General features: G+C 36.8%; 2 protein-coding genes across 5 annotated transcripts; both read right to left on the bottom strand.

The window, feature by feature from the left end:
• Nucleotides 1-164,564: 164,564 nt before the first annotated feature.
• STIM2 (stromal interaction molecule 2) lies at nucleotides 164,565-227,731 on the bottom strand. 2 transcript variants are annotated; one of them, XM_052681993.1, is made up of 13 exons: nucleotides 227,402-227,731; nucleotides 194,350-194,480; nucleotides 185,837-185,951; nucleotides 177,575-177,686; nucleotides 176,788-176,903; nucleotides 175,384-175,561; nucleotides 174,292-174,469; nucleotides 173,620-173,787; nucleotides 173,336-173,436; nucleotides 172,838-173,076; nucleotides 169,505-169,706; nucleotides 169,082-169,230; nucleotides 168,561-168,711 (listed from the first exon to the last, which is right to left on the bottom strand). In XM_052681993.1, the coding sequence occupies exons 1-13, from the start codon at nucleotides 227,589-227,591 to the stop codon at nucleotides 168,674-168,676; spliced, it is 1,917 nt and encodes a 638-aa protein (XP_052537953.1). In that variant the 5' UTR covers nucleotides 227,592-227,731; the 3' UTR covers nucleotides 168,561-168,673. The 2 variants fall into 2 exon arrangements, with proteins under 2 accessions (XP_052537952.1, XP_052537953.1); XM_052681992.1 differs by lacking the exon at nucleotides 169,082-169,230 and having other exon boundaries at nucleotides 164,565-168,711.
• Nucleotides 227,732-242,116: 14,385 nt separating this feature from the next.
• Nucleotides 242,117-288,153, bottom strand: TBC1D19 (TBC1 domain family member 19). Of its 3 annotated transcripts, XM_052682213.1 has the most exons (22): nucleotides 287,983-288,044; nucleotides 283,720-283,799; nucleotides 280,983-281,055; nucleotides 280,162-280,207; nucleotides 279,234-279,309; nucleotides 274,676-274,750; nucleotides 273,480-273,543; nucleotides 272,538-272,584; nucleotides 269,349-269,459; nucleotides 267,887-267,959; nucleotides 267,156-267,194; nucleotides 264,105-264,217; nucleotides 255,655-255,729; nucleotides 255,119-255,181; nucleotides 252,251-252,335; nucleotides 249,914-249,958; nucleotides 248,624-248,656; nucleotides 246,508-246,617; nucleotides 245,289-245,380; nucleotides 244,558-244,673; nucleotides 243,492-243,562; nucleotides 242,117-242,490 (listed from the first exon to the last, which is right to left on the bottom strand). In XM_052682213.1, exons 5-22 carry the CDS (start codon nucleotides 279,267-279,269, stop codon nucleotides 242,416-242,418), a joined length of 1,323 nt encoding a protein of 440 aa, XP_052538173.1. In that variant the 5' UTR covers nucleotides 279,270-279,309; nucleotides 280,162-280,207; nucleotides 280,983-281,055; nucleotides 283,720-283,799; nucleotides 287,983-288,044; the 3' UTR covers nucleotides 242,117-242,415. The 3 variants fall into 3 exon arrangements, with proteins under 3 accessions (XP_052538173.1, XP_052538172.1, XP_052538174.1); XM_052682212.1 differs by lacking the exon at nucleotides 283,720-283,799 and having other exon boundaries at nucleotides 287,983-288,153; XM_052682214.1 differs by lacking the exon at nucleotides 280,162-280,207 and having other exon boundaries at nucleotides 287,983-288,045.
• Between the last annotated feature and the right edge of the window lie 205 nt (nucleotides 288,154-288,358).

Below are 288,358 nucleotides of genomic sequence, written 5' to 3'. Positions count from 1 at the left end.
CTTTGTGGACCATCTGGTAGAATTTAACAGAAAATTATGCTTGCCTCATAGAATTCTTTGCTGGCACTTTCCATTACATCCAGGGCTATTTCTGTCAAGGATTTCTCCATACATTTTGCTGACACTAGGATTCCCTGGGTGAAAGAATGAGCTCTGCACTCATTATAGTGGACAACTCCTCTCCACTCTTTCCTTCTATCCCTGTAAGCCAAGTAATGACACTAAAAAAGTAAATTTGAGCCATTTACTGGCAAGCTATGACACAGTTCTTCTCCTCCTTTAACTTATGGGGCAGCACACACTGAAGACAAATATAGCCTATTGCTTCTCTGCTGTTCCCTTTTCCAGAATCTTCAAAAATAACAAAAGCATAGCATTGCCCATACTTGTGCCCATAGAGTAGCAGTCTATTTCGAGTTAGCCTATGTTTTCAGTACCTGAAACTCCATTTCTTTTTCCTCTCCTTCACAATAAAGCTTTCCTTCCTGTTCCCCGTCTGAGACCAGTTTCTCATAGGAGACCTAGTTCGGCACAACAGTGCAGTAAAAAAGGCATCATGATAGATTCTCCATGACGTAAATTAGAGTGCTGCAGTCCAATCACATCCCCATCAAGGTCCTCGAACAATACCTCCCACTGAGATAGAAACTATTGGATTTCCATCTGCACATCCCTTGCTGTCAGTGGCTATTGTTTAAGTAAACATTGGTTTGTATTGCTTTTTTTTTTTTTTAATTTATTTTATTCAATATATGTTGATGTCTGGCTAAAAGGAAAGAAAATTATGGTATTAAAAAGACTAGTATTTTCAGCATCTTGTGATGTAAATTGCTAATTTAAAACCCAAAATATTGTTTAAGTGTCTTTATTTAATAGCAGACGATTGCAAGCTGTAATTTGCAAGCTGTAGTTGCAGATGGCAATGTTTTTCTCTCTTTTCAGTACTGTACAGTATTTACTGCAGTGATCTGCAGACAATGACATATCAACTGCAAAATAGATGCTCAGGGGTATTACAAACTATCAGGATTCCCACGAGGCACAACTTGTGAGATACCTGCCACTAAAGCATGAAATTTAAATGCCAATTAAAATGTTAAAATCTCTTACTTGGTCTCAAAAAAACAATTCCTTACAGTATACAATTTTAGCACTTACAACTGCCGACAGTGTTTCTAATCCAAAACAACAGCTCTTGTTTTCTTTCCTGATTTTTAATCCCTTTGGATTGAATAAACTTACTTTCCAATTCAAACCTGGAGGCCCAAGTCTGGAGTTGAAGCTGACAGCTACCATCTGGACCACACTAGCAGAAAGGATCGCATGTGATCTGGCACATGTCTAGCATGCCATTACACTTTTGCACATAAGGACATGCCAAAATTCCAAGCATGTAGATTATCCTGCATTCATTAAACAAATTCTTTGCCTTCTATTTCATTTTATTAAATAACCAATTAATGTTTATTTTTCAGGACAAAAACTATTTAACATTGTCTGTTCAACAGCATTGTGTAAAACGTTTAAATACTGTATTCTGTAGTGCCATCTAGGGGATTTAGAATCTGGAATAAAGTACTCATCTGATAAAGAAAGAATAAACAACAAGAAATCAGCTAGGAATTCCAAGGCAACTTCTTATGTATGTCTACTGCTTGGGATTACATTTTGTGTTACAATAGGCATATTTGAACAAGGTTACACATATAGCATCATTATCTGTAGAATCCATAAATAGGAGAAGATTTATTGTGCCATACTTCTGCTTTATAGCTCAATAATTCACAAAAACAATCTAGAGGGAAAAAAAAAAAGATAAAAATCGGTGTCATGCTCTGAAACAAGATTTAGAAAAAATTTCCAACCCTGTTTCAGTTAACAGGAAATATATAGGATTTTTGTGTGATATTTTCATAAAACCTAGACATGTTCTTGTATAAAATTATAGAAAACTGAAATAAAACAGGAGCTACTGCCACTTTCTTCAACAGTCAACCCCATTCAGAATTTTTTATCTAAAATTTCCTGAACTAGATGTCACTATACAGTACTTTACAATGTATTGCTGAGTAGACTGACAGAAAGTGTCAATTTTGCAACGTACTGACAGATGGAATCACAGAACCACAGCATGGCTGAGGTGGAAGAGCCCTCTATATCCATCTGGTCCCACCCCTGCTCCAGCAGGGACAGCAGAGCAGGGTGCCCAGGCCCACCCCTAGGCAGCTTCTGAAGGTCCAAGGAGGGCATACACAGTCTCTGGGCAGCCTGTGCTCCATCATCCATAGTACAAAAGTGCTTCTGATCTTCAGATTGAAACCTCCTGTATTCCAGATTGTGCCCATCACCTTTCATCCCAGCACTGGGCCCCACTAAGAAGAGCCTAACCCAGTAGCCTTTATACCCTCCCTTCAGATATTTATAGATAAGATCTCCCCAGGATTCCTCTTCTCCAGGCTGAACCATCTCAGCCTTCTCAGCTACAAGAAGAGCTCCAGTCCCTTAACTTTTTGACTTTCCTTCTTCCTTTTGGCCCTGTGTTGGACTCCTCACAGCATGTCAACATTTTCTTGTACTGGGGGCCAAGAAATGGAGAGAGTACTCCAAGTGTGGCCTCACCAACTCTGAGCAGAGTACAGTGATTTATAACTCCCCGATCACATTTGCATTCTTTCTTCTTAAATAAACCATCATGAAATTCTTCCATGGGGAACAAATTGCACCCACTGATGTTCATTGATGCTTGCTTAATGTTTATGGAGAACAAACAGTGGAAGTGAACACAGTGAGGTGATGAGTGGTGCATGTCAGCAGCAACACTATCACAGTAACTTTGAAACAGTGGGTCGCCTCCATTGGTGCAGATTTTTACAAGCACAGCATGCAGGCTCTTGTTCATCGGTGGGGAAAATGTGTAGCTAATGATGGCAACCATGTTGAAAAACACTTTTGTAGCTGAGGACTTGTTCTATCAAATAATATTATTGTGTTCTTTATAGCTGTTGTTATTTCAATGGGAAAAAAAGTAGGAGTCATTGCTTTATAATTATATGCTAAGTTTGATAACCTGAAAATAGTTTGTTTTTAAGGATAAAGTTCTAAAAACACCTAAAAACTATTATAAGAACACATACATAATGGTTTTAGATGTGCCTTTTGTGTGGAGAGGTTTTAGACAGTTTTCAGCTTTTCAGCCTGAGATTAGTTTCCATATTCAGTTTCATTACCTCCAGCTCACCATCTTCTTAGTATAGAATGTGTCATATAGACATACAATCCTTTACATCCTCCAGTGACCCACTTTGCATCCAAAAAAAAAAAAAAATTATATTCCTCCATTCTTAACCCTTTATACCATCACCTTATACCACGTTCCTCTATCTTTTTACAGCCTTACACCAATTCAGTGCTACCCTCTTTCTCTTCCAAGACCTCTGCACTGTACTCTTGCTTGGACGAACAAACTGCACTTGCAAGTGCATAAGGGAGAGCACAATGGAGCCATGCTGTTCCTGCACATGTTCTGATCAATAGTCCTTGCAGTTTGAAAGCTTTGTCCAATGTATATCAAGAAGTATACCATAACATAATGAGAGGAGTAGCAGAAGGCTCTAGATGCATATCCCAATGGGAAGTCATTCTATTATCTGTACTTAGCCTGCAGCTATAAGGAATTATGCAATATCTGAAAGTTTGATTCTGACACCTCCTGTGTATTCTCAGATCACATCACACCCTAGGGTCTACCTAGCCCACAAGGGCTGATGTTGTTGATCCACCTGCCAGCTTGTGACACTGTGGATATTTTCCTTTCTCCTCATTTATTTGGGAAATTGCTTCTCCAGCTTATAGTTTCCTTCACACCAGTGCTGACCATAGAAAAAGTAGTCCAAATAGAACAACAAAGGTACCTTATAAAAGATTTTCCAAGTAAGAGCAGGACTGTGAAGACTATAAGACAAGGAGAAAAAAGAAAAAAAATAAAAAGAAAAAAAAAAACAGTCAATATGTTTAATATTCCCCAGGGTACAGAAACTAGCTTGGCTTAAAAACTTTGAATGAAATAAAGTTTGAAGCAGTGTTGATATAGACAAGGACACAAAATACAGGCTTTACAACAGCAATTATTTTTGAGGATAACAATCTGTTCACATAAAACACCATCTATATTTAAAATAAGAAGTCACAGGAGATCAGGGGAATTACAAAGCAATGAGACTTGCTGTAGTATCAGAGAAAGTAATTAAGAGCCTAATTAAGGACAAAACCATATAAAAACAAAAGCAAAGCTTGAAAGAGAAGGAAGGAAAAAAAAAAAAGCATCACTACTAGATGGGAAAGGTATTTTTTCCTACTGTGGTAGGTGATGTGGGAAAACCAACATGGCTTCACCAAGGGCAAACCCTGCTTGACCAGCATAGTGGCCTTTTATAATGGTGCCACTGCATCAATGAACAAGGGAAGAGCCACTGATGTCATCTATTTTGACTTCAGTAAGGCCTTTGACGTGGTACCTCACAACATCCTTCTCTCCAGATTGGAAAGATATGGATTTGATGGTTGGACTGCTCAATGGACAAAGAACTGGCTATAGGATCGAGTCCAGAGAGAAATGTTCAATGGTCAATGTCTGGATGGAGAGTGGTTATGAATGTTATGCCCCAAGGTTCGGCACTGGAACTTTTTAATATCTTCATCAGTGACACTGACAGCAGGGTCGAGTGCACCCTCAGTAAGTTTGCTGATGACACCAAGCTGTGGGGTGCAGTCAACAACCAGAGGGACCTAGACAGACTTGAGCAGTGGGCCCAAGTGAACCTCATGAGGATTAACAATTCCAAGTGCAGACTTGCACCTGGGTAAATGCCACATCCATTACCAATGGGATGAAAAGATTGAGTTCAGCCCTGACAAAAAAGACCTGGGGGCAATTGTGGATGGCAAGCTGGACATGAGCCAGCAATGTGCCCTCTCAGCCCAGAAAGCCAATCACATCCTTGACTGCTTCAAAGGAAGTATGACCAAAAGGTTCTAGGGAGGTGATCCTGCCCTCTACTCCGCTCTAGTGAGACCTTACCTAGAATACTGCATGCAGATGTGTAGTCCTCAGAACAGGAGAGACATAGACCTGCTGGAGCACATCCAGAGAATGGCCACAAAGATGATCCAGGGGATGGAACACCTCTCCTACAAGAACAGGATGAAAGAACTGAGGCTGTTAGTCTGGAGAAGAGAGAAAGGTGATCTGATAGTTGCCTTTCAGTATATAAATGGGAGATACAGGAAGGAAAGGGACAGACTCTTTAGCGAGGGTTGTTGTGATAGAACAAGGGGAAATGATTTCAAGCTTAAAGAAGGTAGTTTTAGGCTAGATACAGGAAAAAGTTGTTTTTTTGTGTGTGTGTTTTTTTGTTTTTGTTTTTGTTTTTGTTTTGTTTTGTTTTGTTTTAATAGTGTGAGTGATGAGGCACTGGAAGAGATTGCCCAGAGATGTGGTGGATGTCCCATCCCTGGACACTTTCAAGCTGAGGCTGGATCAGGACCTGGGCAACCTGATCTAGCTGTGAATGTTCCAGTTCATTGCAGGAGAGTTGGACTAGACCTTTAAATGTCCCTTCCAACTCTAAGAATTCTGTGATTCTAAATTTCTCAGATGCAATGAGCAATCAGAAAAAATTATGTGAGAAAAACTGATACAGAAATTTGCACTGTAGCATGAGGTAGAGGCTTTGGTTTCTCTTCTTACCATGCTCTGAGACATAGACATAGCAACCATTTAAACCATGGTGTCCACATCCAGAAATAAGTTAGAAAATGGTGCCTAGGAATGAAAGTCTTCATGAGATACAAAAGTGCATTCCTGCTGTGTGCCTAAGCTCACAGCTTAAAAAGATACAGAACCAAAGTATTTTCAGCAGTAGTGAATGAATGATAACACGAGATGCAACATGCAGAAGCTGCAGCTAGGGAGGTTCAGAGTGGATCTGTAAAGCACTTTTCACAGGGAAGGTAGTGCAGCACTCTATGCCTAAAGAAATCATGGACCTTCTATTCCTTGTAGTTTTGCAGACTTAGGTTAAAAAAAGCTGTATTTGAACCTCACAAAAACAGTCCTTCACTGAGAGGACTTCCAGACATCCCCTTCCAAGCAATACTTCTACGATCCTGTAACATATTTAACGTGCTTTAGCTGCTAATGTGAATTTAGTCAGTGGGATAGGACCAGAGCTCATCTAAAGAAAAACAGCCAAAAACTATATAATGTGAATGTCAGCTCCTCAGTGTCATTTTGCTCTACAAATCTGCTCCTACTGTGTTGCACTACTTACTAAAACAGACACATCCAAATAAGACAGTTTTAATACCTGTAGGAACTTGAAGGCTACTGATACAAACCTAGTATGATTTTCAAGAATTTCAATAGCAACCTCTATTTCTTATAGTATGAAACTGCATGCTTCTGAAAATCCCCTGTGGCATCTATCTGAATCTTCAGGCACCTTTTAAAATTTAGCCCTAAATTCTCTAAGCTTCTTTGGAAAATCCCAGCAGTTATCCTTTTAGGACTGAAAAGAGTGAACTGCACAACTTGAAGTTGGGAAAAAGTAATAACCCATATACATAGTATCAGCAAATTAAATACAAATATGTATTTAACATTCTACAAGAGAAAAGCCCTACAAGAGATAGGATACATCAGAAAGCTTATAAATCAGGATAACAATTATTTTCAATATAATTCTTCCAACCTGATTCTGAAGGACTCATTTTAAATTATTTAATGGTTTTGATCAGGCCACTATGGTTTTATTCATCATTCGTTTTACTGACTAACATAAGAAATATAATTATCCCTCAAATTTATGAAGTCTGCATTTCATCACATTTTTAATATTATTAAATTAATCATGCAGGAAACTCAAGCACAGAGTTTAGAATGGATCATATTAAATAAATGATGAGACTAGGGAAAAAAAATTAAACAAAATGGCAAACTAGCAAGACACCAAGTAAAACTGTTACCAGCTGTGAATGATTTCTTATTTCTTCCAAACAGAAGGAATAAAACTTTTTAAATAATATTCATGAATCTGTGAGGAAAAATAGAATAATAGTACTTTAGAGATATGCTACATCTGGAATTAGTGATCTCAAACCCTGAACAGCACCAGCCTTGCAACTCCTTCATGAGACATCTGTCAAACAGAACTGAGTAAGCGAGGAAACAATTGCATTCTTTCTCATGGTAGAGCCTGAAATAGAAAATAAGTTTTCTGCTTCCTAGGTGCAATCATTTCACTTCAAATAAGCCTTTCACCAGATCATGTAAGAAAACTGAAGACCTAATTTATTTATTTTTTCAAGCTCGGCCTAAAGCCTGGCAACATTCCTTGGGGAGAAAACACACCAATTTTACATGACTTTGGATCATCCACTCTGAGACATTTTTAGGTTAAGAAGGACAATGACAGATTTGTGTAGCGCACTACCTGATAAACTAGAAGCTCAACCAGAGAGTTGATGCATATAAGGAGCAAGAAGCATCTGTAATTAGGTTGTCAGTGTATAAAAAGGCAGGTTCTCCCTCCAACATGTGCTATAGATAACCTTCTTCTTGCGATGTTTGCAGTCCAGACTTCTATCACACTATTTGTAATCTTTTAGCATCAGAAATAATGCTGGTTATTCTTGTCATCTAATCCCTTCATTACAAGTTAGAGTAGGATAAGCCAAAGAGTATTAGAGAAGAAGTTGTACTTCTCAGAAATTATTTCCTTAGAAATGGCTGATTTAATCCTAACCTTCAGTTTATCAGCTCAGAACACTGTCCTTTGCAGCTAAATACTTACCAAGTATGATATGTTAGTTGGTATTAATATTTTCATTTTTTGACACATTTCACATCCACATTATAACAAAACAATTAGAAATACAATTGTAAATTTGCTGCTGCAGCTGAAATGTGCAGAATATTTAAGAGTCCTGTACTGAGAAGCTACTGAGAAGCTAGCTTGGGAATTCTGCCCTTTGGCTTTTCTATCCATGGTGCAAGTCAGCCACTGGGATAGGTGAAGCAGGCATTATTATCATCGGTCAAGAGAGTACAGAGATCATCAATGAATTAAAGTTCTGAAAGCACACGGTAAGTGATATGTAAAACAGCCATTTGCTTAGTTCAGCAGCACTTAAATTAAACATTGCTTACATGACTTTTCTTTCACAGGAAGTATACTGTTTCAATGTCTCATTGCCTGGCAGTTCTACACATTTAACTCCTTATACCATCCTGTATGCCAATTCCCTGCAGCATCCCATCTGTGTGCTATTCTTCAAAACACCCCCAACCTCTCTGCTTCATGCTGCATCATCATAATACACAGAAATGGCATCTTCCAAGTAGCATGATAATGAAAACAACAGCCTTCAGACAAGGGAACGCACACACCATGCTTGTTGCTGAACTGAAGGAGAAGCAGGAGGAGAATGATCCTACAGTTTGGGTCAGATGGAGGCCATTGGTACTGTGCAGGGCTAAGAGCTTTGATAAACAACTCTATGCTGATGTCAACTGACTGGTAATTTCTGAGGTGTTTAGCCTCTCTTTGGGAACTGTCTGGGTGCAGAACATGCTGGAACCATGGCAGTTATCTCTCAGTTGCTCTTCACCTCCATTTCAGCAGGTTCTGCTCACCTGGGAGTTATTACACAGGACAGAAGAAATGGTAAACCAAGTGAGCCAAATCATCCAAGTCAGTACAGAGGATAACATCAGATCCTAGGGAACACCAAACAAGTTGAGAACAAAACTGAAAAAATCTCCTTTGTTTACTTTTCATGCTCCTTCCTTCAATCCATTTTTTATTATACTTTATACTACTTAAAAGCAGTAGCGCTTGTCTTGAACTTATTTTCCTTTCATTGTCAATTGTTTCCTTTGTTTCTTATTCCCTTTTTACCCTAGTCTTTTTTCCTTTCATGCTCATTCATCCTCATTTTAGTTATTAATTTAATTCTTAAACATCCCTTCTCAATATTGCATCCTCTTTTTTTTTTTTTTTTTTTTACCTTCGCTGATCTTCACTATTGTTAGTCACACCAAAAAATCATTATCATATCATGTGCTATGAAAACTTAAATCCTAAATGGATGCATGTCAGCATAAAACCATAATTGCTTAGATGTGTATGTGTTCAGCTGGATCCCTTTGTTTAATTTCCATCCCAGGCAAACTAAATGCTGTGATTTCATTTCATATTCCTTCTAAAGAAGCAGGATTATCTTACTGAAAAAAAAAAAGCAACCATATAAGGCACAAAAATATACCTCATATGATGATGTTGTGCTTGATACTCAAACATAAAACATACCATAAAGTACCTCAAAATAAATAAGCTAAGTCACATTTCTATGATCATCTTTCTCAGTCAGTTATGTGCAAGCTAAATAAACCTATTGTTTGACACTAGTAGAGATTACCTAACACTCTATTTATGGGTAAATCTCAGGAATTTTGCACTCCAAAGAAACTATGACACTGTTCCTTTTAGAAGGCAAGAAATAAGAAAAAAAAACCTTCTAAAAACATTATGTTGATTCTAATAATCAAAAGGTATTAAGTTATTAATTGTACTTGTCAGAATTTTCATAAAATTTTTAAAAAGTTGGAGTATTATCCAGACTCTGATCAATTCACAAAATTTAATTTTGTGATTAATTTTAATTAACAAATTAAAATACATAATCTCAGAATCAGAATTCTGGAAGACCTACATGTATTTCATGAAATAGCTGAGAGAACTCATCTGCTGCACGCAAAATAGCTGCATGGATGCCAAGAAATCTTCAAGATGATCACTTCTGCTCAGGATTGTTCAACTGCATGATTTTTAAGAATTTTACAATTTTTTAAGTAGAGATTAATTAGAAATATTTATTAGATTCAGAGTGATGCTGTCAAACACAGCTTTAAATATAGCATGAATATAGCATACATATAGCTGAAATATAGCATACAGATAAATATCAGGCATAAAAGGGCTGAGGTCACTGCTGGATTTTGGAGTTTAATGCCCCTTCAAATTTCATTGGGCCCACATTCCCATGTTCCCTTGACTTCTTTACTGGACCATGTATCTTTACAAGTAAGGGAACTTTTAAATACTTATTCTTGCTAGTTGAGTCAGTTCCTTATTTATGTTTATTGAGCAGCTGCAGAAGTGGAAGTACCAACACATCTGTGAGAGCAGTGTGGGAGTTCCCGACTGTCTTAATGGCAATGTGAATTTGCATTCCAACTTTTAAATGGGAAATTCTAGCTATTATGATGTCACCTAGAGGTAAATTCCTCCATCTCAGCTTTCAAACCAGATACCCCTGTCCTTGAGTCTAGTATGACCGTCTTATGTTGGACTTGCTGTGAGCACAACTGATGGACACAGTTCTGCAGAATTTGAATCCAGGACATCTGTCTGATCAGTGAACCCTGTGGGAGTTCAGGTGAGAGTTAAGTGCTAGGACTGGCATCTTGGCAAAGAATTATTCCTGCAGGAATCCCCCACTGCCAGAACCCAAGTTCGTCAGACAACATCAGCAACTAAGAGGTAAGACTACAGATTTCCCAAGGCTTTAAGCCCATTTCTCTCCTAAGTTTTATTTTAGGTATGATTCTTTTTTTCCATGACAAGAGGATTTTTCTTTCTTAAGACAAAGAAAAAATACCTTCATAAAGGAAAAATCATAAACTAGAATACAGACTGTTCTTTGTACAGTGCAGTGACTGAAGACACACAGCAGGAAGCAATGAAGAGGGAGCAAGAACAGGAGAGAGTATGAGAGGTAAACTGAAACATGAAGGAAAAGAGGGGGAGAAAGAGAGAGTTGGACAAAGAAGAAAAAGGCACCTATCATCCGAATTATGCTTTCAATTCTTAGATACTGACACAACTTCAGAGGCCTTTCTCTGCTTTGTTGTTCAGCTTCTACAGCCTGCTTTCTAATACACCTGTTCTTATCTCCCCCTTCACTCTCCCTAGTCTAAAACAGGGAAAGCACTACAGGAATTACCATGTTCAAAAGCAGCAGGAACTCTCTTTCATAATAAATAAATAAATAAATAAAACAATTAGGGAAATTAGAAAAACCAAAGGATTCAATTTAGAATGTTGCTCAAAGAGTTTGATATTCATGTTTAACCTACAATAAAATTATTATCTAATGTGCTCTGTACTCCTAAGGCCAGTGATTTTTAAAAAATTCTTTATTATTGAGATTAAACAACAACTGTTGTTTTTTTCTTCAGCAATTTCTTCTGCAATCAGGGAAATCCAATTTCATTCTGCATTTTATGATTGGTCAACTACTTGCATTGTTTTGTTTCTTATGTTTACTGAGCGATACAGTGAATAGTGAATAGCAGATATTTTTCTTTATGCATAAATGCTCTTGTTCTAGCTCAAATCTAAGAAACTCCCATGTGTTTATGCAATCAAAATCTATTAGTGATAACTTACAACAACTACAACAGAATGATAGGGACATGCTCATTTCAAACAGCTGATTGCAGTTTGTTCACTTAGAATTCATGAACACACTGTTGGAGGTATTTCAGCATTCCTGACAAGATGTATGGCAGACAGAATTAGATAATCCAGAAAATAAATATGATGTGTACCTTGCACTACTGAAGTTGATGGGTGCATTAGCACCATAGTCTAGATTTTCAGACATAACTCAAAGGCATCAATGTGGAATCAGAAATCAAAAATATTGTAGAATAAAGCTTTAACTGGACAGGCTTTTAGACCAAGATTTAGGGTGACTTTTAGGAGAAAAATGCTTTTATCTGCTATTTTTAAGAACGATGCTACTTCGCTGCTAAGTAAAAGAATGGAAGTTTGTTACAGCTAGTTAGTTAGGGCAGCAAGTGTTTTCATTGATCTGCAGAAAGTCCAAGACAGAAATCTAAAGTTGTTCATAGGGAGTTAGTTAATGAGAGAGCATCCAGTTGCAGGCCTGAAGAGAACATTCAGCACAAAGCACATCCATTAAGTTTAACAGGCTAAGAACAAATAAAAAATCTTTCTTTTTTTTTTTCCCCTGTCAGTGTACATGGCTTCTCAGACTGCAAGAGGTACTTATTTTTTTCTCCAGAAACCCTCACCTAAGTTATGCAGCTTACCTAATACTTCTTTTGCTGTTTGTTCTTGTGTGGACTCCCTCATCCTGGGTCCTTGCTGTAAATGTCAATTCAAGCAATCCCAACAACATGATTGCAGCCAGAAAATCATTAGAAGAACTAAATCCAGAAACCTTATCTAACTGCATCACCTCAGTGAACCTTCTCTGTACCCTCAGGTGTATCTAATCTGGTCCAAGGTTTTGAATATATCTGGTTTCTCTAAGCAGTCCCTAACTTATTCCCCTACTCCTTGTAGTTCCTCTCTCCTCTCTTAGCTGTGCTTGTGTATGCAAAAAATTTTGCTTTTGAAAGCAGGGTCAAAAATGGTATAGAATGATTCAACCTTTTCTTTGCCATCTTTTTCTCTGATTCTAGCATATTCTCTCATAATTCCTTATGTTCATCACTACATTTATCAGCAGCTAGGCTCTAGTCATTCTGATTTGCTCCAAATACTCACACAGTTCTATTTGTATTCCTCCTTTGTTCCATAGTTTCTACTTCTTGTGTTCTTATGTTTGTGTTCAACCAGAGGCTTTCTGCCCAGTCAAGCAACTCTTCTGCCAGAAATTCTCATCTTTTTGCACAAATGGAAGTTCATTCTGAACCTTTAGTAAGTGTTCTTTAAAGACAAACCATCTTCTTTATGCACGTTTTTCCTTCATGACAGCTTCCAGAGGGAATTCTGCATAAGAAAGATGAAATTTGGCCAAAGATACTGCCTAAACAAAAATAAATTTGCTTTTCTGAAGGCCAGAGACTCTGCTAATCATCTTTCACTTTCCTTTTGACCTTGACCTGAGTCATCTGTAAACAACTGGTCACATACACCATTATATTGCTTGACTCCCTCCAGTATTTACATTAGTGAGTAGCCAACAGATAATGTAGTTTCTTGGATTCTTGCAATATGCCATATTGTCTTTCTAGATGTTGTCTGGGTGTTTCAAATCCCATGCAAAGCAGCAAGCTTCTCATAGCTGTTTCCAGAAATCTCATCTCCCCTTGGTGAGATGGCTTATAGCATAACTGCCTGCACAGCATCCCCTGCATTGCTAATCAGAAGCTCTTGACAAACACATTTCTTGTTCCACATGAGATTTCTAGCACAAATTACAAATTCTCTTTCTCTACTTTCCTCCCAATCTTCCTGGACTGGCTGCAGCCACTCACATTAGTGTTCAAATTGTGTATGATGTTACACCCAGTTTTCATTATTTTGAACTTATTGCAGGTTTGTGACAGTGCACAGACCACCGGGCACTTCTTGTTACCACAGCTCAGCACATGGGAGTATAGGCATTTAAGTACAGCCACATATTGGCTTATTTTATGCCATTCCTGCCTACAAATGCGTTTGTTAGCTACAACATGATAAAAGTCTCCTAAGCCTCTTAGATATCTCTCATTCATTTGGCTCACCTTTGTCAATATCTGCAGCAATGCATTTCTTCCAGATTTCTCTTTTCATTGGATCTCAGTTTATGCTGTCAGATTAGGAGCTAATAGAAAAAAGACAAAACAAAAGGGAAACCATGCCGGTGATGTAAAAAAGTGTTTTACAGGAAGGAAGTAGCATTAAATCAAAGCTTAGACAGCATAAGCATAAAACCTCATTCCCTCTGTTAAAAGAGCAAGGGTGATTAAAAACATTCCTAAACAAAACTACCAACAATTAGACATTTGAATAAATATATATATCTTATAGATTGTACATATATCTCATACAGACTTTATGATAAACTACTTCCTTTAAAGCCTACTGACTAGCTAAAGGAAAGCAGCCTCTTTCTACAGTGTCCCCTTAGGATGCAGAAAGGCTAGAAGAAATATTGATTTTTAGATCTGTCCAAAGTACCTCATTTTTGTTTTACTCAATATAGGAGAATAGCGTGCACAAAAAGGAGGGAGAGGGAGAGGGAGAGGGAGAGGGAGAGGGAGAGGGAGAGGGAGAGGGAGAGGGAGAGGGAGAGGGAGAGGGAGAGGGAGAGGGAGAGGGAGAGGGAGAGGGAGAGGGAGAGGGAGAGGGAGAGGGAGAGGGAGAGGGAGAGGAGAGGGAGAGGGAGAGGGAGAGAGAAAGAGAGAGAGAAAGAGAGAGAGAAAGAGAAAGAGAAAGAGAAAGAGAAAGAGAAAGAGAAAGAGAAAAGAGAAAAGAGAAAAGAGAAAAGAGAAAAGAGAAAAGAGAAAAGAGAAAAGAGAAAAGAGAAAAGAGAAAGAGGAAACTATTTTTTTTATATTTCCCATGAGAAAATTGAAATATGTCCAGACTGGATGCTAAAGTCAGTCTAGTTCAAAGAGACACATATGTCTCAGCCTAATAAGGTCCATTTTATTTGCCAGTGAAGAAACTCCTGCAGGATGTGAAAGATAGAAATACCGTAATTTGCTCTCCAGAAACTGCAATCATTACTTTTGGTGCATATTAATGTAGCTCAGGACTGTCAATGAGGTGATTATTTGCTCTCTAGAGAGCTCATCTCAGAGAGTTTTCATTTCATGTGCTGCAAGGTATAAGTTCTGTTCTACAGCCGATTCCAGCAATGCAGTCCCTCAAAGAAACTATCTCCAGTTCTGCTTTTAGTCACTAATTCATAAAGGTGCAAAAATAACATCTGCATAATTCTTATCTTTTTAGAAGTTTATATCAAATATTTCTGCTGCTTCTACCTGTGAAGTCCTTTTTATCTCTGTAGAGATTCATTTCCTGTACATGTATGCACTCTTACACTTTTCTGGGTACCAAAAGCTGTAAAGAGATCACTTCAGCAGAGTCAGATTCTCTATGTAAAAAAAAGTACTGGTGCATTTGTGTAAGCAAGTTTCCCTACTTTGACACTCAAATCAGAGCAGTTGAACTTGACTGAGGTGAGCTTAAACTGACTTTGATCACATATAACTTTTTTTTTTACATTGGGCTGAACTGAGTTATTGTATTTAGTGGTAGCAATGGGAATGTATCTACATTATTAATTTAATTCAGAAGAATGCATTGAAAGGATTACAGCCTGTACTTTGGCTTAAATCACAGCGGAGTCTTGGAGCACACAATCTGGATGTCCTTTGGAAGGAACTGGAATAAGTACTCATCTTATGCTCCAAACACCAATGGGCATTCCATTCACCAAGACAGACTATCACTATCTGAAAAAATCCTTCTGAAATTCATAATGTGAAGACACCAGACTCACAACATTGATCAGATGACTCTAAAATCTCACTTTTGTTGGCATGTATTGTATCTTAATGTAAACATAGCTGAAGTGCAATGGATTTCACAGCTTCTTCTTTTATGAATTATTAATTTTACAGACATTATTCTATTATTTTGTGCTACTGCAAGATTTTATCATGTAGTTAATAGTTGGATGAAGCTTTCAACAACAACATTTAAAGCTTAAAGAAATCTCATTTTTTATATTTACTTCCCATTTAAGTTCTCCAAATTCTTTTTGTAATCATAAATTTTATTATGAGTGCACTCAGGCCAACATGAAGATACCTGTGACATTTTACCAGCAGTTTTTCTGCTACTCAGCAACGGACAGCAGTATTTCCTTTACACATAAGATGTAAATGCATTGTGACATCTACCAAAGCCAGCAACCTGTTCCAGAACCCTGTCTGGAATAAATCTGACAGATCCAGAGAATCCAGTCCTGGACTGTTAAAGCTGGAAGGAAGTACACTTTGTCATGTTATCAAATGGCTTTAAAAGGAGCTCAAAGGTCATGTGAAGGCAGTCAGAAAAGAAGTGGCCAAAAAGAGTCTTTTTCTCTTCTGCATTTAACAGAATTTCTGCATTCTTTTGTGGATGGTTAGGATGCTAGATCATTTTCACAACCCCTCTTTCTTCCACTGCAAAAATAGCAAGGCTGGCTACCTACATAAGTATTTTGATAGAAGTATTAGTTCTTCAGATCTAAACTTAGGTAAATTTGTTTTAATGTTCTGAGGACACAACAAATAGATGTTTCTGTCTTAGTCTTCTACCTTGTTAAAGTGAAAAAGCCATTTTGAGTATGGCTCCTAGCATAGTTCCAAAGAACTTCCCTTAAGTGATTGCAAAGAACAACTAAGATCTGAGAAATGCTGCACAGATGATTACATTCTTGTGCTGTTTTTAAAGAGAGTACTTCTGGGCAAAGGTTGAGTTTTCAGCTTGTTATCGAGCATCTTCATCACTCAAATTATTGAAATGAGAAAGAAATACCATACCTTTAAATCGACTTTCCGGAGGCTTCCTTTTCATAATTTAGATAAAATATTTCTTTTTTTTGTCTTCAGACCACTTAATATGCAGTTTCCACTTTGTATTCCATAACAGTAACTTTGTAGTACTAGTTCCTTTTAGAGGCATAAGATGCTGCAGTAGTTATGGAAATTAGCTCTGTGTCCCCACTGATACACATTTTAAAACAGCATTATAACCACAGCTTTGTGGCATATCATTTACAGCCAGTGTTTGTATACCCCCCTGCAAACAGTCCCTTTCAGTCTTCTGAATGCAGAATCTGTAAACACCTTCAACAAAAGAAACAGTAAACATATACAAATGTGTGTATGTCTGCACGTATGTATATATACCCATTAAACAAATCCTTTGTACCTAATTCACAGAAGTTAACTCTGCTTGGTCTCAAGAATGAAACTGATATTTAATATTACAGTATATTTACCCATGGACTATAGTTTAAGTATCTTCTTTAGTTATCTTTTATTTCTTTATATAGTTATCTTGTTATTTCTGTAGACTTGCACATTAGTGCATCCCATTTTAAGACATTAGATGCAAAAAATATTGCCTGTTCTTAAAGCATTTAAATGAAAATGCAAACTTGATTCCAGTACATTCTGTATAAATTTAGAACTAGTGCATGTTTGTCTACATCAGCAAGCACAAAAGAGTTACCAAAGAACATTAATCCTAGACCATGAGCACACAGAAATCAACGACAAATGGTTTTCTAGCTTTCTATTGCACAAATCAGATCTCACATAGATGCCAGGGAAAAATCCTCCCTCTTCCACCCAAAAAGCCTCTTTAGAAACTAACCCCTTTGAATAATTATATCCCCTTTGTAGCATTTATCATAAATGCTATATGGTGATCACTCATGTGTGTGCATTTCTTCCACTCACACACACACACACATACAAAAAAAAAAAAAAAAAAAAAAAAAAGACAAAGAAAGAAAACAGAGTACCTCAAGCATTTTATCTTTGTTAGCTAAAATCCTTGGACAAAAACACTATGCCCATTATCCAAGACTGTGTTAGTCATAGGGAAAATCTGCTCCGGTTTTTGTCATGCTTGTCACTACAGTGGTTTAAGTGACCTGAATAACATGTACTCTTGTCACAAAAGACAAGGCACACAAGTAGTTCATTTAATAGGATTCTCAAAGTACTTTTAATGTACTTTTAATTTAACTTTTAACAAGTACATTGCTGCCTGTTTATTTCAGGGAGGAAAGGTCACAGAGATATATGGTCCACTTAGAGCAAACGTATAGTATGTATGTTGTGCCATTTAACAGCAGGGAGCCGGCACATTTATATCTTTGCTGCCCAGCTGCCTCCCAGCAGAGATGGTGGACTTTTTGATGATCTATACTTGTAGGAAATTTATGCCATAGTTTTAGGCTCAGGTTTCTGAACAGATTAACTTAATTCTACCAAGGAGGTATATTACATCAGTGTACAGTTATCTAACAACCTTCATTGAGCATCTACAGCATGGAGCTTCAGATGCCTGGAGGGGGGCTACACTTAAACTGCAGCACTCAGTAGCATTTCCCAGCTTCTGGTCCTAAGACATGCTCTGGCCACATCCAGCACACAGGAGCCCCAATCTCTTGCTCTGTTTCCCATTAGAACAAATTATATCTGTATTTGCCAGAAGTAAACTTCAGTATAACCTAGCCTGACTGCAGTTTGGACAGTTAAGAGAACACAGCCACAGAGCAGAACCTAGAATAGTGCTGCCTACATGCAAGCACAAAGTATCCTTATCCCAGCATTCTGTGGAAAATCTGCACAGAAAGAAGGGAAAGTTATTTAAGAAAACAGATTTAAAGTGCAATCTAAGCGCACTGGCTTTCCAAAGCTTACTGCATAAGGTGTCATAGTCCGTTCAAGCCCAAGCAAAAACATGGCAATGCAGGAAAGTGAGACAGAGTCCCCTAGCTAATCAAAGACAAGATAGAATAAAACCAAATGTATGAGTGGCCTCAGTATTCACAAGTCATTGCCATGGAAATTAACTGCTCACGTATTGTGCAAAGAGTTCTCCTAACTAGCAAAAATAGAGTGCAATACCTACAGATGTAGCATACAAATTCTCTGAAATGCAGCTACTTCTCAGTGCTCTGTTGAGACAGCATAATTGGGTCTGATGAAAGACTCTGCCTAAATAATATCCTTATTATAGAGCTAAATAATATATTACAATGGGCTAAAAAAAAAAATAAGAGAAGGCAAAGCCATTTTCCTTCCACCAGCAAAGTTCAGGTGTTTCTGTGCAAACATGCTCATTGTTAAACAGTGTCAGCATATTTGGTTCTGCAAGTTGTTTTTTTTTTTTTACTTTGGCTTCTTCTAGTTAGCTCATTAGTGAACAGCTCATATAATCAATAAATTGCCAACTGGGAAGCTAAGAGTTTCTTATCCGCAGCTTTGCCTGTTTCTCCGCTTTCTGAAATATTGATGAAACTGCATCCTGTTTTTCCTTAAAACAGCATCTCTCTTTTTGGTTCATTTTAGCTTGTGTATCACAGCAATTGGAATATTCTTGATGCTGTAAATAGCCTTACTGTGCCTGAAGTATTTTCTCCATATGCTGACAAAGCTGAAATAGATTTGCTATCCATTTTATTTTGTTTTTCTAGAAAAATTAATTTGAGTGCCCTCAAATTAAAGCTATGGACATACAGAAAAAGTACTTGAAAAAAGTCTAGGACTTGAACTTGTAGCATGTCTGTTATCTGGTCAACTATATCTTCTCATGCTGAGACAACTTCTCATAGAAACACATCATCCCTCTCTATTTACTGAGAGGTAGCTAAATGGGCACTCTACTGTACAAGTTTCAATGCATCCTCATTTCATATCCTAACTTCCCCATCACTAACTTGCCCACATCTAAGCTTTCAGAAAGTAGAATGTTTTATTTTTATGTAAAACAAAGGTAAAACAAATTCTGTGGCATGTTCTTTAAGAAACACCTTTCTCTGCTTCTTTTCCATACGGCTTTCTCAAAGGTTAAAGCAGCCATGTTTTACTCAGCTTATTACCAACTGCTTATCCATTGATCACGCTTCTCCAAGAACTGAGGTGCTAAGAGATTCTCATCCAGAGTATTGCATGCTACAGTATTAATGGAGCTCTAGAATTTCTCACGTTTGTCCCTCTTCTTTGACTGGAGAATTATTTATAATTGTATATAATTCAATTATAATTGAATTATAATATAATAGTTATACCAGAGTCTAGCAGTATATATTTCTACTTTCACTTGCCAAGGTACTCTGAAACAACCAAAATAGGAAGCAAAGTTATTACTCAGTTCATTTTTTACTGAAAGAGATGCAATTAAAAATTGGTTTTGTCTAAAACATTTTGGATAGCCAGTGTGACTACACTTGAAAAATGTGGACTAACACTTTGAGCTCTCTAACTGGTCACACCAGCCAGCTCAAAACATTTCCCTGTATAAAAGTCAACAGTGGATCTGGCTAAAATCCCTTACCATCAGGAATGTCTATATGCATATTTAAAAGCAATTTGGCTCTCTCATGGTATGAGCTTAATATTCAGTGCATCTTTCCTCATAATAATTCTGCTTTCCCAGCGGTAGATGCTAAGATTCTTACTTATATAGAAGCATAAGAATCAAAATATTTGATCACATCAAGGTTCATCAAGTCTTAATGATCTCTAGGAGCATCCAATGAAATCGTTTCAGAGGAGAGTATAAAAATGTTACAGACTGGAAATTATTATCTACAGCTTGTACCTAGTTTCATGTGGTCTCACATCATTAGAGACAAGTTTAAGCTCCAAAATATGAGATGTAATATGACTGACAAAGCTCTTAGAATTAGCTGGAGTAGTTCTGGATATCCTGGTTATCATTATAAACATGCAATTTCCCTTTAGCATTGCTAAATTTGTGGTCTCATCAGTTTCTGTTGCACTACAGTTCCACCATTTAATTACAGTAAATATCAAAAAGAATTATCAGTTTTAAATTTACTATCTTTTATTACACATGCTTCTCCAGTGCTTTCTGTATTGTACGTAGAGACTGTCCAAGTCCTTGTGGAATAGGTTATCCTAATGCTACTTACGTGTTCTGTAAAGATATTTATTGTGTAATTATGTAAGAAAGCCTAGTGTCTTGGACAAGACATCTCTACGATTCCAAATATAAGTAAATAAAATAAACATTTTCATTAATGCTCCTTTTATTCTTGTGTTATAAAGGAGAAGAAAAAGCTCTTAATCTTTCTACGGTAGTCAAAAATTTACATACTTTTATTATGTCCCCAGTTACTCATCTCCTTTCTAAGGAAAACACATGGGCTCTCAATTTTTTTTTATGTCAGAGATGTTCCGGATTCTCTATAAAATGTTATTGTCCTTCTCTGAACCCCCTTAAAGTTCTTTAATATCCCTCTGAGATGGGGTGATCAACCCCACACACAGTATTATACAACAATTCCTATTCTGACTCACAGTAGCATTATGATAATCTGCTTTTATTCTTCATCCTACCTCATATGCATCCTAATATCTTGCTAACTTTCGTGACTGTAAGATGTGCACTGAACTGCCTGCAATTTCTTTCCTTTTTCTTCAAGCAATATTCTTAGCTTAGAATGTTGCAAAGTGCACAAGTAGCTTTAATTTTTACCTTCAGTATGCATTACTTTGTACTTGTTAATACTAAATTTCATTATTTCTTTCTTACTTAGCATTTTAAGGTGTCCAAATTTTTTCAGTGTCTTCTCTGGTCAAGCAAATTGCTTTAATTTGGGAGAGATAAAAGTGACTATTGGTCCAATTCTGACATAGTGATTATGACTAGGATGATAGAACAGTCAAAGTGACAAGGAATGGACTTAGGTAATAACCTCTCAGTTGTCAGTGAACAAAAAAAAAAAACACCACCACCACCACCGAGTAGTTGACAAGAAATGTGGGTAAAGATGTAAATACTTTTCTGGTTATAAGCAAATGGCACTTTAATATATGCCAACAGAAACACTATGCATGCTACAAAGAAGAATTTATCCCATATTGATACAAGAAATGCTCTACTAACATTTCAAGCATGGTAACGTGGTGGTGAATGTTACTAATGCATTACTATGCTTGTGCTGTGGATAAATTTGTGTGTTTTTTTTTTTTGTGTGGGTTGTTTTTTTGTTTGTTTGTTGGTTGGTTGTGTTGTGTTTTTGTTTTTGTTTTTGTGGGTCTTTTTTTAGCTTAATCAGAACAGTAATAAATTTGAGTCCAACACTGATTTATATTCTTTTTTCTTTCTTTTTTTTTTTTTTTCCTAAAGAGAAATATTACTGTTAACTGGCCATTGCTTTTGTATTTGGAATTTACAATTCTAGGATCCATAGAAAAATGAATCATATTCTAAATGTAATCACTTGCTTCAGACAAAGAAAACATTTCTGACAAAATTGTCAGTGCTTCACATACCAGTAATGTATAATCATGACTTTCAGAATCATGTCAATAAACTACAAGCTTTCATATAGACAAAGAACTTAAATTTCCTATAACACCTTAAATGCACATGAGAATAAGTTTATGGAAAAAAGTATTTTGGAGAATATGTAGTTTAATAGTAATCTTAATGTAACAACATAACAACTGTGTTCTAAATAGGACTATTATGTCTTGAAACATTGTAAATACAAAAAGCTAGATTACCACTATAAAAAAAATTCATTTGTCCTAAATATTCTGGTTTAAGAGGTGTTTGGTTTTTTTTGTTTTGTTTTGTTTTCTCACATACTTTCCCATGTTAATTCAGTCTTCCTTCTTGCATTATTTTCAGTGCAAATCTAGATTAATCAATGATGAGGAAGGAGCAAAAACATAAATGTCACAAATTACCATGTCCCACTTCTGGATCTGCTTTCATTGAATTATACAGTATTCAAATCCTTCTTCTGTCTGCCTCCATGTAATGAATGGTCTTTGCTTAGCCCAGGCATTTTGATCAATTGAAATAGTTTTGTTTATTTATTTATTTATTTTAATTGGGAAGTTTAATCTCAAAATGCCGTTTTTAAGCAAAGCTAAGCACCTCATATTTCTTATTTTCTGAGATGGAATGACAGATGTTTGTTTTGTTGGATCGTGCTGTTTGTTTTTATTTTTTCTGAAGCCATTTATCAAATTCATTAAGAAAATACATCAATATGCCTTGTAGTTTTAAAACCATTCTCCTGAAATATTTTGGCTTGGTCTGATTATGGCATTGTTTAGTTTCTTCTGGAGCTACAGTGGCCAAACTAATTGCATTTACCCTCAAAGAAAACTTCCTTTTTTTCCCCATCATTCCCTCATCTAATTTTATGGCTTGTTTTTCATGAATGTGTGTGAAAATAGCATTAAACAGCTTGGAGTATTCAATTCAAAACTAATTTTGATTACACATAGCTTTTAGAAGTTTCAATATAGTAAGAAACCTTGCTACATAATCCTTCCTCCAGTAAAACCATGACCATGAGCATGATTAACTATGACCTTCAATCACACCAGAATTTCATTCATGACTTCAGCACAACATTAAAATAGTGAAGCAAAAATAATTTCAACACAATCAGTTCAGGTACAGTAATGGAGAAGAGAGCAGAATGCATGTATTCCAATTATAAAATAATTTTTGCAATGTTTGAAAAGTTCTAAAATAAAACAGTGTAGCAATGACCTAAAAGGAGGAGGAGGCCTAGGAACCTGGAAGATACAAATAAATACCATCTCCATTTCTCCTGCTGTACTCACCTGATCTGTAGACGTTGAAAATCTGCACACAAATGAAAACAAGTTCTTAATTATCATTTTGCAAAGAGGGATCATGCAAAATCTCAGATCTTTTCTCAAGCTCTGAGAAAACAGGTCTGGTAGATCAGTCAGTTTTTAATTCACAGTTTTCATTACTAAGTATTCTCTGTGAAAGATGGAAGGAAAATCATTACTGACTCTTGAGTACTCTGAATAGGAAAACCTATTTTTTCTTACTTAAAATCATGGTCAGTTGAAGTTATTCCTGTATATTCATTTTAATACTTACAAAGACATTAAATGATTATAGGATAACAATGCTGTCAGCAAGACAGTCCAGCATTTTCAAGTTTGTTCCCATCTGAGATGAAGCAGTTAGTCTTTTCAATAAGCATAAAAGAAAAAAAAAAAAAACAACTACAGCTAGAATGATTTTCCAAGTGAGAGTTGATTAAAATTCAGTACAAACTCACAAAACATGAGCAGCTTATACTGACAGAACAAGTGTTCATCATGGGAGGATACAATGGGATTTCAATGGATCATGGCTTGAATTAGGAAAGACCAACAGGATCCTGAAGGACATGGGTTATATCCTCTATCAAATGCCACAGTGCAATTCCAAAAAACTAATGCTGAACTGTCACTGTCAAACACGGTGTCTGTATGTGTTTTAAAGTAGCTTTTGCCAAAGGAGCATACATACACTTCGTTATTGCTTGCTAATAGATCCCTAGGCTTTTACTCTGAGAAAATGTTTGCGTTTTTTTTTAATTCACTGAGATCTCCTGTGATTGTTTTTGTCACTCAGGGATTTCAGTACTGTTCAGCACATACGTTTGCCAAATTCCTCCCTCATCTCCCTATCTCTGTTGTCCGAATTGCCCTGCAGTGGCTCTTTTAAGAATTCACTAACTTTAACATCTAACTTTAACATCTACTTTTAAGAGAGAGATCCAGTGTACAAGAGGTATCCAGAAGCTACAGACTGCAAGGAGAATATCCATTTTTGCCATCTTGGAAGGACCTATATTAATGTCTGAAATAGAATGCTATAATCTTCTCTAAATACATAGCTGAGAGGTGTCTTAAGAGTTCTCATGACGCATGCCTATGTGCGCACCAAGAAGTAAATTTGGCATTTCACTACACTAATAGCAACCTTAAAATGCCTACTGCTCCAGAATATTTTTCTTCCCTTACCTTTGCTCTCTGTCCTCTCATTTTAATGCACTTATTATCTTTTGCCTTTTTCATCTCCTTACTTCACCTCACTGTATTTTCATTTTTCTTTAATCCCTCCTTTTTCCTAAACCTCACATAAGTTGTGCTCATTTTGCTTACCCTAGTGTGATTTAACAATGCTAGCCTTTAACATCTAGAGGATCAGTGGGAAAAAAAAGGGAGTAATCTGTTGATAAACAGATCAGTAAAGGAAGAAGAATAAATTAGTAGCTAGAAGGGCACAGTTAAAGGAAATATAACTATTAAAGCATTATAATCTTTATTTTATGTGTTCATGGATAAAAGTTTCTCTCCAAAACATGGAATCTCCATTCCTGTGTCCTTCAAATCTATTTTGAACACATCAGGGTATGTTCTCTCCTTAGTTACCTCAAATTTCACTTCCAAAGATTCACCAAAAACTGGATTTGGACAGATGTATTTGTAGAGTCTGCTGCCATTATATCATAAGGCCACTGCAAAGTGGTTCAGCAGCAGTAAAATAGAAAGTACAGCTGCGTTTTAGTACAAGAGGAATCCATCAACCAGATACAGTTTTTACTTTTTACCATGCTGAAACCAAAGTCTGTGTGCCAAGCTGACCCTGTCTGGGTGCCTGATTCCCACTCTGCTGTTCTCTCCTTTCTCAGCAGGACAGGAGGAGAAATAATATGGATGCACTCATGGGTAACAGTGAAAACAGATCACTAACCAATTTACTGTCATGAGTCAAACAGACTTGGAGAAGATTAATCCAACATACTGATTACTTAATTAGAGCAGAATGGTGAGAACCAACAGCAAAACAAGAAACCCCTTCTCCTCACTTCCCTCCTTGCTCTGAGGCACAACTTCAGTCCTCCATTTCCTTCTATCTTCTCCCATCCCATGCAGTGCAGAAGGAACAGAGAATCATGCTAAGGTCAGTCCCTAACTTACCTATGCCAATCCTTCCTCCTCACATTTTTCACCTGCTCCACCATAGCATTCTTCCACAGGACACAGTCTTTCTTGAACTGAACTCTCTCTAAAGTCACTGGGCACATCCAATTGATTTCTCAACTTCTGTTTCTATGGAAGCAGTTAGTGAAAAAGTGGTAGCAATCAAAATACGGTGATAATTTTATTAATATGAAGGAGAAAATAAGAGACCTGTAGGATAAACTATGAACTCTGTTTTTGTTGGGGTTTTTTTTGTTTTGTTTTGTGGTTTTTTTTTTTCTGTAACTAAGGCAGTAGGAAAGGAAAACACCTATTTTTGACAGGTCCTGACAAGTCTTCATCTTGCTAATAATGAACAAAACATGGGGTATATAGAAAAGTGGGAAAGATTTCCTGGTAAAAGGTCCTCATTCGGTACTCACATTTTATCATCAATATAAGAGTACTAAGGAGGCATTTTCTGCAAATAGTTTATGCATTAAAAATTGCATTTGATAGTTGTCTGAGTATGAGAGCTTAGAAAAAAAAGGTATTCGCTAGAAAAAAAATGTAATATCCGTGGGGGTCTTGTTGAACAAAAAGCTGGACATGAGCCAGCAGCATGCACTTGCAGCCTTGAAGACCAGCAGTCTCCTGGGCTGCATCAAAAGAGGGGTGGCCAGCAGGGAGAAGGAAGTGATTGTCCCTCCTTACTCTTCTGTCTCTACTCTATCCTCTGGTGTGAGGTCACACCAGGAGTAGAGCATTCAGGTCTGGGCCTTCAGCACAAGAAAGACATGGAGTTTTTGGAGCAGGTCAAGAGGAGAGTCAAGAAGGTTACAAAAGTTTTGGAGTACCACTCCTATGAATAAAGACTGAGGTAATAGGGCTTGTTTAACCTGGAAAACAGAAGGTGCCAAGAAGACCTTATGTGGCTTTTCAGTATTTGAAGGGAGCTTATAAACAGGAGACTGACTTTTTACATGGTCTTATAGCAATAGGAAAAGGAGGAATGGTGTTAAAAAACTAAAAGAGGGGAAATTTAAGTTAGCTGTTGGGAAAAAAACTGTTTACTCAAAGGGTGGTGAGGAGCCAGAGTAGGCTGCCCTGAGTGGTTGCAAATGCCCCAATCCTGGAGACATTTAAGGCAAGGTTGGATGGGCTTCTAGGCAGATTGATCCAGTGGTTGGCAATCCTATTCACCACAGGGAGGATATTTAAGGTTTCTTCCAGCTTAAGCCATTCTTAAAAGAGCTTAAGATAGCTAGCTACCTTCTATCTAGAGGCCATATTCCTCTTCCTTCAGTTTCCCCGATACTCTGAAAAAGAAGTGGCCTGCATCATATAATCAGTCTGAATCTTACCACTCTAGCACAGCACCAGGATGTGTTTTGCCAGGGAAGTTGGCAGTACAGGAGCCCTGTTTTCTAAGGTGATGCAATGAAGTGGGTAACAAAAGAATAAACTGACAGTTTAAGACAAAGAAGACAGAATGCAGGTTACCTGGCAGGGAAGAAAATGTAGCTCCTGTGGAATCTCAGTGACAAGGTATTGAGAGAAATACTACAGGGAACAAAGAAACGCAAATTACACTGTGTATATTTCAAAGGTTTTAATTTACAAAACTCATGAAGTAGGCAAGAACACATTTCTTGTACTTGTCATGATGGAACCTGGTCCTGAGGCAGGATTAACATTGCAAACTAATATCAAATACCCATAAAAAATCATGAATATTTATAATAATGTATTTCATAAACACACAGAGCCAATAACTGCAATCCTAAATAATCTGGTACTGTTAAATATACCAACAAGAAAGTTACAGAGAGAATGATGCAGCATTTCTGTGTAAAATACCTAAATGACATATTCAAATAAGAATTCAAGTAGGAATTACTGCATTAGGAATAGAGAACAAATGAAATAAATGTCATTCACAACAAAAAACTTGCTAATGTTTCAACACCAGATTGCTGCATCCTCTCAGGAAATAAAATATTAAGAATAAATAAAGAAATAAATAAATTATCTTGAAGCATGGAAAAAAGTCCTGATTTAGTCAAAAACATTAAGTAATAAACAGAAATGAGACATAGTCATGTCACCAGATAGATAAATCAAAACAAATCACTGACAAAAGGACATCCAATAATTCAGAATTTCTGAACAATAAGGATTTATCAGAGAAAATACAGGAATGGAAGCAGAACTCTAAAGAAAGAATTAAAGTTTGAAAGGGAATGAGAAGGAGATGAGAGCTGAGTTCTGCTATGCTAATAGCACTTTGGAGGTCAACAGAAGCAATTAGACGTTTGCAAGGACTCCACCCAGTTGTTTTCTGGAGGGGTTACAGAATACCACTTTGGGAAATATAATCCACAGGGAGGAATAAGAAAATGTCAAAAGTAGACAGTGTTTTTAATTTCACATTAGAAAAAAAACACCAGCTAATCTATCAAGACTGCACAGAAGGGCCTGATATACTGTCCTACACTGCTCCAGCAGGACAAGCCCAGATAAGAGAACAAAAATTACTCATTAAGCAGCGAAATAAATCATCAGGAAGCATATACATAAAAATTAACTCCCTCAAACAGACAAAAAGAAAAATTCTGAAATGAAAGAAACAAAAGCACCTAATACAAACACACATAGTCCCATGATTTCAGTTTTACATTCCTCTAGATATGTCTACAAGAATATCTGCTTTGTCTGTTCAAAGTCACAGCTGGGGATATCCAAAAAACCTGAAATTCAAAATTATCTATAGATTTTTTTTTTAAATCACACCATGAAACAATCTGGCATCTCTGCTGTTCAAAGAGGTGATTTTTGTTGTGATTTTTTTTCTACAGCTGCATCCTGTGTTTATTTTGTATTTCATTCTGCATGACTACCATGCAAAAAAATATCTACAGTAAAATTTCCCTGCATGTTAGCTAGTTTAACTTTTGAGTATTTAAATACATCAGGAAGGAATAAATCTTCACTCCTCAGAATCACTGTTTTAGCACTTAGAACATAAAGCATGAAATTGTTTGTGTTACATAATGGATGACTGTTAGATGAATTCGCCTGCAATTGCTGGCCAACTGTGTCAAGCCTTTGGAGTGGAATTTCTATAGGAAATAACTTTTTATGCAATTTTAGTATGGTCTATGAACAAACTTCCTATGGAAAGGAAAGAAAGTCTGTTATCTAAACCCCTTGACTGTATCTATGGTGTATATGAATACGAGGAATGAATTTTTCTATAGTACATTTCATACTTGTCAGTGTATACTTGAACATGTACATATGGTGAAACAGATTCTACGTAAACAGTAAATCAATGTGACAAAGCTATTTTGAATTAATATACATTTCAGAAAAACTAAGCCAAACCTAGAAGCTAGCTAAGATTTCAGTCAGTGATACATTAGAATATGCATCCTGACATGCCTTTGATTAAGTAACTTCAGCACATTTAGCTGCACTTCTGAACAGAGTCAAATGAAAACTTGCAGTTTTTCAGCAATTTAATCTATTCCCAAGACTGCATGAGTGTAATGTGGCAGTTGCCATAGTAACCACATTTTTTCTTGGAACTCAGAGTAGATATAAGTGTAAATGATTTCTCCATCTCATGGTCTAAGTTACTGTTGTGCTATGATGCCGCAGCAGTAACTCACAGTAGGTAGTTGTTTAAAATATATTTACAATTTTCCAAAATATCACATTTTTGAATGTTTAATTCTACCTTGTGTTATTCTGAATTTGTATCTTTTCATAAATTCATTAACAGGCAATTCAAAGAAAGGAAAGATGTTGCACAGTTGCAAAAAAAAGTGGTTAACAAATCCATTTATGAATTATGAATTATACTTAAATTATAATTTACATTTATAATATATTTAAAATTGTCAACATGTTATCATAAAATCTTCTTCTCAGGATGTTCTTTGAAGTATAGTTTGTGGCAAAGTATCCCAAAAGAGTTGAAATTCTGCTAAAAATCATTACTTATTGATGGTTACTGCAAAGTATTTTCATTTGGTGCACGCTTTCCCTGAATTCACTCAATCACAATAGTCTAGAGCTGAAGCCATCTTGATAACTTACGCTTTTGTAAGTGCACTGGCAGGCTCTGCTGCTTTGTTGCCTGTCTTTCTGATTAACTCATATCTATAAAAAGTGCAATACTACTCACATACAATTGCAAAAGACCAAACCTTCTAAGTTTGCTGGAGGTACGAGTACAGGAAAAAGAAAATATGCATTTTTACATTAGCCAATACATCAGTATTTTTATCAGTCAAATTGTAGGGAAATCTGCCATCAGAAGTGTGATGGAATAAACAGAACAGAAACTGAATACATGGTTTCAAGGACTTCAGAGGTGCTGAGTTATCTACGTATCCAAGTGAAAAGAACAGGAATTGACGTCAGTGGAATTATACCAGCTTTCAGCAGCTGTGAATTTGGCCTCAAGGTGACCTAATATGTCTATTCCATCTTTCATTTCTGTTTGACAGCTCTCAGCACAACCAAAATATTTACTCTTCTCCACAATTAAACTAAGCAAATACAGAGCAAACCATTAGATATACAGAGGCACTTTTCTTTGTAAGAATTGACAAAACAACTTGTGATTTTCTTACCTATCATTATTCAATTTCTACAAAGAATATTTTTCTATCAAAAATTCCCATAAGCTCCTCTAGGGCTAATAGGAGTCAATTTAAAATTCTGACGATGTATAATTGTTTAGATTGGACAAAATAACCAGTTCATATCTTACATCTGTATGAGTTAATACAAATGTTCAACTTTAATTTTTAGTCCCTATATTTCCAATTGTAAATTCAGCGTTCGAATTTTGCAAAGGATCTTTTCATTTTAAATTCATCAGACAGTACTAATCTTGCTCACTAGATTTCTAGTAGCATGGAACCAGAAGCCGAGAGTTAAAATATGAGTACCACATTCAGACAAGTCTCAGTGGGATCTGTTGACATAGCTTTAGGGAGGCTTGGAAAAATCCTCAGTGTCCCAAGGAGTTTCAAGAACTTGATTTCTGAAAGCTGGCCATGACTTCCAAGATACTAATGTACATTTCATGCTGCCTGTGACTGCTTGTTACAAAACACTGCCTCTGAAACAAGTGATGCCTTCTTTATATAACAGGCTACCTGACGATGCCAGGAGCCACCAAGGAGGGGAAAATAGGCTTGATGTTTTCTTCAGTCTCATATTATCCTCATCACTGGCAGAACTCTTCTAGGAGAGAAATAGACATTTTACCACACCTGTTTAAACTGAACCATCCCTCAGAGAATAGTTAATGATGTTCTGGTAAACAGAAAGGACAAAAGTATGATTCTTCGCCGCATGTTTATGTATCCCATGCACAGTCCAGCTGGGCTGGTCATGAAAAAAGCTTATTCTGATGCCACCGTGGACTATTGTGCTGAATGCTCCAAATAAAGCTATGCACAGGAGCAAAAGTTCTCCACATCTTATCCTGGCATGCAGCCAGGAGGAGCTGAATTGGCAGGGACACTGCAGAGCCTACTAGGCCTGATGCATAGACATATCTGCATACTTCCATATGGTTTCTGCTATACTTACTATGTTGTTAAAAGCTATACAACTGTATGCAGAAAATCGAAGTGTGCATAGTTATAAAGGATGTGTCACAGTGCTAAGTAAAACAATGTTTAAATGCCTATAAAAGTTTTTATTTTTCAGTTTTATCACCTACAAAAATAACAGCATTAATGATGTTGAAAATAATGATCTATTTCACAGATTTATGGCAAGGATTAATTAGTTAATGTTTATGTGTTATCTCAGAGATAGCAAGTAATGCTGGTAGGATACATGATTAAGTTTGGAGCCAACACGAATCCTCAAGAAAGTTTCCCTGCTTTTGGAAAATGAGAATATACTGATCTTGTGCAATGTGACAAAACACTGTTCCCAGTGAGTGATGGATAAGACAGATGTCTTTTCCTGCAAGGAAGGCTGGTGGTGTGCCCTTTCCTAGTTACCATTCTGAATTAAATTGCATTTTGTAATCTACTCATATGTGCAGTGCAAAGGTCAGATATTTCTTAAGTTTCGCAACTAAAGCAAACCACCTGTCATCTTTTCTATTTGATATTCTACACAACAGCTTATAACTGCAACAGACCTTGTGACAATTTCCTTCAAGCAAATTTGCTATTTCTTATCTAATCCAAATAGCAGTAATTGTTTACTGTACCTCTCCTGTCAAACTTAAAATATGAAGCCACTATTGTCAACAGCATCTTGATTTCCATGTAGACGGCACTGTTTCTTGGTATAAAATTTTCATTCAGCAAGCTGCCTGTTTCCATTACCCAAACTTAAAGTCCAGATTACGTTTTGCTATTACTTTGCTTTCCCTCATTTAGGGAGTTTTCCCCTGTTTCTCCTCTTGATTCTTCCTCCTACTCCCAGTATACAACCAAAATTAGGAACTGGCAAAACAGAAAATAAAAATACCGTTGTTTCATGCAAATATCTCTGGGATACTGACAGGTGAGTTAAACTTGAGTGGTCAGAACATTTGTTTTCAGCTTGAAACCATGTCAGTTTTTCTCTTAACTTAAAATAGTATTTCTATAACTCAGGTCATTGTAGTAAATTTGCAGAATATATTCAAGAAAACAGAACCAATGCCCTAACACAGGCTTAATTGCTAGTAAATTGATTTCTTCTGTGTCCTTACTAAATGAAATTGAAGTGTAATGATTTATAGTATTACCGTGTGACAACAGCTAGTACATTAAACATTACATTATCCATTAAACTGAGAAGATTTTATTTATGCTGCTTTGTTTTTCAGAGGCATGTAATGACCTCCACCAGTAAATAAGTATTATGTCACCCTAATGGATTCCTCATGTAAATTGCAACTCCATCTATAACACAGCTTTCCCCCAGCCTGCCCAGTTTTAGTCAAATAAATATTCTTACTAAAGCAAGTAGACTGTTGTTCCTATTAATCTGTAAAATGGATTAAAGAATCAGATTCCTTGAATGTTAATCTTTTTGCCACATTCTGCTAATATTTTCTGAAGTGTTCAGAGCCCACATACATTAAAGTATTTAGGCTCCCACATGAAATCAAGGGAGTTGTATGATGCCAGCTTACAGGATTTAGGCTTTTATCTCATTTCAAATGTGAGTCAGACACACAGATCAGATTCATGGGACTTTAGGAGAAAAATTTTTGGTTCTGTCTTCTTTCCAATTCATAGAAGTACAAAACAAGTCAATTTCTAAATATTTAAAAGACACTGTAATAGTAATGGAAAGCTCTAACTGGGAAATCAAGAAGTTTGCAAATGGATAATTTCATATTTTAGCAGAAAGGAAAAGAAAGATTAAGAACAAAAGGAAAAGAAGGGCAGGACTGATAATACTCTACATAATAATCATGCTGTCACTGATATTATTTTGTAGTAACAATACATTTTCATCAAGTTCTTCATTGCGCTTTTAGTCTGCTCTATTTATCTGTTTTCAAGCATAGACAGTGTAGACATAATAAAGAAGAATCTGTTCTAGGATTCAGTGCAAGTCAAAGATTAAATGCTATTAGCTTTTCTTTCTCATCAGAATGAATACAATATGCTGGCAACTGAAAACAAAGCCCAGTATAGTCAGCCATGTATTTCATAAGAAAGCCATAAACAGTTACTATGAAAATGGGAGTGAGACTGAATCCCACTCCTTTTCTTTTACCTTTTTAGCTTTTTATTAACAGAAAATGTGTTGTTTGTTTTTTTTTTTGTTTATGATAATGCTTTTGCAAAAATATTATTTTACTTACAGAGATATCTACTTGAATTATTGAAAGTATTAACTGCCTCACAACTGAAGCCATCTTCTATGGCATCATGCTGACTTATGAGGGATCCCCAAAATCTTAAAAAAAGCACAGTTTAACCTGAACAAGGTTTTAACAGTTTTACCTGAAGATTACAATTGTTTTGATTGTCACCATGCTTAATATATCCTTTGGAATTATCTATTTGCCACTTAGTAATCCATAATATTCTAATTTAATTTATATAATCTTTTCATTATGAATCAAACAGCACTTTTTAAGCCATTTTACAATCACAGAGAAGACTACTAAGAACAGCGACTCTTACTCTGATGTGGCTGCATCTATTTCCATGTACCTCAGGACATTTATTTCAATAGATTTATTCCCAGCATGCCTTTGCTTAGATGACATAAGGATTCAGTTTTAACATAACAACTTGTTGTGGCTTTGTGATTTTTGGTTTTCAGTATACCATATCATAACATCACGTAGTGCACTGGGAGTTAAAGAGTTAATTCTCCAATTCCTGGTACCTGTCCCTATACCTCGCAGAAGTCATGGGATCTGGCCCTTCCTGGTTGGGTGCTCTCTTACTGCCTGGCAGTAGGTGCTGGAGCATGCTTTCCTAGCCGTACCAAGCTTTTCAGGTTTGACTCAGTCTCAGGAACTCTCTCTCTCTCCTATTTTATTTGATTTATTAGTCTCAATTTCAATTAGATTGTATTATATTGTATTATCTTGTGATATCTATTCCGATATCATAGCCAGTAAAATAAGTTTTCCTCCATAGATCATTGCCGCTGTTGTTGTTTTTTTCCCTCCTTGAGCCCAGCTCCCACCTCCCTACCCCTTTTCCTTTTTCCTTCCCATTTTGTGGGGCGAGGGGGGGCACAGGGACCTACTGCCCCCCTGTCACGGACATAGATTGATCTAGTTAACTCCATGACACAAGTGAAAGCATTTCATTTTAATGACTTCTTTCCAGTACAGCCACAAAATGATAATCAGCACCTTCACAGCAATTAAAAAAATACATTATTTTTTGAACTGATGTAAGATTTACTTTTAGGCTGATGTTTACAGACTACATTGACCTAAACCTTGTCGCTTTAATAGCTTGTTAAAATTTTCTGGCTCGTGCTTTTCTCCTTTTTGTTACCACAGATTTTCTAATTTCTCACTCCAAATTCACAATTAATTTCTTATCCAGCAGGTTTCTAATTTTCCTCCACTACCTATTTAGTTAATAGCTAACACAGTGTTTCATATATTGGGAAAAAACAAAAAACAAACAAACAAACAAACAAAAAAAAAAAAAAAAAAAAAAAAAACAACAACAACAACAACCAAGAGTGAAAAGGAAAGAATTGAATGCTGGTCTCCTATTCCTCCTGGGAGACTTGGCAGTTACTGGAAAACCACCACAGTACCCATTCTTCTGGTTAGACATGACCACTCCCATTCAACCAAATTCTGCTTATATTAGTGATACTTCTTTGATTTTGAAGGATGACTGTCTAATAAAATCAGATTAGTTTAAGGAATAGTATGCACAATGCATATTTATGCAATATTATACACCAACAGAGTATCATGCAGTAGGTCAAGGAAAGCAATGATTACAACTAAAAGTAAATGTTACATCATAATCCAATAGCAGTACACAGCCAGATTTCCTTAGTAAAATTCTCCAGGCACTGGAAGACATCACATAATTTGGTTACCTGACTGTCAGGGCTGTGACTAACAATTTTGCTCTTTGCAATGAAAAAAGCCTACCTGATATAGCCTGAGAATGGAATAATCTGCTTAATGTTAACTATCAATAGTACCAATCAACAGTCCTAAATTCCCTTCTGCTTGTGAAAGGAAGACTCCAAATTCTTTACCATTTCATCTTGCTAGTTTATACTGATAAATACTAAAATTTACTTACATAAAACTACTAGACAGAATACCTGCAATTGAACTGGCAGTATGAACAGAGGAGACTGAGACATCAAACACATCAAAAAGAAATTCTTACCTGGCAGTGGTTTTCAAACCTTCTAAAGGCAGGAGGGAAGAGGCAGATATGGAGGAACAAATCCAAGCCTGTTCTGAAGAACCGCTTTATCAGAAGAATGTTGAGAAAAACAAAAAGATTAACAAGAATGAATCAGGGATAAAGAGTACAGGAATATTTCTCTTTCATCTTTAATCCATGAATTGCATACAAACATAAAAAGCTTTGTAGTCAGATATAAGATTTAATTTTCCATATAATTGCATTCAAGATTACTTTTTTCCTCTTTCTCAGGTATTCATCTTCTAATTAGCCCTGGTAACTAAACATTTTTATTTCTATTACTATGCATGCAGTATCCAACTGCATGTTGCTAATCACAGACCTTGTAAGATCCATACTGCAGCAAAAGTGTAGATCACATATACTCTGATCTACCTAATATTTCATTGTATGTTATTTGATGGAACTTAGAGTTTTGGAAAATATTCATGTCCATTCATTTTACAGATGCAAATTTAAGACTAAATGTATAGGCAATGTACATTGTGTCATAAATCCAGGTGCCATGTACAAATTGTCATTATCTATGCATTTAGCCTTCTTCCTATGCTATAAAAATAATATAGCCAGAAATAATCTGCATGCACTTATTAGAATCACTGTTTAAACATACAAAAACCATGGGTCATTATTATGACTGGGAAATATTTCAACTTTTTCATTGTTTCTTTCTGTAATAAGTTTTATTGGGGAAATGCAACTTTCCCCAAGAAAAGCAGCAGGGAAATAAGGGAAAGGCAGAATTTTTCAATCAAAAGTCAGGTTTAATGTCATTTACCAACATCTCCCTTCTCCTCACATACTTCACATTATCAGTTTACATCAGGACTATCAGACAGTCAGCCATATTTGCATCTTGAGTAAATTTTGAACATTCCTTTTTCTTGTGCAGCCGCATATATGCACAAATATACATAGAATCATACAAACAGATCAGCCAAAAATAGCCAGAAATCAAGGATGTATGCAAACAGGCTTTTTAAATTCCATTTAAATACCATAAATACACTGTTTTCTTTTTGTTTGTATATTGCCAACAAATAGACACATGACACCACTTGTCTGTATATACTTGACTGTATATAATCACATGAGATGGCAGCAATTCACTGCTGAGGACACAGCAGGCTTCTTCTAAGAGACAGATCTTTAGAACTCAGTGCAAAGCCCTGCAGAAAGGCTCAAATAACAGAGAAACAAACACAGTATTGCAGTTTATTAGTGCACTCACTAATAAACGGTGCCTATGGAGAAGCACCCATTACCTCTGACAGAGGACCCATTAACGCAGTTATATTGCTTCCAAGAGCCTTGATAGCTACATTCATGCCTAATTGTAGCATCCCTGCGTGTGTCTGTGCCATGCAAACAATCTATATGGAAACTTCAACAATTTTGGACACTTATATTCTTTAACTTGCAAGAGCAAACTTCACCTATGTCAACAGATACCACTCACTCCTGTACATCAGTCTACTTTCCACTGAAATTAAATAACCCTACAAATGGTCTCAAATATTTCTTTTAACGTTGTATTGAGGAACTTTGGCAACCACTACCTTTCTGAGGGAAATTAGCTGATGTTCAGAATTATGTCTATTTGAGTGAATTATGTCTATTTGAGGCTCCTCTCTGCAAGACAATCCCCCCATGTATTAGTGCTCCTCTCAAACACTTAATTATTGCTTTAAAGATCTCTTGAAGAGTCAGGTGAATTCTGAAGTGTTCTGTTTGCAGAAAAAAGATTCATTTTAACTATTTTCTGAGTTATTTAAATAATCCTCAGTCTAAACCACTGCAATATCTCATCTCATGTATCTAGTTTATCACATAACCCTTTCCATCACTCTTTTCCAAAAATGTCTGATAAAACACATGTAGTGCTGTTCAGAGCATGCTTATCAGTCATTATTTTTCCCCTTTAACTCACCTTTAACTGTAACAAGCATAACCAAGAATCTGAGGTGTCAGAGTCTTCACTTCCACTTAACTTCTATGAAAGTGTGCAGCAGGGTAGAAAACAGACTTTACATTAATTTCCCCACTTGTGAAAAGACTGCAGCATGAACTTCTATTCATGGACACAGATGATCATATAGCTCCTCATGCCTATTTGTCGGCAGAGTTGTAATATGAATGAACTCATCCTCCCCCAGACTGGATGCTTACTCCTAAGGTATAAAACTCTTAAGAGCTAGGTCTCCTTATTTGTGCTGTTCATTGAATTACCTGTGTCATACGAATATATACCAAATGCTATGTTATGTTGAATATTCTTAAACAGAATTAACATACTATGCTACTCATAACAGTGCAAGAGGTATGAACCTGGAATTGTCACATATTAATATGTAAGGAATCACAAAACAAAACAATTTTTCCAAAATGAGTACATCTGATGAAAGATATATGCTGACGTGCCAGTACAGACAAATTGCAGGCTGACAAGCAACATATTCACTTCTTTTTCTTGCTTTGTGGCCTCTAGGCAATATATGATTGTAACACCACCAGTCAAGAGAGCAAAATCTGCTGATTACAGACTGTGGCAACATAAGGCAATCAAAGATTTCAGCATCTGCTCTGTTTCTGTATAGTTGCTGAGAGTGATGCATTAAGCTGCATCTCCCCCTTGCTTACCTCTAAACCTATATGAGTCAGCAGTGACATCTGTGGAAGACATCAAGGAAGTTCCTCTGGATGCCACCTCTACTGAAAAAAAACAAAAAAAAAAAAACAAAACAAAAACAAAAACAAAAACAAAAAAAAAAAAGAGAAATGCAGTGTCATCTGCAGACAGTACAATCATTGACAGTCACCACTTGGGGATCCTCACTTGGGATTCCCTGTTGTTCCTTCTACACCCAAAGAGAAAACTCCTCACTCTTGGCAAACCACTGAACACTTTGCAATGATTTTTGCTGTTTTGTAGATCTGAAAGTTGAAAGAAAAATCTCTACCCTGCTAGTTTTCACTGATATGTGAAAAGCATTGTCACATTAAGTTGACTTGGACTCACAGCAAAAATATCAAGGTCTGGGAAACAGGGTCCCTAGAAAAGAATAACATGTCAGTGGGAAAAGTCTGTCAGGTGCAGACTGATAATTACAGATTGTCAAGGCTATCTAAAGGAATATATCTAAACACTTCAGCATAGTAATAATTCAGGGAGTAACACTGTTGTACTGATTCGAATGTCCTCATGATAAAATATTTACACCTCATTTACAGTAGTTAGGAAAAAAAAGCTTACAGTTCTGAATCTTCCTATGGTTTCCCAAAGTTTCTGATTGCAAGGAAATTCATTCTAGAAACACCAGCAATGTCAGATTTTGTCATATATTTTCTCATGACTTATTACAAAATAAATAAATGTGCTAACACCAAGTTCTCTCCCATTACTCAATTTCTTGTCTAATTTGACAAGGGGTTAGATGGGCTTCTCTTATCACAGAGAGAAATGTAAATTGGAATCCAAAACAAATTTGAGTCAAATAATCAGATCCAAAATTTACCAAAATAAGAACAACAACAAAAAAATTTCCTTTTCACTATCTTTAGTTTCTGTTTACCAGAAGAAATATTTTCTTCTTTTTATTAAATTACATTTGCACAAGCCAAAAATTGTTATGTGACTTTGAATAATTTTCATAGTAGTAAAAGATTGAAGGCAATAATATAATCAGGATTAGAAATATATTTTCCCCTATTGATACAATTTATGGATTCTGTCCTTGCTGAACTTTTTGGTCATTCTTTATTCAGGTCACGTCAGAGAAAAGAGCAGAATGGACCAGTGAGTAAAAGCACTTTAACAAGCTAAGATAGGACATTCCGTCACTTTGTAATGAAAAATTCAAACACATTGCCCACTGGAATCAACATATTCATGACTGATTTAAATGATACACTGAAAAATTTGCTTTAATCTTCCATATAATAAGACTTAAAAAATTAAAACTGAAATCACAGTTTAAAGAAAACATCTAGCAGACATTTCAGTTATCATTTACTTGACTATGCATTTTCTGATATTAAAGTGGCTGGTTTCATTAAAAAAATTAATACACCTGCAAGCGTAATGCAGTTTATGGTCTAGAGTCAATAACTTGTAAGATACTGAATGTCTTCACAGGCCTTGATGTCATTACCTTTCACAGTTAAAAAATAATGTTCTTACAGTTTTTCACCTGTGAAGAACTTGTTAACAAAACTGAAAAGAATATTCGTCCTTAACCTGTTATCTACCACTTTAAGCATTATTATTTAAAATTCAAATGAGAATATTTGGAATAGCTACTCATTCAAAATAATGTACCTGACTTTGAATACCCTTCTGCCACTTAGTTATTTCTTCTGTAATATACATTTGGCAAACAGAATGGCTTCTGTACCACAGGTTTAACCAATAAAAATATATTAGCGTAAAGGACTAAAGAACATGGACAAAAGAACTACGTACAGAACTGATAGCTCAGTCTTTTTCTCTATGAAATAATTCCATTTTAATGAGAATTTTGGACTTCTGTATTTTAATCAATTCTTTTCCTCCTAACCTACAATTGAAGCAGAAGGAAATTGTCTATGAAATTTACTATGACCCTGAGAGAACGTGGGTAGATTTTTCTTTTCCTTGAGTACTTTCTTGAAAGTATTAATTTCTGGGGACAACACAGTCAAACTAAAAAACAAATTAGTATTTACCTGCATAAATTAAATCACTGGTATGTACTCATTGTTCCTCCCTTGCTCTAAATTCGAAGTTTTCTGCATGAATGGATCAAATAGCAATCATTAATAGATACTCAAACATGGAACTGAAAGACATTGGAAAGTTATGACCCCATTCAACTAGTCTAGTTTGCTCATCAATTTATTAAAATTTCATGAAAGGGAAAATAAATTCTGAGGCCCACAAAGCTCAAAACTCTTTCTCAGAAAATTAAACACATTCAGTTACTTAGCATTTAGTAGAATGTTTTTGTTTTTTTTTTTTTCCAAATACAAGAAAGGAGATTACATCAAAAGTAGAGAAAACTATTTCAGAAACAGATTAAAAATAATTGAGTTAAAACCAAAGGAATTCTAGTGGGACACAGAGCTTTTCACTTCCTCATTTGTCAACTAGCTCAGAGGCAGCCCTGGCTGAAAGCTGTTTACCCAGAGCAGTCACTTACAACATGAAGTCAGTTGGCAGAGTGTTTCAATTCTTCTTCTAATACACAGAAAAATCTGCCATGTAGTTAGCATCCATGTTAGTAACAGATGCAAACACAGAAATCAAGGTCTGAATAGGTAGGAAATGAACCTGACTGATTCCTGATGATGATCTCCACAGATCCAATCTAAGACAAAGCAAGTGAAAAGGTTGGTCTTCCAACTTTGTTTCAAGCAGCTTTGCAGATGACATATTAACTCTTTTTCAAGTTTAAAATACAAAACCTGATGAAAGGCTCCTGTACTAAAGCTTTCAATTTTTCAGATTATATGAGATGACTTTTTTAAAAAGATACTGTACCGGTACATAAATCTTCCATCATTTATAGTTCCAAATCATTACAGTTCTGATAATAGCACTACCTGAAATAGATGAAAAGAGCGTTATCAGAAAGTATAATCAATTATTTGCCTTGGCAATGCAATATTCCATTGAGTAGAATGGACTTCATTTTCCAAATCTCAAGTAATCTTATCTTTAAGTTGATTAAAGCATAACTAGGAAAAAGCAGCTCTACATCTTTATATAACTTGGTGGATTTAGGCATATTTTCTGTCTTGGTAACAATGACCTGAACATCTTGTGAAAGGAAGGACAATAACAATAGAAATATTCTAAGTGTGACTTTCTGAAAAATCCACTGCAACAAACAAAGGTTTTAGCTTTCTCATTTTATCTGGCAGTGCGTAGTCTTTGTGCACTAAATGCTCAATTATACTTAAAACTATGTTTTCAATTATGTGATCAACTTAATGCATTTGCGTAGCCCCATTGAGCTTCATAGGATTATTCAAGCAGAGAAAAGTTTGCAGAATTATAGAATTTCTTGTAAATAAGGGTTGGTTTTTTTTCAGGAAAAACAAAACAAACAAACAAAAAAAACAGCCTTTGTTTTACAGTTATTCATTCATTAAGGAATATGTAGTTGCAAGTATTCTAGTTTTTTAATTGCAGCGTATTATAAAATAACGAAGATAATATTTCCCTGGAAAATGTTTATCCCCATTCTGTAGTTTTACAAGCATAGAAATGAAACTGTCTCTTCTAGAATAATGACATTTCTGAATTGGTTTCTATGAAAGTAATCATTGAATATTACTCTGAATCATAATAAATTGAAGTAAATCATCTGTTAGAATGAACAAGCCCCCAAGTTTCTCAGAAACCATAACAGAAATACATGGTGATTTTACATTTTCTGGAAAAATAAAAAAGTTTCACTTTCAGAAATTGCATTTTGTTTCTCTTGGACAAAACGTACATTCTCATTGAAAAGAGCAATCTCAGCTGATCAATTTAAATTCAATCTTTTCTGTACCTTAAAATTTGTGCCGTCATTTTTTAAAACAGTTCCCCACAGAAGTAAGTCAGATAGTGGTCTAGCAAGGGACTGAATTTTTACATTATTTTCTAATTTGCTGTTGTAATATGGGTATGCACAACAAAGTATAAGGGGCAATACCATAAATATGAGCAATAAGAAAATGCTATCTCAAAAGGAATATTCCATATTTTCTGAGAAAGGTAACTTCATTGCTTCAAACTAATTTAGGAGGCTGGATAAATCTTTATCACATTATTTTTTTCAAATTTCATTTCAAACTGAGGTCGTATCCTATTCTTCTTTCATGCAACTAGTGCAATTTAAACTGATATGGAAACATCACCATTTCTTTGAGCTAAGCTCTGTCGTAGGATGTTAAAGTATTTTGTGTCCACGTATTTTTTTATCCGCTATTTGCAGTTTTACACCTTCATGTTCTTGTGAACTCTGACTGAAACAACTGTCTTTGTATTGTTAAAATATGCTACAAACAATTATAGCTGGAAATCACACTTACACCCATGAAGAAAACATGGATAAAAAAAGTGAAAACTTCCAGTTAAACCTCTTGACTGAAAACCAGAAGATCTGTGCTCATTGCTGGTTCTAATGGACAGTCATTTAATCTTTCTATAACTCAGATATAATACATATTTTTATAGCTCTTATCTAGAACACACTGTTCTGCCAATCAGTTTCTTCAATCAAATTTCCTTTGCTCCTACTTTCTATATGTAAAGAAACTTACAAGATAAACTCTTCTCTGATCTTTCCAGAAGGCTCCATAAGAAAAATAAGTAGTTTTATTCTCAGAAGCAAAGTGCAACAGTGTTGTTCTCTTTCACATCTACATGAATGACATTTTGGACAACAGAAAGAATGTTCACCTCTTTAAATGTAATGGTTAAGCTACTCTTGCTTTCAACAGTGAGTATGATTCAACAGAATGTGTTTACAAAGGATCGATTAACTGGATTATCTGTTTTACTTTTCTCATCTTAATCTTCTTGCAGTAGGTGTAGTAGTACTATTATTTCAGAAAAAAGAGAGTATGAGCTTGAACCTGCTGCACTGAGCCTTATTCCAGGTTTAAGGAGTCCACTGGGAACAGAACAAAACCACTGTCAAGTTCAAGTTACAGAATTAATGCTGGATAGTTATTAAGAGTTACGTGCAAATACACTGGTAGAAAAATACCAAATCTACCTTCAGCCTGATTTCAGGAATTGCACATTTCAAAGCTAACTTAGCGATTGACAATTCACTATATCAATTAAGCAAAGAACAATTAAATCAAGACCTATACATGATGCTCCTCTTCAGATCAAAACACCGTCTTGTTTGGATACGCTTCTAAAGTGATTAGGGCCCAACTGGGTTGTGTAATCCCAACATTATACTCCTTTACTGATACGTGGCCAAACACTGAATTTTCAGTAAATCAGTCTGTCACTCAAGTATCCAGTTAAAAAATTTCAGCTAGCAATTTATTTATGTCAAGCACATTTGAGTGAGTGCATAATGTATAGTAAATTGTATAGCAATATAATGACTTCCATCTTGGTTCTTCTGAAGTTTAATGCATTCCAAATACCTTTATAGAAGTTTTTGATGGGGAGAGGAAATAGCACACTAAATGCTATGTGGCCTTCTTATTTCAGCAGTTTCCAGTATACACATACAGTCTTTCTCTTAGCATTGCTAATGTACACGATATTAGAATCTAATTATTAGAATTGGAAGAAATAGTTTTCTATAACAGTAGAATAGTGAAGTCAATGTTCATTTCACAAATGGTTCTTCAGTTCAAGTGTTTCGCTATAGACAAACTGTGCTATCATTGCATAAAGACTGACTTTCAAATTAGAGACAGTAACTATTTGTTCACACAGACATAATTAAACAAACTGTATGTGAGAACTTTAGAGAACGCTGTTCTCAACAGTTATCCTTGTAAGGAATGCTACCTTTTTTTAACACATCATGAGCTTTAATGGATATTTGAGTAATTCCACACACTTTAGTGAAAGATTACAAGTAGATGTTAAAGTAAAAAGAAGCAAATTTGATTGAAGACAGGCATCACACCACTGTCCAACATTCAGACCAAGTGCAACTGCCTGAGAACTTGGACTGTCTCCAAGTCCTCTTCAGCTCACCAGTATACTGCAATGGAAAATATCCTTAGAGATCTGCTGAAGGGCATGAAGCTTCCCGTCTACATAAAAAAGTACCAGTACAGCTCATTTTCCACAGTTTCCATCTGATTGGAATCCCCATTAGAAAAGGTCAGGTTTAATTTGACACAGTTGCTTTCAGAAAGCCTGTAATACATAGTTCAGGTAAGATAAAGGAAAATGAATGCTGCTTAGCTCACCTGGTAGGAAATCAATCTATTAAACTATGCATATAAAATATGAACTCAAGGGCATGTGGTTTTACTGCATAGCTACTGAATGTTAAGAATATGCAATAAATAAAAGTTGCTCTTAAGTTATGAAAGGAAGAAGATATTTGAAAAATAAGACAGACATTTTTAAGCATATTCTAGAGAAGAAGTCTAGCAAAATTTAACAATAGGTATTATTACTGCAGCTGTCATATCAGGATTTTGAGTTTTTTAATATCCATTTTAAGTAGCTCAAGATATTTTGCGAAATCCCTGCTATATAATTAGCTTTAAAAATGACACAAGTCAGCATTTTGTCTATACGGCACAAATGAAGGACAGAACTTTAAAATAATGCTGCCTATTATTCACACAATTGAAAAACTGTACCAATATTATCTTTGTTGTGGAAGCAGCTGCTTGCAAATGCCTTTAGAACTGATTCTAAAAAAAAAAAAAAAAAAAAAAAAAAAAAAAAAAAAAAAAAAAGAAGGAGAAGACTAAAACACTTCAAGGAAATTTGGCAGTTCTATTATGGGCAGAGTGATTAAGGAAAGAGTGTAACCAAATACCTCTGGAATCAATTCCCCATCTTCTCTTGGGGATATTCTCAAGATGGAGGATCCTGTTCTTGGGCAATGACCTCAGCATCATAGCACACATCTTGCTCTTGTAGACATCATCAATATTGCCAGGCAGTTTCACTGACTCCAGGTCTTAGTGAGAATTAGTGACTGCGATTAACATGAAAAGTTCAAAGCACAGGCATTGAAAACCATCTGACCTATGTTACAGTAGCAGAATGAAGAGAGGTAAGAACTAAGGACTGTGCTACAGAGCTCAGGAATAGCACACTGCATTTACAGTGAATTTCTGCATAAAGCAATCATTCTGCATAAAGCAATTCCTTCTCACTTTTCATTTGTATTGCCACTAATTAACTGACGTTGTTCCATGCATTATTTGCAAGAGGGAAACAATGCGGTAGACAAAAAGACACTGAAAAAGGCATGTAGGAACTGTTTTAAATTTATACCAACTCTGAAAGCATACGTATGCCTACCTAGGATTTGACAGTATTTTTTGAAATTAAATCAAGTACATGTAATTTCTTTGCAGGTAGTTTTTTTAAAAACTTACCTATTTTAAGGTAACATTTTAAAAAATAAAATCTATTGTCCAAGGAAATTTAAGACAAGTAGAAAAATTCTTGTCACTCCACACTGGCAGAATGAGAGTAAAGTGAAAACTGGGACAGAGGAATAAATCAAGTAGTCATTATTTTAAATAAAATGCTGATCTGGTAGACAAAGCTACTGAAGGTAAATTAGGAGTGAGATAATGTCTCCTGTCTATATGGTCATCCCATTAGCACCAGCAGAAATTTCATTCACGAATGGAGCCTTATTGTCATGGGAGTAACAAGAATTAATGATACTGCTTCATACCACTAGTCCATCAAACTACAGTATTTTGCTGTCCAACATATTGAAAGCACTATGTTTCATTATAGGGAAAACTCTTGATTCAAAGAGCACAGCATTTTATTGAATATATAATTTCCGTTGTAACACTGCCCCCCAACACAGTATGTTAGCTGAAGCACAAAAGTACCAGCAGTTCTCTGGTGAAGAGACACACCACATTCCCACAGACTGCTGACCCTGTACAAGATTGAAAGCCTTATGCTTCTAGTCTAAGGATTGAGGTTTAACACATTTTACCTGGATATTGTTTAATATGATAGACTCAACTGGAGTACAGTTCTCAGAAATTATATTGGACTTAGCAGGCAAGATTATGAAAAGTGCTGAGAGGGATTATGGATAAAACAGACATAGTCAAATAGAAACAGTCACCTACCTCAGCTAAATCAATTGAAGTTAGATGTCCAGTCTACTTTAATGATCTTGAAAATCCTATTAGATAACTCTAAGCATCTAAATATCTTTGAAAACATATCCTTCTGCATATCCACTAATAAGAATCACTTGAAAGGCTAAAGGGACAGCCTCATCTGCAGTACACAGCGGAACTTTTCAAGCAGAATTCATACGATCTGACAATACAGCTGTCCAAGAAAAGATCCTCCACCATCAACAGAGGAAAATAGACACCAATCATAAAACCCCACATAAAGTGTAAAGCACTCCCTGGAAATACCTTCCTCAGACTTGGTATAAATTGGCCTCTGGAAGACACTTAGAGGGACTTTAAATGACTAGACTCATAATTCTTATCTGCAGCCTGGAAACACAAAACAGAATTCTTTGTACTGCTCATTTCAGAAAGACTTTTGTTGTGGCCTGTGCTCTACCTCAAACAGCAATTAGGTTTATACCTTAACCAGTACAAATGAATCCCCAGAGAACGGCTATATACTCGTGTGGAATCACTCAGTGAATGCATCAGGTCACATAAAGGCACAAAGATGCAACCATGCTTTAATATGCATGTTTATTTAGAAAATTATTTTAACATAGAGACAGTAAAGTGTTCTCTATTCTACTTCAGGATTACATACTCAGGAAAGCTGGTTAGTATAGTCTGCTATGGAAGAGAACAACACTTTAGTCCCCGATTTGACTAAGTTCATGAAATGAAAATAAAAATGAAAAATATTCATTTGAGGAATGGGCAAATTTCAGATCCTACTGGGTGAAAAATCTTCCCAGGCACTTCTTCAAAATACTGATGTATGGTGTGAACAGGAAATGTTGAAGTATGTCAGGACTGGGTCAGCAAGTTTATAGGCAGAAGGAAATGAAGGGAATTGGTGAATTAGCTTTTGAAAAATAGCAAAGATAATGAGGACATGACAGCAACAACAAATAGAATTATTTTTCACAATCTTCCCTATGCTGTGAAGTGCCCAACAATTCATTGTGAAGGCACAATATGGAGGAGGGAAATAAAAAATAAAGCATGTTTTCCTACATAAGTAAAGCATTTTTCCTACACTTTCCATAAAATCTGATTTATTCATTAATGAACAATTAATGGAGATACCTTCTGCAGCAATTTCATCTCATTGTGTTAAGTTTTGCTCAGTTTCTAAGCTTGGAAATGTGACCAACCTACAAGTAGAAGAGCAAGTCAGTTTGTCAGTACCCCACTTGTTTTGTTATCAATTACAATAACTATATTTAGCTCCAAAATTAATTTACATGGAATGATCGGTATATATGATATCAAGATAAACATTTGAATTTTAATAAACATTCCATTTTTTGTGCAAAAATTTAGTTAAATGGGTCTGAAATTACGTGGATAAAAATATCTAGAAGTACTGTTTTATAAGTTTTGAAAGCTGCTCATTTTATTTCAGTATAGGCTTTTTTTTTCACTACAGTTTAGCCACTTTTAAACACCACAGTATCCTTTAAATTCAAGGAATGTCTAAACAGAGCTATATTATTTATCACTTACATTTTGGGTTTATCGAGACAGACAAGGAAAAAAAAAAAAGGAAGGAAAAGCATTCTAGTATAAGCTTCTTGAGCGTGAGGAGTAGGAGTTTTTATGTTCACAAAGAAACTCAGCAAACTTTTGATCTGAGAGACTATGAACGTAAATGATCAGAAAGAATGTCATAGAGGATTTGTTTATATTTTTAAAACTGTACATAAAAATTATTTATAAAGGAAACAAAATGCAGGCAAGAAATGAAAGGCATTCTTTGATAAATTAAAAATGTTTGCTTTCTGCTATAATATAAGAAAGCTAGATGTAAGAGAAGTGCATTGTGTGTATGTTCAAAGGCATAACAGCATGAGGTATAGAAGTATTTAAAATGGTAACAGCTCAGAAAATAGTATAGGTCTTGAAATTAAATCATCCTCATAAATAAATCATCAAATAAATGTAAAATGACAAATTGGTATTAGTCTAATACAGACTTAGCTGATGTATTAATATCTTTTTTTTTCTTCTCAGAAGGAAACTTGCTAATAAAAATTGAGTTCAAATAAATGTCCTTAGGTCTAAGTATTTGTGGACCAATTCTTCACTGCTTTTGACCACTAGTAAAAATTCTAGTGATGTCAAATATGTCAAGCTATACTGTGATGCATCTTTGAGGTCTGCTCTACTATTTCTGAAAGTGCAGTTTCTATAGCTCTCCATTTACACATTAGCTTTACAGTAGCATCCCAGGGAAAGGTTCCCTGTACTCCTTCAATTGGACCCGTGTTCTCAATGGCAGCTGTACATCTCTTCCTTGTCTGAGGACCACAGACCATATGACTGTATGCAAAGGCATGGTAGGCCTGATACATATAAATAAAAGATAGCCTACTTTGCATGATATGCTGAACCCAAGTTCCGAACAGGAAATTTCCTATGAAAGACAGATGAATCTGAGAATATGGGACACTGGATTCAGGAGAATATCTCCTCGTAATAAAAGTCAAATGAATAAGGAAAATCCCAGCTACCTAGTTCTTACCAGAAGAAAACTCTCCTCACAATATGCTGGTGGAAGGAAATTTTGTATCCTTTGTCTTTTCAACATACTTCATATGAATGATTTATTTTTCACATACATAGAAATCTTCTGACCCTTCCTGCTACTACTATCAGGCTCCTAATTTTTTGTACTGAAACTAGCCTAATTAAGTGGTGAGAATTTTAGAGTGTGAATCTTGTCTATTTGTTGTGTACAGAACATATACTACTAATAAAATGAAATTTTATCTCGTGCTTTATGATGATTTTTGGACTCCTTGTTATCAGCCTGCTTACTAAACTGAACATGGCTGATATGATCAAGGTGAGCCAAATCTCCAGGCGTGCTTGTGCTTCAAAACTTTCAGACCCTTCTGCCCTCTTTTAGCTACATTTACATTCCCACAAAACAAGAGTGAGCTCAGAGATAATAAATGTCTATCATGTTTAATGAAAATGGACAGGTGTACTGAAGATACTACTTTTGCCCGAGGAAAAAAGTACTGCACTGCATTCTCAGTATGCTCGAGATATGATAGAACAACAGAAATGAACAATACTTACAGCTCAAGTCTGTGGGCAGAACATCAGTCAGAACTTTTCTTTTTCAAAATCAAGTATCCACCACATTTGTAGGAAAACAGCCTCAATAGTTGTGATGCTCATACAGCTTTTTAAGAACTTGTAAGTTCATCTGGTGGATGACAGATACCACAGGTCCACCCAGTATCTAATCGCTGGCTGTGATTTACAATGGGCACCCAGTCAAAAGCTCATACAGAGGGCGTTATTTCCTGAGAATACTACAAGTAATGTATGGATCATCATGACATCATGATGCCTGGCATTATGTCTTTGTGCTAATAGCCCTAGATTTCTTACAAGGGTTTATTTAGTTACATTTGGCACTTCAGTAACCAATTGACATTCACAATTTCCCATGAAATTGTTTACAAGCCAAAACCCTACTCTACCAAAAAAAAAAAATAAATAAAGCTCTTCTCCATTTATCCACAAACCACAGCCTACATTTCTATTGACCTTGGTCATGGTATCTCTCAGTAGCATTCTCAACAGCTTGGAGCAAAGAATTAGAACTGATTTAAAAGACACTGAATCTTCGCTGATTTCAGTGGCCTCCAGATCACTTTAAAAAGAGGTTCATTACCCACTAAGCATAGGATCATTTACCCTCTGTGCCCAGACGACTTGAGATACTTTATGTGTTCTATATTCCTTGGAAAAAAAGGCCAATATACTTCTGAATTTTTGCATTGATATAAACATGTTAGGGTTAATTCAGATTTTTAAAAAATGCTATAAACATTGTAATAAGACTGTTGTTATCAGATTCTGAGATTTACTACCTGAAACAGAAAAAAAAAAAAAAAGAAAAGAAAAAGCAAATAACTTCACCTTTATCACCAGGGCATACGATGTAAGGAAAGGAAGCACTATGGTAAACAAAATGATGGGGCTGGGGTGGCTCAACAGCGTTTCCAGGCTAAGTTCCAAGTCATTTCTATAATCAAGTTCCAATCCAAGTACACGTTTGCTTCATTTCCTTTGGATCTGACAAACTTAAGTGTAGGAAAGTCAAGGGCTTATTTTTTTTCATTTTCACTTTGATGAAAGCGTTCTTGCTTTTCATGCGGTTTTCAGATCAGATCAATTGTTTTATTTTTCTAAAATGCCAAAAACAGCATAGCTAGGAGGAAACTTATACAGGAAAAGAATGAGCTGTTTTTTATATACTTACTGCACAGTGTCACTTACTGTTTTCATATATTCTATTAGTTCTAGTAAATCCCACGCTCTGTAAAACTATATTTCAGAAGAGAAAATCTGCAGTAACAATGGCAAAAGATGTCAGGATACACAGCACAACTCTTCTTTGCACCACAGCTCAGGGAGCATGGCAGTATTTTGTCATATACCTCTTAAACATATGTGTTTTGCAGTTTGTCCTACATCAAAAAGCACTTCTTAATGCAATGCAAAAAGATATTTAAAAGATAGCATCAGTAGCTGTGAGACACTTAATTTGGAAATAAATCTACAGTATTCTATCCAAGTAGTGCAAACAAAAAAGCACCCTTTGAATTCCAAGGCCAAGCATACAATACTCTATAGGCATGGTACTCGCTATGCCCTTTACTGGCAGATTGATTTTCATGTTCTGGCCAAACTAGCAGTTAAACAACACATTACACTGCTGGTTGGATAGCAATGATGGCCCAATTAGAAAACACAGTCAATAAATAGGTCAGGCAGCTAGGGTCCAGGTGTTCTAAACAAGACTAAGTCTTTCAGTCTGTAAAACTTTCTGTTGACCTTTTCCTCACCATAAGTGACCCTCAACAAATATATGTCAAGATTTTGTACAGAAACAAAATAGAAAATAAACTGTAGCTTATCCAAACAAGTAAACAGCTGAAGAAAACTTGTTGAAGAATTGTTAGCACAGAAAATAAAATCAGGCTATATGGAGCTTCCTGATTTCCTAATAAATATGTGCAGTGTACTGGTTGTTGGGTTCTGGGGAATGTTTACAGGCAGTCTGTTCTAATCAGTCATAGAACAATCAGATATACTTTGAATGCTTAGAACTACCCAAACAGACCAGTATGATTTTTGGCTTGAACCTACTTGAATATACATAAACATGTATAGACAAATAATTCCATATGGATTTGAAGTTGCACAGCCTGAAAGCAGTAGAGATTTCTCAAAGATTACACATATAAACCAGATGAATGTAGGGCTCTGGAAAGTTATAAAAATCTCCATAGAACGTTGCATAAATTACTGTGCTTTTAAACAGTAGAAAGGTACTTCAACTTTCTTCTATCAAATCCAGAGTCCAGTGTTAAAGGCATATTATTAGCATTAGAGTTGTGAAACACAATATTCATTATGCATAAAGCAAATTTCCAACCCTTCCAAGTCCACACGGATCCCTTAGTTTCCAAAGGGCCAATGCATTTCCAGAAGATTACTGATCTCTTTTACCCAAGATAGGTCTTTCTGTGGAAAATCACAGGGGACTTGATTGCCACAAGCACGTTTCTAATACCTTTGTTCTTTATTGAAAATATTTTTACTATGTCTTTTGTAAAATTTCTCTTATTTTCAAAAAAGCTTCTTCTTACATTCAAAAACCTCATGTGACTGATGTTTCTTCTAACATTATCTAAACCTACCATTGTATCTAATCTTAAATCTAGGTAGATTTCTTGTGTATGAGCAATAATAGCTCTGAATATTGATTTTATAGTATCATAGAATCACTAAGGCAGAAAAGACTTCCAAGATCATCCAGTTGAACCACTACCAATATTTCCCCACTAAACCATGTCTCTCAGTACCACATCTAAATACTTCTTGAACACCTCCAGGGACAATGTCTCAACCACTCCCCTGGGCAGCCCATTCCAGCACCTGACCACTCTTTTGGAGAAGAAATTTTTCCTAATATCCAACCTGAACTTACCGTGACATAACTTGAGTCCATTCTCTCTAGTCCTATTACTAAGTTCCTCTAAATCTATTGCTATTTTCTCACATATCCTGTTTCCAGCTCCCATTATTGACTATTTTCTGTGATCTGTGCTATGCTGCAGACTTTAAAATAGATTGAGTTGTTTTTCTCTTAATTTCCAAGACATTTTTCTCTTAATTTCCTCATTAGTAATAAGGACTGTTAACAATAGCAACATTTTTTAATGATCATTAAGATCCTTTCAAAATTCTGCTAGTGATTTCTGTTGCATATGCAGCAATGTCATCATGGCAATGCAAAATCACAGCATTAACTGAACTGCACTAATGTACTGAAGATTCTGGTTTGCATGTGATGCCGTTCTCTGAACTGCTGTGTGGGCACATCTAAAATCTGCTTGCTCACACTACAAAAACTACTTATTAGCAACTGTGTGTAACACATCATCACCACAGGGAAAGCTAGTTTAAAATCATAAATGTCAAGACATAATTAACTCAAAGGTCAGGTTTAATTACAGTTGTTGAAACTGAAATATAACTAATTACCATTACTATGTCAGAAAATGTCTTAAAATGATTTAAAATGTTTTGTTGATGCTCATAGTTTTCTGTAATTGACATCTTTTGTTCCACGATGGAGATGTTTCAATGGGCATTTCTTACTTCAAAGCTGAGAGAGAACAAAAGAGAAAATCAAAGAACAAAGCACCACCACAAAGCTCAACAAAACCTGTTATCTGCATTATGATATTATTAATTACTTACTTGTAATTGGCACATTAGATAATTATTTAGATGATAATGAAATTATTTGGAGAGTTGGGCGCATGAATGAATCACATTTTACTGTGTGGCTTTAGGTTTAATGACAAAACAAATCAATAAGTGAAACAGACAGGTGAGAACATAACTCAATAACTGAAAAATTTGCTCTACCTGTAGGCTTTTCCAAGGATTCTACTGGGAACAGTTATTGATTCATGTAAGTATTTTAGTTCTCTCTTTCTCTCAAGGTACAGAAAGTTAGAGTGCTGTGATTTCATTTCTCTTCAGTTACCTAGTTTTTATTCTCCCTTCCTTACTACAGTCAGAATCTCCAGCTTACCATTTCTTATAGTTTGTGTAAAATGATAGGCATCTTTTTTCCCTGATAAACCTTTCCTAGCTAGGTAAAATGGAGCAGGGAAAAGGTTAAGGAATACAAAGTTGAAATCCCTACAACAGCACAGATATTTACTGTAAGAGCCCTACACAAAAATTCAAAAGTCTAAAAGTGAATGTAGCAGACGCCTGGACAAAAACATTACTAGCTGATGAAAAGAGGCTGCTGATAAAAGAAACAAACTGGTTTATCAAGTTTCCTTCATCCTCCATCTGATTTGCTGAGTCATAATTGATGCCCTGGTCCTGTGAAAGGGTGCTGGCCAAACTGCCTAGAATCAAGAAATGCTTATGTCACTTGGACAGACATATACCTCTAGTAGGCAGCTTCTTGTCATCTGTCTTTCACAAGTCTTGGAGTTTCAAGTACACCAGCAGCAGCAAAGAGCTGGAAAGTCTGACCATAGCTGAATACACATCAGCTGAAAGACACTGAAAGACAGCTTCAGGCACACTGCATGCATACAGCAGAAAAGTGGCCAGCAGATCAGGAACCATTCACAATTTTTTATATCTAAAAGGAAGAAAAATAAGGAAGTTTGTGCTACTGTGCACCTCAGCCAAGGGAACAGAATAGTATTTAATTAAGAGCTCTCTGCCCCCCAGGTACAGACAACATCAAAATCCACATGGACATAACGCATAAAGCTGGCATCAACTCCCCAAAAAATCTCACTTAGGATTTACAGCTGACTGTTAAGAGAAAAGTGAAAATTTATTAAAGGATTCCATCTGGCAGAACATATCATTAGTATTCAAACTGATCGCAGCAGTGATTTAAATTTAATAATCCAAGTGGAGATACGCATCAAAAAAAGAATTCTTCTAAAATATGTCTAATAGCAGTAACTGACTTCTTTATTATAGTTTGCCTGTGAAAAATGCCAGATATCAAAGAACAAAACATCAAATGTTAATTTCAATGTGTTCTTCTAGCTGAAGCCTCACATTAAAATAATATACTTGGCACGATTCAAGGAGCACAGGCTGTACCTGTTTGTACATTTCTTAAAGAAGACTTGGCACATTAGAGCCCAGAAAAATGTAGGAAACTTCCGTAATAAAACAGAAGGTTGTATTGGGCGTTTGTGCCCAGTTTTGGCAGTGGGGGCTGCAACTGTCTTTGTGAGAAAGGGCCAGAGCTGCCCTGTGTTGAACACGGCTGATTCCAACCTGGTCCGATGGCCCCACGGCATGACATTGACGGGCCCTGCAGCCAAGATGGCAGCTCCTCTGTGGAAAACATTTTTGGCCACTGAGGACTTATGTTTGAGCAGAGGAAAAGCATGAGGAGGAAGGAGCTGTTACAGAGATGAGTCTGGGAAAAAGGGGTGGGGGCTTGGAGGGATGTGTTTTAGCTTTTGTCTTTGTTTCCCATCCTCGTATTCTAACTATCAATATATTGTATTCATTTTCCTTAAGTCCAATCTGAGTGAGAGAGCAGCTTGGCAAGCATCAGCTAAGGTCAGCCCACCACAGAAGTGCTACCAAATATCATAAAAACACATCTTCTCAAAGAGTAGTTTTGTGTCCCATGTGAGAATCAGACCCAGCAGGCAGCATATCAAACCCTAAAACATTCCCTTTATTTAATATTATTACAACAACAAGCTTTTTACTATTCTTGTTTAATTGATTTTATGGAAGCATAGCTTTACTTTCAAGTTATACAGCTGAAGTTTCATGTGGTAGGTAGCATCTGCTTCTCATTGTCATATTATTATAAAATCATTTTAGACATCTTTCTTTTATATCTCAACTTTTAAGTGTTAACGCTGGGTTCAAGAACAACTCACATGAAGCCAACGTGACAACAAAGCGCACTGGCAGAATAGTCATTAATTTTTACTAGCAGTAACAAAGAGCAATCCAAAAATCCCATATAAATTCCTGGCTGTATCATCTACAAGATAAAAAAAATATATACACACATAGTAAGAAACAATTTGCTCAGGGAAAAAAATAAACAAGAAAATTAAGGCAAAATGCAAGCATCACTAATTGAAATTGTTGGAGGGAAAAGAAAAGTTGTATTCATTATAAGAACAAACAGAAATTGACCACTCGCTGCCAAATTTGCAGTGCGAATCACCAACTCTTTTTACACCTTTTTCCTAATTGCAGATTAATGTGCAGTTCAACTCTGCAGATTGTTGATTTATCACAATGATCTGTTTTTTGATTGTTGCATTTTTTGTTGGTGGTTTTTTGTTTGTTTTTTTAAAGTTCAACAAGAAAACAACATTAGAATGCTCTGAATATGCTTTTAGTAAGAATCCAGCTTAGACTGTCTAAATTGAAACAGGTTTTTTAAACATTCCACAACCCTGTTGCAGGAAGGAAGACAGTAGTTGTGCATCAGCAGTGTAATAACAAGTGATCAATATCAAGACATTTACTCCTTTGTCACTTCTATCTCAGCAGGGGTGAGCACGGTTTGTGTCTGAAGGAGGAAGGCATTCAGACTCATTAGATGGCTGTACAAGGTGTATTGGATACATCTAATGCAGGGTTGGAGCAGGCGTGCCTATGTGATGGTGTCTGAGACTCCCCATCCCTGCTTCTTCCCTCCAGGTACCAGCAAGTGCTCAGTACAGCAATAAAGAGTACATACTTTCATTTTTAGTTTTTTTCCCTAGCGCTTTCCCCTCACTTCCCCCTTTTTTTTTCACTATGGTATATAGTTTTAGTTACACAGAATACTCTGAAAATTTGATGAAGATCTACCAGAAAAACAGGCTTTGACTTTAATTTACTAACTCTGAAAACATACCCAAAAGTTAAGAACTCCTCCTGCCTTTCTCAAAGTGAAACACTGTGTGAAATGACTATTTCAGAAAGTCTTGATTTTATTTTTAAAATTTCAAAGTCATTTTAAATGACTTTTTAAAAATTCTTTTAACAGTGTTTTCTTCCAATTGATACATCTCAACTCACCAGAAGAAAAGTTTTAAGTTATATTATAAATAAGAATGATTTGTTGCATTCTTCACAAAAACAACAGGAGAAAATCTTGGGGTTTTTCAGCTGTATGTCAAAGTCAGAGAAAAAATTTAGCAATTCAGATTCCTCACCAGCCACTGTTTTACGATAAAACAGTCTACAGCAGCACTGATGATGTTCAGACTATGCCACATATATATCTCAGCTTAAAAATCACAAAGTTTCCACACAGACTTTGAACTCAAAAGCTCATTATCTTATACAAAATAGACATTGAAAGCTGAGGCATTGTTAGGGAGATAATGGGTGATGTTACAACGGGAAGAGCAAGAGTTTAAAGAACACAGGACTGCCAAGAATACATGGAGAATGCAGCCATTCTAACTAATAATATCAAATTCTTAAAGCTACTGAAAATGTTCCTTGCAGTGGCAGATCTCAGCTTTGCACAATTCAGAGCTCCTCAGTCAGACCCACACAGCAGTGCCAGGAGGCCCATCTTCACACTGAAGACACACCCTAATTGGCTCTGTAGGAGCTAGTTAAGGTTTGAAGACACTGGGCTATGTTTGAAAGCTGATTTGCAATGAAAAACTAATGTCATTGGAAATGTTTTCCTATTCTCCATAAACTTTAAAAAATCATTATTAGTTTATTAGCTCAAGCACAAACCTACGTAAATGAAACTATGCTGCTCCAACTAAACTACATCTTGTAGTACTATAGTGCCGTACACCAAGATTTATGTTCTGACAGGTGGCCATGTATACCTTCCTTTACAAAAACTAATTAAAAAAAAAAAAAAAGAACAACAATGGAAATTTAGAGTTGATCATAAGTAGGCATATGGAGTTCAGCCTTGATAACTGCCACAACTTCTTCATAAATCTTTGTCGGCCCTTTATAAAATTTTATTCCATATGTGTACCTTTCCTTAAATTCCCAAAGCCTTTTAAATCACTAAATCTCATATTTCCTTAAAGAAACAGTGTTCATAACTAACCATCACAGCTGTGAGGGACAATCATCATTTAGCAGCTTAGAAATTGCAAGACAAATAAACGGAACCAAGCATGTATTGTCTTAAAATATCAGTTTGTTGCCATGAGTGTGATTACAAAACATGTGGTACCATTCATACAGAGGCAAAGATTGTTTTTTCTTTTGTAAGATCAGAAATGCAGCAATGCTTCATCTAAAACAACAACAACAACAACAGAACATTAAAACAAAAAAAGCAATACAAGTGAATACTTCTGGCATATACATATAAAATTAGAAAAATCTGATTCTGGATAAATTAGAACTGGTCATAACCTAGTTCACCTCAACATCCAGCAACCCTTGATGAAGTAACATAAACATGTGCAATACAAGCGCCATTTGAAGCTCACTGAATACATGCGATACATGTGATACAATGCTGCAATAATAAAATATGCAGTGTAGGGAAACATAACATTGCTCCACTGGAAAAGTCTAAACATACAGAAAACTGTCAATGAACCAACAAAATAACCATCCAGGAGCCAAAACCAACCTTCTTTGGTCTATTTGTTGCAGCTAAATTTCAGTAATCTATACAGGAACGCAGAGCCAGATTCATCAGAGCTTTTTTATTGACTCATTAATGTAGCCTTGAATAAATGAGATTTTGTGTGTAGATTTAGTTTGAATGATAACTGTGAGGATCAACAGTGTGAAATGCATCTAAATCTGGGACTACTGCCACTGAATAAATGAAGGAATCATCACTAGTCAATCTTTGAAGGACAGTGTGTTCCTGATTGTACCACAAAGTATCAACAATTTCTGCCATGAATGGAAAAACTCCATCATTTACATTCTTTAGAAGATTTTGCCATTTTACTGAAAAAAAAAAAAAAAAAGAAAAAAAACTTAGAAGATTTTTTAAGCTGAAAAATAACAGTCGATAATGTAGGGAAAGTCAATAATGAAGTGTTCCTGTTCCACATACAACCATATCTGTAGTTTTAGAGTAATGCACATTTTATAAATTCTTGACATTCAACTGCCAATCACAATCCTAGAGTAAGGCAATCTGATACAGGAATTGCTCCTTTTGTCTGGAAGGAAATTAGAACCTCAAAGAAATTTAAAACTCCTCTGCTCCAGAACATCTTTTTTAAATGTATATTGTAAAGAACTGTGGGCTAGAATGGCATTTGATCTTGAATTTGTTTTGCATTAGATAGCTTCTAATCCAAGCATCTAAGTCTCAAGATAATAAAACCAATCTGATTAAATAATGATTTTCTGAAAAACAGTTTTCACTACAAGTTGAAAAATAATATAAACTGGGGGGGTATGAGGGGGAACGTAGCACTTGCAGGTGAATTCTGAATTATTGGGTCAAGGCTGGATTTTCTGATGTGAGACACAGCTATTCTCTACAGAAAAACCATTAGTCTGGAGTTTCCTGTCTGGGTAAGGAACATGATCATGTCATGGTCAGACATGATACACTGAGAACTTCTACCTGCCGCTCTCGGTCTAAGGTGGTTTGCTTTCTCTTGCTGACATGACTCCACTCCAGACCAAGAATTTATTGTTCATGAACTCTGACTTCCCAGATTCTACATGACTTCCTGCCCACTTGGGCTATACAAAAAACCCCTAGATTCAATGCACAGTGAGAAACCTTTTATTATCTAGATCCAAAAAATGATTAGTTTAACACTTTCTTCCTATATTTAATAAAAATTGCAAAGTATCTACCTTAAAACATTCTCCAGTAGAATGTTTATCTGTAAATGGTCACTACTAACATTCTACTGACATTCATCCAGCCATGCTTAAATAATCTAAATAACTTAAATAAACTAATCAACAAAATATATTTTCACAATCATAAACGCTAAAGAGAATTTTTGTCACTTTAAATCTGTGGCATAAAAACAGAATGGATTTAATAGGTGTCCTTCCAGAATACTGGTTGCCTGCACCATACAACACAGGAGGGTTGATCACAAATCTAAGAGATTACACCAGTAACTTCATATTTCATAGTAATTTCTTTATGAAACAAATAGTTAGGTAAACATAATGTTCCAACAACTCAAATCTATGAATACTTTTCATTTTAAAACAATTAGAAATGTTTTAACTAGCACCACAAGCCAAATTCAAATAAACAGAGAAAGTAAAGAAGTGACAGATTTGAATAAGCTGTTCGAGAAAATTTCTTTTTTTTCAGATGACAGTCAACCAAAAATCATGTGAATAAGGGAGAAATAAAGAAACAATCCTGAGCATTACAAGAAAAAGCCATAAATAATTGAAAAATTTTTATTCTGAATGTACTCATGTTAATAAGCTAGAGAAGATTTTGAATAGGTAACAAAACCAAATACGTATGCATGATTTATACTTCTGTGAAAGTAACTATTATGTCTAAATTAAAATCAGCCTAATTTTACAGTTATAATTGTGGCCAGCTCTTCATCATTGTTTCACATTCCCATAACATTTTTAATAGCTTCACTGCCTACCCTGGATTATCCAAACATACCCAGGTCAAACTGTTGATAGAAGTATTCTCATTAAATGGCTTTAAAGAAATAAATGGTAATTAAAAATATTGAATACATCAAAATCAGTTGAGTGGAGATGATTGTGCTAAATTTGAAGCTGCAGCATTTGCATTACATGTAAAATTTGGTTATAGAAAATAAAAAGAAAATACTTTACAACCACCACTGTTGTTTTTTACTGAGTACAAAGTCATAATTATATATTCCTGTAATAAAATTGATTAACCTAGCTAGTAAAGCATGTTAGTATGTATCTAATGCCCAAAATGTTACACAAGAGACATCCTGCAGTCACTAACAAATGGTGATTATATTGGCAAGGACAATGAATTGAAAAGTGAAATTCTGAAAATGACCTGTTCTCTCTTGCTCTCCTGACACACTCTTATTCAGTGCTGCCCTGTATGAAGAGTGATGCCTATGCTGCAATTAATGAAATGCATGTGAATTTGCACAATCTAGGTTGGTATATAAGTGGTTTTCTGTCCAGTACAGTATTGCATCATCTTCCTCGCTCTGTCATAAGTGGCACCATAGACAAGAAACAAACTTCTAAACATCTCTCTTTCTCCTTCATATATAACTCACTATTTTGCTCTAACTGGATATTTACTTGTACTTGATTTTCTGTTTCTGTATAACAGAGCTGATTTTTTTTGGAGATCCCCAAAGAAAATTTTTTTAATGAGTTTATTTGGATTAGTTGGTGAGTGCATAAATAAGCATTTAATATGTATGCAGATGGTTGCACTGGTGGTAAGACTTAAGACTTAAACGAAGTACATTTATATTTCTTAGTAGTGCTATCAGAGTTCTAACATTCTGCTCGTGGAAGGAAACGTGGCAATGAATATTGCACTTCAAGATTAGATCTGTCTTTCTGTTCCTGTTGTTTTTTGTTGTTGTTTGGGTTTTTTGTTGGAGGTGGGTTGTTTGTTTTTTTTATTTTATTTTGTTGCATAGAACAAGCGTGTTCATTGTGTTCAGGCACAATACATTGAACTGGTGTCTTGCCAGGTACTGTGTTAAACGTGAAACCCAGGAAATGAGTTTCTGGAGCAATTACGCATGAAATGTCTTTTAAATATATTTGTTCATTACTGCTGATAAAACGGTTTGTCTTTAGATGATTCATTCATTTGTTCCAGATGCTAATATTTCTAACTGTACAAAACATAAGCATCTCCTGTTGAAAATTACGTCCTTTTAGGGAAAATGATTTCTGAATATGAAGTTGCGTCATTATGTTTAGATAGTTACATGTAATCTCTAATACAATAACACAATAAACTGCAAATTCATACACCATTTTTTTCTTCAGCCTAATGTTTGGCAATCAGAGACACTAATGAAGTAGACCTTCCAATCTCACAGCAAGTATTATTACTATTTAACTGATGGAAGTATTGTGGTAAAGAGAAACAAAAAGACAAATAGCTCAAGGATTTCTTTTCAAAGTTCCTTACCCGCACTCCTGAAGTAAGATCAGAACTACGCTCTTTTCTGCAGCATTCAAATTGTTTGCAGATCTTTGCCATTCTGAAGTGGAAGGTACCATAAGGAAAGCATGTCCATTGCTCCATTGCACTGGATATCCGCAGATAAGTAACACACAATTTAAATGTCATTGAGACCTATTTGAAATCTGTAGTGGTAAAAACACAACCATTATTAAAAGAGCTGAATTTCATCCTCATAATCCTCAATAAGGTAGTAACATTTATATGATTCTATGCTGGAGTTGACTGAATCAGACTCTCAAAACGTGTTAATAGATAACAGTGCCCAAAAGTTTGAAGATATATCAACTTGATCCTCTTACAGTCTAGCTCAGTGATGGAAAGCACTGCACCATGAAATATATATGTACCTTGTGAAGTAGACTTGGAGTCTCTGTAGTCTTACACTTCACCTCTGCTCCATAGACCTCCACTCATTCCCATGTATTTGTACTGCTGTTCCTGTCGCAGAACAGAGATTGAAAATTCACTCAATGACATGTTAAACAAATAAATATTCTGGGAAAGTAATGGGTGGAGAAGCTCAACTGATCTGTCAGAACTGCAGAGAACTGGTGACAAATTGTAAAGATCCTGATGGAGATATAGTTACCCTTGTAGATTGGTACTGTTACAGTAAATTCCACCTATAGATCTATTGCCTGCCAGAGTGCTTGAAAATCTCTCATCCTCTCCTAAAACAGCCTCAATACTCTGCGAGATGGTTACCTAGTTATAAATTGTCCCTTCTCCTAGAGTTCTTTAGGCCTTTGTTTTTGACTTCATTTTTTCATTTGTGTTCCTTTCCCTCATCTTTTCTCAGATAAATATCACTGGTGATTGTTCTTAACTGTCAAAGCTACTATTTTAATCATTCTTTCATCCAGTAACTGCATTTGGATTTATTTCTCTTCTCCATATATTGCTAGATTGCAGTGATCACCAAATCATATCTCTGTTTTGTGAACACCATAGCTGGAAGCAAAATAATCACATCACAAGTTGGCTGAATTAGTAATCGCAGGTATGTGATGAATATCTAAAATTGCTATATCACTCCAAATGTGGAGAAATAAAATTAAAGCTACCACTGACTTTCTACTCTTTATAATCCTTTCTGAGTTGCCTTAAGAATTAATGGCACTGAGTTCCCAAAACAACTGTCTCTCTTTAAAGAGCTAAGCAAATTGCTATTTGTAAGCAAACTGGAACATTAGTCTCTCCAAATTTTAATTGATACCCCACCTTGCAGATGATGCTAACAGTAGCTTGATTTCTAGATTAAGGTCAACAGACCTAAGCTGAGCAATATTATTTGTTACAACTGACAAATGATCAAATGATCATTTGATGATCAAAACCATAGAATAATGATTACAAATAAAAAAAAAGACAGCATTCAAATCAGAAGAGAGTCTGGTTCCTCATCTTCCTATAACTGCAGCTAAACATTCATCTGTAACAGGAGTTGGATTGATTTTGTCTGCTTGATATAATGATTTCTGAACAGCTGGCAGGTTGAAATGATTTGCCATTTATGTAGAGATACCATTGACAGATCCTGGGATCTTGCTGAAGGACAGGTTTCCAAATGACTTTGTCAAAACTGATGGAACAGTTCCTAGTGCTGGGAAACAAATATTGGATTTTTTCTGGAAACTGTCAGTATTTCAAGTAAATGTTTTTCAAGGAACTTAAAAGTTACTTTTTCATTTTTGCCCCTCTTGCCAGTTGTAATTCCCATTAAAATACCTTTATAGATACAAATTTCTCTCCAAAGTTTGTAAATAAAATTAATAGGAGATGCTTATACAGAAATATATTCCTATGCACTGAAAGGAAACTGTGGGACCAAAGTTCTGTGAGTATTCCCTTGAAGATGCAGTGAATAAATTTAAACCTGTAGGCTTTAAAGATTGTTTATAATGTCAACAGTAAATGTGGCATTATAATAAATGGCATACTACGTTTTAAACCAATAAACAAGTCAAAATCAAGTCATGCTTTACTGTCTGAATAGAGGAATCGGGACAACCAAAACAAAGGCCTAGGTTCAGAAAGTCTCTAACTTCAGTGTCTTCATTTCTAAATACCCTCAAAAAGGTAGAGAATGAAAATTATCCATTTCTGTTTCCATTTAATTGCATCTCTGCCCCTAAATTCTCTCCTAAATAAAAATTAAGTAGTACAACATACAAGCCAATATGCTTCTGCTGGTCCTCAGTTAATACACAGTTATACCTCCCTTCATCTCAAATAAACTATTCAATTTTTAAAAGGCACACAGTAAAGATTCCCTACTGTTTCACCAGTCAGGGCACCTTGCAACATACTCACACTCCACATGCACACACAATGTACTTTTATTCAGGAGAAGAGAATTCCCAAACAGAATGTAATTAATGTTACATGCCAAGCCAATTAGTGAAGTGCCATTGGAGGCACAGCCGTTGCATCTACAGTTCCAATCTTCTGGGCCAAGATCCGGAAATTATACTACTTGAAAGCACTTAACAGGAAATAATGAGCATTTTGATGGCACCAGAGACATAATTCATATCAGCCACGTAATGTGCGAACATAATTAAGCAGTCAATATACTTTGGTGTAATGGCTGGTTTTTAAGCTCTTCTCTCCCACTCTAATCATTACAAAGAGGAGTTAAAGAAATCAAAGGTATTTAAGCACCATGAGGATTAGCAAGCTCCTAGACATTCCCAGTCAAGCATCCAGAATTGTGTTTTGAGGAAGCTGACATTACATAAATCTGTTATCCTCATTGAAGAGAATCAAGAGAACAGAGAAGCCACAGCAGAAGTAGGACAGTTTTCAAAAGAAGAGAGTAAAATGGAAATGGAGAGAAAGAAAAGGAAGAGAGGGAGGAAGGAGGAAGAAAAAAAAAAAAAAAAAAAAAAAAAAGGAAATATATACGCAGGATTTCCTTAACACAAAAATTAAAAGGAATAACTTTTTTGGCTTCTGTGGAAAACCACTAAAGAAACATTATCTATGGTATACCTACAGTGGAATACAGAAGATATTTATACTTATGTTTCCTCATAATACAAGCATAGAGAGATAGTGGATGAAATGAAAAGGAAGTAAATTTTGTATGTATAAAGACTAATAGATTTAGTGCACTATGTAATTACTATAACTGCCTCAGCCCTTTAAGATATTACTAAAGAAAATAGCTTGGTAAAATTAAATAAATTGCAAAGGTCACCACAACTCATGTTTATAGTACAAATTAATAACTAGCTTCAATAATGAATAAATTATTCTTACTCTGCCCCTTTGTATACAAACTAAAACTAATAGATAGAATTATGCATGACTGTGCATGAGATGTGCCTTACCCCCTCTGAAGCACATAAAATAGACTGCTTTAAGAGAAAATTACCCATGCAAACTATTTCAGGGTAGGAATTCCTGCATTCCTAATCTGAAATACAGAATCTATCTCTGTAAGTTAGAGAGCCTTCAGTGCTTGGATAATGTCCAGTCTGCACTCATTTTGCTAAAGTTGTAATAATTGAGCCAGTCTAGAAAAGCATGATTTCTATACTAGTTCTGCCTGGAGAAAAAACACAAAAGGTCTTATTCTATTTACATATTAAAAGAGCCTGGCATTAACACTCTTTTAATGCTTTCTAGCTTGTGCAGTTTGCCATAATGTTTATGACTACTCTGCTTTTCAGAAAGCAGATCTAAAAGCAGCTTTATTGTGCTCTATGACCCACAGTCTACTTTTCCGTACACTCACACATTGACTTCTGTAGCTCAGTTTACAGGCTTCAGTGTGTTATGTCTAGTTATTCTAAGAGGCAGTCTGCTTGACTTGGTTGTCCAGTGTCAATTGCAATGCACATCAACATTTCTATAAATAAACTATTCAGATTTGACTATAACTTTGTCTCTCCTAGTCATAATGAAGGTATAGCAAGACCCACAAAGCTCAATTTATTTTCCCTAAATATACTTCAGACCTCTTTCTAGCAAGGTTGTACCCAACCTGCACTTTAGAATATAGATGTACATTATACATAAAGTTCTTTTCTGTAATAGCATCTTTATTTCAGCAAAGAAAATTAGACTTACCATTAAAAAAGTTTATAAGCTGTTTATGAAGAAAGCACTAGACGTTATCAGCCTAACATGCTTGCTTTAGTGTGCATTGACATGAGAAGAGTAATCCTGTGAAATATCCTCCAGTATGCCTCAAGGTACTGAAGGATAAAAGTCAGCAGTGAACAGTCAGGTGCTCCTGCCTTAGATATTTCTCGCAAGCTAAAATTAAGATTGTGAATGTAAAGAAGTTCACTGCAGAAAAAAAAAAAAAAAATGAGGAGAGTGTATTCAACCGCTCTGAGCTTAACCTACAAATTTTTTGTTCGATCCCGCTAACATGAACACTGTCACATCTTCAGCATCTTCTGAAGAAAAGAGTTCTCACTTTACTCCCTTGTAAATCAAAAAACTTTCATAGCCCTCTATCTTGCAGTACGTGCAAGTTCCTTACAACAAATTACTAACATTTCCTTTCTTTTCTGAATAGAGTGAAAAGAGAAGCATCAGCCAGTTGGAGAAGCAGTAATTAAAAAAAAAAGAAAAGAAAGAAAAAACAATAAAAAAGTGTGGTAATTCATTCTTGTGTCAAAGACTGTGAAGAGGAGAGAAAATGTGATAAATTAATCCATTCTAATAAGGAGAGATTGCAATAAGAATAGAGACTCATTCAATTAATCCACTCTTAATATAATCCTATAAGAATGATATGGACCTCCCTGGATACCATATCTCAAGATATGACAGTTCTTTCTCTCTTAGCGAGCAGTTCCTGATTACAGAAAAGCAATTAGGCAGAACTGTCTAATAAAACGGTATTTGAGAGAGAATCAAAACATAACGCAGGATGGACCAGCCTAAAAATGTAGTAGATTAGTTTATATGAACTTTTTAAAGAGCTAGGTCTAGTGTAGGATAAGTGAACTGACTCACAGCTTGATTCAGAATCTGATTGAGAAAAGATTAGTTTTTTTACACCCACTAAAAATATTATGATTGAAAAATGCTCTATTCAGATTAGATGTTCTATCTAGATACAGTAAAATTTGTAAGAAATAGGATAAACTGTATTTCATGCTCATTAGATATGACTCAAGGCCAATAACAGAGACATAAGAATGCTCCACAGACTTTTACTACAAGTTAGTATCCCACTGAGCAGTGTGTTAAGAATAAAATGCCTGGATCACTGACAAATGGCAAAATGCAATTGTGTAGGTACAGCTACCAAAACTTCTATGAATAAAAAAAAAAAAGACTCTAATGGGATTTTGATATCTTCTCCTCAAGACACAATGAAATCCAATTAAAGAAAATTAAACAATTAAACAAAATATGAAACTGTTGGAACCTGCCTTTTTCCCCCAACCATTGTGCTGACTCAGGATTCTTTACACTCTATCATAGTTTAGAATCTGGTTAATTATCACCTGATTATTTTCCTTTGAAGTTTGATGATAGATACGTGATAAGTATGATCTTTTGGAATACACTAATGCACATTTCTAACTGACTAATGTTTAACAATGAGGGATGGCATCTTCACTTCCCTGCTTTTTTAATTCATATATTGAAATAAATCAAAAATGTGTTGGATCTACTCAAGGTCATCCAGATGAGTTTCTGTCACTTCATATAATGAATACAACATAAGCTGAAATTCTCGTTAAAACTTCAGTCTTCTTCACTGCTTCTATTTCAGCTGTTTTACAGTCAGTTCTCCCCAGTCCCATATTTCATAACACCTTCTTAGTGGTAATTTGCCCTTTAAAAATATCACAAAATCTGGTGCACTGACTGGTATTTATGATGATTATTACTGGAAGACAATCTTTTATACCATAACAACTTTGTATACACAAAATATTGTTACATATTTTAGTATGTATTTCATATGTAAGTTTCATATACATATTTCTGTTAAGTTACAGAGGTTTGTTGTTGTGGGTTTTTTTCTTCATTACTAGAAAAATTGAAAGTTAACAGTTTCAGACACTCTGAAAAAAAATATTATTCTGATGATGGCTTGGGGTTTCCCAGAAATGTATTTCCTTATGATTTTAAGATTTTTCACAGCATAGAGAACTATGGAACATGGCTAACCATTTGCTTTCAACACCAACTAACACTGCTACATTTATTAGTGTCCTCACTTAGATCTTTCAGTAGTATTTGACATCAGTTGACATTGCCTGCCATGGGATTTTCCTGGAGCATCTGGAAACTTATGCTGGCCTAAAAATCATTACCCTACCCTGCCCAAAGCAGTCAGTTTTAATCTTTTTAATTTATATGTCTTCAGTGCAGTGAGCTTTGCTTCTAGTCTCATTTTTGTCCCCAGGCTCTTAAAGTCCGCAGACTGCTCTTGGCCATAGTGTTTAAGTAACAGGGCATTTGCTACAGCAATTAGTTAAACAGCAGCATCTTAAAAGTGTTCTCTAAAGAATGATAGAAAATCAAATTTTAAAATGACAATGCACTTTGTATTCAGCAGTATATGAACACATGGATGGCCATTTATTATTTACCGTTCAGAGAATATTGTATCCCCTACTACTATTATTTTCCTGTTATAAAAAAAATAATTTTTATTATTGCAGTTATATAATATTTTTTAAAATTAATGGTGCTTTGAAAAAAAAAAAAAAAAGCATAGTTATGTTATTTGTGCAGTAGCTGTGATAAGTAAATCATCCATATATCTCAAAATAGTGCACTTCTGACTCCTAATGGAGAACAGTAACAAACTGATACCCTTATTTGCACATAAAAATTAATGCAGATATGAATGCTAGTATGGTTATGAATTATTGTTTGCCAAATACTCCAGAATACAAAGCCACCGCTTCTTTGAACAATTACTTTATTGTACACTAATTTGGCAAAAGCAGCTGGCTTTGATTCGTTTTTGTCATAGTCACTAATTCTGCTTTGGAGATTTAAGCTTAGTAAATCTGTATTGGAGTTCCAATCATATCTTTTGATAGTATCACAGGTAAGAGGTCATTGAAGAGATGTATAAGGATTTTGATTTGGTAGTTTTTCATATTGCTTATCAATTTAATAGACACTTTGGTTAAGACTTACATTAAGAGTGGGGAGGAAGCTAGAAAGAGCAGGGCACTGGGATGAAGGTAAGGAAAGTAAATGGGTTTTCAAGCAAAAAGGCTGGAAAGCATATTAGGATATGAGAGTACAGAAGTACTTAATCACACTAAAATAGCACAGCAAGGAAGAGAATCAACGTTACGAGTAAGACACCAGCATGATTACAGAGTCTAGAGTTGTATTACCTTTAATCTCCCAGTTACTTTTTCAGTTTTCCATCCTTAACTGTTCTCATTCTGAATTTTTCTGAAAAGACATCAAGACAAACATGTAGTATGAAAAATTTTAAGAAAATATGGAATTTCCAGCTAAAGAAATTCCCTGTGTGCAGTGGAAGTACTGAGATCTCTCGTACCTTAAAGGTCTTTAAACCAAAGTAGATGTAGATCAGGTAAGAAATCTGTAAAAGCCAGCATTCTGATTTGGGGTAAAATGCCCAAACACAGGATATGGGCACACCAAACATTTCCATTCCAGGAATATGACTTCACAATGCACTGTTTTGCTAGAAAATTACTCTCTATAACTAGTATTTTGTTCTTTCTTATTGACTTTTTTTTAACTAGTGTGAAAACAGGAAGCCTATGGTAGGTATAAGTTATAACTGCTAGCCCCTTGGACTAAGCTATCTACAGATCTATATTCAGGTTTTTTCCATAAAAAACTGATCAATCAGGCTTAAACATAGCAGCCCTTAAAAATTATTCTCTGTTGAGCATCTTCATTATAATACCAGTGCTGCTGAACTGAATCAAATCTGTCCACACAAAGCTCACTTTTTGTTCTTGATTGCATAACAGATTGATTATTATAATTCTCTGCTTGTCATTCTTCCTGCCTTCCTGCTGAACAGAGATCAAGTAACTCCAAGCTACAGCAGAAATGCTGACCTGCAAAAAGTAATCCGATGTATTAGCTCTCCTCTTAATACGTCGTATTGGCTTCTACTCAAGCGTCTGATTAATGTCATACAACACTATCATCTGCCACAAAAACATCTACGGCTCCAGATTTTGTAGCCAATTAAACATATTTTTTCATGTTTCCTGCCATGCTCAAAGATTTGATGATGTAATTCACCACTCCTGTAATTTCACCTGATTGTTGATTACTCTATTTCTGAAGTTAGCTACTGCAAGGTCTTTTTACATTTAGTAGGCACCTTTGCAACTCAGCTTCTTTTGACATCAATAAGATGGATGCAATAAGCAACTTTAAGGCAAAGTTTAATTCATTCTGACTGAAACAGATTTTAATTAGATATCATTTGAGATTTTTTTTCAATTATTTCTTAGAGCTTCTGGTCATTGAACTCTGTACTGTGCCCTAGTATGATAATGAGAAGTACGCCTTAGAAGTTGAAATGCTAAAATACGAAGTGTAAAATATGCTCTTAATGTTATTCTTAGAATCACAAGAATTCCATCATTTGCCTTTTGGAAATTACTTTAATAAGTTTTATAAAGACATTGTAGTAGGAAAAAAAAAAAGTGTGAACTCTTCAAATCCAAAGATAGCCTTTCTACAGTGTTTTGAGTAGAGAAGATCTCAGAATGTTATTCAAATGGCAGTATAAAACATTTTCCTTTATGCTGAAGATGCTGGAATCAAAAGATACAAGGTGAAACTAGAAATGAAAATAATGAAAATAAAGATAAAGATAAAAATAAAGATAAAAATAAAATAGGAAACACAAAAAAATGCCAAAGAAACAAAAAATATCTAAAAAGAAAAGATTTGTAAAGAAGTCTAAAAAGAAAAGATTTGTAAAGAAGTCTTTCTGCCCATTTCACTAACTTTTTGCATCCCAGAAACAAAGGTCATATAGTTCTCTTTTGTCTAGAACCATCTCTGTACAAATTCTATACATTTTCTCTTGCAATTAGGCTGTAGGAACTGTAGCACAATACAATGAAATTAGAGGATGAGGCAGTGCTTTTGAATACCTACTGATCCAAACTTGTCATTTTCAGTAGTTATTCTACTGTAAAAGTCTGTTTTTTATCACAATCACATTACCTTTACTAGCAATGTTGTGTAACTGAAATCAGAGATTCCATAATGGAAATAAAATCAACCTATTGTAAGCCTACTGTCACTAAGACTTCATTTTAGTAGCTCATTATAACTGCAGAAGCTAAAGAAAAGTGCACAGAGGTATGTTATGATAGACTGTCTTTGCACTGAGCAGTCTCTCCTATATGAAAGAAGCTGTCCTTCTCAGGAGAGATGAATCTCAATAATAAACAGGTAATAAAAGCAAACAGTTTCATCCAAATAGCTAGAAAAAAAAAATCTTACTTTATGCAAGAAGTAGGTGTCATCAGTACCATCCTCCCACTGGAAAAGTGCACACACCTCTTTAATGAGCTTCTCAAACTGCTGTCACAGGCACCCACAGCTTTCTATGATAAAATATTAACTCTCTACCATGCTCTAGATCATGTGCTCATATACTGTTTTGGTGTCAGTGCTCTGAAAGCAATGAAAGAAGAATTTATTTGCACAGAAATGATCCAGACGAGGAAGACGTACTACAGCATGAAGCAGGTCTTCTCAATCTCTGACTTCCATTATTCAGATACAAAATATTTCCTGCAGTGTTGCTCGTTCCTGCTCCCACCATTATGTACAAAAATAGACAGGTATTCAGTGAAAACCAGAAAATTGTAAAAAGCTGCTTTTGTAGTCACTCATAGAAAGGAGGAAAGCAGTGCTTTTCTAGAAATGTTTGTTTTAAAGTGTTACTAAATTCTTTAATGTTATCCTTGCAGATAACGTGCATTTTTTGCTCCATTTGGAATATTATCAGAAGTGTAAAAATCCCTTATATAAAGCATACCACAGTGATGGGACAGACATATAGACAGGCTGAAAACTTTCATTTTTCAAATACAAATTTTCTATCTCCAAGAATGATGGTAAAGTTGTGGTCAAGATGTCCACAAATATTTTGCTCAAGATTTTTGCCTGAAAAGAGATCAGAGAAAATAAATTGTTTTACTGCAAAGACACTGAGAAAGTAAAATCAATCTTCTTTGTCCAAAGAGCATCGTATACACAAAAAGAATACTTGGTCTGTAACCATTCTCACTTAATAAGAATACTTTCCTTTCTTACAAGTGCAGGGAAATCATTTTCAGTGCATATTTATTTGAAGTTATTTAAGTCTCCCATCCCATTTTTCTTAACTGTTAGACAAGATGATAACTAAAGCTTTGGGATATTATCCATAAGAAAAGATACAAGATAAAAGCAGAGTTACTTGGACTGATCAAGAAAAAATTGCCAAATTGATAAAAAAGTAGCATTAATATTTCAGAATATCAGAAGAAGTTGCTAATTATGATATCAACAGCAGTTTTATTGACATTGGAGTTTAATATGTTTGATTTGATACTGCTTACAAATAATAAATTGGAAAAAAAAAAAATCAGGCTTTTGGTTGGAATTGATTAACATTTAGATGTGATCAATCCAAGACATGAAGCATCATTAATCCAGGTAGTGACCCGGGTTATGTTTTTCAATTGCTCACAGATCCACAAAGCTTGCAGTATTATCAACAGTGGCATAAGTAAAACCAGTGACACAAGCATCTTTGAAGACTGAAAGAAACATTTATGCTCAATTTATGATGCACAGTGGGCCAACAGTTTAGTTTTCTCTAGATCAGCTGCATGAATCTCCCTCATTTGAGAAATCAACTGTCAGGGAACAATTGCAATTAAGAGGTTTCCACACTTAAGTTCAACTATATATTTAGTTTTCTGACATATTTCAAATTGGAGTCCTGCATTTTTTATTTTTTTTATTTTTTTTTTACCAGTGTTATCAAAGCAAGTAATCCATTAATCTTTTAACATATGACTTGCTAAAGACGGATTACTTACACTCTTTCCTGTGAAAGTCATGATCATTTGTTTATTCAGAAGGAAGTATCGTCAAAGACATTAGTATTTCAAGACAGATTTCCTTCTCATTATATAATACTGAAAAACTGCACCAAATTCCTCTACAAACTTCCAGCTGCAGGCATCTAGGTCATGATAGAAAACTTTAGTAAAAAGCATCACTGCTACAGCAAGAACAAATAAACCACACAAGTCCTAAGAGCTCACTCAATTAAACAACAGTTTCAAAGATGATACTGAGAAAATATTGGAGCATTTAAAGTGCAGACTGAACAGTCAATGATGAAGATGTAAGACAGCCTTTCTATAACAAGTTAAAAGAAAAACAAAACACATTATCAAAAAAAAATTTATATCCTAAATTCACTACAACATTGAGAGAATTGTATTAAATATAAGACAGAAAGAATTTCAGAAAAGTTGACTTTGTTGATAATATTAAGTCTTTGAAACTTTATCTAGACACACAAGATATATGTCAGCCCTTTTAGTACTTTAGCATATCCCTGTAGAGTGGCAAATTCACTCTGTACACTACAGAGCTACTAATGAAGTTTGAGTCTCAATCTGATATTGATTCCAATATTTCTTAACAACACTGAGCCCTACAGAATTTAATTTAAGCCATCTATGGAATTCATAGCTGAAAAAATACTCAGTGATGAAGACATTAGTAAAAGATTTGGGAGAACACAAATTTCATTCTCTTATTTCCCAGAAATAAATGAATACTGTGGGTCAGTACTGCTATGGAAAGACATCAGAACTTGTCCTGTATTCCCTATAACTAAAAAGAAAATAAAAGGACTTTCTTCTTACTTCACTCAGATACTAGAAGAATGATCACAGTATGACTGGTCAACTATTGATGGTCTCACAAATGTCACTAACTTGTGTAGCACTAAGATGTGTTATGAAAAGAGTTTGTTGAAACCCTTCAAATCTTGGGGGAACAAATCTAATCTAATGTGGGAAAAAAAGTAGTAAATAAATTATTTCTCATTACGTAACTAATTTCCCAAAGCAAAGATAACAAAAATTGTCAGGTCTTAAAAGCATGCAATCAGACAAGTGCTCTCTGAGAGCAATGTCTGCCCTTCTCACTAGTTCAGGAAGTAAAAAGGAGGTTTAAATAGATCATCTTCAAATGTCTTAGAATTATATCCTGGCTCCACTGAAGCCAGTCACCCTAAGAATATTAAGACACTTAAAAATCAGTAATTTGATGCAACAGCCACGCTGTTCCTATCCTAGTACTTCTGATCTGATAGACATAAGAAAATACTTAGATGACAGTTCAGATAGGGCAGAGTTAAGAAATAATTTTCTTTCAGAGAAACTATTTTACTGCCTAAAGCACCACTAAACTCAGGAAAAAAAGTCACAGTCACACCAAGGGCTACTCTGAAAACAATGTCTCTTATTTTATTATGTTGGCCCGTGTTGTCTGAGGCAGATGTTGGTGATACGGCAGTAGAGGTTGAACCTTTCCACCAATATTCTGCTACATTCTGCTGCGTGACAGATGGCAGCAGATGGGTAGTCTGACCAAACAACATCTGACGTGGAACTTCTTATGAAGCAAAGGTAACTGAATTTCTACATTCAGAAAAAATAGCATCCGCTAACATTCATCAACACTTGCTGAACATTTATGAAGACTAAACACTGGATATCAGCACAGGGAGGTGGTAGGTGGTACATATCAGCAGTAGCAACGATGTGAAAGACAAGCCACATTGCAGACAGCCAAGCAAACTTTCACAAGCATAGCATGCAGACTCTTGTTCCTCACTGGTGGAAACTTATAGGTAACTGTTGTGACTACATCAAAAAATAGTGTTTTGTAGCTGAGAATTGGCTCTGGTAAATGCTATTATTGTGCTCTTTGTATCTGTCTATATCTATCTATAAATAGGAGGCATTACTTTCAGAGCTTTGCAGAATCACCGAGGTTGGAAAAGACCTTCAAGATCATCCACCCATCACCAATAATACTCACTAGACCATATCCCTCAACACAAAATTCAAACGTTCCTTGAACACCTCTAGGGTCTGTGACTCCATCACCTCCCTGGGCAGCCCATTCCAGTGCCTGACCACTCTACTAGAGAAGCAGTATTTCCTAATGTCCAGCCTAAATCTCCCCTGGTGCAGCTTGAAGCCATCCTTTCTAGTTCTATCACTAGTTACACAAGAGAAGAGGCTGACCCCCAGCTCACTACAAGCTCCCTTCAGGAAGTTGTAGAGAGCAATAAGGTCTCCTCTGAGCCTCCTCTTCTCCAGATTGAACAATCCCAGCTCCTTCAGCCGCTCCTCATAAGGCTGGTGCTCCAGACCCTTCACCAGCCCTGTCACTCTTCTTTGAACCCGCTCCAGGGCCTCATTGTCTTCTCAAAACTGAACACAGTATTCGAGGTGCAGCCTCACCAGAGCTGAGTACAGGGGGACAATCACTTCCCTGTTCCTGCTGGCAACACTGTTCTTGATGCAAGCCACGATGCCATTGGCCTTCTTGGTCACCCAGGCACACTGCTAGCTAATACAGGAAATAGAAAATGTACTAAAAATCTGTGATTCTCACTCTATAAGGGCTTAGAAACGATGGCAGGCAGTGCTGCCATTAAACTTATACTCTTTTACAGTCTGTAAAAGAGGTGTTATTTCACAACTACTTGGTCCTTTTCCTCTTACCTTTCAGTAGTCAAAAATCATACAGTTCATCTTCAGGATACAAGCAACTCCCCTGAAGTATCTGTCATTAAGAGCTACAAAGCATGAACAATTGGATGCAGATTACCTTTTCTATCTGTGCTTACACATCCCCATTACCACGGTGTTTGAGCAGGTCCCAGTCTTAAATGCACTTATTCTCATAAAACAAGAGAAGCACTACCATCAGCATTTTCTTCATAGAAAACAGAGGCACCAAAAGTTTGTGGGACTTTCTGAGAAGTCTGTGACAGAGGCTAGCACTCAGACAAGTGAATTCACTTCAGTCCGCTTTTTTTTATTTTGTCCTAAGAGAAGTATTCAGATAGAAACAGTCTAAATATAAAGTTCTGTGGCATTAATCTGCGTATGTGCGTATGTAATGCACAGAGCCTAGTAAAATTGTGCCCTGACCTAGTTAGGGGCTCCAGATGTTTCTGTAGGCTAAATAATTATGATAGCAATTATGTTAATTTAGAATAAAGTTACTGAAGCCAATCAAGTTATTCCAGCGTTACATCAATCCAAGATGAGAACTGAACACTGAGTGACACATCCACTAATGTTTTTGGACCTTTTTAGAATGTTCATAGCTCACACGATGCATTCAATTGCCTCCTTACATCTAAAGTGTGTTGCGAGTACCAGGAAAGTGCTGCCCAAGCAGAAAGCTTCTCCTTCAATAAACTCTATCCTCTGAAGTACTAGCATTATAAGAGGAGTAAAGCTTCTTTAAGCTTTCTTTTGTTATCTCAAATGTTCTAGAACTGTGTAAAATTGTTTAGAGGTTACAGCGACATTTCTGCTTTTACAGCTCATTTAACTATGCAATTAGACATTACAATAGATATGGAAGATTTAAAATTAGATATGCTTATCTTCAGTGCATGGGTCAGTACTTTTAACTTTAAAACAAATTAACATTTTTCTTCTCTTTCCCCTCCTCTCTCTACCTCAAAATGAGGGTGTTTATCTTAACTCAGCAATTCTCATGACTTCCATCAGGTGGAAGGAGGCAAAGGAATAGGTTTTCTAGATTTAAAATGAAAGTGCTGCTGTAGAGCAATTGCAAGATAGCCAGGCCAATAATGCATTTTGTAAATGTGGAAGGCAATGTGTATGAATAAAAAATTTCCAAGATAGAAAGGTGAACAGTCTGTCCAATGACTGGTAATTCAATGCTGGAAATTACATCACCCTGAACAGATATACAATATAATATTTCTATTTAAAATAGAGAAACTTAGTGTCAGCGCAGTGGGGACAAAAGTAGCACAGGAATATTGCATCTTTAATAGGATTTTAAATTCAAATGCACTGAGGAAAACTGCTTAAAATTGTATCTGAATAATAAACAGATAACATTTTCATTTAAAAAACAAACCAGCTGCTGGATCAACACCTAGCTATATAATCCATTCTTTTATGAAGAGGATAAGGAAATAAACCCTGGAAATAGAAATGAGAAGAGATTTTTCAGCCATAAGGCCTTCTTCAGACTATGGAAGAAAAATATAACAAGGTTAACTTTGTTCTTTTTGTCTGCAGCCCAAAGAATGTCTCAAAGCCACATTTTCACTTCTCATCACAGTATCTATTTCTAGCAGAGAAGAGGGAGGTTTAAGAGTAGATGAGGGAGAGGTTTAAGCTTTTTTTTTTTTTCCTGTGCTCTCAGAATAACTTTGCTTGTATTTAACACATTCTATCATTTTGGATTATCTAATGTGGGAATGTATACTTATTAGTAAACAAGAAGAGTGTAATGGGCCTGGAAAATATCCACATTTCTGGGAGATTAAGAATTCTACTGAATTCAGAAAGAGCATATAGTATGACCAACATGAAACATGAGTAAAACAGGATGAAATATGTCTTTCATTATCTTGAGGCTTGGTCTAAGACTCATTAAAAATGACAGAAATTGAATGGACTTTTTTCTAATCCATTGGGTGTAGGATCAGTTATTTATCTCTTATTCTGAATCATTTCCAATGATGTGTTTTGTCAGTAATGAACTCTTTATCCTCATTGGTTTCGGGGCATCATCAGAAATAGATCATCTCTTCTACATGCTAAATGAAAAATAATTCCCTGAAGCATCCCTGGTTATAAAGCAATACAGAAAGCACATTCTAGACACAAATTTGCAAATAGCAACATGTTTTGATTTTCCAGCCAAAGAAAGGGCTGAATTCTTGGCCTTGCCCAGGTCCCCTTTCACTTGAAGAATTGTGTCTATCACTGCTGGAATTACTTTTACATAAAGTGGAAATCTGGTACTTAAGTTGCAAGTATTGAAATAGCTCACAGCTGCTCTCTCAGAGACAGCCAACAGTTAGGTAACAAAATAAAGATGAGAGACGTATCTGCAAAATACTTCTTGTCAGGGTCTGACTGTCTGACTTCTTGTCAGACGGCAATCCACATCTCCGTCCGGGATCACAGAATTGTAGGGGTTGGAAGGGACCTCCAGAGATCATCGAGTCCAACCCCCATCGCAGGGATAGTGGCCAGTATCACCAGTGGAGCACAAAATTACTCAAACAACCATAAAACCAAATTGACATCTTAAGACCTGAAACAAGTCCCTTAATGTGATTATTGGAGTTTGACAGCAGTACAGGAACCTGCAGAAAGGATCACCAAATAATCGTTAGAGTCCTGCAGTGAACAGGGACGCCACATCTAGATTAAATTTCCCAGGGCCTTAACCAGCTTTGCCTTAAAAGTCTCCAGAGGCAAGGTATCCAACACATCTCTAGGCAACCTGCTCCAGTGCCTCACCATCCTCACTGTAAAAGATTTTTTCCTTATACCTTCCCTAAGCTTGAAGCCATTTCCCATTGTTCTATCACTCAGACCCTGCTAAAGAGTCTGTCCCCTTCTTGTCTGAGCTGCCCTTTAGATACTGAAAGACTGCTATCAGGTCATCTCAGTGCCTTCTCTTCTCCAGGCTGAAGAGTTCCAGGCACCTCCAGCCCATTCTCATAGGAGAGGTGTTCCATTCCATGGATCAATTCAATCATTCCATAGATCAGAATTTTTTTTTAAACCAGGCTTAAAAAAAAAAAAAAAATCAGTGGCTTAGATTTTCAGCTGTTGTTCTATTCTAACAGGTTTTACTCTCAGGAATCTGAGCCATGCTTAACACCTGAATTAGCTTTATTATTGTTATTATTTGATTAGAAGTGAAAGGAACTGTTTTTCCTCTATCAGATGTTATTTGAGCTATGGCTAGTTAAGTGTTAAGAACTAGAAAATGGAAAATGCAGAGAAAACAGCTTTTCTCAACATTTCTCTTTCCAAGCAAAAGCCTAATAACTTTTAAAAATCTTTTTTTCAGTGAAATTCTGTATACCTGTATCCAATCAGCTGTGACATCATACCATAGGCTGGTAAGCATATTTGGAAGAAAAGGTTTGTGAATACTCTGAAGGTAAACGCCTGATTGTGGGGGCCTTAAACTTCAACCTGCACCATTGTAAAGGCACTGAATAAAAACATTTTCATTTTAAGGACTCGTAGAGCTCTTGGAGTTCTTGCTATCGTTGCTCACCTAGCTTTGCTAAGTCGTTGAATTAAAATTTAATGAAGGACCAAGTTTAAATTCTGCCCCATTGCACGAAGCTTATAAATACCCTACAACGATACTGCATCATCATGATAAATTATACATGTAATGGTGCTGAAAGTTATGTAAATTCAAAAAAACTTTAATAAAGTTGTACACTAACTGACATTGACTGGGTACTGTAGCAGACAAAAATTTACCAACTGATTCTGAGCTGCAGTAAAAGAGATATATGCATTCTCCTTGTTTGCTTCTATTTTTCTGGAAGAATAAACTGAAAATCACCAAATTATTCTCTGTTCACTACTGTCTGAATATTAATTGCAAGCTTGAAGGGCAACAAAACATAAAGCATTGTCAGGACTAGTAATTAATCTGAAATTTTCAGACTCCAACCTAGTGTGTATATAGTGCAGAAGTGATAACTCAGAGAATGTATTCATCCTTTATTGTTGATGGTCTGTGATCTGGCTTGTAGATACAGTCAGAATGAAATTTTTCAGACCACAGACAGATTAAAACACAGACCTTTAGAAATTATCCCTAAGCAACAATGTCACTTTGGAAAGGAAAATTCTATGTTCTCCATAAATAATTATGATCCTTAAGTAATAATGAGGAATACTCTTATATTCTCCTTTATTATTATTTTTTTTTAATAAAGTTAAACACCGTGTTTCAACTTACTGTAAAATGAAATTGTGGCTTAAGCACCATGCCGGTCACTCTGTTTTTTCATTTTATCCTTTGCAACTGATTCCAGCATAAATGAAATCTGGTAACAGAGAGAACACAGAATGCTAACCAAACTCTCCATCTTTGGGAGTTCATTGCACTTGTAATTGCATTTGTCTACAGCATCTGATGATAAGGATCATTTTCCATTACTCTGATTATTTGCACAAGGTACAATCCTCAGCTGCACACTGCATTATGAAAGGAGTTCTGCTGAAATTACTCTCTCAGGAAAGCATTCCCCAAGGGCTAGTAACTGTCAATGAGGACAGATACAAAGTGTTCCAGTTTTCTCCAGACTAATTTCTCCAGAGAAAAGATATCTCTTTTTGTATAACTGGAAACAAAGCTCAAAATGGTGTAAACAATGCAGTTACCTTAAAGCATGCAGGGCGTCTGAAATGATGATGGTTAAATATTGGCTGCATTTTGCATGTTGCTGCTTGGGTAGAAAAGAAGTAAAAGCAAAGATGAAGTCATAGCATGAATGTACAACCAGCTCAATAATTTCTCTTTCGGTGATGCTTCTAAAAGGTACTAGGGGACTTGATTCTTAATTTGCATCATTTTCTGTAGAACTGTTCACTTTCCAAAAACTGAGAAATAAACTATATAATCAGCTTGATGGCTATACATATACTAAATTTGAGTACATCCATATTTGTTTCATTTGTATTTAGCCAGATGAAGTAGAACAAGACACACAATTTGGAAACCATAGTCTTATTCAAGAAATGCACAGAGAAATAAATATCTATTACACACAAGACTCTTTTCATAACCTCTCAAAAATTAAAGGAAAAGCTCAGATACACTTAATAATCAGCAGACCTATTACAATATTAACTGGTTCAAGGTTCTCTTGGGCATTTTATATGACACCGAATTGAAGTCAGAGGCACATGAGAATGAGACTACTGATTCAAAAATGTAGCAGTGGGTGTTAAACATTCAAAACTCATACTTTTGTGTTCCAGGTTATCTAGGGTAGAAAGACTTTTCTTTTTGCCATCTTAAAAAAGCTAATGTCACCGGAGATCTTCAAAATAACAATCATTAAATAATGAAAAAAACAGATAAAAGACATGACACAAAAACACTTGTCAGATCAGTTCAACAAACCAATCACAGATCAGATAAGAAGATATAGATCTCAGACTGAAAGCATTCCAGTTTGCTCATATTCAGGCAGTGACTTAATTCACCTTATTACAAAACTAGAGAAAAACAGTTCAGGTTCAGAACATAACCTTTACTACAAAAAGTAATACTCAGATACATATTTTTGGAGTAGATTCATTTCTCTTGATGGAGGAGAAAAATGGTAAAGATAGTCAAGCATCACAGATGATCTTAAATAAATGTTATATAAGCAATAACATTACACACTAACTCCACTTTCAGCAGAATATTCTTTAATGTGATGTGCCAAATACACTTCAGTAAAAATTTCTGTGGAGATCTCCCTTGCTCCTTGTTGAGTAATGGCATATAGAAGCAATTATCTTCTTATTCTCTGTGGTGGCCAGAAGAGAGTTTCAGGCTAACACCTACAGTTGCCCTTTCTTTGCCCACTCCCATGGGCAAATGAACTAACTATACAAGTCACTAAACTTTTTCATCTCTAGCTTTCCACTTCTCCAGGAAAGCTACATTCCCCTGATCTTCCCAAGACCTTGAGTTAGGGTGGAGCATTTCAGAAGTCCAGGGCTGCAAAAACAGAAATTCAAAGAGCATTCCTCTCACCTCCTCAAACCCAGCTACCAGCAAGGCAGTGACCTCTGACCTGAGATACTTTATATAAAAGTACCAACAAATCAGTAGGACACCTCAGTACTGTAACACCTCAGGTGTTTCTAAAATTTTAAGATCTGAAGTGCAAAAGACTGATGATAACTAAGTGTCAAAAATAATGAGAGTAAGAACTACACAATTTGTAGTCTTAAGTAGTAGATATTTGTCCATAAACGTTCAATATCTAACACAAATTCTCAGATAGTTAGCAACATCTTAGCCTCCACATCAAGTAAAGCAAAGTTGTTTCTCTACAGTTAAATGCATATTCATTTCTGGAGAGCCCAGGAAGTGAATGCAATATTTTTGGTGGATATAAATATTCTTATTTCTTCTCAGTGCCTTCAGTAGTGGTTTCAGTTTGTTTATAAAAAAACTTCTCTCCCTTTATTTCTCTGACTTGCACGTTTATGTGCACCCATTATGACCATTAAAGCATTTTATAGAAGCAGAGCTAAAAGATGAGGAATTTCACATCCTCTAAAGATTTGAGAGATGACACAGTACAAGACAAAAACCAGGAGTTAAGTCCCCTTCCAAATACAAAATCAGTACAATTCAGATCTCTATTGTCATGTAGAGGTAGGCCTTAGCAATTGTTTTGCAAGGAGAAGGTTTTTCCCCTGTCAGCTTTTGACTCGTCTTTCATTTTCTTTGCTTTCTCACACATGCCTCAGAACAAAATATTTTATTTCACTGTGAATGGAACCTTTTGTGTCAAACCAAATGAAATGTTTCACTCTTTCATTTCAGCAAGATATATTCCATTCATTATTATTTGAGTAATTCTCTCCCTTCCCTTTCCCCTTTCCCTCCCCTTAATTTTATAGTCTTCTTTTGCAAGGAAATACCTGGCACAGCTGCATGGGGTAGCAGACATTCCTGACAGTCATGAGTTCAAAGCTACTATGTAAGTTTTGTGAAAATTTGTCTCATGAGATAGTGGAGACCATATTAGTCTGAAGAAAGGGAAGAGAGGAGCTAGTATTTGACAGCTACCAAGTGCTGGACAACACAATTACTGCCTGGTCAATGTGCACACATTGTCCTTCAGAACAGACATGGAAAGAATTCAGAGAATGAACCTTTCTAGTAGATTGAAATTAAAGGGGACTGGCGGCAGGATGGTCCTCAGGACCACAAAAGATATATCTAGATATACCTCATAGAGGAATTTGAAGTACTTACAGTGACAATAGGAGACATTAGGCATAAACGCATAACAAAATGGGCCTCTGTTACTCCTTTTCCTGTAGAAGTATTTGTTCTAAATTGACTGCCAAAGCAGAATCAACAATTCATATATCACTTTCAAGTTCCATTCAACTTAAATTTTTTTAAAAAATGAGCAATTATCATCTAGGAAATTTGGAAGTTTGCATTTCAGAATAATTTCTTGGACTCTGACAATCTCTGCAGATATTACCAGTAAGATAGACAAAATCCCCTGCAGGGTTATTGTATTTGCAGAAGCAACAAAAATAATGTGGCATTCCAGAAGTCAAAGGCACGGTGCTCCCTCATAAATTCAAACAAGCTTTCAGATCATCCTGATTCTCCTTCCCATTAAGCATTATTGCATTGATTAAGGGATTGGCCTGCATTCAGTAAAATTTCCACCTCTTTATTTATCCATCTCTTAATAAAAAGTTGAGTCTAGCTTTGATTAAGAAGGCCACCAACTGCGAAGTGTGAAATATGTCTTGAGGGCACCAGGCTAAAGCCAAGTTTATAACTTTTATCCACTCTATCATACACATCAGATTATTAAAGACAGTTCTCTGCGTCTACTTCTGTATTACCCAATTTACAGAGAAATTATGTGGGAATGTAGGCTGTCGTTTTTGAAAAATACTTTCAGACCACATATAGACCAAGGTGTAATGCATAGACCCTCAATTGTTATGTTCTGCAACTGGAAAAAAAAAAAATAAAAAAATAAAAGAGATAAAACTATTCTTCTCTGAAGCACAAGAGGAGTCCTTTAAAAATTGTCCTCCTTTCATGTAAATTGTCCCAAGATCCCACCATATATCTACAAATTGTAAAATCTATAGATTCTTAGCTTAGTTATGAACACAATTACTGTTAAGTATTCTAACACTAGGCAACATATTACTTTATCAATACTCTTTACAATATTTAGAGTGCTCTTTACAATATTTAGAGAAGCAAACACATGTTGCCATCTGAATTTTTTTTTGCAGGCTAAAAGCCAAGACCAAAAAATGGCAAATGAATATTTTTCATTGCATAAATGTATAAATTCAAGTGACTAATTGAGAGACTAGCACAAAAAAGCACACTCCTAACTTGAAATTGATTGTATTTTTTTCAGACATTGCTAGAGCTTTCCTGGGGTTTAACCTGTCATTTGCATAGGTTAATTTTAAATGGCAGTACAAATTTAGCTTGAAAAGATAATTACAATATTTCACCTCCTTTCATCTCAGGTTATGTAAATGGGACTTTAATCTTTTTGCAGTTATATTAATAAGGGGAAAAAAATCTTGATTTATGTTATGCTGTCAATCACTTGATTGCAGTGGACACCAATGAAGGCATGCGGGTACAAATCATACTAATTTCCAACTACCCTTGTATGTCTTTCTTTGTATCTACAGGGTTGTGGAACGTATTCCAGATGAGGAAGTGAATAGAGGGGTAGCTTTGACTGATATCTTGTAAGATCTGTGTGTCGTTTTTATCAGTAATAAACTAATTCATCTATCTGTTAAGCAGGCTATTTCTAAATACAGTTATTCATTGTCTAAGACTCCACGGTTCTGTTCAGTATCAACCACCTCTCACAGATATATTTTGATTCTTGCTAAAATTCTTCCTTATGCCATTCCTTTACATGTCCAGGTTGAGAATCAGGTACCAATTTTTTAACTCTGGTTTCTCAGTTCCCTTTTTATACAGTTTTTTTTATGGTATTGCACTACTTTGTGCTCATGTATATTGCACCGTTCTTCACAAAATGTTCTAAGAGTAATGCAACTTAGCTGGTTTTATACTAAGTACAGGAAATGAAGGAAAACAGCTCCAGCTCCCAAAAAGCGCCAACAGGCTTGATGTTGTTTTGTTGTTATTTTTTACCTATAGGTAAAACATTGTTTCTCATTTTGCAAAGGAAAAAAAGAAAAATTGCTTCTGGGCTTGTGGCCATCAACACATCAGAGCAGGAACTTGTGCTGGGAAGTTAGAGATTTTCTTACTATCAAAACATAGATGAAACCCAATTCCTTCATGGGAAGTATTGTGGAAATTCTTCCTTGTAGGAACAATGGAAACAGCCTGCTGTCTCTTTGGATCATTCCAGAGCAATCATTGTAATTTCAAACAGTTCCAGTGAAAAAATTCTATCTCACTTAGTCCTATCTTTGTGGGTTGGAACTAAATGAGGTTCCCTCCAGCACAACCAGATTTTTTTAAAATAACACTTGCTACTCATTGTCCAGATTTTGAAAATATGACTTATCATCTTTGAAAGAAAATGGTGAGCTTTCTATGGCTTTGTAAGTTAATCAACACTTGAAAAAGAGATCATATAAGGTTTAAAAAAAAAAAAAAAAAAAAAAAAACCACTATACAGACAGATTTTCAGTTGCTGTAAATAAAAAATAACTTTTATCAGTAGAAAATTTGGCTTATGGTTTATGTATGAATATTGCCTAAGCCAAACTTCGTCTTATACTAACCTCTGCCTTTCTGCAGATTCAAAGCATTTTCCATTTATACATTTCAAGGAGAAAAGTAAGCAAAAAAATGCTGGAATGAGAAAAACTTTTTCTACTACCTGATCTGGATTGATACAAAAATCACAAAACACATCCTTACAAGTTTTGAATAGGAAGTTTTACATTACCGTCAGGCATTGTAGTTCACAGATGTCCAAACTACTTATATACTTTAAAATTTATTTACTTATTACAGTGCCCTTCCAAAGTAAGCTACTCTAACTTTTTCACAGTGGTTTTCTAAAGTAAATAATTTAATAAAATATAACATGATGTTGTTCTTCCTGACAGTGTGGAGGGAGGTTACACTTAATTATTTTTCTTTAGTTTTCTCCCCCACATATACAAATGCATACACCCTTCCTCTCACATTTTAATAAATGTACAGAGTAGAATTACCACACTGACAAGAAAATATAAATAATTAAGTTCTCTGTTTTTCAACTAAATCACCCAGGTCAAATTCCTATGCTTCACTTTCAGTGTAATAAAGTATTATTAGACACTTAGAACCATTAAAATCAATAGGTTTACCACTGTTAATGCAGTTGAGAAAAAAAAAAAAACAAACAATATTCGCCCATTGAGAATCTGTATCACATTATTATTATTTATTCTCCTGTTTCATTTTCACTGCTACCTGCATGAAAGCAATGACAACTTTGAAAAAGTAAGTAAGGTTTGTTTAGCTGATATTCAAATAGAACCTTTCTCCTAAAGGCTACATCATACCTGTGTGTTAGATTTTGCCTTTTAGCCCTACAAATCATCCTTGCTTGTACGAAATGAAAATTCAGTGTAGTCTAAAAATTACCTTTTGCCTTCTCCTACAAGGTAAAACAAAGTACAAAAAATTAGAGGTTCAGCTTTGGTAATGACACTAAAATATTCAGGAATGTAAAAAGGAGAGAGAGAGAGAGAGATAGAACTTAACTTCATGGCTTGCAGTGAAAATGTTTTACAGTAAAAGGTTGTTTTACACTTGGGAATTAATCTGCTCTCTGTTTTTAATGTTTTACATAGTCAGCTCCAGTGCAGTAAAATGGTAATTCCAGTACTGAAAGCATTTTAGTTATTTGTTTTTTCTCCAAAGAACAAATTACTGGTTTTCTCCCGGGAAAAGCTCTCAGCTGAAAGGCTCAAATTTTCTGTGATCCAGGTTTTGCAAAGCAGTATTCATTCTTAGTTTACCCTTTTTTGCTGTTATTTTCTTAAGAAAGAAAGCATTGTTGCTTAGAATTACATCAAAAGGCAATCCTGTGAAGTAAAAATCTTTTTTGCAACAGAGAATAAGAAAAAAAAATAACAATTTGAACATTTCATTCATATGAGAAGATTCCCTTTTTTAAAAAAAAAATCTATACATACCTCTTACGTTTATCACACAAGTTCTATACTTAAAGCCAATCACTGTAGCTAGTGAATTGAATAAGCTCACAATAAGCAGCTGTCACTTTACTAAACTAATATCCATTAAACAAAATGGTCAGAAGTGCATCAACCTAATGTAATAGCAAGAATGTCATTGAAATAGAAACTTGTCAGAGGATCAATGTCCCCTGCCTTGAAAATAAGCGTTGTTGTTTTGACTCAGCACTTATCTAGCAGCAGTAGACCATTATCTTGTGATAACATCCTATTCTATTGACATTATCTGTTAACTAGAGATACTCAGTGAAATATCAGCTTTTTTCACTTTGGATAAAATGCATACTCAGTTTACATCTGCTGTACATAATTATCAGGTATGTACATTTCCCACAAAACTGAGTGGCTTAAAAAGTACAGCAATGATTAAAAAACAGTTTACAAAATATACTGCTACTCATATGGCCATTGAAAATTCTTACATGAGCAAAAGATAGTGAAGCCATCAGAATTATATCTACCTCGACATTACTTTCTGCTACTGCCAAATCTTCTCCTGGCTATTATTCTGTCATTTACTTGTCACATCAAGTTGAGATATGGTTTTTCCTTATCTGAACTACCTCCCTAATATCTATTCTGACTATCATAAAGCCTAGGTTTTTTGGCAGAGGGTGGGTAGCTGGGAGTGTTCTTTATTCTGATGATGCAAGTAAATGGGACTTACTAATACTTTGAATGATAAAGCAAGAATTACTGATCCTAAAATGAAATCTTCCAGCCAGTAAGATATATACACATCCCTCAGAAGTCAATAAATCATTGGAGCACTGTTGGACCTGATATATTTTCTATGTCCACTTCCCCTTCAAAATTTTGTTACTAACCAATTGAAAGTTCTCTCATAAAAGCCTACATCACAGGGCCACGTTGACTTATTTCTTGCAGTTAACCACATCTGCCATTAGGATTTTGCCCAAGCTATTTCAGTACTACACAGATTTGAGCTTTCCTTGGAACTAACTTACAATGCAATCTACAATGTTTTGCCTTTCCTTCAAATCACTACATCTATTTGACAATTTGAGATTTTCTTAAGTTTGCACACTCCTTTCTTCTATCCTTTCCTACTACTTAACCAAATTTTTGATCCTCCTCATCAGCTTTTTCTACCTTCTATGGAATTCTTTAAGCGGTAGTAAGTAAAGTATTCAAAGAAATGTCTTTTTAGGAGTATATCCCAGAACACCTGAACTTCCAAAGACTCTAAGAGTTATGTTCATATTCATGGCAGGTTTCACCAAAAACACCATGAAGAGGAGTGAAGTAGAATAGCATGGGAACATTAGTACAGTGAGGGAAAGTAGATCATCATGAATATCCAAGGTGACCAGATGTACGTTTAGAAGATCTGTGCCTACATATCTAAAAATGTGTGCATAACCAATCTACTTGCTGGTATACGATCCTTTGTAAAGGTAATAGCAGAGGTAATTTGCAAGACAGTTCTGAGAGCAGTTCATCAAATGATGATGATCAAAAAAGTAAATGCCTACTTACATCTCTCAAGGCGCATCTGAAGTGTACAATATCATAGAATCATAGAATGACCTGGGTTGAAAAGGTCCACAATGATCATCTAGTTTCAACCCCTGCTATGTGCAGGGTCGCCAACCACCCGGCTGTCCAGAGCCACATCCAGCCTGGCCTTGAATGCCTCCAGGGATGAGGCATCTACAGCCTCCTTTGGCAACCTGTTCTAGTGCATCACTACCCCGTGTGAAAAACTTCCTAGTATTATCTAACCTAAACCTCCCCTGCCTCAGTTTAAAACCATTCTCCATTGTCCTACCATTATCCACCCTCATAAACAGCCACTCCCCCTCCTGTTTATATGCTCCCTCCAAGTACTGGAAGGCCACAGAGAGATGTCTCTAGAGCCTTCTCTTTTCCAAGCTAAACAAGCCCAGTTCCCTCAACCTTTCCTCATAGGAGAGATGCTCCAGCCCTTTGACTATCTCAGTGGCCCTCCTCTGGACCCACTCAAGTTTAGTCGAACATGAAGGATTCATAAATATCCAGGTGTGAAAATCCAGAAGAGATTTGTTACGTTAGAACAGCGAGAACTGCTGGCTTAAACTGGGGCTCTATTCCACTCTGAGAGTACTAGCACTGCTGGAAAGCGGGTGAATAAGTGAGATTTTTAAGGCCTTTCATAAAAAGCAAATGAGATGACGAGTCAAGGTAGCCCAGTCTTTGTCTTATCCAAACTTCAAAGAAGTGATATAACTTCTTTGAACAGTCCCCTGCTCAAACTTTCACAGGCATAAAGAGATTTCTGATTGTGCTGAGAGTTACCTGCACATTACTGTACCAAAACAAAAGGGTAATTAGCAACATAATAACTGCTTAGAAAATCTGAAATCTCTGTTTAGATTTGTTATTAACACTCATGAAGAAGAAAACAATACAGTTAGCTTCTTATTATTAAAAAATTCTAAGGAAAGTGGTACGCTGTATAAACTTATTCAACTGTCCCTGATTACTGATTTTGTAAAGTACCCTATAAAAGCCAGTAGGAAAAAACTACGTGGGTCAGATCCTTAAGCTGAATAATTAAAATTTATTCAAAACCAACATGATTAACTCTACAGAGAGATCTCCAGAAAACTGCTTGCAGACCTTTACTTCTCTCCTTCCTTTCTCCAGAGAACAGAATTTTCCTGCCTTTCAGGCCCATGTGAAAATGAGCTACTGTGATCATCTGAGGCTCCCCATAGCGTCATTTCATCAATATCACCTAATATGAAAAAAAAGGTATAGGCTTACTGGCTGCATCTCACCAACACATCCATACTTAGGTACCTCTTACTGTTTCAGCTAAAGCTCTCCAAGAATCTTAAAAAGATTAGAGTAGGGACAGGAATACTCCCCAGTGCTTATGAAGGAATGGTAAATGTTCTGTCTCTTAAAGCCTCTGCCAAAGTACTGCTTCTTGGCCAAAATAGAAATCACTGGTAATGAAGTAGACTGTCCATACAGAAATTTCCCCAAAAACAACAATTCAAATTGTATTTTAAATTTGCTCTTTTAGCCTTGCAGATCAACTCTCACAACAATTTTCACACTCCATCCAAATAATATATAGTGAGTAGATTCTGTTTGAAGCTGAATTTTCCTCATTGGAACTTAACAACTGAATTATAGCATATTACTAAATATTCTTAAAGATGGGAAAGCCAAAGCAACAGATTTAGTTTCACCAAAAATAGAAACATTCTATCTTATGAAGGCAAGGAAAGGAGGACAGATGGGTGATACTGGAATTGACCTACAGATAGACCAAATCTCCTAAAACATGCTAGTTATACTGGCCTGTACCAGTGTATCCACCTCCCTCAGCAATGCACTAAGGAAATCAACCAAAGTGATTAATAAATAAATGTGAGAAGAGCATTTAGATCTTTCCCACTTCACAGAATAACAGAGAGTCTAGAAATGGTAAATTTCCACTGTCCCATACGTTAGGATGCCTTAATGCTGTACTAGCTAATTTATTCATTCCTCATGGGCCATGCTACCTCAAAGGTATAAAAGAGGGTAGATAAAATCTATTGCAATTACAAACATGCAAGAAATTGGGGGTAAGCTCTATTTGTCATTTGAGAGAGTATGCAGTAGCAGTTGCAGATAAGTACAAAAAATACTCCTTGGCTGGTTTTTGCTGAGTATCTCAGAGCTCACAGCAAAGTTTAGCCAGTGAGTTGTTGTTAACAAGTGCTAATATATTTAGAGAGGTCATGGCTGCATTTTCGGTGTACATGGGGTTTTCATTGCTATTGTTATTTTATAAAATTATTTGAGGGTTTTATATATTTTTTAAAAAACTGAAAGAAAGAATAAAGACAGAAGTATGTATTGTATATATTGGGATTGTAGAGAAAGATTCCTGTGAAAATATTGACATTTGTGTTTGGATGAGAAAGTAAAGGAAAAAAATGTTTTGGAGTTACTAGGCTTCATGGTGGGTTCTGAACAAGATTTTTAATCATGTTATGCTTCTCTCCCAGAGTAATTGCTTCTCAGGCAGCCCAGCTCTACAACAGCCAGTGGTTAAAAGCCTTGGCAATTCACTTGGCTGCAAATATTTTCTATACTCTGTTCAGACCAGGGATTTCAGCCAGCACTTTCCACATGAATTTAATGTCTTTGCCAAATAGGCTACCTACTTTGAGATAGCTCTCTCAAACTCTTTCTTGGATTTGTTCTATTCTGTCAAATTAAAAATTTATTTAACCGCATCAAGAGGAAGCATGAGTTTGTATCACAGTGACTGGAGTACTTTAAGATGTAAGAAACTGAAGTATTTGTTCAGTGGAAGTTTGATTCGTTATTCAAAATGGAGCAGCCCCAACAAGAGAAATGTATCCCTGGAAACAGTGCATGGCAGAAAAGACACTGAAACGACTGAAGTTCAAGTCTGTAATTAGAATGAATTGAAACAAATTCAGGTAACATCATCCACAGTAAATGTCTTTACTCTGAGTATTTCCTATTTTTGCATACATATGTGGTTCCTCCTGCTTTTTTATGAATGACTTTGAAAGGTCACATTTTGACATTAGAAAGGAACCAAAAGAAAGAAAATTCCACAGCTTATAATCAAGCTTCATTAGTCACCAAAATCTGCCATAGCTCCATACCACGCTTTCTCATACTTCACTGATAACAGAACAAGTTCAGCAAAATTCTCCATCCTGTTTCAGCAACTTCACAATTTCAGTGGTTCTGCAACATTTCTGTTCAGTAATCAATCACAATTACTAGCTGTATATAATACACATAGCAGAAGAGATTAATTTGGGACAACCAGGAGTAGCATGCTAATTATTGATATGCTGAAACAGCATTTTCACATGGCTCATTGAAACTGCGATTTTCTATTGGCACAATAGTTTCACAATAAGTACTCAACCTTATAAATGATACACCATTTTATTAATTGGCCTATTATATCAATATGGTCTGGAAGTCTGATTTTGCCCATCAAATGTGATTAACTTTATTCCTATGCTGCATTTCACCATTGTTTCTTACCCTGCCCATCTTTTGTAGGTGGAGTGGTAGAGGGAGAGATTTTCCCTGAAATTAGAAAGGTGGGGAAAATAAAAATGTTGAAAAAAATCAAAATCTAAAAAGTCAAATTTGATTTTTATTCTACATTTTAATTGGAAGTATATCAGCCTTCTCTACAGGAAAGATATATAGCAAGAAAATTCAGCTAATGAGTCTAGAATAACTCCTGCTACTTTATATTAATGAAACAAAAGCTACTAACTTTAAGTACCACGGTGAAAGAGTGCAGGACACTTGTAGGCGTGGTTCATCTTTTATTGATTCTAAATATATATATTGTCTGAACCATAGACAGAATAAATGTGATCTGTATCAAGTGCAAACACACAATTACATAGTTTTTCAGCCATCCACACAGCAAGCAATACAATACTTATGCCAAATCTATGCCTGCTGTGGGAATACATATGCTAAATGACTGAGCAAGAACTGCTGAGACAGCAGAGTGAGCTAGTATTGTTTCTGTGCTTTGCTTTTGAGCAATTTTTCATTTGATGTTTTCCACTCAAAAGCCAGAGCTACCATTTTACAGAGCCACAGCCTAAACATCAGATAGTACACACATAATCACTAAATTATTACTCTTTAGCATCTACTAAGATGGTCATCTTTGGAGAGAAGAGATACCTGCTCCTAGGGCACCATTCAGTGTCTCTCTTTTTATTGTGACTGCTAACTAGGGGCACTTACAATCAATTCTGACAAAGCTTTTTGTGCTGCTGATGCCCATCAACTGGAAAGTGGTCTGGGAGAACAGCAGCTGACAGAATTCAAGCAGCTATTTGGTAGCAGAGTCTAATTTCATTCCAAGGTCATCTTGGCCCCTTCCAATATTTCTTCTATACTATTTATAAACCAAAAGCTTTGTACAGGTTTTTCAAGTGTCTAGTGGTCACCTGTGGTAGTAACTGCCCTTTTTCATCAAACTGAAGGCAAAAATCAACCTAGTATTTTATTTGCAACCCCTCCCCCCACCCATCTCCCTCATCTTCCACTAAAAAAAGAAACAAGTTTTTCTGGTAGTGATAGAATTAATTGGAAATAAATCATACAATTTCCTAGTACATTTAAACACGAAAGCAAGACTTGGCCTTCTGCTGAGTAGCAATACTGTAGGCAATTCCTTGCATACAAGTAAACTTATTCAAAGGGTCCTTCTGCTTGATTTGCAGTGCATGAAATACACAGTTTCAGCAGCCCTCTATCTGATACAGAATTTGAGCAATAGTCCGTGGATTAAAGTTTCCTCAATTATTTGTGCTCAGAAACACCCAGTCATCCCCAGAACATGTCTGCCTACTGAACTATGAGCATGACCACCAGGGCATTCTAAAAAAATAAGTAAATACAAAAGAAAATACAGAAAATAGCTTCAGTTGTAAAATATTAGGCTCTTACCAAAATTGGAGATATAAATTCATCTCTTCTAAATTTTAGGGGCTGAAGAATAAAAAAATACCACTACAGCTATAGTATTTCTGTAATAGTGCATTAGTTTTCATATAGTTTCATATAACTTTCTTACAGTTACGCAGTCACTAGACTTCTGCTTAAGCAACTGTTATAATTATTTTTTCCTGGCAAACATACATCAACTACAGCAGATGACCTTTTGAAAATGTCTGAACAGAAATAAACAGAGGAGTGATTTCATAGTACACAACTTCTAATGCTTAAAGTTTTTCTGTTTCACCTGCCAAACTCATGATTTTAGCTGCCAAACTTATGATGGGCAAATCCCACTTAATGGCTAACTCCTGTCTACATTTCCACAATGTCAGCAAAGCACAAAAAGCATCCATTCCCTTGAGAAAGTACGGACAAGGTCCATTTATCATCAGAGTCATGAAAAAACACCTCGAGTAAAGAAAACCAAAATAGTAACACTGAAGTAGATTAACTTAGTAGTCTGATTCTGCCTTATAACTATTCTCAGCATGAAATGATGGAATTCAAAGCAACACATTATTTTCTGGACTAAAGATGATTTTTCCAAAACTCCTTCATTAGTCTTCAAGACAAGAAAAACAGTATTTCCTTTGTCTATGGCTTTCAGAAACCAGACTACTGAAATACAGACCATGTGGTTTATTTTCACAGTTTACTCCACTCAAGAGGTTTAGGATGTCACATGCAAAGAGTATCAAAAAGATTTTTTCAGTGATGAAGGGATAATGGGTTACTCCCTTATTATTTTTATTTGAACACCTAACACCTATTTGTTTATAGGATATATAATCTGTTGGCATTGAACATAATGGTCTGTAGGAGAGAGCATTTTGCCTTATTTTTAATAGATTTTTTTTCTGTTTTCATAGTTTAATTACATATTGTACTCTTAGTAGTTTGTTTGGCTTTTTTTTCTATCACAAAAGCATTTACAAGCAGCAGTGTTATTAGTTGGTTTATTGCACAGAGTTCAAAAGAGTTCTCACCTGTATTAAAAAATTTAGAAGTCTGAATTAATTTAATGCAAACTGATTGAGTCACATGAAGGCTTTGAAAATCCCAATCTCCCTACCAGTTTGGGAGTCTATCTTTAGTCAGATAGGATGTAAAACAATTATAAAAATATAATGAATAACAGAGAGTGATGAAATCAGTTAAGGTTTATTGAATGTTGAGATATATAAGGATAAAACATATAAGGATTTTTTTTTTTTTTTTTATGATAAGGATGGTGAAGTACTGGAACAGATTGCCCAGAGATGTGGTGGATGCCCCATCCCTGGAGGCATTCAAAATCAAGCTGGACCAGGCTGTGAGAAACTGGATTCATTTATAGGTACCTCTGTTCATTGCAGGGAAGCTGGACCAGATGGCCTTTAGGTGTCCAATAATTCTCTGATATATGCAGAAGATAGTTGACACTTCTCTACCACAAAGTTATTGCTAAAGTTAACAAGTAAGTGGACAACCAGACTTTCAGTATTGCTAGCATATTCCACAAAGAACATTCTCTTCCTTTGTCCCTCCAACAATGGGACAGATAAAAAGGAAACATTTTTCAAATCTGGAATAATATTTATGACCATAACCATGGAGGTATAAATGCTCTTTTGACTCAGAGAAGCCGAGAGATTTAGGGTTAGAAACACTGTCTATGGTACAGGAAATGGAGATTCAATCTCCTGCTGGAAAATCAAAATAGACACTTGATTTAACTTCCCTGCATTCTCACTAATCTGGAAGCAAGAGTAATAGGGGATACCACTGTATCTGTGTTAATTTATTCATGAAAATAACTTTGAAGACATTCAATGAACAAAGGCAACTGATCACACAGGAGTGAGGAAACCATTTCTAATTCAGGATTAACGGCGGACAGCCCCACTTCCTTTCCCCAAAATATAAAGAGATGTCTGCAGACTCACAGACAGTACCTATTTACTAGTTTGAATATGAAATTTGGAACTAGATCTGATTATAAATATGCACTGTTCAAAAATATAAACTTGTCTTTGAGTACGTGCATTCCACTGACAGCAGTGTGAGTTAGATGCCACATTTAAAATAGCATTAGATATTTCACATGGCACTAGATTTTACACAGCTATATTTCTATAAAAATAAGATGTTTTCAAATATTTTTATAAAGATTTTATTGCTATGATAGAATTTTTGTAACCTGCACCACGTCTTTACTATCTCAAGGAAGAACACTATAAAACTGCTGGTTTTAAAAATCAATTTATTCTGAAGTCATCTTCCACTATCAATTGCAACCCTGCTCACTGCTACCTTCAGTTTAGTACTTGCATTTCTGTAGGAGTTCCTGAAAATGCACTTTTTTTCCATTCTCAATTATAGGTTTCAGAAAGAAAACTACACCGACAAACTGACACTAGAGGGACCTTTCAGCAAGTTATCCCAGAAAGGGTCAGCTTTAGTCTCTGAAGTACTTAGAAATGTATTGCACATGCCTCTACCATCATAATAACTGAGAACACCGCTCCTGGTTATAAAATCCATGGTCTTCTCTAATATTAGTCTTCATAGAGCTCAAAACATTGTATATTGAATGCCATTTACGATGAAGTGCCAATTGGAAATGGAAGAAACAGGAATAGTAGTGTTGAGGGTCTTACAAAACCAACAAGCCTCCACCCCCTCAAAAAAAAACCCACACCACACCTCACACATCCACAGGCAAAATGGAAGATACAAAATCTAAAAATGTGGTATACTACCAAGGTGGTATTTACAGAACTCAGTGATGATAGGCAGAAAGATGACATAGATCTACGCTATATAAAAAGAAAAAGCTTTTTCATGTTGTGTAACACCAGCTACAGTACTCTCTTGTGAGGGCAAAGCCTTTCAGCCATTGCAAAATTTTTGCAGTTGATGAAGGTGATATGCAAAGGAAAGCCTACATTCAGCAGTTCATCTTTGCACAATTTTCCAATCACTCTGTAAGAAATGTGTCTGCCCACGTCTAGCCAGACAAATAAAAAAATAATATACCTATATCTCAAGATTTATCTTGCCAGCCTGTAATAGGGCTAGCATTTAAAGGAATATCCTCAGTCCTTTCTTTGCAGAAAGCCCAGTTTGCAACAAATATCTCTTTTCCTCCACTCTCCCTCTCTATTTCAAACCTCAGATGATATTTTCAACAAAACTTCCAACCTCTGTTTTCCCTTTTTTCTGTTTAGCATGCCTCCACACAACACCACCCGTACTTTGGGCTGCAAAGTTGAGCTCACTTGTTAGCATTTTGTTGACAGAGACATAATAAATAGTTTAGAGGAATTTGTTTAAGAAGTAATGTACACATTTAATTTTCATACTCAAATACTATGCTTCTGAAAAAGTCATTCCAAAGATTTCAGATTGTCTCCAGAATAGTAAATGACTATTCAAACTTGTAAAAAGTATCAACTTTGCTTTTGTTGTGGAAGACAAACTGAGGTATAAACAAAAAAAGCACAGCAAATGAAGAAGTATCTATTTCCTGCAGACTCCTGTTGGGGAGATTTGTGGTTTTCTTTTTTTGGAGAGATTGGCAATTTGCAAAGTATATGAAGACAGAGTATTAAAGTCCAAGAGACTACTCTCTTAAAAGATTAAATTCTTACCTGTGTTGTGTGGTGCAATGATCCATGATACTCAACAGTATAAATGAATTTCCACTCAGTTGTTATGAGCATGAGTTCACTGCATTCTGAGGTTTATTTCTTCTTTCAGAGCTTAAGTCGCAACAGGAAAAGAAAATTCTGATGCTGAATTGTTCAAGAATTGTACCAGCTCATATTTATTTTTGCTCTCAAAGCTTTCCAAACTGTTACATATTTTTATAACCTAGAAAAGCAAGTAAGCAAGGAATAACCAGCTAAGACAATTATGCCATAGGGAAAAAAAAAAAATAAAGGATAAAATTGAGAAAAAACAACTATCACAAACTGAATTACTGACTTTAACAATGCAACCTAATGACTTTGAAAAGATCACTGCAGTTAATAGACTTCATGTAAAAATTAAGCAAAGTAGTTGTCTTATCTTTCATCTGCATAGCACTGGAATCCAAGATCAAACATTCTTCCTATCTACCATTCCTTCCCTTGAGAAATTTATGTGGCAAGAGAAATAAAAGCAGAGAGGCCTGAAAAGAGACTCTATGTTACCAATTAAAATCTTTATTTCACTGTTGGTTTTTTCTTTTTTTTTGGTGAAGGCTTGTGGATAGAAAGATAAGCAAGGAAAAACACAAGCTGTACTGCTACAGGCACCACTTGAAGAAGCAGAGAAATCAGTGAATACATAGAAAGCAGTCAAGAGTGAAAGGAAATTATGTCTCTGACAAAATTTCTATATGATTGTCTTCCTATTAGTTATGACAGAGAAAAAAAAAGAAGAAAAAAAAAATGAACTGATGCAACTCATAAAGCAGTGACTTCCAATAGTCCCAGTTAATCTGGCATGCCCTTATGGAAGGATTTTGTTGAGTATCACTCTAAGAAATCAGCAGGGATGCATTCGTGGCCCCAACAATTTTTAAAGTAACAACCTCAATTTGCAGTGCTCTTGTAATCTGAGCCCATCACAGATCCAGCGCATCTTTTTGCTTTACCACAGAAAACACTCTTCTATGTGAGTGCAAGGATGCAGAGTAGGGTATAGAACCAATCTATGTAAGTGCAGAAATTGTAATTAAACAGATAGAAAAAGATCAATTTGTGGCCCATTGATCCTGGTTATGTAACAATGCTATTCAGAATCACCTATTACTGCTGACAACTTTCTTCCAAAAATATGACTAACATTTCCACAGGTCTCTTTGGTAGAAGCAATTACATCAACTTTTAAATTCTGGATTCTCCCACTATTTCTTAACTATCTATTGCCTAACACTTTCTGAATCTGGGCTGTTGCTCTTCAATTCCGTTGTGCTTTGGAGGTCTTTCCTCTGCTGTTCACAATTTACACTGTCATGAGGCAGGAACAGGTGCCTCCAAAAACCCTATGCCTAGAGAATCCAAAACACAGCACAGAGGTGAGGCTGACACATCAGTAGTTTCCTGAGTTGTCCTTTCTGCTTTTCTTAAAAATGGCTGTGACATTGTCTTTTTCCAGTCACGAGGGACTTCACCTGGCTGCCATGACCTTTCAAATACCATTGGTTGAGCCTTGATGACTACATCAACTAATTCCCTCAGAACTCTGGGATGCATCTTGTCAGTACCCATAGACTTGTGGATGTTAAGGTAGAAGCTCACAAACCTGATCTTTGCTTACAGTAGGAGGGACATTGCTCATCCAATCTCCACCTTCGAAACCACCCTCTCCAGGGTTGTGTGAAGAACACTGGCCAGTAAAGACTCAGGTACAAGATTTATTGAGTACTTCAGCTTTCTCCTTGTCATTTATTACTAGTCTGCCTGTATTGATCACAAGTGGGTACACCTTCTTGGACTTTTCTTTCCTGGTTGATGTACCAGACTTTCTTGTTCTTTGCACTTCTTGACAAATTCAGTTCCCATTGGGCCTTGCCCTTCCTGACTCCATCCCTACAGAGCTAGAAACATCCCTATACTCTTCTCAGGGTACCTGTCCCTGCTTCCACTGCCTGTGCATATCCTTCTTGTTCCCTAGTTCTGGTCCTGCTTCAGCCATGCTAGTCTCTTACCTTCCTTTCCTGACATCCTTCACCCACTGATGGAGAGCTCTTGCGCCCTATGGAAACTTCCACAAAAATGTGCCAACTCTGCTCCTCTCACTTGTCCTTAAAGACAGTTTCCTAGGGAGGTTGTTGATAACTCTTCAGAGAGCTGAAAGATGGCTTTCCTGAAATGTAGCATCTTGATTTTTACTCTTTATCTGTCCCATCCTCCCCCAACCCCCCCAGGGTTATTTCATGGTCACTACAGCCCAGGCAGCATCCAATCCTGATGTCACTGTGTCACATTTCAGCTTGGTTTCCTTGACAAGGGGGCAAAGAGACCCGTTAATCCATGCCCCAGGAAAGGCTTGCAGGGGGAGAAGGTAAGCAAAAGATAGGGAGACGAGCCTGGATAACAGTGGCAATGAGCTAAAGGAAAAAAAAAACTCACAGTGCACTGCATGATGCTGTGATGTGGAATACCAATGAAAAACCATGAAACACTAATCAGTTCACTTGTTTTGGTGAACAGTTACTCCAGTATAGCATGGTCCTTGGTGGGGCTGTCTATTACAGGCCTCAAGAAGCTATCTTTGATGCATTCCAAGAGCCTCCTGGTTTGCCTTAAGCTCACCATGCTTTCCAGTAACTGTCAGGGCAATTGAAGACCCAGAAAATCCCTTCAAGTTCTGTGTGTCTCTGAATTTTAACTCTTTTTTTTTTTTTTCTCCATTCTTAACCTTAATTTTTTCTAATGTGGAGATTTCCAAAAGCAAATCTACTTTCAAAAATTGTTAAAATACTATGTTTACGATCATAGTTTGTCTGACCAAATATTGAGTTTGTTACAGCTGGCTGAAAATATCCACATCTAAGAGCAAAACCCGAGCTCTGAGATTGTTCTGCAGACAGTAATCTCCAGCCTCACCACACATACTTCTCATACGCTCAAGAGAAGCACCTACCTCCAAAAACAGTAACAGCCTAGATCTCCTAAACAGAAATATCAGTCATGCTTCTCAAATAGGTGGTCCTATGTGCTCTGTGTGAAGGTGCCCTCACTGGGAAAAGGCAGTTAAGGAAACAATCTCAAAGTTCAGTACCCTAAGAGGATGAAGTCATGAATAACACTGCTTAGAGCAAGTTTAATTAAATTGGAAAAATCTGTATATTACCGTAAAACTAGCTGCCATTAGGTACATGCATATGATGTTGGTGCTGTCATGAGCTGTGCTTCTAAAAAGCTACAGCTATCTATACAGACTAGCAAACATTTTCATTTCATTTCAGTGAATGCTCTGGAAAAAGAAAAACACACTCTCTGATGGAGCTTTATTTTTGTTCTTACTTTGTTGTTCTTAATTTAAAATGAGAGTCATTTCAACAGAAAATATCTGATTGCTCTTTGAATGCTGAGAAACACAACAGAACAGATTAGTAGGGTGGTTTGCTGGTACTGATGCCTGTTGCTGGAATCTGTTGTCATGAAAGTGTTTTCAGAAAGCAAGTAGAATCTGTCAAGTCCTCAGCATTAGTCTCTTCCTCTCTAACAGTATTTCCACAGATTAATTAATTCAAATGTCATTCTCTTATAGCTGCATGCACTCTACAGAAGAGTACTTGGTAGCTGCTGTGTGTTTTAGATCAAACAAAGCTCTGCAGGGATACAGTCATAACTCCAGTAAATTACTATTGCAGTGGAATGCTACAAAATAGCTTTTCAGATGTATTCTGGGGAAAAAAAAAAGAAATATATTGCCTGAACATATTTTCAGAGCAAAAGATTTGCCATGGCCCTTTCATCACCTCTAAAGGCAATCTGTAGTTCCTTTCCACATGCATTCTGAAGACAAAAGATGCTACCTTTCTAGATGGGACTCCCACTTGTAACATTACACCAAGAAGGAAATACTTGGTGTCAGAACATTCACACCTATTACTCACGTAAAAGGCATGTACTTTATACATCTTCCTGGGCAGCCTTACAGAGTTCATTCCCAGCGCCAACCCCTGAAAATCAGAATCAAAATTAATCTCCACATTCAAACTATCTAAAAAGTATTCAGTAGCATAGAAAAATGTCTTCTTACTCTGTTCAGGTGAATCCACGTGCACTTCCAGAAAGCCAAAGTGTATATTCTCCCTTAGGCAACTGCACAGCAGAGAAATATGTTAGCTGTGCTGACCTGTATGAACAAAAATGCCTGGTAACAGTTCATTAGGCTCAAATGCTCCACACAAAATTTCTGTCCCTTATTGACTTTGAGTCTTTCTTCTCTCTCATCACTGGCTTTTCTTGCTGTAATATCCATCCTCAGAGAAATATGAGCACAGTCTCATTTTTCTATTTTTTTTCTTTTTTCTAATCATTGTCATTTTTTTTTTTTTCAAAAAAGACCAAAAAAGGTGCTTAGTTCTAAACATTCCCTTCCAAACCGTGTAATGATTTTCTCTTTGCAGTTTTTCCTGCTATGATTAGAATGCAAATAAATTGTCCGCTGGCATCTGAGAGTAAATGATACCAAGCATAAAACCTGCATAGGTAAATAAGTCAACATATGAACAGGTAGCAAAATTATACTGAAAACCCCATTTCATATTTAAACCTCATATAAAGCAAGTTGGAATATTAGATTTATTCCAACAAAAAAACCCTTCCTTGTACAATATAATTACTGTAGAAGCCAGAGGGATAAAAAGTCTTCTGAATTCTTGCTATTCTCTGAACAAGCACCGAACTAATAGTTAAAAGGGGCTGAACGCTTTCCAGGCTAATATAGGGAAGCATTATGACAATCCTGCTCCTGAGCTCTGAGCTAAAATCAGCATGGGTATATTAAAATAATGTCACATAATTTTCCTCATGAAACTATCATTTCACTGTTACCTGGAGGAATACTCTAAGATACACTAAAGTACTATAAATGTAAATATTCTGTACACCACGCGTTCTGTGAGAATGGAAACTTAATGATGTTTGTATTACAACATCACTGCTGGAGTTTGGTTTGTATTAGCATTTCTGTGATAACCCAACCCACTGTTTCCCAGAGGTTTATAACTCAACTGTAAAAATTTACTACAAGCTGAAATTTAACGTATCAAATTCACCTCAGGAGCATTCTATTTATTTTATTTTATTTTTTTAATGGAGACAACTACCTGCATGTTGAGATAGGAAATACGTATAGCAATGTTGAACATATATTTTGGGTTTCAATTTAATGAACAGCGCTAATAAAAATCTACAATTGTAGCCTGACCTAAAGGAGACAGGAAGAAAAAAGATGAACAATAAAAATACACCAAAGTAACTGACAGGAATAAAACATGGTGAAAATTGCCAAGATCCTGAATTTCCTTAATGTGTGCTTATTTTTCTGTATTGCAAAGACCACTCTGTTCTGTTTGAGGATATTGCACTGATTTTGCTGGCACAGCTACAGATTCAGTCTTTGAGTTATTGATATGCTTTTAAAATACAGGATACAGAGTAGTGCAAGCTGAGCCATAAAATATTTTCTCCTTCTCAAACATACTTCTTCCTCCTCCAAAGCTCAGCATTTCCAACCTGCAGAATTAGCTCACCCTGGCAGTCATCAGGTCCAGCTCAAATCCCAAGTAGCCCTATAGGGATCGCAGCCTTCCAGTTTTTTTCTAATGCCTATAAATTTGAGGGTTAGTGTTCAAGAGGTCTTTTGTTTGCTCAGATCATATCTGACACAATTGAGCTAGACATAGCTCTTTTATATATAGTCTGTATCTGTATTATGAAGCCTTGGTTCCTGCTTTTATGTCCATTGATTTTTCTTTATTACTGCTGCTATTTACATTTTACCTTCTTGACTATAAATGAGTGTTATTGTCAAGTAATTCAAGCAAACTATGCTTTCTTCTTAAGATTCTGGGAATTATCTGATCCCAGAACTTCATATATACTTTGCTCAAAATAAAAAGTTCTGTAGCATAGCCAAAACTGGGAAATTTTGAAGGGAAATGCATGCAAATTCAAGTCTCAGATTTCAAAACTACCTGTTTGTTCTCCAAAAATCAAATTACCACTGTGAAGCTTCATTTTTTGTCCAGAATGCTAAGACGACTTCGTATTTTCTCATCAGCTATAACTATTTATATTTCAATTGAACATACAATTAAATTTGACACAAGATTTGGAAGCTAAATACTGGAAATGGCTCAGTAATCAAAATCGTGCACTTCTGGGAACATTGTAGACTCTAAGTATGAGGATACTGTTTGCTAGTGGTTTAACACTAACAAGATCTCGGCATTATGCAACTGCAGATAGAGGATACACTGAATAGTATACAGATAAAATACATGACATAGAGAAAACAGTGGAGAGTGTTAAATAACATGAAAAATTCCAAATATAAGCACTTTGTTGCTTATTATTCCCAATTTCTTTAAAGTAGTATGACCAACAGGCCAAGGCAGTACAGCCAATACAAAAAAAACCTTTTAGATGTATTCAAGTGAGAAGGAATTATTCAACTGCAAAATACTGTTTATAACCACAGTATATGTTGATATGCATTAAAAAAAAAAAAAACCAACAACCACAGCCTATGAGCAGACATGGAAATCAGGGCAAGAAATAGACACTTACATGAAAATAACTTCTTACAATAAAAACAGATGACCACTTAATGAAGTAACCACAAAGCTGGGAGAAAGAAAAGCACAACAGCTTCTAGGATCATGATCGGGCAAACAGATGGAGATGGCTACCTTCTGAAAGAATTCGCTTTCACTTTGTGATCAGTTACATGTTATTTCTATCCTTAAAGTTCCTGGTCCAAGCACTTCAGCAATATAACAGAATTTTGTTCCATTCAGGTAAAACTATTGCATACAATTCATGTTACAGAAATGTCAAGGAATTATTGCACCAGAGTCATTCAAAAGGTAGACAGAGTGGATCTTGAAAAAGCAATACCTGCACATAAACATTATAGACAGATTTTTGCCAAAAGCACTCTTGTAAAATCTTTGGTGATGTACGTGTCATATCCTTCCCCAACAGTCCTTTCCTGCCTCCTGGATGGCCCTGAGCACAATCCTTAGCCTCTGTCGGATGAGTAGCCCTTCCAAAGGAGAGAAGGAAACATAAAACTTCAAGAAAAATAGAAATTCAAAACCTGTCCTTCCCTAAAGAGTTTCTTTCTAGACAAGCTGCATATCAGCTCTCCAGCCCAAAGTCTTGCCAACTTTGTCAAAGTTGCTACTTCCAAGTTTCAAAAGGTCTTTTTTCTAATATTTCTCATTCTCTTACAGTTCTCTTTGCAGATGCACTGAATGATAGAGTTATATAACTCAGCCTGGAGGACTCTCATGGAAATCAATTTGGCTAATGCACACACAGCATAAAAGAGGATATTCAAAAGCAAAGTGGTTATTTTTTTCCCCTGGTCTGGAGAACAAGAGCTATCATTTGAGATAGAGTTTCTATGTGGAAGTTAGAGAAAAGTGATGGTTTCCCCATGGATTAATATTTCCTGACTTTGCTCTTCACACAAAGGTTACAACTACTTATGTTATATGCAAGCTATGCATAATAATTAGAAACAGGGCACACAGTCTAAATCATCACACTTGTTAGCATTTCAATGCAGATACCATTTTAATCCTCGAATTTCTAATGTCAACAGTAGCTGCTTAGAGTTGTCATTGAATTTTTTAATTTCTCTTCCTTCATACCGCATCTATTTGCACACATTTCACATTGATTACAATTTGGCATTTCTTCTAGGTTTTTGTATCCTGCAGGAGATTGTATGCATCTGAGAACTGGTAATCTAGGACATTATACAAGAGAGGAGTTATATTTGAATGAAAAGCACTGATGCTACTTAAGATCCTATTCAGCAGGATTATATAATATAATAAAGGTCAGCTGTGATAGGCACCACTATGCTAGCATGCAAAAGGATGTGTGGTAGTAGATGAAGTGAGCGGTTTATTTATTATAAAAACAGGTCATGGTTTAGGAATGAGTTTCAGATAGGAATAGACTGACAGTGATGGTGGATTACCATAAGCTTATGGGAAAAGCCATTTTCATATCAGATGAAACAATCATTTTAAAACCAGAGTCAGAATCCCAAATCCTCACAGAGCAAGGAAAATACCTGAGACAATTCAGAAAGAAGTTTTCAGAAGGGTTCTGAGTTGGTATGGTTATTTCCATCTCCAGGTTTCTTTGAAGTGAATCCATTCATATTAACCTCACACCAAAAACTGCTTACAATGACTTTTGCACTTCATGGATCAGAACACAAGGTTCAATATTTGCTATGCTGTACCCTAGTAACAACTAACTAAATCAGGATGCTCCCTGTAATTAAAAAAAAAGCATTTTGTACCTTTCCCGACCAATAATTGCCCTCATCACCCTTCTCCAGATTTTCTTTGGTTTAAGAAAGAAAGGAGGAAAAATTGTTTTTTGCAGCTTCCTTATAGAAGATGATGAGTGTTAGAAGGTACTTAAGGCCCTGTACAAGTCAGTTCTGAAGCCTAGTTCATGTATTACTTATGAGATTTCACTGAAATGTAAATCTGAGTGATTTTCATTTGTTCCCTTGGTTTTATATGAAAAAACATTTACTAAGTCCAAGGAATCATTTTCAAAGTTCAAATTTTTAAGAGAAATATGTAGCATGGTAAAAATTATCAATAAAAAATAAATACACGTCCAAGCAAATAAAGCTTTTGTGCTATAAAGCTTCACATTTATCTGCATTAATGTTTAATGCATTCATAAAAACAGTCCTGCTTTGCAAAGTATATCCACAGAAGTGTCCTGCAAACTCCTAGCACTTACAATCACAGTATGGGTCCAAAAAGGTTTCACAGAGATGCACTATCCATGCTTGACAGATAAGAGGATTTTGACATCATATATTAAAACCATATATAGTCACTGACAAGGCTGTAAGTTCAAGAAGAATTTTTTAGTTACCTCAAAAATTAAATATTTACCTATCATTTGATTGGTTAAAACACACAGAAGGTTGCAGCAGGTGTTGGAGTTTAAGAATAAGACACCTTAGTGATGATCTGCAGAATTGGCTATGTAATAGAAGAGATTTAAAGATAAATAAGGAAATAAAACTATGGTGCTAATGATGATGTTTTCCTGAACTATTTTTTCTTATTCTTACAAGGCATGTATTTCCAGTATATAAAATCAGAAAATACACCTTGAAGGACCCATATGCACACTACTGCAGCTGCTGCATATCCATGCTATTGTGAACAAACCATGGTCCATATTTACTTAAGTACTTTTTGAAAAAAGATATAGCAATCCATGCCAACTATTTTCTTCCATTTTTGAGTTACTGAGATATGTATCTTTTAAAAATAGTATGAATTTAGAACATAGGCAGGATATATTTGCTCTATTACTTGTTCATGTGTTTGTGTACAAAGTTAATTCAGAAATACGTCTGCTGTTCTTGCATGTGCATCCAGGCAGGAACACCACTGTATGTCAATGCAATGGAAAACAACTCAGCTAAATCTAAATCTAAACAATGCAACAATGCCATATAATAGAGAAGGCATATAAAGGAGAAGGGGGTATGTTAGTGTGAGAAGAAATGCACAGTAAATGTGATCCCAAATAAAAACATTATAGTAAAAAAAAAAAAAAAAAAAAAAAAAAAAAAAAGCCAAACATAGAAATGCAAGCTCTGTATTTGGTATCTCTTGCAAAGTAAAAAAAAAAAAAAAAAAAAAAAAAAGCAGTGGATCTGAGTACAGTCTCAAGCTTATTACACACACACCCTTGTTACAGCCTGAATTTGAAACATTAAATTTCTGTTATTAAACAAAAGCTGAATCCTCCAAAGTTCTGAGGAAAATTGCTTTCAACATGTTTGAAATACATCACAGTTAATGAAGAAGTGAAAAGGATGTGAAGAGGCATAGCAGCGGTGATAAAAAAAAAAAAAGTAAAAATAAAATAGGTTTTCCAAGCGGAAAAAATTTTTGTGGCAAATAAAATTTTAATAGGATATGAGAAATAAATTAAATAGATTTGAAATTATGAGTGCACAAGAAAACACAAGATGATAAACCTGAAGCCAATCTCTTGGGGAAGGATTAAAAGGACTGTAAACAAAGTGCAGAGTATTTTGTAGAAACAGCATTATTTTCCAAAAAAATGAAGCAATCTAACTTTTCTTCATAGGTGCAGTTTAAATTGTTAAGGTAAGAATTGTGGTTTTGATCTTTCAGCTGATTTCTGAACAGCTATTTAATTCTAGCTTTTACTTTTGATTGATGCTCAACAATTCCATGAAGTTTGCGAACAGTATGTCCTCACCATATATAAAAGATCAGAAACCTGTGGAAGCCAGAAAACAATTCAAAGATTGTTCCGAAATTCTCAAAAAACTAAAGAGGTTCCAAAATTCTCAAAAACCTTTTTCCTGTCAAAGGAGTCCAGAAGAATTAACAGGTAACTCCTGTAGTTAACAGCTCCTACCCTAGAGAAGTAGAGCATATCACAAAATCTCCAAAGGAGGACACAATAAGCAGAGACCTGAACATCAGGTGCTTTACTATTAATTTACTGTTGAGGAAAACTTGAACCAAGATTTTCAGTTTCATAGGAAAAATTACATCGGAGAATGAGATGCACATGGGCATATTTCTTCTAACTTCAGTATACACAGTAATACAGCAACAGAGGTGCAGCAGCAGGCTGAAAACAATATAAGTTCAACCTCCTGGAAGTTTTCTTTTGATTACTATCCCCTGTGTTGATGCATATACAACTGGAAAACATAAGGCTTGTTCCAAAAGTAATGCCTTCTATTTGCTCATAATAGATAGATGATGGTGCAATGGAAATAGAGGCTGAAGCTTCCTATCAATATGCTGCTACTTTTTGTTATGCAACAGATGGCAGCAGAGGGGCAGTCTGACAAAATGGCACCTGACTTGGAAGCAAAAGTGTCAATGAATTCCTCCATGCAGGAAAAATATAGCAGCCACTGACCTTTGTCAATGCTTGCTGAACGTTTATGGAGCCCAAACCATGGCTGTGAGCATACTGACGAGGTGGGTGGTGTGTCCCAGATGTTGCAGTAGCAGGTGAACTCCACTGGTACAGATTTGTTGGGGTTTTTTTGTTTGTTTGGTTTTTTTTTGTTGTTGTTGTTGTTGTTGTTGTTGTTTTTTACAAGCACAGCATGCAAACTTTTGTTCAACTCTGGCAAAGATGCATAACTGATGGTGGTTACTCTGTTGAAAAAAGTGTTTTGTAATTGAGAATTTGCTCTATCAAATACTGTTACTGTACTTTTTGTGTCCCTGTTGTTTCCGTGGAAATAAGTAGGAGACATTTCTTTCAGAGCAAACTATGTTGAAGCATATTAATTTTATTCTTAGTATGCTACAATCACATGTACATTTTACTTTGTAGTTAGATCTTAAGGGAGTAGCTCTAAGGCTGATTACACTGGGAAACAACCCAGGAAAATGTCATTCAATCTTTGCATCTCCTATTCCTCCCTGCCTCACCCAACTATCTTCCTTCTGAAATTTTCTGCTTCACATCAAAAGTTCACTGTTACTTTGAAGAAATAGGAATCAAGGTTGAGGGAGAAAGAGAGCGGGCCGTATTAAAGCCCGTGTCAAAATGCTTTGAGAGGAAGGGGAAGGGAACACGGCTTCTAACAGTCAAAGATGGAGAAGTTAAAGGTTGGTATGCAGTAAATTCTGGATAAAATCAAAGCAATGGAATCAAGATATGTAATTCTGAGGAACAGAAGGAAGTCAAAATTATTACATAAAATGTCTCAGATATATTATAGTTGGTTGTTCATTAAATCCTTGCTTTTTCTCAATTCAGTCATCTTCTTGGTACCATTTCAAATTGAACTTAGATTTAAGTAAAAGTCTGCAGAGCTCTTCAGCTACAACGGTGGATATTTTTTGTAATGACAAAGAAAAATTTTGTACACTGAGGCATTTCATACATTTAAAACTTTCTTTTATCAAGCACATTTTAATTTCTGTAAGTTCCAGAGCTATGTAGAAGCCTTTTTAACTATGAATCTGAAGAAATAAAAACAAGTCTTTAATTTGTAACTCTTCAATTTAGATTTAAGAATAAATGCAATTTAGAATATTTCATTATTGTAAATGCATTTTCATTAACTAGCAAAGCCACTCAATGTGGTTGAGAAATTTGTCTGAAAAATTTAGGATAGCTAAAAGAGGATCCTCTCAGAAAAAATTCAACATACAGTTGTCCAAGAATTCATCTCGAAGGAACACTCTTTCAGTGTGCATTTATGCAGGTAAAAAAGTGTTGTTTCTTTCCCGTGGGTTTGCTAAACCCGCTCAGTGAAATCTTCTAAATATTTAGATAGCTGTGACATAACCATGACATCACTTGTAGATAGCAAGCTGGACAAGAGCCAGCAATGTGCACTTGCAGCCCAGAAAGTCAACTGTGTCCTGGGCTCTATCAAAAGAAGCATAACCCGCAGGTAAAGGGAGGTGATCCTGCCCCTCTACCCAGAGTATGTGAGATCTCAACTGGAATTCTGCATCCTCACATGGAGTCCTTGAGGACTTGAGGACACAGGAGAGATACAACAGGAGGACACAGGAGAGACACAGACCTATTGGAGCACATCCAGAAGAGTATTAGGAAAATGATCCAAGGAATGGAACACCCCATGACTGCAGGCTGAGAGAGCTGGAGCTGTTCAGACTGGGAAAGAGAAGACTCCAAGGAGAACTTAGAGCCCTTTCAGTATCCAGAGGGAAGCTGTAAGAAAGAAGTGGACTCTTTTGTCTATTGTGATGGGATGGGGGAAATGGTTTCAAATGAAAAGTGGGAAGAATTAGACTAAATATTTAAAAAAAAAAAAATTAACAGTAAGCACAGTGAAGCAATAGAAAAGGTTGCCCAGAGTAGTGGTGACATTCCCTGGAGTCATCTAAGATCAGGCTGGAAGGGCTCTAAGCAAACTGATCTATCTGTTGATGTATCTGTTCATTTCAGGGGAGCTGGACCAGATGACTCCTAAGGGTCCTATCCAACTCAGTTCTATGATTCTTTTTCTCTTCATCAGAACAAGGATCATTAGCAAACTGAGAAAGCACCAAGATAACAATAAAGCCTCAGTTTTGTCCAGCTCTTCAAATAAGTTGATAGTGCAAAATCAGTAGCCCAGGCTTCACCTAGAACTGAAAGCAGCAAAGAGGATTAGTTGTCAGTGTTATGAATAGAGAGAACTGCAGCCCTGCCAAGTCTTCTGACCATCTGGACTTGAACGGAGGCTGTGGAGTAGAAGATAATAGCAGCTTCCCCTAGACTCTTGCACAGTGATAAATATTACAGATACCATTTAAACAAAGCAAAAAAGGCAATGAGCGTAGCTAACCCTTCTCCTCAGAGAAGCAGCATTTCTGGTATCGCTCTGAACAGCTCAGCCTAGAAAGCCAAGAGAACAAGCTGGAGATCAGCTTCCCAATGATATCAATTCAAAGAGATTCCACTAGTTTTTCAGCAAACCAAGAAGTAACTGCGAATATCTCCAATTCCAAGTTGGTTGCTTCAAAAGTAATGCCTCCTATTTGTTTCCACCTACCCACAATTGATACAAAGAGCACAACACTATTTGATAGAGCAAATTCTCAGATACAAATTGTTGTTTTTCAACAGTCACCAGTATTAGCTATGCATTTTCACCAGTGACAAACAAGAGTCTGCACGCCATGCTCATCACACCAGCAGAGGTGACCCACCACTGTCACCACTTCTGAAGTGGACTACTTACTAATGGTAGAAGTAAGAAAAGTAAAGAGTTCAAATTTTGGATTATCTTTAATAATCCACATCATGCATGAATCCAGTGCATTTTTGGCAGCTTTCTTCTGATTCTATATAATTTCATCTTCAAGGGAAAAAAAAAATAAATCACTCCTTGCATTAGCAACATGTCCATTTGAGAGTGGACTTTTTGCCCTCTTCCTCTTAGCACACTCTCACAGATGAAATTAAAATGACAGACAATAATCAGTTAGGTCTAGCCTACCTGGCATAAAAGGCAATAACAATAATCTCCCTTGGATTTAATAATTGCAAGTCTTCCTTCCATTGAATTCTATTCACAGATTCGACAGGACAGTATTGCACAGATTACAATAGTCAAGACTCTTCTTACAGCCACAAAGACAAGAAACACAAAACCAGGGAACTGAGTTTTGGGAATTCATAACGGTATGATCTTCTTATTCTGAACAGATCTAGAGGTGGTTATGCAAGGATCACAGGATAATTAAGCTTGGAAGTGACATCAGCAGATCTCTAGTCCAACTTTCTGCTCAAAAAGCAAGGTTAACTCTGAGGTCAGATGAGATTTGTTAAGACTTGATCCAGAGAACTCCAGAAATGAAAACTGAAAAACCTCTCCAGTAAGTTTGTACCATTGTCTGATTGTCCTTATGGGAACACAATTTTATCCTTAGATTCAGTCTGAACACCTCATTTTCAATTCACACTCATTTTCTCTCACCTTCCCACCATGCAACTGGCTCCATCTTCTTTACATCTTCCTTGCAGGTACTGGGAGCAGCTGTTAGGTACCTCCAAAGCCATCCCTTCCCCGTGCCGAACAAGCCCATATTCCTCAGTTTCTGCTCATAGGGCATGTGCTCCAGATCCATTTTTGAAGAAGTCCAACTTTAGCTTCTAGGCAGAAAAAGAGTACATCACAAATTCCCCAATTTCTCCACTAATTTGTGGAAGAGATACAACAGAAGACTTAGAAATTAGATATCCTATTCAATAGCAGTGCTGTGATATATATAGGTGCAGTTAAATAACAAACTCCTATATTAAAAAAAAAAAAAAAAAAAAAAAAACAACCCTGCTATAGCATGTCACCTGGGAGATAATCCATAAAACTATAAGGAAATTCTGCTTGGAGGGAGGTCATCTGGTACAACCTCCTGTCCAAGACAGTGTTAGCTATGAAGTTAGGGTTTTAATTCTTCATTCATTGGTGACAGATGAAGAATTAAAACCTGATTGAAAAAAATCCATTTCTTGCTGCCTCTTATTTCATTACAGGACCCTAAGGAACAAAAATACTTCATTATGAGCATGAGAATTATAAGGAAAGAGCCATCTGTAGTAGAACATGCTGCTCCTGTTTACATTCATCTCATCAGTTTGTTTACAGTGAACCCTCCTGAACCTCTCCTTGCTAGATAAGATGCCTTCCCTTTGTGTTAAGCAGGCTTATGCTTAAAGTCAGAATGAGCAGATGGAAAGAAAAGTTTTAACAACAACAGTGCTCTTCCATTGTACTTATGATGACAAAACAGTACGAAGTGTCAGCAGTAGGCAGAATCTGCTGCCTTCTACAATATTAGGTACATTGCTGGTTTTCTTAAATCCAGAGTAGGCTGTTTCTGAGCAACATGAAACATGTAGAAAAGCTTTTTTAAGAAAACAGCAAATTAAAACAAAACAAAAAGAGGGTTTTCAAATCTGCATCCTATTATTTTGTATACAGTAGATTTAAAAAAGGCAGTCAATCCACCACCTTGGTTGAGAGCTATTGCACAATACAGTTCATCTGCCTCATCAATCCCCTTGTTTTTCAGTCAGGGAAATCTTATGTTCAGACAGGAAGAGAGACTAATGCATCAACCTGGCAGTGCAACCTGCTTCTAGCTGAATTCCTCAGTGTTAAATTCAGACACAGCAGTTTGCACAGCAGTTTCTGGGCTCTGTTTCCCAGATTTTCCTGACCTCCTGTGATTGCCAGAGGACTCGTGGGAACTCTCATAGGAGCATCAAGATTCCTACTGCTGCCAGAGAAGAATGCCTGCAGGAAGCTGCCACTTTTAGCAAGCTCCAGCAGTTTTTAAAAATTTCTTCTGGCTCTTCTTGATCAAAAGGTGCTTTGTGCACTGGTTTTAACCCCATAGATTAGGGAGGGTCCAGCACCCTTTCAGCAGGTACTTGGGAAAGGACTAGGAAGCAGTTTGTGAAGAAGGGGGCCAAAAACTCTACATGTGCCTGCATACAGTGAAATGATACAGGACACAATCCCACCACTGACTGCAGAAACTAGCCCTGTCATCCTATTTAGTGGCCAAGGACATCTTGGAAGAGACAGGACCCACCAAGCAAGAGAGACAAAAGTATTTTTGCCAACAGGATGGTGAGCCTAGTGAGGAGAGCTTTAAATAGGGAACAGCAGATCAGGGATAGATGGCAACACCCAATCCAGAGAGGAACTGGCAGAGCAAGTTAACAAGAAAGAGTGCAGTAATTACTAGCGTATTCCAGGGACTGACACCAGGACTAGTGTTGATTAACCTCTTCATTAACAATCCTAATCCTGGTGCCTTGAGTGTACTGGATTTGGCTGAGATGGAGTTAACTTTCTCCGCAGCAGTCCATATAGTGCAATGCTTTTCATTTTTATCTAGAACAGCATGGGCATCACACAGATGATTTGGCTATTACTGAGCAGTGCTGGCCCAGCACCAAGACTCTAAGTCACTCCACGTCCAAAAGCCAGTAAACAGGACTGTAGGTGAGGAGGGGGCATGATCAAGAGACCAGCCCTAAACCAAACGAATTGGTATTCCTTACTGCATGATGTAACACTCAGCAATAAAAGTTGAAGAAAAGAAAGGAGAAGTAAAACCAAGACTCTCATTACAAAAGCACTGGTCTTCTCAAGAAACCAGCAGGTATACTGAGGCCCTGCTTCTCAAAACATGCTAAACATCATTTGCTGACGAGAAGTAGACAATAACCGTTTCCTTCTCCCGCTCTCCTTTTAATTAATTTGCTCATCATTTCAAACCATGAGTCTTTTTTCATCATAGTTTCTCCCCCTGTTCTTTTGAGGAGCAGGATGATATAGCAGCACATTGGACCTGAAGTGCCCATCACTGTGAAAACACTACAGCTCACAGTGAAGGAGAGATATGGATATTCTGAAGCAAGTCTGTTGAAGACAGTTAAGATGCTGCAACATCTATCATAGAGTGCAAGACTGAGAGAGCTGGGACTATTTATCCTAAAAAGGAGATGGCCTGGGAGGAACTTACCCATGTGGATAAATAACTGATTGTGTAAGTAAAGAAAATGGAGCCTAACTCTCCCCAGTGAAACCAGCAGCAGGTTGAGAGGTGACAGCCACATGTTCAAATACAGAGCATTTGTCAGAAAAAGGGAAAAACAATATTGTGAGGGCAATTAATTCCATCTCTCTGAGTAAACTATTGCAGCGGAGTCTCAGTCCTTGGAGATATTCAAAATTTCAGTTGACACAGCCTTGAGCAATGTGCTGTAGCTAGCCCCAGTTGAAGCAGGGGGTTGGGCCTGATCATCTCCTTCCTACCCTACACTGCTGTGGGTGTGATTCACTTGGTTATCTTTCTAAACAAGTGACCAAAGTGCAGGAACCTTTAAACATAGCATGTGAACACTTGTGGTCACTGGATGAGAACGCTGCTCTATTTTAGCTATATTACAAATGTATCCAGTTCCATAACGGAAGAGGATCATGACCTATAAGCCCTGGAGTACTGTAGGAACATATGTATACACACTCTGCCTGAAACGCTGACAGAGTAGATTCTTTTAGTTTAAAAGCCTAAGCAATAACAGAGATGTTATAATTAGCTATGGACTCAGATACATATTTGCTGGTAGTGGAGTGCACAGGAAGAATTACTCTGATTTACAGTAATTTGCCACTGAGGGTTTCAAACATTTCAAAATGTAACGAGTTCATAATGGAACAGCAGAGATGAGGAAGCTCCCCAGGAAGGTTTTATGCATTGGAGTATTTTTGCAGTATTTTTGCCTTCTTTCTCCACTGTGATTACATATAATAATGTACTTGATAACAAGAGATCTGACAGGAAGGAAAATATATTCACAACAACCGAGGATAAAAAAAAAAGCTGTCCAGTTTACAAAATATTTCTACTTTTCAGACTGTATCACACCAACTTGAACAAAAAAATCATAAATAAATAAATGAAAAGCCCTCCAAAAAGGAAGAAAATCCCACTTCATTGTAACACATTGACTATGACATTTGCAAAAGAAAGCTGGAATGAAGGTTCGCTCTGCTGCTCTGAGACAGACAAAACAGGCCCTTGAAGGCTGGTCTCCAGTGCCCTAGTCAGTGCCTTGTGGGCTAAATCTATAATTCTGTTTATTTCTAATAAATAATAAATAAATTAAAATTTAAAAAGTGTCATCAGGGTTAATATATCTTAGATCCTGTTATAATATAAACTGTTAAGATACAATTTGAGTTCTAAAGTAAGCACAACTGAGCTTCATTGCAGACAACCACCATTATCATTTTCTAACATTCTATGGAAAACAGAAAAAAATAAGGGAAAAAATTGGAGGTATTTTTAGATAGTGGGTTTTTTGTTTAATGAGCACATTGCACAGGATGATTATAATGTTAACAGCATTCCTCTTTAGGAGAGCAAGGCATTCTGCAGTGATGAATTAGGTTGATTTTAAGAGAAAAAAAAAAGCCAAAATGAAAAGTAGCTAAAAAAATCAATATGTTATAACACAGAATCACAATTCCCTTTAGTGAATCTTATGATATAAATATATATACACGTGCACAATCATATGATATCACCACTGCAGTTTGCACAGCTATCTTTAAGCTAATAAGATAGTTGTTACTGTTAGCATAATCAGAGCTCTGAACACTGAGACCAGAAAACCAGCATCAGAAGATTACTCAAGACCCTTTGTTAACCTCAACCAAGACTTGTGCTTCAAAGCAACACTAATAGCTATATTTCAGATTGAAAGTTCAGAACTAACTTGGTGCATTGGTACATGGCTTGACTATGCAATAATGCAGTAAAACTGTTCTTATGTGTAAATCCTCTATGCACAGACAAAGAAAAGGAGTGTACTATAGCGGTGCCATCAGCTCTGTAGCAGCACATATGTCATTTCTGCTGTCATCTAAGAAATTTTTTTATCAGCTTGCTTGAATGTTCATCTCACAATGGTTCAGCTGATTCTGTTTCACCTGGCTAACAAGAGGTCACAGCAGGGGTCAGGGAGTCTACAAGAGCAACATATCTATTTCAGGTATCTGAGGCCCATCAGCCAAAACATCCTCTATGATCCATTCTCCTTCCATTTCTCTCTATTCTATATCTGCTTCTCTCCCAAGATCAGGAGGAGAAAAGCCCAGAGGCATTTTGAGGTACCCTAGGACATGGCAAGAGCTCTGAAATTCAAGCTCTTCAATCTAGCTTCTCTCCTAGACAGGAGAGAAGTAAACTGTCTAATTGTTGTCTGTTTCAACCAGCAGCAGTAATCATCTGTTAGATCTCATTTCTCATCTGCTAAATTCAATCTGTCGATTTCCAGCCATGCACTACCCTTGTTTACTGTTACGATACAAATACTCTCTGCTCAACAAAAGCAGGCACACATAAGCCCCGTTCTCACCCCATAGCATCCAGCCCTCTGTAGCTCAGCGCCCTGCAGCCCCATCAGCACGAGGCTCTGCCCGAGCCACACTCCCACCAGAGTCGCAGGACGTTCACTGCAGGCACAGCTGCACTCACAGGTCTGAAAGCTTCAGGCAGAAGCAGGCTCAGAGCAAACATCTGACTATGCAGATACTATGCAGCCCCTGAGTCGTGCCTGTAGAGCTCTCTGTTCAGATTAGTTTTCTAACTTTTTCAGAATTTTCTTAAAATAGTTTTATATAATAAGTTGAGATGGCACTTGAGGTAGGTACAGATTCATACCTCCTTATACAGAGGCTGCATAGAGTACAGAACTGAAAGCAGCACTCATCCTCTGCAATCGGGCACTAGCTGTTCTGAGGTGAGCATATTTTTAGCACCATCTCAGTATTCCCAATACTGAGATACCTTCATGGCAAAGTTTTATCGAAATCATTGTTTCCTCAAATTGTTGCAGCTTAAACAACACAGTGCTTCCTGAACAAAAAACAAAAAACAAAAAAAAAACCAACATCCCAGAAAGCTGACCATCATCCCAGTGCTACCATCATCTTAAAATAAGTAAAGCCATCAATATCTGAAACAGTAAACTGCATTCAGATGCATGGGAGACAAAAATAAAAGGAAAATAGCAACAATCTTGCTCACAAGCAAAGCACAAAAAACGTTTGCATTTATTGTCTATTTTATATGCTAATCAGCGTGAGCCTATTGTTACAAGACATCAAGTCATCTCAGCCATGCACTGCACATTTTCTTGTTGCAAAGAACTGAATGGGTCATTCTTATCTACCTTCTCACGGTTTATATATCTTGTTGATATTAGGAAAGCAAATTTTTCATTTTGTTGAAAGAGATGTATAACAAAGCTATGTTTCTGTCAGTTTATCTGATTAGTTCTGAGCTTTTCTAAGCTATTCAGAAAGAAAAATTCTGTTAGAATTAGGAATGCTGATTATTACCTACTTCTAATGTCCTTTACAAGATAAATCAGTACAGAATTCGAACACTCTGGCAAACACATAAACCTGGCAGGAAAATGGACATTAAAATGGCAGCAGAAACAGTTTCTCATGCTCAGGAGACACTGGAGGGCTGTCCTGGAACAGAACTCTATTTCTGGATGCACCCAAGTCAGATAAAATCAGTTGAGGGAAAAAAAAAAATAGCAAGAATGTCAGAAAGCAGAAATTTCAACAGTTCCTATGAAGAAACAAACAAACAAACAAAAAATTGCAAACCTACCATCACAGATAGCTGCAGAGACAGAGGCTGATTAACCAAAAAAAACAGCATCTGATCCTGTGTCTAGCTAGATTCAGAAAAGCAAAGTCCATTTATTTAGATGAACAAGACAACAATGATACAATCTGTTTAGAACAAGAAAGTAATTTTCAGTTGCATGTCCAGTTACAGCAAGTGCAGTTGCTGGGGGAAAAACAGGAATCGAATCACACTTTCTGCTAAATACATATTTAATTGCTTATGTTTTTTTTATATTTTGTTTTGTACCAGACTGTTTACTCTGCTCATGATGATGCGGAATTAGTGTTGCGAAGTTTTCCACCTCCCTTAACCAGTCTTAAAGTGCCCCCTGCTGTAGACTCAAGTTAAAATTCCAGCACAGTAAAACTGTGCCAGGGCTGAGCACGGAGAATATTCTGGCAAATTTTATTTCATGTGAGAGCATTTCATTACCTCCCTCCAGTTGATTTCATCAAATTTTAGTGGATGAAGTGAATCCTGCTTCTCTGGGAATGTGAATTAATAAAAGCAAATCCAGTACAGTCCTAGGCTGGCATAACACTGGTCCTTTCTAACATGTAGAGCTGCAGGAGAGGAGACCAGCCCTCTCTAACAGCTCCCACCTGCAAGGATGCTCACAGTGCAAACAGCTGAACACAGCAGGCCCAGACTCTCACAGAGGACATTCAGTCCCCAGCCCTCCTTTCCTCTGCTCAGCAAGAACAGATGAGACCTTATGACTCCATTTAGACTTAGAGAAGGAGAAAAAAAGAAAAGAAAAAAAAAAGCCTTAAGGAACAGATTTACTTCTTCTGAGGTTTTGGGAGCAAAATGTCAGGTTCTGATATCCATCCACAGGGTTACAGCCGGCTGCATCAGAGCAAACAACTCCAGAAACAGATATTGCTGAAAACCACAGGCAGACACAGCATTCTACATCACTGTAACACACTTTGTGTTCTCCTCCAGGGTAAACAAAGCACCAGCATTTCAGTGACACAGCAAAGAGAGGAGGAAAGATGTATTATCTCTGCTTTAATCAAAAAGATATAAAGAGATATATGGCTTAATCAAAAACCTGTCAAGGATTATATGAAAATAATCTGGAATTACTTGAACATTTGGTTGTCTTACTTTAGCTTGAAACACAAATTTCTCCCTCACTTCCTAAGCAGATCTGTATGTTCAGGGTGAGTTTTGGTTTCCTATTCCTGGTAATCTTAACACTGCAGTGTTAAGATCCTCAGATCCTCAAATATTACTCTCAATGCACAAGGATCTACCTGTTTTTGCAATACGTTGTGATAAGGTAATTTCTTCTGCAAGGTTTTCTTTAAAAGAATTATACTACAGCAAGGAAGTCAATGCAAACAAGCTGTTACATTTCCAGCTGCACAATAAAAATAAATACATTCATAAATGAAAGGATTAAAAAAAAAGAAAAAAGAGTCTGTTAGTCATCATTATCACAAATAAACCCAAAAACAAATAGAGATCAATGAATGTATCTATCCAGCTGGCCTGATCTCCACAAAATTAGCAAAGAATCATCTCTGGTATAGTTTCTAACTGCATTCTCCCACCCTTCAACCCACACAAGTCACTTCAATCTTGCTTATTCAGATGTTCAACGTTTACACTGATGAGAACATACATTTGTAGACAGAAGACTCTGCACATATATGTCAAGAGTATTTAAATTCCTCTCTGATTTCCCTTCTCTTTAGAATCAAATCTACATTCATAATACGACTATACATTTTGTGGTTTTAATTTATACCTTAATTACTTAGAGAGCTATTTTGGCTTGACACTATTTCTACTTGGATTCTGTTAGACCTTCAACAGTTGTTCAAGATCGGTGTAAGAATTGATTTCACATCCATTATATTATCAGAATTAATGAAGAGAAAGAATCATTTCAGTTGGTGTATGGTCCATGGCAAGTGGCTTTGTCTCTATATTTGAGTTTCTACATCAGTATTGCCTTCACACTGACTTAAACAGGATTCACCTTTTATATTCACACAGAACTAATTACAAGAAACACTGCAGAGAAAATAATGAACAACATTCTTATATGCAGCTACATGTCTTTTAGTGTTCTGTTTAAAATTTGTCTAATGCAGATTCCAAGTATTTTAAGAAGTCATCAGATTATAGATAAGACCTAAAAGATCATTAGTCCATCTGGTCAAACAAAGACAATAAGACCTTGTACTGCAAGATTTGAAAATACTCCATCATGCCACAGCAAGAAGTGCTATGTAGTAATGGATTAATTTATTTACATTTGCCACAAACAGCTTGTTCTCTCATTCTCTTCCCTGTAACCAAATTATATATGCAAAGTAGGATCTGGTAGAATTGTTTTTCTCTGCATAAACATATACATGCTGCTGTGTGTGTATATTAGAGAAGTCAAGGTCAAAAAAAAAAGTATACTTACCATTTAAGGCAGCAGCAACCACTGCAGATTCTATAAGAAATTATTAAGCAGCCACTGTTTAAATAGATCTTACATTTATATTGAAGAGTAACACCTAGAGAGCCAAAAAGACCATGTTTGAGGGCTTTCTTCTGAAACTTGGTGGAGTGCTGAATCGACTCAGCTGTTAAGCATCTTCATAGGTTGGGTAAGGGCAGGGGAAGTGTTAAAGTGAGTCAAGTAGATGGGGAACAGAATCATCGAAATCATCTACAAACATTTCGATGTTTGTAAGAGAGTTTGTAAGAGAACTCTCAAGCTCTCCAGACCAGTCTTGCCCTCAGAACAGCATTAACAGCAGCACTGAATCTGACCATCCACAGAAAACCCCTCGAAAGATGGTTGTCAGTCTGGGTTTTGCACCACCCTCCTAGCAAGACAGGATGGCTAGCCCAAACCTCCAGGAGCAGAAGTAGTTACCTCCAAATCCCCTTCTTAAAGTAGTTGTAGGCTACAACTATTCAGATCACCCTGTAGCTTCTATATGACTGTATGCAAGCACCTCTCCTTCAAAGAGCACGTTCACTGTACTGTGAACAGTGTACAGTACCCACTCAGACTCTCGCAGTAAGTTATGTATCTTTTTAACTGAAACACAGTGTTCTGAAATAGAACTTCTTTAGCCACTTCTTCACGTCTAAACATACTCTCTTTCTATAGACTCTAATGCTGCAGTTAGACATCATTTACTGGACAAGAAATAGCAGAGGGTATTCCAGATCTCATTGTGAAGGAATTCAAGGAGTTTATTCTCTCCACAGACAATACTGCACTGTGGCTGAAAATACCTCAAAGCACAGATTATATGTGCACTGCATTTTCTTTACTTTTTTCCATATTTCTGCTTTTAACATCTATCTCTGGATCATTTTGATGCGACTCCTATCAGCCTGTATGTCTGAAAAACATCCTAAAGTTGTACATTAAATTACCAGTATCTCAGTTTAATTCTTTCTAAATATCGTCTGATGGTATGATGCCACATTCAACCACATCATCTTAATGGAGTTCCACATAAATTTTAAATAGGTCTGGAAGACAATTGACCCTGTCAAACTAGCCAAGTGAGAGAACATCACTTACATACATTACAGCATAGTATTCTTGATATTAATGCTTACCTCAGAGGAAATTCTGGGTTAACAATTGAAATCTAAAGTGGACACGTCAATAAATACAACTTCAGGATCAAAATGAAATGCTGAAATACACTCCAGCTTAATGAAGGAGCAGCAGTACCTGACTACAAAGAGACCCTCCAACACCACCAAGAGCTACAGCTAACATCTCCATATTGAACATCTTACATAAGTAACTTCCCTTCCAGCCACTGGTGTAAAAATTGCATTTTATCTTTGAACATCTTGACTTCAGAAAGCCATTCAAGTAGCTTTAGTCTACATGTGTCAGCTTCCCTCTGGCCTGAGCTATATCGTGTTTTCTTCAGTCAGACCTAAAGATTTGATCCAATGCATTCAGTTCACTGGCTGTTTTGACATCTGCATTCAGAGAAATATGCCTTTCCAGGGTGGTTCTGTAATCACAGCAAAATAAACAAATGAAAAATCACAGACTGATATATAAACTTCTGAAAACAGAGAGACAAGATTTATGAGTCAACACATCTCAAGACTTCAGGAAAGAGCTGAAATAAGAACTTCTATTGTTAAGTTGTGCATTTTATTTTATGATTACTGTTTTTTAATTTTATACATGCATGAAAACAAATGAGAAAACTGTATTTTGCTTTTACCTTCCTAAAGAAAAACAGTTTATTCCTGGATTTGAAAGTTTTCTGACTACCCAGAGGCAGTGACAATACCTATTATCTACTGTACCTGCCAATATTTTTGTGCAGATAACACTAGAATTATGAAGGTTTTGGCTTTGTTTTAGTCTAGCAACTGTTCCTGAGGATTTCTATCACTTTTATACAAATATGTTTTCCGTGCACTGTTGCACAATAGCAACATTTTCCAGTCTTTTTCTCCAATAAAGTTGTGCAGAAGACCACAGCAGGAAATTCTACATGCCCCATTGGGCTAGCAATCATTAAATATACAACATCCTAATGAAAGGCAGTTTATGGTACCAGCAAAGAATTTTTCACAATGACAACCAATTTCTCAGCTTTTGAAAGCTGCATAAAAAGGCTTCCAGCTGCAATACGTTTGCAACAGAACAAAAACTAATCCTTGGCAAATGTCTTCACAAAAATAACTACAGTAGAATAATGAAGCAGTTAACAACAAAACCACATCAACAGCAAGAACAAACATGGAAACAATGCTCCTTAGCTTCCCTTTCCCACTTCAATTTGACATGGCTCTCTGTTCAACACCTTTCTCTCACCCATGCAAATTTTAAAGCAATGTATCGATCTCCAGTTCTTCAGCACATACAAACATGACAAAAACTGGCCTCAGTTACATTCAGATCTCCCACATCTCAGCATTTAACAGTACACAACCTCCACTTACCTAAGCAAAAGCCTGGTGCAAGAAAACTGACTAACCATCATAATATTTGGACTTTCAACTATGTTTTAGATTTGAAAGACTATTAGTTAACAAGTGAATCTCATCTCAAAAATCATACTAGAACAGGAGGACCTAACTCTCTTTTCCCTTGGCCTTCCTTTTCCCCTTTGCCAAACACCGACTCTTCATAGTCCTCAGTACCACAGTTACGCAGTATTAGCAACAGAGAGTAGAAGTCTTCCAAAAATGACTGCATTTCACCCTTCTGTGACTGCATCAAAATTTTTATCATAAACCCTCCATCTGAGCCCTACCTGAAATGTGCATCGGCACTCAGGAAGGAAACTTAATGGTACTTGTGGAACAAGTCCTCACGAGTGTGAACCTATCATGCTGCACTCTCAGGAAGAATTAATCCCCTCTGCCAAGACTGGTGTTGCCACACAGCAAACTGCAAGTTCCTCAGAGGAGAAAGTGAGTTTGCAGCAATGTGATATGTCTTAATACAGAGCCAAAGGGGAGGGCATGCACCTGACCTATTTTGAAACACAAAGTGAAGAAAATACTCAGCAAGAAAATACGAGCTTTACTTCGAGTTCAGGCAGGCCAAAGTAGCCCAGTTATTTACCACCCAAGATGCTAAGGAGAAATATCTCTCTCTCAGTTCTCAACATTGTTACAGAATTTTAGAAATACTGTCTCTAATTAGTAGATGATGCTTCCAATATTTTAATGCTGTGACTAATGATCTTCTCTCTTTTCTTTTTTTTTCCTGGTCATTACCAAGTTCAAACTACATATCTCAAGAACTGATCCTGTTCAATACAGTAATATTTTTTGCTATATTTTATTAAATTATTTCTTATTGACTCCTGAAATAAGTAACATATCACTCATATCAGTGAGTTTTGATCAGAACAAAAACGGATGTTAGAAATAAATGAAGGAGAAATGTGTTTTTAAATTTCAACTCAATTTTAATTGTATATTTCTACAAAAGATGAATGGGCTTTTCCAGTCCTCAAAATTTTAACCTGCATTCTATCAAAGCACAGAAAAATAAGACTAATGCAGAAATGGTACATTGCAAAGAAATAAAAATGTTTTCCCTATTTCTTTAAGCCTATCCATAAGAACTCCACATTTAAAAAAAAAAAAAAAAGGGTTTCCTTTTAAGCACTTTAAATTAAATGCCTCTGTTCTTCCCTTGCTGTATTTTTAAACATAGGGAACAAAACAACAAAACGGCTATGTGGTGCATTTTTAATTTGCACCCTAAAAAAAAGGAAATCAATGGCATTTTTCCTTCCATTTTCACAAGGAAACTTGTGCTGAAATGTGACTTTTGCATATCTGTAAAGCTTATTGACCTGGTCATAAAAGAATAAAATGGCAATAAAAGCACAGGTATCTAAGATTAGAAATGCCTGAGGTACCAAAATTTCACCAGGAACCTGTCTGCAGTAACACCTGTGAAGATATTCTTTCACAAAAAAGGAAATGTTTGCTCCTTCTCATCCCTGATTTTAATAAGATTCACTGACTGAGACAGCTACCCGTGCAGAGCAGTTATGATCCCCTCAGACTTTCATTGACCTTCAGGGAATTATAAAAGAAGAAACTGATTTCAGTGCCTGGAGAGGGGGAGGGAGCAAAAGAAACCCTTTCTCACAGGGTAAAGGTAAATACTTCTAACACAAAGCACTCCAACATTATAGAAGAATTCCTAGCAGTAGGGAAGAAAGCATCAAATCAACTGCTGTCATTTTAAATATATCCTACAAAGGAGGAAATACACTTTAGTATAATAAGATATCCAGCAGTAGATTTTAATGTAATATGCTCAAGAATTAATCTCTACATTCAACCCTGCACTACTGCAGCTGAGTCAGCACCATTCTTTTAAATGACCTGATACTGTAATCCCATTATTAATATCATGAAAATGACTTTCCTCTTTGCTGTTTTGTGCTGTCAGTGGAAAGCCACAGCACTAAAATGCATTAGCTCTCACAGGTCTCCTCAAGGATTATTTGCATCAATACAAACTGAATTAATCATTGAGACATTTGAATAATCACCACTCGGATGCCAGTGCCAGAGCTATGTTGGTAGCTGTGGTTTGCTGCTGTAAAATGTTGCATTCTGTTTGTGTTATAATTGTCTGGCCTGTACGTAGTTTACTGTTCTCTATCAGGTGAGATCTTGCTATCTACTTCATTATTTTTTTCTTATTTCTTGGCATATTATATACAAACTGTCTGCTTTGTGTTCTCTACTCAGCAAGTCTAAATTTTTAAGAGGTGCAAGTTTAAATTTATGCATCTGAAGGGGGAATTCATTCCAGGGAATAGTACAAATGTGATGGAGAACCTCGTTATTTTTGCAAGACATTGATATCGTCTTACACAGCTACAGCTTTAACTGCAGAGAGCCTGGTAGGATACCAGAGGATTGCTTTGGTAACAGCAAAGTTCAACCTGTATTTCCAAACAGTGCTAGAATTCAACTGGACAGCAAATATGAAGAGTGAAATGCACGAGAAAAAAAGTATTCATGATAAAAATAGCCAGCTCTTATCCAGCTCAGCCAGTAACCAGTAGTTCAAGGCAAATTATCAAGCCTGTTTAGCAACCTAAACACTAAGACTTCAGCATTTCCTGCAACAAATTAGTAAGCATTTTGTTTGCAAAAAAGCTTTGCATATCCAGGGTCAGAACCCTGCTAAGAATGCACTCAGTTTGCTGGCATTTGCATTCTGTCAAATATAAATATATTTTAAAATAAGATATGTTATGAAAGAAAGGCAAGATTTTCACAAAACAAAGAACTTAACTACAAGCTTAACAAATGTTGTGATGTACTACTGAAGAAGTAGCACATTCAATTTGCTTGGAGAGGTGGTGACTGCTCTGTCTGTGGAGACACTCAAGATCAAGCAGGACAAGGCTCTGAGCACCCTGACCCAGCTGTAGCTGTGCCTGTTCACTGCAGGGGAGCTGGACCAGTTGACCTCTAAAGGTCCCTTCCCGCTCAAAAAAATTTATGATTCTATAGTTCTATGTTATATCATATTAAAAAATTATGCATTAATACATATTATACAGACAGAATCAGGAGTCAAACAAGTGACTTGTACAGAAAACGGTTGCAGAAACATGTCTATATTAATGTTAAATATGTCTGAAGGAAATTTTCAGTTATTAAAGAAAGATCATTGTCAAAGAGAATTCAAAATAACTGGAGTGCCACATAGGTGCTGTTGGCTCTGGAGGAACACAAGAAGAGACAGTCACTGTTCCATCAGTTGTGCCCCTGCAACTCAGTTGAGTCCCTCCTATCTACCTACAGCTCTCCTGGTGCAGTGGGTTTGCACCAGGAGCACCTTGTCTAGACACCAATTTCCATGCAACAAACATCCCCTGCACAAAAATATGGAAGCAATAACAGAATCACTATAGCAGAAAGAATAAAACTGGAAAAGCAAAATGCAACAATGTATTAAAAAATCAAGAAAACATCCAACCAAAACAAACATTGACTTTTAGTGAACTAAATATATTCATCTCTGCCAAGAAGGGGGCAAGACCCATCATTTATGAGGGGCAAGGCCTCTCATGGAAGCACAACAACCAATTTACACAAACATTTGTCTGGGCTATTTCCTCATTAATTTTCTTCTGAACTGTTTTTCTTCTTTGTATGTGGAAAATAATGCTTTACAAAACTCCACACAGGGAAAAAAAAAAAAAAATCAACTATTTAATCCTACCCTGTTCCTGTACAGATCCAGTTACCATAACAACTTGCTGTAGCTCTTCTCATAACAGGCTTAGGGTAGCTTGCCCACAAAACCATTCTGTGACTAGAACTACTGTCAGTATACTATTTCACATCCTTGCAGCCTCTCTGCTGCCAAAAGTCAAATCTATTTCATTTTCAGTGTAAATATAATTCACAATATTTTGAGATTTCATGGCTAGAAAGCTCAGGCAACAAGAAATGTTAGCATTCACATCACTTTTATCACTAAATATAGCATAAGAGTTGCCATTGGAAAAGTCAGCATTTACCATGCTGATGGTCATCAAATACTACATACAGTATTTCACTACGCTTATAACAGGAAATAGATAATATTTAAAATGCAAATTGGATTTGTAATTGTACTTTTAGTCACCTCATCTGTTCATACATACCAAATTTGTATTTTTTTTCATTTCTATATTTCACAACGACATATTATTTAAGACTGCAGTACACAACAATTGTCAAGTATATTTTATTCCTTTTCCTTGAGAAGGGGCTGCAGTGGACGATAAGCTATGGAGAATGATTGTGAAATCTGCCAAAATCCTTTGGATATAGTTGTAGACTTTTCAGCAGTGTTCAAATATTTTACTGAGCTTCATTTCACAATGCAGACATTGTCTCCTGTAATTTATTATTAAATATCATTTTCTCTCAGCCTAATTTCAGTAGGAAATATTTGTACAAAAGCTAAGATAGAGCTTGATGTCAAAGTACTGGGGCTGAAAGGAGTATTCTCAAAACATCTTTTAGATATTTTGAGTTCTAATAATTCTTTAATAAAATTATATCTTTTCATGATAATTATTCACCTGAGCCCAAGAGAAAATTTTTACATATAACCTAGCCTGCTATTTGGCTTTTCCAGCTGAGCACACTGAAACAAGAGGGGCAAATGCAACCCTCACATATTCCAGCTCCTCTAAACACCATCTTTACTACCAGAAAAGACGTTCTACTAAAAATTAAAAAATAAAAATAAAAAAACAACCACCACTCCTTTCTCAACAGGATAAATATAAGACCAATTGTCTCCAAATTTTCCCCTTCATGGAAAGGCTCAAAAACTCATTTTAAGCAGGTCATGAACAAGAACTCATAACATTATTCTCATTGCTGATGGTCCAGCTACATCCAACAAAATTATTTTCCTCTGGCTTGGCCCCTTGAAGCCAGCTGTGTTCCAGTTCTCTGGTTTTGGTGCTGCAAGACAGGCAAACTCTAAACAATAGCAGGCATCTGTTAGTTTCAAGATTCGATAATACCTCACAGTAGAAGGAGAAGTGGTGACCTTTCTAACACTAAAAGATAAATATCACAAGATTTGGGTGAATGTCTGTGCTCTCCGGATAATCCCTCCTCCCCATGAGAGGACATTCTCAAACTCTCACCCCTATGCTTGTGCATGTGGGAAGTAGAATGATGCTGGACAATTCCTAAAGTAAGGCCTTTCTCAATGAAGATTGTTTCTACTTTTTGAAATCTTCAGGTGTGAGTAGTGGTATTTTATGAAGCTTGATGCTTAAAGTATTCCTAAACCACATTAAATAACATGACATATTTGGACTTGACTCAGGATGTAAAGACTACAATTATCTAGTTAGCAATCTCCTCTCAATCATAAGAATTTTTTAAAAATACTGAAGGAAAACATCTGTTGTGTTATAAATATATACAAGTCACTAGGTAACACATTAGCTAATCTTACCTATGGATAGGATTTTGTCTCTTAAATACTAATGAAAAGCAGCAAGTATTTTTGCATGCAAGAATCCAGGTAATTCCAGTCAAATTGATTAGCATTTCCTGAGCAGAAGTGGCAGACTAGCAAACACTGCTTTGCTGATGTCAGCTCAGCACTGACATCAATAAAGTCCCGACTGCAGACTTTACAAAGGACAGGTAAGTACAATGAGCAGTTTGATTTCAGTCCCACTAAAATACTGGAAATTGCATGGCCTAATAAGAACAGCAAAGTAAATATGAAAAGCAATGATCTTCAACTTACAATGAAGAATGTAAGGTAAAATTAAACTATACCGGCAGTTTCCTTGGAAAAGCAGCAATATCAAATTATTGGAATCTCATCAATTTGTACAACACGGTCTAGCTTAATACTGCAGATTCTTCCACAATTAAACAGCCTTTCACAGAAGAAAATACAGTGTGAAAAGACCAAAACAATGCGGTGAAAAAACATTAGTGCAAACTAAAGTTACCATAGCTTTACAATTTCACTTACCTCCAGTATCTTTAAAGCCAATTTACTAGGTTTTTTACTCTATAGGAACTACTACCTTGTTTCTATAAAAAGGCAGAAGTGTGATCCGTGGCAATCCCTAGACACTCAACTTTGACGAGGGAGAAAATAAATGCTCTTTTAGGACCATGTTTCAAAAACCAAAGCTGTTATCCAAGATAGCCTAAGCACAGCTCACAAGTAGAATAGAAAAGCAATAACCCTAGACCTCACAGAAGTGCAATATTTGGATAAACAAGTGGGAGCTGTGAGATTTCATCACAAGAAATGGTGAAAGCCAGAGAATTTTAGTTATCAATAGCCTTAGAAGGTATGGAAACAAAGCAATGCAAAGAAATTGCTTATTGTCTAGGAAAACTAGAATTTCACACATGCCCTTCTTTAATGTCTTTCATACATACAGCAAGGACAGCAGCAGGGAAGTACTTGCTTTGTCATGATACTCCTCTCAATTAGCCCTGCCCAAAAAAGCATCAGAGCAGGTAGTCATTTATGAAAGCTAGAATGCTTCAGGCATTCATGTCCTAAGAAGTTCTAATAGCTGTGCATCTACAAGAGAAACAAAACCAGGTGCAAAGGAATGTTCATGGATACATGCAAATCTGCTCTAATGCCATAACATGCCAAACATGTTTGTCCGAGTGAAATTATCCTTTATGCTCTTCTAAATACAAAGTTCATGCTGTATTTCTCAACAAGCAGCTGGATATTGCACCGATTCATAATATGCTGAGTAGCACCACTTGCAAATTACTTCCAGGGAAATGAGTACTTAGGAATTTGCCGGAGACCTGATTAGATGGTGAAATGAATCAGTGTTAGAACTGCAATAGACTTTGATCAGTTTAAAAATGGCTTGTTTGAACGTTTGAAATCATTAGCAAGGTGCAAATGCGAGCGATATAATACAGTGCTGAGAGCAATTAGACTGAAGTTCGTTTTGTAGTGTCTATTGAGTACATTATTTTTATCTGGTTTAGAAACATTATAATACTTGCATATTAGATGCGACACCCATTTTCCTTGAACATTATTATAGGCGTGTTTTCAGCAATATTCATACTAGGTAAAAGCAGCAGTATAAATGGTATTTGCTCATAGCTTGATCTTTCTCCAAGAGAAAGCTGAAGATTTCAGTGGATCAAATACTTATTTTGCCTCCAAGTTCTTTAGGCATTTATCCAGAGTTCTGCCAGAGCGATCAATTCGGGTGGAAATGAAACTCTAAGACTCAGATCTACAAGGTTTTTAGATCAAATTTGTCAAGAAAAATCCCACAAAACACATTAAATAGAATGTAATTTCCTTATAAAATACAATTAATCTAGAAGTTACACCTCCCATTTCTTCTAGCATTACACTATTACTTTTAAAATACATATAAGTAAAATGTACGTCCTTTGGAAAGACTCCATTCAGAGCACATAGTAATCAAAGTTCAGGATTTTCCCATTATTTATGACATTAATTTTATATATGTGAAATGCAATTGGATTCCCCCCTGCCCTCTCCCCAGCAATCCTGATGAAAACCCTAACATATCAGTTTGCAATAAAGAACAGTTGATAAGTACTGATCATTTAATGGTAGCATGTACAAAAATAAACATACTAACTGTAAATGTCTGAACGTCAAGATACATAGTTCAAAGGGTGACTTACAGCTTGGCAAAGCGGTTTCTCTAAAATCTTGTTGTTCCACGTTTTTTAATATCCTCTTTCATTACAGTAGATGACATTAAGAGCATGATCCAAACCATTTCATACTCAACAGCAGTCTCTCTCTCATCATTAATAATCTTTAGATCAGATGCCTAAGCATAGAAGTCTAAATATACTGAATTAACAGTGCCGCTGGAAAAACAGTGGCATGACTCTCTCAATATGATGTATGTGCAAAAAAAGAAGAAATAAATTTAAAAAGCAGAAACAGACCAGTGACTGGGCAAACAGGGTTGTTAAGTCTTTGTGTTAATGGCTGTGCTCAACGATTAATCATTTCTCATATGCAACAGTTGTCATTAAATGGACCATCTCAGTCTTCAAAGTAGTTAAAGGGTGGTGATACGGAAGCACTTTTATCTGCACTCCTATACAAAAAAGACATAGAAATATGCTCACAAACAGAAGTTTTGTAGCAGAAAACAAGTTAGTTACTAAATCAAAACATTCTGTTCATATAACTCTCTTTTTTGTCCCCACGGACAGCTAAATAGGTAAAGCTTCTTCAAGCAAAGCGTTGAGAATTAAGAGCATTGACACCAACATCCTCCACGCTCATTCTGGATATGGACTCAACCCAAATCAGAGGGCAACTACCTGTTCCTCGAAGTACCATTTCATGTTCCACAGACAGATTTTGCTGTTCCTCAGGCAACACTAACGTGGGATTTGGCTCTGACACATCAGCCGGGATAACCACAGAGGCTGTGCTAACAGATCAGAGGAAAATGGTATTCAGGCAGTACTCCTCTGCACTTAATGTTAGAAAAGTGCTACAGCTGCAATGTAAGTTACATCTTTCTCTGAAAGAGAACCTTTAAAATAAAAATATTAACTATCATCTGCTGAATCAGTTTCAAATAAATGACTTCTCCTTCCCTAACGCCAATTTTTTGTTCAGAAGCTTAGATTTTATTTGTCAAGAAAATGGAAAACTGCCGTTCCCCCATTAGCACCACAGCTGTCAAACTACTACTCCTTATTCAAAAATTTAAAAACTCAGTTTGCTTAAATATGTCATCGTGGGGCATTAAATCTCAAATTTTACTGAGATTCATTCATTCTTCTTTTACAGCACAATATTTTTAGAGCCACACAGCAAATGCAGTCTTTTTCATGGCTTATAAATCATGGAGTATGCCAATAATCAATTAAAAAAAAAAAAAATGTTTAGAGTCTGTATCAAGCTAATCAGAGAGATTTCCCCAGCATCTTAAGTATTGCTGATATTTGATACTGATTCTTTTCCTCTGAAGGATGTGTAAGCACAGAGCACACAGCAAAGCAAAGGAATTCAGCTCCTGAATTACCTCCAGTTCCCAAAGGCAGCCAAGAAAAAAAATTAAGTGGAATTACCCCCAGAATATCTCACTTAGAAATCATTACTCTGAAACAAAACATTTATCTTGTCCAAATATAAAATGTGTGAATAATTCCATTTTTTTTTCCATAAAAAACTGACCATGTTCCAAAAGTAGTAAGGATCATGTCTTTCTTCTGTACACAACCAGATGAAAAAAACAAGCTTTTAAATGCTCCCTACCCATTCTAAATAGGTAGGTTGCTCTGAAAGTAATGAATCCTATTTATTTGCATGGAAACTACAACAAATACAAATAGTACAATAACACCATCTGGTAGAGCAAACACTATTTTTCAACATAGTTACAGCAATAGCTATGCATTTTTGCCAGCAATGACCAAGATCCTGCTTGCTGTGCTCACAAAAATCTGCATGGCTGTCCAGAACATGGCCTGTCTTTCATGTCACTGTCACCTCTGCTGAAATGCACCACCACCTCTCACTGCACTCATATCCACTGCTTGGTCTCCATGAACATTCAGAAAACGTCAGTGAATGTCAGTGGTTGCCTTTTTTTTTTTCTTTTTTTTTTCTTTTTTTTTCTTTTTGCATGGAGGAATTCAATGACACACCTTTTCCTCATATCTATCACTATGTCAGGCACCATTGTTGCCATCTGTCACACAGCAACAAAATGTAATGGAATATCGGTGGGAAGATTCAGACTCCAGTGCCATAACACCAACATCTGCTTCTGACTTAATGGGGCAACACAATAAAACAAGAGGGAATACTTTTGGAGCAGTTCTCATGTATTCATTGTTTTGGAAAGGAAGGATTCTTAAATATCAGTATTTTGTTTTAAACAACCAGTCCTCCAAAGCCACTTAGAACCAATAAGAAACCATCTTCTGCCCTTTTTGAAAGTAATTAAGTAAAAGCCAACAACATCAGGATGCTTTGACAAAGAGAGTTAAATAGATGCTCACAGAGAACCTTACTAACAGATGTGGTTATTTTATTGTACCACTGTTATGTGGCAAAACTATTCTTTTTGCTTGTGAATTAAGTTAATGTGTTTGCACCAATACTTAGGGATTTGAATAATAAAACAGAATTTAATTTCCAGCACATTTCTATACCTCTATGGTGAGGATCAAGTGCCTTGTATCAGGACACATGCTGCAGAAGGTTAGCTAGACTAATGAGTGATTTCCCCGTTCACACAACTCTGTGTTTGCAGGAAAATGGGAAAGAAGGGAGCAGGGCAGGGAGAAGATAAAGGTGTCAGCTGCATTGTTCCCAGGGCCCTAAGCTGAGCCCTCGTAGGATCCCAGCACCAACAACTCGCACAGTAAGGCTGAAAAACAAGCAATATTAGGGCTGGCCAATTCAAAATATCTCTAGGACTGATCTTTATAGATAGGTCGTGCAGAGTTAAGGGGAATAATGTACCCAGATGGTGAGAAGCAACCAAAGAGCCTTAGGTATGAACTAGCCAAGAAAGCGGGAACCAGCATAGCTCCTCACCTCACACGATGTAACCTCCTTTGGCTGGTTCATTCTCCAGTTTGATTTCCCATGCACTTTGTTGGTGGCATCTTCTTGCATTTGGGCACTGATCTCACTCTCCAATAAAGAATTTCCCTGTGAATGACCCAAGTGATGCAAAGCAGGTCAGGATACTGCTCCCACCTTGCTGGGGACCCACACTATGCCTCATAATGAACATAATGAACAGCTCAGGAAGGTTCATCGCCCCAAGCAATGATTCTTGGAGTTCCTACAGCTCCTAGTTGCTTTCTTATCCCCTAAACTGCTGCACCTGAAACTAAAGAGGCAAAAGGCATTGTATCTATCTTCTCACTGCAGTGGCTTTGAAACAACTCACAGTCCTAAAGAGCAGAAAAGCAGCTTTTCTCCCACCTCTACAGTAAGAGAAAGGAAACTTGTATAATTAGTTAATTTAGACCACATAATGAAACTTGTTTTATGTTTTAACATTAAAGGATGCGAGAGTCATTTAAAACCTGGAAGGCAAATTCACTGTCAGTGCAAACAGCTGACTTCAGTGACATTCAGCTTGTTTATGCAAGCAGTGAATTTGGCCTGCTTGTACTTTCTGTTCAATGCTTTTGTCAAACAATGCAGAGCAAACAATATTTGGCTTCATCTCACTCTGGGCTGATCAACTATTTGCACCCAGGACTTCTTTTTGCCCTCCAGTTTGAATTTCCCCCCCGTCCAGGCTTTGATGTACCTTTATAACAGCTGCAAAACACATTTCATGCCAAGGAGCAATTTGCAGGCACAGCACTAGACATTTCAGAGCATCGCCAGTTATTCATACAGTATTTTTTGGCAGCTTTTCGAAATACAATACCATTGAACTGTCGTCTCTCACAGTAACAAGTATTTTCATACATTTGTCTTTCCTGTGAATATTTTTTTCTTTTTACCACAACAGAGAGCTCTTACCAGCAACATACAAATTTTAAATCCTACGGCTTGTTTTTAATGGTGCTAATTCTAAAACAATCCTAATGAAAGCTTTCTTGACACACATACAAAACATCTCTTGCAGGTAACAGAAGAGGGAGGGCAATAAAAAAAACTTTACATCATCTCCCACTGCATACTTCAGCTGACCTACCTTCCCTCGGGGAAAGAACGCAATGCCTGATAAATCGGATGCATGCTGTGAAAGCCAAGGCTCATCTGCCTGTTCCTGCTTTATCTGTACAAAAATACAGAAAAGATGTCTCCTTAATTTGGATAATAATTTCACATAAGAAAAGATTTGTGTAAGAAGACAAAGGCCACATTCAATTCATTCATTTGAAGCTTTTAAAACCAAGCTGGGGAAGCTCTGTATTTTGTAATTTATGAGTAACTTCACCATAAAGATACAGTAAATTCTGTAAAAGAAAAAAAATAGAACTTACACTCATATTTTACCTTCAGCAGCATTACCAGCAAGAAAAAGCTGTTCATAGTAGATTTACTCAATGAAAAGGGTTTGTGTCACAGGCTGTGTTTTGAAGTATGAGAAGATACTTATTTTCCACTGAGCTGCCTTTTAAAACCTACCTCTGTATTTTATGCAGAGCTGTTCAAGGACAGTTTCACCACAGGATTTAAATTCCCTTGATGTTCAACTATTAGTAGACAGTTCCTCAAGGCCAACAGCCATAGGGCACTACTTCTAGCTTCCTGGCTTTCCTTAGTTCTGTAGTTACCTCACTGCCTTCTTGTGGTTTCACAATAGGTAGGCTTAGCTATTGTCTTCAGCTACATTTTCAGCGCAGAAATCAGACCTCCAAACCTTCTGGAAGATGACTGTCTCTTCAAACCAAACACAACCCACCTCACTCCCCTTCTCAAAAATTGATCTCATCAGACTATTCAGCATCCTCATAATCCGGCTTTTAGGAAAACACTGATTCACATCCAGTGCTGGGCTGGAGGTACCTCCAGAAGATCCTGCAGAAAGTTCCAGCTCAACAGCACAGGTTCACAGGTCGCCAATGTCCAGGAGGGTCGGTCATCCTTGCTGGGCCAGGAAGGGATGTCCTCCTCCCATCTGCCCCAGAACTTCTTTGGAAAACAGAGAAAAGAATAACCACTGCCAATTCACCACTCTGCTCCTGCCCCCTCATGCACCATCCCCAGCTGCCAAGCAATTTGATATTCATTTGGCAGCAAGCATCTTGTTCTCTCAGTGAAAGTAAACTAATTGCCTTCATTATTACTGTTGTTTCTTGTATCCCATTTGTGCTTTGTGCCACTTGGCTCTTTTGATCATTCATCTTAAATACACGCAGGCTTCAATCCATTTAGATTTATCAGTGCTGTGTTCTGCAGTTTATTCTGCTTTCCAAAAAGTAGATATTCTTATAGATGGATAGTATTTGGATGCCTCAGGAGTCAGTGTCTCTCCCTTTGCCCCTTATTTACTTTCCACCTCCTTCACAGAACTATTAATAAAAAATATGGATTCAAAAATGTAAAAATATTGTATGAGATAATAGCCACTGCAGAAATACATGGAAGTTAGACACATTCGCCTAGCAATTCAGTGGCAAAGTCAGAAAAACTTCCCATCTTTTGATCTAAAGCCTAGACAGTCTCAGAAAAGTGCTTCATTTCTAACATTATCTCTGTTTCATTTATGACAGTTTTTTCTCATTTCAGTTGCTTAAAATACTTTCAATGGTGAAAGGCAAAAAAAAAAAAAAAAAAAATCCATGACGGGTTTTCCTTTATTTTTCCTGGTTTAGTTTTAAATTAAAAAGAACCTAGCATAATCCCTAAATCCTATATTTCAAAATTCAGATTTGATTAAAAAAAAAAAAAAAAAAAGGAGAGATCAAATGGACAGCAGAAGTTGTGGAAGTTTTTTGATTTAAAATGATAGGTAATTTTTATTAAAAATTGAAGGAAAATCTCCATGATTATTTCTAACAGGTATTTGCTTAGGATAGATAAATATCAAATACAAACAGTGAACTCCAATTTGATATACAGAACAATAACTACAAAAAAAAAAATCAAAACCTAAAGATTAAGTTTTCAGGATCTTCTAATATTGAAAAAGAGCATTTTTGGCTGACTATTTGATAGATGAAAGCGATATATTTACCCAACATGATCAGAGTAGATAGTGCAGTGACTAGGTAGCATTCAAGCTGTAATTTAACAGACTCGGATAACAAAAAAAAATACAGCCAGCAAGGCAGCTGAATGCACAATTTATTTCCAGTTTCTTTTCTCATATTAAAGTCTATTTCTCTGTCACAGCAACAACATTCATTATATTTGGAGCAGTGAAACAATAAAACATCATCATGCCTTAATTGGCCTGGGGGATGCTGGCATTAGGATATGTCAGTTCTTACACTCAGAGGAAGACTGGAGCTTGTTTCTCCAGTGATTCCCGCCTCGAAATGGCTTTGCAGCCAAGAGCTCCTACACCTTGTCACAGCTATTAAGTCTGTCATCAGGCTTAAATATCCCAAAAAACACAAGAAGTAAACTCAGAATGAAGTCAGTCATCCCTGCTGTACTCTAGCCTAGCTTGTAATAAATTGTGGTTTGCTTTTTTTTTTTTATAAGCAATTCCAATTAAATCATTTTGTGATGAAACTTTTAACGAGAGACAACATAGGAACAAAACCAGTAGCATAATTCAATTTGTTTTCTCACTAAAGATACATTGTTGATCAGTATTTTTCAAATCAAGGCCTTCTACCCTTGTGTCTTGTAAGAGAGAGAGGACATTTCTCTAACCTCATTAAGTTCATAACAAAGACCAGAAGGAATACTGTCTTCAGCTTTCAAAAGATGACATATGGTGTGTTCCACAGGATTGTCAGAACTAATCTCTGAAATCTTCACCTTAAATTGGCTGACAACTGTGCTAAGCTAAATTTATTTTTGTATTAACCCTTAGGAATGCAAGCACTTTCTAGGCTGCTAGCAAACAGTAAAAGAGGTAACCTTTGCAATTCCATTTTGCTGTTCATCTCAAAGTCTCATGGCTGCATATACATGGCAGTCTTCACTACATACAGTATATCTTTTTAAAGAGAGAAATACAGGGGCAGAAATAAAGCAAATGATATGGCAAGATAAGATGAAAAATGCCAGGGCAAATCTATGGAGACGATTTCCTAAGTCCTAAATCACAGCTGCAGATGGTCATACCCTTAAGGATCTATTTCCTAAACATTTGCCAAAACCACTCCAATATCGGCATCAGCCAGTTTGAAAACTTCTGAAAACTATCATTTTTACATTCATTGCATAGTTTCCAGAAAAAATTAGCTAATTCTGACTAGTCTACTCTCCTCACTACCTGTAAGCAGATAAAATACCACTCTGTACTTCACAGAATCTATAAGAGAAGCTGATCAAACACTAAGATAGTCCATTATTACAGCCAGCAGTCATGTAGAGAGAATATGACTTCAGAAAAAGTTTCTTTATGAACTGCAGAGTAATCAGGTAAAACTTCCCCTTCTATCATTTCAGATGGACTCTCCCAGCTTTTGTTGAAGGTTCTTCCTCATATTACGCTGAGTACCATGTGAGGCGATCCAATGCTTTCTAAAAAGATCAATAAGATCAGCAAACACAAGAAAAATCAGTTTTAACAACACTTCCAGACTTATCTTTCTCAGCAGCTAGACAATGTAGGCATTCTTTGGCTTGCAGCAGGGAAAAGGATAGCTTACATCTCTAGAAATCATTTCCCTTTGATCATTTCTTGATCAGACACAACAGACTCCCTCTGCTCCAAGTAGAGAAGTTGCATTACCCTTCCCAGATTTCCTTCTCACTAGGGCACATTGCAACATATTGATATTACAAGGTGAGATATTTTTCTCTTAAAGTTTTTGACGGGAGAAAAATAAAAGCAGTTTTTAAAGCAAGGAATACGTGTTGTCCCCAAGATATTTTTGTCCCCTAATTTGTAAGCTGGAGTTTCCTATGCACTGTTATTTCTAAAGCTGGCTGCTCACAGCTTCTTCCTAGCTGTATTTCCATAAATGGATACATCCCATAGTTATTTTTGATCTGCATGTTCATTGTGCTTAACTGCAGTGTTAAAAATCACAGCCCATCTGGGTATGGCTTTTTACTTCATCTGACTACTGTTTATTTTGGCTAACAAGAATTTGCTTCTGCATTTCCCCCAAATTGTGAATCTACTTATTCAATCATAGTACATAAAGATCATTTCAGAGATTATCTCAGCTTCAATTGAAAGCACAGACAAAAAGCATAGGCATTCATTTTGCAAACAAAGAACCTTCATCTGGTGGTTTGCAGACAACAACACCAACCTACGCACAGGTTTTGGGAGACATCTCTCAGATTCTCAGTGAATAAAGAGTCTTCAGAGCCAGAGACACTCTCTGTCACGCACTGAAAATTAATCTTGCAAGCTCCTCTAGGCACAGAGGAAGGAACAAAGAAAACATTCAACTCCCTTTTACATCACATACACATCACACACTGAAGGAGCAAAAATAACACCAGGATAAACCCCTCATCTAGCAGCTCATCACCTCCATTGGAGCTGCTAAAGGAAAGACTTTATGTCAGCATCATATTGATTACAGATGGAAATCATTTAACCATTTTCCCTCACACAGTTTCTTGCCATGATACTGCAAGCATTTTCATGATATAAAAGTTACCTGCGCAACAACAGAGAAGAGGCTTTATCTTCAACAGTCCTGAAAACTATGCAGCTAAGTCCCTTGTGCTACAGCCTATATTCAAAACTGAGGGCAATGAAGGGAATTAGAATTGTATATCTACAATTCAAAATGATTTTTGTTGATTTTATGGCTGGGAAGGAGGTAGTGTTCTACTTTGCAGCTGTATATTCATAATAGCATAGGAATATCTAGCTTTCTTTTCAAATGTATTTCAGTTGTTCAGTAAAAATGAATGGTGACCTTGCACAGTAGGCTAGTATGAACTTGGTATCTGCAGATCTTCTTACAGAGCTCTGTGGAGGTATTCTCAAAAGAAATATTGTCATTACAACTCAAATTCACACTGCCAGAATACATGAAGTATTAATACCTGAGGGTATTATTGCTGCAAGGTTGCAAGATCAGAGAAGGATGGTTAGCCTATAATTAATATATCTCTATACTGAAAACCATATGCATATGTGTATACACTGAACATAAGAAACATATATTAAACATGTATATTTCACATAATACTAATTTAGAAGCAATGTAAAGTAATATACAATACAAATAAATCTCTGCTATTGATCACGGCTTCCAGCTAAACATTATACGAAGTCATAGGTCATGCCTGTTCTATGGCACAGGATAAGCACTTACGTGGTTTGTCAGCCTGACAGCGCTGCATCTGCAAGCATTTGGAAGTCAGCAGGTCCTAGGTTATCAAACATCTTTGAATCCAAGCTTGTTTTACACCAGTTATATCGGCAAAAGTGTTTGGCTTTGAAATCAGTCGTCCTCTCAAGGGCAACAAAACTTTCTGTTGCCTTCAGTCACATCTACTAAAGCAGACAGAAATAGTCCTTTCTGGAGCAGGTTCACAGAAAGGTATACCAGTTCATTTTCAAGTAAAATACAAATCTATTCTCCCAAGTAATACAATCAAACAGCAGAGGCAGGGGTAGCGTTTACTGCTGGTCTCTCATAGGATGACAATTATAAGGTGAAGCTACAGAGTTGACCACGGTTTTGTTGCCTCTGAACATTTTGCGTGCAGTCTCCAAAAAGGGCAGATAGCAGTCAGATCCTGTTCAATTGCAAATGTAGGCCCTAGCTTTCACAGTCTTCCCTACTGGTTTCAGCAATCCAATTGGTTTTACAGTACAAATCTCCTGGACACTTTCCAGTTTGTTCATGCTGCCCAGATATGTTTAGTCTTACCTCTTCAGAAGGGGAAGCAGCCTTTTAGCACAAAAGTAGTCTTATTTGAATCTATAACTGCTGAAAATAGAGACAATCCAGCACAACAAGACACTCTTACCCTTCCACCCTTCCCTCACCATGGATCTTTCCCACACTGTTGTTTTAGTGATACTGTGACTGACTGTATCATTTAGGAGCCCCCCCCAAGAGTTGTAGAAGAACAAGGCCCCCCATATACCTGCTGTCTTCTCTAGTCTTTCCACTGTAAATTTTTAACTATATCCTACTATTTAAATAGTTGTGACATTAACACAATACCACCGCATACCTTACTTTTCTGGTATTCTCACCACATCCATTTCACTTACAGTATCTCTGACATGAGAACCAATTACTGCTTTGTGTTTCCACTTCAACATGATTGAGCCCTACTCATAAGCATTTAAGATAATAATTGCATACTTGTATAAATTGCGAGAGACAATTCAGGTACAAATACTTCTCTTCAGTTCATGTAAAAATCTCATTTTATTTTGGCTATTATCTGGAAAAGTAGATGCAGCATTGAGGACAATAGGAATTACAAAAAGAAAAAAAAGAATTGAAGTCTCTGTCTAAAAATTTCAGGACCCAGCTCAAGCTGTTATGCCTATATCCACTCCTGTCTGAACCAACTCTCAGTAATAGCTGAAAATAATCAAATGAAGCTCATGAAGTAACCTAACATTTACAAGATGTCAGCATTACTGAATCTGAACTAGAACCTACATAATTGATTTCACATATCACAATAGCAATCAGTTCCCTAATGTTTGTCTTGGGGAAAAATACATAAGGAGGTCCAGTTTTGCCCTATATAAAATGCTGGCTTACATAAATGGGACACAAGCTTTCCGGAGGGGTCACGACGGAAAAATTTCTGTAGTACTGCATTATTGTTTCGAAACTATTTCTAGTAGCATCACAACTAATTATGCGAGCTCTTCAACAGAAATACCATGAAGAGTTTCACTGTTCCATTTGTTGTTCTTTCCTTAGAGCAAAGGAATCGACAAACTGTAGATTTTTGATTTATGTAAATCTAAACCTTCACAAAATGATGATGAGACAATTAGGTGATGCAGATAGTTAAATTAACCTGTCTCAACAGCCCATGAGAAAGGAAATCTAGGCTATCAAAATCAGCCTTAATTGTTTCAAGTGGATGACAAACAGCAACTCAGAACTGATCGTATAGCTCACAGTTAATTGTGTCACACCTGGAATGAAGTTCTGAAGATCCAGAATTTTTTTTCATAGCAATTGTTTAGAAATATGGGGTTTATAGCACATGTTAGCATCTTAGAAACGCCAGATCAGAATCGGCATCTCTTGATGTATTATTGCACTAAACACTCCATTATTTTCAGAGAACAGAAGAATATTTTCTTAATCTGCAGCATCTCAGGAAACTAAATCACTAAAATTCACATGGGAAAGTGTAACTGTGCCCCCTGGTGTGCATTAGTAACAGTATCTTATAGCAGGTCCTGCATGCTTTTCTGCTGGCTTACTTTTCAGTTTTTGAAACTTCTCATGGAATTTGCTAACTCCAGGAATAATTCCATGCTGAATAGCAGAAATCTGATAGATAAGAGGCAGCAGAAGGAGATTCACTGTAGGCCAGTTCCCCCAGCCCTACTGCTCACGAGCACTGTTTACCCATGGCACCCTCCAACATTGCTCACAGGCAGAGGAAATTTAGAAGTTGAATTCACATTGAAGGAAAGAAGAAAGTACAGCACATAATTCATTCAATGTCTCTACCCCCAGGCCAGCAATGCTGGGGAATACTGCCACAGGCAGTGTTTAGCACATTCTTTAATATGCTTAGCATAAACTTTTTTTAAGTTTCTTTTTTCTGTTTTTTAAATAGAATACTTGAAGCTGAGATTTTTTTAATTTTTTTTTTTTTTTTAATTAACAACAACAACTAAGAAAAGTCTCCAAAACTCCAGAGCCATTCCAAGTAACAAGAGTAGTTGCAGTGACCATCTGTGAGCTCTTGCAACACAGGGCAATAAGGTAAAGAGAGGCATCATCTGAAAATGGCACTGGCTGCAGTATATCTGCTCTGCCCATGGACAAATATATTCCCCATAAAGGAGACAGCGGTGATCTTCAGTCGGGAACAGTCTGAAATGTTCCCATTTCAGAGCCACACAACTAGAAAATACTTAGATGAAGTCTCTAGTGAATGCCATGGATTATCCCTGTTTTTAAACAGGGATCCCTGCTTTTAAACAGTTGATTTTGAAGGACCACATGGAAGAGCAGAGCACATGAAAGTGTAGTTGAGTACCACAGCACTCTTTTCTCTTAGTGAAGAAGATAGTTTTCCTTCTTTCACAAAAAATAATGGGGAGGAATGATTTCTAGTGTAGAAAATATGACAGCGACATGAAAATTGTGCACCTAATACCAAATAGAAAAAAAAAAAAAGGTTTCAGTGTGCAAAGCAGAAAATGAGTTTGTTTCCTCCTCTCCCCACCACACCATTGATTTAGAGTCTTGGTTTGAAGCCATGTGCACTGCTTCAGAAGTCTTGAGACTTGCAGACTCACAGAAACATGAGTTAAATCATGCCAGATAGGTTGGTTTCAGGGCTTACCCCAGGCTGCTTTCAAGCTCCTCCAGTTTCACTTTCCCCCTTTCATGGCCAGCAACCTTTACAGAGTAGAGAAGAATCCTAGAAGAAAATCCCTGGAGCTTACAGAGGCAAAAAAAAAAAAAAAAAAAAAAAAAAAAAAAAAAAAAAAAAAACCAAGATGGCAAAAGATGGCAAGACTTAAATCTGCAGAAGAGCAGAGCCTTAGTGCCAGAAATGGAGAAGTTTGAGAGAGGTTTCAGCCATCCGAAATATCAGGAAAGATAGACTTCTTTGCTGTCTAAAACCATTTCACTCCAATTACTGGGAAAGAATATCAATTTAAGGATTTGTACAGAGGAAAAGCATGGGTAATATTTTTCTAATCAGATCTTGAAATGCTTGGATTTTTTTCCATGTTGATTCAAGAACTAACAGAGGCTTCTGTGTAAAACATCAGGCATTCACATGTATTATTCAGAATACTTGAGAAATCTTACAGAACTGCTATACTGGAATTCAGGTATTGAACTATCCCAAGAGAAGTTTATAGTCCTACTGCAAAGTGTGATGAAGAGAGCTTTAGCATATTGAAAAAAAACTTTTAAAATCCCATTCTTGTGCTGTTTGCAGAATAAAATACAAATAACTCCCTACAGCCAGAATCTGTTCTGATAAAAATTTTATTTCACTAAGCATGATTTAAGATGGAATAGCCTTCTTTCCATATAATTTGCTATTTCTCCCCATCTCCCACCATCCCCAAAGTCCATTTTTTAAGTGAATCAAGAGAAATTCTTTCCCCTTGAATAAGATCTATATAAAAAAAAGTCATTATTACAATTCTGTGAAGTAAGACTGTGCTCATCTCTAGGGGAAAAGTTATTGTGAGAACTAAAATTGTGAAACTGTTTATCTTTCAGGTGGCATCTTCGCTCTAATGGCTGTAGTTCAAAAAAAAAGAGTTTTCTGAAAATATGGAATTTTCGGTTTTTAAAAGATGCATTCAAGGACACTCAATCCCCTGTTGCCACATTAACTCTCGATTATTCAAGAGACTATAGTTCCCAACATATGCCACCCCCCTCATTTCAACGTTCCTGTTTTCAGTCATTAATGATGGCAGTGTTAATCATGCTTTGAGAAGAGATGAATGATGCATTTGCATGGATTTTGAAACTGTATTAGCTGGAAAGCAATCCTTCTCACCTAACACCTTGCTAAGTCTAGGTTGAAGATGAATGATCCTTTGTATCAAACAAGGAACGACAGCTGGCAGTTTTTCACCATATCCTGTGACTCCTCTTTTCCTTATGAGAGAAAGGATACACTTATTATACCCCACAAGTCTTTGCTCTTTATTTACCCCTGGAGGCTGATCTTTTCAGTTTTACCTTCCCTAAAAGAGCTGTAAATTGAGATAAACTGCGTACCTGTTACACAAAACAAATCCTATTCTCACTTTCCTTTAAAGCTAAACCCTCTCTCAAAATGCAAGCAGAGACACAGCCACCTGCTCTCTTTTCTCTGAGATTAAGAAAACAAATCAGCTCAAAAATACATAAGCTGATCAGACATTCCGGGATATTCACTGTATGAAAAGAGGGCAGGAAACGGTAGCAAAATGGCTGTCTGATTCTCTGGTATGCCTTAAATGCAGAACAGACTTGTCAGGTTGTCAGTGGCTGCAGGGCGAAGATGAGATCCTCTGCTTCAAAACAAGGAAAATGGATGTTTCAGAAGCAGCACATTTTAAGGGCAAAGCTATATGGTAATTTTAGCTAGGTATATATTTTAGGTAAATCCACAATGCTGAAATGTTATATTTGATAACTCAACCATACTCACAGAATCATCAAGGTTGGTAAAGACCACTAAGATTATTGAGTCCAACCATGAAACCATCAGTGCCATACCACTAAAACTACATCACTACATCTACATGTTTTTTCAAAATAGTGATACCACCTCCCTGGGCTGTCTATTCCAGTGGTCACCACTATTTCTGGAAGAAATTTTTCCTAATGTCCAACCTGAATCCCCCTCCCAGCACAACTTAAGGCCATTACCTCTTGTCCTAGCATGTCTATATTCCAGCATGAAAGTTACACTGAAATATCTTCTAAACCCAAACTTATATTTGTACTCTCAGGGCTTCTCCCCTTCTTATTGGTCTCCGTATTTAAAATCTCACTGGCAAAATAAAGGGAGCTCTCCCCATGCTTCAGCTTGCACCATGCAGCCTGCCAGCTCAAGATGAACCAGAGAACAAACACCACCACAGATGTGCAAGTCTTACACATCAACAAGAAGAAATATGGAATAAATCTGTCTCAAAGAAGTTTCAGAGTGGGGAAAAGAAGAAACAAATTCAGCTTCATTACACTGTTCCACAGGCAGTGTTCCACATTTGCCCGTGGTATGTATGCCCATGGCAACCTATACACCTTTGAGAAACGTATTTATTTATCTCCACTCACTTCAGAATCTCTTTGCACTTACTGTATTCTTTTTTAATAACTGGATATTCTCCTTTCCTCTACTTCTATGCTGATCTGAGGTGCAGCACAGAATGTCTTTCCTCAGATAACATTTTGAGATATACTCACTTTTTTCTGTCAGCTGGTAAAAACTTCCTTTGAAGTCTCTCTATAGGTCTAAAGTCATCAGACCTACAGATCATTACATCGCATGTCCCAGAGTACCTTTAAACAATCAGAGGTTTCTCACATCTTCTCTTCCTCTGTAGGTCACGCCAGATACAATCTTACAACCATCCACAGACAGCTCTGAGCTTCTCTCGAAATATAACTTCCATGGGAAAACAAGCTTCAAATTGGATTAAAAAAAAAATAGTCATATCTCTGAAAACTGACTTTTCTCTTTTGATGAGAAGACAAATACTTTTTACTACGTTGTCTCCAGGCTTTCTCGAGTGAAACACATCGAGGAGCCAGATGTAGCTTCTGGGAACAAGCCTGGATGGTTTTCCCAGGGGCCCAGCATGGCACCACAGCAGGGTTTCTCACCCGGGCCGGCAGCACATTGCTTTCAGGAGGCAAAGCAAATGGCTGCAATCAGCGTGTTTGATTGATGTCTGAAATGGCATTGCTATGGTAAAAGGAGGGGAACACAGGTACAGAGAAAGGTCGAGGCAAATGATGTATCTGACAAAAGCAAAGACAAAAGACAGGTTTGTTGTCCCTTTTTCTTAATGCCCTGTTAATTAGGGTGAAATAGGCAATGATAATGTTTGAAATTTAAATAAAATCGAATAGTACTTGATGAAATAGCCAGTGTGAAGATCTTGCATATTCTTTCTCCATGATAAAACACATTCAAAGTCAAAGTCAAAATTGTAAGACAATTTCATTAATGCTCAAAAGATGTAAAAAAAAAAAAAAAAAAAAAAAAAAAACCATGCATTTTTTCTAGCAGCTACAAAGGTAGTAACCCTCCGCTCCTTAACATCACGTTATGCTACTTGATAACAACTCCCTCTGGAAAACACATTAAACAATATTAGCATAGAATTTCCCACTTCAGAGAATAGAATCTCCTCATGATGACTGGAGCAAGCAAGCAAGAAAAATGATGTCTCAGAAGGTGACCTCTGAACAGTTTTATAGAGAGGCAATAATAAAAACCTATTCTCCCAAAATAGAACATTACAAGAATTGCAGTAACAGGCTAAAGACGATTAGTTCAATTGTCCTATAGCAAGGAGAACATATTTTGTTTAAGAAGCTAAGAATTAAGAAATATGATTACATTAAGCAGAATTCAGTCCTGTATGACCTTTCCCATTGACAACACAGCATGAGTAATCTGTAGAAACACTAGTCTTGTCATACCAAGCACTACAAAGCAACATTAATGCTGTAGACCTTCAAAGCTCCCTAATGATAAATGGTAACATTGCAGGGGCACTAGTTAGCATGCAGAGTGCCAAAATCCCTTGAGAGACAAAATATTCCCACAGATACATATCACTCATTACAGCTTTGTAAAATAAACACAACAGATTTCTTACAAACAAGCTGAGCAATTGAAAGCAGTCTTCAATTTTATTCAGTAATGGAGTTGACTTATTTTTTTAGAACAGTAAGGGTACAAATCTGTAGAGATTTTAGCCAACAAAAAGCTGCTTTTATAGTCTATAGAGATGCTAAAATTGTAGGCTTCAAGAATTTATACATAAAAGTTGAAGCTCAAAAATAGGCAAAATTTTTTCTTTCATTTTCTTTAATTGGGTTTTTTTGCAGTCTTTCCCTTAATTTAAATATTCACACTTTCCTGATTTTTCCCCCCCATCAAAAATTAAACAAGCTTCCTCTTGCTTTTCACAGCTTACAAAGCAAACCCTGGCCCTGAGTAGTCTACCACAGCAGGCTGAAAGACTGAACAAGCACAGACAACCAGGACCCCTTCCTATCCACACCTAGTGACTGCTTAACAGATACAGCCTTATTTGGCAGCCTTCAATGTCATTTAACATCCTTCTAGCACCATGATGGTCCACTGTTAGTCCTTGGAGGACGTTTACTTCCCCCCAGCACTCACGTCCCAAAGATTGCTGTGGAATGCAAGGACAATCAAGAAATCTCTGCACACACAGACAAGGAGAACATCTTGATGCTTTCTATCACATTTTAGGCATTCCATTGTTGTTTCTTTTGCCTTGTTAAAGCAGACCAGCCTTATATCATGTCTCCCCATCTACAATACTCCATCACAGTTATCATCCACATCAACTGCTGTGGTGTTGCAAAAAAGCATTAACAGAATATTTTGTGCAATTATTACTTCAAATCACATTCTGATATTCCACATACCCTTACAGACTTCTAATTGAAGTCATGCGATACCAAGTAAAACACACTGCAGAAGTACCAGTGCATAAGTTACCATGGCAGTTTTGCACTCTCTTTCACTGCTTTCTGTGTGCTCAGGCAAGGACCGCATTCAGAGTAAAGGGTGATTTCAGCTTAAAGCACAAGACAGATTATACTGTAATAAGGCAACCTTAAAGGAAAGAATAAGTCAAGCTGGTCCACAAACAAAAGGCAAGCATTTAGTCAACAATCATATCTTCTGGGAGAATTACACTCTCACCACCTTGCAAATAAGGGAAAATCCTGGAATAGCAATAAGTAAAAGCACTTAAAACTTCCATGACAGCAACCCTACTACAAAAAATAGAACAAGTGTTCAATACTGTGTGAGTATCTTAAATAGTTTTCATTCAAGAATAGTGACTCCTCAGTCACAGGTGGCAGGGAGGTGAATAATGCAGGCAATTAAAATGTGCTAAACAGAACTGATATTAGAGCTGAACAGAAAGGGAAAAGGGCATATTTGGAATGCTAGACTTCATATGTCTGTTCTCCTGAAGTGTCTGATATATTGGAAAACATTTATTGCTTTTTCCCCATAAACTAACGTTCAGAAAGTCACAAAGACACCAGAGGTTATGCCAAATATTTGTTACATTGGATTTCAAAGAAATTACATCCAGTGTTACAAAATGAAATTATTTGAACTGGAAAATCTAGGACAGAACTTCACTCTAAGTGTTAACCCAGATAACCATCAGACCAGCTTAGCTCTACTAGGCTTATGCAATGATCCTGACAGACAGAGCCTACACCTGTTCAGCACATACATATTTTAGCTTAACAGAGCTGTTTCCTCACAAATGCATCTTAAGTGCCTCAGATCCCTCTATTACATGCATGTTATGTTAGAATTTAAGAAACTTTTCCACATGCAAGAAATTTGACATAACACTGTAGGAAAGATTTACTCTTCCTACAACTTCAATTCTTCCTGGGAAACTATATATACACTATATATGACAACTGACACACATTCCCAAAAAGACAATCCAAGTACCAACGTTATCATAGCAATTATTCTTTAGAAAACATTCTGCAGCCGCTAATTGAGTCAGACAGCATTTATGAAGGGGAAAAAAACATTTTTCTCTCAAAAACACAGCTTACGAATTCTATCTGCTTACTGATAAATTTGACACTATTGGAGAAATAAAGCAACTGATTTAGGAAGCAAGAACTATTCAAAGAGGTATACATCATTAACCATTTTTTGTTTCCCACTTTGCTCTTTACATGCTGTAGATAGAACAATTCTGCCATCTAGAGTATCCAGGACCAAGAAGGAAAGATTTAGTGAACACACACTATCTGCCTGACTAATTTTGAAGTGAAAGAGTTACCTTCCATGGCAGATAATTAAATGCCAATATTATGGTTGTTTTGTTTTGTTTTAAATAGTCCTATGAAATTTTAGTAGGCTGCTCACTCTCCAAATCAGCAGGTCTGCCAGAGAACTAGGTGAAGTATACGATAACGACAATTGAGATCATTAACATTTTCATTGGTCCTTTCATTACAAACACCTCTGAACATTTCCAAAACGTCAGAGTAGTTAACCACTTCCTCACACAAACAGGATAAAATTCCTTTCACATGGTTTTGAACTATTAATTGGTCTATTTGTGCAGAGATTGTAATCCCACTGAACATAAGTATGCATACAGATCATAATCACATTGCATTTCCAGATCTTTGTATTTCATAGGCAAAAAAAACACTTCCAGTGGATATGTACAAAAACTGCCCATCAGCTGGGAGGGGAAGGATGAGAACATAGCAAGGCAAAGCAACTCAGAATTACAGAAAGATAACAATTTGTTGTTTAATTTATATAGAATCTAGGATTTTAGCATCTTATTAATATGAATTAATGCATCTTACTCTAGTTCTGCAGCTCACAAGAGAGAAGAACTGATCTCTGCTTGGATATGAATCTTCGGTTTTAAAGATTGAGATAAATATAAGGCAATAAATCATCCTATTCTGAGGGCAGAAAGGACATACACTGAGCTCCTCCATGAACAGTTATGTCAAAGCACATCATATTTTTTCCTTTTTTGACCAAAGTACATTTATCACCATGGTAGATGGAGATTTACTTCCTACTAAACAGACTAAATGTATGATTCTCTTTCCTCTAGGTTCTCAGACAAAGAACACCCTTTGGAGCATATGTAGGGTTAATCCCCCCAGCTCACCAAGAACTGTCTGAAAAGGCCAGGAGTGTTTGCAGGATAAAGCACCTGTTCTTTTCACAGTTCTTTCCCTTAAACGTCTGCTGTACCTGGAAACTAGACAGTGAGATAGCTGGACCTTGACACGACCCACCACAGCTATCCTCATATGGTTGCTTTTACAACAGGAAAGCACCAAAGATGAGTTGCTGCTAGAAGAAAAAATAGCCTGTGTTTACTGGCAATAGTATGTTGCACTGGATACATACAGTACACATCATCTGAGAATCTTAGTGCTTTGCAAACATTAATTAAGCTCTGCACTGCTGTTATGATTCCAGAATGCCATTATCACACTCAAGGGATAGAGGAAAGAAAGGTATTAAAGCAAAACATGAGGAAGCAAGCCCTTGAAAGAAAAATGATTCTGGTTCCATTTCAGATCAGCACACACACATTCCAGGATATAGCATGCAACAAATAAGGATATCTCAAAATAAAGCATTTGATTTTCACATGCCATATAAAGCATGGATAATCTAAAAAGTAGAGGGCTTTCATCTGCTCTTTTTTTTCTTAGCCACTTGTGGGATTATATTAACATTTCCTAGTCCTATTAATATTTGATTCGCTTGACCAGTTCCTGCCCCCAAGTACGTTCACTTGTCTACTCAAATCTACTATTCTTGACCTACTTCCAACTATTAGTCCTTCGAGCATCACGACTCCTCCAAACACTCTGTTCCTCATGTTCTTTCACTTGATCTTTCTCTCAAAGGTGAATGAACAACCTTTGCCACATCGGTACAGCCATACATGCTTCCTGCAGAGCAGACTGCTTTCTATTGCCAGGAGCAGGGAGAAAGCAGGCAAAATGGGTTTCAGGATCAGAAAGTAAAAACAAACATTCATTGTCCTCTAGTACTACCTTTCTTCTCATCACCAACACAGAACAAGAACTTGAAGGACACTTCCCCAAAATTTCAGTAGTTGGTTTGTGAGAGATCTTAATATTATTGGTCACGGTATCAGCAGGAAATCAGTAAGACTTTCTCCCTGTAAAACAAATTGGAGATCTGCACGCAGTTACAGGGCTAAGATCTCATTGGAGACTCCAATAAGACAACTCACCCAGCTCAAGTACTTTGATGAGTGGATATACTCATAAGTACAGTTCAGCAATTGCTAGTTTTGGTCACAAATTTATTTCAGTATTCAGACTGCTACATACAAAATCAACTCCATCACAACCAGATGAGTAGAGGGGATGAGGTGTGGAGGCTGGAAGCAGACTTGACTGCCATGAATACATGACAGAGAGCTAAGGATTCAGACAGAAGAAGAAAATGAAAACAACAGGTTCCTGGACTACAGGAAAACTGACTATAGGAAAAATCACATGGAAAAACCACATGGAGTACAGCCTTGACAAAGAAAAGGGATTCAGGATAACTGTTTGATTTTTCAAGAATCACACCCTCCAAGCTCAAGAATGGTCCATCCCAGTGTGCCAAAGGTCAAGCAAAGACAGGAGAACATCTGTGCTAATGAAAAGGGAACTCCTAACAAACTTTAGCTAATGAAAGGCAGCTCAACAAGAGCTAGCAGCAGGGACAGGTGACCCAGACAAAACCTTGTCCAAGCAGTGATGGGGTTAGATATGCCAAAGACCACCTGGATATGGAACCGGAGAGGGACATGCGAAGCTAAAAAAGGCTTCTATAGCAATATGAATGGAGACTTGGGGGAGAACGGGCTTGTTACTGAATGGAGTACACAGTATATGGCAACCGCTAGCACAGAGAAAAAGGTCAAGGTACTCAACTCCCCTCTATGCCACAGTCCTTACTTCCAAGATCTACCTTTCGGGAATCCCATATCCCTGAAACCAGTGAGAGGATAGTTACCCTCAGTGGAGAAGAGATGCACTTACAAGTACTGAGAAAACCAGGCAACAGCATTACAAAGTCACTATCTTTGAAAAGTTCTTGATGACCGAAATATAGCAAGAGTCAACTCATTTTCCAGAAGGGCAGAGAGAAAGGATTTCACCTCCAACCCTGACAAGTTGATGGAGCAAATAATCCCGAAAGCCATTTCCAAATCATGTGATTAGGTACAATGAATTCATGGAGTAGGAATCATGGCTGAACAGCTTGATAGTTTACCACAGTTCAGTATGGTGGGTTGAGAGGAGAGCAGGGGATATAGTCTATCTCTGCCTAAGCCGTACTTTTGACAGCCTCTCAACCTTGTAATATACATATTGACAATGTACAGACTAACTAAGTTGACAGTGGTTTGAGGCTCAACTAGTGATCAGCAGCACAAAGCCCAGCAGGAGGCCAATCACAGGTGGTGTACCCTTGGAGTTGATAAGTAGGGCCAGAGCTGATTAAACTCATTAATGGCCTGGACAATGGGACAGAGCACACCATCAGCAAGTTTGCAGATGATATGTGAATGAGGAAGAGGAGCTGATATACCAGAGGGAATGCTGCTGTTCAGAGGAACGTAAACAGGCTGGAGAAGTGAGCTAGCAGAAACTTCACAAAGTTCAGCAAAGAGAAATAACTCCACACATTAACACAAGCTGGGTACCAGAGAGTGTTCTGCATGTTTCCACAGGTGCAGACAAAATCAAACTGAACACATCACTGAGAACCTGTTTTAGGTGACCCTGCTTTGAGCATTGGATTAGGCAATCTGAATCTCTTCCAATCTTAACAGTTTCTGTGATTCATGTTCTTGTGACTGAATAAACATTTTAAAGGGAGACTATTATCTCAGAATGTTCCAAAGTCAACATATGGATATGTTTGACATTTTCAGAAAACATATGGTAAGTGTAACCCACTAGCAGGTTAACTAATTCAACATCTTGCCTTAAGTAAGATCGTTGAATACTCCAGGAAGGCTATGCAGGCTTATTGGGCACATTGCACACCAAGGAAGTCAAGCTGCAAGAATATTTTTTAGAAAAGGAAACAAACTCCCAAACAGGGAACCTGCTTTAACAGAGTACAGTATGCATTCATGTCTTCAGCTCATAAACAGCAATGACAGGATAAGCCTGAGCATCCCTTTTTCTGTAAACTAATGGAGTACAGAAGTTTCAAAATAACTAGCAACACTGATGTGAAATAAATATAGAGCACTGTTGAAAGTCTCTGAGATGTTCCATGACACACACACTTAATATTCTCAAACATTTGTCTTTTCCTTCCCATATCGTCTGTCACTTTCTCAGGCTCCCTGTTTTAAGATGAAGGAAGGTCAAATCTGCTTTATATTTTATACTCTCCTTTTACTTTTCATTTTAGCTTTCACTTCTCTTTTTCCTCTCCAGTGTGTCCTGAAAGACAGAATGGAGTTTCACATTGCTTTGAAAAATCAAACCTTCTCTTTGCAGTAGAAAATGCTTAGCTTTCACAAGAGTTTCATCCCTTCATCTGGTGAATTACTAATGGCTGAAACTCAGAACAGCACTTTCAATTAACAGAAGCTTAACAGTCACTCAGTCCCCTGCTGGAAGTAATTCACTATTACCTTTATTTTATAGAACAATTGAAGTGTTTAATTAAAGTCACAAAGCAAATGAGTGACAGAAAGGAGTAGGTTAAGCATAATAATTTCTACTTCTAGCGTGAAGCTATATACTGGTATTCATTAAAGCAAAAATCCAAAGGTACTGCACCTTTGTTGATAGTTACCTTTGAAGGATCAGAAAACAACAGAAATCTTTCACTTCAAAGTGACAACAGACAAAACAACAGTATTTTTCCACTTGAAAGATTTGTTGCCTTGCTAAAGTGTTAGTGGGAATTTATACTAAACTTCAGCCATATATGTAAGCTATTCTGAAAATAATCTCCCTGGAAACTTCAACAGATACAAAGAGCACAACAGCGCTATTTGATAAAGCAAATTCTCAGCTACAAAACTATTTTTCAACACAGTCACCACCATTTTCACCAGCAACGAACAAGAGCCTGTACACTGTGCTCATAAAAATCTGCACCAGCAGAGGTGACCCACTCTTTCACTACTGCTATGACAGCACTGTTACTATAAGACAATGTTGCCCATGCTGTCCCATCTGTCATCCACCTGAACAGATGGAAGCCAAGAAAGCACCAAATCTGGGCTATACGGAGGGTATGGTGGGACAGTCCAGCCAAGATTGGCAATCTGTTTCACAGTATTCCAACTGGCAGGGAGCGTGGCATTATTGTGTTGCAAGATAAAGGTTGTCACCTTCTCAGATCTGACTCTGGAAATTTGAGCCTTCATCTTAGTCAAGTCACAGTGGATGGTTTGTCAGTGTTCTAGGAAATCCACCCCTATCCTGTCCCAGGAGACAGTGCACATCACTTTACCCACTGAAGGTTGTATCTTGTACTTCTCCTTTGATGAGGAATTCACATGCTGCCACTCCATGGACTGCCACTTTGACTCTGGCTCAGAGCAGTAACAACACATCTGGATACCAGTAATGATATGATCTGGAAAGCTGTCACCTTTGGCTTCGCATTTGTTCCACAGGTCCTGACAAGCATGCATATGGTGTCCTTTCTGCTCCTGTGTGAGCATTTGTGGGACTCACCTGGTGCAAACTATGAGATACTGCAATATTGTCACCATTGTTCCCAGTACACTTAAGTCAATATTCAACTCCTTGGTCATAAACTGTCAGTTAATGCGGATGAGCTGAACAAGATACTCTTCAAATTGTGGTTCGACAGCTGTACACTGTTATCTGGAGTGTGGCTTATGCTTCACAATGCTGTTGCCACTGCTGAAACACATCACCCACCGCCTGTTCAGCAAGCACTGGTGAATGTCAGTGGGTGCCATTTTTTTGCACATGGAGAAATTCAGTGACTCACTTCTGCTTCATACACACTTTCATGTCAGACACCATTTAGTCAGACTGCCCCTCTGCTGCTATCCATCACATGGCAACAATATGTAACAAAATATTGGCAAGAAGGTTCAGCCTCTACTACCATACCACCAACATCTGCCTCTGATGTTGTGAGCTGACATCATAAGATAGGAGGCGTTACTTTCAGAGCAGCCCTGGTACATTACATACTTAAATGTGTGTGGATATAAAAACAGATACACAGTTTTAGCTGAAGTAGAGTTCAAAGCAGGCAATGTGAATTTCTACTTTTTCCCCTTGCCTTATTACTTACTGTGAGATTTGCTGCGCTAGATAATAGCTATTTCATTAGACTGAACTCAGCTGAGCTGCTCTGGGTTGGGGCCTAAAAGTAAAGGTCTCAAAACAGTCAAATCGTAAGCAGTAGCAGTCTAGGCAGAGTGATCAAATAGAGATATGGAGTGCACTGGGAAAGCTCATCTGGTGCTGGCTGCTGCTGAAAGCAAAGAGCCAAGTCCTACTGTTCATTAAAAACAGCTTTGAAAGATCTATGGTCTTGTACAGTATTTCCAGAGTAGTCATTACCACATAAACTGAAAACAATTGTATAAAGGTTCATAAAGCAGACCTGTTGACAGTTGTGAGCAAGATATTATTGCTATGTCCTACTGCTGGAAAACAGAAATAAAGGAGAACACCATACCACCTTACTTTCACTAAGGGCAATGGGCAAGCGATTTGCAATAGCACAGAGCACATGTAACACTAAGACTTAGTACTCCAAAGACACGCAGTCTCCTTCACAACACCATTTTCTACTTGTTTCCAGAATTCAATTTTACAGTGCTGTGGAGAGAACGTGTAAATAAAAATTCAGTAAGATTTTTAAGGTCAGCACTGTCAGCATCACTCAGCAAGAATTTGCTCGTTTCAGCCGTACCATACTTAGCAGAGATAGGGACAGAAATGCAATAGAAATTAGTGATTATCTAATTGGAAGACAATTTTTAAGAAAACACCCAAGGTAAATTGCATGAGCAATAAGACTAAGCTGGCAAGTTCATGAAGCATAATTTAAGCATCTCAAGTTCACAGAATACTATTTTAAAATTATTTTCTTGTTGGCAAGTCTTTCTAGTGTCCATACCATTAAGCTATAATAATTCAAGGAGGCATCAGATTTTAGATTTGAAATCCAATGGTATTTCACTGAAAACTAATACTCAAACATACTAACCTCCGAATTTCAGACTTCTCTATTCTTCCATCTCCAGAATTCTTCCTTGTTCCAACTACAGCCTGCAGTAGATTATTGATCAAAGCAGGTGTCCTTTGCTGCTACAGACATTACAGCTTCAATGACAACGGGAGACCACTAAGAATGTAGTGATCACCTCAAAGCAATTAATCACCCTGCACAAGTTGAGTGCAGCTCCTAACAGCGCAGCTAATGGGAGCTTTAAACTGTTGCAGCTGCTGCAAGAAATACACACACCATGCAAAGACTGGATGACAACATCCAGAAGCCCTGTGCACTGCACAGCTTCCCAAATTAAACAAACCAACATGAAGTCATACCACATACCGTGAAGTCAATAGGTTCACTAATTTAAGAAATAAAGCTTGTAACTACTGTGTCTAGGACCTATCATTGGGAACAGCTACTTTCAAGAAGTTACATTAGTAGAATTTTTAGTGTTATTTATTATAGCGTAATAAGGCTTTTCTCTGCTTAGTTCACTTGTAGGATTTTTGGCTTTATTTTAGACTCTGAGGAGCCTCTTAATAATAAATGACTGACTCATTCCTTCCTCCATTGCTAGGTCACCTAAGAGTTGTAATAAATGAAATTCTCTCATCCGCTCATTATTTGCTTGGAAAAGCATGTGCTGTTAGGACACACTTCCCAGACATCTTCAATTGGCAAATTACGGATGTGATATATTGTGAATGCAGCACTAAAACAGTGATTCACCAGCATAAGACACTGAAGAAAAAAGAAAAAAAAAAAAGTACTGGTATTTCAGAGGAGTCCTTTAAGTGAAGGAACTATTTGTTCAATTTTCAAGTATTTCTGTTTGACTTCTCCCAGATGGGGAATACAGTAAGAAATAAAAGGCCTTTTCACAAGCAACTAAGAAATTGAGCTGCTTGCCTCATTTATATAATTCTTTGTAAAGAAGTCATCCACAAATGTGCATACTAATTTTCCCTTGTGAAAAGGAGCAGCAATAATAACCAACAAGTTGAACGTTAGCATATTTGCGACCTAGCTGTCAAATCAAGATGTGTGAATTACTGTGCTGCCTTATCCATTCATGTTCAGAATTTAATATATGCCAGCTTACACAGTGCTTAGAGATGAAGAGCATCTTTAAAGGGATGGAAAACATACGCCCCCTTCTCCCTCTGGAACAAAAGAAGAAAATTTTGTTGGTTGTAATGCAACAAAATCAATCACAGCTCTTTGATAACAGGTTTGTTAGCACTCCCCTGGAAAATAGGGCACTTGGGTATTCTTAACTACACCAGACACGGATCCAAAATAGCCTTTGCTGTTGCAGCAAATTCATGCCAAGGCAGGCTGATTTATTTTCATTTCCAAATCTCTGAACAATTTTGTTCTGCAGAAATACTGAAAGATCTGGCATATGCCAAAAAGACAACACGATTTTCTAAACTGAAGGGACCCTGAATATGATGCGAGGTGCTTCAGCCCTCTGATAAGACAGATTGAGAAAGTAGATGTTAGATAGCCTAAAGAAGGCTTCAGAGAGACATTGCTGTGGCCTTGTAGTGTCTAAAAGGAGCCTACAGGAAAGATGGAGAGGAACTGTTATCAGGGAGTAAAGTGAAAAAGGGCAATAGCTTAGAACTAAAAGCAGGAAACTTTAAATTAGATACAAGGAGGAAGTTCATTACTCAGAGGATGAGGCACTGGCATCATCCGCCCAGAGAAACTGAAAATGAACCACCCCTGGAGCCATTTAAGGCAAGGTTGGATGGGCCTTGAGCAGCCTGACCTGGTGGAAGCTGTACCCTGTCCTTGGCAGGGGGTTGGAACTGGATGGTCTTAAAGATCCCTTCTACTCCATTCTACAGTTTAAGTACATCACCTTTTACCCAGGGAGGTGTTCAGCACATAAGTAGCAAAGGATAATATTCTTCTGGAATTAGGTAAAAAAGTATCTTGTAGACTCCAGAAAAAGGAATGAGTACCTGCTTACCAGCAATCCTACAGCTGATGACGGAAAAACAATTTTGATAGCTGTAGATAAAACAGAGGGAGCATAAGCAGCAGAACTGCATACTCTACTATACTACAAAGAGCAAAGCATAGGAAAGTATACGGTCTTCACTACGTTCAGAGAAAATGCCAACAAGATTTTCTGCTTTAGCACAGCTTCACACCTTAGCAGTCCTTGTACATTGCAGTACCTCCAGATGTTCAGAGCCTTCATCTGAATGGTAATTACTTGAAGAACTCCAATGCATCTCTTCAGACATATGAAATAAGGCTCAGTTTGGCTTTCTCTTCAGCTTGCTCTACTGTTGTTCAGTAAACAGGGATAAAAGGGAGCCAAAAGTACCTGAAGAGTATCTCTCAATATGACTGATTCAATAGGAGCAAAATTAGTTCTGAAGAGAAAATATTGTCATGTCAGCTAATATCACCTTACACAACTGACCATACTTTAAATGTCTATCACTATTTTCTACACATTTTCCAATCCTGAGATTTTGTCAGTTGCCCTTTGCAAGAGACAAATAATAAACCCTTCTTTTTTCACTACTTTGGGATGTTGAAGGACAAAGAAATGCTCATTTTCCTTTTCAATAACATAACACGATTTAAGACAGTAAATAGATCTACTTCAAAGTGTTTTCTTAATATATACAGATCTTATTTAGACAGAAAACATCAATACTTTTAGAGCTTCTCCCTGTGGAATCTCAACAAAACTAACACATTTGTACTGCAGTTATTAGGCGTAGACATGCTGAGTACCTACAGCAGTCACCTCAGACATCTGACCTTTAACAAAGCCCAGTAACTCAATCTAGATTTGCTTGATTCTTAGAATGATGTATCTTATGCTCAAAACAAAATAGAGATACAACGACAAGATCAAAGCAGCAGAGGTATCCCAGGTCTTATTTAGGCAATGCAGATTGCAGACAGTACAAAGACCATAAACTGCATTGCAGAAACCCTTATTTGCATTAAACAAGACCGAAAAGTTGATTTTACTACAAAACAACTCCATGTTAAGATAGTGATGGATCAAGCAGTTCATTAAAAGAAACGAAGACTGTGGATAGACAGCTTACTGCTTTGTTTGGTTATTTCATGCTAGAAAACTTGTCTTAAATGGAGGCATTCTTTCTTATTTGAAGTTTCACAACTGATGTTGGTTGTTCTTTTTAATTCTTTACTACATTTGGAGGCTTTGCTGTATCATAAATCTAAAGGCATGCATCAAAGCAGAAGTACTATATAATTAAAGCACACCTGAATAATTCTGCCTAGACTTGTCTAACTTTGAAGAACATCATTAGAAGTCCAAATTCAGAAGACCTGCGTCAGAAGACCTTTGCTTGTCACATGCTGGCAATGCATGATTTTCACTAGCTTTTGACAAAACAGTGTTTCCTTCTAATGTTGGTGCTTCTTCAATCCCAAACAAAAGCTAATCAAAATCTGTGGCAATGTAAACTACAGCTATCCAGGACATTGGATACTTCAACCTAGATAATAGCAGGCTATCAAAGGAAAACACTTCAAAACCACAGGATGTAGTGCATTTTGTTTTGTTGAGATACAGGGTAGTCATCTATCTTGGAGGTTCTCTGGCATATAATGTCAGTCACTGGAGACAAATACCAGAAATAGCATTCTTTCCAACTGCTTTCTCTAACATTACTACAAAAAGATAATTTTTTTTTTTTTAACAGCTGGGAGTAAAAAAGGAGAAGGGAATTTTCCCCCAAAGCAATATTTTGATTCATAATTCTCTTCAAAATTTTGTCTCTACACTTCCCCGCCCCTACCTCCCCCCCCTCCCCCCTGCCCATGAGAGTAGAAGGGGTTTGAAAGTTCTTCAGAGCACAGATAAATCACAGCATACAATTTTCCTTGTTCCTGTCACCAGGTCAGGCTTCATTTTATTAGTGACTGAAAACTTCTGGAGTATTTTCATACAGCTAAGCCTTACCTGTATAAAACCAATACTGATAGGAAAAGCTGTAGAATAAGTAGCATTAGATAAGATGCATGGAAGAAATGGAAATCCAGTATGAAGAACTTTCAGCCTCTACCTCACCAAGGGTAAGCAGCATGCTGCAGTGAATAGCAAGCAATGCCATCACCCAATGGAATTGCTGTCAGTTTAAAAACCTAATTTGACAGGGTAACAAAATGGACTTTAATTCAGTAGCGATCAGAAGTAGTTCATCTACTAGGAAAAGATGATCTGTCTTCAATGATTGAATCCCAGCTTGCCAAAACTCTTCATTAACTAAAGCTCAGTATTTTCATCCCATGAGATTAAAATGTTCTGTGTTCCACTTGCCTGGGTGCCAAGTTTTACAGTAAAATGAGACGTTTCTCACAATCTATGCTGTAATTAGCTCAGTCACAATATGCCAGAAAAATGAATAGTAGGTCTCCAATAGAAATAAATTTCTGAAGCAGAGCTGATCTAGCTGGGTCAGCCTACACACTTCTTCCATTTGCATATACAGTCTGAAGGGTTTGATCCAGGATACGAGGCACAAACTCAATTGAAGCCAGTGACCATCTTACACACAACCCCAAATTGTTCCTGAGGTAGGTTATATTGCACTGCAACTGAAAATTTGTATGTTGTCAATTTATAAATGGTTTCAATTATCATTAATCTTGTTTCTCTCCAGGAGAAACTACTCTATTTGTGTTGCCTGAAAACCATTCACACTGATTTGACATTCCTCACCTGCATCGTCATTCACTTGCTTATTTCACTGCAGTTTTGTCACCTGCAAATAGATGGGACTTTAGATGAAAGCTATTCAGTCTGAAGCATCACTTGCAAGAAAACTTTTGAAAAAATAACTCTTGTTGATGCACAGCTAGTGCTTCTTTTCAGAGTTGTGAGATGCTAGCAACTTAAATCTTAGTCTTTTTTTGCTGTGGTGGGTTTTGTGGGTTTTTTTGTTTTTGTTTTTTGTTTTTCAGAGGGGTGGGAATATTGACAAAGGATTCTCAATCTATTCTGTACAATCAAAATCACAAGGCTATGTATCATTATGACAGTTACTTGGAAAGGCTTTTCACCTTCAGAATAAAATTAAAAAGAAAAAAAATCCAGATATTCAATATATGAAGCAACTTAGAAACTCAAAGGCTCTTTCAAGCACAAGCCATAAGCCCCAGGATTTCCAAGCCTAACTGTAGCATGCAAGCTGCCAAACAGAACTGACTCCACCTTTCCCCCTTCCTAGTACAATGGCTGTCAAGGTTAATGACAGCATGATAAACAAAGAAATATTGGCCAGATTTATATGCATAACAAAGAAAAGTTAAGTTGTTAGAAGTTTGTTTTAAATAAGTTTATATACTCTGGGAAAAAGTCTAAAATGAATTAACACTACATAACATTTTCACTTACACATTTTCACTTTTCAAAATGGAAGTAAGATTTATTCAACATTAAGTGTAACAACACATCAGAAATCAATATCCACTTATAAAATAAAGCAAAACAACATGAATAAACACAAGAAAATACTGTCTGAGACTCTCCAAGCAGGACATTTCTCATAAGACTCACAGGAAAAAAAAATGCAAACAAAGACTCAATTCCCAAAAACTCAGGTGTTGGGTTGTGGGTTTTTTTTTGTTTTTGTTTTTTTCCAGTTATAAAGCAATATATAGCTAATGGGAGGTAAACTAGAAAGGGGAATGAAATGCATCATGCTGTACAACACCAAAGAAATACTCCAACTGCATTTGTGTACAGCCTTAACAACATGCAGTAGATGAAGTCAAAAGTAAGTATAGTGTGTATATATTAGAGAGACAGAAACAAGTCAGTCCCAGGGCTTTGTTTCTTACTTCAGTTCAGTTAACAAAAACAAACAGAAGTAAATAGAGGAAGAGCAGAATCTGCGTGGTGGACAACATATCTTCCTAGAATAGTAAAGCCTTTTGAATAAGATTTAAACTGTGCACACATTTATTTGTCTTGGTCCTCTTCTTATTATGTCATCGGAAAACAACCTAGAACCAAAGACAGGCTTTATGCAAATATATACATTTTTATAAAGCTGTAATTAAACAAAACAATGCAAGTCATTCAAATTCTGCTAATCTTTTCAGTCAGGTATTAATATGCTGAACACTTACTGCTAAATCTTTTTTAAACTGAAAATAAGAGCAGGGCAAGACACTTCCCAAACAGCCTTGCTAACATACAGGGCAATTTAATTTTTTTGTTGCTTGCAGGAGAGCAGTGTGAAAACACAAATGCTATGCAATTCATTTCACAAAACAAGCCTTTCAGATCAAAAGCTGGGATGTTGGTTCAAATCAATCCACAACCTGGCAGAATTATTTTGCCAGTCTCTTTGTTTTGGTTGTTGTTGTTGTTTGTTTGTTTCTTTTAACAAACCCCTAAAAACTCCCATAGCTCTTGTCAGATATTGAAAAGCAAGCAAGCACAGCGCACATGCAGATATTAGAATTAGATAGCCAAATACAAATAACTACAAAGTTCCAAGCAGTATACATCTACATTTCCCTGGGGAGACTCAATCCTATTAGGAGATGGATTTCAAAGCTGATAAAAGAACACAGGTTACCTGGTTCCCTTCAGCTCCCTGCCTATCACCCGATGACCTCCAGAAATCTGTTCTACCAACAAACTAATACGCTAGTACAAATACTCAAGATGGATGCTTCTGCAGAACACTGATTTTAATTAACTTCAGTAAGAATGGGCTGATGGCTGACAACTGAAGTCTGACCTGTATAAGACTAGATATACTGACCTTAATTTTAAATTACTTCAAGTCTGAAAATTATTGGGCAGCATCAAGTTAAGATACAAATAAAAAACAAATGAAGGACAATTAAGGCAGATAACTTTACCACTGAAATAAATTGCACCACTCAATGACATACTTTGCTCATCTGAAGTACAGCAGTGTTTATACAGCCATATCCAGCCATGACTTAGTCTTAAAAAAAAAAATTAGTAATTCTCAATGACTGAGTAAAAAAAAAAAAAAAAAGCTGTATTCTAAACACAAACAATCAACTATCATTACCTGCATATTTCTTTTTACTAACAGCAGAAGGATCACAAAAAACTGAGCAGAATTAAAGTAAAAGGAATGTAAAGGAGAGTTAATTCAGATGTCATCAACGTTTTAAGAAGTCACCTTTAAGACTACTGAAATCATTATCCAGAACTGCTCTGAGGTCTGGCAATCACTTAAGTTAGTGCTGTAGCCACCAAATTTAAAGCTGGTTTGAAAATGGAATAGAAAGATCAAGGCAATGCCCTAAAAAGTTTGCTCTGCAAACAAAGGTTAATTTCTTGGACAAAGTTACTGATCTGAACGTTGAAATTGAACATATCGCATCTCCAGCACTGAAAGCTGTGAATATCTTTTAGTCTTCTGATATAGGAGCAAACGATACACACCTTTGCATTCTTTTTCATCGTACGTGATGAGTAAGGATTTCCCTGTAACACTTGAGATCAACCAATTTCCATTTAAGAGAATTTCAGAGATACATTAAACATGGAACATATTCTAAGTTTGTTAAGCATGAAACTCCCAGTTACAGATCAAGAATTGATCAAATACATTTTAACTTTTGAAAGACAGTGGATTGATAAGTACTACCATCTTGCTTAGGTAACAATCAGATGCAAGAGCAATGAAGAATAACCATTCGTTTGAAACTGTTACAATCAGCATGAATCAGTGCCTTCTACTTATGCAAGAGAGGACTGGTGGAGTTTCAGATTAGAACCACATCAAATGGGTTGGAAGGGAAAGCCATCTACTAAAAATATGCATGAAATTGTTGAACTGCTGCAGCCTCAAAAGCACTGTTATCTAAACATTTACATGACGTCAAGCTATGACACTCCACAGGCAAAATCCTTTTTTGTTGTTATTGACTATACTCAAATCTGTGTTTAAAAGACAAAAGCAGAAATGTTTACAAGCAAATGAAATCAAACAGCCTTTGAAAACAACTATTATTCAATGAAGATGCAATATCCAGGATTAAAATGCCTTGAGCAATTGGGAGCAAGCTGTGTTTCAATCACAAATCAGTTTAGTCAGTGCAACTAGAACATATTAGAAAACTATGTTCATCATCCTTAACATATTGCACAAGGAGATAAGCAAATGGTAAAGAGGTCCAAGAATCAGTAATTCCACCATTTGGCTTCAAACAAAAATTTAAGTTAAACACTTGGGTTTATTTGCTTCTTCTCCCCTGTTTCTAAGTACATGAAAAATAAATGCTTTTTTTTTTTTTGCATACATTATAAAATTAGGATAGCAATCCTCCAGCAGTCTATCTTGGAAGTGGAATGAAACTATTCTGACATTGTAAAAGCTGGTGGTATGAGAAATGCTTATTGGAGCTGCTCTCTCTTCTGCACGTACTCTTCTCCCATGTATTTAGAGGCAAAGGAGCAGAATACTTTAGGCTTCCATTTCTAATGCATTTTATGCAGTTAGTCATGAAACTAATGCCCAACTCTAGCACACATCTATACTCATCACAAATAAACACAAGTCTTCTTGGATTCCTAGGCTTTCAGATAAGGATAGATAGACTATCATGGAGAACTTGATGGAAAATTTTCTGCTTTAGTCAGTTGTCCATCAGAAAGTATACAGTAATTTACTAAGTAGGTGTCAGCTAAGTAGCAAAATAAAAGTATACCGTATGTGTCTGGAACTGCACATGTGCAATTTTAAATTCCACCATTCACCAAGAAAAAAATTAACAGCTTTAATCTCAAATAAATTCTTCATAATCTGGTCATAAAGCATTCTGCATGGCAACCAGAAATATCTTTACTAAAGTTTTTGTGCTCTAAGGAGAGAGAAAAATCAATCTTCAGGAAGAAACTTTGGAGAGTTGGCGTTTGGGTTTTTTCATTTTGTTAACTTGTCAGTATATTTTTTGACATGAAAACAAACAGACATTTCTTTCTTCAGGTGACAGACACATGATTCTCCCTGATGAGGCTAGAGAGCATCTACAAAGGGGCCACTATCCTGACAAAGCACACTTTAAAAAAATGTTTAAGAAAGCAAAGATCCTCACCTTCAGAAAAAGGTAAACTTAAAACATATTAGCTACAAGAGTTTCAACAGAAAAACCAAAAAACTCTGATCACAACCATGCAGAGTTTAGAGCTCAGGAAGTCTGCTGCTGCTGAAGAATGATGACACCAGATTGTCTCAAATGTCTTACAGCAATCCTAGTGGTTGGATTGCTGATTGGACTCGGTGGCTGCCAGCTTACTCAAATTGCTTTAAGCAAACAGATGTAAAATTGGAGGACCTCTTAAAGTATATAATCTCCTCACTTCTGAGATGTTGACACATCAGGTACTTCAGTGCTGAAGCTGGATTTGATGGTTACCAATGAGGATCTGCCCTAGTGTCTATGATCTCAACATCCTTCCTTCCTTTCTGTACCTCATCAGATGCCTCACATTTATTTTTTTTTAAGTTGATAAAAAAAAAAAGGACACTAGAGGTTTCAATAAAAACAATTCTACAGTAGTCATAACAGCAAGAACACAAGTCATTTAGATTATGAACAAATTAGTCTGTAAGGGCTCAACTAAATAACGGAGAAAGCTCTATGAATTTAAATCAATTACAGTTTATGCTCCAACATACAATACTTACTGCTTCTGACCATATTAACTTAAGCTTTTAGTTATTATATTTATTGAGTAGCAGCTATAGAGTTACAGGACAGCTAAAACTGAGTGTTAAAGCAGTCTGTGCTTCAAATCTTGTTTTTAGAATACTATAACATTTTTTCTTCCAGAAGCTGGTAAAATTGTGTATTTTAAGATAGATAATACTTTTTAAAAAGTCACAGCCAATTAAGAATCTACCACTGCCTGTTTTACTTTTCAGTTACACATTCTACAGCAAATTTAATTTGGCTTTTCAGTATTTGAGCATGACTTTCACACAAATTCTCTAGGGAAACTGCTTTAGCAAGGAGTTGGACTAAATAATCTCCAGAGGTTCCTTCCAACCCCTACTGCTGTGTGATTAGGAAGCACTGTCCCCCTCCCCAGTACCAGACTGTTTTTTCCATATGTAAATATTTACACTCTAGTATCAAAAAGCTGCTTCATCTTCACTGGTAATGGTAGACAATTCCTCAAACTTCACATTGCAATATCTACCATCCAGCCTCAAATCTTAATTAAAACTCAATTATTGCTATAGCCTTCTCAATTGCAGACAAAAATCAAACGTTTTCTGGTAGTATTTTTCTTTATGTTATTTTGGAGGCAAAATAAGTTCCTTAATTTTATGTATTCTCCCTTTTTACATTTTTCAAGTACTTCATAAGGCTTTTAACAACAGACTCTGAAGACTCAGCATTGAGGTGGTTCACCCTGACAAAAGTCTTTTTACATAGGTGCATTAGTACAGTCTAACAAGAACAGACCAAGTAATTTTAGTTCAAGGACATCACTGCTACTTTATGATGACTATTTTCGCAGTTATAACTGTTCAATGATTCAGAGAACACTATAATTTCATTATTTTCTATTCCATCAAGTTTCTTTTTCTTCAAATTTCACAAATGTTTCCCCTACGCTCTTCTGTATAGACGATGTTCAATCATTCCTTGACAAACAGCAAAACTCTGGATTCTTTCTGTTCTCTTAAATAATTAATCAGTATTACAGAACTTTTAAGGTACTTAAACACCTCCATGCCATCTCTTACCGTTCCTCTTCTAACCATTTCACTACCCACTGTAAGCGCTTCTGTTAACATCACTGCTACTTACTAAGGACAGAACTAACATTTATGTACAATGGAACCTAAACAGAAAATTACAGAAAAGAAGCACACATACCAGTCAATTTCAATTAGCTACAGGTTTTGTTAAAGGCTCCTTACTAGCAAAAAAATTTAGGCAGTCAGTGAATGAATTCTTTCATACAGTACAGCATGAACATTTGGCGAGGAATGAGCCCCTAATCACAGGCTGCTTGCTGGCAGTGGCACCTGTTACTGAGGCAACTAGGATACCCCTATGGAAGAGCTGAAACAATTCCGTGATCGCTGGATAAATTGCTTGTGTTCACTAGAGCAAGAAATATTTCTTTGGAATGTACCTCAAAATAAATTCCTGCTCAGTATTAACATTTTCAGACAAACTGAATAAAAGGCACTGTTACTCAAGCAGTACATTTGTTGTCACCTACTGTTTAAAAAAAAGTTTTCAAACAATTAGCTACTGTTGCCCTAAATAGGCTTCCTTGCTACCTCACAGTATTTTCATCTTTCTGTATAAAAGCTCAACAAAAACTTTCTGAAGCACATCGAGTCTCACCTTTATATCTAAAATTATGAGTTAGTATAACAGTATACATTACAAAATTATACCATTTACTTCAGACGTGTCTGAACAGCTAAATCTTCAAACTATACAAAAATAAAGTGTATGAAATCTTACAAAAGGAAGACATTAAGACATTAATAGCTAATCCAAAAAAATATAACAATAACTTATACACAGCAGTAAGCATAAGCAATGTAGCCTACAAGAGCTTTGAATAAACAGAACTCTGCAATATGTCTGAAACAAGCATCACCTAAAATTGGAACATTCCCAAAGCACAACAATGTTTCCAATTTATTGTCTTTGCCACAGTACAAACTTTCACAAACCAGATGTCCATTGTCCATCAGTCTGTAAACAAAAGCTACTAATCCCCTCCTTGTTAAGAGGGTGAATATTTTCAGTCCCCAGTAAAGTTTCATATCGATCACTTGCATAAGGAATCAAGAGCTTCTTCTCTTGTTAAATTACACACATCTATATAAATTTATCATACAGCCTGCAGTGAAGTAAAATCACAGTGACAGTCCTGGGAAAAATTTTTTTTTTGTTTGTTTTTTTAACAGCAGGACCTGAACCATTCTAATAATAAATGCATTAACAAAGCTTCCCATAGTAAAAGCGTGGCATTTCCATTTCCAGAAATCAAGTCAATTAGAAATCCTAGGTTCTACTTAAAAACCCCAAAAATCTAAAAGTGAAAAGTTTCATCTTCTCAGTCAAATATCAGTCTCTCAATTTTACTTGCAGAGAGACTTTTCCAGTCTGTAAAACAGTAGTGCAATTCAATTAATTCTACTTCTCTTTATTTTTCTTGAAGTCCAGTAGATAAGTGTCCTAGCTCTATGGAAAGATAGGAAGATGCTCCGGTAAACAATAAACTTTGGCAAGCCTGGGAAGGCTTACTAGTTCATTAAAGCTTTTAAGTCCAAAGTGGCTTAAAAAGGGTTTATGAATAAACAAAAGGGGCAAAAAAAGAAATAAATAGGCAGAAATGAATGTAAACTGTCTGAAATTTTTAATGATTTCTCATTGACAGCTGGCACGATCTTTGACAAGAGAGTCAGTTAAATAGAATTGACCTAGAGAACATCCCATTTGAAAACAGAATGCTCAAATGGAATTACATTCCTAAAGATTAAAAAAAAAAAAAAAAAAGAGTTCTTACAATGTTATTACAGATTTCTGCCCACCTCACTTACACTTCTTCTTAAAGAGGCTTTTTATTTTTGATGGCTTTTTGTTTTTTTCACCATTTTGATACAGGTCCTGTGGGATGCTACTTATCCTAGGGACAGAACAAGCTTCTTGGCTGGGTTTACTATCACTGCTGGCAGAAGAGCATGAGGTGTGCCGAGGCTTTACAACTGGGATCCCACTTGAAAGCTGGTTCATGCTGCAGGACTTCTCCAAAATTCCATTATAAACTTTGCTTGCGGGGCTAAAAATCATGCTTTTAGTTTCTGCCATGCCTACACAGTCAGGAGAGCCCCTAGATATATCTGCAGTTAGAGAAGAAGAGTCTCCTGTAGATGATTCCTCAAGTGAGAGTTCTTCCCGGGATACTTTCTGAGGAGAAAGTGTCTGGTACATTTCAAGACTAGACGGAGGAGACTGCTTCCTTCCAATGGATGAATTTAACGAGTCACATTCCGAACCTGCTTCCTGTACTTCCCTGAGTCAGAGCAAACAGAGGAGAAAACAATGAAACTTTAATTGCATGGTGGGATTTAAAGGAAATAAATTTAGAATTAACAGCATTAGTCTAAAAGCACCACCCACTTTTCCCTAGTAGTTAATTAACAAAAAAAACATTAGGTCAGACATTTTAACTTACAACTTGAATTATATCATTTTATTACCTAAACTTAAGTTAGTCAACTTCTGAAATCGTTTTTGTGGGTAGCAGGAATCGGTCATTTTATCTCACTGAAAAGAACAAAAACTATCTTTCTGGCACGTGAAGTCAAGAAAAGTTATGAAATGAAAGGAGAAGATTTAAGTCTATCATATACAAGAAGTTTCTTCAGGACAAGTGTCCCTACCTTTCAACAAGCTCATTTGCTCCTTCCAAAAGGAATTTAACCTTTTCCTATGAGGCCATGTAACAAGAGTAGGTACACGCTCAACATGCTGTAAGAATTGTGTTACCATCCATCTTCTCTTCGCCCAGTAGCTGACATTGCTTTTGATCCTAGTTTCAGATGTAAAAGCCAGTAACATATTGTAATGGAGAATCAGGGTTAGTTCAGTGCACCCTGGATTGTAACATTACTTAACTGTATATGACATACTATCTATTTACATATTCATACCAGACAAGAACACTCTCTGCTCCCTGTGAACTCTATTATTTATATTATCCTACAGATTACTTTAATTTCTGACTTGGTTCAATCTCTAATTCTAAACTGATAGTTTCAAATAATCCTATCAGATTTCCAAGTGCTGTTTGCTAGTCTCCGTACCATTGTTTATCAGCAGAGAAGTAAATGGCTTCCTCCTCCTCTTCAGTTCGATAAAGAGCTGGACAGCTCGACACAGAAAGGATGTCAGGGTCAGGGGAGTGCAAAGCATGCTGAGACTGTGGAGATGATGGCACAACATTGCGTCTTGATCGACACAAGCTACTGCTTCTTGCCAGTGTGCTTGGAGGTTTTACAATGGACCCTGAGGCAAAGAAAAAGCAAACCAAAATCCCCCAAGTGACATTGATGTTAATAATATCTACTCTGAAGACTAAATAATAGGTGTCTGCTTCAGCCACAGTGATTCTTAAGCAACTTCAATACAGGCCAATTATTTAGAGGACATTGCTTAACTGTTTAGAGAGAAGACAGACTGACATTGCCTTATACATTCTACAGTTAGATGAAGCAGCTAACCAAGATCTAACTGCAGAAGTTTCGCATCTGCCAGATACTACCGTCTGTGCGCATCACTGGCTCACTACCCTCTCTTGAGATCAAGACTCCCAAGCCCTTATAAAACAAGAACAGCTGTGCTAAAATTAGTATGTTAGGCAATATCCTGCATTTTACTTGTGTAGTAATTTGAAGCTTAAAGAGTTTATGAAAGTTTTGCAAGTGCATCTAGCCAAACAGCCAACTGAATTATACTGCATTAGTTGAAAATTAACATTAGATACAGAAGACTAATTTATCATATTTCATTTTAATTAAAAGATAGTAAATATATAATTAAGCCTCATTTCAAGCTCAAGAATTTTTGATAACATTTTCTTTTGCCATGCAAGTTATGAACTTCAGGAAAAAAATATTAATGGGTGGAGACAGCAACACAAGAATTGATGATTCAAGAATTAATGTGAAGGGACAAACTATTATCTTCCTCACCCAATTTCTCCTTCAGAAGTTGATTAAGTAGCAATACTTTTATGTAAAGAAACTACAAACCTACTTTCAGGCAAGCTGTTATCAGTCTCATATACCTCTTCAAAGTGTCCCACAGAATGCATCACTTTGCTTAAATAAGACTGTTCCTGGTATTCAAGATCTTTGTCTAACTCAGTACACCACAGATGCAGGTATTTTTTTTGTTTTTGGTAGCACAAGCCTTGTTTTTATGAACAAGGATGCCTAGCCCTAACAAAATGCTTTCTTTTTTTTATATGCCAGTTTAGCAACCACTAGATTAGTTTCTCTTCATGGAATCTCAGAAAAGGTTCAGTTCCTGTTTTCAGTGCTGGAAGTCACAACTTTCACAAAACAGCAAACAGCTGCATCTTTATCAGTAATCAGATTTTGTGATCTACTGGGCTGAGGGATAAAGAATGGCTTCCAAGTTCCAACATAACAGTTGTCATGTAACTCAAACTTTTGATTTTACTTTGAGGAATTCCCTACTGACCTGAAATGCAGGTATTAACAGCTCAGAAATAAGGTCTTACCACTACAAAGATAAGTCTATGAAACAGAAACCTGGAAGTTTACTGAGGTGAAACTACAGAATCCATTAAGGAAACATGCACTGTGTGTCCAGGTCAATTAGATGCCATTCTACTTGATGGTGTAAAAACCAAGACTGAACCATCGCTGAGAGGAATTACAAACATTTTGTTTAGTTGTAGGTGCATACACGCCTACATTAGTGTAGGGATTATGAAGGATTAAGCTATGACAACTTAACATTTAGAATTTTCAAGTACAACTGAAACACACTATGTTGAGGAACTAGCAGAACCTTAATCAGCCAATGAAAAACATCAAGTTTCACTACCCCTTTCTTATAATGACTTCATTCCATTCTCAATCACATTTTTCCTAACCCCCTTCTGTTCTTCAGTTCAGGATTGATTAAACAGATCTTAAGAAGAGATCAAAGGACACCAGGCCAGGTAATGAGCCCAGACCAGTAAGTTCAGTAGGTTCATACACTAAAACAGTGCTGCTTGTAACTGACCTCTCTACACATTGCCTTTTATCAGACATTTTGCTTCTGTCTTTCCTAGTGTACATTTGTCATTTTTGTCTAAAGGATGGGAATTATTTTAACCATTATCAACCTGTCACATAATTTTACTACTCTTGAACTGATTTCAGCAACATATTTTCTTTCCCTGCTCCCAAAGCATTTCCAATTCTGAGATTGTTTTCTTTTATAATGGTTTTTTTTCCTTGTTGTTTGTTTTTCACTGAGTACAAACTTTAAAATCACTTCCACAAAAGCAGACTCATGCCTTACCAAAGCTCAGAAAGCATATTTAAAGTTTTTTGTAATACTATTGCATCCATTGGTCATCCAAGGAATTTGTTCATAAGGTTTAAATCAAAGTCCTCATGGTAAAGATTATAGAGACAGTATTCTTTAGAAAGTGATCAGAACTTGCAGAAGAAAGTGTTGCAAGGGTTTTCAAAGAGGCCTGTAGAATACATGCGAGAAGGCTGGTAAGATCAGAAGGAAAGCGTGCCCAAAGCATATGGATTGAAACCAGCTAAGTGGCAAACAGTCCCATTATGCAACTTTAAAACACTAAGTCTAATTTATTCAGAGAATTCCAGCCCTAGAAGAAAAACATATATATGACGAATGCTTTCTCCCTACTTAATATTTAGCTTGATGCTTCTTGAACAGCTACATGGGAACTCGTCTTTTTGAGCCTAGTTAATCACAAGTTCCCTGAAAGAGGCTCGTGTTGACATAATGACTCAAGATATCACGGTGGTCTGAATCCCCAGTGTATATATTTTGATCATAGTTTAACCAAAGCTGGATCTTCCTCCCTCCAGCATTTGGCCTCTGTGCTTCACACTCAAACAACTCAATGCATCTCAACATAAACGTTCTCCCTAAAAGCTTCCCTTGGACAACAACAAGAATTTCTTTCAGGCACTGAAGAATGTTTGAATAGATATGTATCACACTGCCTATCAAACAAAGGGTAAGATCTACCCAGTAGCTGAAGGGATCCTAGGCAAACACCATCCCTGTCATCAGAAAGAACAGGTGCACTAAGAAATTCAACATTATAGATAAATTGGAGTTTAGACAAAACATGCAAGTACAACAAGCAGACTTTCAAAGCTTCTTAGCCTTTGAATCCTGCATTCCCCCTTCCTTCCCAGTCTCCAACAGTGAGAGGGAATAAAGGCTTTACTGCAAAACTTCATTTTCAGTTTATGCAAGTCTTGAAAGACACCTGAAAAAGTTACCTCAAATTTAATTTCTTCCAACTTTGCTCCAACTCTTATTTTTAGCACTCTCCTCTTGCTTGACTTTAAAATCCCATCCCTCCAAAGCTTTTCCCCTTTTTTTTTTTTTTTACTGAACTTAACACTTACCATGAAACTGTGAAACTATTGGAGGAGTATCTTCATCTAAGTCATCAACTCCCCCTGCAATTGGATAAGGAGGAATGGAAACTCGGGGCATAACTACCCAGCTGTGATCAGAGTAGAGAGAAGAGGTCAAGCTTGGTAGACCAGAATTGTGTGCTATTTGAAAACCACAAATCTTCTCAATCTGTTGCCACCGATAAAGACGCTCCCGCAAGCAGGTTGTCAACTCAGACAGTGCTTTCCTGAAGAAAAATCATACGTTTAAAATTACATTTTTACTGACAAAGCAACATCTGTGCAGTCATTCTAAAATACCTCAAGGTTCATTAAGACAGTCCAAATATTCCCAACATCGATGTATTTTAATCTATTCACATAAACAGGCAAAAACACTAAGTTATGTAACTCTGATTCACTTGTTCCAGGAATTCACAATTCACTTCCCTCCAAGAAAAAAAACAAAAAAAAACCAAAAAAAACACATTCTGGTATTAGACTTACTTGGCTTCAAGGATTTTATGGTCCACCTCATCCAGTGAAGAGCTGTGTGCAACATGTAGTGTTCCAAACACAGTGCTTCTCTTCTTTTTTATCTTTTCTGCCTAAAAAGCAGAAATGCACAAATTAAATACATAATGTGTACAGCAATATACATGCAAAATGGATGAATAGTATAAATCAGCTCAAAGCAGAAAAGATACCCACACACTTACCTGAGAACTTTGTATTTAACGTTAAATTTATTTAGCAAAATATTGGTCTTTACAAAACAGTGAAGTCATTACCTCATCTTTGGCGATTGCTAATTGCATTTCAGCATGCTGTCTTTTGATATTGTAATATTGTACTTCAACTTCATGCGTTAACTGAAGCCACTTCTGCAATGCTTCAGGAACAGACCAATTACTTCTCAACTCAAATTCCTTCTCAGCCTTTTTTAGAGCCATGCGCACCTGACAATCAAAAAGAAAGCATCACCAAGATTATCATTAGAACTGACAGTAAAAGAATGTGAAATACAAACATCTTTTTATCCCACAGCAACACTCAGGCTTTACAAATCTTTTGCAAGTGTCACTCCCTCTCAGGAAGCACAGCAAACATTTCTGAAACTATACAAGGGCTGCTCTGAATGTTATTATACCTCCTCCTACACTAGTCCACAACATGCATTTGACCTGCTACTACTAAGAAGAACAAGACGAAGCCCCTAGTTCCCAGTAAAACTTCTGTAATCCTGCTCCATGAATCTAGTTACATATGCTCTTAAGACCATAAAGTTGTACACAAAAAACACAACTGAAACTATAATGACAACTGACAGACTTTTGCTTTAAGTACTTTTAGACTTCTCCATTCAAATCTAGTATTGGAGAAAGACTGTTTTAAACAATTCCAAAGTTCTAATAAAGCAAGAACCAAATTTAAGTCAGCATTAAAATACAGTTTGCAGATACCTGCACCAGCTCCTCCTCTGCATATTTGAGCCTGCTGAGCTCACATTCAGCTCCTTCCCTCAACTCCCTTAGGCGATGAGCTTCACGTTTGGCATCATTGATCTCATCCATCATTTTGCGCTCCAGATTTTGTTTTTCCACAGCTACATTTCTATTCTCTTCCTGTGCTTTCTCAAGCCTTCACAGTTGAACAGAAAAAAAAATGAAAAAACACACAGCATGTTTGTTAGAAGTTACCATCCTCCAGAGAAGAAAAAGTGTTCAACATCACAACAATACAAATTGAATGGATACAAATTGAAACAGAAGACTCTCTCTGGACACCAGGAAGAACGCTTGTGCTGTGCAGGTGAGCAAGCATTGGCACAAGATGCCCAGAAAGGCTGCGGAGTATCCCTCCTCAGAGATCTTCAAAAAGCCACCTCGATGTGGTCCTGGGCAACCTGCTCTGAGTTGGACTGAACAGCCTCCAGGGATCCCTTCCCACCTCAGCCATTCTGTGACAATAAAAACTGAACAAGCCACATGAATCTGTGGCATCACAATGAGATGTTCAGAGTGTCAGACAAAACACACCAATTGCTCGCTGAGCCTTCACTAAAGGTAATAAGATCAAAGTATCAGTTTCCATAGAAAATTGAGTTACAAACATACCAAAAGAAACCTAACAACTTTCATAACATTAAATAAGCAATATAATCAGTCAGAGTTTGATTCAATCTTAAAAGCTAAAAGTAGATGAAACATACATTTGTGTTCTCACTTCAACATATATCAGAAAATATAGACTACAAAGTTAACTAATTATTTGAAAATAACAATACCTACTTCTAAACTAGTAGATAAAGACTGAACCACTATTCTCTACTCACATCTTCACTTTCTATCACAATTCCAAGTACCCAGGAGCAGTATCTACCCAAATCCCCATCAGCACTGAGATTAGTTTCTATTTATAAAAAAAAAAAAAAAAAAAAAGCAAAGGAAGCTTAAATTTTATTATTATTTTTTAACTAGTATAAATGATCTGTATCTATACTTCACCTCAAAAGGTAGTCAAGGGCAACATTAATTCTTTTTTTGTTTTTATACCTTTCCTGCAAGTCAAGAAGACTTTGTTCTGCTGTCTGCAAACTTTCCAAGTCCTTCATCATTTTTGTGATGTGTTCTTTCGAGGTTCTGTTCTGTGTATATGCAAACCAGCAGCCTCCAAAACCAATAACTATAGAAACCGTTAATACAAAATCCTTCATCCAGTTGTGAGGGGGACCTGTATAGAGAATAATATGATCATTAATTACTTCACATATACAGAAGTCACACTAATGAGTTAGTGGGGTTTTTTTCTGTGTGTATAAATTGCTGTGGTGTTTTTTCCTTCCTGCACAGTATAGGCTGTAGTTGCCATCCCTGGCAGTGTTCAAGGGGTGTCTGCATGAGGAGCTATGAGATATAGTTTAATTTGTGGTAGCAATGTAATGAGAAGATGGTTGGACTAGATGGTCTTACAGGTCATTTCCAACTTGTGATTTTATGATTCTATGTAAGTGTTAAGTATTTTGATATCAATAATCCCTTTAGATATGCCACTTTTAACATTACTGCAGGTACAGAAGCAAATGTGTCACAGTTTATTAGTTGAAGTAAAGCCCCATAAAATAACTGCATTCATTTTAGGGGTAAGTAGCTTCATGAGCAACTTAACTGCTTTAGAGAACAGAAAAAAACACTTTTGCAGTATTCTCACAGCTAAGCAACCCAAGTGCAAAACTAAGTGTTTCAAGACTGCTACAACAGAGCAGTAAGCATTAAAGGCATAATTCAAGTGTTTTTCTCCCTGCAAATCCCCAGCTCAGATCTGCCAGGTGAGCTCAGACCCAATCTGTGATTCAGTAGTCTCCTAACTGATTACCAAGCTCTAAGTGCTAACTAATTAAGGGACACCTCTTATGCATAGAAACAGAACTGACTATAACTGTACAAGCAAGCATGTAGACCACTGATGAAGACAAAGTCTGCATGAGCCAAAATGAGTTAAATGTAGAACTGCAGTATTACATTCAAGTGCACTTCAACTTAAGTCTGCACAAAAGACACTAGCATCAGATATGAACAATCACCATCTCCCACTTTTTTTCTTTTTGAGGTTAAAGAATGATGCCCACTAATCTCAGCATCCCAGCTTGCACTGGAGGTAAACCTAACATTAGCTAGGAGTCTAGAAAGCACAGCCAAAAATATTTAGAAGACATCACAAAAGCCAACTTGCAGTCTAGAGTAGATACTACAATTTCTATGTAGTCTTTAACACGTATGTGGGCCTTTAATCCATCATTCTGACAATATTTTAATCAACTGACCAGTTTTATACTGCATGTCAAGCAATCAGTATACCCACAATAAAAGTAAGCTATTCTACCTACAGAATCAAAAGTCATTGGACATTCCCGCTGTTTAATTTATACAAGAAAAAGCCAAGGTAAAAAAATCACTAACGTGTAAGAGGTCCAAATAAAACAACATCCAAGGCTTTAAGTTGAAGTTTCTGTCTATGGCTCCGGTCAATTATTTTCAGGTGAGAGATCATGAAAGCATGTTCATTTACTGCTATCCTGTTAATGACAAAACAACACATTACATACTTCCACAAGCTGTACTCAAATCATTTCTCAAAGAAAACGCACCCACACTGTACAGAATTTTTGTTATATGGATTAAGGTCATGCAATCAGATTAAGAGATACAATATGATAATCTTGTTGTGAAAAACAACGTGGCTAGGGAAGAACAATCAAATCATAGTGTCACCCTTTATGGAATATTCATAAAATGAATCCATCTGGTGTAATTAAAAGCAATGATTTGTCTAGAAACTTCTGGCAATTCAAAATATACACAATACTCAAATGTAGTAAATATGCTCAAGAAAATGGTTTCCACATATAGTTCTGATATTTACCCATGCAATACATTCAAAGTTGACCAAAAGAAAGTGAGCTAACGTACAGATAATTATGTAGTCATTGATAAAAGCTTCAACAGAAAAAGAGATAAAACTAAGATAAAGGAGCAACAGGAAGGAAACTATAGCTAGAATTACTTCAGCAGAAAAAAAAAAAATAATAAAAAAATCAGTCAGCCTTTAGAAATACCACGGCAATTCTCTTTTCTTATATTTGACCACATCCTAGTTAGTCTTCAGGTTCATGCAGTTGTTCCCACATAATAGCTAATCAGCAGCCTACAGTGAATCATTTGAAACTAATTCACAAGAAGTACTGACCTGGGAAGTGTTGTTCCATTGACATTGCTCTCCCTAAAATTCTTTTCATACTGGGGCAGTTCAACAAATTCTGACAGCCATTGAAGAGTGTCCTCTTGAGTCCAGTTATGAACTGAGAGAAAAAAGGTTGATTAATTTTAGCAAAAAAAGCAATAATAAGGCATTGCGGACAAGCAGCAGAAAAAAAAAAATCAAGTTACAGTGAGCATGAGAGTTTAGCCAAAAAGAACTGCAAACAAATCAGTATTCACATTAACCAGTGTCACAGCAGGTGCTGTAGCAATAATTTAACATACCATATCAAAACCCCTCCCAGGAACCCGCTCTCATCTTCATAGAAGCTTGTGCAAACTAACCACAAAAGGGGAGCAAAGAAGTGAGAAAGATGGGAAGAGTGAAAGAGAATATTGAAAGATAGTGGATACTTAACAGCAGAATACATGAACTCCTTCAAAAGTCCAGGACTTCTGTATTATGTGCAATGGTATTCCCTCTAAGAGAAATGCTTAAATTGATTCAAAAATCTCAAGTATATAATGGCAGGAGTCTATATAACCTGTCACAGCTATAAATGCTCTAAAGTAAATAAAGAAATATTAGAAATGCTATCCATAGATTTATAACCTCCAAACATTACTGGCCATCACAGTCCAGCTGCCCCAACCTAGAGCTTCACACCAATAAATTCAAAAAGCAATTTCATAGTTTCATACCCCATTTCTTCCCTTGCTTTTGCACCAGACCTTTTTTCCAGGTGTTGATCTTCAGACTCCATTTTGTCATAATACTCTAAACTTTGGTAAAAGATAGTTCAACTCTATTTACAGATTGTTTTTGTATTGCAAAGGTTCTTAACTGTTCCTTTAGTGGGAAACCATCAGGTTCACAAGTTGTTCTAAGCATCTTGAAAGGTTAGTCAAGATCATCCCAGATTGTCCTTAACTGCACCCCAGAAGTACTACACTCACAAACCAACTCAAAACAACTGCACTGTTTGGATTAGACGGCAAAAGTCATCTAAAATAGCTACTACACACTAGACACCTCGTTATTGACAGTACAGAACACGCAGTTCTGGAAGCAACAGTTCACTGAGTTTGCAAATGGAAAAATTAACAAGTTTCTCTTCTCCTGAAAGTATTTTGCAATCATATTGTTAAAATCAAACTGAAATTGGTTCTCGTTTTTAATAAAACTTCAGTGATATTATACATTTTACGGAAGAAATACAATTACTGAAGTTGTTCATAATAGACTAAGTTACTTTTGCTCTACTGCAAAGACAAAAAGATAGCCTTCTCCACAGAACACTGAAGAAAGTTCCCAAAACAATCTGGTAAGTTATAATGGGGAAATAAGTCATTCATAACCCATCACTGCACCAGATACCTCCGTAAGTACAGAAAATCCATAGAGCAGCAAGGTCTACCTGTTCTGAACTAAAATGAAAACTTGTACTTACTGTGATCTTCTCATATACTTTCCCATTTACAAAAACAGAAGAGACTGCTATTAACAGTTATACACAGGTGTGCCTACTTAAATGACCTCTCTCAACTTTAATATTAATCAGAACATGGAGTCAACTCTTATTCTAGCATTCCATATTCTGAATCTGTCCACAAGAAATTCAGCTTTGTTTGTTAAAACAAAGGCATAAGTAACAAACATTTCTCCTTTTAATAAATATTTCCTCTTTTGACCTTCGACACCAACATACTGAATCAGAATGAAGAGTAGTCAGAATGCCTGTTTCAGTTCTACAGAAACCCATGGCAAATTAGCTGTCTGATTAGAAAACTACAAATCACACAGTGAAAACTTCCAAGTTTCATGCTTGTCTAGGTCTATCAGAATCTTATTTCACTTCATTTTATCACTAGATAGGCTAGAATCCTCAGATTCAGGAAATACCTGGCTTTGTGTTGGTTTGTTTCTTTAATTTATTTGTATATAACCACTACTCAATGTTAAAGAGAAGATAATTAAGCCTGAGTCTTGCAATTTAGACAAGCAACTAAAGTCATACATACAATTTATTTTTCCTGATTCCAATAAACAGTCCTTTTCATTAAGATTATTTTCCCCCAATAAAAAACAGAGATGTGAGAAAAGTCTTTTCCAGGAGTCAACAGCTTTCCGAAAGTACAAGAAAAATGTTAGAGTAGTTCCAAGGGCCAGTCTCTTAATTAAGAGATTAAAAAGAATAAGACAACAAAGATTCTGGGGAGGGGCTGATCCAGATGTCAATAAGAATGGCATCTAAAGCAAAGTAAAATACAATATCATGCACGCGGTCTGGCTAAGTCCTAAACCTCACAGTCCTTCCATTTTTATAAACAAATTCTTGCATCCAAGTATAGACCAGTATAGCTAAGGAAAAACACTGCCATCTTTCCCTCACATCTTATATGAAAAGCTGTTTTGCTTGATCTTTCATCCTAAACTGGTTATGTTCCCCCTCTCTCAACATGTTATCCATAGCTAAAAATTTAACTGCAGAACAAGCTCCTAATTCCCTACAGGATCTGTCAAGCATATCCACTTGCTCAGAAGCAAGTAAGTAGTAATTATCTGATTAACTGATCCAGTGGCAAACAAGTACAGCTGTAAAAGAGGATGTGCAATTAACTAATGAGTGAAAGTAATCTGCAGCTGGAAAAAAAGGCACACAGACACATTGCTACCAAATCTGAAGAACTGTGTGGTGTTTCTAGCCCTACAGCAGGGAAGAGAAGATTGTAATAACCTGGAAAGGATAAAGTGACAACAATCCATGGGTTGAACAATGAAATTAGGAAATTTTACACATCAAGCTTAACCTTGAGAAAAGACACTTGAAACCTAACTCATTCATGTTAGGGGAGGTGTTAGCAGGGTTCAAAGTTCCTCTGCAAATAATTAGTAGCATAAAAATAAGATGCTTTCAGAAACAAATGGTGCAGAAAAAATACAAGTCCAAATCTGATAGAGGACAATATTTTCAGTACACAGGAAAGAAATTATACACTTCTAAAAACTGAATAAACAGGAAAACATTAGGATAAATGAAAAGTAACAAAACTTCGATCACATATTCTCTCTCCTTAACATCACAAAGAGCAAGCTAGCTGCCTTAAGTAACACAAGAAGGTACTACCATCACACCCAAACTACAGGGCAGGCTGAGATATCATATAGGCTCTAAACGAAGTACACTTGTATCCCATATGAAGCTCAGTTTCCACATTTAAAAACTGCTTCCAAAATACACAGTTTCTTTGTAGAAATTGTCAGATTTTTACCTTTTACTTTCTATGCAATAGTTAGTTGCTTTTAATCTCTGTGTTTTATTTAAAACCAACAGAAAACAGCTTTCAACTAGATGGCAGAATAGGGGGTGAGGGCAGACCAATAGACTATCCTGGGAAACCAGAAACAAGCATTCTATTATAGGAATGTCCTCAAAACTTCCTTTTATCACCATGGAAGCTTCCTTCAACTTAGGAAGAAATTCCTTTAGGTACCTGTAATGTTTGAGAGTATTAATGCAGAGAGCATAATACAAAAACAAATTGCAATTTAACTTATTTTACAAAGTTAACCTTCACTCTAGGCAATTTACTCCAGATTCCAAATGATGCTGCACAACAAGTGTTCAACCCAAAGCGTTATCCTCCACAAAACTACTTCTAAGTTGAAATTGTTGCATGCCTGCTTGCAATCTATTTCTGCACAAGTGACATTCTAATGCTAGGTCTGCATGTGAGGCCTCTACTTCCCTTTCCTGAAGCACCACAGCAAAGCCCTGGGAAATTCATTTACAACAGCCAAAACATTCAAGCTTTCTTTTTATTCACGTTTTCGATGTAGCATATAGAAGTCAGAAGGATCGCCTGACCTGTCTCCAATAAGACCTTAAAACCAGCATATAAATTTATCCCTCAACAGCATACAGTAGTGAGAAGTAAGCTGGCCTTCATTCAGCAGAAGCAACAGCCTGCTGAAACACGATACAGAAGAACTGATGACATGAGTGTACTCAAAGTCAAGCAGGCAGCTGCAGTTCAACTCCATCAGCACTGCCAATTAGAATGTGACAGCTCCAAGTGTGCTGAGGAAGTGACTTTTACTTATTTTCATCACCCAGAAAGAATACAGTAGATAGCAAATGGAGGAGTAGCAATTGAACGACTCAAAGTTAAAGGCATATGGCATTAAAGAGTAATCATAGTAGCCTTTCGTGTCATACCTATTTCTACAAGTAGCTATCTTGAGAGACAGCATGTCAGCAACATGCCTTGGGCAGGCAGGTGTAAAAGCCACAGTGTTTACACCCCAATGCAGCACCTACTCTCTAGACTTGCTTCAGCTGTTATTTGCTTATTTTGGATACCAATTTCAGTGTTTCTTTTTAAAAAACAGCTGTAAAAACACACTTGAAAGTAAAAGGAGCAAGATGACCCTGTATAAAGCTGTTCCTTGCTAACCCATATTCATTGCTCACTAGGAGAACAGGCAATAGATATGCTTTTATTCATGTTAAAGTTATTACAAAGCACAGTTCTATGGAGAGGCAGCTGTAAAGTAAAATATTACAGTATCAGACCCAGAACTCTTATGGGCCTCCAAGACAGACCAGAATACATACAACAGCAATACTTTACAGCGATTAGTGAATGGCATTCATATTCTGAATGCTGAAAACAGACTAATCAGGCAAAATCACAACACAGACAAAAATAACAAAGTGATTCCATATCAAGCATGAGGAAGGACTCCAAGGATTTCACTGTAGCAAGACCTTCAGCAGCTGCATTATGTGAAATACTGCGCAACCAGTTCTTACAATTTTTAAATTAAATTTAAAATAAGTAAATGGTGACCCTATCTTTCCAACAGTGTAGCACTAAAAGCACAAGTCTAATTCCCCCTCGTGCAGAATGCCTGTCTGCAGTACTGCACCCTCCCACCCCAAATGGCATGCAGCCTTACATAACCCGGCCCTTAGCTGGGTGCACACGTGCTTCCAGCCTCCAGTATTTAAAACCTGAGACAGTAAACGAATTAGAAAGTGCAAGGCAACCATAACATCTTCATGGCATGCAGTTTAGTCCCAGCTGCTGCAACAACACTTGTGAAATATTACCTCAGATTTAAACAGGTGATCATATATAAATAAAGCCTTTAAAAAAAATCTTTTCCTCTAATAAAGAAGGTAGTTCAGGTTATCTTCTTTTAACACAGAAGAGCTCGAAAGAAAAACATACAGGACAGGAAAGAAGCTTTTGTTTTTTTATAGAACAGTCGACACGATGCACTCAATACAGAGTAAACATCAAATAAACCATAATGGCAAAAAAAAGAGTTTGTAAAAGTAGCTTTTTATAGAATTTTTATAGAATTTTTATAGAATTTACAATTAATCTGACAAAAGCAAGCTACTCATTAACTCCAGGTTTGACCAGAATAGATCTATTTTACTACAGAAAAAAAAAAAAAAATCAAGCCCCATGGAGCAATGCTACAGTGCCAAGAGTATTAGCACCCTGTCCATTCCCCAGGACACATCAGAGAAAGGATACCCAGCTGAAAGCTCCTGCCCTATTTTTACAGATTCCCTTACTACTGAGGCTGCATGCCTAAATACCTCTTATGATAGTAGCCAAATTTACCTAATCTTGGTCCATTAGAGACAAAAAAAACCTACAAAACATGACTGAGCAGAAACTACAGAGCAAGTTCATCTTCATCACCTCTGCTGCACAGCTACTGCCTCTTAATGACCCTTGTGAAAAAAAACACACTGATTCTTCACCTCTAACTCAGTAATAACTAAGCCTGATACTTGAGAAGATGAAGTACTCAGCACATGTGCAAATGATGATGAGTCAAAAAAAAACAGCCAAATGCCGTAAGATGGAGATATGAACCAAAATAAAAATGGATATAAGCATAAAGATCAGCACTAATAGAAATCACAAGCCTTTTAAGAAACCAATGTTTTCTATGCTGAAAACAAGCTATGCTAGTTCTTAGTCACTCCTCTGAAAAGAACTGTGTCTCCAGAAGCTTGAGATTAAAAAATTTAAACGATCAGTATCAACTAAACTAAGTGATGCTGATTTGTACTAAGGACTCACCAAAACTAACTGGCAACGGAGCAACAACAGCCCAGATGCTGATTTAAGCTATGACATGGTTCCTCTTATGATGGCAAAAAACAGCAATTCCACAGTTTCTTGAACTTGCACCAGTGGAGACTGTGTCTTACATACTGAGCCAGGTAGGGACATAAAGCCAAAAGTAATTAAATAGCAATATTCTGATGTTTTTCTTGCTTCAAACTTTGTCCATCTTGCATCTTAAAAAGCAACAGTAAGCTATCTGATAAATACTGAAGACAAACATCCACACAAAGTAATATTTATTGGAAGGAAAGGGCAATTTTATTCAGTATAAACGTCATGTAGACATATTACTTCTTAGTTTCTGAATAAGCAGAGGTGCTAAGGGCACTATCTAAAGCTTGTAACTGTCATACCAATACCTTAACATTCTACTGAGCAAAGTCTCCATGTACTGATACAACCACTTACACTACTTTCCACAATCTTGCTTAATGCTGTTAAGTTGCATTAAACTGGCACTACAAACTAGCAATTATATCAGAATTCCTAAAACGTCTAGGAAGGAAAAGTAATATCTTCCATGTTTCCCAAGTTAAATGAAAACAGATTTGAGAGGATTCACACTTTCCACCGATCACCAAAATCAAGCATGTTTATAGAAGAAATTCAGAAACAACAATTCAAAACTGTTTAGGTTTGATTCTAAGTTCTGAAAGCAGTGAAAAGGTTGGTAATCACAGAAACAGGAGTTTGGAATCTCTGAATTACAGCAATTTAAGTGAAGATTTAAAAACATCTAAACAGCTTTTCATCTTACGAGGAAAAATTAAAAGAGAAAATAAAGAAAATAAAAAAGCATCTCTATCAGCTGTATTTCAATTAGCAACATAAAGCTTTAATATCTTTAGCTTAAATCTCACTTTTCCTAAAGCATCATTTATACCACACCATTAGTACCGCTTGGGAGTTTCACTCTAGAGGGGGCTTCTTCAGTGCTCAAACTGTATCTATAAGGAGATGCAGAACAAAATCACTGTAAAGACAGTGAGATCTGACAGTACCCTCAAAAACTTGTCTTACACTGTTTGCTACGTTCAAGAGACCTGGAACAAATTATACCAGAACTACCTGTTTACTGAGTATTATTATAGCCAGAATTACATATAATAATTCTAGGGACAATTTTAGGGAGATGATTTTTTCCAATAATGCAGCTGTAGTATTTTCTTTGCACAAGATCTTTTGTGAAGGAGAACTTGCAGAATACTTGAAAAGATTAGATAAAAGAAACACTGGTTAAAATACATTTATTACAGCAAACAGTTAACCAATGGTAAATGCACATTTAAGTGCCCATGTTAGCTGAATGAAAAGCATGTTAATCTTTCCATTTCTACACTTTCTTTTCCATTTCTATTCTTGTTCAACTGATAGCACTTTACAGGTCTCCAAAGTGCTCATTAGTAACACAGTATCTTTTGAAAAGGTTAAAAAAAGGTTTTATGCTTTTAAGAGCTCTAACATCTGCACCCTCTAGAGTTTCATTTTAATCACTATATTCTAGACCATATTCAGCAATGAACAGAAAACAGCTACCATTTCATATTTGATATTGATATTTCCTCCAAACTGAAGGGGTGCACGCTGGGCCATTATTTCAATGTCCTGTATTCCAAGTTTTAAAAGACTTTACAAAATGTTTTATTCTAAGAATTAGGTTTCATAGCCAAAGGAATTCGTAGAGTAGAGACACACTGGGATTTCTACTTTACTATGATGTGCATAATGTTTAAAAACACTATGATAGCAACCTTCAGGAATTACTAAATTAAAAACAAGCTCATCTGGAATTCAATGCCTGCAACAGGTACTTCCATAAATCACAACCTTGTGTCAGTGAATTTAAGCTATCCTAATTTATTCACAATACATTCCACAGAGCACATGGAAATTAACTCTAGATGGGCTGAGCGAGTTTTCAGATGGATTTATATGAATATCTACTCCCTGTGCTATAGGGTACTACTATAGATTCCTGAAGATGCTTAAGCACAGGTCATCCATTTACTACTCTAAGTGACTTGGTAAAAAATGGTTGAATTATGTCTATTTCAATAAGCACCATGATTTCTAGTTATTCTTTTTTACCTACCTTCAGATGTTTTCCATCGTCTCCATAGATCCTCAATAGTGATATGCTTGTCTTCTCTATGCAGGTGGCTATGTTTATTAGAAGCATCCTTATACTGCATATCTTCCCTTAGAAACTAAAGAAAACAGGAAAACATCTTTAATTCCCAAGTAATATTGATTTCTAAACAAAAACTAAGTAAATTGGGCAGAAGAGAATCTTTACCATCTCTTCCCTATGTGAGCAGCACAAAATTCAGGCAGGTCAACTACGTCAGATTCAGAAAGTTTACTATTTTTACAGACTTGATTTGCAATCATTAAGTCCTAGAAAAACTGAAGCTGCAGTTGGTAGTATATTGACACCATTATTAGTATATCTTAGCCTTACAGCATTTACAAGTATGTATCATGTCAATCACTCTGCATACTTCTCCTTTCTGAATAGATTTAATCTTCTTCACCTTTGGAAGGCAAGACCATATAATATTTGAAAACGTATCAGTCCTTTATGGACAGTGAGTAATACTCAAATCCTGCTGTAGCAGTTAAATAAGCAAACTGCCTGAGGGATGAGAAGAGAGTACTAATATTACTACAGCCTTTTGAGTAACAAAAATTTGTTCTACTTAAAATTGAAAGACCGAAACCATCCTAGAGACAATTTTATTCTTACTAATGATGCCTCAGTGGCAACATTTCAAGTATCGAAGAATTACACATAGCTGTTTCATTTGCAGTGATTAACAGGAAGCCTATATACCAAAATGCCATGTTGTTGGGCTACAAAGCCAGCAGAGGGAGCAGGAGTTAACAGATTATTCACAATCAGCTCAGCTGCAAACACAGTTACACCAGCTTTTGGGTGAAAACAGCCTAACTTCAAACTTTCTTCACAAATACAGAAAACAGATCCAAGTTCAAAGCACAAAGCTTTCAGTTAGGAGAGAAGGAGAATGGAAAATACCAATTAAATATTCAAGGAAAACCTAAGTTGTTTTGTTTTAAATGAAGTATCCACACAAACTCGTAGCTTGCATTTAATAATCTGCATGTAGTAACTCCTCAGGACGGGTTATGCACTTCTGAGAATTTCTCCACGGAATTCTGTTCACCTGTTCAGTCCCACCTACCTCACCCCTTTCAGAAGCTGTGACAATAACAGTAACATCTTCCTTCACAGGCTCCTCTAACAGAAGACTGTCACAATGACAAAGTTACAGCATGAACACCTAGACCAGACAATGCCACTTTTCAGAGAAGGGATGCACTGCATTATGAAGAGATAGGAAAGTCAAATATGCTTTTTGTTTTGTTTAAAACACCATTATTTCAAAAAGGCCTAATACAGAAATTGTTCAGGAGGAGTTATCTTAAATGGAAGAAAGCCCTAAAAACAGAACAATTCTGGTAAGAGGAAAAAAAGGGGGGAAGAGGGTGGGTGGATTTTTCTATTTTTCATCACAGCAGCTAATCTCTCTTCTGTTGCCCTGGCCATTAAGTACACAAAGAACAGGTTAGAAAAATAACTCTAAACAGAGGTTAAAAGAATAAGCTCTGAGAAGAAAAAACAGCCAAAGATTATCTTAGGCAGCAGAATTACACAAAAAAAAAAAAAAAAAAAAAAAAAAAAAAGGCCTTTTAAGAAGACTATAAATTTGAAACCAAGAAAACAGATGAGTTGCATAAAAATACATCAAGAAAAAAAATCATTTGTTAATGCAAGTACTTGAAGCAGAAAGTGCTTTTTTTTATTCAAAAAAAAGAAAAAGGCAGACACCTAGATTCAAACCTTCAATTCCCAAAGGCTGGAGATACCTGTACTCCTACAAAAACTCACATCCCAGACCCCAGAATTCAGCAGCATAATAAGGTGCAATGGTAATGAGAAGACAGTTGGACTAGGTGATCTTATAGGTAGTTTCCAATCTTGTGATTCTATGATTCTATGTGTAATGAAAACATTTGCCCTGAAACAAACTGAAGCTGGAGTCCTGTAACAGCTACAAGGTCAGGCGAGCCACCAAATTCCTCTTCAGAAAACCTTTGGTACTCCAACAGTTAACTCAAATTACAGCCAACCTGTCACTAAACACTAGCCTGAAGCAAGAACCATCACCATCATAAAATTTTCATCCTTCTGAAGAAAAAACACAAACCAAAATCCAATACAGGTCTGACATGTAAATAGCATTAACAACCTAAAGCCATGCGTAACACCACAAAAAAAGAAAAAAAAAAAGAAAAAAAAAAAATGCTAGGCAGTTTGAGTACTGAAGTTTCAAAATATCTTTGCCTGTTGAGGATCAAATGAGCAATTGCATTCTTCTGCAAAACAGTGCTGAAGTTAATCACTCTCGCTAACTACAGAAGGAAGCATTCATCTGCTGTGTTTATTCCTTGTTCTGGAGTAAGACTCAAGTTTATGATTTCCAGTTTCAGAAGCTTAAAATAGACTCAAACTGACACACTTTAAGAGCAATTAGTAACATATCAGTGTTAGTATCTCCCTCCAGCAACTATTCCTTTATTATACAATATAATTCCCCCCAGTTTTCTTATTTCCTTCATTTTTATTTCTTCAAAGGACACTCAAAAAAATCGAACTACAACCCTACCTTCAGATACAGCCACTTCTAAAAGCAGCCACCATTAGATAGGCTTTCGGGAAGTCCTGTTGCTGTGTATTATCTATTGCTATCAGATACACGGCACCAGGCAAGCATGTTCTTAAAAGAGAATGTGGCACACAGCATTCACCATTTCTCCCTGTAGAAATAGCTTCTAAAGATGTGAAATAAGGCAACGTATCAAAGCCTATTGGACACATTAGTAGAGAAACAAAATTGCTTCCATAGCTGCAAAGGCAGAAGCTACTGTATATTAGCATTATCTATAATCCTAAATCTAGAATTTCTACCAAAAGAGATTATTGAAGTTCAAAAGAAAACTTCACTTATTCTACTGTAAACGTCACAGTCTCTTCAAAGGAAGGTAAAATTTCTGCAAGCACACTTCCTTGTAGCAAGACTGCCTGGCTGCAATGTTCATAAACAGGTTCAGACAGCCACATATTAGCTTAAGTAGCTCCATAGAGGCACAGCATGAGCTAGATCTCATTCAAAACACTGTTGAATAAGTTTCTATGCAACAGTACCCATGATAGCACCCACTGTTGTTCCACAGGACTCCCTGTGCAGACAGCACAGTGACACGGACATTACATCTGGGGGCAAAGCAGGCTCCTAACTTGCCTGCCATGAGAAGGAACTGCTGCATGGACATGCTCTAAGTAGCTACAAGGAAAAAAGGCAGTTCAAAGTAACATTCAACATTCAAAGTAAACAAGACCTCTTCGCACATCTACAACAAATTTAGTTGATAACTAAAACTAAAGAGTAACCTCAAGAGCAAGCCAATGGCTTTGGGAGGAAGAGTTTTGTCAGTCACGCTAGTAAGTATGTAAGGTATACTCATGTGCAAGATCCATGGTCTTCACACAATGTTTTTGCACAGAGAAGTAAAATGAACTCAAAAGATATCCTGGAGATGCAAAGCAGCTGAAGCATTTGCAGTCTGAGCTGCTTAAGTAGACATCCCTACAAAAGAGCACCTTGCCCAACAGTCTGACTCTGAAGCACTGACTACCTAATTACGAATACCAGTGTAGGGACACTGATTATAAAAATGATGACAAAAATCAGAATGCAATACATCCTTCAAAGTTTCTTTTCTATCTTGCTGTGTGTACATATGCAAACAAGGAACAGCAGCTCAGGTTATAGCTGTACTCCTCCCAGCTGAAATGACAACACCTGCAGTAAGATCCTGGAGCATAACAAGGTCCCAAGACACTAAACAAAGGGAGATGAAGCCTTCCAACTTCATTACACAAAGTCTGTAAGTTTAAAAACATTTGGATGGATTTCTTCAGAGCAGGCTCAGAACCACTTTTAATAGCTCTCTACCTTGCTACCTCTAAAAACTAAAACATCTTAGCTGGCAAATTATGTCCGTATGTCCATCAAATGCCCATCCACACTCTCTACCAGACACTTTTTTTTTTTTAAAAAAAGACTACATACAGATGTACTTATCCACTACCCCAAAAATACTTTACTACAACTTCTCTCAAGATTTTTAAGATTTAACAACCAAAAAGAACAGAGATACTGATATAGATTAGGTTTTCTTCAAGAACACAGAAGGGGCTGCTCACTTAGAAACATCAAGAGTTTAATGACACACAGTCATCTTCTATCTCATGCTTTAATGCTCCTAATACCCAAAATATTCAAAATGTTAGCACCACCTTACTTGATGCTTAGTTCTTCAGGATTTCCAACCATGCAATGCAATGCTTGCAATTTCCCTGAAATGTTTAGTCCTTACCCCCTAACCAAAAAAGATTATTGAAATGAACAGAGTTGTCATTTAATCTAGTAAATTACCTGGCTTGTTGTTTGTCTGTCCCCCTCCCCCCCCATAGAAACACACAATTACTTAAGGAATTAAAGAACAAAGATATCCACAGAATTCTTATACCAACTCATCTTCACACAGCTTAACAGCTCTCTCTGGAGTAATTTGGAAAATTTCATGTTGAAGTAGTTGTGTTACATTTTATTTCTTCAGATTCTAAAATAGTAATGTTAATGCATAATATTTTAATTTAGTAACCTTCTAAAGCAGAGAGTGATGTGTGCATGCATCATCCTAATTGCTAAAAGAAAGGAAGCCCATACAACCAGGAGCATATCACTAGCAAACTAATTACTCAGTAAAAGTGAACAGCATGATCTGATTCTCCTCTACAACAAGAGCTTTACTCACACATGAGCACCAAAGGCAGGGTGCATGAAGGCATACATTTCCCAACTCACCCAGACGCTAGAAATTACTGATTTTTCCATTGAGCTGTTAACACTTGACTGCTCCATCTCCTCCATTTTGACTTCCTACTGGATTTTTTGACAGTTTTGGATTTCGGTTTTTGTTTGTGGTTTTTTTGGTTTTTTGTTGTTGTTTTACTCCAATTCATCATCTTTCAAACATACTCATGACACTTTCTTTCATCTCTCTTGGGTTATTCATATCTTGGATGCAAATATGACTTCAAGCCCTCAAATAACAGCTGTACAGAGCATGCATGCATTCTGAAATGGTCACTTCTACTTCAAGAAAAGTCTTCACTTGTCAAACTTATCACAGCCAAAGCACTGTTTTACTATTCCTGATCAGATCATACATGTTATTTTTCTGTTTTAATCACTGTACTGGAGACAGTTTTCCTTTTTTCCTTATTATGCAAGTGTGCTCTAAATAAAATACAAATATTAAATCAAATAAACCCAAAGCTGTAAATCACGCCATTGGTTTTTGTGTTATATTGTACGCACAGTTGAGATATCAGTATTTCAAAAACACCAACTTATCAATTTCCTACAGTGATATTTCTTGAGGAAGTTCCTCGATGAAGGATCTACATGTAGAGCTTCTTTGGAAAGAGAAAAAAAGCTCCAGAATTAACAAGCACGCAAGTCTGTCTTACTGCTTGAGCCTCACCTCTAAAACAGGCAGTATATGCATTGTGTAACAGATGCTTCCTGAAGCAGACAGCCTCCCACAGCAGATGACTAAAATCTCCATCAGTAATGTCCTCCCTTTTAGTTACCCTTCAACAGCCTACATATTTAAACCAAGGTAAACAACTGCAACCTTTTGTACATAGATAGTAAAATATTATTAGGCGTCAGAATTGATAAATTCATATTCACCTATCCTAACAATAAATAGACTTCTTTCTCCACCCTTCCTTTTTCCCCACTCTCTACTGCACCTTTGAATTTCATGCTGACATCCTACTCAATAGGCTAAATAGACAGCAAAGCATAATCTATTATCCAAATAAGCTTTCTTTTTTCCTTTAGATTTTCTATCTTTAGACATCTTAGTTTATACCGAGTAGTCTAACATATCTAACAGAAAGACTAAAGGGGAAAAAAATCTAACCAGTCCACACTAACTAGATTCCTTCTATCCTTCTTAGTCACTGAAAAGCGTAAGACGTTTACTGAGGTCATCCAATAAATCCCATGGAATAAAAATTAGATGAAGTTTAAATCAAGTTCCCCACATGAAGAACACCCAAGTTAACTACAAGCTTTTTTCAGCTTCTAGAAGGCCCCCAGTTACAGTCAGTTTTTGAGGAAATAAAGTTTCTTAGAAAAGTACAAGCTTTCTTACTTTCAAGAGAAATTTATGGAATGGTTTTATGTGAGACTGCTATTTTACAGGGGAAAAAAAAAAGGGGGACATGAGAAACTTTAGAAAAAGATGCCTGGAGTTACTGTTAGGAGTTCTCAACTGAATTAGCAAATTGAAATAGCTAAAATACTTTAACAGCTTTACCTCTTGTTACCTTTCCTCTCTCAAAATAACTTATTTACAAGAACTTCCTTCCTTTGTGTAAATATATACTTGTAATCATAACACTGTGTTAGTTCAGCAAAAATTTAATGTGCTTTGTTGTATTTTTCCTGCCAAATAAAAAACATGGTGAATATCAATACAATGCTCTTCCAGGAGTCTTGTTGTAAACAAAAACCATGCAGCACAGAACAGTAGAAAATGCACTAACTTGTTAACCCACTAACTCATAGTACCTGTATTTAAGCAAGACTTATTTCCAGTAAAGTGGCTTATTATCTGTTCTCATCTTTAATCAAAACAAGCAGCATTGCCAACTCTCACGGTTACAGAAAACACCTGCTTCTGAAGCAGTGTCTATTAGGACACATTTTGTATATATTCTATTGTATATACTGTAATAAGGCAACCAGGTAAATATATTCTTAAACTATCAAATTTTTGAAGATTGAGATGTGGTTACAAGCACTACAGGAACATACAGATTACTAATTGTATTTACAATTAAAATGCAATTCTTATTAGCAAACCTAAAATTATTATCTTGGAAGAAAGTACATCTGTGCAAATACACACTATTTGCAGGAAAGTAAATAAGAAAAAACTAATGTATTTTTTATTAAACACTTCTAATACTTCTAATGTATTTTTTTATTAAACACAATGCTTTAAAATAAATTAAGTGGCAGAGAAAGGGTTACATTTCAGCTAATTTAGTTTATGCACAATGAGAATTTTGAACACACAGTTTTAGTAATCTTGCATACGACTTATAACAGCATCTCTTCAAGAACTGCTCAGGGAGAAACTTAAGTTCGGAAATAAAGACGAAGTCCACTGGACACAAGGGCAAGCTTTTTGAATACTAACAGAAAGCCAATAGAAAGTTTCCAATGCATAAGTATTTCAACATTTTTCAACATATTTCAACCATCCTGAAAAGGCGTTCAGAAATCTCACAACCACCAGAATTTCAGTTCACATGCTGGATTGTCCATATCCTGAACATCATGATAAGCAATTTAGCTCTAATGTTACAGAACGTCAGTGCTTAACTGCTGCCCCATGGCATACTTCAAAGTACAGGGTGAAATTTTTTCCTCAAAGTTACTTCCTTAAGTATGTTATTTTACTTGGGATCATTTTCCCCACTGTATAGCATTCCTACAGAAAACTCCTATCAAGCATCACTGTCAGTTTTCATGACCATACAGAAGAGAATCGACATAATTCACAACTTATGTCATTCAGTGAGAACTATCTGCCCTATGGAGCTACAAAATAAAGAGATGAAAAATTAGACTTTTCTCACTCACCTTAAAACCACATGGTAATACCTTCTCATTTTTAGGGGACATCTTCATTCCCCTTTCTTTCTCCTACCAGAAAGCAGGAGAAGCAAGAACAATGAAACTACATGTATTTATCTTCATTCCTCCCCAGTGAATCTCAGATCCAGATGGTCAAGTTAAGTACAAAAGCAAGACCTCTTCCAGAGTCAGCGGAAGAATGCCTACCAAGCTCAGCCAAGCACAACCATAAGCAACCATGCTTAAGGCAGGCCTAAATAACAAATCTTCATTAGTCTATAGGCTATAATAGGACCATTAACCTACAGCAGAAGGTTCTTACTACTTGCCCATAAACACATAAAGCATGACAACAAAAGACTGTTCTAGAGTGTCTTTAATAGGTATTGTTTTGAAGCAAGAAGTGTCTGAAAGAGATCTGAGATAAGCAGGAAAGCCCAGCAATACCCTGAGAAAAAAAGAAACTAAAATAAAAGTTGGCAGTTCAAATCAACTCTTAAGTTACCCTAACTGTAAGCTAAACTAAGGTCTGCCTCTTAACGCTAATCACAAAAATATCCACTTTATGTGTGAGCCTTAAAAACTTTTCTTTTAGGCTAGAACAATGGACTAATATATTTCATTTTTGACACCTCCAGAAACCAGATTTAACTTCCATATTTGGCCATAAAAAAGAGCCAAGTTTTAAAAAAGGAACAACTACTCGAGTTCTGGAACATCAGAGCAGCTATGTAAAACAGGGAGAAAAGGACAGACCTTGCAGATATGCACAAGTGAGGGCTTTCTATCCTCTCACCTCATCACTTTCATCTACTTCAATTCCACCATCTTTGTCATCATCCATTTGCTTATGGATCATGCGAAGGGCTTCCAGGCTGAACCGGTCCTCCTCAGTAAAGCACGGTGGGCTGAGAGAACTGCAGGAATCTAAAAGGGGAAAAACAAATCAGAACAGAAAATATTAGTTACTGTCTCTCTAGAACATGGTGATCCCAAGCAAGACACAGAATGTGAGTTTTTGTATGTGCATATGTATCTGACTGCACTCAGCCTTCAGATTACATGGCAAACTTTTACCTAAAAATGAAAAGAAAAACATCCTCTTTTTAACTAGCCTCACAGAAGAGGCTGGGATAGACTCCTGCAATCCCATCCCCCACCCTGTAACTATCTCTACTTCTATCTGTCAACTACTCTGCATGATCTATCGCTGCAGCACCAAAGAAAGCCACTGTCTCATTTCCAATCTCCTTTCAGAAAGCCTGGCAAAAACAAAGTGGAGGAGGGTGAGAGCAAGTTGTCATGTCCTGCAATTGCAGCTTCATAAGCAAATAAAGGAATGATAGCTAAACTGCAGTAATACTATAGGTAGTATACACAGGCAAAATACACACAGACTGCAAGTGAAGAAAGCACACCAAAAAGAAAATAAAACTGACAAAAATATTTGATCTCATAACCCTGTACATGCTGATCAAAAACAGCAATGTCACCACAGAGCAGGGTTCCAGGCCAAAAATAGCATCTTCTCATCCATGATTATTACAGAAGGCTTATGATTTGTGCACATCTGATGGCTTTGCTATGTCAAATTAGGTATCTGTTCTTCACCTTCGGCATGACGTGACAAACACTGCTCAATTCTACAATGTTTAACAATCAACCCATCATTAAAGATTTACCTTTCACAGACCTTTTCATTAGTTAGTAGCTAGTTTAACTAGTTCTGATGCATTCAGAACCAAATGATAGGAGATGCAGAAGAATAAGAAATGATTTTTAGTTCACCATAATTTCCCACTATATTGTCATTATTAAAAGGCACAGCTCCAATTAACTACAGCTAGGCACATTCTGCTTAACCCACACCAACACAATTGGAGAAGGCATGATTATCTTTTGCTTCTTCTATTACCTACCAGAAGACTAAGCTTTCATGTTGCAAGAAAAGATATTAAAGGTTCATTTATATGCAACATGAATGAAACATATACAAATTGATAGGATCTAGGGTTTACATAAGAAAAAAAACCTTAACATACCAATTAAATTGGCATGATTCTGCTTTTCTGTCTGTTATACATTAAAAATAATAACTATTAAGAAACACCCAGAAGACTCTACTTGCATAAAGCTACAAAGTTGAAGTACAAAGCCAGCAAATAAGTCATAACTGAGATCTCAGACACATTAGCAGGGCTAATCCTACTACAGACAGACATGAGTCCAAAGCATTCTTACTTTATACACAAGTTTCATTACAGAGAAATTGACAGTTCCATCTGTGTCCATATTTCAACTAAAAAAAAAAAAAAAAAAAAAAATCAACATAGCTGCACTATTACAAAATAAAAAGAAATCTCAGAGACGCATGAAATAGCTGTAGAAAAAAAAAAAAAGACAAGTAACTAAATATTAAACCAGACCCATCACGATTTTCAGCTTTGGAATGCAACTTCAAAGAAGCGACATTTCAAGATTTTGGTTTTTTACATTAAAAGACAGTTTTAACTTGTTTAACTTGAACTTAGTCTTAATTCTTATATAGTATAAAATATCAGATAAATAACAGTTTGTAAGCACTCACTCAAACGCATTTCTGATTTTTTCGGTTGAAAGGCCGGTTTTTCAGATCACAAGCCTTCTCAGACTGAGGTTGATCAGTTTCCTAAACAGAGTACTTATAAATACAGTTTAGTCGGAAGGGGCCATCAAAAAATTGAGACCAACTGCTTGACCAGTTTAGTGCTAACCAGAAGTTAAAGCACATTTGTGAAGGCATTGCCCAAATGCCTCTTGAATACTGAGGGGCATGTGGTACCAGCCACCCCTCCAAGAAGCTAGTTCTACTGTTTAACCAACCCACACAAGCAAAGGACTTTTCTTTACAACCAGCCAAACCTTTTTCGCTTATTTAAACATGAAGGCACTTGAATAAGCTATAACTCTTCAGAGAAGTAAACGGGCTGCTACTTATGCAGCAAATATCCCATGCTCTGGTCCCAGGAACACTTGATCTCTCTCAGAGGCAGAATTCCAGTTGCTGCTTTTTGGTCTGAGAAATATACAACAGGAACACATCAAGTGCAACAAAAAAAATAATCCATCCTAAATAGAATCCAGATTTACCTCCAAGTTAATTTTGATGCAATCTAGTTAAAATCAACATTACCAGACTAAAAGTTGTCAACCCTCTCTGCAGAGAACAACCTCAAAAATACAAAAATAAATTTACAAACCCACAACTATTTGTAAGAATACCTACAGAACCCTAACCAAATCCAAAAAAAGGTTCTAAAATACAGCATTCTGCCTCATTGGCAAAGCAGATAAAAAGCCCAGCAGCAACAAGTGAAAAGAATATTTGGTAATTCATTTCTCACTTGGAATCCACTCCAGACAATGGTTCTGAGATTCAAAACCTTCTATTACATTTAAAGGACAAACCTAATTTTTAGGTCTGGACTACTATGTACGTCCTAGGCTGACATGCTGTCACAAATACTTGAGTTCAAAATCATTCTCACAGGAAAGAGTACAAAGACAGTATCAAGCATTCATTCAGTGAGTATACTCGGTAACTTAAATTTGATTTATTCATTAAAGAATAAATCAACAGGAATCAGTGAAATAAAAGCAAAAGATGATGTTCAAGTGAGGAAGACAAGAGGCACACATTGTGAGGACATGCCTTCAACACAGGTCAGAAGCGTAGAAATTTCAGACATTATGCTCATGGTAAAGAGGGAATTTGTCACTGAAATATTAAGCATGTAATTAATGGCTCAACAAACTTAGCAGCTTCTGGAGTAAACCTCAATCCTGCCTTGAGCAAGTCAGAGGCTGCCTCCCAGCCCTGACAGGGCAGGAAACAGCAGTCCTCATCAGGCCACTGTTGCTAACTGCTCTTGCAGGAGGCAGTCTGAGAAGGAACGAGTTCAGAGAGATCCTATCCAGTTCATAGGAAGCTGTCCTTACAAATAAGGGGAAATAAATTAGCACTTGGTTCTCCCTCTCCCTTTTAAAAGGAGCTACATGAGAAACTTCTAGCTGAAGTTCTGAGCTGTAGCATCACAGCTTTTCCATCCCACTTCCTGATGGTAACAGGACTTCAGCTTACAGAGTGACATTGTCAACACAGACCAATAAGTAAAATTAATTACACCCATATCTTCAAGTGTTCGTGTCAGCAAAGCCCATGAGATTTATTTTAGGAATACACATGGCTCCAAAGCAAAAGGGTGTAAGATCACAACGCAGCCTGTCATCTACCCTGCGTTTACTTTTCCCCAAACTGTTGGCAGCATAACAAATTGCAGAATGAAGATGAAGACACCAACAAGCAGGCAGCCCTGCAGTTATTGCCCCCATTTTGCACATGGACTCCAGAGCATCAGAGCTGTAATGGAGCCCATGAAGTCACAGGGACTCTTGTCAGATGCTTGCAATTTTGAACTAGGCTCAAAAGCACCCTAAAGGCTTCTCAACAGCTCAAGGCACCTCCTTAAGAGTAAAGGGAAACAATGAATCTTCATAATTTCAAGAGTAAAAAGAAATCAGGTGCATGTCTAGAAATTTCTGAATTGGTCTGCTAAAGGAGCTTGTTGTTGGGAATTATTTGGACAAGTTGGTTACAACACATCATGTTTGTTCAGCACTCACCTAGAAGGAACAGAACCTTTTTTTTTCTCCTTACACTAACATAGAGCAGTCCCACAGAAGCCTACAATGCTTCCACGACTGCTTTTTCTGGTACATTCAGGAATATACCCTGTTCTGCTAGCTTTATTACTGAGAGGCCATCTGGGATAAAGGGAAGCCTCACACAAAAGGCAAGCACTATACTATAACATCAGCTTCTTAAGCACATACTCCAAGCTCAAAATAAGTGCACTTCAATAAGCTATGATGACAGAAGTGGGATTTCACTGCATTTTTCAGAGCCAAAGCAGGTGGCCACAACACTCTCTGCCACCTCTCCACCAAACGCATCTTCCTCTCACTACGATTACTATTTCTTTACAGCTTACATTTCTTTTTGTGATTTAGTTTTACGCTGTACTTTAATACACTGCATTTTGTTCAATTCAGGAGAAAAAAAAAAAAACAGCAACAATTTTTAAAGACGGGTACAAATCTGACCAATACACGAGGTTATTGGTGTCTTCAAAGCAACCGTTTTCACAAATATCACCACATTTAAAACAGCTGCTTACAAGAAAAGCAACAAACATTCAGCTTCTATCTTAAATCCTTACATAATGTGTCATTAAAATCTTCAAATGCTTGAAGAGATCCTCAGATTGAGTTTCATTTATTCTTTCAATTAACAACTCCCAAACCAAATCACTCCTACTCTTAATAATTAAACTCCTCCATGCGACAAGTAGGCTGAGCAGGATAACAGTTAACTTGACAATGTTATTTGTGACATTTATTTAAATGATGAGAGAAAAAAAATAAAGTTCCATCATTGCAGCATATCTTTCCACTAAATGTTAAAACAACAGACAATTTTGACAAAAGAGCACAGAATGCATTTATCTTCTAATCAAAACATTCATGTTACTTAAATGAGCTTTCTGAAAAGCAATATGCAATAATACTAATGACAGCAGGAAAAGGGGAAGGGGCACAGTGGGAAAGGAGAAAAGACAAGAATGCCCTGCTGTCTTTGAAGAATTTTCAAGCTCTCCACATTAGGCTTTTCTGCCACTGTATTAGAAGTTCAGATAATTTCTTCAATTGTTTTTATCAACTTATACAATACAGATGAAATTTAAAAAAATGAAAATCGTCTGTAAACCCCGGAACTGGAAATACTGTTTCTAAATGTACGTATGAAGTATAATTATTTAATATTATATGTATAAAGTATAATATTAGTAATTAATAACAAGGGGAAGGTGGAAGATGACGTGATTTGCAGTTCTGCTCTGAAAGAGCTGCAATAATTCTTTAAAATCAACTAAATAACCTTCATTTAACAAGAAAGGACACCTTAAACAACCTTAAGATAAATCAACATTCCTTCAATTTGTATACAGCTGATCTTTGTACCAGTTTCCTATCTGTTTTTGCCACTGCTGAGAAGCGTCCATTTATTCTGCCATTTCATTATCTTTGGTAAATAAAGGTTGAGTATGTTTACACATGTAGAAATTTGATGAAAACAGACCTGGGTTTTATTTTCCTGACAAATCACCATCAACTTCTGCTTTCACCATACCACCAAAAAGTAACTGTGAATTTGAATACTTTTTTCTTTCCCCAAACAGCACAATGAAAGCTAGGAACTAACGTCTCGTTACTTAAAGAAGGAATTCTAGCACTTCCAAAACCAAGTCTTAAGGTAGGTTACAAATGTCACTTCCTTACCAGATCAAAAGCTATGAATAAAACAGCAGGGCAGACATGGTTAATTTTCGAAAAGCCTGTTAAGACACAAAAAGCATCTTGCACAATTTAAGAACTTTCTGGCAATAACTATTTATTCAAAGGAAAAGATATGAAAGGAATTCAAATCTAATTTTCCTTTTACAGATACAGAAGCAAATCTTCCAATAATGCTTGTTGAAAAGAGAAGCTATCATACATACAGAGTTCTGAGTACTTATATCATGGATTGTTCTAACAAAAACTAAGTATCAGTATAAACATTTCACTTAGATTGTAGGTTAATTAGCAAACTACAGTACTTCTCTGTGACTAGACAAAAAGACGGATTTGTGACTCCTCCACCTCCTTCACACACTTTCCCCTGCACAAGAGGAGAAGAAGCTGGACCACATGTGTATAAAATGTTCAAAGACAGCTGACATGAAAGAGGAACTCCTGCTAGCCCCAACAAAGCAGTACAACGCCAGGAAATGAAGATGCATCCTAAGCCAGCTAATGACAGTTCTCCCTTTTTTTCTCCTCCCAAACTGATCTATGAACAATATTTCCTATACATACATGAACAATAAAAGAAAAAAAGACAAATGTCTAATATCTCCTCTTAGCAATATAGAAGTGTATCTCACTTTAGCAAACATTATATACAAGAACAAAGATAGAAATTTAATTGTTTCAAGTTCAGATATGTACTATTTAACACCCCTTTTAAAATGTATGATATACTTTTTACTGTAATTACTAACATCTGAAATTAGAATACATTCAAGAAAACAACAAATTCACAAGGTTCAAAAAAGGACATTCATAAGCAGATCTGCAAGAGAAACAAACCTTAACTCAAACAAAGCGACTCAACAGTTGCTGTTTGCCTTTATTACTTTAGAACCCACAGTTATAAAAGAACTTGGACGATGAATTGAGTAATCAAGTGCAAGTCAACAGGATACCAATTAAGCTGATTACACAAACTAAAGGCACATATTCATATACGCTAAATGACTGTTAGCACATAGCATATCTAAGTACATAATGGTTAGCTAACCTTTCAGCTTGTTTTAGGTCTAACTAGTTAATTTCTCAACTGTAACAACTTCCTCCTTTTCTAAGGGTGGGAAGTTAGAAATAGATGTACTTTATGCTTGATCATTTATGTGAGTGCACGCAAAAAATCTGTCAGCTCTAAACAAACAAACAAAAAAAACAAGAATAGTATAGCATTTAAGCTACTTTACAAATTTGGTCAGAAAATCAGATTTAAGGATGACCTGCAACTGCCTAAAAGTATGCTCACATGGTATCTGCAAACTTCTTAGTAACTAAATTCTGTATTAAACCTCATCATCTTGCTCAGAATTGCATACTTATTAACACCTCTGCTATGAATTAATCTCACAGCCTGATCTTCAGCCTTCTGGTGAAAGCTTGCAGTCAGTACTCAATGTACCAATCTGCATTAGGATACAGCTCATGAGTTGAGCATGGGCCGCTACATTTCTCAGTGGAGGACAATGATCTGCAGAATAGAACAACCTCATTGCTGTGGCATCACTCATAACTTAAGTAGTTCCAACTTTTCATGTTGAAAGTGTAGTTCAAACCATAGAAAGAAAATGAGAGCACAAAATCACCTGAAAAGGATTCCCATACTGCTAAATCTTTTTTATTCAAAATTATGTAAAAGACAAACGTTAAGAGATATGGTTCAAAAATTTAAAAATACCTTCTAAGACCCAAACCATTTCACATTTAGGCAATTAGAATTAAGCATCCTAAAATTATTAATTGGAAAACTGCTTTAAGTCATCATTTTCATTTAAAATTATAAACTTATATCCAAGCAAAACCAGAATAATTACACTTATATTTGTTTTCACATGTGATTCATAATTGTATCCGATATCCATGAACCAGTCACACAAGCATGACATTGCTGACATTACTGAATTACTTAAGTCTTTTACACCATCCGATCTAGCACATATATTATTAACTGTTCTAACCAAGGAATCAAATTTAATCCTCTGTGAGCAGCATCTGTAGCATCATCAAATCCCTCACAGTTCCTGTAACAACATGTCAGAATGTATTTATACTTTAAAAGAGCATATCAGAATTGTACAACTGAATCCTAAACTACCAAAATGCAACATTATAATAAAATAGGCCCCTAACATGGAGGCAACTTTTTTTCATTGTAAGGAAACTGTTGGAATTCAAGTATTTGAACATTAAATTTATTAGCCTATGCCATGTTTATACTTTCATAAATCCAAAGATGCTGACTGTAGATTCATTTCCTTTAATTGATAAGGTCATAATTAAACAATTCCTTCCAGCACTGAATTTTGAGCATGCACAAATATCAACTTCTCTAAGTAGTTCCATTAGCCTAGGTGAAGATTTAGTAGTGCACACTGCAAGCTAGTAAAGGACTATTTAATTTCAGAAGCTTACATAAAAAGCTCTGCGGTTAGCACACACATCTAACTCCAGATTGTACAACCACAGTGCATAACTGGCAGTTTTGCTCCTGCTAATACACTGTCTAATATTCTGCTTATGACAAATTCCACCAAGTGATAAACTGGGCTGTTATCCCAGTTCACCTTGATGATTTATTTGATGCAGAAAACATCCAAACAGGCCCCCTCATTTCATTTGTTAAGGTTTTAGAATGTGTGTGGGGGGGAGATGTTCACATCCATGTCAATAGTAAAACATCATTGTGTTGCTGCTTAAACTTAACACATGCAGATATAAGAGTGTCAGAATAAACCACAGATATACATATCTTACGTATGTTTTGGCTGACAAGGTTTTGATAAATGTATTCTTAGGTCTGTAGAAGGACACCATTGGCCAACGCTTATCTCTTAGATGTTAAAGCAGGCATTAAAAAAGAAGCCAGCCCCCATACAGTGAGCCAAACACTACACATGCAAAAAGAAAAAAAAAAAAAAAAAAAAAAAAACCAGGAAACTTGGATCACCCCAAGACATTCAAGCTTCAGAATAAGCTACATACTGTAGTTAAACTGATTGTTAGAAGATGCATTCTAGCAAAAAAAAAAAAAAAAAAAAGTTTTTCCCCTTCAAAAACAGATGCACACCTTCAATATAAATTTGAAGCAGTAGGCTTCAAAGCCATACACAATAGTAATGTGTAAAACTCCCAAATTCTCTAGGTTAGCAATGTGTGTTGGTTCAGACAAAGTGCTACTTCTCCATCAGCTGCTCCCCAACAGCACAAACACATCCAGAAAGCAAAGAGGTAAGGCAACCATTCCACATAAACTCTAAAGAATAAGCCAAAGCACAGTGCTAAAATGATTCCAAACTGTTTGTACCCCCACTTCCCTGCCCCATACTGCTTTCTTCCTTGTACTGACAAAAGCACATTTGTGCAACCATGCTGCAGAAAGGCTCCGGGAACTACTTCAACTGCAAAGGAGAAACCAAAGCAGAAGCAGGCAGCTTCTAAACCTCTCATACAGCTGAACTCAGCCAGAAGCACAGCAGGTGAGCAATAAACAGAAAAACAGAATGAATGTAATGGAACAACAACGCTACACTGCTGAGAGAAACTCTTGTCCCATTACCTTAAACCCCCATTACTGGCATGCACAGGACAAGGCTGTGCCCTAGAACACTTGTTTTGCACATAACAACCATCAAGTTGAGATGAAGTCACACACGTAGTCCCTTGAACAAGCTGATGTGTAGCTACACATAACACAACATGGAACTCTATGTATTCCTTCATTCAAGCTAATTGTTTTGACCACTTTCCAAAGCATAAGAACCACAATATGCAGGAAGGTTTCAAAATGCAAGATCTTAACACACACAATAGGATCTGTCTCAAAGCCAACAAACTGACACCTGTCTACACAGCACCAGGGACTGGAGGCTTTCATTTTAAATTGTTGATACCACAACAAAAGAATTTCCTGAAGAGAAGAAACAGCCAGACAGGTATTTACAGAGAACTCAAAGGAAAGCACAACCAAGTAGGAAGATCTTTAACACTGTGACAACTGAGATTGCAACCACCTGCAAAAGGATACTCATAAAAATTAAGTTTAATGACTTGGTTTCTTCCTCTCTCCCCAGTGCAAGTCAAGTACAAGATCAAATGAAGGACAGTAACCTTTTTCCAGATAATGACTATTCTTCAAGAATACTTCATGACAATTATGCATAAAGCTAACTAAAATTTTAAGTCTTACAATATACTTTAAACACTAATAGTGACATGCATCTGTCAGATTTCAAAGATTGAAGCTTGACAAATGACATACCAAATTTTATTTAAACTCCGCTGGATACATGCTATAAATGCAGCTGGATCTCTCATACACTGAATTACCAACACTTCTGATATTTACTCGCTGCAAAAGGCACAAGGAGAAAAAGTGGGCCAGTGTCAAATTCCAAAGCAAGTGTTTCCAATACATCACTCTTTTCAAACATCAACAAGTACAGGCAATCCATCATTTCTAATTATCAAAACGAAAATAACTTCCAAAAGGTAAGAAAGGCCCTTAATGAAATCAAAAGCCAGTCAGAAACATGAAAGATAAATTCTACTTCAGTACGTTCAGTTAAGATTCTATTTCCCTAGAAGTGAATTTCAATCACACAAGGCCTTCTATTTCCCACAGAAAAAGTATCACAAATAGAATATATAGAACCTTTTTACAGAGTTGTTTTAAGAAGGGCTGGAAAGTTTTCATACTGGGAGGAGACAAGAAAACCCACACAGGTATTCAGAAATTCTCTGCCATGCAGATGAACTCAAAGTCTTAGAAATGCTCCAGACAGACCAAAGAATGGTAATATTTGCATATGCACTGCATGAAAAGTGAACCCAAGTCAGAAAAGAAAAGCTACCCTCTGTTGCTCTGAAGTTCAACATCATAAAGGTAAACTTAGTAAGCTGACTATAGTCTAAGCAGACAGCTATCCTACAGAACTTCCTCATTTCCAATATCTATATTATATCAACGTATCCTAAACTACATGAGTCACCTATTGCCCTGCTACCTGAACAATTACCATTCCGCACCTGTCAAGGAATAAACACATCAGTTATAGGTTAGCATAGGTTAGGGGCTGATCAGCTGGAAAGAAGCTCTGCAGAGGACTTGGGTGTCCTGATGGATAACAGGGTGGCCGTAAGACAGCTGTGCACCCTTGTGGGCAAGAAGGCCAGTGTTATCTTGGGGTATGTTAAAAAGAACATAGCCAGCAGGTCAAGGAAAGTTATCCTCCTCTGCTCTGCCCTGGTGAGGCCACATCTGGAATACTGCGTCCAATTCCAGGCTCCTCAGTTCAAGACAGGGAACTTCTAGAGAAAGCCTAGCAGAGGGCCACAAAAATGCTTAGGGGCCTGGAACATCCCTCTTATGAGGGAAAGTTGAAGACTTGCTGCCGAGAGACTGTTCAGCCTGGAAAAAAGACTACTAAGAGGGCATATTATCAATGCTTATAAATATTGAATAGGCAGCAGTTAAGTGGATGGCACCAGGCTCTTTTCAATGATGCCCAGCAACAGAAAGGGCAATGGGCAAAAACTGGAACGCGTACAAATATGAAAATGAACTTCTTTATCCTGACGGTGATAGAGCACTGGAAAAGGCTGCCCAGAGAGACTGAATATCTCTTCAGAAGTCTCCACAGAACCCTCCTAGATGCTTTTCCATGTAACCTATTATAGGGAACTGCTTTAGCAGGTCCTTTTCCAAACCCTACAACTCTGTGACACTCTATCATATCCAGGTAACCCCTACTTGTTTTGTTTTGGGTCTTGTTTTAATTTGTTTTAAGTAAAATATTGTATTGTTTGTGTATACACGCAAACACACTGGCAGCACGCAGCTGATTTTAACCTTTTTTCAGAGGCTTACTTTGATTCCAGTACCAGCACACATTCTTAAAACTTTTGCATTCCAAATCTTGTGTTTAACATACTTGTTCAATTTCATAAGGCTTAGGAAAACAAAACATTTCAATCTTACATAAATTCAAGGAGACTACTTATTTTCAGAAAGCTGTGCTTGTTCAGCAGTCATGTGAAGAGGAGACTATGGTGATTAACAACAGCCTGCAATCACTTGACAGCAGATGGTAAACCCTATTCCGCAGTGGTAGACATGGGGCAACAGTCAAATACGTGCTAAGAAAGCCAAGTTATACATCAAGTCAGTCTTTCTTGCCAGGAAGGCATTGCAGTAGTATGGCAAGCTACTGAGAAGATACAGAATCTTCAGGAGATGCCAGAGAGCTATGGATGACCAGCTCTAGTTCTGATGACACACTTGCTTTATAACACAAGACTGAATTCCAGGGGTACCTTTCAACTAGCATCTGCTATCTCCTTGCATGTGGAGACATTTTGTGTAAACAACCTTGCAAAGGCAAAGCTAAAACTGTACTTAAACATGACCAGATCTAGTCCCAAATACATGGGGACCTGTATTTCAAAGTGAGATGTCTGTAGCAGAAGTATACAGTCTTTTGCAATAATTAAAAGAGAAGAAAGTTTCTGGCATTGTTCATAGCTCCAAAGGGATTCACTGATATGGTACGTGACATAAGCAGCCTCACCTTCACTTTCACCAACTTACCTGAGATTCCCTAAAGGTGAAAAGAGATCAAGGTTTAATAGCTCTATTAACATTCATACAACAGTTTGTAGGCTAAAAGTTTCAAGAAGGGTTAATTTATTTTGCAGAAGTATAGAGGAAGAAGAGAAAAAAAAAAAAATAGTTGTTTTGAAACTCTTCCACTGTTTCTATGAACAGAGAAGGTAATTTATGAACAAGTGTTACATAAGTTACTGCACTCCAACTGCAATCTCAACCAAAAATAAGATTCAAGACGCTTGCAGCTAACTTACAATCAACAGAAGGGGGAAGGGAAAGGAATTACACAGAAGCATAGCAAAAGTATCTTACAAAAAAAAAAAAACATCATATATATATATATATATATATATATATATATCCAAAAAACAGAATCTGTGACCATTAGACTTGATCCACACTTTTAAACTGGAAAGCTGCAAAAACTGTTGCAAATTAAATGCACTAAAGAGAGAAGCAACCAAAATCAGAACAACTGAAGTAGAATTAAGGAGATCCTCATTAAGTATTAAGATCTGTTTTAAGTATTAAAGCAAACAACACCCTGAAAAGGTACCCTATTTTATTCCCATATGGGTTCGCTCTTGAACAAAAAGAAGTTCCACCTAAACAAGAAAACTACTAATAAGACAGCCCAATTGTAACTACCTGCAGCAGCACCCTATAGAGGAAGCCATTTCAGGGTTTATAAGAATTAATTCCAATCTTTTGTGAACAACACCAGCTGTTCCATGTAACTGTACAAGCTGTCAGCTTGAGTATTACTGAAAGGTGGGCTTTAATGCACTTTAAAACCTTTCCTCTAAGATTTGCCAGGAAGAGTTTACTCGGGGGAAAAAAAAAGAGAAAACATTTAGTATTCAATCAAACAGCAAAGCAATATGTAAAAATCCATGTGAGCATTATTTAAATTTACTAATTTAAACACTTGGAATTTTCATTGTTCTGCTTTTTTGTTTTCTGGGGTTGTTTTTTTTTGTTTGTTTGTTTCTAATCTACAAGCTGGGAGAATACAGAAATCAGTAGGGAATATAAATTAGAGTAAAGTTTAATCTCTGCATTTCATAAAACATTCTTTGTTCATTTTTTTTTTTTTAAACAGTAATTATTTCAAACCACGTTTTAAATAAATCTAAACACTGGACTTCTTTAAATTCCCTTGTTTCATGTGAGATCACATGGGCTATTGGTTTACTTATCCCTTACAAAAGATTTTCTGTTTTAGTAAGACCTGATTAATAGAATTCTTTTAGCTAGACAATTAATTATACCATGATTTTCAAGGTAAAGACATGACTGCAAGACTACTCTACTAAGTCAAAAATTAAGCACCTACTATTTCAAATATATAAAGTAAAAAAAATTACAGCAATTATTAGAAAATATAAACTTAAATGTTAAAAATATAAAATATAAACTTGAATGTTCAGACTAGTGTTCAATCTTTCAGCGATGACAATTCTGCAAATATCAGCAGAGAAGATTAGAAAAATTTAAGTTCAAAGTTCCTTTTACGAACACTTAATTGTGCCTTTCCATAGGAGAGGTCAAGCAAACAGAAGAAATCTTGAGAAGTCAGACCAGTAAGGTGGCAGATGGAAAATCCAACTACAGAACATGCATATTCTCCATACTTTTACTCGATGATCCCCATACTTTTTACACTAAAAGCATGTATCCCGTTTAGTCAAAAAACATGTAATTTCTGCCCATTCTCACATGGAATACTATATATGAGTGAAACACTCCTTACATGAATGCAAGCATACTATTTTCTTACTTGCAAAGCTTTCTACCTGCAGGCTAATTTGAAATGACTCCCTGAAAGGAGACAGCAAAAAGGTGGGGTCTGTTGTTAAAAAAGATCTTTTATATGCTTAAATACTCACTTGAGCTGTTCAAATTGGATGAGCATTTGTTATAATCGTACGCTGTTATGTATACACAAAATCCAGTACATTTGCACCCCATCCCTGGAGGTGTTCAACACCAGGTAGGATGGGGCCCTGGGCAGGCTAATCTGGTGGGTGGCAATCCTACCCATGGCAACAGGATCAGAACTCGATAGTTTTTAAGTTCCCCTCCAAACCAAGCCATTCTGTGATTCTATGAAGACAAATAGCAGTGTATGGAATTGCTAAATCAAAGATAGGCTAAGTAACAAAAAGCCAGCAACTAGGTAGATCTAACGAAGACAAGCAGGATTTTAGCTAGTTTTTCCCACAGAGACATCTTGATATGAGTGCCCTCTTAAGACCTACCTATTTTCTAAAACACTTTTTTTAGCCAATTCCACAGGTATTGCTACATATCATATTAATACATGCCAGCTTCATATATCAAAGACTGAGCACATGCCCACTGACCTACTTAAGAAAACCACCTGCAGTATCACAGACAAACCAGTAAATGAGGAAGAATTTGAGAGTTTTCAACCTTGTCTAAATAAGCTGATGACAATTTGGAAATGACAAGCAAGGGCAAGAGGTTCACGTGAAATTTATTCTTCAGATCGCTGCTAGAGAACAGAATTCATTCAGCTACCCCTAGCATCTCAATCCCAGCTTGCCAGTGTCACCTCAGCTCTGCCTGCACTGCAGTGCCTGCAGCCAGCAGCATTATCCACCCACACCATGCGCAGCTGTGACGAGCCACACCTCGGAGAGGTTTCAAACAGGAACAAGGAAATCAAGCCAAGCGATCAGCCATGTCCTGCTGCCACCTGTGCAGCTGCAAACTGCCTCAAACCCATCATTTCCATCAGCTTCTTCCTTCCTGATTAAAGCTCTGCTGCCGAGCCACCCCCAGATCCGTTGCGTTACCATAAGGCAGAGGGAGAGCAAAATGCAGCACAACCACAGCCTCAGCTATGTCATCGGCTAATTGGGAAGACAATAGAAAACCGATGTTTGAAATGAGTCCTGAGATTGTTTCTACGGGTGCAAACACGTAACTCAGCTCGCACACGCCTCGGGCAGGACTTGCAGAGCAAACAATCGCTTTTAGCACATCACTGAGCCTCTATGGCTACAGTCACCGGTCCGTGGTTTGGCATGCTCAGTTCACAGCCAGGAAAACAGCACCATTTGAACAAGCTACAAAAGTAGCTAGAGCCCCAAACGCTATACTTTGTATCTAGCACAAAAGCAGTTTACAGGATTTTGCACACGCCGCCAGATAGCCGCAGCTACCAACACAAACTATAATGTGTAAGGAGCCAGGAGAAGCACAATGCTTCTTCCCACCATAAACGAGTGTAATACTTAAATACGAGTAGAAAACTGATAGCTTGTTACTTTCTACTTTTAATGCAGCCCCTTCCTAAAATAAATTGGGTTGCTGCATTTCTTGTTTGTGTCACTCCTCCCCTCCAACCCCCAACACACACAGATATCCCCTCCATATTTTGCTCATGTTTTTGTTTTTTCCTTTCCAGGTCTCCTCCATGCTCCCCATTTTTCATGTCATAAGTTTCATAAGTGTCATAAGGCTTACCCTTTTATTCCAGTTTCTAATCAATTTCTATCTGTGAAAGGGGATAATTAGGATTCGCTATCAGCTAGTTTGGATACACTGACAAAGTGAATATTCTTACTGCATCTTTAAGAAAAAGCCGTGCCCATTTTGTATGCCACATTATAGTGGCACATCAGTCCTACTATTTCATAATAAATAACCTGCTATTCTCATCCCTTTCTACTAAAAAAAAAAAAAAAAAAAAAAAAATTCAAATTCCTCACCTTCTAGGGGTTTTTCTTTGTCTTCAAGCAGTGACAGCAACATCTTCATCCTTCCCATTGCCTCTCACTGTTACAGTGGCTCATTCTGGTCACAGAAAATCACAATAACACCAAGGTTGGAAAAGACCTACAAGACCATCCAGTCCAACCATCCACCTATCACCAATAGGTCTCACTGGTCATTTTTTTATTTCATCAACAATGGCAGATATGCATAACTAGATAACTTTTTTTTTTTTTTCCACTAAACCAGCCAAAGTAATTTTTGCACAAGTGTGCACGCGCTCCTCCGAATGCAGTTAGAAAATGAAATTTCTAAAATCTATTTGTTCAAATAGGATATTGCAGAGGAATTGTTTAGTTAGAACTATCAAGCTTCACATCTTCTGAGCTTTAATCAAAGTTCTTATGGTCATAAATCCACAACTGTTCACTCCTCCCTTGCCACTTCAGGTCTTAAGCTTCCAAAAAACCTGTTTTCCAGGCAGGCTGGATTAACTAAAAAAAGACAAATCTCAGTGTACAACGATGATTTCCACTCAATGTGAAAGACGATCACTTAAAGTCAGCATAAGCAAGCCAGGAACATCTTTATTCTATGAGCAGAAAATAGTAGTGCTGAAAGGACTAAGTAATGCCTTCATATATGTCTCACTGTAACATGGAAGTAGTTCATCTGTTTTAGAAGTGCTGTACCTGAACTAAAAAGCCCTATCTCCCAAGCTTTCCAGAGCAGGCTGCTAGGACTGCCTGGTGCTATGCAGTCCCACTAGAGTTCACACCAGCTCAAGGGTCTCAGCAAAGCATTTCCTCAAACAATGAAATTCAGTCCATCACGCACCTATTTTTCACTCAAAAGCACTGGCTGCGTTTCCCCATTCCAAATCAAGCCTTCTGGGTAAAGATGTTAGATGCAGATTTGTTAGAAGGCAAATGCATGAAGAAATCACTACTTAAATTTATCATACCCAGAACTTTTTTTTTTTCACTAAACTAAATCATACTGGGAAAAAGAGAAAAGCTTGCAAGCATCTCAGTATCCTTAGTTGTTCTTTGCAAGAACAGAATTTAGCTTTCACATGAAAATGTGTTGTTTTTTTTTGTTTGTTTGTTTGTTTGTTTGTTTTAAATGGAGGCTTTCCATTAAGGAACAGAAGAGAACATGATAAAGCTAAAAGAAACAATGTTGTCTTAACTACATGCAGAATTTGAAAAACTGAATCACTAGAACATAATTCACATTATCAAGTATTTGTGCAAAAATACACACAATATCACAATTTAATCAGTAGAAATCAAGAAAGCTTTCCCATATTTCCATTTGGGCCCACAACTGAGCTTGGCTACAGAGTCAAATTGCTTCCTGATAGCATGTTCTCCATCTGTCTGCTTTCTTAACATCAATTGTTTACCAAATAAGGAACAGCTACGCTTCCTCTTATTATCTTCCTTTTAATCAGCCTCAAAGTACTTGGATTTTTTTCTTCTCTTATCAATAGAATAAATACTGTGTAAATATGCTCTAGGAGACAACATCTACATCCAGATCTGCCTGGAAAACATTGGCTTTCCTCTTGAAGTTGAAATCAACAGCCCACAAGTGGTACCAGAACCAGGTAAGTTTTTGTACATAGTAGAAGAGACAGCGTAAGTTGTTCAACCAAGGAAATGACAACTGTTCATAGACAGGCTAAAAACACTGCAGACAAATACTGAACACTAGGTATAGAATAAATCTTTTCTACTCAAATGATTTATCAGTTTATACCCAAGACAAAGCTTAAGGCTTTCCTTCTCCTCATCGGTGCTGGAGAGCTGCAAGTTCAATCGCAGAACTGAATCCAAGCATAACTATTCTACTCTTTCCCTTTGAATTTTGCTATTGATCACATACGCCAACAACAAAGCCCACCTACAAGTTCAAGAGGAATCCAAGCCAGAACTGCAGGAAGGGAGATATAGAAGGAAAGGTGCAGAAGTATAAAAGCAACCACTGCCGACTGATCTGCACAGAAAGTCACCTGAGGTAATTATACACATTGGAATCTGCTTTAGCAAAAACTTTCTTACCACAAAGTTTGCTAATTGGTATTAATTAAGTTATTTGCTTAATAAGCAGCTGTTAAATTACTAAATGGAGCAACACGGAGGTAATTATACCTCCTTTATTCAGGTACTCTGCTTGGTTCTACTCATCTCAAAAAAGTATTCCAAACAAAAGAAATTTCCATATGCAAAGAGCACACAAGCAGGGTGATAGAAAAACAGACAAAAATAAATTAGACAACGATTTTATTTTTTTTCTAATTGATATTATTTTGAAAAGCTACTAGTAAAAAAAAAATAAAAACTGCTTTTACATGGTGCAACACTCATTTATGACACTGAATTATACTGAAGATCATGTCCAAAACATGAAACGTTTTCGAAAGGGAGATGCACATCACACAAATATGCTTATTATAGGTAAGAAAAAAAACAAGGTGCCTGCTGCAAGTCTTCACACTTTAGGACATAAAGCAGCCCATAAATACTTTTTTGTTTGGAAGAGTCTTCCTGAATCACTATGCTGAAGTCATGTGCTAAGACAAAATCCTCCTCAAGCCACAGGTAGACAGATAATTTAAGACTTTAGATAAGCTACTTCACTTATTTTGTAAGATAATGACTATGTTCTTAGTTAAGGTTTTAACCTTTTAATCCACTCCTGGATCAGTAACGGCTGGCAGGGGGTAGGAAGGAAGCAGATAATAATGACTAAAACCAATATTCATTAAAGAATATTTAGTTTCTCTATCCACTTTCAGCCATCATCTGTCTACTGATGAACATTCAGAAGGCTATGCTAGCAATCCTTCATTATTCTTATTTTCTTCTGATTTGCGTTTTACTTCTCTTGTCTCTACTGGGGGTTGGACAAGTGATGCCTGGGTGCTGTATGAAACATTAAGGCCAATGGAGGAATTAATCTTGAGTCACCTTCCACTGAAAGCTGACTACATTACTGCTGTTATGGAATGCTTCTCTCAAGTTACTTACTAGATTCAGCGTACACAAGTAGGGTTCTAGCAGTTCGGAGTGGATATTACCATGACATCACAAAGCAAATCTGTTTACATATATACTGTGTGCTAAAATGAACGCAAAACCCTTCCTGACATGAGGTGACATCAGTTCTAAATACAAAAAAAAAAAAAACAAAAACAAAAGAGCAGTACAATTTTCACAAGCAGTCATTAGTCAGGACAACACCACAGAAAGTCAGAGTAAGCTCTGACAATAAGAATGCTTTAATTAACCTAAACAGAGTGGCATCACATTCCGAGATTTCCCAAGTATTCATGCTCATAATTAATTCCTAACGTGAACTGCATCACCAACTTATAAACAACACAAAAGCTGATCAGAAATCTACTTGCATTTTTTTTTTCCCCCCCAACTAATTTCACTGGACATTCAACTGAGGCAAGTAACAGATGTGACCAAAAGTAGCATTGAACAGGCATCCAAAGTATTGCTAAAGGAAAACAAAAATCACTTAAGAACTACATGACAGAACAAGTCATTCTGTTTTAGACAAATCACTGCATCTAAATAGTTATTAACCAATCTGCATAGAAGAAAGTCAGCTTGCACATTTCAGGAAGTTGTAATTATATGAAGCACAATCAATTGCACTCAGAAGTACTTTACAGAATTTAAGCATCAACATAGACTTATTGCAACTTGCGTTAGTAATATGTAACAGCTAGATGTTCTCTATAAAGAGCTTCACAAGAAAAGCACAGAACACAGGCATTCTGAAGGACTACGAAAGACCCCTGAGTTCAAGGCAACTGTAGCCTTCAAAGAAGCAGCATATAAAATGCCACCAATCCTTCTCGAATATTTTAGATTTTCTCCAGCTCTCTGACATCTCTCAAAGACAAGTCTATGCTATCATAAAAGACACTGCCCACAACTCTCATCCTTCCTACGTGAAGTGCCTATGAATACTAATGAATCCCGAAGAGCAACTCCAGTGCTATGGTAGCTTGCAAAGACAGAGTAGGCAGACCAATATTCTCCTTGTGACTAAACCAATCACAGTTGCATGAGTCCGAACAATTGTGGGCGAGAATATCACAATTTCCAATTTAGCACAACATTCTGCTCTGAAGTACAAAGCGTTACTTGAAGTTCCCAGATCCAATCAATGCAGAGGTGGAATTGTTCTCTTTCTTTTATATCTGAGCTTCATTTAGATCTACAGATCTAAAGCATTTTCTGTTAGAGTTTCAGAACCACACGAGCATGTAGTTGCTACCTCTGGTACACCTTATAGAATACAGATATTGGCATATACATCTGTAGCAAGCCAAAAAAAAAAAAATGAGGCCTTGCACTGTAATCCAAATGTTCAAATTACGTCTGTAAAACAGTTCAAAAGTTGAAGTGACTTCAAGCATAGATCATCTTATCTAGCACATCATCCACTAGGAAGTCCCAAACCTTCTGAAAGTAATAAATTATGGCTAACGAGGACATGAAAGATGGGGAGAAGGAGTTAACACCACCTCCCCTTCGCTAACACATTAATTATAGCTTCCTAGCTAGCATTACTGATTGACTGAAACCTAATCTTGCAACATTTTAAAGCTAAATGGCAGGAAACAAGACTTCAGTGCACTCAAGAAGTGCCGTGAATGTAAATATCAAATTAGTATCCAACTTGAACAGTAGTTAATCATTCTCTGACATTCAAAAATTAAAAACATTGAAGGCAGCTTCCCCCCCCCTCCCCCTTGTTTCAAGAAGTGTCTAAGGTTAGATATAAGATTACGGTTTAAGGTCAAATAATGCCCTGAAACAAGTTGGAGGTTCCTCCAAGTCTTAAACATTGCTCCTAGAAAAATTTCTGTATAGAGCTGAATGTACACTTTCATCCCTCTTTATACCCAACAGGAATCCAACACTGAGTTAGTCAATGGTGTGATTCACATACCCAAACAGGGTTTGCTACCTCATAAGAAACTAAGTTCACTCTCCACATCTGTTATAGAAGGAGCCTGGATAACTTGCATATCAACACCTCAAGAGGCGTAAAATGAACATAAACTTTAAGGATAGAATTCAAGTAACAGCACGAGAAAGCACTTCAAGAATGATGGGCCCCTACTTCTACAAATTCAACAGTGCTAAACAACAAATAAAGTTATTAAGCAGGAAACCATGTACAGTAAAGTGTATCCAAGTATATTTTTTCCATCCTGAATGGCCTGAAACACCAGCTCCTAAATGCTACAGTACTCTCCAAGTCCAGTACAGCACCATTAGCTCTTGGCATGACCAGCAGCCAGGCAAAGAAGCCAAGGAAAGGGTGGCAGGCCTACTGCTGGAGATACCCAGTGTGCAAAGTACCTGCTGCTAGGTCTGGCTGCTTGCCTCTGCCCCAGACCCTGGACTTCACCAGAAAGCATCCCACATACTTCCAACCCATCTGGAAGCAACACTAACAGCAAAGCCTTCTGCATGATCTGACAAATGCAAATACTCATTTGCCTACTTCCTCCAACAGAAAAAGCAACCAGGTAAGAGGTGAAGGAGACCTGAAAGCCACTCTTGGTGTGACGCTGTAACAACAAAACACAATTTCTGATCATAAGAGAATTAATTAGACCTCTGTATTTGAATAGAAGTTATCTTTAAAATCTTTCAGGTCAAGAAAAAAATAGCTGAGGTTGATTTCATTATTACAACTATTAATTCAAATGAAGTACAAGCAGAAAATGACTAACAATGAGTAAAAATCAAGGGGTTCTATCTCTTTAACAAACCAATAATTAGAACTCACCCTTTGAAGCAACATGCATTTATCACAACTCTGAGATAGGCCAAAGAGGAAGTGAGTTTCAAAATATTTCTATGTCAACAAGAAACTTAAGATCCTCAGGTAATGCTGTTCACAAGTGAACACATCAGAGCCAAAGGCTCGTTATTCATGCAAGTATGAATTCATTCAAATATGAATAGAGCTATTTAAAATTCTTGGACAAGACATTAGGCAGAGGTAAATATTGCTCTTTTCCTAACACTTAGAACTGCAATACTTCGACAACTTCATTATTAGTATTGGTACCTGTACTCATCATCACTATGAATGTCACAATTCACCTTGTACCACGCTTCCAACTAATGCTTACTTCACATACAAACATTAAGAAAATACCCAATAAATATATTATCTTTTAGGAAACCACAGGACTAACGGCCTTGTATGGTTTAGTTCCAAATGATACAGATCGCACTATGTATTCAAGTTCTTAAATTCACTACCAAGCCTCACAAAAGGGGCTTGGAAATACCCAAACAGTTGTACAAATGGCAGCCTCCATGGTGATCACAGGATACACACCTACTGTTGATTTCTACAGCAGTTTAGAGTCAATGCTTCTAATTCCCATCTATATACAAGAAGTACCAAAGAACTTCATACATAAAATTGTATTTTCCAAAGTACTGAACATAAAACTTGTTATACAAATCATAATTGGAGCTCTGTCTTGATAACGAAATAAATGCTCCTTCCCTCTATCAAGTCTTTTCCTACACTCCTACTAAACTGACCAGAACTAAGTGTCTCCTTATTGTCACTGAGAGCACAATACAGACTTGGAACAACAAATTGTATTTTTGTTTCAAACAAACACGATGGTTTCATTAATGACATGCAATACATCCTTGTTACCAGATGAATTTCACTTCCACTTTCATTTTTAATGTGCACAGCACAATAAAAAAGGCAGTGTGAACTACACACATTCATGAAATATTTCTATGAAGTCAGTTTTCAGACCAGAATACACGCCAAGATCAGATGGTGTATAATCAATGAATATAAAGATGTTATAATTACGAAATAAACAATAGAGTTTGGCAAAGCAGATTATGATAAAAATAAGAGGACAGAAAGCTTACCCATATCCTGGGCTCACTTATAAAACTCCAGCGGAGCGGATCTCCAGAAGAGAACCTTTCCCACAGGTAGTCAGCTCTTAAATGGGTCTAGGAGAGGTGCAGCCAGGCTCCACCCCTTCTGGGAGCACAGGAGAATTGCCTTCACCTGTGCACCCAGGGCTGCCTCATTGCTCACCTCAGGAGACCAGAGGTTCAGGCCATGACTCAGCAGCTCCCATACAGATGGTTTAATTGCATCTTGTACAATTGTGAATGTTCCAAATGAAATTATTATTTTCATTCTCATTAGCTTCTGAAACCTTTTCGGAGGGGGGAAGGACAAGACACCACAAGATGTGCAAAGTTGTCATTCCTCAACATCCTGCAAATAAGAGTGGCTGGGGGACATTTTAAAAATATAGAAAGCAATTATTTAGGTTACAAGACAGTGATTGTCTTGTACTTTGGTTTCTGCAAGCATGTTAATCTGCTGCTGACAGCTTTTTGGACATAGGAAATTATGAACAATAAAGAAAATAAAAAAGAAAAAGTCACTGTAATTCTATTATCCTCCAGCTGAAAAGAAAATTCAGCTTTAACATACCACTTAGGAGACCACAAACCAATACAAATCAATGGAAGAAAAACAGTTGAATAAAATTAATTTACCAAGTCAGTGCCAGCAAAAATTCCACAAGACAATAGCCTCCACTTCAGAACATCTCTCCAAAAATTTACCATATGAATTATGACACAACATACAACATTATGACATTCTACTTTGTGCATTTTAACCTTATACTTTCTACGTTAGCAATCACTTTAAGCATTTGCATAAAACAAAAAATGAAATGCCAATGGAAAACAGCAAGCATTTGCCAAACTGTCTCATCTCAAATAACATAGCCAGAATGCGTTTCCTAGTTTAATTTCAGCTCTTCAGAGAGCACACCTCTGCTTCCCTTCATCCCTTCCAAAAAAGCATGGGGCAGGTGGGATGTCTATTTCGAACCTAATTTTCAATGAATGCCCCAAGTCTTTTATCATGAGAATAACTACCATCTAACTACCTACAGTTGCCTCTTATGGTTACAGACAGGTCCATCACATCTTCAGCTACAGCTCTTAAGACTTGAAACCCACTGGCTTCTGTAGCGCCCATCCTCCAGCCTCTTAGCCTTTATCACCATGCAACCTTCCTTCCTTTGCTGCCACAGCTCTTGTTCATTTGACCTTCACTTCAACAGTTTCAGCAATTATTCCAGCAGAAGATGTCAGTTTACTCAATGGAAGTCACTCAGAATGAGGAGCACAGGCTGGAGGCCTAACACATATTGGCTTAGGCTCCCAAGGAAGTATGGCTGCAGGCAGGCTTTTTAAAACCAGAGAAACCTGACGCCTCTTCATACAAAAAAAACATACACTCAAGAACTCTGGTGAGCTTTATCCAGACCTTTTTTAGTTTTACATACCCTTTCACAAGTAATAATGCTATATCTACTATTTTCCTTTCTTCGTAATTTGCATTATTTCTTTCTGACCAACAAACAGGCTTTTTCCACAGAACAATCCACAGTTACTCTCAAAATCAAAATTATAACAGCTTATAAGAGATCCAGTTACCAAGTTAAATGCAATTCAAGTTTTTACTTTAGGGCACGAAAGTATCCAGTTGAGTAAGTTCCCCCCTCCTTTTTTCCCCATTCCCGAGTTTTTTGTTGGCTTTTGTTTGTTCCGTCCCCCCCCACACACACCAGATGCAATCTCACATCTCATCATCCCAACATGCAGCCATCAATTAATACCTTCAGAGATCCACATGCACAACAGCAGTTTATGCCAGGTCCCCCTTCATCATTCTGCTGCATACCCAACTTCCACTCACCTCTGAGCTGGTGCTCCATTTATTATCTACTGCTTTGTAGTTGCATCATTTTCATTCCCATTAAAGTTAACATTTTACCTACAAATGCATATCACACTTAGAGGAGATTCCAATTTTTATTGATCTCATCACAGTCAAAGTTGTGTACAGCACTTCCATTTTATTGAAATAGGAAGTCTTACTATTTTACAACATCAAGAAAGTTAATCTTGCCTATTGTTCAGAGGATGCTAGAAATAGGCAAACAAAGCAGCATGAAACAGCATCCAAGTGCTTTGAGGACAAAAAAAGATACTCCACAGATGCATAGCTTCTTTTAGGAAAGATGCTTATTAAATAAAGGAAACAAACCAGTTCTACTTGGATTCATTATGAGAAATACTAGAAGTGGCAAACCAAATGCATTTAGAGTTCAGACTGTATTTCTTCTTTCAAGTTGCTAAATACCTACAGCTCAGTCAGAACGGGCAATGTCTTCATTATCCAGTATTTACAGAATCACATTTCATTAGTTTTGCCTTATGCAACTAAGTAGTTAGGCCAAGCATGTGATTTTGGTTTTGAGCAATGAGCTCTCTCATACAAACAACCTGTAAAAACAGAGTGAACTCCTGAAAGAAAGGCTTAATTCCAAAACAGAAAACATAGCACACATAGGCTTCAACTCAAGTAGACAGCAACACTTTCTGCCAAGGCTGCTACCTTCTCACAGATGCTTTTGTGCAGCAGTGCAGTGAACTGAAGTGAGGACTTGATCCTACTGGGGGAAAAAAAAAAAAGCACCAGTCTCCCATGCAGCCAAAAACTAGCTCACCTCCAGCCACAGTAACATTGGGGAAGAGGTCAGGACAGACAGAATAGGCAGGGAAGAAGAGAAAGCAACAAGCAAAGGAACAAGCAAGAGTAGGTACTGAAGTCAGTTTAAATCAATAAAAAGCGACAGTCTTTCACAGCGACAGTCACTGCCTGCAACACAGCCAAGGAAAGACCAATTACAGGGACTACGTTTCATAAGACCAAAACAGACATTTCAGATGCAGCGCTAGATTGCAATCCCAGAGAATACAGAGCGCAGCTTCATACATTTAAAATCAAAGGATTCCTCTAATAGTCTCATTCAGTTGTTACAGCAATATCTACAATACCCTCCCTATGAGTACTCCAACAGCATTTTGGGAAATGTAGCCAAGGAACATGGAACAGATAGAAGAAACTGAGACAAACAATGCTCTCGAAAGAGTACTGATAAAGTCTCTCTCCCTTTCAAAAAAAAGATTGGGAAGACAGTTGCCTCAATGCATTCCACTTGCACCTAAAAAAAAAAAAAATAAATAACAGAGAAGGATATTTTTCCTTCATGTCACGTGGTATATTACTAGAGCTACACAATACTACATAGTCTAATTTTTGTATTTAGCAAAACAGTAAGCCATACTTAGAACTAAAAAGGCAAACTTTCATTTTCATATCAAAAACATTTAAATCTAGGCAATGAAAAAAGTCAAAAGTATTTTTCTTACAGGCATATGGTGTTACAGTAAGGGGTGATCGTGCAACCTTCTATATATAGCAATCTAGAACTAAAACCACATTAGAAGGAAGTCTCCTACTCAGAGTGATTAGCTTTGTTTCAAAATCACAGACCACATGGCTTGGGTGGTTTTGTTTTACTTCTTAACAATATCATATGCCTTGCTTGCTGTTCTTCAAATACTAGAAGGCATTTCAAATTCAGATAAAGCAAACCAACCTTGTCATTCTCAAACTAAGTGTGGAGAAACAATATAAAATATTTGTATATGCTTTAGGTTAGGCACACAACTTGAAAATTCACTTGCTTACTGAAGCTTGGAAGGGTGTCCATGAGAGGAATAAGTAAAACAGAGGATTTCAAGTAAAGAGGATTTCAAGTAAAATCCTATGGTTGAGACAAAGCATCAAAATATAGACAAAAGTTACTTAGAGAATTTCCTAGTGAAGCTCACTGAATATATTTCAACATGCAAACAGATGGTAGTATAAATATAAAGCATTTACTGAGCCATTCCCTGCTTCATAAAGCGCTACAGATGCAGAAAAAAAACACGAGATGTTAGCAAGTTATTGATGACAAATCTCAATGGCAGTCAGACTACGGGAGTTATTAATATTAAGATTAAAATAATGTTGGTGTTAAAATTCTCTTTCTAAATAGCACATTTGTCTTGCATAGAATTCTTTATTTTAACTAATCTGATGCAACAGAAGAACAGTTTCTTTTCAGTGTAGCATTCTTGAATGAGTGAAATCCTTTCCAGCTAACAGACTCTTCTCTGCTTGAAACCACAAAGCAAAAAGGAGAATTCACACCACACCTCATTGTATGGAAAACCTACTGTTTTAAGCAAAAACTATCCCAAATATAGAAACCTAAACTGCCTTCACCAGGCTTTTATTCAGTAAGAAATAATATTTGAATTAATACATTACTGAAGTTTGTGTTCACTCTTATACGTGGCTTTAAATCATTGCATATAAACCTCTGTTTGCTGCTGATCTCAGTTTTAGAAGCAGAGCACATGACAGTTTCTTACAGAAGAATAATTAGCCACAAAGAAAACAAATAAATCAAGTACTAAAATTTTAACAGGAGACAGCAGCAGAGGGCTGGGCTGCCGTCAGTTCTGAGATGCTTCATAACACAGAAGCAGCAGGAGGAAACAGAACGTGGGGCCTAGAGGAAAGGGATCAAAGTTATCTTCCCTATAAATTCTGGTACCACACAAGCTTCGTGCAATGCCCTGCACCTCAACATCCGCTTCAGGTCAACTGAATTCCTGCAGTGCTGCTCGCTGTTTGCAATGCAAGCTACAGCAATGCCACTCCCCTCCAGCACTACACCCAGGAAGTCCCAAAGAAGCAAAGATTCACCTGCAGCAGCAGACACCCCTCATGAGCTATATAACTCATAACACAAGGCTAAGATGTAAAAAGCAAGGCCAGTGGTTCTCACCGGCCAGGTAAAATTCTGTTGAGCCAACAATTCCATTAATGAGTTTTTTGTTTTTCATTTTTAACCAATCTGCCCGGCACATTATTTTTTTTTTCCAAAGCAAATTTAGGCAAAACTCTGGAATACTATTGATGATACAGAATTAAATGTTCCTCTAACAAACCCCTGATAAATACTGTGTTTTTGTGATTGGAAGGAAAATGAGGAAGGTCCAACAAGAGGAAAAAAAAGCATTAAAGAAAGCAACAAACAGTCCTCAGTCAAGTGTGCAGCGCTCACAGAAATCAAGCAAACAAACACAATTTGTGTAGCACCCAGGCAATGAGTGCATTCCATTTATGCAGATTCTAAAGGAGAACTCTGCATTCTTGTTGTATTCACCTCCCCCCTCTCAGAGATGCAAAGATAGTTTCCGCGGCAACAGGAAAGCCTTCACAGTATCCAGAGGCAGTAGAAAAGCAACTTAAGTAATGACTGGGAACTCACCTATGTTTTGAAGATGTATAGGTGCTCATTTTATAACACCACACAGTGATTATTTACCCTCATCACAAACCCTATGTGGTCAAGATAAACATCTGAAATTCCTGCATTTTAAAGAGCATTTAACAGGTGCGATGCAGTAGACTAATCCCAATGAAGACTGCTCATACACCAAAGTTTCCACACTAAGTCCCATTACATAGCACCTCTCTCACATAAAAGATTTCTCACTTCTCTGGACTTCTAGAAAATGCATTCAAACCCACAGACCTCTGAAGGCTGTGATTCTCCTAGCCTTTCCACAGCACTGCAGCTCTTTACAACATGATCCTCCACATAGAGCTGACAGACAAGAGATATTGAATTCTAAAGGACGTACAACGTACAGCAGGCAAACTAAAATCAATTACATATCACAGCATTGTAAGGGTTGAAAGGGACCTCCAGAGATCATTGAGTCCAACCTCCCTGCCAAAGCAGATTCCCTACACCAGGTCACACAAGTGACACACACAGCCTCCCTGGGCAGCCTGTTCCAGTGCTCCGTCACCCTCACTGTAAAGAAGTTCTTGAGCACATTTGTGCAGAACTTCCTATGCTGCAGTTTCTGGCCATTTCCCCTTGTCCTGTCTCAACACAGCTGAAAAAGAGTCCATCCTCGCCACTCTGCCCCCCACACCTTAGATACTTATAGACCTGGATCAGGTCTCCTCTCAGTCTTCTTTTCTCAAGGCTAAACAGACTCGGTTCACTCAACTTTTCTTCACAGGGGAGATGCTCCAGGCCCTTCACCATCTTTCTGGCCCTCCGCTGGACTCTCCAAGAGATTCCTGTCTTTTTCATACAGGGGAGCCCAGAACTGGACACAGTATTCAAACTGCTTACTTCATATAAACTTTTAAAAAGGGAACTACATTTTTCAGTGTTTTCCATAGCAATAGCGTCATTGTGGGAAATCTTAACACTGCAGTTTGCCTCTGCCAATGGGTCCGGTTGCCATCCTTTGACAGATGCAAGGCAGCTCAACGCAGTTTGGATAGATCTTTATCACCGAGGTTAGCTAGAAGAAAATGAGTCATGCCTGGGTTGCGTAGGAGTAGCTAGCCTGAGCCTGGTAGGAGGTCCCCAGAAAAGCAGAGATTTCTTCAGAAAGCTTACAGCTGAAAGAGCAACTCAAAAACCTGCTGATGGAGCAGTGATACAGAGTTAAATAACTGTAGATAAGTGCTCTGCGATGCAGTCAGTAACCACCAGCTTGAGGTCGGCATCATTAGTGGACAATGGACTCCAATTTCTGTCCTCTCAATAGAAACCACAGGACCAGATCGTTAAGGGCTTAACTACAAAAATAAAATAGAAGTAACAGAAAAGAACAGGCTTGGGATACTCAGTTTTTGTCACTAGAAACAGCAATCATCCTTAAAAAGCAGCCTGCTGCTGAGGAAGTGACAGATCTCACAGTTCCATTTTATAAGACCAGGACATGCCGAAAGACTCAAAGATCACTTTGCTACATGATCAAAACCACTACACTCTGTACTCCTCCACCATATGAAGCCTCACACACAACCACACCAAGTTCCTAGGGGATTAATCCAGCTAAGGAAAGGTCACTGCAGCAGTCCCACAGTCACCTCAGGATGCACATACACGGACAGTATGGCTCGTCTAATGACTCACTGCCCTTCTTCCCTCTGCTGACCCACCCGCACAGCCATGCTCCCTGCACTGCTGCTAGCCCTTAGAACGTACCATGAAAGAGTCTGATAAGAAATCCACTGGTTTCTGTTGCCTGCATTTCCTTTCACATTCCTTCAAGCTAACACAGCAGCAGTCATCGCCACACTGAGGAGGGAAGGGGCAAAAGGGATATGCAGCAGAAAGGGAGCAGGGCCTCTCGCTCCTTGCCAGCTCTGGGCCCTGGGATGAGCATGCCTGCTCAAGATTATTTATCATGCAACACACAAATCTTTCAGTAACTTTCAGAAAAGTGGCTAATAATGCTGCTCAATATTGCAGAGCAATTTAGTTAAAGTTGAATAATAATAAAGTTGAAGTTTATTCAGTGAATAAACAGAATGTGAAAATCCAAGGTTATCTTCAGGACTAGAACAGGTGATCCCTTCACTTTCTACCATACTGTAAACAAGCAGTCTCAGAACATACGACACCTCTCAGTACACCATTTAGTGCAAAAAGACTTACAGATCTGATTTTCTTAACTACGACTTGAAATGTAAATGACAGCTGTATATATGTTACAAATTGCCATTTAAAAAGGAAGCATACAAGAGACAACAATAATGATACAAATTAAGTCTTCGAATACCTAAAAGTATAACTGTTTCCTGGCCATAAACTCAGTTGCATTCTTCTCTGTCATATGTCACTATATCCCTAGATTAACTTTGCCAGTTTCTCCTCTAACCCAGCAAAAACTTTCAGTGACAGGAATTGGTTACACTATTTATGCAATTTAAATGCTATTGGTAAAAGCTTCCCAGATGATACTAAACCTAGATCTCCCCCACTACAACTCACTTCCTCTTCACCTCCCTTTTAGCCACAGAGCAGATGGAAAAAGTTGTGGTTTTTTGATCAAAACCCTCGTGTGAACTATTTCTTACCTATTTAGTAACACAATCCTCCCACAGCCTTTTCCACCACCCAAACACAGCAGCACATCAGTCAAATCCTGGGCCTCTCAGTCCGTGGTACTACTTTCCTCTGTCCTTGTTGGCTTGTTTAATACTCAAGACTAGACACAGAAGAGCAATGAAGAACAATGAAATGTTTCAGCTTTTAAAGAGTTTTCTGCAATTCAAACTGGATTAATATATCCCAGGACAGCATTTGCTCCTGCCAGCTGCATTATGTTGTTTCTTCAGTTCACAACTATAATTCTGGATTTTTTCCTACAGCTGCACTGACTGTACACCTACATCTTATCTGAGCACCTGATAGACTCCTCCTAGCTTAACATTACATACTTCGTTAACTTTTCCTCTGGATTTTACCTCTTAGGCTGAAAATCAAACTCTATGTGCTTATCTAAATGACTGCTTGCATCGCTCCTAACTTGCTCTCACGTCTGTGTGTCCTTTCCTTAGAAGATTAAAGCTATAACTATTATAATCACTCCCTGTACAGTCACAGGATTCTCCCACAACCTTCAGGAGTTCCTCCGGCACCGCAAAGAGCAGCTGGCAGTTGTTTGGGTCCAGCATCAGAGGCAAACACCTCAAGCTATCAGCCATACACTGAACCTGCAAGCAATGAACACTGTTAAAAGCCTCTCCAAGATTTAAACTGATTCTAAGATGGCTTTTAAACACATATGTTCACAGAATTACAGAATGGCCAGGGTTGGAGGGGACCTCAAGGATCTCCAAGCTCCAATCTCCCTGCCACATGCAGAGCCACCAACCTCCCCCCATTTAATACTAAACCAGGCTGCCCAGGGCCCCATCCAATCTGGCTTTGAACACCTCCAGGGATGAGGCATCCACAACCTCTCCAGGCAGCCTATTCCAGCAACTCACCACTCTCTCTGTAAAGTATGTTCTCCAGATCAAACTGTTACATAAATAACAAACTGACTCCTAAAGTGTTAGATCCCTCACATTTATTTTCTCCCTGGATACACTGCTGGTGGAGACACCACAGCATTTGAATAGCTTCTCATTGATTTTACAGTTCAAAGTACACCAAAAAAAAAAAAATACTTTTCTCCACCCAAACTGACACTTTTGATTGATTGAGCATGAAGTGTAGACAGCATCAGCACTATGTATAGCAAGAACTGCTTAATACCACCTACAACCCGGTTAATTACGTTTTGGGGGAAAAAAAAAAAAAAAGCTGTTCCAACACAGCATATTCACAACACCTCTAGAAGAAATGGCTCCTGTCTCTTAGACCGTAGATGTTTGCACTTCCTTAGTTTGCACAGCAAGCCAACAGAACAGACATCTTCAAGTTCACATGTGCCCTGTCCTCCAAGCAGACCACTGGTGTACCACTGAAAACTTATAGTTCTAGCAGAGTGTTCTAATATTACCTTCAGCAGAACAGAGGATTTTGTTCCGATAGAAACGCACTGCTTTCTAAAGCAAAGCAGAGTGTATACCCCCTTCTTCTCTCACCTTCCACACTCCTCCAGGCAGAGGGCTCACAGAAGCACGCTATAAGATACGGCAAACTTCAGAATGCTCAAGTGCTGCCTGCCCACAAACGCTGCTCTCCTCAGAGCACGGTCTGAGGACCGCAGAGCTTCCCACTACCCACTACAGAACGGCTCCAGGAGGCACCACGACCCGCCGAAATACCATTATTTTCAGTGTTCCACTGCAACTGCTGACTGTGTGCAGGCATCATCATTCGCCACAAGTACAGCAATAGGAATACTGCCGTTTTTTCTTAAAAATAAATAAATAAAGTTATCCGTAGACAACAGCTTCCCACACTTCTCCTTTCCGGAGGAAGGGGCGCGGGAGAAGCAGCAGCGGTGCCCGCAGCCGGACGGGCGGCCCCCAAGCGGGGTGTCTCCGGGGGCACCGCACCCCAACCCGGCCAAGCCCTCGCCCAGCTCAGCCAGGAAGGCGGTGTCGTTGTGCAGCAGGATCCGGCCCGCATCCTGCGGCAGCTCTGGCCAGGGAGGGGCAGAGCCGCAGTGCCGCCGCTCCGCTCCGCGCCGCACCGAGGCAGGCAGGCAGGGCGGGCAGCGCGGCACCGGAGCGCGCTCCCCCTTCCGCGCGGAGCCGTTACCTGTTATCTCCGCGGCAGAGGAGGACGAGGAAGAGGCGGCGGTGCCTCCTCGCGCACCCCGCCGCCCGCTGGGCATGTCCGCAGCCTCCAGCTCGCATTCCGCAGCGGCGGCGCCGACCAGCAGCAGCCCCAGGAGGAGCAGGCAGCCCGGCGCCGCGGGGACGCCGCGGGGCGCTCGGCTCTCGCTCATCGCTTCGCCGCCGTATGAGATGCGGGGGGGGGAAGGAGGGAGGAAGGAAAGGGCTGGAGCCGCTCCGCTACCCGCGCCGCAGTCGCCGCTCGCCGGTCCCACGCCGCCTCCCGCCGCTTCCGGCGGCCAACGCCGCCGAGCCGAGCAGGCGACACGTCACCACGCTGTGACGTCACGGGAGGCGGTGCCAAGGGGGGAGGCTGGCGCCGCGCGGGGGAGCACGGGGCGGGGCTTGTGCGCGAGCGGCGGACCCGCAGGGGGGGGAGGCAGGGAGGCGCCGCTCCGCGCCTTGCGGAAGTCCGTAGCGCGGCGACGAGCGCGGTCACCTGAGGGCAGTTGTGAGGGGAGGGAGCCGGCCTGCGTGCTGCGCTTCAGCTGAACCTTGACCAGCTAAAAGCACGCGGTACTTGAAAGCAGTTCGACAGCACGTGGAGGTGTTGTGAGGCGTCCGGGAAGCCTCAGCGCTGCTGCAGGCAGTAACCGGCAGCGTCCCCGCCCCGCGGCGCTGGTGCGAAACGGCGCTGTGCCTTGACTTCGGGGAAGGGAGTTGCAGGGAGTGAGCTCCCTGAGGGAGACGCAGAAACCGGCTGTTAATGTAATTGATTGGGTAATTGTACAGCGCAAAAAGACGGGTATTCATAAAGGGTACACAAAAGAGGCGAGTGCGAACTGGTGTAACTACGAAATCTGGTGCGGGCTGTTTGCAACCCATAGAAATGCCATACATCAGTAGAATGGATGCGTTGATTCTGGACTGCTGACCACTGGTTTGTGTACAGTGATCCGAGATGGTTTCCATCCACTGCTCGCGCAGTCCGTACCTCCCCTATTGGACTGCAGGGGAGTTACAGGGTGCTGTGTGAGAAGCCTCGCTGAAACCAAGGCGTGCTGCTCTGATCGCAGCATATTTCGAGTACGAAGGGACCCACAAGGATCCCCCGGTCCAACTCCTGGCTCTGCACAGGACCACGCAAACTCAAACCCCATAAAGGCATTGTCCAAGAATTCCTTGAACTCTAGCAGCCCGGGGCTGTGCCCGCTGCACTGGGCAGCCTGATTCACACCCACTGCCCTCGGTGAAGAACCTCCTAACACCCAACCTGGCCCTAATAACGAGACAGCAGGGAATCATAAAAGGCAAACCTGGTGGTAGATCTGTGCTGTTTTCTCCAAATCAACTTCTTGTCCTTTACTAGCCTGAAAATGTCTTCCAGAAAGATTTCCTTCATGATCCTCTCAGAGAGAGGCACTGTGTAAGGCTGACTGTCCTGCAGTTCCATAAACTTGCTTTGATGATAGATGTGACATTTGCTTTTTTTTTTTTGCCACAGCTTTTCGAAGATGATAAGATCTGCTAAATTACCCTTGCCACCTTCTTCAGCATCTCCATATGCATCTCCTGTCCAGTCCTCTGGACTTGCATACATCTTATTTGCTGAGCTGGCCCGATTTCAGCCTTCCCCTACAGCTTGTAGGCTATTCCTCCAAGCTTTGCTGCCAGGTCTCTGTGAGATCTGAGGGCTGATCTTGGTCGGAAATACCAAGGGAATACCTCAAAGCCTCTCAGGCCGTGGAGTATCTCATCCTTTTCCCTTAAGTCATTTCCTCCATTCAGAAGCAGACCCTTGGTTCTCAGGGTTACCACACTTGTAATTAACGCAATTTTAGAGTGTTTTCTGTGCCTCTGGATAAAACTGAAAGGCTGAAGCTGGTGCAAATGGAGAATGAATGGCAATGTCTGGGTGTTGACATACCTGATTAAGCATGCAGTAATAAAAGGGTCTGTGCTAATGACATCCACATTCGCAGATCATGAAGACCAGCACATCTGTGTGCAGTTTTGCAAGACACGCAGATAAGAAGAAAAAGAGTAATGAACAAATCCTGATGAATCACAGAGACATGATGAAAGACACTGATCCCTATCAGCTTCTAAATGCCCCGAAGAGTCATTACCAAAATCTCCACGAGGTCACCAACCTTGGAAGAATACAGGAGGCGTGGGGAAGACTTCAATCATTTGTCCCTGTATACTTTCAAGTTGAAGTTGTTTCATTGTATTTTCTGTTTTAAGTAAAGCAACCTTCCTGTCAGGCAGCAGGGATACTTGTCACAGTGTCACACAAGTATATATGTTCATCTATTTTTGCAGAAGGCAAACTCACCTCAAGATCTGGAGTTTAGCCATTTATGTTACTTTCAGCCCTGATCAGTAATAATGGACATGTATAGTTTTTGGACAGATTTTCAGAATGTGCTTTGCTGTATAGATAACCCAAGATTCTCTTTGGGTCCTGTCTTCCATTGATCTTCAGAACAGAAAGCTGGGGGGTTTTGTTTGTGTTGTTTTGTTTTAATGGTCTCTGTTTTACTGCTTTGGGTTGGTGTTTCCATCAGCAATTTGCCATCAGCAAGTTCCTTCCATCTTGCTTTGCTGCACACATTGATTTATCTAAATAGAAAAAAAAAAAGGAGAGGAAATAATCTTCAGAGTTGCTTAATGCAATGGTTTCCAATAGATATGTTTGGCCAGTCCAAAAGGGCCCTGGGAGCAGGTTTGAACAGCAGAGCAAAATAAATATATATATATATATATGTTCTGCTCTTTGGTGCTATTTACAGTCTATCCACATTATAAGAATTCTCTGAGTGCATATGAAAACTCAGAAGGAAAAATATCAACCACGTACAGAAACAGATGAGAAAGAAACTTGGGGGGCAAAGCAAAGTGCAGACTGAAAAATAAATGAAGGAAGGACAGATAGATTTAAAGATAAAGCAAGAAGCAAAAGCTTGGGTATAAATGAAGACAATCAGATTAATTTATTAAAAAGCATTGCAAATACAAACTGCCAGTAAATCAATGTAAATTCAAGTAACTTATGACCTCCAGATTATTATAAGTTATCTAGAGAACAATTGATTCTACACTACTGGTGTGAACAGAAACAATCGCTTCTGAACAAGCTTGTTACTAAAATTCAGTTTATTCTGGAGTAGATAAGTAATTTGTATCTGTAAGCAACTAATGCAAAACATACTAACCACAACCTCGCAGTTCTCTTATTTCCTACACTGATAAAATCTTGAATGAAGATGGAGTTGTAGAGTTAAGGACCCCATTCGCAGTTGTTTATGAGTTACTGAAGTTTATATTTTGCATAAGGAAGGTTGCTAGCTCAAGAGAAAAAAATAAATAAATATCCTAAGTGATTCTGTATTCCCAGCCCTTAATGGACTGAGAAATGATGGGCTACAGATATTATCAAGGTCCAATGATGAAATTAGAACGAAGAGAATGGAAGTGAATTAAGTGTTCTCCTTGTCTGATGAGTGTATCTTATGATCTTATGATCTTATCAAGGACCAAGAGCCTGGGTCTCTCTGAAATGAGCAAATTGCCTGGAATTAGGCTAAAATGCTGGTAAAATAACAATATCTCTTTCAATCAGTGAGAAAGAACTGTCATTAACTGCAAACTATGCATGTAGCTCTCTGAGAAATTGTTGATGACGTCTCCTAATTTTACGGCGTTTTCTTTTTCCATCACAGTATAATCAGTAGTGTTGCAGGGTTGTTTTTTTTTCTCTGACATTAAAGAATAAAACAAGTACAAATATACATATATAAAAAAAAATGTTGGAAAGCACAGAATATTCAGTGAATACTCATTGCAGCTGAGTCTCCCATTAGCAGGGAAGCTTTGCTTGTGGTTGTTTTTTTTTTTTTTTTTTTGTTTTTTTTTTTGCAGTTTGTTGCATTTTTTGTTGTTGTTTTTATGAGAGCAAAGATGCCACTCCAGCTGGAAAATGTTGGCTATTCAGAATGTGGTTGAGTTTTGTTTATTTCAGAAACAAACAACTATTCCATCTGTTTACACGATAACTTGAGGCATACCTAGAGATACCAAATCTGAAGGAAAACAATGGACAGAAGGAATGACTAAAATATCTGAGGCAGCACTTTGATTTTGGAATCTGTAGCAGGAGCCAAACAGCTTGCCAGGACACAACCTTATTAGTGATGCACAAGCAGAAATCTTCCTATCTCACTGACTATTATTTGGCATGACGGTTAGATTGCAACAAAATGATGGGCTGTTATACGTTTTGACAGCTACAAGGACATTCAAGAGTAACACAAAAACAGTTATGGAATTAATACATTACAAATTATAGTGATCAGAAGTATTCTGAGAATTGCCAAGAGACAATCTTTGAGATCTAGATGTGTCCCTTTCCTTATGTGATGTACTTATCTCACTATAACCCCTCTTTTTTTCCCAGCTAATATTTGTTGCCAGACAGTCCAGGCGTGTTATTAAATTTTAAGAAGGCATTAATTGTGACAATTTTGCATCCTCAGTAAAGTCATGATCAGTTTGTTTGCATTTAAGATTGACTTTAAATGACATGTTTAACCGTTCTTAAAGTCTAATGAGCAGCAATATTACACAACCAATCTGTACAGTAAAAAACATGGCTGCCATCTTTCTGTTCTCAAGCTGGTAAGAATTCAACCAATTTCAACACAGAAGCAGTAGCTGTAGAGATGAGTCACTAAAAAAGGCTATCTCAGAGGGATGGAAGTACAAATAATTTGCCACACGAAGAAAAGAATCCCAGAATGTACATAATATTTCTTTTACCATCTCTAAATCTCAGTAAATCTAAACTTCCCCTTACCTGGCATTGAGACAATAAGTGCTTTGTGACTGCCTATTCCTTCCCCCTGGAGAGCAAACAAGGAAAGAATCAGGAGATGATAAGAGCCACTACTTACAGGACTTGCTTTTTATAACAAGCACACTGACCAAAAGAGATGTTAGAATAGAACCCACAATTTATTTAATAAAAAAAAAAAGAATTTGGGCATAGTAATTTAGCATGTGCTCATATATTCACAGCAAGTAGTGAAGACTGTCTGCTGGGGCATGCTTGGGTATGGTTTCACTGGAAAAAAAAAAAAAAAGCTTTTCTACTCACTTATAACAAGAACCATTCAGGATGGAGTCTGCCTGTTCCCGCTGGGAGAGGTGTTCTGATCAGCTGTAACAGAGAGAAATACTGCATTATCACTAATCTATGTAGCAACTTTAAGATTTTTTTTTTCTGTCTAAATAAAGCCATGTTAGCTCCTAATACGTAGTGCTGTTCTTTGTCTGAATGAGCAAGGTCTGAGAAAAATGCTGTCAGCTTAGTTGTTTAAAATGGAAATCATTTACTTCTTTAGGTAAATATTTGGGATAAGAACAAAGAATATATTTGCCCTTATGTGGAGGCAAGAAGGAAATGACTGGAGATTTACTTCAGATGTGGTTCTGGTGGTTCTAGCAGCTGTTGGCTGAAAGGTGGAACAGCCAACCACTCATTCAGAGGACAGAAATTAAGTGGGATTATATTCTTAACATCTATAACTACCAGAAAGTAATAAAAAACCCGGTGAAATCATATATCTTGTGTAAATACAATTCTATTGTCAGATGTTTGTAGTGAATTGAAATGGCTGCTCTGAGGTCACAGCAATCAGATTGTTTCCTGGAATTTCTGAAGGCAAGCTGCACATCCTGTAAACAGGAGCTCTTCCCAGATCCATCAGACCGCAATGGCATGTGCAGCCAGGTACTGAGTGCTGTGTCACATCATAAATAAGATCGTTCCGCAGAGGCAGAGACAGCTAGTCTCAAATCACCCAGGATGTTGAAGCAGATATAGAAACCATTGCTGAGAAAATAAAATACAGCCATTTTGTCTTCATCTCACTTTACTTCATTTATTTATTTATTTGTGTGTGTTCTTTGGTTTAGGCAATAGGAAAAAAAAAAAAAGAAAAAAAAGAAAAAAAAAGCATTGGAGGCCATATCCTCAGTTACAAGAAAGCTGGAAACAGATGGTCTTCCTACTTGCAAATACAACCTTGGGCATTTGGCATTATGACTCACAACAAGCAGCTGTATTTCTCAGAAGAATTTTTTAAAAAGTGAAGCAAAATTTCATATAAAACTTACATCTTTGGAAAGAGTACATACAGTTTATTTCTGTTCCTGCTTGCTTTGCAGGTTGTGATAGTTGGAGACTGTGTGCAGCATGCTAAGCTTTTCTGAGCACTGGAGTTCTGAGGACTGGCATTCAAAGAATTCAGATTTTTTTTTGTCCCCGTATTGCCTGCATGATGACATTAGGAGTTTTGGTTAGGGATGGGACAAAAATGTTCTGCATTCAGTGACGAAGTTTGTCAGCTTTCTCTGATACAACCATTATATAACTTATCTACCCGTACTTAGTAACAGGTTTTAACAGGTGGAGTTTCTTTGTAAACCGTTTGTGGTAGTATGGGAAATTACAGGGAAGGGTTCAGCTAAAAGTTCAACATCTAAATGAGTGTACTGAGTTTGTATGGCAAAGTTTTGGTAGCAGGAGGGCTGCAGGATGGTCTCTGTGAGCAGAGCCCAGCACTGTCCCATCTCAGATCACAGCCTTTTCCAGAGGTTCTAATGGGGTCCTGCCACTGCCTGAGCTGAGCCATGAGCAACATTGGTTGTGGTCTGCAAAAGCATCTTAAAGAAAGGAAAGAACTTCAGCATGGTGGCAGCTGGGAGAGAAGAGTGAGAAACTGTGAGACAAACAGCCTCACAGGTGACAAGGTCTGTGCAGGAGAAGGAAAGGTGTTGCTCCAGGCACAGAGCAGAAGTTCCAAGCAGCCCAGGAGAGGCTCAGAGGGGAGCAGGCTGTTCCCCTGCAGCCCACAGGCACCATGCAGAGCAGATCTCCATGTGCAGCCATGGAGGAGCCTGAGGTGCAGCAGCCGATGTGGCCTGAAGGCCACAACGCATGGACAGAACCCTCAGGAGCAGCCAGAGCTGCAGCCCATGGAGAGAAGTGGAGCCCTGGTGGAGCAGGAGGGCTGGGGGAGCTGTAGCCAAAATGAGAGGACAGGACAAGAGGCAGGTGAGTTTCCTGTGAACAGCAGAAAATGAAGCTTTTTCCTCATGTCTTACCTCATATCCTCAGGACACAGGAATATGTAACTTTAAGGCCTTACTGAAAGCGATATACCTGGTAAACATCCGTAAGTATGAATGCTTACAGCTTGCTTGCACATCCAGTGGAAGTGGGTAAACATTTCCTGACGATTTTCTATTTATCATTATATTTACACTCCTATTAGTTTAGAGGATATCTTCAGAACCAATCTTGAAAGAAAGAAGAGGGAGTCCGAGAAGTGTTTGGCTCCAGAGATGCATTCCCAGTGGGATTAGCTGTGCTAACACCAGCAATGTTCCACTTAATCTGGAACTAGTATTTGTGATCCTTCAAAAGTTTCAATATCACTCCAGGACTGGTACCACAATCTGTATGGTTTTGTAATCTGAAGAAGAAAGACAAATTTAATAAACAGTTTTTTAGCTACAAATCCCCAAATATTAGGTTTCTAATGCCTCTTGAATTATGCAGACTTGAGGTAGTTGTGGCACCTGTCCAGAATTACTGGAGAGGCATGATGGCAAACCATGAACTACGACAGTGGGTGTTGCTCCTTAGAGCAGGGCAGTTACCACATCCTGGGAGTCTTAAGCTGGAAGGAGGAGCATGAGATGAGGTGCACTTCTGAAATCCTAACAGCTCTGCCTTTTAGACAACAGGTGGCCATAAACTCATAAAGAAATAAGGGGGCTAGTAAAAACATAAAAGAAACAGTATGAAGAAAATAGAACGCTAACGTGCCCAGCTTTAATCCTCACTAAAATATTAATACAGCCTTCTGTCCCATAATAACCCTGCCTTTTGATGGCCCAGAACCACCAAAAGCAGAGCGTGCAGTCTTAACCTGTTTGCATTGGAACAATTTCCTGAGCAGTATCAATAACCATCTCTCTGGCTAAATGTCTGGAATGAAGTCAGAAAAGAGATATTTACCCTGTGCTTGCTGTTTAATATTCTCACCATGGTGTTTCCTAAAAAGGGGCAAAATTTCAGTCTAGAGCTAATTGAAAAGATGACTTATTTTTGCACTGAGAATACAGTAATTTCAGTTGGATTGGGTCCAGTTTTCTGAAAGATTTATGGTAAATTCTACAAAAGGAGAGCAAAACATTGAGGCTATTCTTCATTATTCTTCATTAAATTGTTTGTAACTTGTGAAAAAGAAACACATCCATAAATAGCTGTATTCTGTAACATTTTACATTTAATTTTCTTTTTACTGCTGAAGAAAAGATGACATTTTCCTTTATAAAGGTAGAGAGGACTGATTGCTTAGCTATAAGAATGTTAGCCTTGAGTTGGAAACACAGCTAGCATAACTAGAAGAATTAAAGTTTTTGTTCCTGAACTAGGAAAATACAAACACTTATTTATATAAGACCTTTATATAAAGGAGAATTTCACCATTAGCAGAGACCAGGAAATGTCTGACAAAGTAGAAAAAAGTCTAAAGCTGCTAACATCTCAAATTGATCTTCTACACATCACATAAGATGATCTTTGTTTCATTTTTTATCCAGACTTCACTGCTCTTTGCTCATTCTCTGGAAAATATACTGTTATTTTTTTCTTTCCTTATGTTCTACAACATTGCGTAAGCATCTACTGTACACAAAATGAAGCTTATTTGTACAAACTAGTGTCTTGATCTCTCCTTCAACATAAGCCAAGAAATATGGATGAACTTTATATAGCATGTAACAGTGGAAATAATTCCGTTACCTGATTGAAAGCAATTACATACACAGCTGTGTGTGATTTCCATTAAGCCAAGCTTCTCAGTATGGTCTCAAACAGGTTTCTTTTGAACTCATAGTTCAAAAAAAGTGTGAACACATAGACTAACCACTAGCCTAAGAAATTGATTGTTCCAAGATGTGATGGTCAGAATATCTCCAGTGTATCACAAACTAAATTTGAATGTCTAAATATGCCCTTATGTAGGAAGCTGTGGAGTAAACACGAACCCTGAGCTTCCATCACAAGCTGTAACACTGCCAGTTTTCCACTAATGAACCAGAACTGGGCTTCAAAGCAATGCTTATGTTTTTGTAACCCAGAAGCACTAAAAAAGAGAGAGGGAGAGGGATCATGTTTTGACACTAGACATACAATCAAACAACTTTAGATAATAATTCCAAACAGAGAGCAAACTAAGTACAATTGATTTTTACAACATATATTTGTAATGATCTACTCTTTATTACTAGACTCATTAAGAGCATAACTTTATACTAAAAGTAACTTTGCAAGAAAAGAATTACAGAATGTAGCACTCGTGGAATAAACTGTCAGATATCCATTAAACATATTCTGTTGCTACAGCAGATTTTGCCTTTAACTATCTTATTCCAATTTTTGTCATTTAAAACAATGCACAGAAATTGATTGCCTGCTTTGTCTTACATAAACTGAATATTTTAACTCCTTTGTTAAATATTCCATTTATTTGCTCATAATCCCAAAAGAAACAATTTGTTCAAACTGTTCGGCCAAACACAATGTCATTTGGCAAAGCACTGTGGTCCTCCATAAGGCTAATTCTCTAGAGATAATTGCTAGCACATATCAGTAGTCCAGCATCTAAAACAACACACTGATTTTGAAAGACGACTTCACAGAACGTGAAGCTCATCTTCTGCAGGCTGTAATGTCCGATACGGTGCAGAAACAGGTAAACCTCCTCGGGCTGGAATGCAGTCTTAAATAAACAAATAAAGAAATGGTTTGCCAAAAAGCAGCATTACCCATCCTGCCACCATTTTAGGACTGATCTCCAGCCAGTATTTAGGACGATTAGATCACGTTACAGCAGTTTATGCACTGCAGTTTTGCAAAGCACACTGAACCAAAGGCAAACACAGTGTTTTAAGCAGATATTCGCTCTGTTCCCATTGACGTCTGCTGGATGCTGCTGCACCACATGACATCCGCAGAGACACAAGCATCCTGAAACGTTTCCCAAAAGTGTGATTAGAGTCTGTACGGCAGTCATTTGGTATTATGACCTGACCAATAAAAAAACACTAAGATGAGAAATTTTAACACTGTTTTAAAGCAAAGCGCAACCATTCCACCAGCTCGAACCAATCTTCCCTGCTCCAGCATTTTTGTTAAGGTACTGAAAAAGCTAAGAACAAAAATCTATGACCGATTTCAGTCAGCAGCAGAACTCATTTGCCATCCCAGAGCTCTCTCAGTTCCTGCTGCTCTTTATGGCAGCCAGCGGTTCCCTGGCTTTCACAGAACTGCTGGCAGGCATGGTGCCCTGCAACAGGAGTGGCCTTGTGCAGAGAGCCTGGAGCCTCTGCAAGCTGCCACAAGAGAAAGGAGACATTTTTTCCCCTCTCATACTGGGGTGACTTCTCCGCTAAGCCCAGCCCAGGCCCTGCTGTGCTCTGGCCCAGCAGCCACTCGCCATGAGCTATCTGCAGCCAGAGGAAGCTGACTGTGGCCGGCCACATGAGATACAGAGCTCTGCTAATCTCAAACCCTGGTTTGGACTGATGGCCTTTGCAGTGTCCGCTCTGGGGATGAAAGCAGTCACCGTGAGGCGTGAACAGGAAAAGGCTATAAGAAAGGAGGGAAAAGGAAGAGCCCTGCTGTTCTCACCACTCCTGCATCCTCCCCTCCCTCCCCCATTTCCTAGCATAAAATACCTGACAGAATAGCAAAGATAAAGGAGAATAGCTGATCAGATAAAGGAGAAAGTCTCTTCTTCCCAATCGAGAACAGACTCCCACAGTTTCGCAAAATATTTCAGTAGCTTTTAAATAAACTCTTACTTAGGGCTGATGAACAGTTCACTACACTACATTCCCATATTTGATCTCTACACAGCAATCTATTCAGTAAAATCCCTTCATTCTTGTTGGAAGAACTGCATAAAATTCATTGGCTTTCTTTGAGTTAGAAGAGAGTAAAATAGAGTTTTGGGTACAATTTTTTGCTGGTTTCTGGTAACATGTAAACACTCATCTTGCAGCAATGTCTCTTTCCAACCTTTTCCCTTTACTGGGATATCTAGCTGTTTTACAATCTCCATACTGCATTTCTCATAACAATAATAATATTTGTTCCACAATAAAATTTGTTCCTGTGGCCAAAAAAATCCAGTAAAAAGTAGAGGTTGTTCTAGTTATTCAGCTGTTCCATTACCCAGCCATCAAGATGAAAGTTTCAATATATTTTTGGAAGTACTGAAACAAGATAACTTGGTTACATTTTTAGAAAAGCCTATTTGCTTTTGCATTTTTTTGAACAGTCTATTTGAAATTACAAGAAATCTTTGACAGATCATAGCCAGAATTCTAAAGGTAAACAGTAAAAATCGATCTTTATCTGGAGATATCGAAACAATTGGTTCTTGTACTGAAACACCTCTTTATGTTGATTTCATATGGGGGAAACAGAGTAAGGAAAACAATTTGGTTAAATTGAGCCATTCAAAGTTCAGCTAAGTCTCTTTAAATTAATGTAAGTGCCCATTTATTTATGATTTTATATCAAAATCTGACCCTTGTTTCTAATGGCATAAACAAAAAGGGAGTTTTATGAATTTGGAAGTCTGGAAGGACTGTGGACTTAAACAGGGTTGAACTACTCTCCAGAGCTAACACTTAAAAAATGAATATTGCCTAGTAGAACTATCTAACAGTGAGATAGAAGCCAGTCATTTTATTTTTATAAATATTTGAAATGAACGAGTGTTATTTAAACAAGAGAGATGAAAAATACAAATACCACCCAGAAACTGAAGCACAATATTTTGTTGGAACTAAAAGAAGAAACTGATGCAAGCATGAAAATAATGAAACCCCAGTAAAAGCAATTTTTTAAGAACAGATTTCAAGAAAGTTCTAAGAGAGTATAGTTGGAATCTAAGGAAAGGATCCAGTTTGTATTTAATCTTATTCTAAAGAGGTTATACTCATTATTCATACGTGCATCTATGTCTGTGTCACAAAAATGACAACTTAAAACATACAATAAAAGTCAGCATAGGTCTTCAAGAGATTCACTGCCACAGCTGGTCCATACAATCCCTGGTTCAAGAGCTGCAGGTAGTCAGTGAAGCCTTTGACCAAGCCTGAAGCATGAGGCACAGCATCATCCAGGCTGAGGGAGCAGTAGCACAACTGGTCTGGCCAATGATGCACATTGATCCACGCTAGCTGCAGAGAATAAGATCCCCTGTCCAGACACCAGGAGAAACAAAGGTAAAGAACAGAAGGAAGAGCAAGAATGCTAGCGGGGAAGGTAGAGGGGACAGAAGGGAGAAAAGAGACTGTCAGAATGAATAATGAGATGCCAGGTCACAAGAAAACAGACCACATTCTAAGATTCACAGAATTCCTTGTTTGAACAATAATCCCGTAGTCTCTATCTTTTCCTAGTTATCCTCCCTTCAAAACTATTGAAAATGGGAAGAAAAAAAAAAGAAAAAAAAAAAAAGACTGGGGATGGATTAGAATAATGGCCAGATTCTACACCATACACTTGAGCAATGGGAAAGAACAGAAGGTCACCAGGCTTTATTGGGATCTCATTTGCTACTTAGTAAACACTTCTAATTCCCCTGAAGCGACGGCAACCTTGTAAAGACCTTATGAAGCCACAGTTCTTGTGAATGCTTTGTAACATTATGACTACTAAGTTGGTACCAAGCCTCACTGATTTCAAAAACTGCAAAATGCTCAATTTTTAGAGGTAGGTGTGCATGATATGCTGTCCTGAAATAAGGTCCTGCATTTAATACACAAGCTGAGCTTCCTGAAATATAAACAGGAATTCAGGAGACACTACTCATCTCCTAGGAATTTACTCTGTAATCTTCAGCAAATCTCTTAATCTTTCTATGCCTCCATTCCCCATATGTAAAATAGGGTAATACTGTCTGTAAAGATAAGAGTTGTCATGTGTGTCCTCTTTTTTAAAGCTAAGTGTCTAGAAAAGCCTCTGGTAAAAATGTTAAAACCGCTTCTGTCACATATTAATGAAAATATTTATTTTGTCATCCAGAAGAAAATTGTTAAAAACACTCTTGTTCAATGTCAAGCCTATTAAATAGTTTCGTTCTTAATAAGAATTGATTGTGCTGAATCCAAAGCTTTACTTTAATAAAAGTTAGCCTTATAAATATACTAGCAATCTATAAAGGTTGAGTTGGTTTCTTCCTGTATTATACAGGTAGACATAATTAGAACCACAGACATAAAGCTCAAACTAAGGTGAGACTATGGCTAAGACAACTTTTCAGGTAACTGCTGAACAAATTACAAGGATTTGTATTTCACTGTCACACATTCAGTACACATCACAAATGACAAATACATATATGTACATGGGCTGCTCTGAAAATAATGCCTCCTATTTTATGCTGTCAGCCCATGATATCAGAGGCAGGTGTTGGTCGTATGGCAGCAGAAGTTGAATCTTACCACATATAATCTGTTACATTTCATTGCCATGCAACAGATGGCAGTAGAGGGGCAGTCTGACAAAATGGCATTCTACACAGAAGTGCACATGAAGTGTGTCATTGAATTCCACCAGTGTGTCACTGAATTCCTCCCCGTGGAAAAAATGGCACCCACTGACATTCATTGACACTTGCTAAACGTTTATGGAGAACAAACAGCAGATGAAAATACAGGGAGGTGTTGGTGGTACATTTCAGCAGTGGTGACAGCAGGTCACCTCCATTGGCGCAGGTTTTTATGAGCATGGCATGCAGGCTCTTATTCATTGCTGGTGAAAATGCATAGCTAACGGTGGCAACTATGTAGAAAAAAGTGCTTTGTAGCCAAAAATTTGCTCTATCAAATAATGTTATTGTGCTCTTTATGTCTGTTGTCATTTCCATGGAAATCAATAGGTCACTCTGAAAGTAACTTATCTTACGTAACTTAGATGAAGATAGAAGTGCCATGGCAAACTCAGTGGCTACATAACCCCTTATGTCCTTTTGACTTTGATCTTTTCCACAGATTAAGATATGTTTAATCAAATCACATTAGTCATTTCCACTTTGGTATTAAACGAGACAACGGAAAAAAATTGGAAGAGACTTCAAAAATGGTATACTTGCTAACAGACAACAAGCCAGCCTGACGGTGTAGTAAAAATCCATCACACATTGATATGAGTTTGGATTCTGAGCTGCAGCCTGAGCTGTTGAATCATCAAGGCTGGAAAACTGGCAAAGGCATAACACTGCCCTCCTAGAAAGGGTGTGGGGTACTGTGAAAGAACTCTTGGCATCATCCTCAGGGGAATATTTTGGCTCATGCATGGACTGGCTTCAACAAGTTCAGAAGGAAGCTATGCTCAAGCCTTCTACAGGGGAACATATTTTACAACATGGGGCCTTTGATGAGACTCTGGGAAGGAGTTTAGAAGACGCCTGAGAGAGAAATTAAAGTATCTTCATTTTCTCAATTTATGGTAGCAGATCTGACATACTGTAAGCTGTGAGCTCTAAAAAGTTTAAGATTATAAGAGAACTTTTATAATTCTGACATTAGCATTACAACACTCAAGTGAAGAATTACATTATTTATTATATATTACATGCATTTTAGACACTGATTCATAATCATTTGTTTGCACAAGTTGTCATTCTTAATGTACAAGTAATAACCGTCGTTGCAGTGAAAGTCAGCAGCATGCAGTACACACACTTCTGTGTGAAGTTATTGTTTTCAGCTAGAAAATTCCATTAAGATTTCTAAATGAATATTGTACATACAGTTTAATTTTGGTTTTATGCAGACATTGCATAGATGATCATTAGCTTCTCATGAGAGGCTGGAAATGCAGTAGAGTATTGTTGAAGCAGATTAGGTAACAGTAGCAAACAAGAAGATTTGAAGAAGTGGCATAACCTTCAGGGTTGAAAGGTCAGCAAGAACAGCCTAGGAAAAAACCCAAAAGGCTTGTTAAACTTGGCATTTGAATCACATTTCTTTAAAGCAGCTAAAGAAGTCAGAAAAAGATTCAATATTGACTCATAACAATAGTTAGTTTCAGATCTGACTAGAAACAAATTACACTTGTTTACTTCAGTATGCCAAAAACTTCTCTTGCCTTATTTTTCATCTTAACACTTGAAAGAAGTATATGCTTACATATATAAAACGAAGTAACTTTATTTTAGCCTTTACTCTTACTTGAAGTATATAGGGCATCAAGCGGTCTAACATTTCAACTTGCTTCTAAAAATAATTGGGAATTAAGAATCCTCATCCTGTGGCTTGGCTAGTACTTGTGAGGCAAGTCCAATGTAATGGCTCAAGGAGTCAATGTCTTCTAAAAGAAGTATGTTTAAATAAAACAAAACGAAACAATCACAATCTCTCAAAGTTAAAAAATATGTATTACAATGTTTTTGGGAAAAAAAAATCTATTTTAACAAACTAGCACAGATAAACAATAATAAACTTCATCTTGAGGTTTTGTTTTTTTTTCCATTTCCTATCTGTACAATGATACTACTTGCAATGAATTTTCAGATTCAATATTAACAAAATTAGTTTTGTTAAATCTTTGTAATATTAAAAAGCACAGAAGCAGCTACAGTAAAATACACTGAGAAAAAAGTACAGACCTCCACAGTAATTTTAAAAACAATGTATCCCATTAACATATTTTGAGAATAAAATAGAAAAAAGCGCTAATGAAACAACAAAGTTTGATAACTTCACATTTCTGTAACAAATATACTTCTACTTCCATTTACTCCAGAGAAGTAGTATTATGTACTGCATGTTCAAAATTTAACTAGTTTTTATCTAAGATAAGAATTTAGGCAGAAACATTTGCACTATGTACCACGTGCCATGTGAGGCTTAGGTTACCGTGGCTGGCAAAGCATCAGAAACTATTTCAATCTCCTCAAAGTGAAACTTATCCTTACTTCAGCTGCAGCCAATGATGTCACCTCCATCAGGTTGACTGCTCGGAAAGCAAATACAGCAGCTGCCAGGACTGGAAGGAAAAGAAAAGCCAACAAACCAATATTTAAGTTGATGACCTATTGATTAGTGGTTAGGATTAATCTATTAATCTTGATCTAAAATATCAGTTTTCTCTCCCCAGAAGAATTAGTTTGATTTTGAATAATAATATACTGTGAATATCAATGTCTGAGTTTCTTTGGCTATTCACTAAAACTGACAGGACAACAAACATCCTTTCAGAAAAGTTTGACTAAAAATGCTTGTGTTTAAGATGAATCCCTTTTAACTGCAAGGAAACAAGGTGATTTACAATTATTTTATTACGTAAATCCAAATTATTGGCTTAGAAAATGACAACAGTTCTAATTGTGAGCACTATATAACTCGAAAAAATGTTAATTCATTTTGAAATCTCTTATATAGGTATACATATCTACATAGCTGTCTCTTACAAATGGAACTAAAACTACCCTTCTGTTCACATTCCTTGTATTTAAATTGTGATCCAACTGAAGATACATATAACTTCCTTGGAAGCCTCTACCTTGCACAAATCTTAGGACAGAGTTAACTTTATAAAAAGTACAGAACTGTCAAAGTCTCATAAAAGACAAGGTTTTAAAAAAGAATTACAGCAAATCAGGACAACTCTCAGTTGTGCTAAGTACTGAAGACATACTTCCCATAAGATTAATGCTGTATTTTGTGAAAGGTGATGAATTCAAATCTTAATCATTGCCACATCAAATGTTGCCACTGAAGGTAGGAGAACATCTTACGCTCTGTTCAGAGCACTACTTTTGGACTGCTACCACAGAAAACAATTATAAAAAAGAAATATATTTAAAAAAAAATCACTTCATGTTTTTGTTAGAGGTGTGGTATTTATACCATTTCTAAAAGGTATTCTCTTTGACTTGCAGTTCTCTTGTAAGTTCTCTTGTAAGGCAAATACACGTTAGCTCAGTCTATTTTGTGACACCTACATGGACTTACCAAACTTTGTAAAACTAATTCCCTTACCAGCAAGAATTTCTAGGGAGTTGTACCCCAGGATTCTGTCCCACAGGAGCAGGAGCTGATCTGTAGCTAAATAACCAGAAAATGCTCGTACCATCCATTTAAATGAAATTCGTAGCCTGCAAACAAGCAATAAACAGTAGTAGTTAGATTTTTCTCTCTCCCATGCTTAGATAAATTCTCTATCACTGAAATATTCTGACCAAACAATTGAATTAGAATGATCTTCATCTTTTATTACTCCAAACGTTTCATCAGTTTCTGCTACTATTATGAATATTGATTACAACAGTAAGATCTTCACATTCCATTGCACTTGGTGCCATGAGTATACTACAGAGAATGACAACCACCTGCTCTCCTCTTCCTGCAATAGTTTCTGCTCTAATGAGCATATCACAATGTAAATAAAAATAAAAATATTCTACTCTTCCTTTAGTTCAATCAGATCTCATGTGAATTATTAAAACTTAACCTAATAACACTTATTTCTTATATAAACACAAAGAGCAATTACCCTTTCTTTTTCATAGAACATACTGAAGGAAATGCCCAATGTACATAAACGATGTTAGACAAAGGACTCCAAATTACTTTCAAGGAAAATTGGCACATCCATGCCTGCAGTTTGGAATAACTTTTCATGGTTTTTAAGTTAAAACGCAACAGAACAAGCAGCATCTTAATGACAATTAATCCATAACATTTATATCAAGTTAGTAAGATGTACTTACGGCTGAGCCCCAATTTCTCGAAGGTGATAAAAGAGCTGAGGCAGATGAGTTTGTAGAAGAGTCTCAAACAGCAAACACAATGACACAATGCCCTAGTGAAACAAGATCACATCCTGAATACTAACACTCATGCTGTCAAATCTGAAAAAACAGTACGGGCACATAAGTATGCATGAGTTTTTAATTCAAGAAATAAAACACTATTAACGATACAATATACAGTTCAGGTAAGCAGGGCATGAGCAACTCTAATGTCTTCAGTCACTAAAGCTAAAATTTTATGTATATATTAGCAATGTTGTACGTTCTGATAACGCCTTTCAGCTCTCAGCTGCATGCCAGAATCTACTTTGAATGTCCTACTTGAAATATTTCCACTTTCATGATATTCCACTTACATATTAAAAAAAAGGAGGATGTGAGAAATAGACAACAGCAATGGGGATAGTTAAAAAAATACGCATTTTAAAGTTTCTTTAAGAAATTACCACGAAAGGTAACAGATACTTGTCCAACCAGTTTCCCCACTATTAATGACCGAAGGCACGATGGCCAGCCTCAAAACAGTACATTAAATATAAGGAAAGGATTTTCTTTTAACCAGGAAAAACTTCGGGAAAAAAAAAAAAAAAAAAAACTATTCAGCCTTTTGTGAGGGAAAAAGAGAAAAGCATCTACTATGTTCTACTTTTAAAAAATAGGAGATAAGCAAAAACTTCTACAATTGTCTTACAGTTAAAACAGCTGGCTGTGAACGTAAAGTTATTTAAATTGTCTCTCCAGTATCTAATAATGACAAAAAGCATATGCTTTCATTCAAAGATGATCGAGTTAAAGAAAGAGACATTAACATGATTTCACCGAAAAGATATTTGTGTATATTTGACTACCTAATAGCTCATCTATGCTAGAAAGCACTTAAGTTAGCAATCGCATGTCACCAATGAAAACAGGACAGAATATGTATTTACATAACAGCTTGAATTAAGAAGCCTAATAAGGAAAATACATGATTTCATAAAGTGCATTATGTTCTGTAGCAAAGACTGAAATTGAGATAGAAAAAGATATCAAACACCTTTCCCAAGCTTGCCTGAAATATTTTATTACATTATAAGGATATATATTTAGTCAGAGAGAAAAATTATGCCACTGTATAATATTGTTCTATAGCAAAGAGAATATTAAGTGATTGGATTTTAATTCCTAATGAACTTACAGAAGGATGAGAAGAGATGGAATGGAGTCTGAAGAAAAAACGCACATACATCTCACGGAATATCTGATACAATTTGGCAGGTTCATGATACAGAAAACAAAGTGGAGCAACTGAAAGGATAAAAGAATTATAACTGACACAACGCTGTAAACTGCGAAAAGAATTCAATGGTTAGAGGCATGAAGTATGGTGAAAACCATATAATACATATCAGCACAATTTACAAAACTTATGCTATATAAACTATTCAAAGATTGTTAAAATAATCTACCCTTTAAAGTACAAAGTTCAGCAAGGGAATACAATACATTCTAGCATACAGTTTTTAATATTTCAAGAATCTAAACTACTTAGAACCTGCATTGTGTGAATTCATTCTCTTACGTATATAAATCAGAGAAGATGGCTTACTAGAAAATAACGGTGCTTGTGTATGAAAGGCAGCAGCACTAAGGCAAAGTGAGATGTTCAAAGAAATATTTACTTTGGGTTGAGAAAAGCAGAGGGTCTTACTAGTGTGTATGTGTAAGGATTGAAGACTGAGGTGAAAGAGTTGGCAAAGTGCTTTTGTACATAAAGGCCAGGAGGATATGAGAACAGTGCCTGACAAGTGGCACTGTATGACAGTATGTGTGCAAACATGCAAATGCATACGACATTTACATCTAGGTAGTTCCACCTAGAGCAGCTGCTTGGTCTCAGCTGCTTCATGCACAGCTTGGATTCATACTATAATGTTTCTGCTGCCTGCTTTTTTAATCTCTCCCCTTCTCACAGCCTGTCTATTTTGTGCCCTTTCCAAGTAAAAGGGGAAAGCAGGGAGGGAAGAGGCTCACACACAGTTTCATAACGCTGTTCTAAAGGGTAGAGTCAAATCCAAACATTTTGAAAAATAGTTTCTCATGGAAGAAATTGAAAGCCTCCTAGTGAACACTTAAAGAGGAGTGTATAACCAAGCTGCTTCTTCAGAAGACATTCCCCATTCAGGTCCAAATTTCCATTTCATACTTAAATTGCCTTTTATCTATGATAGTCAAAGGAGTGGGATCATTAAATTTTATTAGTAGCTGTATAATCAATGAATATAAACATGTTATAATTATGAAAAAAAAAAAAGAGTTTGGCAAAGCAGATTATAATAACAAAAAAGAGAATAGATAGAATGCTTACCCACATCTTGGGCTCGCTGCAAAACTCCAGAGGAGGGATCTCCAGAAGAGATTCTTCCCCACTGGTAGTCAGCTCTTAAATGGGTCTAGGAGAGGTGCAGCCAGGCTCCACTCCTTCTGGCAGCACAGGTGAATTGCCTTCACCTGTGCTCCGGTGGCTGACTCATTGCTTGCCTCAGATGATCAATCAGAGGTTCAGGCCATGATTCAGCAGTTCCCATACAGTAGCTAAATATGGCATTTTAAGGATAGTCTGGATAGTCTTCTCTGCTAGCCCAAATACCACTGTTATAACATCCTGCACCGCACCGCCCCTCCCCCCCCCAAAAAAAACCAAACAAAAAGACCAACACCATCACCACCACCGCCAGCTCTGGAAACCTGTAACACATACTCTCATGGTGTCTGAGCACCTCTCTGCAGTACATCTGCTATATAACATGTCTTGTTGCCTTGTTACATCTGAGAACTGGGGGATTTTTCTGCTGTCTTCCTGGAAATCTTGTTGATAATCAAACTGTCATCTGTGCAGGGCAACAGCAACCAACCTATCACTTAACAGTCCTTTAACTCCTATTTGAAGACAAATATAGCAGCAGGCCTTTCACATAATTCATGTTTTTAAGACTGACAGATAAATTGGTCTACCTAGAAGACACGAAGCATGAGAAAAAGAGAACTCTGCAAATGAACTTTGTCCCTCTAGTCATATACATTAAAATCTACTTTTGACTTGGAGGCCAACAGCTCAGTATTTAGCTCTCAAACAGCATATGATATAAAATCATAATGTGAGGAAGTAGAAGCAGCTTGGAAGAATCACATACAACAGCTTTTGTATACACAAAAATAGAATATAGAGAGCAATATACTTACAGAAAGGTACATACAGCCTTAAACTATGATACAATAAAAAGAAATCCCTGACTGTTAAATATCACACTTACCATACATAGAAAAGCCATGAAATGGGATGACACCTAGAAAACAAAGATTTCTTTTACTATTCTTCTTCTAATTTGTTTTTTTATCCATGCTAGAAATGTGTTTTTATCCAGGTATCTTCCCCCTGTTTCTAAATTGTATTCTGCCCACTACAGGGATAAGATATAGCTTTGTTATAGCACCCACAGCCTTAGATCTCTAGCTTGTATCTAAGTATTAGGTAATAATACTTAGATATTAGATAAATTAGATTATTTACTTCACTACCACCAACGGTGCATCGTAACACATGCTATAGTTCCTAGAAAGCCATGTAAAGCTGTTTCCATGAAGTTACTAAGGATAAGCTCTGATGAAATCAGAAGCTAATTTCAGTTAAATGACAACCAGTAAATGTCATGCAGTGACAAGGAGGGAGCTGGAAAAAAAAAAAAAAAAAAGGCCAAGACTTCCAGTAACTTATAGTTACTTATAGTACTCAGACAAAACATTTAGAGGAGTTGGCAGCTGTATGACAGTTCTCTCCTCCTTTGCAACTGATCTCAGCTCCCATTCATTAATTTTCCACAGGACCAATGAGAGGGAACTGTTTTGACAAGAGGTCATAAGGACCTTCATGGCTATAAAGCTGCAAAGAAATGTGGAGGCAAAAACGGAAGAAAGGGGAGCAAACAAACATGCTGTCACTGACATCACTGGGACAGAGAAGGCAGAGAAGGATATAACATTGGTGATGTGAGGCCTTGAAAGCAATAGCAGTGAGCTTGAGTTTTAAATGTGGCACAAAAATAAGGTGAGGTTTCAACAGATCAGAACTGAAATGAACAAAATAAAAGCTGAAGAAAAAAAAATTAACAACTGATGTAACAACTGCAAAGATATTGATTTAAAGTTGATTTGTTAGATCTGCATTTCTAAAATGAACGCTAATTTTGAAAGGAAAAGTGACTTTCAAACATGGTGTACAGAGCATTGAAAAGCTGGGGATCAGGATGTATCTTTCAGATCCTCTAAGTGGATGATCCTCTGTCACTGGAGTACAAGCTGCCACACCAGACGTTGCTTTCCCTCTTTCCCTCTAATTGTGACAAACTTCATGTCACTATTAACAACAGGCTGACTGTGCTTCTGCATTAGCTTCAGTCCAACTCAATCCTTTAAATTAATGAATTTGGCAGAATAACAGTAAAACACACTTTGAAACAGAAAAAGAGGTTAACACGTATTTGAGGAAAAACACATCCTGTACCTTTCCAACCTACCGCTAGAGGAGGCAATAGTATCATTCTTACCATTTGGTGGATAGAAAACAGCATACTCTTCTATTCCAAGTTTTCCTGTGAATCATCAAACAACAATTAAAATGCAATGCAATTGTTAAAAGGTGTATAGATGTAAGTGAAAAAACAGATTTAAGTGACAATTATAAAAATTATAACTACAAGTGTTACTGATCATTTGATACTGTCCAAAAGCATGTAAGCAATGCAATAGGACGAACACACTCTCAAATGTAAAACAAAAAAGCAGCACCAACAAGGCAGGATGATAAACAACCGAAAAAAAAGAACAAGAATTTTGATTGGGGTGTAATATTACAGAGCTCTAAAGGTGCTTGCTGCAGTCCTTGAAGACAGTTAAGTTAGAGGGAAAAGTCTGTCAAGCTAATTTAGGGACAGGAAAGTCACTTAAAAAGGCAGAAGAACACCAGATAAAAACATACAGATAAAAGACCAGATATTTAGGATTTCATTAAGTGTTCAACAGAGAGGAAGATGCATGGTACAGCTGTGATAAATCAAAACAAAAAAAAAGTGATCTATTGGATACAAAAGAATAATTAAGACAAACATTGACTATACAGATTAAACATGCCAGTTTTCTCTTCCCTGCAAAATGAACATCTCATATTAGTCAACAGTATTGTAAATCTGCTATAAAAATTTTCACAATTTATTTAGCACTATAAAAAAGGTTTTTAAGCATTTTACAATTACTTAAAAACTTTCCTTTATTTCTCTGTTTTAAAATGAGAAATTCAACTATAACAATTTATGTGAAAATGTATAGGATATTCACAGGTCCTGCAGATCTCTTTGCATTTTGTTCTTTCTACACAGAAGAACGGCACAGGAACTTTTGCCAGGTTCAAATTAATTTGGACTTAAATATTCTCCTATAGAACAAATTGACAGAATTAAATTCAAAATGAATCTGTGAAGCTCTTGCCCCCTAACCATGAAAACAAAATCCAGTATTTTCCAATTACAAAAATCAATTGTTTCATTAAAATACCAAGTAATTTTACTTTTCCTTTCAATTGTTTGCTTGCCTGTAACTGGGAGTTGTAAATTGGAAGCTGATTATTTTTAGCATGAAACATTTCTCTTGGAAAATTAGCCAAAAATAGGACCTACAAGCGTTGCAGATTTATGCTGCACATGCTCAGCAAAGACTTAGATTTCAGCAACTTCATTCTTCAGATTTGCTTTGGAATAAATAGAATAGTAGTGTTTCTGGGCTGCCATGGCTCTATGCCTGAAATGAGACCCAGACCCCACTGCTGTTCTGCTCTCAGGTGAGCCCCTTGCTAGTTTCTGGCAGTAGGTAAAGTAAGCTGCTTACTTCATTCAAAGAGAGAGAAAAAAAGACCTACAAAGCAATAAGAAAGGAATAAAAAAATAATCACAAAATAATCATTGGCTCTAGTGACACACGTAGCAGCACATGGAAAACAAAGTGTGCAGAGTTTATGCCAAAAAAAAAAGTACTTGGTATCCACTAGGTTACATATAGCAGAACTAGGGACCAAGGAAGAAAATGGTAATGGAGAAGGTAAATCTAAATGAAATATATGTATTAAAAAAAATAAAATAAAAAATAAAAAAAAAAAGGCATTGGATGGTTGAAGGGTTCAAGGAAAAAGACAAAATAGTGAATCTCTGGGTAAAGCCAAAGGAGGTGCTGATCTAAGAAACAACACAGTAGAGCTCAGAAGCATGGCAGAAGCTGGCTGAGAGGGCAAGTGGACTGAAGTGATAAATTTAAGACTATTAAGTTACCAGAAAAAATAAAAAAATCAGATTCAGAGAGAAATAAATCCAAAGGCTGGGTAAAACTCTGGAATACACAGTGCAATGAAAAAAATCTGTGTAAGCCTGCTTGGCAGAGCTGTACTCTTCCAGCCTATGTAACAGAGCCTAATGTTCTTCAGCGTGTTCTGTTCCTGTCTACAAATACCTTCCAAACGCACTGCTTTGGGAAGATAACACTCTACCCCCACTTCCAGTTAATAAATCTGTTGAAGTTGCTGAGGACAATGATGTATATATAAATTTCTATCCCAGCTGATGACAGATGTCACAATTCTACTATACTGTCGTAGATGGGGTTTTAATTTGTTTTGGAAAAGCATTGAATAATTACACACAGAAAACTACCATAAAATTACGTCACTGCAATCTGGGTGTAATGCAATAAGTTTCTAAACTGCAGTAATAGAACCTGTGAAGATGTCATCTGGATGCGTGATGTTCCTTACTGATAATCTTTTAAATGCAGTCTAACAGGTGTAATGAACACAAAAGGAATTCACATACTGTATTCTTTTTTAAAACAACTCCTATTACCTTGTATGTATGATTTAGGTGGAGTAGCACTGCTGTAAGCAAAGTGCTCCAATACTGAAGTATCTCGTGAAAAACAGAGTAATACCTGTAGAAGACAGCATAAAAAAAAAATCAGCTGACAATCAACAAAGAAATGCCAAATAGAGATTCATGCACCCACTTTCATTAGCACTTGTAAGATGCTACTGAAGAACGCTAATATGGTTGAAGGCTATTGACCAGCTCCATTTAGTGTCTCATTAAAACTTCTAGACTCATCTGGAGTTTGCTATGATATCATCTTCACATTCATTTGTTGTCAGCAAAACACCCACATCCTCCAATCTTCCTCTTTGCCTCTATGAAGCAGTTTACTCCCTTCTGTCATGTCATACTGATATACACCTGAATAATCAGCATTGGAACATTCTGGAATGTTTCAAAAGTACTGTCTTCAGTTTTTGCTTAGTTCCCCCCTTCCCATTAATCACAGTCATTAAAGTGGCTGTGTAATTAAAGTGCAGTGCATGCACTTGGCTGCTCTGATGTCTAATAGGTCATTTTTCCATTTGGTTACTATGACTTAGGGAAGTCCAAGTAGGAGCATATGCAAATGAAGAGTTTATGTTGTAATATACATGCATTTCCAGAGGACTGATCCTCATATTCTCTACCATTCCCATCAGCTTTGCAGAATGCTTTCACTGTTCAGTACTTTCCAAAAGAACAAGTGAGAATGTTCACGTCATATGCTTAAGTTCTGAAATTCATACTGTATTTTACAAAATACATCTGTATTTTTCACTGCTTACGTAAAGAAACAATTTACTGTTCATAGCAACTGAGTAAAAAATTAAATATTAAAAGCATTCCTAGAAGAAAAAAACCCACAACAATAAAGAATCTCATCCTGTACACAACTGAAAAATGTTCCTGTTTTCATGCAATGAGAGACTGTGTTATCCAGAATGGACACAAGAGGGCAGAAGTAAAACAACCTACAATTTGCTGACTTAAATAACTAAACCCGCTATTCTTGCAGCTTTCAACAGTTTCTCCTTAAACTGCAGCCAAGGTGTAAGATGTGGAATTGTTTATATGGTGTTTTACTACATAATTTCTTATGAGTAAAACAAATGGAGTTTTCCTTCAACAAATTATTGCAAACATTTTCCAGAGATCAGCATTATCGAAAGGAAACACGCAAAACTGTGACCTCTGACGACCACTCTTTTTTATTTTTTTGGAAGCAAGGCATATTTGAGAAATTTCCTTTTCATGAATCTCAAAATTACTTCTCAGATACAAACATCTTTTAAAAAATAAATAATTCCTTTATCTTGAACAGTTTAAGCTAAATATTATTTTTGTGCAATACACGGTCATTTTCACAGCTGCCAAAATACAACTGACAATAACAATACACAGGCAAACGTAATTCTCTATATATGTTAACTGAGGTGAAAGAAAGAGGAACTAATCTAGAAGGGACATAAATTCTGTCCTCATAGGGGAAAGAATGTAACCTTATTTGAAGCCTCTCTCGCCCACAGAGGGGGATTACAGTGCCCAGCATCAGAATCTGCAGGTCTTTAAGACCACGTAACTTTATAAGAAGTAGACTCCAACCCAAACACAAGTTCTGACTACACTGAAACTTCTGGGTGAGGCTCTCTGCACATACTAGTTATAAGGGATGTAAGATTCAAGTATTAAAATAAGAACATCTGACACAAAGTCACAGTTGTACAAGTTTCTCTCTTCGTACGTTATTTTTCTCATTCACAGAAATGATGCTGCTGTAAGAATAATGACACAACCCCTTATTAAGTACAGAAATGTCTGATAAACTATTGGATATGATAATCCAAGATATGTCACTGTGGGGTTATTTTTTAAAATTGTAATTAATTTTAAAGAAATCAGATGCAGATGTTACCTTTGTAACTATTTTAAGTAAAATAAACTATAGTTTTTTGAGGTTGTGATTTTTAATGTAAATGTTTAAACAATCACTGTGTTAAAAATATCATACGTAGACATGATTGAATAGCATGTTTAAATAGTAACCCCCATTTTTTTATTCATATGGAATAAACTACATTAAGGATAGTTTTTGTTAGTTCTCCATATTATTGGCAGTTTTACATACTACCATCAAAGAAGAACTGTTTCACGTAGCTCTAAAAAAAAAAAGCAAGTCTGACCTAACAAGTGTGACTAATGAAACTGGAAAAAACAAGGGAATGTGAAGTTTGCTGCATGACATTTATGTTGACACTGCAATCAAGTACACATTAGGAAATTCATAAATGTAATCTCCTGTTCAATGATATCTGACAGGCAGCAATGAAGATAATCCTACATAAATTAGCTGTACTCCCTATTGCAAGTAGCAGCTTTAGTATGGGAGGAAGCTTAGAAGTAACCATACACATCATTACCTTACACAGAACCAATGTGCTCAGTTTAAAAATAGGTCAATAAAGTATCTTTTGTGCTTATTGCAGTATGTCACACTAAGAGCTGTAAAGAAATGTTTTTGTTTTTAGACTGGAAATTCTCAACTCTTGATATCTCTGTGTGCCACACCTTCTGTTAATCTGCTATTCTGTTCATTCATTCATTTTTACTGTTACCAAGCTAGAAAAAGAAAGAATATAGCTGACTTCATATTTTTGGTATTGGAAGGATGATTGAGGGTCCTTCAGGAGTTTTTAGAAGCAAGTCATGCTTAATCTGTCCAAACGTACAAGGTTTGTTTGCAGCACTGATACTCTGAAGGGAAGATATACATAATGCAGCCAACACACGTGTCTAGGGTCCTGCTATATACTGCCACAGCAGTGTGCTCTCTAGCTTCTCTGATAGAAAAATGAAGTTACATACCTGATATAAATAATCCTCAAATACAAAATAGTAGTCATCATTGCTTGCTGTTAGCTTTACATCCTGAAATTAAAAAATGAAGCAGTTTGAAGGTGAAAGACTTAACTAAACACAATGGTAAGAAACACTGTTTCACCACTTAATAATGAAAAAGCTTACGGTTAAGCATATAATCCATATGTAAAATGCAAAACCAAGATATTAAGTGGATTATTGAAGTATTTAGAATTGAAATTTGAAACAAAATCATTTGGGCCCCAGTGCTATTTTACTTCAGAAATCATTTATTCCTCAAAATGAAGTTACTGTTTTCTCTATGACTGTTTCTTCTACAGTTTAAACAAATGCTTTACACAAGAGACATTGCAGGAACAAGGAGAGAGATTACAATAATTCACTGTAATCACTCTGACACTTCTTAAAACAAAACTATGCAACATTTTCTTTGTTAAAAAAAAGAAAGAAAACAAACAAAAAAAACCTGCAAACAAGATACTGCTGTGATGACTATATAAATCACTTAATGGATTACTTACTTTGTAAATCAAGCTGTCCACTAAAAGGTCATGCTGAATCACATTTGACTTGAGCTGCTCATAATACAAGATATCCTAAAATTGAAAATATTATCATCATCAGCCGGAGACAAAATTGTAATTTATGTTCAAAGTATGAAAGATGATTTCTAATAATAATAATACAGAAAAATTAAAAGCATGTATTGAGCTCAAAGTCTCACTGCATAATTTAGGAAGCACTCTATAGCTGCTTAAAAGGCTCCAGAGATGAGGCATGTATTTGAGACTTCATAAAGTGAACTCCCCTTTATGTTTATTCATTAATTATTTTTATTATTAATTAATTATTACATAATTAATAGGATGAGAATGGAGGAACTAATTCAAACCAAAGATTCTCATCTTCCAACTTTTGGGTCACTAAACAGTCGAAACTGTTTTTATGCTAAAATCACTGCCATATTTCTTCAGTTGTTAACATCTATTTTCAAGCATCTCTCCATTAATGAGTTATGTCATATCTTCTAGTGTTACTGAGATGCAGCAAATATTTTACACTAATCTGAGTCTCTGCATTTTTAAAATGTTGAAAGATAAAATCACGATTAAACGTATCAAAAATCTTGTGAAGAATACAAATAACTCAGATTTGTTTTAAAACTTGAATTATTTCCTGAATGCATACATAAGATGAATACAGGGGAAACAACAAGAAATTAAAAGAACAAACATTTCTTTGTGTTTTTTATTTTATCCCTTTCTTCTTAGAAAGAGCTTGCAGTGGAAGAAAGAGATGTGACATCTTGCACTATCCTCATGTAATTCATAAATACATCTCTGCCATTATGCCAAGAATTGAATATTATTGTTTCAAATTGTTTTAGATGAATTTGTAATAACATATTAACTAAATTATCAGTCCTGAGGTCTTTACAATGTTTTTTTTTAAATTTCAGTGTGTTTCTCCTGACACCACAGAGAAGTCTGTATATTACTAGATTTACATAATATTGCTGATTCCTTTGCAAAAGATGCAAGACTGGAGTAAGGATTTCAAGAAAAAAAAAAAAAAAAGAGAAGGTGAAATTTGAAAACAGCATTATAGAAGGAGAGAATGAGAGAAAGGAGAGAGAAGGCCCCAAGGAACATTGCAACTGCTCTTTGCACTGATCAAAAACTGGCAAGTGGTTAATAGCATGCACTTAGAAAGTTATTAGAATTAATACAGTACTTAATTTGAAATACATTACACTTAATTTGAAATGAGGATAAATGCATTATTCCTTAAGTACTGGTAGCTACCATAGGGAATGAGGGGATGGAAAAAAAAAGTATAAATAGTACACTAATTCTTTAGAAAGGGTGACACAAATATTTACTAAATATAAACTAGTAGCAGTCTGAATGTAGCACAGTTTTCAAATGCTACAGATAACTACTCTAATATTCATGTTAGAATTTTAAAGCATTAGTATATATAAGTGCAGCATTGTTGAAAAAAATAATACATGAAGTTTTTCTATTTTTCTTTTTCCTATCTCAAATACCTGCACATATTATGACAGATGAAGCTTGCAAAAAACAAACAAACAAACAAACAAACAACAACAACCAGCACTCAGCATATTGTGGAATGAACTGTTTCTGCTGTTATGCAAGTAAGATGCCTTAAAAGTATTCCACAAGCACTAACGTGCTTGATATTTCACAAAGTTTATAACCGAGGCAGCATTCAAATCTGTTAGGAAACGTATAGCCAATTTCTCAAATATGCATAACCAAATAGTAAGAAGAGTTTTAACTTCAAGAAAATATTCAGAAAGAATGGGAAGAAGATGAGTGGTTTGCTGTAGGTGTCAACTTCTCTCTAAAATCTAATCATCCAAAAAGATTCCAAACTACAGATACTCAAGGCAGCAAGGTGATGAACTCTGAAGCTCATTTCCAACACTGGAATGAAGTCCAATTAGAACATTCCAAGATTAGAATGAAGTCTTCTGTTGCTCTATATAGGCAAGAAACAGCAAGACAGTTTGTGTAGCATAGTCTGCAGTCAAACAGAAGCATTATGATCTCCTTTTCTACAAACCAAAAAATGAGACACAAAAAGTTTAACTTATTTACAAATAATCACTCGAAGAACTCACGATAGAGATAGAACTGAACTAGAATCAGCAGTTCTTCATCAATAATTTTCAAATAATTACATGTTCTTTAGTAGAGAGCTGTACTAAACAGCACAACATAAGAAGCTGCGATAAATTTCTTCTTGATCGTCATCAGGCTCCCATGTAATTATGGGCCAGTAGTTTAGAGTAAGATTCAATAAAGCAAAAATTGCTTGTTCCAAGGCACGCAGGCTGCTTACACATTGCAAGAGTTAGGCGGCTCAGAATACCAGTCAGAAAAAGGAAGCCTCTCTGACAAGGAACCCCCCAGAAAAGTGCATCTTGAGCCTCTTCAAGAATTGAAAGGCTTCTGGCCAACAGGAAACCACAGCTTGGAGAACTCTGATTAACAGAACTCTCCTTTCTTGCTGGGGAAGTTTTGGTCATGCTCAGAATCATATCTCCAAGGATATTTTATACATATATGGTACAAATATCATGTCTTGAGCCACTCTTCTGTGTTGTCTTTCTAGTCACTATCACTTGCAACCTAACTAGCTTAAGATAATACAAATCATGCTTCAGTAGCATCTAATCTTGCAGATTATGAAATCACCCTAGAATTGTGCATTTAGATCAGATGGATTACGTCTTCAGAGAACTGTAAAGTCAATAGGAAAAGTACCTGAAGTTACTGCCCTCAAAGCTCAACAGCAAATGAGTGACATTTTTACTTAAAAATTCCCAAATAAAATATGTTTCACCCATTGTTTTTCAGATTTATCTATTAACCTCTTTGCCTTGCCTGCCCAGAGGCAGAGATAATAGTGTTTATGTTTCATGATCTGTGAAGCTTCATGAGTTAATGCTCATAGGCCAATTCAAGCTTTTAAGTTGCTACGTATATGTAGCTAATGCTGTATATTTAAATGCTGTATATTTATGCTTATATTTAATCAGAGTTTCAAGCCAAAAAGATCAGGTTGCATTAAATAACTGTTGTAAGTCTACATTATTTTTAGTCTTTACAATGTTCTCAGGCATAAAACACGGAAAACGTTTTAAAAAATACAATAAAATCCCATTCCAGTTACTTAACGTAAGTCAAATACAGTCCCAAATGTCTGCATTTTACTTGAACAAACTGAATTCTGCTACAACTCTGAAAGCAAAAACAATAATGTATTGTTTAGAAAACAGAAGCAGCAGCAGAGAACATTAACAACTTCATCATTTAGAACTTGTTTGTACAGCACAAGGCTGAGCTTTTTTCCTTGGTGCTTGTTTTGCTACTGAAGGAAAACATTAAAAACAAATTTTTCATCGAATGCATTGGCAAGAGTTAATTTAGTGATATCAGATGGATCTGTCAGTTTCCCAGGAAACCTTACATAAACAAACATCAAAAACAAACTGAATGCTAAATCCACCTGAACTGACTCTGCAAGTGAAGGTTAGAGGCAATTTCAATCATAAACAGAGCTCAGATGGATGTCAAGATAACATCAGAAGAATAAAAGCAAAACCTGGCATTCAAATATGAAAGTATATCAGAAGAATCAAATCATTCAATTCTTTTAGAAAAGATTGAAAAGTATTTCTAAATTGAAAACTAATTATCTATCTATTTCAGACTTTGTTGTAGCAATTTAATGAATGGTCTCAGCTTTCCATTTTATAATTTTAAGGAATCTTAAAATATTACTCTATAAAGCATGACTACAAGTTTAAATAAAATAAAATCTAACCAACAACCATAGACAAGATATAGCCACCATTTATTTCACTGAATAATAGCTAGCTAAATTATATCACATTAACATTTGAACTGCAGAATATTTAGAGACAACATAATACCCAAATTACAGCTGACAATTTTTCATGTGTTATCAGTAAAGACTGCCTCAAAATGCACATTAGCTGCCTACTTATCCACTACATGCTGAAAGAAAAAAAATGATAATATGGATGATACTACTGAATGTGCTCATGAAGTTTTTAGCTGGAGTGCATGTTTTATAAAGGTGTTCGTGAGAACTGCCCCTGTTTAATCATGAAAATATATATTTTCTATTTCTGGGTATTCTAGGATGATAAACAAGCAAGAAATTGGAAAGACACAAAGCTCTACGCTTGAGAATAAATGTCCTTTGAAAGTGTTTTTGTAGCTATTTTGCCTCGGAGAGACAATTTGAACCAAACTGTAAAAGAGAATTTTTCCTCAACATTTCCTACTGTGGGATGCATCCCAAATTAATGACAAAGTTTGGAGTTGCCCTTCATTATTGGTAATGGTTTATAACTAACCCACAAAATTTTAGAATACTACTAAACTTGGATGGAAAATATTCAGAATAGCCACATTCTGTCTCATTAAGCAGAAAGTCAAAGGCAATCTTTTCTTTTAAAGAGAAAATTAACAACTTGTCTTCCCTACCAGCAGTGGCGCAGAAGCATCTTACAAACGATGGAAACCTACAATGTAACTTCTACCACTACAATGGCAAAATGAAGCTCATGACTGAATGGTACTTGATGAAACAACCACCCTTTACTGTAATCTGAGAAAGAGATCCCAATAATCTAATGTTTTCTGTTACAATTTCCTTGTTTTAATTTCTCTAGAAGTGCTTCTTCCAGAGAAGAAAGTGATGTGAAGGCAAAGAGCTATCTTTTGCTAGACATGGAGAACACAGTTTTCAATTTATATGCAAAAACAAGAATTCTTCTAAAAATACTCTTAGTTGAGGTTAAACAGTGGCTCCAAGGCACCAGTTAATGCTATCTCCAGAGCAGTGTTTTGCATAACCTTTTCCCTTCATAACTAGCAAACTACTAAACTATATTTTATGTTGGCTTACCAGGGTCCATAGATTTTCCTGCTATTATTAAAATATTTTTTAAAATCACAAATACAACTAATCATTTAAATATTGATCCTTTCATCTCAGCAGTCAAAATAACTTGACATTAAATTGAATTATTGTGCTGCTTTATTCAGACTTAGAACAGATTTAGTGTTTTGATATGCAAGGAACGACTTTACTGGATGTACAAAGAACTGACTTCTGTACAAGAACAAAAAGGATTCATAATGGATGCAATACAGTGCTTATATCACATGTTTACCAGTTTCAATGCAGTTTTGTTTATTCATAATGAATCAAAGAACTGTTTGGATTGTGATCCAAAGCTGTAGTCCTTTTCAGTAGACTCCTGTGAAATGTAAAATATATCCTCAGTCACAGTGAGGATAACAACAGTGTTACTAGGTTCTCAGCTTTTTGAACAGGAGAGATCTGAGTGGGAATCTAAGGCTTCTGATCCTTAGCCTAATAGCTGTACTGATGTTACATGCTGCTACATAATGCCCTATTACAAACTTTGCACCTCACTCGCTTATTATGTTTTTAAACCTAGAAAGTTATACTCAGTAAAAGCTGCATAAAGTAAAGCATTACTAATTTCTTTGTGCTAGACTTCTCCGAATTAAGATTTCCAACCTGTTAACTCAAAAGTGTACAAAAATAAATAAATAAATAAATAAAGGTATGAAATAATTTTAAGAAAAAAAAAATTTCTAAGCACTGTTTGAATGTGAGTGCAGTGGATGAATAGGGTAACAAAAGAAAGGGGGGAAAAAGAGTATTTAACAGATTTTTAGTAACTGCATGCCATCTGTTTGGTGCAATGAATGAGATAGATGTCCCACAGGAAAACCTGAATCACACAGTCACAAGGTCATACGATTTTATATACACACACACACACGCACACAGCAAATTGGACTGACTGTACAGATGTCACTATGTGATAGTAGTAGATAGGCTTTTAAAGGCTTGACTTTTCAACCTCAAAAATGCTTTTTAAACAGTTTCTCTAAAACATACAGATACAAATGAAAACTAATAAACAATTCACTGCTAGGCAGTGTTTTTAAAAACATCTAAATAACTACACAGAACTTACAGTTGCCAATTATACTGCTAGTTTGCCAGTATTATCCCTTAGTTGGCTGTGTACTGGCTTTATACAGAAGCTGAGCTTTATTGAATACATTTTTCCAAATAACAATATTTGATGCTAGCACACACAATGTCTCTCATACCAAACACTTGTAACTTTTAGATTAAAAGAAGGAAATCGTGATTCTTTTGCGTTATAGATGCACATATCTATAAATGTAATAGATCCTAAACTGCAGATCAAAAATATTACAGTAAGAAATCCTTGCAACCACACAATTCAATTCTAGCAGAGAAAGAATACATATGAGGTAGAAGGGGAAAACCAATAAAGCCTAAAAAAACACAGCAGACTGAAAAAACAGCCCCAAGCATCTGAAAACTGCTTTGCTATATTTTGCAAAAAAAAATGAAGGTGTATATGGAAGAAGTCTCAGGTTGTTAATACTCTGGCAATAGTTACATCAATACTTCCGTGAAACACTAACAAAGCATAAAGTCAACTATGGGCATTCAGCTTATAACACAGCTACAGTAACTCATGTGCTACCCCACCAGTCTACAAGCAGTTACTAAGTTTCTCTGTCAGAAAGCCTATTCCTTTAATGCGTTTCACACTCAAAATCCACAAAGCAATTGTAACTTACAGCACAGGACAACAAACGCTATGCTACATCATGCAGAAATAGACTTGGAAAATGTCATCTTAGCATACTATACAAGCATTTGTAAACTCAGTGTTTTAGTAGATATTCTCCAATATAGGGTATCTTTCTACATTTACAATCATTTCTGTTCTATGTGGAAGGATGTGGGGGATTTTTTTTTTTCTCTCTCTTTTCCAGTTCCTAATTTCAACAATTTGAATCTGTTGACAAACTTGCAGTTCTACATCATTTCATCCGTCCTCACTTACCATTTTTTCCTGAGGTTTCTCATTCTCCAGCCACTTGACATCACCTCAGCTGCACCACAAAGCACTGTCTCACCGTAATTCCCTACGTATAGCTAAATAAGATCATTCTTAAGGCTCTGAACCCTGTAGAATATCTCCTGAAGGAGAATGTGAAAATACAGCTTGTTCCCCTTTAAAAAGAAAAGCGACTGTTGAGCTGTCCATATCAATTTCAGGAACTAGATTTTGATAAATTTATTTCCATACTAGCTCATGCTTTACATGAACTTAATGTGAAATATTCTATCTTTTTATTATTATTATTTTATTGACTTTCAGTCATCAAAACATTATACTTTTTCATTATTATTGTTATTCAACTATTTCACTTTCTACATTAAGATAAAGATGCTCTGAGAGCACACAGGACTTAGCAGGATATAAACAAATGCAGTCTAACCAACAACATTAATTTCACATGATAATACTCCTGCTCTCTTAAAGAGAAAGACTTCTAAACTTCAAGTTGATCTAATAATTTCACAGAACTAAAGTCTTGTGTTAAACATCTTGATTAAGATTTATAATATTTTGTTACTGTTTCAACAGCTTCTTCTACAGAAGATTTAATCTTTCTTTATTTGCTAGAAACAAAAGCCTGCTCGAGTTTTTCAAAAAAGAATAAGCTAAGTAATTCCAATTCCAGGCCAAATAATTTTAATAAAGACTTGTTTTTGCACAAATACTTGCTAAGTAAGTTGTCAACAAACAGGATTCAGGTTTTTTTTTAAGGATAAGATCTTATCAATGTACTTACCAGCCTCAGAGTTGTAAGAAAGTAACAACAGCTTCAAAGGACATGAAATACAGTAAAAACGCCACATTTGTGACTAAACTTACATCTCTGCATGTTATTTTAATTGAAATCAAAATATTGCATCAAAATAGTCACAATTCTGAAATGACTTAAATAAGGATCTAACTTCCTATGGTATGAATATACTAGATATACTGATCGTCTTCTAATACTGCAACAGATTTCATTCTTGAGGACTTCACAAAGTAATATGAAAAAATGCTGCTGTGCAAACAGGCATGAAAACAATCCACAAATATAAAGCCATTTACAAGATATGTATATGCAGACTATGACTGGTTCTAACAGCCAGGAAAAAGGCACGCGCGTTTTCTTTTTATAAAACTTCAGAGAATTTCATCTTTATGAGACTTCTTTCTTGTCTCCTCTGAAAGAAAGTCAGCACCATTAAGGAAAAGCTCAGAAGCTAGGTAGATCAAATAATTAGTCTGTTCCATAGTATTTTGCTTATATACTTAGAGAAGAGCCTAAAAGTCTCTACCACAACACTGAGGTTTCTGAAAGGAATGTGTATCAGTTAGTGCAAAAACTCAGTAGAATATTTCATTATCTTTTCCAAGAACAGAAAAAATGTGTTTTCACACACATACACCTTCACATTTTGCTCTCACTTTGTCCCTTACCTCTGGCTGATTAGAAATATTCAGAATGAGGGCCCATAGATCGGCTCGGAGTGCTGTTGGACATCCCTGACGAACATATTGTTGAGCTGCAGCACTGTCTTGTTCTGCTAAAACTGTAAAAAATGAAGCAAGCAATAAACAACAGTAATTTAAGATTTCCAAAGTTTATCAGGCTATCAAGTTCCTTATTTCTCAATTGCTATTTTATAAGTACTAAAAATCGAATGTATACCAAAAATAACAGAGTTCTGTAACATTTCTATGTATTTGAAATGGACATTAGCCTGGATTCAAAAATAAAAATAGAAAAAAAAAATTGTATTATAAAGAAACACATTTCATTGAAATTTAATGCCTTCCTTTTTTCTGCTTATGTAGCTTATCACAGTTTTCTGTGCAAGCAATCATTTGGAAATATTTGTTTTAGGTGATATTTGTTATAAGCAAAGAATTCAAACATCTATTTGACAAATAAATCACATACATGCAAGTAATAAAGAATGCAAGAGAGTAAGGTTAGTACTAGATAGCATTTGATAGTGTAAGTGCAGTTTAGCCCTATAAACATATAACATGAAGATTCAGGAACAGGGTGAACCGTCTAGTTTACCATGCTGTAAACATTAACTAAAGAGAAAATATCTAAAAGGCCTGGTTTCCACAATTCAGTTTTGAAGTAGCTCTTTGGGAAAGAAAACAATCGACATTCTGTCGTTAGCAGAGGAATAGCACTTAGATGTCTTTACTCAAGCCCAGTTGCAGCTTCTAGGCTGACACCAAGTGGAACACGCGATCATATATAGCCACAAAATACTCCAGTACGAGTGTTATCTTACATCAAATACGAGATTGCTGCTTATTCTGTTTTCTTACTGCCCCTATTTTGATGTTAACTATCTAGAGATGGGCTTGGGAGAATATTTCTGTGAGCTGATTGACTTTTGCAAAGTGTTTGAATATTTTAGAAAGTACTGTGAACCACAATGTAAATAAATTTCAAGACGGAAAATATTGATCTCATTGAGGCAATTATGATACTGAAATTGATTTTGGATTTTTCAGCTTGATTAGTAGTGTGTGATTAAAAAACTAAGTTGCGATAGATAGTAAGAACAAAAAAACTTAACTGCCCACAGATCAATACTTTCCTGGTAGTGAGACGCTTTCAAATCTGCATCCTCCAATTTTTCAGCAGTCTCAGAAATAACTTGCTATTCTAAATTTAACTGTACATTAAAATCACCATATCAGTCTTGTAATGGAAGGATGAAGTCAGATTCAAAAACCTACTGAATTGATTCCTCCCTTTTTTCCTCTCTTCCTCTCTCTGCCAATTTTTTGTTTAACCTGTAGAGCTCTAACACAGATGTTGTGTGATCTCCTTTTCTTCCCCTAAAGAGCAAAATTGGAAGACATTCCTGCAACTCTCACAAAACTTCAGAAAAGACTGTGACTCATCACAGCGTCTATGAGTGTTTACCTTGCCATTTTTTACTGAGACACAAAGTATGAAAAAATAGCTTTTTCACATACAAGATGAGTTTTTCAATATAATTACGGAATTACAAATTAAAATACAATAATGGCAGCTCCTCACACTAAGTTATATTTCACATAAGAGAAAATCAATGCATCTGTGACATGCAAGGTCATAAACAATATCCAATGGAGCATGGAGAAAGATTTCCCTTGAATGAACTTAAATATTCATGGTCAAGCCTTTAGCTTGCAGTTTTACAAGATTCTGTGTCTTTGCACAGATACAAAGCTAAGACAATCTGTGTAATAGAGCCTGCTCTACACAGACAAGAGATGAGCATTAAAAATTACATTGTGTGGGAGTTTAAATCTCAGTAAAGCTTGAATACAGATTTTTTAGGGGACAAAATAGAGAAGAACTGGGATTGTTTACTTTGTAGAAGAGAAGGCTCAGGGAAGACTTTATAGCTCTTCAGCTACCTGAAAGGAGGGTGTGATGAGGAGGAGCTCAGCCTCTTCTCCTATATAACTAGTGATAGGACTAGAAGGAATGGTCTCAAGTTGGGCCAGGCTAAGTTCAGTTTGGATATTGGGAAATACTTCTTTGAAAGAGTGGTCAAGTGCTGGAATGGGCTGCCCAGGGAATTGGTTGAGTCACTGTCTCTAGAGGTGTTCAAGGAACATTTAGATGTTGTACTAAGGGATGCAGTTTAGTGGGAAATATTGGTGGCAGGTGGACAGCTTGACTAGATGATTTTTGAGGTTTTTTCAACCTTGGTGATTCTATGATTCTATGAAGAGGGAGATGGAATACCCTAATAAGTTGCACTGGAACAGAGAACAGACAATGGACAAACTAAGAACCACAAAAAGAGAGGAAAAATAGAAAGATCATTAATTGGTCAGTGAAACAACAAAAGGGAGTGAAGGAGTTTTGGAATTGCATCAACCCCCTTTTTGTGTTTGATAAAGTTTAAAAGGAATCACAAGGTACAGTAACTAATGGGTATTGCTGGATTTCAAACATTGTATGTATGCTTATAAAATCAAATCTGAACTAAGAAATGTTTACTCTTTTCCAGATCATTTCTCATCCTTCAAGGAAACTCCTGAACATTTTCAGAAAAAAAGGTGTATACATGGTGGTTAAGTACTGCAATATTTAACAAGTTCTGCAGTTGCAAATAAACATTAAAACATTCTTTTCTGATGCAGACGTAAACCCCATTACACTAATGAGAACTGTGTATGCACGGAAAGGAGTCCAGAACCTTTCGATTTTAAAATGAAATTCAGCAGTGACCTAAGTTATCACCAAAAAGCTGCTGTCTATGCTTCCTATTTGATTTTAATGAAATATCTGTGGAACTATTTATCTGATAGCTACTGGTAGTCTGTGATGCTTCCTTTTCCATCTTGTTTAAATTACAATGTTATTATTGACTATGTTTTGTTCTAGTCTGCCTAAGTTGTTAAAATTCTAAAGGCGTATGAGATATAAAATTACTGGATGTATTTGTTACTAATCAGTTTTTTTGTTTATTTTACAGATGGAAATAGATGCCTACCTACCTTTTTGTCCAACACGTACATGCTCATTTTCAAAGAACTCTAGAAAATTAAGAAATAAAGACAAATTCCAAATATTAGACAAGAAAATAAAAAAAACGAGTACATTACTCTGTATTTTTCTACATATCTCTAGCAATAAGAAATAAGCTGAATGCGAAGGCACTAAAATTAAATTGCATCAGCATCAATGTTCTTTTTCAAGGAATAATACTAAACAACTTCTGATCAGAGAGACAAAAATACAAAAGCTGTACTGTGCTACAGGAACTAAGACTTTTAATTAGGTAAATTTCCATTTTAAAAGAAAAATAACTTTATAATATAGTATTATTCATTTTTGTGTAAAACACCATTTTAAGGCTTGGTTCTACTGGTATAACTGAAGACAAGGAAAAATAATAGAAGCCATTTATATGTACATATATTAACAGTGTCACACTACAGGGTTGACAAGATTTTTCTGTATTTTCTGTATTTTTGGAAATAGGCAGTTTTCTTCTGCAGTGTTCAAATTCTTAAAATAAACTTACTTTCAAGTGAAGCTGACTATTTTACATCTCTTTAAATCTGACCCCTCAGTATTTGAAATGCTATTATTTAAGGAAAATTACTACAAACCGAACAAACATTTATGGTTTCTTGTGAAAGAAATACACAGATTATTTGATATTTGCACAGTATTCTATGCATTAGTGTTCTAATTAAATGAGTGAAGCACAGCATTAGCTAACCAGGAGGCACTTGTGCTGAATCATCAATACCCAGTTGTCCTATGTTTAAGTCTAGTTCACTGAAGTCTTCTTTCTGAAAAGAAACAAAACCATAAAAAGGAAATTAACAGCATTTAATTCCCTAAATCACAAGAATTCTTCTGAAAGTCTAAATGCAAATATTTTCTCCACAAAATGTATTCCTTTTAAATGCATATTTATGACATAAGAGCTCAGGTCTTTAAAAGGAGAAGAATCGCACATCAATCCTTACTCTCATTTCAGTTTTCAAGATGCCTATGAGCTATGCCAGGATATAATAAAGTGGAACATAAAATATTAGGTTAATGATCTCTAATTCCGAGCTATTTCTCAACCCAGATGCAAGTTTGTCTATCGGCACAAAATGCTGACAAACCTTATGAGTGGGGCATTAAGAACAGCTCTCCTATCGTCCAGCAATAAGTCTTACATTCAAATTCCTTTCATTTACAGTCTGAAATTATAACAGGACTGAAAATTAATTTAAGAAAATCAGAATGCCAGGTTAACTGATCTTGTGCAGCTCAAATAAAACAGAGACTAAGATAAATTGAATAGTCAGAAGTTTGGTGGTTTTTTTTTTTTTTTCATAAAAAAAAAGTGTCATGGTTTTGTGATTCTTGGTTTTCAGTATTCCACATCATAACATCATGTGGGGCACTGGCAGTTTAACTGTCAATGCTCAAGTCCTGGGTACCTGCCCAGAAGAGAAGGAGAACTACATTCCCCAGGGGATTTGTGGTCAGGGAGAGCAGATTTAACTCCTGGCAAGGTCACCTGATGCTCTCTTTTTCGTCTGCCTTCGTCGTGGGCGCTGCTCCTGTCTCCCTGCTGCTCAACTGGACTGCGCATCTCACCTCAGCTTTATGGTGAGGCCTATCCACCTTTCAGACATTCTCTCATTATATTTGATTTATTGGCTTCAATTCTAATTATATTGTATTATGGTGTGTTATCTTGCATTCCGATACCATACTTAGTAAATTAGTTTGTTTCTCCTCAGATCGGTGCCGCTGTTTTCAATTATTCTGGGGTCCCCTGTTTCCCCTTTTTCCGGAGGTGCGGATCCGCAGATCCCTCCGCCCCGCTGGTCACGGAACCGGGCCGAACCAGCCCGTAAACCGTTGACAAAAAGTTAAGAAAACATGCATGAGCATATATATATATATCAAATCAACAGCTGCGTGGCACACAATGAAAATTTCCCAACTGACTGACAAGTTAGCACTTACGTTTTCTTTGTCATTAAGAATGTCTTATCATAAAATTTTTCTACGCTGTATTTTAACTAGCGATCCACTTTGTGTTCATGCCAATTTTCATTTACAAAAGGAAAAACTTACCTCAATTTTAATATACTGTATTGTTGTATAGATTCTCATTCATCACCAAGGCAAAATTATTTTTATAGAAACTTACTGTTAAGAAAGAATATACTTACCAATTCTGGAATATCTTTAACTTTTAGAGGAACTTGAATTAGCCCCAGATGATTTCTGAAACTAGGCTGTTCTCCATTTTCATAATTTGGGTTTCGAAGATTCATCAGGACCTTAAAAACAACAGCTCCATCATTCCTTGCACATACTTGGAAATCTACATTCAGAACTGCTCCCAAAATCAACACTGCAAACTGTACCTTTGGCATACAACCATTTCCCACAACTACTACATGTACAGGCCCAAATTATCAAACTCTACGTTTTCAAAACAAAAAAAGAAGCCAACTTTTTCAGGGAACAAACATACTCCACTTTGAAAAGTAAGCTCAACTTATGACATAAAAAAGCAGAAAGCATTTTCCATAAATGAGACTAAGAGCTGGCTATATACAAATGTCTCCACTAAAATTAGCTTCCTTTGCAAAGCTATTTGAATCTTTCTGATGGCTACAGTATCCAGGATATTCTGTAGCACTACTGCTTTTCTGAAAGAATCTTTACTCATGCTTTTACACTGGCAATCCTACATAGTGCTGAATCAAAACGAGGTACAATTTGCTACTACGATATTTTCTTACTAAATAACAAAACCTCCAAATACTTTCTTCCATGTAAGTTTTTTTATTTCATTTTTACAAAATCAAAAATCTGAAGTAAGGATAAAATTTAAAAGAGAAGAACTTAATGTCAAGGTAAATAGCTGGAATATAGAAAATCTGACATATACTATTATTATATATGTTTTAATATTATAATGTTAAGCTGGCAAAGAATCCTTCAAAGGTAAATTTCCAGCTTTTATGAAATTCTGCAACATTCTATTTCTACAATTCTCAGTCTTAAATATTCTAATACCAGGGAAACTCACCATCAGACTGGTAAATTAAAAGACTAATGAAACAAACTGAGAATTCTGGAAAGAAAACAGTCTTAGGAGAACAAACAAACAAAAAAAGTGACCTAGAAAGTCACTACATAAGTCTAAAATGAAAATGGATTTGTTTGCAGATTCAAGATTAAATGCACAACGTGACTGTTAGTGCAGTGATGGAAAACAGAATAAATTTAAATCTGTTTAATCAAATTTTCTGTCATGAGTAACTTGAAAAGAGGAGCTCTTCAGAAAAGTAATAAAGTGAATATCAAGTTTATTGTAGGATTCAGAAATGTATTTACAATTGATAAGCATGAAACAATTCACACTTAACAATCAGTCTTCTCTACACTACAAAAGACATTCCACTAAACTTATAATGAATCATTTCAAACATTAAAATACATTAACCTCTGACTGATCTAGACCCTGACTGATCTAGACTGACGCGACTAAATGAGAAGATCATCTCAACTCTAAAATTCTATTCTGTCATGCTCTTGATGATGTGGTTCCTGTACAACTGGTAGGATATACAACTGAGGATTTTGTACATTTTATTTTCCATCTTATTTTAATCCCAAACCTCCTACTGTGTTGTTATTAAGTACTGTTGATGACAACAAATTTATTATTCTATATTAAAATACAGCTGATAAAGTAAGTTCTATTTTATATATACATTCTACACTTGAACCATGCGAAATGATGGGTAGTACCATCATTTCTGATTTTTAAGTCTTGACAATCATGTAATCTCTTCTTTGTAACGATTTTGTTTGATTATAGACCAAAACCTGTCAACTCCAAACATTTCTATTTAATGTTTGATTTTTCACAATCCTATATGACCTAAAATTTCAAACACCAATCAGTCAAGCAGCTTCATGTATTGCAATTTAATATTTATAATTAATTATGAAATAAGTTGGGAAATTGCTTTCAGAGGAAAAGTTAGCTTAAATCAGGTTATTCTTTGGAGAAACAGAAGGTCACAAATATAATTTAAAACTACAGCTAACAAAAAAAAAAAAAAGAGAACAGCACTTTGTTTTGTAAACAATACCTGGAATCATAAAATGTGTCCATTTTCACTTGTTATAAATGCCAATTTGTCTGAAATACCAGTGCAAACATGTTAGAAATGTATTAATCACTACAGAATCATCATTTTTGCAGTTCAACTGTCTGCCTTGTCCAGTTATCTGACAAATGCATGAACTCCTGCTGCAGATGTACCCACACGGCCAACTTATCTCAGAACAAGAGTGAGACTTCACAAGAGAATCTCTGGACCTTTTCCAACTACTGTGCTTGGTTAACATCACAACCAAGATGTACCTTTAGCACATTTGATGCATTCTGGTCATAGACTGGCAGGCAGTCGAAGTAATCAGACTGGAATTTAGCTAAAGTAAGACCCCTAAAAATCCACACTGTGAATGCTGCACCAACTCTTCTACACTACAAACGCACTTCTACTGCACTGCAACCTGTTAATATCAACACAGCTCATTCTTTTTTGGAGACTATTGCTCACCATTGACCTTTCTATTGTTGCTGAACTAGAACTGCAACAGTTAAAAGATTTAAGAATATCTCCACCACTTCTACAAGTGCTGGATAACATAAGAAGTTACCTTAACAGTTCAATATTCTAATCTACTTTAGAATTCTTAAAGCCCCACTGGCAATAAGAGAATACAAAGTGCATGCACGTACGTGACAAGCATTTTCACTTTTTTAGTCTTACCCATAGAGTAAGACTATATGGATATTACTTATTATTATATTAAACTTACTAAGAGTAAGTTTGTATAGAGTAACAAACAAGAGTCCACGTGCCTTTAGAGCCACTCTCATAAAATACGTTAACCTTAATTAATGGTCAAATCAGACACTGTCTTAAAAAGTCCTGAAGAAAGTGCAAAGGCTAATCTGATTGAGGGAAGGACCTTGTAGGAGAGAGAGGCTTGTAAATGCTATCCACAAGTGCAAGGGATTTGTGTGGGTTGGCCTCACAGACTGTTCTGGCACCCTGGTAATAGTAGCACTTAGTCTCAATGTAAATATGTATATGGACATCCACTCAGAAAATAAAAATCTAAGGTTCTGCAAATACTGTTTACGAACTTTCTATTGTTTCATTCCATGGACAATCATCTCTATCATACCAATTGGGCTTTTTTAGAATAATAGCAAATTGTACTGCTTACTTGTCTCTTTGAGACTTAAAAAACACTTTTTCCACCTCACATAAAAAAAAAATGTAATGGATGCAATTCAATTGCTGAGTTGTTTCATGAATTCTTACCTCAAGAAAATCTTTAGGTGCATAAACAGGCCTGAAGAGACTTAGATCTGAAATAAGATTTCAATTATGGTACCTTAAAACTAAAAGAGATGAAATACACATGCAATTTTCTTATACATGTAACACAATGTAGCAATTTCAATAATGTCTTACAACTAAGATTAAAATAACATCATCATCATCTCAAATATCATGCTTAGAACTATTACACATTCTCCAAGATTATGCTATCAGTCAGTGCCTTGGCTTTCTAAATCCCAAGTATTTAATTGAACATTAGTCCTAGAAAACTTTTTACTGCTTTCGCATAAGCTTTTACACTGAGCCCCTTTCAGACATGAAAAGTGATATGATATTCTTAAAAGATTTTTTAAAACACTGTAGATTATAGAATGAAATTTGCTTTAGTAAAATAAAAAGTAGGACTAGTCATCAACAATCCATGAAATGTATTTGTTGTTGTGTAGATAGTACTCCTTGAGATACAAATCATTACCTTTGCAAAATAATTTCTTCTGAGGAGCCTGGGTGTGAATGAACTTGGTTAGCCTTGCTCTCCCAAATGTTAACATGGCTATTCTGTGCAGGTGTTATCTTTTGTTAACAAAATGAGCTTAATTATCCATAGTTCTGAATATTTTCTTCTTCTTAGCCTGATTTTACACTAAAAAGAGACATGTATTTGCTGTATGAATCTCTAAACCATTGGAATCAGGAGTATTATACCATAAACTCCCAGAGCTGACTCAAAATTAGCACAGCAACTCAAAACAAAATGACAATAAAATGAATACTTATGCACAGTTAAACATTATAAATTAGAAAAAAAGACTGAAATCTGTTTACCTTGAAATGATTATATTAATCTCTAGTTGATAAATAACGTGTATTTGACATATTAACGCACCAAAAATTAATGCATGTGAATTTAGTTGATCTTACCTGGTTCGTCAGTTCCCATTTCATTCCATTTATTAAGCAGCTCTTTCTGCTCACTTGCAGGCCTCTGAAAGTAACCAAGAAAGAAACTCTTCTTTTTTTTAACAAAATGAGTAAAAGCATGCCTATTTCAAATATGTAACTGAATATTACACTTTTAAACTCAGGCTGCACTAGCAACACAAAACTCCTCTGCTAAAAACTAATCCCAAGCTAACAACTGCAGAAAGTCCCAGGCTCCAGTTCTAGGAAAAAAAGGAAAGGTAGAAATTAAACAGTTTTATGGATTTACTAATGAATTTTAGGCTATTTGGTGGTCAGATTCATATTACTGAGCTAGAGCTGGAGCTTCTGGACTTTGTCCTCAAATTCCCATCTGTGGCACAGTCATGAAAAGCAAAACCAAATGCATTTTTATCATTGATGATGAACAATATTGTAGAGAAAACCAAAGTACTATATATTGTATCAAAAATTCTATATATGGTAGCAGGAAAATAAATAAAAATGAAACATTCTAACATTATTATCCTGATCTGTAGTCTTTAAAATTAAAGCTTTTAAATAAATAATGAAAAAAATGCAGATTGTCAAAGACAGCCAGTAATTCTGTGTCAGTATCTTTCTCTCCTAAGTATCGGTTGCAAGGGTGTCAAACCCTTTGATTTACCTGGGTCACACTGAGTTAAGAGGAATTGTCTTGGGCCACATAGAAAATATATAATATAGTTAAAGTATGTAAGTATTCAAATTTTATGTTTTTATGAAAATCTGTGTTTTTTTTAAAAAAAGGGGGAGGGAAACACATACAACCAGCAAGTTGGGCACATATGATGCAGCAAACAAAATACGTTCACGTTATCTATAGGCTGTGCAGCTGTATCTTATACAGCTGTGTCTGCACACAAAAACATTCTGTTAAAAGCAATGAACATAGCAATTAGCTCTCCCACATGTTGCTCCCTCAAGAGATTAATTCCTGCAACATCAGAGGAAGATCCTCCTATAGACTGCCATCTTCTCAAGCTCAGCTCAAGCATACAGTCTGAAAATTATTTTCTGTATTAAAATATTTTGGAGAGCAGTCCTGCAGCTCTTGATAACCAAGTGTAAAATGAACACTACAAAAAATGCAAGACCAGGCTTAATTTCAGGAAAAAATACGTCAGTTTGGCAACGGAAATTTCATAATACATTACCTTCTGTGCTAGTGGGATACTGAGTTCCGTGCACATACTATTTAGACTTTTTAGAATTCGCTTCTCCCAGCTTCCCTGAAACGCACAAAAAAATTAAATTACATAAAACTTATTTTTTTCTCCAATTTTGCCTTGCCTGAGAATAAGCAGCTTTCTAAACTCATATATAAAGAAATGATAACAAGAACCACTGACACTTGCAAAAGCATTAAGGGAAAGTTTACACGGTTGTTTAAATAGAAACAACAGAGGACATGGATTTCATCAACTACATCATCAGAAAGAACCAGAAAAATGAACTCCCCAAACTTTAGATGTCTAAAAAGCATACATTTCACAGTCACTGATTTATGACATAAGCCTAGTACTTCCTTATGCATCGATGACAAATTCCACAAATGCAAATGGACAGCTTAAAGAACAATCAGATTTTTCTGATTATTGCATTAGATGTCAAGCTCACTTCTGTGGCCTGATCTGTGGATAATTCCCCTGGAATTAATGCCAACTAGTACTGACTTCCTAGTCAACTGGCTTTGGATATTGCTTCCATGATTACAGCTGCACTGTGGGTTTTATATTTAATTTCGTTTTCTGCAGATGATGAGTCAAGCTTCAATCAAATGAATGTAAGGACTCCTGTTAATTTCATTTAACTCTATTTATTATTTGTAATTAACTCTAGGCACAAATTTGACAACAGCTAGATACCATCTAACCATTTAAGCTTTTTAAATTTCTGTCCAAAAATGGGCTGCAGTTTATTAGACAGGAAGCAAATAAAGGGAAGGGCAGAAGTTCAAATGTTCTTTTAAGGAAAAAAAATAATAATAATAAAAAATAAAATAATAATAATAAAAAAAAGATTATGTCTTGCCTATAATTGCTTTATTTTCGCTTCCATTTACAATATTTTATGACATTTTCTATCAAACACAGTAGTTATCTTTTATCGGTAACATTTTTTTCCCCAAATCAAGTCATCCCTTTACCTTCTCTTCTATAAACAAAACAGGTCGAGTATGGGTGTAAAAAATATTCTCCTGATTGTAGTAATTTTTATAATATTCTGTATAATATTTGTTATTTCATTGTATTACTGCACCCAGTAAAACAATGCCTTCCAAGTGCCACAATAACACAATAGCATGACACCAAACTACTTTTTTTCTCTCATGGAGGAACGAAGCATTTACAGTACTCTATTTTGCTGGAGATGGTGGTTTTGTTGCTGGAAGAAATGACAAGTGAGAAAGAACACAAAGACTACTAAACCATACAAGCAAATGGAAGCAAAGAATACAGAGGTGTTAATTAAAAAAAAAAAAAAATCAAGTGAAACAATAAAGATCAAAACTTAAAAAATACAAAATGCCAAAATGTAAAGGACGCAAAAAAAGCACTGAGGAATGAGACAGCTTTGCAAGACTGAGCATTAGCTCATTCCAAAGAGCAATGGAGGCTGATACTCTTAGGGTGACAGCCAACTGCCCAGCCAGAGATGGGTAGAGTTATTGCATTGAAGGTGCAGCATGTTAGTAATCTATAGTGTTCAGCTTGTTATGAGCTTTGTAAGATCAGAATAGGACAGAATCAGAATATGGCTTCATGGAAGATGTCAGAAACAATTCCTAACATTTCTTTGCACTCAGCTTCATATCTTTATCTCTGTTTGTTCTTATATCTTTACATTGCCCACTTGAATTATACATCATTGTTTGCAGAAATTCTCCTAAATCAAGAAAAAGCTGAACTCAGAACTAAAGAGCTGGAAAGGCTTGCATCATTTTGCCTCATCAAAATGCGGATATCAAAAGAAAGAAGTCTAACAGATTTAAGAATTTTTCAACTCAAACCAATGCCTGCTGGGCAGCAAAACCAAATTAGCAAAGTCTTCAATTTTTAAATCCTAGAATTTAGTAATAGCGCCAAATCTGCATTAAGATGCACAAGTAATAATTCTCCCATTTAGCAAAGTGGCAGTAGGTGACCTAATCCTCTCAAATTGTAACCAGACCAATTAGCACGGAGAACACCAGAGTGTGAAATTATCTGACACTTTTGAGAGAGGTTTGACAGGATTGACAGATATTGTATATGTCAATTTTCAAGAAATGAAAAAGGGCCTCTGTTTAGGAAAGACCTCATTTAAGACTGAATGAAGAAGCTGAATGTAATGATCTACCTTAACTCAACTGCAGGAATATCTCTCCAGCTACAGCACACACAGTTAGAAAATACACAGCACGTTTGCTTTAACATTCAAAAGCATAACTATTAATTGCAGTACTCTTCTACACTGAACAATGCCACAAATGCATGACTGATTTATAGCAGTACTACTCATTGATATGAATGCTCTATCATTTCCTAGAAATCTGTTATTTTGATATAATGAAAAGAATACAGTACATAAATTTGAGACTGCCAGCTAAAAATCAGAGAACATAACCAATTTGAGAAGAAAAAGGGTTAACCATGAATATTTTAATATCTGTTGTAACAAAAAAAAAAAGGCAAATATAGTTTTAATTAGTGCTTCATTCAAAGTCATTCCAATTAGTGATATCAAAATAATATGGTTTTCAGAGAGTATTACCCTTCTTCCCAGAATTCTGAAGTAAAACAAAATTAAGATAGAAAAGGATAAAGAAAATGCCAGTGAACTCATAACATTGGAAAAAGCATCTTAAGCCATTCCTGTGCATAATAAAAATCAAATATGATGTACACGGAAAACATTTTTCTATTAGAACCAATATTGTTGATATTCAAAATCAAAATATCAAAGAATCAAAATATTCTTCTCCAATTGTTTGATGCTAGAAGAGAAATAAGGGCAAAAAGATCCGCCTACAAATAAAACAAAAACAGCCTTCTACCTTCAAAATATTCATTAGATTTCTGATACCTGGTGGAAATAAATCAGTAAGTTTCCACTTTTGGTTTAGTTTTAGCAGACATCAGAGATCTGAATAATTGCATTTTAGCTCCTTTCAAATATTTTAAATGAATAAAATCATGGAAACATTGGCTTCATCAACTTTTTACATTGTTCACTCTTTTTTATTCAAAAGATTAACAAAACGTAGCTGAGATTCAACTGAGCTGATTGCCCCCTTGTTTTCTTATGGGCCTTTTACCAATAATGATAAATGAGTGCATCTCAAAAATCAAATGCTCACACACACACCAATGTGTTTGGATAATGTCTTATTAATTCCCTAACCACACTCTTATGCAACTTTCTAATCATCACCTTATCAATATTTCCCTGCAAAAACTATTTGTATTTCAAGAAAGAATTTGAAAACAACTACGCATGATTCTCTTTGAACTAGGTAAGTGAAACTTTGAAATGAGTAAACACAGAACTTCTCCTTATCTTTCCTAAACTATTAGAAAAACCATCCTTTCCACACTGTATCAGAAATATTGTGCTATCTAAGCACTACATACTCTTTTATGAAATAATAGCCAATTAAGCTGGTTCAGACAAACAAACACATACATAAACACGTATATAAGTACTTGTGTGTTTTTCATGTCAGCAATCATTGATATGAGTGATTATTTTCAGACAGTAAATTGTGGCATTACATTCCACATCACAGCAGTAAATTTGTTTAATACAATCTTTATACCCACATGCTAAAGACAGAAAACACAGAGCAGCACAATAAGGCTTACTGCAACAAGCAACAATATGATTGAAAAAGTAACACAATTTGTTGAATAACTTGTAAAAGAATATCACAATGTATTTCCATGCACGGCTGTGTGAAACACAATGTTACCTTTATCTCTGATATTCTGGTTGGATCATACTCTTAAAAATGGAAAGGAAAAAAAAAAACTCAAAAGGTTCATGCAAGATTTTATTTCAAATAGCATGCGGGGATGAAATAATCCAATGGAGTAGAAATATTCTTCCCCAGTACCAAAATCCTTGTTCAATCCTTTATAGCCCTGTTCCTCCCATTCTCCCCCTCAATATTCCTTAAGCTCCTTAGCTCTAAAGCTTTAACTTTTCCTTCCAATTTCCAATTATTGAATATCTTTCTTCTTTCTGCTCTCAGTATCTATGCAGTTTGTGGTCTTTCACTGCCAAACTGCCTACCTGTATCTCTTCAGATAATATTTTTGTATACCTAATATAATATTATTTATATAAATATATATTATATATTTTATTATGTATTATTTTTGTAATCCTAAGTGAAATGACCTATATCTACACATCTTTCTCCCAACAGAAATAAACTCTCCTACTTTATATGCTTCATGTAATCTCTCTTCTAAAATATTCACCCACCTGCCACTACATCCCACTTCTTCCATAGCAGGAGAATTACTTGAGCATTTATGGTATGTATGTAATATGTTACATATACAACATTATTATTAAACTCTACATAGGTACAAATCTTTATTTTTCCTAAGGTATAAACACTAGAAATTGCACAGTAACATTAAAATTGGATTAATAAAATTAAAATAAATTTGAAATAGTCTAACCAAAGATTATATGAGAACTGTAAAATTGATAACAACCAACCTGTGCTTTCCTCATATAAGCCAAAGGTTCCTTCATATGCTCAGGAGGTGCTGCAGGATGACACGGTGAAGGAAACCTTGAAGAAAATACAGTATACTTTAAATGTCCATATTTTTATTTTGCTTTATTAATTATCTGTAATCCTAAACATAATTTCTTTCAGGAAAATTTAAAAAAAAATAATAAAAACACTGCATATGATTATCAAAAATAAAAACAAGTAGTACTTTTTGAATTATTTTAACTGGTAACACATACCAGTACTTTGCTGAATCAAGACCCTTGTACTCTGAAGACAGACTGTTCAAAACTATTAAGTGTAAAAAGCTTAGTTAAATTAGCAGGAGTATGTTTACATAAACGATTTCTATTAGATAACTGCAGTTTGGGCTGTGTTTATCAATTAATTCGCCTTTGTGAATTGCCAGAGTGTAAAAGACATTTGTACTTCCCAGAAATTTAATTCAAAGTGAGCTAAACAATAATAAAGTAAAAATTTCTCAAATTTCCCTGTATTTATAACCATAACAAATGTGATGACATTGATTTGCTATGTCTAGAGATGTAAAATCTTGAAGGTATTTGAACACATAATGCTGTTCTAAACATCTGAAAAGAATTTCTAATTCATTTGCAATAACTCCTCAGCTACAACAGAATTACATTATGAATTTTGGTACTTCTGGAAGTAAAACAACAAAAAAAATTATTAAAGTAATGTTTAGAAGTATGGGAAGATACATCTGAGTCCAGCATTTTCACTAGGATGAAAAAGAAACGACAATTTACAAACAGAAATAAAGCAGGCATCCTTGATATGGCAGACTTTGTACACAATAGCAACACATCACACACCTTCATATACAAAGGAATGAAAAGGAAATCATGCAAATAGAACTTAATAAATTAACATGCTAATGAAACTCACACATTGAGTTCACTATAAACAGCATTCTGAAGCTTCTTTTCCCAACCTGTTAAAATACAAATTAAAGAAACAAAGAAACAACAAAAAAAAGAAATTGGACAATTTTAAGAAATTAATACTAATGGAACACGAATCAGAGGTTACTTTAGAGTTGCTAGAGTTTTCTGTCCTGTCTCAATTCAAGTCTATGTACTGGACAGACAGGAAGAGAGGGAGACACCTTAACCTAATAAAGGTAGGTAAAACTACAAGCTAAAGTCTACAAAAAAAGGTTGAATATCCTTTATTTCCATCTGCTGTTCAAATAATTATGATACAGCTTCGGTTAAACAATTATAAGCTATTCCTCTGAAACCATCATATTTTCAAAACAACTATAAATGTTAATAGAAATAGTGTTCCTGGTGATTACAAACCACACATCACTTATAATCAGATCTTTGCATTATAGAGCAATATAGCCTACAACATCCAATAAAAATTTACCAAAGGGTAAAATTTCAAAGAGGGCCTCCATAAATGCTAATTTCCATTTACCAAATGGCCTGAACTTGTTTCATTCATAACTTTCATAAAAAGAATATATTACCAGCATCTTGTAAAATGGCAATATCATATTTCTGCATCACATGTTCATATGCTGCCACAATACAAGAACATTTTACCCGTTTGTTTTCTCTATCCTGTTTAATAATTTAATAAAGTTATCACCTACTGTTTTGTGTGTATTTCCACAATGCCTCACACAATCCAGAATTAACACCGTCTCCATGTCAAAGTGCCAACAACTTCACATCTTGATTATCTGAAGTATTACAAACCTGATGTCTTCAGAAAATCCTTAATATCTTCTTTTAATGATTCCAGTTTAATTTCTGGGTTGTGTAGGCTAATCTAATGGGAAAAAAAAAAAAAAGAAAAAAAAGAATAAATGAGCATCAAACACTCGTTATAAAGAAAGTAACTGTGTATTCAGTTATAAAATAAGAAACATACAAGCTTAACATTACATACATACAGTAAATTACTTCCTAGTAACTTGAAGGCAGTTGTTACAGTTAAAAAACAATAATAAAAAAAAAAATCAGCCAACTTTTCCCTAAGTCAATATCTTTGCTTTTATGTCTGTGATAAAAGCTGTGTGCAGGTAATGGGAGAAGGACTATCTGTGACATACATGCTTACTACTCCTAAGTACTCTACACAGTTTGCACAAATGCCAGGTTCCGCACATTAAAGGATTGGTCACTGACATGATCAAATTGAAAATGTTCTGCAGCTTCCAATCAAACTTCCCACAGTTCACCCATCAGATAAGAGGTGCCATCTTCAAACTTCAGATAAAAACTGGGCCAAACGTTCACCTCTGCAGCTGTCATTACAAGGTATATACAGCAATGTGCAATGAAGTGCATTTGACAGATGCCAGCTGGGCAACAACTAGCTTTATAATCCTGCTGTAGATTCTTCAGCAACAGCATGAGCAGCTGCTATGGTACTTCCTTCCACAGTGAAACTAAGAGGAGACAACAAAGAGACCAAAAAGTTCCAAAAGGACAACAATCAAAAACTCAGGATTTTCTTGAAGTGGCTTTAATGTGTAATTTTCAAAACACAAAAAAGTGGTAACAGCTGATTAGCACTAGAGGATAAAGCCAGAGGATTGGAGAATAGCAACCTTGGCTGCTGACCTTAAAATAACACTGGGAGATCTATGAAGCTTACCCCCCAGCCATGCCAGAGCAAGGCATGTTAGAAGCACACAGCCACCTCAGCTCCCCAGAAATGCAGGATACTGCTTAGCCAGAGCTACTCAGCAATATGTTGGTGACATGTCAGCTGTTGTCTATTATGATAACTCATGCTTCTAATAGGCTTTCATGCCCATGCAGTGTGTCAGCACAGACAACACTGCTGACAGCATGGCAAACTTTTGTTCCATCATACTCAGCTAACAAATTCTGCATCCTTGTCATCTGCCTTACAGTTTACACATATACATATACATAGAAAAGCTCATTTACTGTGCAGCACAGCTTGCTAAAAGAGTTGGTCTACACACATTCACAATGCAGATTTTTAAAAAATATTTCTAATTTTCCCTGTAAAAGGGGGGGAATGACTGAAAAATGAAAAGGCTATCAGGATCAGCAATTCTCCTTTCAAGTCACTTTACTACAGATATTGAAGTCTTTGATATTTGGTATATTACTGCAATAGCAAAGAGAGCACAGGCATGCTTTTTGAAACAGAAAGATGATCAATAAGGACAAACCTCGAGGTGTAAAGAACTGCTACAGAACCAAAGACACTGCTGTTGCTAAGGATTTCTTTTATTGTACATGAGATTGCAGATCTATTTAATACCCAAAACACAAGAAACTGGCAGACAGTCCAGCTTGTGGCTGCAGCTAGCTGTAACACTGCAGAACACATCCTAGGGCAGTATAATATTGCCAAAGAAAAGATTCATTTGGATAGGATAAAGGAAATCCCCATCTGAATCGCTTCATGTTTTGATTTTATGTGGGTGTTTACGGGAATTAAATTAAGGGGTCAGAGACAGAGACGATCTTCCAAAATTAGTAGACCGGGTCTCCTATATACTTTAATTTCTTGTTTGGATAACTACTCTGACTCCACTGCCTAAGGAAGGAGGGCTAGAGCATTGTAATCTTTAACATCCCTTCCAACCCAAACCATTTCTGTGATTACAAGTTACTCCTGCTAGTTACTTTTCTTACTAGTTGTTAATACTATACTGCAAAAAACATTAAGGTGTTTCAGTAAGTTTTGTTTTGAACTCTTGATACAATGTACTGCCCAAATATCATTTGCATTGTTGTCCACTATGGGTTTGGTTTTGTTTTTGTTTTTTTTTTTTTGGTAGCATGAAAAACACATTGACAACATTTTCTTATACTGGAAGCATTACTATGATATACACTGATAAAAACACCAACTGCAGCTTACTGGGGAAAAAGAACCCCACACCTTGATGAGACGTACTGATGAACTGAATTAATTTCCTGCATGATCAAAATGCAAGGTACACGGAAGCAGACAGACTCTCCAATTTTAATATACACATATTGATGAATGAGTATCTATCTTTTTCTTCTTTTTAATCTATCAGGAAGATCATAACAGGCAGAGTAAAGGAAAAGGAGCAATGGAAGGTAAAGAATGGCAGCCAGGCTAGGGAAGAAACGATGCTACTCATGGGCTCAGCCAGACCAAGGCTGAATCCTGAGACAGGGATAAATACAGCATATTTTAGCAAACAAATTATTTTTTAACAATGTTCACGCCTGCTGGTGTCCTTTCCAGTCTAACTGGCATTGTGAATATTTTTATGGATAGGACAGCAGGGCTCAAGGGCTGAGTGTTCACCTTCATCAACAGCCTTTGTCTACTCCTTGTAAATCAAGAGGCAACTGGCTGTTGGACATTCCTTCCTAAAACAAACCATCAATACAGCATTTGTCAGCATCTTCTTGTTTTTCAGCTGTACAGAAGAGAAAGCACAACTTCTGGACTTGAAAAATTTTGCCAAACCTTTTTACAAGTGGCTCAGGTAACATTATCAATCCTTAGTGTTTGCATTCCATGCACAGCTTTGACTTCGGTACAGTATCCTGTCAAGATGTTGGCAGTCATTATCATAAATGATTCAATTAGGATCAAGCTGACTTGATCAAAATCATTTCAATTATGATCACAGCAATTCCCGTATAAGCACTCTCTAAACACCTAAAAATCCTACACATTTAAGGGAATGATTCTGGATTTATTTTACACATTTCTGTAACCAAAAGGAGGATAATTCTGAGCATAACAGCCAATTTCAATAAGTATAAAACCCTGAATACATTAACATTTTTCCTACACTTGCATATTTCTACTGTAGCTAAATTAAGAGTGAAAGTATTATCAGCTTTCTTATATAAGGTAAAAAATCAAAAATTTAACAGTTGAAACAGACAGCTTCTCTTTGTGCCATACTGAAATAAACAGTTTCAAACACTACATTCTCCCACAAGATCACATCAATTAAACATCAAAAACACACTATTCGAGTTTTTCTGTTTCATTTCAATATAAAATTAGTGCTTCAAATAAAACACAAGTTAAAATATATTTAATTCATATTACTAAAAATAAATAGATAAATAAAACCTGTGAGTTAAACCTGAATCACTGACATTGTTTCTGAACTCGACAATCTGTTCAGAGTATTCATAACTGCATTCAATTTAAAATTAATTATACTGCAATGTTACTGCTGGACCAATTAGACCAAAGTACAAGCTCTATCAAAAGGTGATAACAAGTCATTTGTCAAATACAGTGCACAAAAAGAAATCATCTGTTACCCATGACGACTCATGAGCTTATGTTTACTTGCTAAGTTTTATCAAATAAATACTGCATTCACAAAAACATTTTATTTCTCAGTTTGATCTTTTACTTAAGTAGGAATCATTATCAATTTCTCTTTAATGTTAGGGGGAAAAAAAAGTCATGAAATAATACCTTCAGATATCTTGCAAACTTTTACACCAGATGAATTAATCTAAAAAGTTCACACACTCCCTCTCAAAGCACACACTCAGGCAGCACCCCAACTTTAAGAGGCATCACTCCCAACGCTCCTCTCTTCCCTCCACCATTCCAAGCCTTGTGAATATCAGTACCTCTCACTCAGATCAGTAGTCCCTTTAGATCCTTTGGAAGTAGTTACATGTCTGCTCCAAGAGTGCTGATGGTGTCCTCTTTTCTGGCCAGCCATTCTGATCATGTATTCCAGCTGACCTCCTCGCTATATCTTGCTGATACCTTCAAGAACCTCTTGAAACCTTTTACCACTTCCCACATGTGTTCCCTCTTCACTCCATCCTACACACCTGAGTTACCAGACTGGGGTGGGAGTGTCTGGGCTGACTTTTACAGTCCAGTTTCATCTTTCAGCTTATTCAGTCAGCACTGTCTTGATCTGCTACAAGCTCTCCTTCAAGTACACCCACCACAAGCATCCTACAAGAAAAACAAATCTGAAAATGTCTATACAGAAAATGTCAGGAGGGATTCCTTGTTTTGTGAGTATTGCTTGCTTTACAGAACTTAATTTAGAACCTTTATTACACTTTACTCTCATCTGCTGGTTCAGAAAAGTTCTTTAGGAAAAACAATACTAGGGCTTTTATTTTATTTTACTTTTAGTTAAAAAAAGCTTTATGTGTCATTTGCCCCTGGTCACCTGGCAAGCCTGGGTCAGACAGATTTCTGTTAGAGGTCTAAAAAGAAAGAAAAATTTTTAATATTCTGTTAAACATCCACATTTAAAAGGTGATGTCAGATTTCTGAATCATTCCATCTGATCTCAAACTAAAGTTCGTGCCTGAAGATTTCCACATCTCAGTTTTTCTAGACACCCCCACACTTTACCTTAAAAGCATTTCAGAAAGGGAAGGTCACAAATGGAGTCCCCTAGGGTCTGTCTTGGGACCAGTGCTCTGCAACATATTTATCAATGACACAGCCAGTGAGATTGAGTGAACCTTTAGCAAGTCTGCTGGTGACACCAGCCTGAGTGGTGCAGTTGATACAACAGATGGAAGGAATGCCATTTAGAAGGACCTGGACAAGCCGGAGAAGTGGATTCGCATGTACCTAATGAGGTTCAACAAGGCCAAGTATAAGGTGTTGTGTTTGGGCCAGGGAAACCCCAGACATCTGTACAGACTGGGAGAGCTCCTTGAGAGCATACCTAGGAGTCCTCATGGACATGAGCCAACGGTACCCTGCTCTGCATCCAAAGAAGGGTGGCTAGCAGAGAGAGGGAGGTGATTGTCTCCCTCTACTCAGACCTTGTAAGGCTCCATCCAGAACACTGTGTCCAAGCCTTGGGCCTGCAGTATAGGATGGATGCAGAGCATTTGGAGCAGGTCCAGAGGAGGGCTGCAAGGCCTCTAAATGAGCATGGAGTGAAAAAGCATGCTCACTTTTTTTCTGTATTCATCTCATTGCATTAACTATAGACACACTATCAACATTAAAACTCACCCTATGGAATCAACTAAACATTTCTTTTTCCAGTCTTCATTAACAAGCACACGACTCTACCCTATTTCATTTCTCAGGACAAAAAAATGTAATTATCTGATGATAACTGTGACAGTAGATCATTTTGCACCCACACTAAACTTATTTTAAAGACATCGTGCATCACAGCCCCTGACACAGGTGCAGGCTGCGTCAAACAGAGCACTGGTGGGATCAATTCATAACCACAGGACTCTTCTATCATCTCTCACAAATAACATCAGGAAATTGTGTTTTGCTCAAAATTATTAACAGGTGAAAGAGGCTGTTCATTCTGAGCTCCCCTTCATAGACTCTAAAGAAGAGATCAATTTACGAAACAGCTAAAATAATGTTTACAAGACATCTTAAAAATATCTAGTGGTATTAAAATAGACTGTGTGTTCCATTGTGACTCATGTTTTCAGAGATGCTGGATATTTTCGAGGAATGAGACTCAGACATCTAACTGTCCTGATAAGGGCACTCAAAGTTCTCAGCCTGCCCACTGGTACTGCATACCATAACAACCCACCAAGTCCTGGCCACTTGTCAAAACAGATGTGTAGGTACCAATAGCCATAAACAAGGCCTCCAGGAGTCAGAGCGCAAGAAAACAAAAGCAGAGGTGAACATGCGTTTTATTGTCATCAGTGATGGAGTTGTTGGAAGAGACTCCTGTTCTGAAATCCCTTCATTCTCTACATGCCATGTCAGGCCCTCTGTTTAAGATGCTGAATATAGAGAGCTGCCACTCAACAAAAGCACAGCAGACATGCATTTAAAACAGTATTAAGGACCAAACTGGCAGATGCTTCTAACAACAAAAGAAACAAAGAAGGCACTCAGAGGGTAGTGACAGTGGAACAGGTTGCCCAAGGAGGCTGTGGATGCCCCATCCCTGGAGGCATTCAAGGCCAGGCTGGATGTGGCTCTGGGCAGCCTGGTCTGGTGGTTGGTGACCCTGCACATAGCAGGGGATTGGAACAAGATGATCATTGTGGTCCTTTTCAACCCAAGCCATTCTATGATTCTATGATGTCTCCTGCTGGAGAAAGCCTTAAGGACGTTCAGAGAAGAAAACCATTCTTCATTTCAAAACCAAACAAATTTAAGGCAAACAATGGGCACTCTGCCCAGAACCAAATCTCTACAACTTCACACATTGTTTACAAAACATTAAATAAAACCCCAAATTCTATGAAATCCAAAATTCCATGAAATCAAACCCCAAAGAGTTCAGTAAAGCAGAACAACGGCTGCAGCACCAATACCATGTCATTACGGTCATGAAAACAGATACAAATTTAATCTGAAGGGGTTCATCTGGAACATGAGAAGCCGAGGTCTCATGCACAGACCAGTTACTAAATACAACCGCTTTCCCAGCTACAGAACGAACTTTCGAGTGCACTTTCCATTTATTTTCACTTCCTTTCACCAAACCCCCGTCTCCCCAGAGGGCACTTCGGAGGAAGGCAGCGGAGGGGCACAAAGCTCCGCAAATCGCGGATTGCAACCCAAAGCCGCTCACTATCGGAGCAGGTGAGATAGGCAGAAAGCAGCCCGCGCTTTGCCTGCGAAATCCTCCGGCCCCACAGGGAGGAACGATAAACAGCGACCGGGCAAGCGGGGAAGGACGGCGGGAGGCCCCGGGACCGCGCGGAGCAGGGACACAACGCCGGGAACAAAGCGGCGAGGCGGGGAGAGGGAGACGGGCCTGGGTGCAGGGCTCACCCGGGCCTGTCGCTCCAGCTGGGTGTGGAGGCTGGAGCCCTTCAGCCGCTGCACGATCCGCGCTATGGTGAGGGAGAGCCCGCCGTCCTGCTCCAGCATCACGGTGCCGCCGAGCCTCCGCACCGGGCCGCTCTCCCCGCAGCGCCGCGCCGCGCCCCGCCCGCGCCGACGTTACCGGGCAACCGCGCGGCGGCGGCCGGGCGGAAAGCGGCGCCACGCTGAAGGGTTCCGCCCCGACCAACGGGACCGGGGCGGGCGTGGCGGCGGCCGAGCCGCTCAGCGCCCTGCCCTGGGCGTGGGCTGCCGCATCGCCCCGGTGTGTACCTCTGGCCCACCAGGGAGAAACGCGATCCTGCACCTGTTTCCTAAGCGAGGC

The sequence above is a fragment of the Tympanuchus pallidicinctus genome, unplaced genomic scaffold, assembly GCF_026119805.1.
Source record: "Tympanuchus pallidicinctus isolate F22 unplaced genomic scaffold, pur_lepc_1.0 scaffold2, whole genome shotgun sequence".
Lineage (NCBI taxonomy): Eukaryota > Metazoa > Chordata > Aves > Galliformes > Phasianidae > Tympanuchus > Tympanuchus pallidicinctus.
This window is presented reverse-complemented; position numbering and strand designations above follow the sequence as displayed.

Bases quoted from the DNA above. Each gene is read 5' to 3' on its own strand.
- TBC1D19 (XM_052682212.1), bottom strand. From the start codon at position 288,081: ATGCTGGAGCAGGACGGCGGGCTCTCCCTCACCATAGCGCGGATCGTG. The intron at 273,544-274,675 runs GTAATGTATTAT...GGTTACTTTCAG, and splicing joins GTATCCCACTAGCACAGAAG to AGGCCTGCAAGTGAGCAGAA. The intron at 242,491-243,491 runs GTAAGGATAAGT...GTTTTTTCCTAG, and splicing joins CATCATTGGCTGCAGCTGAA to GCTGTTCTTGCTGACCTTTC.
- STIM2 (XM_052681992.1), bottom strand. From the start codon at position 227,591: ATGAGCGAGAGCCGAGCGCCCCGCGGCGTCCCCGCGGCGCCGGGCTGC. The intron at 177,687-185,836 runs GTAGGTAAAAAA...TTTTTCTCTCAG, and splicing joins ACGATGGAAAACATCTGAAG to TTCATAACTGGACTCAAGAG. The intron at 176,904-177,574 runs GTCAGTACTTCT...TGTCATTAACAG, and splicing joins AATGGAACAACACTTCCCAG to GATAGCAGTAAATGAACATG.